Source organism: Ischnura elegans, chromosome 9, assembly GCF_921293095.1.
Source record: "Ischnura elegans chromosome 9, ioIscEleg1.1, whole genome shotgun sequence".
NCBI classification, from domain to species: Eukaryota; Metazoa; Arthropoda; class Insecta; order Odonata; family Coenagrionidae; genus Ischnura; species Ischnura elegans.
In genome coordinates this window covers 80,359,563-80,647,920 of record NC_060254.1, presented here as the reverse complement: position 1 = coordinate 80,647,920, position 288,358 = coordinate 80,359,563, and the positions used below count along the sequence as shown (strand labels likewise).

Here is a 288,358-nt window from a genome sequence, read left to right as displayed (position 1 = left end):
AAACGGTTAATACGTGCGTCCTTGGTCGCTCAAAAAATTTACAAACGATACTCAAATTCTATCCAAAGATTAGTTAAAATTGCTTTCGTTAATGGTTGTCATTGCTTCAATAATCTTGTTTATTAAGTGCTTTAGGGCGCGATTTATTTGTCCATAAACAACGCTTGTGATGTACCCTTACAAGATGTTAGATCTGGTATTTTCTTATGAATCACTGAAACTATACCATTCTTTTGTGATAACCCTAAACAATGCGAAAAGATTACTCGTAATACGGAAATGTTGTAAATTAGCCTTTTCTCCTTGCCTCTCCCACCATATTTACCACTATGCGTCTAGGTGGCTGTGACTCTACCTGGCTAAATCAATCAGCACTCAAAAAAATTAAGTCCCAGGTTAACTCAGACTAGGCAGACCATATGCACTTCCAGAATAACTCTTGAAGCTCTCTTCCCTGCCACCATCGACTTTCCTCGTTCCAACAGCTCCAACTACATCAAGGCACGCAACACATACTTTTTTAATTTAAATCTGATTATTACACTGATACATTAGTGACATGGTGATACTTCTCTTTTTTTAGCATTCCCGGTAAAATAAATTCGATCACATCATAAAACCCATTTATGCCTGGATTAAATTTTTTCTTCAAGTGTACAAAATTATTTAATATTAAGACTAGTTATGGATGTTTGAGATGACCTAAAAAAATTACATTGAAAACAGTTTTTTATGCAAGATGTCATTTGAAGCTAACATGTATCACAACAATGTAGTGTTTATGATCTTGGAGTATAGGTCATGATAAATAAAATACACATTTGGCCAACGTTTCGGAGATTTATTCTCCTTCCTCAGGGCTCTTAATTATAATGAATGTTTACAAAGAAAATAAAGAAAATAAATTAATTAAGTGGTTACAAAAATTTGAATACAATTGTGCAGTACAAAATCATTGGTAAATTAAAAAGTGTGAACAGAATTAAACAACATACCTGTGATAGAAAAGTTTCGTTACTAGGCTAATCATGGTTACTTATAAATATTGATTCATTTGTTAACAAATGGTATCTAAATTATACTAAACAATTTTAATTTCGATGAATTAAATAATAATAAATTTTACTTAGGTGTTCGATGTCCGATCTTTTATTGCAACTGTTATTTGATTTTGATATGTAAAACATTTCTTTAAATAATCTTTTCTTAAAATTAACGAAAACTAGCCTAGTAACGAAACTTTTCTATCACAGGTATGTTGTTTAATTCTGTTCACAATTTTTAATTTACCAATGAATTTGTACTGCACAATTGTATTCAAATTTTTGTAACCACTTAATTAATTTATTTTCTTTATTTTCTTTGTAAACATTCATTATAATTAAGAGCCCTGAGGAAGGAGAATAAATCTCCGAAACGTTGGCCAAATGTGTATTTTATTTATCATGACCTATACTCCAAGATCATAAACACTACATTGTTGTAATAATAAGGAAGGTCAGGAGAAGAAACTTTATTCATCTAACATGTATCGTGCGATGAATGCGATTTTTTGCAAACGAGTATTCTTTTATATCTTCAAACTTTTGCCTGCTTAATACTTCTTTCACAATTTTGCTATGCATCTTAAATTCATCCAAATCTCATTTTTATTATTCTTAATAACAGGGGCACAGCTAGTAATTAAGGCGAGGGGGGGTTTGAGGCGCAACTAATACTGGGGGTCTGGAGAGTATGGAATTCCCGCTAGGGTAAGCGGGAGGTGCGGGGGCCCTCGCCAAGAAACTTTTTAAGATATTTGGTTCAAAATGCTGAGTTTTACGGCTTTCGGGGGGATTTTTATTAATCTTTACACAATTCTGTAAGTAATATTAATCCAATTCAGTGAAATGGATTGAACAAAATTCACTAACTCTTGGTTAACCTTGTGGTATTCCATTATAAGTTTTTCCTGGATATACACAATTACTTATACCACTTTTTTATTTATATAAGAGCGCGACCCGGGTTTCAATGAATAATCATCATCCTCAGGCACTAATTATGATTTGTTTATCTTATTGTAATTAATATGTACCTGCCATAGAAGCGATTTTAAAATGAATATTTTAAATTCTTGCAATGACCGCCGTGGACTGGATTCTAGGGAACAGTTAGAAATTTTAAAAATTATTGAAAGTCAAGACAGTACTGTTATAAAAGAATATCTCTACCCATCCTTTTCCACCATTCTGGCGTCCGTTTTAAAATCCAACAAGTAACTAGGTAACAATAAGATAAATAAATCATAATTAGCGCCTGATGATGATGATTATTCATTGAAACCCGGGTCGCGCTCTAATATAAATAAAAAAGTGGTGTAATTAATTGTGTATATCCAGGAAAAACTTGAAATGGATTGAACTTAAAAATTTCTCTGAGCTTTGGGGGAGTTTTATCCCCCACGTCCCCCCCCCCCCCCTTCGCTGCGCTACTGCTTAAGAAAACTTTCACATATAACCATTATAATCTTTATCTCTCTAAAATGCCACAATTACAAAACTGAGAAATCGTACTGAAAAATGCGAATTTTTCTTTCTTAATATTATCAGCATGCTTCATTTCCCAAACGCTTATTTCATTCGAATTATCAACGCAGGGAAGGAAGAAAAAAATCATATCCATTTCAAAATGAAAGAGCAAATCAACGAATCCTTAGCCAAGGGAAAGTCAAATACTAAGGGGTTGTCGTTACTAACATTTGTGCAGTAATATTTCATGAAGGAGTTATCATCAAGATAAATATGTTCATATGTAGCCCTGCGAAACCTAATTGTGCTGCAAAGTAGACGATCTTGGTACTAGAAGGGTTTTGCTCGGAAAGAATTTCATTGCAAGTGACTCGCTCCTACCAGCATACATCTAAATTACATCGGGAGTTCGAAAATTAAACGATGTCCACTTACAAAGTATTAATTCACAAATTAAAGATATGTGAGAGCCACTTTTTGCATCTGTGCATATATTCAAGATTTAAATGGCGAAGTTCCGAATCACTTGATCTAATTGGTTGAATGGGAATTACTCATAGCTTCCATAGGGCTTATTTCGATGACAAAAATTATTTCCACTACATTCAAAACTCATAAGAAGGAGAAGTAGTACAATTTTAATTATTTTTATGAAAGGGTATCATTTTTCAACTATTTACCCACTTTATCTACATCTACGTAGTACCGCTAGGATACGGTATTTGGAGGAGGCGACCGACAGCTTAGGTCATTTGGGCCATGAGGGAAGGGTAGGTAAGGAAGGGTGGAGAGAAACCCGGCGTCACCATTAGCCTGCTCTTAACGAAAGGCGCCAAGGGGACAACGGCTTTACGTCCCATCCGACGGACGGAGTGTTGCGCTTGAAATGTTCTCCACACAACAATCAAGCAGGGATAGGGCAGTCTCTGAAAATTCTCTGCCGCTATCGGGATTTGAACCTGGGCCTACCGGGTGGGAAGCCAACACTCTAGCCACCACAACAACCCGATCCCCAAACGATAAATCACCTGAAAGGTGATAGTTAAGGTTTTCAACAAGTAACTAATCAGTAAAATGACTAATTATAGTAGGTTGAACGGAAGTGACATGTTCTGTTAGTTTTTGCTTTACCACCGCCGGGATTTGAACCCGACCCCACGGGGTGGGAAGCCAACACTCTGGCCACCACACCAACCCGATATCCGTCCCACCCGCTCCTTTCGTAACAATCAACTACTACACCAACCTATATTCCGCATTTCTCTCTCTCAGAGACCACTTTTTTACAGACTCCCTACCTTTTTCAGCACCATTTCGACTAATCACCCTATCCTGGATCTTTCAATGCCCGTCAGATCATTCAAGAGGCAGCTTCGAAAAGCCATCTTCTGAATCTTTTTTTTTTATATCCTTTCGGTAGATTTTTAGTTTGTATTTGTTAAATCTGCAGATTTTAAGTTTTCTATTCAATTTAAAGGCTGTGGTCCGGTTGTTTTTGGATGATTAACCCTCTTATTGCAATCCTTCTGCCTGGGGTTCTGGCGAGAAATGCTGAGGGTATTTTCATAAAATGTAGCAACTAGGAAAATAAAACAAATTCAAAGGTATTTTTATTACAGATCCATAAGCGGATTTTTTGTATTATTAAGGTTAACCCATTAGTGTATAAAGTTATTTATGTCAAATATTCATTTCAAAAGTAATTATTCTGGTTAATAAGGTTCATTTTAACTTATTTCTGCAATTTTTAAATTTTTTTAATCAATAGTTTCAATAATACAGCCCTTCCGATATGTCGGACAGTCAGTTTTCAGTATTGAATACATATTCAAAATAGTACGGAAAAACTTGATGATATAGAAAATAAAAAGATCGACCTTTAGAAGAAAAATGAGATAAAAGTTGTCAACATATTGAGAAAAATGCTACAATAAAAAATAATTTACTTACCCCGTGCGGGTGACTGAAAATTCTTTCAATGCGATGTCTCATATAAATGCTTCTCAAGTCGATAAATTGAAGGAGCCAACTAAAATATTAGCGGAGCGGTGAAGACAGACATCCATTTGAACTTAATATAGTATCAAAATGTTGCGCAAGTCAATTAGAGCCCAGAAAAAAAATAAATACGCGCGTCCTTTATATCGGACGCTGTGCACTAATGGGTTAAATTGGTTAAAATGGACAAAATATTTTGAGTTTACTGAAATAAAATATATCAATGTAATAAGTAACAGCAAATTAAATAATATATTACGTAAGAGCCGGCCCGCCGCACTTTTGGCCCGAGCGGCAATTTCCGATATATCGGCCCACCGCTCTTAAAAGGTTAAATTTATAAATAATTACCGTTTAAATGCTCGTTTCATATAAGGTGTGGCAGGATCATTGTGAAATAGCACATCTTTTTTACTTTTTCTTTCGAATATCTTCCCACAACACGCTTGACGATTTCCGCTCACGATCGCACGGATAGTAATGGGAACGGAGCATAAGGTGTATACTGAATCAAAACATAGGGCTGGAACGGATGGTGTTTTCTACTCGCAGCCTTAGCTGCTCCAAAAACCCCATCCTCCCACCCTTTGCATTGGCGTGACGCAACCCGGAAGATAAAAACAAAACAAATACGGACAAAAGAGGGAAATAGAGTTGACAAGAGTCCCATAAGGCAAAGTAATTGCCTACACTCGACAGAGAGCGCAGTAAAAGGCGACCAAGTCACACATCCGGCAAAAGTCAATCATCCCCCCCAAACCTCATGCAACGACTGCAAGTGTACACAGCGATGAACGCGTATTGCTCGACGCGACCTGCATCAGACCATTCAATCCTTCACTGAGACCTAGTTTCTCCAGTACCTGAGGCTGGCTTCGTTGAAAATGCCTCGGTCTTGTAAATAAAAGACCCGTTTAATGCCCGTAAATATCGTCGGCAGGATTGAGGACCGTGAATCGTGTCACATTTTGCACCACTTATTCTATCTAGTCTGAAAACAATACGAACATTCAGCTGCCGTCTCTTTTTAGTGGTATTTTTTAAGGAAAAACACCGAGAGTTAGCAAAAAATAAATATCACGGCTGTCTTACCATACCTATTTTTACTCAGAGGTGATGGAACAGGAAAATGTCTGCATTTGAAAAACGGAAAATGACACGCCTCTGCGTTAAAATGGTTTTCAAGGGTGCTTCAACGTATGATCATTTCGCACCAACTCTCTCTAGTTCTTTTTTTTTCTCGTTACACATTGGTGCCACCCGAGAATGGTGAGCATAAAATTGGATAGACCGAGTAAGTAATGAGGAATTGCTTGGAAGAGTGGGAGAAAAGTCTGAAAAGGGAAAGGAAGAAATAGTCAATAAAACAGCGCGGGCTAGGATATTTTTCCATAAAAAGAAGAATCTACTTCCCGCTGAAAATAAAACTGTATAAGTGAGGAATCAATTCATCAGAGGAAGGCTGCGAGGTTCGTCAAAAACCGCTACGAGCGTGCAGACAGCGTTACCCAGATGTTAAGCGAATTAGGATGGGAGCCGCTGGAGACTTGGAGGCTGTACGCTAGGCATAAATTGCTTGAACAATTGAGAATATAACTCTTTAAGAGGGACACGGAGAACATGATATTAGAGCCCCACTAGGTCCGACAGAAGCGATAAATTTATAGAGCTATTTAGCCGAAAGGATAGATATGGAATTCGTTTTTCCGCCGAACAATAAAGGGTTTTAATAAATTCTAATCGTAATTTCGCATTTTCTATCTTTGTGTTAACGGCTGGTGTCCTAACACCCCCTGCCACACGCCTTCTAGGCGGCTGGTGCTGTGTTATGTAGATGTTTATGTACATAAAGAGTATGTTTCGCTATGGGAACGAGGCATGGACGTTAACTGGTACAGAGAATTCAAGAGTAAAAGCATGCAAAAGGTGGGGTACCGAAGAATGATGAAGATAAAATGGAATCGACTGAATAAGTAATGAGGAAGTGCTAATAATAGTGGGAGAAAGGAGAAGTCTTCTAAAAACTTTAAGGAAAAGACGGGACAACTTAGTCGGTCGCAAAATGAGGCATAATTGCCAAATGAAAACAATCATTGAAGGACTAGAGGAAGGGAAGAAGGGCAAGGGACGGCCCCGAATGAGTTACATAGGACAGGTTATAAAGGATGTAAATAGAAGAAATACGTAGTTATGAAAAGGCCAGCGGATAGGAGAAAGGAATGGAGAGCTGCGTCAAACCGGATTGGATTGTCGACACATGATAATATTGCTTTTTCTATTCGCTGTAAATAATGTTTGATTCTTTCAAAAAGTTATTGCGCTGTCAACTGCTTCGTTATGATTCATTAAAATATTCTCAAATACTGATCCAACAAGGCTAGTAGCTATGCAAATCATTTTTCTCGGTGGAACATAGGCCTGAATAAAGAACAATGAAATCTTAAAAAAAAACTCAACAGGCCGCCACCGGGACCATAAAAGCAGCAACATTAAATACTAAAAGAGAATTAACCATAGAGTTTCAATGCATTGAATCGTAAAATACGGCTGTAGCAAAAAAAAGAGATGTGGAGGTTAACTTTCTTATAATACGTTACTATCAGCATTATTCCCATTATATATATTTTTACTCATAAGTTCAAGGAAAATTCCTGCTGAATAGGGATTATATCCTACAAGTTGTACAGTAGTTAAAGGCATCTTTGAATTGTTGAGTTAATAATAATAATGCGTCTTTATTCGGGTGAGGTTAGGACTAATTAGACACCCCCTCTTCTACCTAACACCTCGTTAGCGTAATTAAAAGCATATTTAATACGATAAATAAACGTTCACAATGAAAAAATATACAATATACACTATAAGTGAAATGTCAAACAAAGATAAAAAAAATATAGGGACATTTTGCGTAAGAAAAGATTACTTTTTGTGAGGAAAACATGAAGATAAAGTAGTAGTATCCTTCAGCGAACAAACCCACTGCAGGAAAAGGGCGGCGTGAAAAATCTGCGAAAACCTACGGAGTGAAAACTAATTTCATGCTACGTGCAACATACAACATAGTTAATGAGGCACATAGTATAAACAAATATTACACATGCAAGTAAGACGTAAAATAAAATAGTGGAGAGTATTGAGTGAGCGACTCCTAGAATATTTGACACGGACAAACAAAAGCTAAAGCTAAGATATTCACCAAGATATTTCTTTCTCTTACACTCTTTCATTGGGTTTGCCCCTGGAGCTAATTGAACAACAAAAAATTAAGTACAAAATAATTAAAAAACATACTTTTCCAAACAATGCCCTTTGATGCAAATATTAAGCTTTTTATCGGTCGAAAAATAAATCGTGAGCGATGATTAGGTTCATTAGAAATGAGTTTAGAAGAACCTGATAAGTGAGTACAGATTGGTACCCACACCTCAACCTCCGAGTGATGTAAAGATTATTTTTTACTTCGTCGTATATTTTATACTGTTTTCAGAAAAAGCTTTTTTTTGGAAAACGCGTTTTTTGTGTATTTTTATATCCTTCTTATTCATTGGAATATAAATGTTGATTTTAAATTAGTTTTTAATCCATTTTTATTTTACTTTCATAATTTTGTTTTGCAATAGCTAGTCCTTCAAGGCTATCAAAAATTTCCTCATACAAAGTGCCAAATAGCAAACATAAAATTATGTAAGGCGCATAAACTTCAACTCACACATGCAAAGAAAACAATCGACTTCTACAGGATGCTAAACGTTGCTACAGAAGAAAGAAATCATTAATGTTTATCCTGAAGCTTAGCAATTAATACACATGTTAACTGGTTCTGATCTGTACAGAAATTTTCAAGGAAATCCGACAATGTTGGGAAGTGGATTAAAATAAATTACAAGATTCCATTGATTAAACAGATAAACAAACAAATAAATTTTAAAAAAGCGTTTAAAAAATTAACACTTCGTCGTAACTAAGCATTAAGCTTTAATTAAGTCATTCAGGAGCATTCCCATTTAATCTTTCCTCTTTTCACTACACTTATAGCATTATGAAAGAAACGGCACGAAAAATCAAACATACTCCTGCACATTCGAACGAGCATAATACCCAGGACATTTCCCATCGCATGAGTACAGGAGAACAGAAAACGTGAATACGTCAAGTTGGAAGATGGAGCGGTTCCTCGTGCACTTGGCCTGCCTGATTAGAACTGGAACGATTGAAGTTCAGTTCCACGAACTTACCTCGTAAGAGTGTCGTGAGAAAAATGTAATAATGACACTGGATGTAGCGAGAGGGAAAACTTTTCAATGCATTCCATGAATGGTTGAGAAAGGCCGGCGATTCGTCAGTAAAATCCGAAAAAGGGAGTTTTGAATGTGAGCACGGGAGATAATGAAAGGCGAAGACGGTTTGAAAGGGAGGGATCCCCCGTAATTGGTGGAGGGGTTGCAGAGGTGGTAAGGCCTCGTCAACGATGCTGAATGGCGCTAGAAAGGAGATTACGAATAATGGGACGGTATGAGCACAGCGTGGAAACGAATGGGGTGCGCACGGAGGCTTTTCAGAATTTCTCGACTTCGCGAGGCAGTCTTTTATGTACCGCATAAAAAGCTACTCCCGAGCCAAACCTAACAGTGCCGACAATATATAGCACCGCCCAAGTAATTCCCAATGCATGATGTTACAGGCAGTCATTGAAGACTCGTGTTCAATGTTCGTCGAGAGTTTATCCCAGTCCTCATCTCTTACGAGTTTTTTTGCCTCCCTGTCTAATTTATTCACCTACACCTCTAACGCTGTTACTAAAACAATGACTGAGAAAAAATAAAAAAGTACAGCGTTACCAACAAACGAACAGATTCCGAGGCAACGTAATTACTAACAAAGCGATCCTAATTGGTATATTGCATAGATGTCTCATACAAAAAGAGTTAAGTACTTCCTGCATCATCCACTTAATTCTTCTAATCAAGAAACAATTCGCGACTACTGATTCAGTGCAGTAATTTTTTTGCCTTACTCTTCACCACGTGGTTCTTTCATTTTTTCCTATTCTGCATCGTCACTACCAGAAACAAAATTTAAAACATTAACAAAAACTACAATAACATTAAATACCATTATTTTCAGAAATTTTCCATGAATTTCCCAGTTGCGACCGAAAAAACATGAGTTACGCATTAAAAAAGATTTTCTCTCCCGCGTTACACTATATGTAGCGTGAAATCTTGTTTAGGCCTTGATACACGAGACTTTTTTCTATGCCTTAAGGAGCATTTACAACTGATGTATTTTGTTGCATTCAGTAAAGCGCGCTTACTCTAAATTATTCAGTAATTAGTATTTCATATCTGCATACAATTATATAAATGAGAAGTATCTCAACGCATTTAAACCTTCCTTCAGAAGGAACCGACCATCGTTAGGAGCTATACACAAGCTACCAGGCGGCATCAGCAGCAATTTTCTGAATCCAAACTATTTTGTATTTCCTTTAGTCATTGGTTTATTTCCCATATTTTAACCACGCTACCATCGGTTTTAATATGCATCGTTCAGATTACTTCCGCATATAAATAACACAACTAGGACACTGACTACGACAAATTCTGAAGGTCGTTTTACACGGGGCACGGAATTGCGCAGGTTAGAGCTGCATTAATTTCTAAAATGGCGTGGAATTGCGCGAATGCATTAACGAAATTAGAACAGGGGCTATTTTGCCGTCTCGCATCCACGCATTCTCGCATGTGTTCTAGCAATTCACCGCTTTACACGACGCAATTTTGATTGCGCCTTCGCACGTACGTCAGATTGCGCAATTCCGTGTACCGTGTAAAACGGCCTTAAGACTATTTTGCGCTGGTGACTTCTGCTGAAGTAAATTTGAAACACTACCATAATTCTGGTGATAAGGTACTTATAAAGCAGTCGGACGTACACTGAGGTTCAAGTTTTAGGATGCAATGAGCTTACAACATTTTACTTAGAAATGTCCTTGATGATACACATCGATCAATTGACCGTTTCCTTGAACCAATAATCTTTTTTTCCGTTACCATAACTTCCGTCTTCTGGATACCTCCAGATTCTCTAGAAATCATATTCCAGTACAGGCACGTCATATCAGCTATAACACTGTGCTCGACCGTCAAGAAAACTCAAAACATTCCTATAGTGTCCGTCTCTCAACGGAGATTGATATTCCGGGAAAAAGCTTCAAGCGTTTTTAAAATATGGAACCATCAGTTGGCTTATGCTGAGCTCATGCGTATAAGCCAATTGAGCTACCTCTGATTGATTCGAGGAAATTTTCTTCCCACTTTTAAGAAGAGAGAACCTTGGGGTTTTCAAAAGATTTCCCACAAAATTGCGTTGAGAGGAAACGAATTACACAGGCCAACAAAAAAATTATGTTTGAAAACTTTTTTATTTTAATAGCTGATCTTTATAGATTTTTATGTGCCGAATCCTAACCTGGCCTTAGTTTTTTTGTATCGCCCATAGTTTCCAAGCAATGTATATTTAATATTTAGTCTAATACCCCTATACGGTATACAGGGAAATCAATGAAACACTATGTTACATCATAAAATTGTTTGTATTTACTGTTCACTACATCGTGATAAAATTGTTTGTATTTACTACAGCGTGATAATACAGGGTTCACTTGTCAACTGGAATTGGTCTACATTTTCTTTCCCTTTTTTCCTTGAAGCTTCTTGTGTAGCTTTTTCTGCGATGAATCGCTTGCTGAACTTCTCGGTGATGTACCAACAGTAATCCCTCATTATCTTCGTTCATTAGACCTACTATTTTATAGGTATTATACTATAAAAAAGCTGTTAAATACTAAAAATATTGCTTTATTTAATAAATTTAACTGTTAAATGTGAATAAATAGTGGGTGATACAACTTTAAAACCATCGTATTTGGATTCAGCAACTTTAAAAACATAAGAATAAGGTATTTTCATAAAAAAGTTTTTTATTGTTGACCTGTGTTATATGGACTTACTAGTGATTGCATAATATTATTCTTGTGTATCAGCTGGTGATGGAAGGCAGTCTACCACCAAGTTCATTTGCATCAATACAAATTATTGGTATTATGGCTAGAAACCAAATTATGGGAGAAACACTCACGGTGGGCCTCAGCCTCCCTTCCACAAAAGATTTTTAAGTAAAGCCAGCTTAATTTATAGTCAGAAAATATGGTATACTGCTTGAGATATTCTCTATTGTGTGCAAAAACATGGAAACTAGACTTAATTGGAAAAACCTCCGTCAAATCGTGGAGAAAATTAGGGCTTAAGTCGACTTTGGGCTCTTGGGACATGGAACCACCATTACAGCTAAACAACCCGACCCTCTAAGAAACAGGACCAAATAGGTACAAATCAATGCGTAGGCCCTAATTCTGTAAAAGATTCACTGACATACTTCCGATCTAAATCAGAAGTAGATTTCAAGGTTCATGGATTTAATTTCGGCAGCCCAACGGAAAATAGATGCATTAATCTGTGCCACAGAGGACGTTTGATACGCTACTTGACGCGTGCACGGATTTATACCCAAGACATGCCCATGATGAGGTCATAAAATGAAAACCACAGAAGTGCGTGATAGCCTCTATGTATGAAAAGATGGATAGACTTCCCAATGCAGTCACAAGAAAACACTGAAAAATTACTACATCAGAGTGAATACCTTGTACCATATCCATGTTATAGCTTGTAAAATATCCGTGCTTCTTTACTAATATCGAGGAGTGCAATAGCAACAATGCTTAACAAAAGTAGCAGAAATGGTAAACAGGTTATAGATACGAAGAGAAAATGGAGATGATAACTACAATGGCATGTGATATTTTTATGGAAAAATACTTTTTTGCTTTATGTAAATAGTTATTCGTTTATTTCCGTTCTCGATTCATAATTGTAAGTTTTTTTATAGCGATCATTAGGAATGCTATGCGGCCCACCAGCCCTGCCGCAAACTTATCCCTAATCGACGGCTTTCAGCTACGTAAACCTATTCCAAGGAAGGTCACACTCCTTGTATCTTGTGTGCCACCAGTCTACAGTTTTTTTTCATATTTTCCCCAGTCATGTAGCTAGTGATTAGAGAATGGGCCTGGATACGTAATTTTGGGAATGACTGTACATTCGACGTCAAATGTTTCATAGCATCGCCTTAAAAGAATGAATAACTACCCCTTAAGGATAATAATTGAGAAATTTCATCGACACATTAGCGTCCAAGATTATTTGTCATTGTGCACTGGCTGGATTTGAGGCTAAAAAATGTGTTCAATAGACACGGAAATGAGATACTTTGACAAATACGATCACTTTGACAAAGAATACCTTTTAAAGAGGCTTTATCATAGTATTATATTCTATTTTGCTTATTTCCTCGTTAGGGTGGCAAATGATATTAAGCGACAGTATTTTTTCACAATAATTAGGGGATCACAGAGTTTTTGGCCTGAAATTTACCGGCAGAATCTAATCTCGCTCTCAAGACAGTAGCATGTTGGCCGAGGGTCATTCTTCTGGTCTAAGTACACTAGAGTTCTAGCTTTTCCAAAGGAAATCCGCCACGAGTCATACGAGATATTTTAGACGGGATGAAGTTGATGGATTGGCCTATTCCTGGTATCGATGATAAATATAATAAATGGATTTTTTTAATGGAATGGATACGCAAATGGATTTTTTGCATATATATACCTTTTCCTGAATATCTATAAACATATATATAAAATACGATGTTTGTACGACCAAAATCAATGGACTCCGACTATCTGTTCCACCGATCTCAATGGAAGGCGGCATGTCAATGTATTTTTCAACTATAAGATTTTTCTGATATCTATTTCGGTGTAAAAGTGGCCCTCGGATATCCCAAAAGCGCTCTAACTGGTTTTCCTTATACTATCAATTGAGTATGGTGCAGTGTTTTCATTATTTTAATTTTTAAAAGAAGAGTTTCACTCATAGTAGAGGGAAGTGATTTATCGGACGGCTGAATACATGATTTTCTATAAGAATTAATCGATATTTGCATTCTGATCGTATTTCTCAGAATATAATGTTTAAGCTTAAAGGTATAACATATTTCACTGAAATCAACAATATAGCATATTTCACTGACAGTCGGTGATAATGATAATAAACAGGGATCGCGACTTTGAAATTTAATTCCATTTATATTGATGTACGATACACAACGCTTTTTGTTTTAAATATATTGTCTCATATTTGTAAATTTAACCATGAGACTTTGGGGCAGAGAAGGGATGTTTTTATACTTTTTAGCGTGCAAAAGCATGTTTTTTAGATTAATTTTTTATCCATTGTAATACTATTACTAAAATCAATTGCTTACACCCCCGCCGAATTACATATTGCTTACATTGCACCGAATATCCGTTAAAAAATTTTCAAAACAAGGTAGAACCTGAGGCGAAAGAGATAATTACAAATGCTAATTTTCAAAAACGGCGACTCATACTGCCTCTGAAGTACAATTAAAAGCGGAAGAATGCGTTGTCATCTATTTCTGAACTGTACTGAAAATTTAAATTTGATAGCTAATTCGGAAATTAGTTAAAGTTTAGTAGCAAGATTTTTCCCGGCAGGGCAAACAAACAGAGAGAAAGTAACTTCTAAGCCTAGCAAAGTCTAAAACGATGGATGGCTGAGCAAAGCTAACTAGTAGAAAACATTATAACAATAAGGAAATAATTTCACGGTCATGATTCGAACCTGGAATCTTCTTTTTCTCAAGCAGACGTGATATATCCGTTGCGCTAGAAGATACCTGCTCGGGAAGGAAGAATACAATCGTTAAAACTAACCATATAACGATCACTTCAAGTGTAAGGTAATTGTCAAAACTGGCTACTGCATCTGAATAACTAAAAATTGCGTAAAAATGCATCGTCATTTGAATCTTAGCTGCACTGGAAACTTTAAGTCAATAGCTAATCGGAAAAAGGTATAAATTTTAGAAGCAAGAATTTTCCCAGAAAGACACAATCTTGCAATCAACAGAAAAAAAGTGACTTTTTAAAAAACAGGGTTATTTCAACCCTTTGCGCTGAAATGACGAGTATAGCTTATGATGAACTTCCGATGCTAAATTAAGGTATGTTGGTCGACATTACATTTTAATAATTTTACCAATTTTTAGGAAAACAATATAAATATTTTTGAAAATTTAGCAATGCTAAAACATCCGCAATGTACAAAAAGAACTCATATTTCATGAAATACGATCCATTGTATGGGATAAATTTATTTTAGCTACGACCAGCGATAGTTGTAATCACGATGCTCTTGCGAGAAGAGGGTTTGTTTGTGAACAGCATGAAATAATAATCACTTTTTATTTCACTGTCCTGTGTTCATTACAAACTACAGAATATCACTTCATTACCTATCATCATTTTAGTAATAATCATTTTTAAAGCTGTGATATTAGTTTTCACATGTTAAGAAATGTACTAATGATGGCGAAAAAGGAGCAATGTTTCGTTGTCTCTAAGAGCATCAATGTTTATTATGTATGTATCAACATACCACACGGTATGAAATGTTCGTAAATATAAATAAAAATTTCATAATTTTTCATTTATAAAGATTATTGCGGATTTTATGCTTAAGAAATTATGTGAAACACCAAGTTCCTCGCAAAATTCTTATATTAAATCTCAAAAGAGAGCATAGGATAATGATAAAAGTTACTCGAGGTAATGATAAACATAACTTTCAATGTAAGAAATGCACCTAGAAACGGATTCGAATATATGATGCCTGGGCCATAAAAAAGAAAGATAATATAGCACATGTCGGTAATAGTAATAATCCAATCAAAAGCCATATCTTACGCAAGTTAGTGAGCACGTCGATCGACGTGTTCCGCCGCTGGCAGAAGAACACGACCACGTCGATAGACGTGCTCCGCACTGAACGTGTTAAAAAGAACTACAAAAAAATAAATAGAGTATAGGAGCACGATATTCAGAAATAAATTGGAGTGGAAGGGACTAAAAAATCATCACTTGTGCCTGGCTGTGCTAGCATATAATTTAGAAATATATACATGAAGTCTTTGGAGTCACTCCGGCTTCCGTGTGCAATATGAGATGGCAGTAAGGGATTTGAGGGATGAAAACTTATGTCTATCGTCGCCTTTCCCACTCGGGCACGGGCACTTCTTCCCGCTGTCTCTCGCGTCATCATCGAATGACAGCTCCAAGACCCCGTCGCTCCGAATAGAAGCGACTCAGGGTACTTTCCCATCACCTCGGGGGATTAACTAATTCGCCAGTTCTTTTCCCCCGAAGCTCCTCATCGCTCCAGACCTCCTAAGGCTTTCGAACGCCTGTCACAATTCTTGACACATCTCGGAGACCATTTTGAATCAAAGTTTTCCTCTATGCTAGATTCCACCGGCCATTCCCCTCAACACGATCGTCTCACAGAGGAAAAATATACAAGACTATGTTTTTATCGGGTACATATTTTATATAATTTCACGCAAAAGCGCCACGTTAAAAAAATCCTTAAATATAGGCAAGACCCTTAACGGATTAGAAGGAGAAATATCTTTGTATCCACGCCAGTTAGCTCCAAAGGTTTCATAAGTTTCGTTCAAGGTTCCAGACCAGTTATCAAGCTGAAGTTATTTTAATCCCATGTCCAAGAAATATTTTCCACTTCACCCACCATCACTCAAGACCAAATAAGTATGCACTAAAATATATTTTACTGGAGTAGAATTAATCAGTCCACGAATTCTAATTATATTCTTTAAATTGCATGCTTAAAGCAACAGTCTGATTGGAAACAATTACTTATATTCAATTAGGTTCAAGTCTCTTTCTTTCCACCAATGATCATACAAATATGAATCACTAGCATAAGGATCATTATGACAAGGCGTCTTATTGACGTCATTTGATAGATGAAATCTCTGAATATTCCAAAAATACGGATTTAATGGCGGGGAAATGATATCAGTTTGGAAAAAGAAATATTAAAATGAAGAAATAAATAGCATACGAGATTATTAAAATGATATGAAAATAATATACGGTGCACGGAAATTTCCTGCATCTGTTCTGGAATAAAATAAATTTGCAATTAGGGAGTAATTTTTACTGACGCCACAGGAGCCATAAAATTATTAATATAATAAATATTAATTTCTCCTATGAATTATAGAGCATGCAGCAAATAATAGAGCTAAATTCAAGTTGTATTAAAAATAGTTTGGAACAATAATGGCCCTATGGTTTCAAATTCAATCTTGCCTTAATTCAGTAGCGTATACAAACAAACTACATATTATCTTAGGTCATGTTTCCATTTCTCCAATAAATCCAAATCATATGACGATACCACAAGTCAAAAATAATTGTGACATGTCGGCAACATTGCGGTTGTTCAATTATTTCAATTGTGAAACTAAATTTTTTAAACATTTAGAGCTCAAGATCAGCAATTCGAAGACAAAACACAGTCAACCATACAACAAAACTATACAATAAATGATAATGGTCGAAATAATTATTGCACATTAGAAGAGTTCCAATTGAAATATGCCTACTCAATTACAATTAATTCAGTAAAAGCGGAGTCATGTGAATATCAACAGCACTATGATAAACCCTCTCTTTTCATAATTTTTTACAGTTTGATTTCCCTACATTGGAAATATCAAATACGCCTCTCAGCCTACTTTAGAAATGAAAATGGTAATCACAACTAAATCAATGGAGATTGTATAACGACAGTTTCTATTATCCTATTATTCTATTAATTCATGTAATATTTATTATTTATATATACATGCACAATAGCCAAATAAGAATTTAAATAATTTTCCTTTAACACAGCATCAATTAGTAATTTTAAATTTCTATATAGTGTTATTAACTTCGTAATCGCAAAATTAAATAAAAAATATTCCAATCTTCAGGAAATCGCAATGATTGGCAAAAACAAATGGCCTCTTATTCGTTTTTTCACACTTCTTAATTTGTATGGCTTGTTTGTCTGATTCATCGATGGAATCTTTCAATTATTTTGAACCCACTTCGAATAGTCGAAACGGCCTAAAATTTTACACACCTTCTTGCCTCTGATGATAACATAATATTCCATAAACAGACATTTGAAATTTTGTCTCATTGTACTCAAACTAATTATCTAAATTTCCAAATGGAAAATATTTTTCTCAATAGATGGCACTCTACATTTTTTTAGAGAAATTTCTTTTTAAAAACTGTTTTAATCAATTTCATGATACACCAATAAAAAATAGTAAACAAAAGTTATAAATAAAACGATTTGAAAAACGCGCTCTTTCTAAAAAGTCGTATAATGTGCACAACAATTAAATAGTAGTATTTTCATACTCGAAGCGTAGAGCGTATTTGTATATCAGGATTAGGTATTTATACAGCGAGACCTATCACTGCTCTACGGTCACGCTCTTATTAGCATCTTGTTTATTGATGCCTCAAAAATGAAAAGAGGCTGCCTATGTGTTGATCCGCTGTGTAATCCCAAAGCCCTGCTCTAGTGATGAGCCGACTTGTGATATTCCAATCACTTCGTTGCCTGTAACTGCTACTCATCGGTGACGGTGTTTCCAACTGTGATTACTATCACTGACAAAAATCACTCATGAAAGTCAGCAGTGAGTTGCGGCTATTGTGTTCCCATGAATGAACTCTCCGCAAAAGGAACGAATAAACTTATTGAAAATTGGAAAATTAGGCAAAATATTTTTTTTTATGTAATAGTTCCGATTCTGAGTTTACATTACGATAATTAAGTAAATTTGATATTGAAAAGGAATTGATAATTGGCAATCATTAAAATCCCGTCGGCATTTTTTTTATTAAACATAATTTAAATTCAGACCGTGAGCTGTATATTTATAGCCAAGGATGTCTTATTCATCATAAAAAATGAATAAGGCATCTTTAATTATACTGTCGGTAGCAGCCGAAGCTATCTTTACCGTATTCACAGTCGCAGTGATTTCGAGTATTTAGTGATTTAGTCACAGGCAGGGATCGGCTACTTCTCTTCAATCACTGGTAATCGGCTACTACTCTTCATTCGACGAAGATAACTCAGGCTGCTACCACGTGATGAGCAATATATCGCTCGAATCCAGCTATCCAATCATAGTGATTTCGAGTATTAAGTCACCGAAAGTAACTGCTACTTTTCAGTAACAGTGATTCAACCACAGTTAGCGATATATCGCTCATCACTAGCCTTTAGTGATGAGCGATATATCGCTAACTGTGATTGAATCACCGTTACTGAAAAGTAGCAGTCACTGTCGGTGATTCAATATTCGAAATCACCGTGATCGGTGATTCAATCACTGGATTCGGTGATGATAGCGCTGGCTACTAACAAGTGATATGCGATATATCGCCACCTGTGATTGAATAGAAGTAGCCGATCACTGCCGGTGACAAAATCACCGAATGCTCGAAATCACTGCCCGTCACTGCCGGTGATTGAATCACCGAATGCTCGAAATCACTGCCGGTGACTAAATCACCAAATACTCGAAATCACTGCGACTGTGAATACGGTGAAGTTAGCTTCGGCAGCTACCATGATGCTACCAACAGTAAAATAACGACGTCTTATTCATATTTAATGATAAATAAGACATTCTGTGCGAAATATACAGCTGAAGCTTTGAATTATGATGGTTTGATTATAAATACGTACAAAAAATTATTGCCCCTTATCAATTCTTCTACCACATCAAATTTACTTTATTGTTGTAATATAAACTCGGAATCAGAACTATTCCCTCAAAAAAATATTTTGTCTAATTTTACAACTTTCTATAAGTTTATTTGTTCCTATTGAGAAGAGCTCATTCCTTGGAATTGGACAAAGTAGCAGGAATAGCAGCGCCACAAATCACCGATGACTTTAAAGAGTGATTCACCTCGGTGATCGCAATCACAGTTAAGAATCACCGTTACTGATGAGTAGCAGTCACAGGTAACGAAGTGATCCGAAAATCACAGTTCCGCTCATCACTACTAGCCTTCACAAATTGCCACCAAAGAGAGTGCCTTGGTGCATAACATGTCCACAAAGCCAGCAGTGCCACTTCTGGCTGTGTCCGACGCGTCCTTCGCGTCGTTTTCTCATTACCGATTGTTACGTCACGGCATTCAACATCAGCGGTTGGACATACTGCCAGGTAGGGACACCTCTTCATTCGTTGATGAAATCTTCGCGGGAAATCAGCCGGGTGATGATGGCCATTGCTGCCAACGTTTCGATGGCCTTCTCTGCCATCGTCTTCAGGGCGAAAATTCTTCATTCTTCATTCGCCCTGAAGACGATGGCAGAGAAGGCCATCGAAACGTTGGCAGCAATGGCCATCATCACCCGGCTGATTTCCCGAGAAGATTTCATCAACAGCATTCGCCGGGAAAGAACCAAATCCTACCTCTTCATTCGTTCACAGAAAAAAAAACCCGTGCGCTCTCTACTGTGGGGGTTGTCGGGTGGCCAATGAGGAATACTTTTTTTACAAATTGAACGAAACTGTCTTTAATTAGTCGCACAAAGAATAATACGTAATGGACCGCGCCATGCACACACGCGTCCACCATAACGGCACCTTAACGACCCCCTCTCTCTCTTTCTACCGTAACTCTTAATTCTCCCACCAGAGGGCTCCCAATACCAAGTGCTGCCATCTAGTGGGAGAAATGGCTCCAGTGCCGCCATCTAGTACACAATAATGCTACACAACAGAAATCGTTTTTTCCATTTCTTGCAGTCCAGCGTGCATAAGAATTCTGCTATGTCACCGTGTATTCAATGTCCCACTTCTCTGCGTACCTACTATCCTCTCCGACGTTTCATCCGACAACGTTTCATCCTTTTCTGCAATCTCTTTTAATGTTTTCAAACGAATTATTTATTTATTTGTGTATTTATATGTTCAAATATTTATTTATTTGTGTATTTATATGATAAAATATTTATTCACTAATGCCTTCTATATACATATGGCCAAAACTGGGGCTTTCCGGCGACGGCAACATCACGTTGACCGTAAGGCTTGACTGCTTATCGCTGGATGATCCAGGGATGAAATCTAAATTGTTTTTGAAAGCCAGAGATCTTACCGGCCTGCGAGCCACCCCTTTGTCATGACATGAAACTCGGTACAGAGAGCCCTGGGTTGGGGAAAGATGGGGCCACCTGGCCTCAACCAGCCCAAGTTAAATAAACTAAAGTCAAGTCAAATCAAGACCTAGCAACGTTGGGTGGCCTCTAGTTCCTAATAAACCGAATCACCACCCACTTTCTTTTCCGAGTGATGAAAACTTAATTTTTTCAACTCTTCGGTGCATTTTATGCTGTTTTTGGAAAAAATTGTGTTTTTTTTATCTTTAGGTATTATTTTTTTTTTTTTCAATTTAGACTCTCACCCAAAATTCTCATTTTCGCCCCAAAAAAAAATCCCACTCGTCTCAACCGCCTTCACATTCGACCCATTTGGCAACCGCCCATCGAGGCCGCGTCGTCCGGCTCGATCTATCGAGAGTCGTGAATGTGACAATGTGGACCGGATGATTTTCATCCACGCCGTCGAACACAGCCGGGACATATTCAGCCCCGTCAGCCTTTCCACGTCCGTGACGATGTCCACATATTCGTCCGCCGAAAGATCGATGCCGTTTCACCTTGGAAACGAAAGCTTTGAAAACCGAGGACTCTCAGACGGCGCCGATTCTTGCCTCCGGAAAGGAAATTGGAATGACGAGGTCGCGGAAAATAATTGGCAATCTGAGATAAAATTAAGGACCCCGCGATTCGTGCGAAAAACTCGTGGGATCTGATGCCTGAATCACAAGACCTATATTTTCGCACCTCACATTGATAGCTCCAGCGATAGGCAGGGATGGCAATAGAAACTAATCAATAGAATAAATAGAAACTAATAATAGAAACAATCGGAATCAAAGCCAGTAATGCCTCATTCACATTACGATTGTTCCAGCGATTGTCGGAACTCTCGTGTATTCACACGACGCGTCGTCGCGACGTCGTTTTAACAATCGTCGCGACGATTGTTAAAACCTGTGCTGCTCTCTAGTGCTGACATCTAAAGTGAACGGGAAATTGACGGTTAGCAGAGCTGTTGAGGTATGCAGGGACAAGACTTTAATGTGTTCAACGTGTATTTACCGAATAATTTTTCTTCCACCCACATTATTCCTTCCTAGGATAAATCCATGAAAAAATAGAGATTCACGAGCTTTTCGTCTTTCTCTTGTCGCTTCCGTTTCCGGTCTCCCAGCGCCTAACCATCGTAAAATGGCAACGTTCGGAACTACGTCAACTATTGTCAGGACATGCATTCACACGGCTAGTTCGGCCAACTATCGTTAGGACGATGGATTGGACCATCGTAATGTGAACGAGGCATTACATTTCCATAGCTTCGTTCCCGGGAGCGAAAGTAGAAACGAAACTAAATGGATATAAACTCGGGGAGCTAAACTCAGGATCGAAACGAAATCGGAGTCAAAACTACTTTGGGTCGAAATTAAACTAAAATTCTGGTAAATTAAAACAAAATGCAGATAATGTTTCGCACCGGAGGGACCACGTGCTTCGCCTTCGAACAGTTTAGTTTCGACTCACACACCGAGTACGAAGTATGGTTGAATGAAGAAGAGGTTCAGCCTACCGCCATTAAATGCATAGGGGCACTCATAGTTTCACCACTAACAGAATGGTGAACGCAAACTGGCCATTCGATTTTTTAGCTCAATGTTTTAACCTCTCCACACGTGTGTCAAACGTATTGGGTCAAAGCTATTCCTCCACTCAACATCTGGGATCGAAACACAACTTAGCGGATTATCGATTAATTTAATTTTGTTCCCGGGGGTAAAGTTTCGTCCCGGGTCGAAACTAAACTCCTTGGTGATTTTAATTTCGTGCGGGAACGAAACTAAACCCAGGCCTCGCATTTTCGTTTCCCTCCGGATCGAAACGAAACATTTTCGTTTCGTATCATTTGCCATCCCTGGCAATAGGTTTTCAGGGACCAAAAATAGTGATCACTCGATCAATCGTTTTCTCAATCGCATGGGTATTCCTACTATCCTCTTTTCCATCCCTTATTCCGTCACTTTCAGTATTCGCAACTGCCATTCAATCAAAAGCCAAGCTCGCTGTTACAATCGCTGTTAGTGGCCGTGCGTTCTGATTGGCTGAAAAATGAGCGATGGTTTCAGGGACGAAAAAAGGGACGCGCCGAGAGATGGAAAATGTTTGCGTGAAATGATGCACTGAATAGTAGAGGCCTTCACGTTGTAGAAATCCATCTTACTGATTTGTAAATGAAAAACTTTGCTGTTTCTACAATTTGGAACTTTATTTTCCTGACTAGTTTCGATACACTGTATCATATTCATAGGACTAGCAGTACAATTAGCGTTGCCGTGGGTTATATACCAAAAAAGGGGGGGGCAAAGAGTGGAAGGGGAGGGGAGGGGAAAGGGGTGGAGAGGAGATGTCTGTAGAGCGCTACATTGTTGCACTTCGCGTAGGAGGGGGGGGGAGGAAAGGGAACGTACTTAGGGAAGGCGGCGTGGGTTAGCGTCATGGGGATTATTTTTCGGGTGCAAAATTGGGATGTTCAGGAGGGGGGAGTGGAATGGGAAAAGGTGGTCATTAGTGATGGGCTCTTTCTTTTTAACTATTCTTAAAATTTCCAGTTGCTCCCTGATGTCCATTTGTGACCCTTTCTTCACACGGTGCAGCAACTCCGGGGTGAAATCCGCCTGATGTCCTTCTTCAAGGAGGTGGGAGGCAAATTGGGACAGTCCCGTTTTCTTGATGTAGTCTCGTCTGTGTTCTTCGCCTCTAATGGCTAGGTTCCTCCCCGTTTGTCCCACGTATTTGGCGCCACAATCACTGCATTTTAGTTGGTAAACCCCACTATGGAGGGCTGGGTTTATGGAGTCTTTGATGGGTGGAAGCAGTTATTAGCAGCCTTTCACTGCATGCTGCACAGAGCATTAGCCGTACCATTAGAGCCAACAGCTTTCATGTCAGAAATAATCACAATTAAAAAAATTGCAGTCGCCAACGGTTACGCTGAAAAATTAATCGACGATTTACTGGCAGGCAAAAGGAAAAAAATGTTAATCAAGGATTTTTACTCCTCAACCACAAATGACAAAGGATCGTGGCGACGCCTGAAGTATGTAGGACAACCCTCTATTAAAATAGGAAAGTTTCTCAAAGAAATGAACATTCATCCGGCTTACTACAATAACAGGAATCTAAAAAGCTTGCTTCCACCCATCAAAGACTCCATAAACCCAGCCCTCCATAGTGGGGTTTACCAACTAAAATGCAGTGATTGTGGCGCCAAATACGTGGGACAAACGGGGAGGAACCTAGCCATTAGAGGCGAAGAACACAGACGAGACTACATCAAGAAAACGGGACTGTCCCAATTTGCCTCCCACCTCCTTGAAGAAGGACATCAGGCGGATTTCACCCCGGAGTTGCTGCACCGTGTGAAGAAAGGGTCACAAATGGACATCAGGGAGCAACTGGAAATTTTAAGAATAGTTAAAAAGAAAGAGCCCATCACTAATGACCACCTTTTCCCATTCCACTCCCCCCTCCTGAACATCCCAATTTTGCACCCGAAAAATAATCCCCATGACGCTAACCCACGCCGCCTTCCCTAAGTACGTTCCCTTTCCTCCCCCCCCTCCTACGCGAAGTGCAACAATGTAGCGCTCTACAGACATCTCCTCTCCACCCCTTTCCCCTCCCCTCCCCTTCCACTCTTTGCACCCCCCCTTTTTTGGTATATAACCCACGGCAACGCTACTTGTACTGCTAGTCCTATGAATATGATACAGTGTATCGAAACTAGTCAGGAAAATAAAGTTCCAAGTTGTAGAAACAGCAAAGTTTTTCATTTACAAATCAGTTTGCGTGAAATATTCATTTTTCCGCCAACATTTGAGCAATCGCTGGAATTATCCCTGGGAAGGGACGGTAAAAAAAAATTATCGTGTGACTCAGGCTTTAAAAAACTCGTTAGATACTGCTCTAACTGGGAGCAAACGAAATAACATTATATATAATAGTCATTCAAAAGCGGATATTGTTGAAGAAGTAACCGGAATGAATTTTAATTATGTAAAAGTGTTTGATAATGGTGTAAAGGCCTGGTTACACGATGCATTAACAGGAACGGGTTAATGTCAAAATTTATGAACGCGAGAATGAACGTCGAAATGCACCGTGTAACCACCCAACTATTTCGAATGCATGCACAGAAAATCAGATCACGAATTTTCCGCGCCGCAGGCGCGACTACAAGGGCTGTACCGGTGAGTCAATCTCACCGCAACCAGCCTTTTAACAGAAGCAATTTAAAATGGCGCATGTGTAATAAAAGTGACAGGGTAAGATGTTGTTTGCATGAAAATAGGAAACTCATTCGTTAAAAATTATTTGGTTCTCTTATTATTTTTATTTTTTTATTTCCCTTTTGTTTCATGTGATATTTTATATTTTTTTCACATTGGACAAATGTGTCAAGTTGTCTATTGAAATTTATGCAGTATTTATTTTTAATATATTTTTTAGATATGCATTTATCTAGTTGAGTTTGAATTTTCCTTAGGAAATGACTTTAAAAGCATTGAATTGAATTGAAGAATGAAAGACATACGAGAGACTGATAGACGAGAAAATTGATGGGCAGTGTAGCGTGTTGAATTTAATAGTGTTTAAAATGCCAATAGCCTGGACTCCTACCTAACAATTAGTTAAGGGGATTGGAGTAGGAGCAGTTGATGGAGGAGAAACGATTTTTTTTTCATTGATGAAACTTAGACAAGCTAGCTTGGAATAAATATTTGAAAACCAGGAAAAAGTTCTTGGTTTTCATCTGGCGGAGCGGAATGGTTCGGGGGAGATCTGCGATTTTCAGAAATGGAAGGAAATGATGATTGATATGCAGAATTTGCAGCGGTGGCAAAGGATCTAGAAAGAGGGGGAGGGGGAGGAGAAGATTGGTTCACTGAAGGTGATTGAACGGCGGCTCGACGAGGGATTATTGCTGCTTTAGCTTCTTTGATGCACACAAAATAGAACCTATTCTAATTTGGTTCATGAATTCGTACATGTTCCACTCCGGTCCACCAAAATCATTCACGCAAAAGTACATTAACTTGTATGTGTTAATGTACCGTGTAACCAAGCCTTAACAGCCGAAACCGGTCATAATATAGAATTTTTTTGTGGAAGTAATAAGGTGTCTGTTATTGATAATATGGAGCCCTTCCACCACGTTCAAGCTTCAAGTGTCGATTTAACCGGAATTAAGCATGACAGCAGGTGATATTCAGCCAAATTGGGTTGTCAAACGCGCACCACCTTAAATAGAGCGAGGTAAGAAAAACTATAAGGTTCGCATGCATGGACAAAACCCCACCGTCACCGAAATTTTTGCCTGGTCCAACTTCATTTTTCTTCATTTCCATTTACCGCCCCAAAAATAGCACTGTTACTGATTTAAGGTCCATCGCTACTAATACCCTTTACATTGGGGGTCTACCACAAATAACTACAGACTATCACAAAATACATTCTCTCGATAGGAGCAATCGACCCAACCTAACCTGAACCCGGTAACACCACCGGTCTTCCGTAACACCACATTTCGAATTCTGCCACTCTTGAATTATCTGCTGCTATCAACGTCCATTGACATATCATTTTATTTTTTGTACGATCCCTAACATCGTCTGCGTTAAGGATTTTTTTCTACGATTTTTTATGGTGATGGGAACTTACTAAGACATTAAAAAACGGCGATCAATAATGAAATCACGAAAATTTTCATTCACGAAAATCAAGGGTCCCTTCTAAGCACTTACTCAATACTTATGCGGTCAATCTATTCTATCATCATCACTCTATCAACTATTTTTTTCCAATGGACGAATGGGTTGAAGTTTTCGTAGTAGATTTGATGTGTGAAAATAAAATATCCTCACCGAAAGGGCAGGAAATGCATTTCGCCTCAAATTCGCGGGTCTCACCGTGACAAAAGAGGGCCGAACAATAATATTTTATAAAAATGGCATATCGGTGGCGTCGTCGTGCTTCACGCCAGACTCGGCCGCTGCTTTTGACAGGTGAACGCCCAGGCCACTGCGGTGAGCCGTCGTGGTCGAATCCTGGCGAGTGAAAATGCAGAGAAGCGACGTGACGGATGGGAAATTCGCAAAGAAGTAGAGGCGTGGCTCCTCAGAAGGGAGAGGTCGAATACGTGATTTTGAGGAGTGCTCCTGTATTTCCCCAGTGATGAATGTGACGCCATCACAGTGAAAAAAAACAAAATGTACTACCATAAAAACGGTAAAAGTATTTCTTCACCTGAGGAACCCATGCATTCATTCACCCCAGCTATATTGGTAGGAATGATCACCAATACAAGATGAAATGCCAGCCACAAAGGACTAACGTAAAGAAATTCTCGTGCCTCAACAGGACAATTACGGAATGGAATAGACTCCCTGCAGAACTGTTTAAGCCCTACCCTAACAACGTAAGGATTTTCAAGTAGAGGTGTAAAGGATTTATAATGGAAAATTAATATCATTGCATTTTAAATATTCACTATCTAGTTTCATTTTGGTGACGTATTTTTCATTTACTATATTTTTGTTTTTTTTATTTTGTATAAACTGTTACCACCTGGCAAATAGCCAACTTGTAACTTGTACAATATAATAATTATAATTCATGACATGGTTTTGAGGTGCAGGTTAATCGCGGTTACGCAGGCGATTCATAAGGCCTGAGGATTTTTTTCTTCATAGAAAAATCCTTATTAAAAATTTATGACGTTGGTACCATTAATAGGTACGCCTTGGCAACGCGTCTATGGTTTACATGTTGGAAATCGTAGGCAATGGTCTCGTTTAGCTAAAATTTAACACTGAAAATGATAGTGTATTTTATATAAAACGTTCTTAACGTAAAGAATATGTTGTGACTAATAAACATGATAAATTAGAGACAATAACAGCCGCGCAATGCGGAGAAAAAAATGCTACACGATTTCGATACTTATAATATCGTCGGGAACGACTGACTTGCTAGAGAGTTGATTTTACTAAAACAAATATGCCATTACAAACAAACACAATGCTATAGTAGTAAAAGTCATATTCTCATTCGTACAGCGAGATGAATTCGAGTCAATTTTGTGAATCAATACGTGGTAAAGCATAATTTTGAGACATTAGTTATTTTTCCTTTCGACTCACATTTGACTCGATAGTCAAAATTGACGGAAAACAAATTAACTCGATATTTAAAACGCTTAGCCACTTAACAAGTGCCAAAAAATTAAAAATGTTATGGTAATCAATTCATAGCAAAGTACAACCGTAGCTTCACGGACTCACGGCATTATCAACAACAATGATTCAGTAATTGCCTTATACAATTTAAAACATGTAAACTGTACATGCGTTGCGAAGGCTAAATGCTGGTACCAAAATCATAAAAGTTGTCATAAGTAACTTGCTCTGGACAAATAAGACCTCAGTCCTTATGACTCGCATGGAAAAACACTGCCTCAAAACCATACTTTGAATGGGCTCCTCAGGTGAAGTCATGCAAAGTGTCACGTCATTGGTCCGATGTTGGAACCGGTCATCTAAATGGTGAAGTGTACTAAGGTTTGTATATGTTCAAGCATATGATCTAAGACAATTAAATAATGTTCACTCCATGATTTGAAGATATTTTGAGGCAATTTCGGGGCCAAAAGTGGTAAAATAAAAGTTCAGAAACATCAAAGCAGTTTCCTGACTGAAAAGCTCTTTTCAGACTGAATCCTCTTTCAAGAATATAATTGGCTTCGAAAATGTCACACTTATCCTTCAGAATTTTTTTTGTAAAAGGCCTCCTGAATAAAACTTACCTGTAATTACCCTCAGAAAGACCTGCTCTCTAATTTATTATAATAATGCATGTCTAATGACGGATTTTTTAAAAGTCCTTGCTCATTTCCGGATTTAAATCATTCATGGTGCTCGCCGGAAATCATTTTCTAAAGCTGCGTAGTTATTTTTTTATTCGACTTACACTTGACTCAACAGTCGAAATTGATGGAGGTTAAACGAACTCAACATTTGAAACGCACAACTAATTAAAAAGTGGAAAAATATTTTTTAAAGCTATACATAAAGCTATATATAAAGATACAGTTGTGGCCACACGTATTCGTGAAATAATCAATAATAATGTTTAAGTACGTATGATTGCGAAGTATGCGTGTCCACTGGCAACAATTGAAGTCTCCTTTGACTTCAATTGAAATGAAAATGAAATCGCACGTTGGTTCCGAGAGAGGTCTCACTCTATTTTCACCAATGACTCCATTAAAATTTCATTATATTTAAATTTCGGTTAACACCCCTAATTATACCTTATTTCCCCGTGACACTGGGATCAATTTGTACGTCAGCGACACGAGTGGCGACTTTTGCAAACACATTTAAATGCGCGGCGATTGACAGTACAATTTGAGGCCGACTTGAGGATTCTCTATTGTAATATTCGTGTTCCACTCAATCACGAAAATATTATTATGAACCACTAGAGGCATCTAGAGGAACTCCAGACTATGAGACTAGAGACTAATTCACCAAAATTTTACGAATTAAGTAAACTGAGTTAGTTTTGAGCCAGTTAATGCAAATTTATGACAGTTAAAATTTAACTTTTAATCGTATTCAATTATGCTAACTATGTAAGAGGCGGTCACTCCCTCTTGGTATGGCATCTTAGCGTGGTATTTTTAAAGGTAAGCTTCATTTATTTTCCCGCCTTTGAACGAAGAGAGGCAACATTTTAAATGAAAGCCGCAACTATTCCACAAACAACAGTTACATTTAAAATTTAGTTCAGTTGGGAGTTGTGTAACACCATTTAAAAATAAGCTCCTACTTTCCCGCTTTTGAACTAATAGAAGCAAAAATATAAGTAAAAACGCAAATATTCTACAAACAATAATTACTTACATTTAACATTTAGTTCAGTTGGGAGTTGTGTAACACCATTTTAAAAATGAGCTCCTAATGTCTTCGCCATTGAACTAATAGTAGCAGATATGACTTTACTTAATACTGTCACCCCATCTGTCTACTACTGCTATAAGATACGTATAAAAGTCACAAAAATTCATCTCTCAAACTAGGAGAAACTCAAAAGAGTTGCTGGAGAAAGCCGTGAGTGAGCTGAGAGCTTCAACTCAAATTACGGAGATATATTTTTCCCCTTCGGTCTCTTTCGGTCGTTCGTCCCTCGCCTACCTCGTTGGCCAGCCCGGCCTCTTACGTCCAAAGCAGGAAAGAATATCAAGCGAAAGGCGGAGAGATGAAATTTGTCGCCGAGAATGTGTTGAAACGAGCAGATTGACAGCCTTTGGGGAGGGAGGAAGCGCGTGCGGGCGATATGGGGTTCGGAGGAATTCCCCTCGGTGGGTGGGGGAGTCCTGGGGGGGGGGGGGGGTGCGCGTGTGAGTTAGTGCCCTGGGGGGCGTCGAACCCATTCATCTGCCCCACTCCCCTTCCCATAGCATTCCACCCCCACCCAGCCCCCCCCCCCCTCTTCCATTGGCCCCACCCTTCCAATCACCCTCCAACAGGCTTTTCCTACCCCGAACAAATAACCACATTCCTTCTTAGATAATTTCGTTTTTTAATTATTTTTATGTTAACATTTTTAAAGTTAACATGAAACTTCAATAGTAGTAAATACGAAAATTAAATTACTAGCCCAAGTAGTAAATAGAAAGACTTACCTTGAATTAACTTTAAAGTTTCTGTAGGATTCAAGCCTTTCTTATTTGCACTTCCTTGGATGTGAAAATTTGACAAAAAGCCCTACTGGGAACATCGGTCCTCATTAGGGGCCAACACATTTCACTACAGTTGTCACCTCCAACTCTGCTGAAATGATCCACCTGCATTGGAAATACGTTCCAACATTATACATTAATAAAAAGGAATAGGGGCACAGGGAAATACCATGAAAACGGTTTTTATTGGCTATCAAACTTTTTTGACATTTTTTTGAATACTCTGGATTTTTAAGGTCATTTAATAATTAAGGTCTGGCAGAAATGTACGATATAAACATAATAGGCATCTGTAAAAAAAAATAATTTCGTTTCATAAGAATTTTATTTTAATTCGATTGTTTTTTTGTTGGTGATTTTTTTTCGGTTGTTACCCGAGTATCTAGGCTAATATCGCTACTGTACAGGCTTTCATAGATCGTGTGGAATTTTTGACCAGATTTCAAACCAGTATTTATGTTCGTGATCTATTGTGCAGGGAGTAGGCGAGGAATTTGACTATCCGGCCTTCTCTTACTTTGTACCTGAGCGCCTATTCAGCTTTTTGGGCATTTGGTAACTCAGTGAACCGAGTTTTCCGATCAAGTCCGATCGTCGAAACCCTCGCGTAGATTGGCTCCAGAATCCCTCCTCTCCCCGTGCGTAAAGGCCGTTTTACACGGGGCACGGAATTTCGCAGGTTATAACTGCATTAATTTGTCTTTATGGCGTGGAATTGCGCATATGCACGAACGAAATTGGAGCAGGGGCTATATTGCCACCCAAAGTCCACGCATTCTCGCATGTGTTCAAGCGATTCACCGCTTTACCAGACACAATTTTGACTGCGCCTTCGTACACACGTCAGATTTTGCAAGTATATTCCCCGTGTAAAGCGGCCTTCATGGAATCACCAATCAGATCTCCCAAAAAAGTGACAAGCAAAGGCCACGAATCGTCGGGCGACAAACCCAATTAGTAAGCAGCACACACTGTATAAAAACGTCACCAACAGTAACAATGATCCGCAAAAGCTTCAGCGAATATATTCATTGTTTTTTCTTTATTGTATCTTTATTGTACATTATTTATGCATCAAAATTTCATCTGGAAGACATTTTTTGTTACGCAACAACATTCACAGTATTACGATTGTATTTCTGAAAGTATTCCTTTAAAAAGGTAAAAGCCTCTGTGGCCACCTAAAGCTCCAAAATTGTTTTTTTATCTAAGAAATTAAAATTTTTAATTTTTTTAAGGAGCAATAAATTATTAAAATATTAAATAAACATATTTTTAATCTTTTCTCTCCTCTGATTTTTATCTCTGATATTCCCTGTTGTTATGTATAAAACATTCCTCTCTATATTTTCAAAAAAAAACTAATTATTGCCTCAGTGAGCACTTACGTCAGATGCAGATTAACTTCATAGGCACAGTAGAGATCTCCTAGCTTATGTCTCATATGTAGTACACTCGGTGCGTAATGCATGTTCGTGGAAGTAAATTTTAATCCTCTGGTGCATATTGGTGATGGTTCACCCACTGCCAAAAACCTCTGTTGTTGGCTTGCAAGGTAATATGTAGATGTTATGTCAATGAATTATATTTATTTTTGTAGGATGTCATCACAAATTATTCGAAAAATTTATGTCTGACTTTTCTCCTACTCTTGATTATAACTGTATGTTTTAATGATGTACTACCCTATAAATTTACTTCGCAGTAACATTTTTGCTTATTATTGCTAATAAATTGAAGTGAGCATATATTTATTTTTATTATTCGAACAGAAATAGTTACGGGTATTTTTATTTTCTCGTATCTGGAAACCCAGAGCATGAATAAACTTCATCCATTCATTCACTCACTATCGTACGTAAATTAAAAATAAATATATGTGCTTTGGCCTCTATAATTGATCTCAAGTGTATTTCAGTTTGATTTACCATTACAGGGAATGTGTGGTAAAGAATTGTAACTGCTCTTAAGTTGAACAAACAAAACAGATCAAGTATTTGGGCGTGACATTGAATTATCTAGTGCTGCATAAAAGCTAAAAAAAACCGTCGGCGTATGAAATTTTAAAAAGCACGCGCATTATCATCTCATATAGTAAGTACGGCGTATTCTCTGCGCCGTAAAATAATTCTAATGTGAGCAGAAAAAATCGTAAAACAGGGGTTATATTTATGCCGCTCTAACTGTACGGCAGTAGTTCAACTTTGACCTAAGAAGTATTAATTTTATGATATGGCATTAAACATCTCTCATTTTTTACTTAAAATCAGTCTCTCATGACGCAATAGTTATCCACACGTGCGCGCAACATAAACAGCAGTTATGGCCTCAAAACGTGTAAATAAGTTACGACATAAGATACACGATAAAATTAGAAACTACAGCAAAACTCTAGTATGCTTTCTAAGTAACTTATGGTATCAATGCAGCCAAAATTATGGAGTAAAATATGGTTAATAAGAACTAGCGCTAGTTATCGAATTGAAATTTTTATGATTACTCATTTCTTAACGATGGCAAATATTTATTTCGCCTGACTTACGGACATTTGCATTAGAAAATTAGCCACTCCAACCACCTTTGCAATAAAAACTTTGCCGTATATCAGTAAAAAAAAACAGTAAAAACGTTGCGGTGTTGTCAAAATCCTCTCGTACCTTGCGAATACCAGGATGAAGTAATTTTGACGTCGGGATATTGAATGTTTCAGTTCATATGCCTAAAACCAGAGATGAACGGAATCTTTTACGCAATGCGCTGAATTGCCTATATCGCGCTCTTCATTAATTATGCTCAACGATGTCAATTTTATCGAGAAGCTACTTCAATATAGGTTAGGTTATTATATAAACAAATATATTTTTCAGCGCAATCTCCACGTACTTGGTTGTTTGTTATGTACCTGCCGATTGTCTATTACACGTGGAAAAATCGGCTTGAGTCCAACAAAAAAAAGTGCGACCGTTGAATTAGTAAAATCGATGAGAGCTTAATGTATCTTAGACTATACTAGAGAAAATTTGATTCCAATGAAGCTGTAAGAAATTCATGAGCAATATTTTGAACATTACTCTTTTTTATTTCACTCACTTTATTTTTTACTCATTGAGAATTTTCTGTCACAGCATCCTAGACTTAGGGACCTGAAAGCAATTATCATTCTTTTTATTAAAAATTAACTTCACTGAGACATTAAATGAATTTCTCCCTAACTGACAGATGAACAATAAGAGCTGTCTAAAGCTATTACAGTTAGATTAAGTATCCACTCGTAAGTTGACCGACACGTATTTAAATGGTTGTTTTAAAAATTCATATTTTCATAGCAACAACTGTATCAATTAAATCCCTTACTTTACGAATGAATCACAAAAAATAGTCATTGAAGATATATTCCATTTAACCGAAATAAGCAATCTTAAAGGATTTGAACGATCCAAATACCGTTTTTTTTACCTCAGATATCATTTAATGAACTAATAAATTTGTTTGTACTTGTTACAGGCACCAATTCAGGTAATAACAAATTCCTGGCATCACTCCGTCCTACGTTGCCATCTGTTTCACTCCATTTCCCATATTTCTTCCAATCTTCACCCTGTCTAATCCAGGCCATCACTCAACACGCTTGCCCATTCACGAATGCTATTTCCTCATAGGGAGAAAGGTGCAGGAATTGCCGAAAATTTATATGGACGGCTTTATGTTCCCTTGCTCATGTTTTATCCCATCACTTTGGGATCCAAGGGTTTAAACAGAGTTGCCTGGGACTTCAATGTATATATGCCATTAGAGTTTGTATATTACCAGAAATTTTGTATAAATTATTCGTTATGAAGTATATTTTTGATCTGAGAATCTTTTCATTATTTCAAGTAGAATTGGCCAACCCTTGTGAATTAAATTTATAATTAGCCTAACTTAAATTTTCGACACATAATGGTGAGTCAATGTAGGAAGTTAAAATTTCCTATTTTCCAATTTCACAGGTAATTAAAAAATAAATTATTTTTTTAAACATGCGATGTGTATAATAATGAATAATTCCTCTTACTGATCCATGTGCCCCTACCTAACCCACTAGAATACTTTAATAATAATAATTAGTCACAACAAAAAATTACCAAGAATTGGCAACAAAAATAAAAAGAATATTGAACAGGTTTTTACATTTCCTAATGCCATCTGTGCTACTGGTATCATACCTTAACAAATACATTACAGTTTCACAACACTCAACCTAAAACCAAATACATACATCAAACTGCAAAAGGCCTTAATAATTTCAACTGGACACACATTGAGAAAATGTCTCGACTCAAAACAATTGTAAAAAGTTACTTGAGTACGAACCCGTACAATTGACATAAAAAGCTCGGTGAAAACAAAATACAATGGAAAAGATGATAATAAAAAGATCTCAAAAATATCAGACTACCGAAAAACTTGTTCCATGCCTACAAAAATCAGCAATTTTAAGACATGTCAAATTAGTTTAAAGTATACCGCGACTAGCCGCGGTGATAACTTTTTACGGGAGTCACCCGCAATGCACAATCGTGCGAAAGATCTACAGAGAAAAAATCATTCGCCTTGACCGGGATCCCACATCTAGATCTTTCGCACATGTCAAATTGACGGAAAATTTATAAACTCAGAATAAAAAGACGAGAGTGGTGTAACCAGTACCTCGCCTAAAAACAGCAAAAATTATGCGGATTAAATATAAAACTAGTAATAATAATTCATGAAACCCAATGAGCACAATTTAGTAAGCGGTCAACGTGACATGAAAGCTGAATCATAATATTTATTAGAGGCATCAACCCCGACACCGGTCCAAGCATCCCTTATCACAGCTCCCCCAAAAATCTTCGCTCCATCTCTTCCGCCCCAACCCTCCGGCATTCCTCAATCATCCCAACGACCTCACCCTCCCTACACCTCCACGACCCCCTCTCGCCCGACTTGACGTGTCCTGGAAGCGACACCCAAATTATTCCGACCAGTCACACACCCGCGCCCGGGCCTCCCTCTTTCCTCCACATCCGAAACTTACTTAGTGAAGGAAAAATGTCGGACGAAATCGATTTTTCGGGAAATCGATTTTTAATCGAAATGAAAAGCACGACTTTTTAACAAAAATAGAAATTACTACCAAAAAGCGCAATTGATCGAAAAAATCACCGGTTATTTTCTCTAATACCATACGTACAAAACGTGTTTATCATTCATTAAAAAAAACTCAAAATACACATTTAAGTAGTAAAAAAAATTAACCCAGATTGAAATGATTGAATTATTGGTAGTAAAAATTTAACAAATTCAGCCGAGTTTTTATCGAGACTAAAAGCTCGAATTTTCAACGGAAAGAGAAATTTGAATCATAAGATCGATTGACCGTAAAAATCCGACGGTTATTTTTTATTAATACAGTCAGGAAAAAAACATGTTTGTTATTCATTCGAAACACACTCAAAATAGACACTTGAGTGGTAGAAAGATAAATCCTAAAAATTTACTCAGCATACATGGTTGAATTAATATAAGTAAAAATTAATAAATGCTCGCAAATTTAAGTTTTGGGATCACCACTTGGAACCATTTTTAAGAAAGATCAACTGATTGAAATGATATCTCGATGATTGAGAGAATGCTTTCCAATTTTACCGGCCTCAAAAAAATGTCTTTCACTTGGGACGTATGACGTTATACAGATCGGCAGTGACGCTTCTAAGATCAAAGAAATCTTTACGATCGAAGATGTAATATCGAGTTTGGATCGAAACTCGAAGATAATAATAGCTCGATCTCGAATTCCTCGATATTTCATTATTAACTAATTCAGTGAGGACTTCTCATGCGCCGGGAAACACCCTCCATATCTCCTCCAAATGCAACTCTAACTTCGAAAAGCAATTTGCCCATCGTCTTCAGGGATTCCTGAATCCAACGTCGTTTCGACCATGCCTAGGGGTATAGATACAAATATCCGTGGTTGAGAGCAGTTGCCCTTTCAGCGCCTCCTGATTAGTTGCCAGTCCCTTCAGATTTTCAGGTGGTGGTCCCATACATTGCTAATTTTGTAGCCGCAGTCTCAGCTGATTACATGTTTTGTCGTGCAGTCATATTTGAATAAATTAATTCACTAAGCGGTCCCATTATTAAACTGATCGACGTAGAAGCTTCGTTTCTTCCCTGTGAATATTGTGGTTTTTAAAGATGTTGTGCTTAGCCAATGCCGATTTTTTCGAACTAATTCGATTAACTAACTCTATGTTAGATTTGAATAGAAGACGATTCTAATCGAAGTCGATTTTAATCGAAGTTGATTGTGACCTAAATCGATTTTTATCGACATCGATTCAATCGATGCTGTGCTCAACCAATGCCGATTTTTTAAACTAATTTGATTAACTCTGTGATAGATTTGAATCGAAGTCGATTTTAATAGAAGGCTATTTAAATAAAATTCGATTTTAATAGAAGTCGATTCTCATCGAAATCGATTTCATTCGAAATCGATATTTCCATCACCAAACTTCCTCCACCGCCTTCTCACGTTTCTATCCCCCTTTTTCATCCCCACCCTTCCTCTCCCTACGGGAGGGACGTGGCTAAAGGTACCTTTTTCCCTTCGCACCCCCTTGTATCGGGGAAGTCACATACCGGCCGTCGTCGCAGCCCCATTCCCCGTCTATAACTCATTCAAACGCTCTCCTCTCGTCGAGGCGGTGAAGGCGCACGCGATCGGGAAGAGGAAAAATGACAGGCGGGAAGGAAGAGTGGAATAAGTCACTCCAAGAGATATGAGGAGTCGGAGAATTGGTAAAATTCCGAGCCAATGCTGAATAACGGATACGTATCGGAAATCCTAATGGATTGAAAGAAAGATACAAAATATGTAAATTGGATTATTTCAACCTTTACTCCATGACTGATATATAAAAAATAATAATACAAATAAAAATATTTTTTAATACAATCGTATTTCTCGCGAACTAAAAAGAATACGATAAGTTTTCAGTGAGCTTGACAGAAGTATCTAAATATTTGCTCATATAAAACTAAAAATGTTGGGCGCATTTTCTACAATAACACTCCGTTTATACTTCATGTCATCATTTGATGAAACTACGAAAAATAATAAACTACAGTTAATTAAATTTTAATTCACGTTAAGTGGAAATTGAGTGCTATAGTGGAACGTGCACTCAACATTTTTCGTTGCATACGAAGCAATTTATTTAGAGGTTCAGTCAGGCTCATTGAAAATGTGTTCTTTTTAGTTAGCGATAAAAAAGTTGCCTTAAAAATATATTTTTATTTGTATTATTACTAATATTATTATTTTCAGATTTATATTTTAAATTTCACACTTTGGTAAGAATAGGAACCTATAAATAATATATAACTATATAAATAAACATTACTTATCCATTCAGCTGCTTAATTTACATATTGGTGGGCGAAATGTATACGCGAGTATAGTTTCCGTAAGTAATAATTGCGTAACAAAATGGAATATTGCATCGTCATCTGGTTCTAAAAGGTCCTGAATATTTCAGCTCGATGGCAAATCGGAAAGTGGGTTAAAATAAAGATGCAAGATTTCACCCGGGCAAGACGACAAAGCGAGTTAAAAAAAAAAAGACGTTATAATCAACTTTGTCCAGGATTTTCACTTGCATTCGCATTTTATTTCTCATGCAAGTCAATAAGAGCCCTATTGTCTATTTTGGCCAAAATTTGAGTGCAAATTTTATTATTCTAACGAAACAAATATGTAGCTTTGAAACAATATGAGAGTAAAATACGGAGGTATTGAAATCTGAGCACGTGGGATAACAAGGGGCAACAAATGCAAGTATTAAGAAGTGGTTCAAGTTTAATACTGTGGACCTATAAAAAAGTTATAGCTCAGCCCTGCAAACTTATCACATTGTGTGAATGAAACTATTTCAAATAAAAAAAATTTTAAATGCTTACGAGTTTATTTTACGCCATGAGTCCACAATGAAAAATAATTATTCATGTGTCATGGATATCATGGGTGAATCGACTCGAACAAAGTCTAAGCGAGAAGAAACAGACCTGAAATTAGGGAAATACCGACAAGGTGATTCGAGGAAGAGATCTAATATTCTTCTTTTGAAAATCTATCACCTTTTTTTTTAGAGTAAACGAACCTGAAGCTACAATTTTCTTGTGTGTCAATACGGGTGTGAAAAGATGATGCTTTCACTCGCAACTTCTCCCCTCCCCCCCACCCGCTCAGTTTAATCAGAAATGGCCCCCGTTCGGTACCTTGAGGAACTTTTGGAAAGGAAAAAACTATAACGGAATTTTGTTTATAGTTAGAGTTGAGTGGCTCCTACGTAGCCAAATTTGCATTTGATACATCTCATCATCAACAAGATTGATAAAATTTTCCAATTAAAAAAATTATATTTCTGGTCCGTCTAAACGATATAGCGACCATACTTCGGTTGTCGCCCTACGTGAAACGCCACTATACTGCGCTTCCTTGAATTGGTTTTCGTAGTGCACACCTAATTTATGATGTCATAACATCCAGGTAATTCTTTTTTGAGACTGATCTTCCAACCTCTGGGCTAAGCTTGTGGATTTACCGCAGAATACTTCCGAGAAATTTTCACTTCAATTATAGGTCTAATAGCAACCGCAGTCTTATCCCGTTTCTAATTCCAAGACTTTTTTTCAGTTACGTAACACGGAAAGTAATCATATCCCTTTATCTAATTCCAATTTACTTTGGGGAAACTTTTCCGTCGTTATTTCCCCAAGGTAATAATACTGTATTGGCCAATTAAATGCTGTTTAATAAACTTCATGTTTAGTTTATAATGTTCGATTACAGGGTTTGGATACATCTACTCTCCACAGTAGTTTATAATTAACGAGGACAGTTGTTACCATAATTTTTGAAAACCGTTTTAATACTTGTGCTGCACTTATATTAACACACGGTATGCACAGTTTACATTGTACACCTTCCCAATTCCTCTCAATTTACAGTCTCAATTCACATTGAAGGTATAAGAGTCATTTAATTTGGTTCCATACGGAAAAAAAGATTTGATTAAAACTATCGAACTGACGAGATAGGGAGTATTTTTGTTGAATATACTTCAACTTTGATGCAAATTATTAAGCTCTTGATTTATTTTACCAAACGTTAGCGTGAGCTATTGATATATTTCATCAAACCTTTTGATATTTCATAACTTGGTCAATTGTACGAAAGAGTTTGGTAAAAATAACCGAATTAATTCAATACGATTCTGAGTTTGGTAACTTTTATCGAAGTTATGATTAATTTTACGAAGGTGATTGCTTGTTTGGTAAAAATTATCAAACTCTACTTTGTTATGCAAATTTGGTTTGATAGAATGTACTGAGTGTTTCGTAATCTATCGAACGGGCTGTCGTTCCTCTTATGTTTATACTAATACACATTTGCAGTTGAAATATTCTTAAACAGGCCTTACATAAAAGATAGGTTGGTAGAAATGATTTTGTTTTCATTATTTGTGATGACGATAACGTTTTAATTTTGTTTACGTTCATTTTTCTGTTTATTTCTGCTTTAAATTGCAATGCTATCCGTTAGCTGTTGCATCAAAGACAATGATTGAATAGCGTATTATCATGGGTATTAAAGCTGTAAGGAGATTTTTGTGTATTTCGACACGTTAAAACTTTAATTTGAGGTATTCCTGAGGTATAATCATTCGCGATCATGTTTAATAACATGTGATAAAAGTCGTCATACTAGACCCAATCCATGCTAAGGATATCGCCCAGCTCGTTAAAGCCATCTCTATATCGATGTAATAATCCTGCAAATAAAGTTTTCTTGCGCATCTGCACTAGATATTCATATGGAGTAAGTACGTAATGCAATTGTGTGCATCAAGTATTCCTCTTAAGATTACAAAGGGAAACTGTAGTCACACCTTATCCACATTTCAAAACAAAGGTTGATTATTTACAATTACGATATATTAAGGCGTTTGAGTGAGCTATTATTATTTTTACTATTGAACTATTTAGACTAGTTGTTGACTGTGGAGGCTCCACTATTTTTGTGTTTCTTTTGCAGAAACTTACGTTTAACTCCTAATTTTATTATTTTCAATCAAAATAGTGTTTTCTGGGTTGAAAATCTTTCACATGTGCACGCTACGTCGATTTCATTACCCTTTCGAATTCTATAGTTTTTTATCGAACTGCTGTGGCCATTTCGGTAACAATTACCAAACCAGTTAGATAAATTCTATCTGGTTTGGTAATTATTACTGAATTTTTCAATGTGCCATATGAACCGAAAAGTTTGACAAATTTCGTCAGAATTCGTTAGTTCTAACTAAATTTTTTTCCGTGCAGTATTCTACTGTTATCAACATACAACTTAATATGTAATACAAAGTTGAATTTACAAATTTCAGTCAAACCATTCATACATATTACTTTGTGGGACTTTTCCAACATTATAATAACACGGAGTAAAAGAAAAACAAAAATGAATATGCATTGAGGGATCTGCAGGTGATGCAAACCACGCTAGCAAGGAACCGATAAGTCAACAACTAAAAAAAAGGTAAATATTTAGCAACGCCATAGATGATGAGTGATTGGTTGTGCATCTCTTTTGAGGAGAAGCAATAGACACCAAAGTGTAAGGATCAAATGCATGGCCATTTGTAAAATATGTTTCGTGGAATACTTCCACTTTGCCGCGTGAACTGCGTTGAAATTCACATACGTAAATCCCATGAGAAAAAGTATCATGGAGCGGTAATCGAATCAAATGCCCGCGATTCGATTCCCAATCCAAGGTAAGATCCAGAGTTTCCGAGGTATGTAATGCGGAACATTTTGTGGGAAGATTCTGGGATGACAAAGTAAAAGAAGGTGCTATTTCGAACTCGTCCGACCACACCTTGAATTGCAGCGATCGTATGGGATCCGGTGCAGAAAGACTCAATCCGCGAACTGAATAAAATACAAAGGAAAGCTACGCGATTCGTCAAAAACTGCTACGAAGGTACGGACAGCGTTTCCCAGATGTTACGCGAATTAGGCTGGGAGCCGCAGAGACTCGGAGGCTGCACGCTAGGCTTAGATTGCTTGAACGATTGAGAATAGATATCTTTAGGAGCGACACGGAGAGCATCATCTTAGAGCTCCACTATATTTCCAGTTCCGAAAGAAACGATAAATTGAGAGAGATATTTGACGAACGGATAGATATGCAAATTCCTTTTTCCCCCGAACCGCAAAGGACTTTAATAAATGCTAGTCATAATCTTGTTTGAGCATTTGCTTTGTATATATATACACAGCTGGTGTTCTAGCATCCCCTGCCACACGCCTTTTTAGGCGGCTTGCGGGGTAGTATGTAGATGTAATTACAAATGTTACGTTTGAGGAATTCAGGACGCCAAAATTTTCATAGTAATTGTTGTCTCTCTCATTTTCTAATTGAATAACATAAGCTTTAATACACTCTGTTGAATGAACTTTGAATATTGAAGATACTTCGTAAAATTCGACGCACTGTCTACTTCGATTGGTTTTCCTCGACTTTGGATTTCTCGACTATGATCCTACCCTAAACTTCATCGCTACCCAAAAATGTTTACGGAGAGGCAGTCATATACTGGTACTTCGCTGACTTTCGGCACCTTTGTAATATAATTCGGTCAACCGCTGAAACCTACACCGGAGCTTTTTTAAGTGCGAATCAACACTGCATAAGCGCTTTTATTTTGTATGCATTTCCAAACCGTATTTTTGTTTCCCTCTCTCAGCGATTCAACCCGAAGGTTGGCTTTGATAGGTGAGGGTAGAGCTCACTTCTTAATTAGACACAGCCGTGTGCTTTAGAATCTGAAAGTCAAGAAACGCCCTCGGTAATGCATGGGGGAATTTTAATTCAATGGAGAGCGTAAATATGCTCCGCATAAGACTACGCATCACTCCAGCTCAACCCCTCGTATTTTGCTATTTTTCGTGGTATATGACTTGTTTGCAACTTAAGTGACTATATTAAAACTTGCAGGGTAGAATAAAGAAGATCTTTTTCAGCATTTTACTGTTACTCTCACTCACGAAGATTCATTACGAAGGTAATGTTGGATAGGTAAGAGCACGGCACTGGTTCACAAAAGACATAAAAGTCCAATAATACTGTTATCAATTTTATTGCATCAAAATTTCTGTTAAATACATTCGTGTCTTAAACAAATAGCTTTGTAATAAAATGTAAATAATAACTTGTGATAAAAAAACAGATTAATTCTTGACTTCTAAAGAAAGTTGAGTAAAGTGCGTTCCGGAACTGCTAATTTTGCCATGACATCACTGGTGATAATTAAACATTCACGATAGGCACACATTCAGGACAGATCACCACAGGCGTGTGGCAATCATCCAATTTAGATTTGGGAGCCAGTTCCTTTCCCCAGGATATCTCGCACTATTTCATTTTGGGGTGTCCGAAGGCTTCCCCATGGATACCAATTAATCAGCAACCAAGTGCTCTGCCCTTTTAACATATTATATTCAATTATAATGTCTCTTTCATAAATTGGTGTTTAACATCGCAAAAATTTTCCAGAGGATCAGGGTAATTCATGAATTACATTTTTAAACTGATACTTGGTGAAGCTTTAGAGTCGACCTTGGCACTATTCGCATGCATTTAGCGTAATTTTATATCAATAATGTCATCAAGTGCTCTAGTTACTAGGCTATCACGCTCCCCGTACTTCTATTTAAGATCTTTAATTTTCATACTGGCCATTTAGCAATGAACACTTGAAAGAACTTCGGCACTGGGTTGTGCCTCTATGATAATGAACTGATTTGCAGGTAAAATTATAGCTCAATTTCCTAACGGTTAAATTTAACCATCCATACAGGTTTTGATTCGTGAGACTATTCCAACATGATGATAACATGCTATAAAAGAAAACAAAATAGGATTAGGCGCCGAGGGATTTAAAATTTGCATATAAATTTAGTTATCAAAATACAGGATGTTTCCAGAGGAATTTTCAATATTTCAGGAGGTAGTAGGGGAGACAGTTTGAAGCATTTTTGGTCCATAAATATAGGGTCGTAACTCCTTAGTTACTGAGCTACGGCAACGCAAACATTTTTTGGATGCACTTTGCAGCTGCCACGAAAACTGTTTTTCTTGGGTACATAGCCTTTTTGACATTTTTTATGTTTTGATTTTGAAGGACATTAATTAAATATAATAAGGACATTAAATAATAAATAGGTTGGACGAATATGGATGAACACAACTGTCTAAAGCTGTTAATTTTTTATCTAAATTACACGAGAGCTTTGAGCGAGTGTCAACGATACGATTGCGCAATCTCACGTATTTTGGAATTAATTGTTTCATACAATCAAATTAGCAAATTTTCGTCCAATCTTAATTATTTAATGTGCTTAAAAATCAAGAGAATGAAATAGAATGTCGAAAAGGCTGAAGAAAATCCAAAAAAACCGTTTTCATGGTAACTGCAAAGTGAAACCAAAAATATGTTTGCGTTGCCATATATCCGTAACTAAGGAGTTGTTTATGTACAAAAAATGCTTAAAATTGCCTCCCGTACCACCTCGGGAAATATTGCAGATTCCTCCAGAAACACCCTGTATTGGAATATTGGCCAGAATCTCCGGGAGTATATCGAGGTGGGATGTCATTCGAGCGGAAAGTGGAGGAGTATGAGTGATCTAAGCGATTGCTTGACGAGCAGACACGAACATCGGTTTACCCTAGAGGCGACAAGGGGCGAGGGAGATTGAAGAAAAGGCTCCCCCGTCCGATCTCACTCGGACAATCATCCGATCCCCCCCCCCCCCCCAAGCAAGCACAAATGGGAACCGGACCTGACATCATTTACTTCCGCAGCCACGAGGGCACGTATTCGACGACCAATCGCTTCGAGCGCCACCTCCGCTCCACGTGCTACGGAGAAATTGTCAAATCGGATTAGATTGCCACGGGGCCACACTCGATCCATGTCTCTCTTCCAGAATCCTAACTCCAGGAAAACCCAAATACGGATCAGATTGAACACGAACGCAACCCTCTCTAACCAAATACTTTCTCCCAGGTAAAACGGTATCGCTTTTATTTAATTTAATTAAAAAAGAATCAACGGTAAACTTGAGACAGTGAGAAAATTCCACAGGCAAAAATATTGTTCACCTTGACCGGGATTCTGACCCGGATACCCCAATTTCCCGTCGAGTGCTAGCTGAGCCAGTTACTTAGGCGTCTTTCCACATATGTCCACAGAGGAAGATGCCACCTCGGTAGTTAACTAGCTAAACCAAGCGAACACAAATCGGGACATCCAGGTTCGAATCCCGATCAAGGCAAATGATTTTTTTCTTTGTGGATTGTTTTTGCACAGTTTGTACAGTGCGGGTATTCACCAACGACCCTAGTCCCGGTATATAAAAAACCTACTAACCGTTGAACACGCACCAAGTAGTACGTCAAAAAAAGAACCTTTATTTGAAATAATTGAAAGACGCCGTCACTACAACCAACAGATACAGTAGCAAACTGGAGTTATCAATCACTTACAATTGATATTTTTATGATAAACAGTGAATCGGAAGTTTCTTCAGGTTTCAATTAAAAGGTCAATCACTTTCCGCTCCACCAATCTATTCGCGTGACTTTTTTAAAAAACTACTCCGTCATAGCGAAATTCTAAGAGTGAATACGGTAAACCCTTGTCGATATTTACTTGTACCGAAAATATAAACTATTTACCAAAGTACTTTCTCCGATATAGCATTTCTAAAAATTAAATACATACAAAATATTACATAAGAATAAATATTACATAATATTACGTAACAGTCCACTTTCAGACTGGCGACTGATAATGAGGTTGTTTCAAAATATAATGCCCAGTTTAATTCCTACGTTAGCACGTGTACCCATTGAATTGCATTAATATGCAATATTCTCCTTATTAGCTCTCCAAAGAAAAAAGCTACATCATTGTCAGTGGAGAGGAATTAGGAGGTAAATGAAACAATTCTACTTCTTGCACTTTTTCCGGGAAAAGGAGGAATATCTACACTTGCGTGAGTAGAACAGTTGGAGCAGCTCTCACATTTGACGAAGCATATATAATTTTAAGTCAAAATTAAGAAATTCTTTAAAGCTTCGAAGTCGTGGCAGTCATTTTATTTTGGAACACGATTTACAGTGGGCAGTATGCTGTAGACGTATGAGATTCAAATTTTCGCCAATTTCTGGTAATTAAGTACCATATTCACTAACTTATAGGCGACTCGTTTTATTAAAAAAAAAAAGAAAAATTTTCCAAACGAATGAAAATTTCAGTTACATCTTATATATACAAGCAAATAACGAAAAACTATTCATTCAATAAACTATGCATTCGTTTTACTTCCTGTTTTAGTATTTTTTTCTAAATTTAGCCCATTATTCCAGCAATTGAATTCAAAAAGATGTTGCAACAAAAAGGTAATACGCCTGTTCGTTCTTTCTTCTTTACAGGCGATAAATACGTTTTAGCCAAACCATGAGCAGCTTTCCGCTTTAGGAGTTAAGATGTTTCTCGTTTATTTACGGACCACTCAGCATGCGCGCCTACGGCCCAGAGATTCACTCAAAGTTTATAAAAGATTTTTCCGCTTACAGAAAAAAATAAACGTTTTTGAATTAAAAACGCTGCGGGACGTGTACCATGCCGAGAATATTGTAGCTTCAAGCTTTCCAAGACACGTTGGATATAAGATTTCTTATTTATTTTAACATAAGATAACTTATATTCTGAAATTTCTTCCGGATATACAAAAAAGTTACAGATGAGATAGGCTAAGGAACAAATGTATAAATGCAGCACGACTATTATGAAAACGGCTAGAGAATGAACAAACGCAGGTAAGCAGTATCTTATAATGCAATTCTTTCAAAAAATATTTTAAAGATAAGTAATGGGAATAAATTAAGGCACATCTCTCTCATAATAGAGCTTATACGGCTGATGAAGCTACTATTCAAGCCCGGATTGTGGAAGGAAACTAATGGAAATCGTAATTTAAAGAAATGTTAAAGGCAAAGGAACAACTCTACAAAGGATAGATGCGTTGACGGAATGGACTGAATTTTGCGCTCTCATGCTTGAGGAGGTAATTTCGTAACTGTGGGATTCAAATCAAATATTCTTCCCATGCGTTTTTTTATCCTGTCGTAATAGAAGACATCCGCTGAGATCACTAAAGTGTTAATATTTATTAATTGTAACAAGAAAATTAGTTATTTACATTATGTGCTATCAAATTCACGAGAAAATGCATGCAAAATTCACGATATCTAACCAAATTTCCTTAATTTACAGCTGATTTAAAAATATATTTTATCCAAGTTACGCTTGAAATCCATCCAGTCTTAAATCAGAAAGTTATAAATTAAAACTTCAACCAATTTGATATCTAATGCGATCCAGCATCCAAAAATTAACGCAGTTCAGCCATAACTCAGAAGTATAAGGAAAAAATTCACCCTTCAGACTCACCCCAGTTGGTGCAGGAGTCCATTCCCGAAGGCCAAGGTCCCATCACTGATAAACAGACACTTTTCGCAATGGAACATCTTCTTCTTCTCTTCCTCCCCGTCCTTCCCCTGGGGAGGAAAGGGATAGAGGTAGTTAATGAAAGAGAAACAGAGAAAGAGAACGGACAAATAACCTCATTATGGTCGCACGATGCTGGCACCTGGGCCGCTTAGCAAATAAACAAAGGCGACAGGGTCCTAACTTGATTAACAACAGGTATAAAACCTCGAGGGTGTAATAAATCAAATTTCCTCATCTTCAGCTCCATCCATCCATGCATTTCCAAATGTAATAAACAGAAGGTAGCGTATTACTTCAATTCGCAATAAATATTTTTCTATTCACAATTTTATGACTCTTTTCGAGTTTTAATATCCTTTATAACTCGTTTGAAAACGGCTTTGTCTGAAATTTCTGCGACTGTTGCACCGTATGTACAAACGTCCATAAATTAATTACATATTCAAAGAGTAAATATGAATGGATTTGGAATATTTCAAGTCAAAACAGACGAATTGGAAAAAAATTACCATCTAGTTTAAATGGTAAACTCGTAAATTTTAAGTCCACACTAGTAGTTCATCGAAAAAGGTACATACATATTTAAATTATTTTTAAGGACGTCGTCAGTACTACCAACAGAAGCACTAGCGATTTGTTGCAATTAATGACTTAGAATTAATATTTTTATTGCAGACAGTAAATTGAGTCTTTTTACCTTTCAAGCACTCCCCCACTCGACCAGACTATTTGCGTAACTTTTTTTAAACCGTCATATTGAAATTCTTATCCTATAACCTATTTGTCGATATTTACTTGTGCCTAAATATGAATATTTACCCAGGTATTTTCCCGTAGGTAACATTTCTAAAATTTAAATACAGGAAAAATATTACATTAGGAAAATGAACAGTGCAACTTTAGTTCATTTTTTTCGGAGAAGTATTATTGACGGTCATTCATGTCGGTGAATAATAAAGATAAATTACCAAAGGTGAAGCTTAATTGATGTTGAACATTTCACAGCAAAAAAATACAAATTTGAGAAGTAATTACTATCTAGAATCACAGGTAAACTTAAACTTTGAATCCACACCAAAGATGTCGTCAAAAAAAGGACCATACAAAAAACTATTTTCAAGTACGCCGTCACTACTACCAACACGTTCACTGACAATGTGGAGTTATTAATTACTTAGAATTTACATTTTTACTATAGACAGTGAATTGAAAGTCATTTTAGCTTTCAATTAAAGGGGCATTCACTTCCTATTTGACCAGTCAATTTGCGTAACTTCTTCACAACCGACTCCACCATCATGAACTTCTTTGGGTATATTTTATGATCCCTAGTAGATATTTACTTGTAACTAAACTATGAACATTTAAAAAGGTATTTAATAGAATTTCGCATTTCAAAAATTGAAATACAAGATAAATTTTTAATTGGAAAAACGGATAGTGTAACTTAGGATCAGATTTTTTCTGAGAAGTTATGCATAAGTACTGTGTATTAATTTTTAGTATGGCCTAACCAAGATGATTTTATGTTTCTGTTCTGAATAAATTATTAAGTTTCTTGTCCAGCTTATTTAGTCCAACTCGGTGTCATACTGTGACAAAAGTTGGCAAATCACAATCAACTCTGTATTTGCAAATTTTTGAGCTGGCATATTAAATAAAACAGGTAATGTTTTGCAAAGAATTGATTAAATCTTTGAGTACACTTTACGCCTTAATATCCTAGTAGCACCAAAAGGATTATATCTAAATTTAATACGTATCATAGTACACACTGTATACATTTTATATATGTATAAAATACATGCAAATGTCCTCTACCACGCATATAATATCTAGATATTATACGTATTATATCTGCTGCCATAATATGGATTTTATATAGATTAAATACGTATAACTCGTCGTAAATCTGTATATTATACATATCTTATACATGTATGATGATCCCTGTTTACGCTGTAAGGATACTATTTGTACATATTAAGATTCTGGTATGCATCAAGGACCATGGATCATCAGACATGCATAAAATATGCATAATATTCACATTTGCAAATCTGTATACCGATGTATTTCGAAATCTTAAAAATATACAGATATTTTTTGGTGATACTCGGGTAGGCACTTACTTGAAAAATACACGCATGAAAAACAGCTCCAACATTTAAGTGAGGTAAACAGAGTTCCTCGCACCTCGATCCGCGAATTAGGCGATAACTCCTCAGTATCGATGGCTGGGGTAAATACTTTCTCCTATCTTTCTAGTGCAGCACATGGACGAGGGAAGCTTTATCGCTTCTGCACACAATTAATTACTACGCAAGTTTGCCTGCTCGAAGGACGAGATAGATAGCCACAGGACTGCCGCCATAAATGCTGTTTATTCTAAGGCAACACGGAGAACACACTGGAGTACGTAAACCTACGTCATACCAGAGCCTTAAACACGCCTTCTTCAATCAGAAGAAACAGCGAGGGAACCCACAGGAATTATTTTCGTGTTAGATATTGAGTTAGTTAGGAAATATAACGCTAACTTTGACCACTAGATAAAAGAGTGACACTCTTTCAATACGGCATTTCAACTCAAACAATTGATTTGCGTCCTTTTTCTTGGGTACTTGCTTGTTTAAAAATTAAACTATTATCTTGGGATGTTTAAAAATTATACTATTACCTTAGTATGTTTACGGTACTTACAGAGGACCCTTGACAATCTTAAGCTGTATCTCGAATACAAATATATTGTCAATGAGGAAACAACGGAATAATACAATACTTCATGATTGAGAAAAATAATACTTTATCAAGAGTCGATCCTGTATTCCCCGAAAATTTCATGATTGAGAAACCAGTATACTTTATTAAAAGAAAAACCTACCATGCCTGAAATTCTCATGATTGATAAACAATAATACTTTATTTAGAGTGGATCCTATATCCCTTACAATTTCGTACAGTAACTGAGAAACAATAACAATTTATATAGGATCAACCCTATATTCCCTGATAATCTCATGACTAAGAAACAAGAATACATTATTAAGAGTCGATTCCATACTCCCTGAAAATTTCATAATTGAGAATCACGAATACTTTATTGAGGGTCAGTCCTATATTCCCTATAATCCTATAATGTCAAAAGAATAGTATCATTTTACATGTTTATTAACTATATTTACATAATTTATTTTGTTTATAAACCCAATGTAAAGGCCTTAGTGCTTATAAAATCGTATCCGGCTCGACTTTGTGGAAGTTCTTCATATCCATGATAAAAAGAAGAACACAATGGTAATTTCCACACTTTTAATGTCACAACTCAGAAACCGATCATGGTTTCAACACGTGTCATTTTCAAGGTCAAATTTTATACATTGAAAATGACACTTACGTGTTGAAACCATGGTCGGTTGCTGAGTTGTGACATTAAAAGTGTGGAAATTGCCATTGTGTTCTTCTTTTTATCATGGCCTAAGTGCTGTTTTTGGTGTGATATAAATTAATTAATTAATTAAAGTATCGGCGCTAACCAAGAAATATGCTAGGAAAAAACACTGGTTAAGTGGGAGTGAGGCTTCTTCTAAATGAAGAATATTTAGATATTCTGCGGTACGGCAATATTTCAACATAAATCAATAGAGTGTTTAAAATGGTATGGTGCATCGGAGGAAAGACATCCGAGAAAATATTGAGAGAAGACACGGCATTTGAAAAGAAGTTCAGCGTCCCCTGGCGAATTGGATCGAAGTACTCCGCACGGCGGCACATCCGACGCTCCACTTACAACCGGTAATAAAATGGAACGGCGCTTTATTTCTCCCGACGACACCCTCGAAACTAAGATAACTCGAGTTTTATTGGGAACTGATATCTAATGCCACCACCTGCAACGCTCTGTTTCACGGAATGAGACCAGGCGAAACGACATCGATTTCCAATCGAAAACTACACGACCGCAAGGGAACTCGTACACTAACCTATTGTTTGACAGATGAATAGAGATACGCATGAATGGCTACGCAGCCATCGGAAATCCTACTCTTCTCTTTCCATTCGAGTTAACATTACGTTTAATTTTAAGAGCAAGATAAAAACTTAAAGGGGTTGACGTTACAAGTTTTCACCATCCAATGAGGAGGAAACATCCTATTCTCCCTCAACAATTTCATTGTCAAAAAATGTCGGATTCGAACGAAATTTGCATTTATTTCACCGGGTAGCTAAAGAATAAAACTAAGAGAACAGTGATCACGCTCAATTTATGAATAGTTTTTTTCCGTCAGAGAACCAAAGAAGTGATTAGCCTCAATGCGTATCTGAATCCAATGCCAAGGAAGGATGTACTTATATTTGAACGAGAGACACTTGCTAGTTTAAATTATCTTATCCAAGGTTATCACAGATAGACATACGCCAATTGGGACTCAAAGACCATTTTATTTATCGTTTTTAAAAGGATAAAATATATCCTGTAAGCCAATCAATTCCATTATTTTCCATTGCAGCACATTTCCCTAATTTCATGGACTGTTCTGGACAGTTTCTCCATCCTCCATTGAAAATTTCTATCAAAAGTTTACAAATTCGTATTATACAACTCAATTTGAAATGAAAGGTCACTGCGACTCTCAACAGTTACCACGCGGCCATAATAGCAGCGACACTAACGTGCTTCATTTTTCTTATCAATATTTATTTATTGATAACTTTCCCATTTTAATCTATTTTTTCTGGATTTTTATTTTACCGTTACTCACGCCTAATTGCATAATTGTGGATGGCATTCCCTCCTGTTGACCCCGAGAATACTCAACCTACATTGGTAGCTTGGAAGTTTCTATGCTACACAGACTGACGCATCCACTGCATTTGCCCTGCAACGATCGCTAACGTTAATGCTAACGCACCTGGCATATCATGGTATCACGTTAGTTAGTCATCTACTTCTCCTATGTAAGACGAGAGCAAACATCCCGCCCATAAGGAACAACGAGCAATTTCGCTGATTATGCCTCAGGAAAGCAGACGTCAAGAGTGCTTTCCTGACGAATAAATGTTTCATTAGTGGTAATCATCTGATCATGTGTGACCGCAGTGTTCTCTGAGACTAATTACAACAGAATTCAGTGCTAATAGATATAAGATACGCCAGTGCTCCCAAGAAAAGTCGTACCTTGGCTTATGCGCCGCTATCCCAGAGCAACACATTGACTAAATTAAGTTTTCAAGCATTAGCTCATCGAACTGATAATCAAGAAGTAAAATTAAATACAGGGTTATATTTAAATAATGGTGCTATTTTAACATGCTTAAAATAAATCCAGAATTACTTACAGTTCATATTTCTTTATTTATCTATTTTTTCGTCTCAAATAGATTTTAATGAATTTCAACATGTGCGCCCTTAGTCGCTCGACAAGAGAAACTCAGCGTCGACATTAGCCCACTCCTAACGAAAGGTACAACCCTATCCTTACTAACGTCCTGGAATGGTATGGTATTAAGAGGAAGCTACCGACATCTGAGGTTATTTGCCCAATGAGGGAAGGGTAGGTAAGGAAGAGTGGAGAGAAACCCGGCGTCGGCATTAGCCGGCTCTTAACGAAAGTCGCCAAGGGGACCACGGCTTAACGTCCCATCCGACGGACGGAGTGTTGCACTTGAAACGAGGCATTCAAGCAGGGATCGGGCAGTCTCTGAAAATTCCCTCCCACCGCCGGGATTTGAACCCGACCCCACAGGGTGGGAAACCAACTCATTAGCCACCGCACCCACCCGAACCCCACTATCTTCTTTTTTGCTGAATTACTGAAACCGCAACTCCTTTTATGATACAACTGTATTAATATGATACATAAATTTCCTGTACCTAGTCCGCATAGAGGATCAATGGGGCGAAACGGGCCAGAAGGTGAGTAGGGCCTTCAAAAATGAGCATATTACTTAACCGGTTGCCGTGGCATAGCCGGATTTTATCGAAAACGCCGGATTTTTGGAAACGTACATAAAACAAGCACAATTCACAAAAAGCCTTTTAAGGTATATTTTTGCAATTAAATACATATAGCGACGCCAACTCTACCGACTGCTAAAGGTGGCAGTCAGGGTATATAATCAAATAAACACCAACGATTATAGTCTATAAAGGCAGAATAAACCCTAGACATCACTGTGACTATGCAAAAAACATTTATTTTTCCGATTCAGTGGGTCACGTAACCGAAACTGCACGTAAATTATGAACTGACAAACACCTGCAGACATACTTAATAATAAAACAAGAACTTAATATGTATTGAAAAATCGTTTATTTAAAACTGATGAAATTAAATTATCCGAAGGAAGATCACCAGCCCTGCACGCCGGATTACTAAACGTGTCGTATAACGGTAAGCTCGGATTAGATAGACTGCAAGTACTCTATTATCCTCCTACGAGAGTCAATACGAGAACATGATGTCTATATGCTATAAGCATGTAACACACTGCCTATAGAAGGCCCACCGCAAAACAAAATTCGGACTTTTTTTTCGACTCCTTCAATTCCTAGCACATACTTACACTTAGCGGCAACTCGTAAATGTTATAATTCATATAAAAATGAAATTTTCAAATTAAAATACGCTATCACCATAGAAAATCATAAATTCCAAATTTCTATATTCAGTGCAACTGGTTGATCGCTCGTGCTACGATGATGACTGGGAAAGATAAGATTTGTTGCTTCAAAAGAGTTCGGTACCTTCCCTCTTACATTTTTTTATTGAAATTGACCACCAATGCCATTTACGCTGAAGATAGTTTCCTTAAATTTATACTGTAATTTTAATTCTCAATCCTTCGTCAACGAAATAGGGGTATGATCAAGGGTCATTAAAGTACTTCAGAGTGTCCCTTGTAAACTCAGTTGTCTTTTTTAACTTACTTAAATTTGTATCGATACCCCATAAACCAAAGATAAATAGTTAGATAATAGTTATTTAATAATAAAGTGATGATTATCGATTATATTAGAATTATTATATTATAATTATATATCGACAAATAATTAATTAGTTGATTTGCAGCAACTTTCTTTTCTTTTTCGATAATTCTTTTTTTTTCAATTCAATTTCCAATAAATTTCCTTCTTCATTTGTCTTTTATGAGTGCGCCGAGTTCAAATTTATTTTTAATACACAATATGATGACAAAATGGTTAAATCATCAGCATATCTACGAAGTTCAATGCTTAAGATTGATGAAAGATTTTAATCCATAAATTATGATTATATCTTCTATAGTAGCTCGTGGTCGAAATTTAAAGCTGCGTTTAATGTTGCAAGCATCAATAAGTGAACTCTAAGACTACAGCGTCACCAATTACAGTAGAGCGTTTGACAGATATTAGCTGCGTAGAAATTCGCTTTCACAACGAGTTAGAGGAAAGGAAATATTCGCTTGTGAGTCTAATATGCAATTCTACCTCCGTGAACGTGAATATGGCACATATCCCTAAAGGTTGAAGCATTTAAATTTTCCCCACACTAGCTTTTATGTCGGATAAATTCAAAGACTTGAAAAACTAATGGAATTAGCGCCCATGAACGAAATGGTTAGATTTTCTCACGCAAAAAATAGCTTGCCTGAGCTAAACTTCGAGTCAAAATGGTGGAATTGTGTGCTCGACATGAATGCGAACGCGGTGGTCTTCCATGCATGATTTTTGCCTCGCTTAAAAAAAAATACTCCACATACATAAATATTGCGAACCCGAGTCCGAGTTAGAGATTTTCGAACGAAAATTCCTTTCAAGCACCCCATTCAATCCGCTCATTTTGTGGGGGGTAGGGGGTAGGTTTCAGCACTTTTAGATTGAGGGCTCGCGTTACGGAAAATAAACATTTCAGCGAGTTAGTCTCGGGAAATTCCGCCACCGTGTTTTTTTTTTTTTTTTTTCGCCAGACACCAGCTATCTCTCCCCACCAATAAGAGGTGAAATACCTCTCCTCCCCCTCTTGCTGCTGGTTCATTCAGCCTCCTTGGAGCCCTGTTTCCATTCCGAGAGAGAAGCGGAGTCCGCCTGACCGCAAGCGGAGGAAATGACGGTGCGCATTCGGTAATTCACGTCCGATCCACTTTTTGTCTCGGTGTAGATTTTCTCTCTCTCACTCTCCGAGGGAACTCCCCCATCGTGCCCGCCACCCTGCTAAGCCCCCCCCCCCTGAACCGACCGCAAACCTTCCCTTTTAGTCCATTCTCTTCGCCCTCTGGATTCATTAAACCTGATTTGCAAGCACCGGATGCCTTTCCCCCCCTCCCCCAACAACCCCTAGCCCCTTGTTCTCCCCCCTTGCGGTTGTCCTACCTCCCACCTGCCCCACACCCACCCCCCCGAACCTTAAATATCTATCGAACTCTCCGCTCCAAGTTTCCACATCGAGTCGGAATTCTCTGTTTGCCAATCACCACCACCTCAGCCTCGTGGGCAGCTTTTCAAGGTCTTCCCCCGCCCCAATAGGGCCGCAAAACTGACTGTGTAGCTTTCCTTCCCCCAGTTACGTTCCGAAAATAATTATCGGGGCCGTTAATTGGAGACTTCAGACTTTCTCGAGAGTTCTCCTCTCTTTCCGCGCCTTCTCCTCCTCGCTTGATTCCAATGATTCGTGAGGGTCGGACCGTCACACTTTCTTGTTTCGGTCGTGTGTTGGGTGGATAGCGATACGGAGAGAGGAGAGGATTTTTTTTCCTGAACTTTCCACAGTCCCCCTCTACCCTCCTACCCCACGAGTTCGATTGCTTTTTTTATTCTCTCGAAATAAGTCGTAAAAAAGCATTAATTTGCATTTCTCTCCAGGATACCCTTTTGCGAGGCGATGGAAATTTTACCGACCCGAACGCATCGCTGGTCACGCTCTACTTCGTGCCTCGAATGAGCTCGAGGAATGCCTTCATACCTTCCAAGCATTGTATCGGATAAGGTATTTTTAATCGATGAATGGGTTCGTTTGCCTTTTGTTTCTAGCGAATGGACGTCGTATCCTCGGGGTCAGTATTTCTTAGGTATCTTTAAAGAGGAGCAAATATTTTCCTTGTTTCATCAGCAATAAAAATCTTAGTCTGAAAACATTCATTATAGAATAACACAGCAGAAACCCAACTCCTAATTTTCTATGCAGTGGAAGTCTCTTTGCGCTTATGAATCCCTACATTTTCTAACAACTTAGCAATCAATAGGTAAGATTTATAGGACACGCAAAGATGAAATTTTGGAATGTGTAAAATGCAAGGAAAATAAAAATAAGGATGAAATTTTCGAGGAGAAAAATTAAGATAAATTTAAACAATCAAGAATTTCTCTCTTTAATTTCAAGCATTTTTCGGGCAACTGTAGAACATTAAAGCCACTGCTTTGGCTGCTGAGTGGGGTAAACGGAAAATATTTGTGATTGAGATAAGAGTTTTAAAATAAAGACGTGTCGCCTACTTCTCGAGACTACTTCCGCACAAAAATCGCCGGCATTAACCTTTTAGCAGATAAGTTGATGATGTCACAAGGGTCACCGCTTGTCAGTTACCTACTCACTTTATCGCATCGACCTAGCGTGCTTCGTTGTTGTTTACACTCACGAGAGCGAATTCTTCTCTCGATGAGAGCTTCTCCCGAAACTAATCAACGAACCGGAACCCTAGAGATATCCCCAACTAGAGTGGGCGGGTTTTTTTAAACATTTTTTAATAAAAAAACGTATTTTCATTTTCAGCTCATGAGAAAATTGTTGAAGGAGGATGATTAATTTTCCTATTAACTTATCTCACCCTTCCATCTTACTGCATTCTTTTTATAAACTACCACAAGTTATCATACACTATTTAAAGCATGATTGAACAAACCTACCGATTTTCTACCCTCCTCTAAAGAGCTGGGGCATATCTACTCATGGGTGAGGAGATTATATTACACTAGGTACCCCAGGATCAGAAAAATTTGGCGGTACATGCGAACACATTAAAGGAATAAAGTAATAGGGTAATTTCCTAATATTTTATTGCCTAAATCGAATTATATGTTATTACTCCAGGAGTACGTATTTCACGCTTTTATATTTTTAAATGACGATATCTATTTTTCACGATTAAATGAAAAGTGAAATTTTTAAAGCGCGCGAAAACGTGACGGCTAAGTATGAATGCTGGGAAAAGCCCGCGTTACGTCATTCGGGTTCCGGCTGCCATCGTGTGAGGCCACCTTAGTGCGAGGCTATGAGCACCTCTAAGGCCACTACGATGCAGGCTGCTTGCAGGTAGCACATGCCTTAAATAAGGATAATTAATACCCAATCAAACGAAGGAAACTTTCCGACCATAGGCAGTTTTAATAGGTGATTGTTAAGAGATGTTTCCCTGAGCTCAGTGCCTCATGCATGCATTGGTTATCTCAGACGATGTAAAACTCCCGACTGCTCGTATAGAATCTAGGTCCCTGTGACGTCACGTGGAGTGGCATCGCATGGGCGCCAATCTGGCCTTTTTCAAATGAGGTTAAAATTGACCATTAACATACGTCTAAACTGGGATTTCCAAAACCAAATAATTTTTATATTATGAATACACTAATGGTGAGTAACGAATCGTAATCAATGCCTTTCGTTTTCTTTGATGAAGGGAACTACCCTACTGTTACAGCCTCTGGGATTCACTAATTGAACGAAGAGTTTCTTGGCGAGCTCTCACTTCCTCCTTTCTCGAGTTTCTTGCTCTGTAATCTTAAGAAAGCAGCAAGAAATTCGCAAAACCATGCCCTATTTCACTCCATTGAACGCCGTGGATGCATCGTATCTTCCCTCAATCTCACCTCCCTATACCTCCCTCGCCCCATTCAACCCTGAACAATTCAACCCAGAGGGAAGAGCTCCCAGCAGATAACGCGTGGCCGATTTCATGGCTGAGCGGGCGCGGGCTTTACACGGATAAGACCTTGCGAAACCGAGCGGGATTGCTGGTTGAATACTGCTATATTTGAGTTGAAATTTCCGCCAGTCATCACACACGACGGGGAAATGATTTCACACCTGCAGCTATTGCAACAAAAAAATTAAAGAATCGATAAATAAGACCAACATTTCTCTCAGTGATGTTGTCACTCCGAGATTGAGAGTAGAAATGGGATTGAGGAATCAATGGGAAGGGCAGAAATGATGAAGCAGAGAAGGAGAAGTTGTCATTAATCCAGATAAAAATAGATAATATATAATATTTTAAATACTTTTTCCAAAAACAATGTAATGAAGTTAAGAGGAGCAATTAATTATCTTCAGTCAAAACAACAAAATTTTAAAAAAGAAATATATGAACATTTTTACAAAAAATTAATAAATGCACAAAAAGTGAAAAAAATAAACTTTACATCACTAGAAGAGGTATGAAACACGATGTTACGAAACCCTGACAGGGTTTAGTACTAATGACGTAGAAGTTCCTGGAAGGTGAGGAACGAGTGGCAAGGAATATTAATATCTAAACCTAATCAGTACCCACGCTCTTTATCCTGGTGTTGAAAAGTTTTTTATTGCATTTTACACTGTTTTTGTAAAAAGTGTGTTTTATGTATTAATTTTATTTTCATTATTTAGCAGTGAGTTATTTTCTCCACTAAACCAGATTAGTTAAGGAAAATTCTACCAAAAAAATTAATATGATAGCTAACGCCATATATGTATTGAGAAATTTTAAAACTTGTTTCCATGACTACGAAGACGTAGCATATTGCATCCAGAATGTTCGTTTATAGTCATTCCCTGCCAAAACCCTTGATGTGTCTCGCATGGTATTATGTAAATGTCGATACTGAGTAATTTAGACTTTATATATAATATTCAGCTAATTTTTGTTTTTTATGGTTTTCCGTAGCTGTCCCGTTAAAGGTATCGAATTACTTCGTTTTAGCCACTGTTTCGCAAACCTATAATGGTCAGAATGACCCTAAGCGTGAGCGGAATAGGTCCAAGGTTGTGTTACTTATGACTGAAATATTTATGTTAGAGATTTTCGGAGAAGAAAAACCGTTCTCTTATGGAGACTTTGAATGATCATAGATATTACAGGGTTCGGAGGTTCACGCTGGGTTTCAAAAAATCCATTGAAAGAATCAGGAGCCATTGGGTACATGCGAGGCAAGAATACCGTCCAATCAGACACGGATGAGATACTGCGACCAAAGGCGACGCCATATTCGTGAAATTACCAGGGTCGAGTGCAGGCTCATAACGTGAGATTTCCAATAGGATGAGTAATGTGGGTGACCTTAGCAGCAATATTGATCTTCGTAGTCATTTCGCGCAGATATCAAGCCTATAAATTGCGTCACCGAAAATTGTAGTCACTACCAGTTCTAAAGACTTCTAAGGGTAACATTAACTGCCTTTCTTTGGTAAACACGATTTGAAATCCGATATTTATTGAGGCTACTTTAAATCTTTTGAACAGAGAACTCAGAAAAAACATGTGCATAATTTTCAAAATATTTGTACAAAAGCATTTTACAGCTTGACTCATTATACTTGCATCCTCGAGAGATTCTTTGCTTCCCTCTTTAAGTTTCCAAATATTTTGGACACATTTAATGAAAAAGTGTGGTGACAATTTTTCAACTAATTTGTTTAATAATGTACAAAGCCTTTCGAGATTCAGCTCATTTTAAAGTACAAGAGAATTTTATTGTACTTTAAGAGTTGTTAATTGTACTTGAGAATGACCTGAAACGCGTCGTACATTACCAATTCTTTTTACATTTTCATTTTAACTCCAAAATATCTTTCATGAGGGTATTGCACATATCTATAGGTTCTATCGATAGGAGGCGAGGAAAACTAAATAATCATATGAAGTGAAAAGAATGCTATCCTTCATAATAATAATTTCAAACGTGTCTCAAGTTTCAAAAAATCTTTCCGTCGCTGATTCCCTTAAATTTCATTTTTCTTTACATTTATCTTCCCATGAAATAAAGTGAAGGACAGCTCACTAAAACTTTTTAATTGGGAGCAAATCGGATACGAGACTTCGCTAACGACATAATATTTGAGGGATAAAAATGTTCAAAAAAATACACCATTATGACTAAATGAGATAATTAGAGAATAAAAATAATTAGGAAAATGTGTCATTTTTTAATGAGGCCCCCTGCAGAAGTCGATAAAACTAATTTATCTTTCTTACGGGCCCCAAATTTGATAACTTAGGGATGAAGTGACGGAATTTTCATGATAACTTAATAGTAAACCAAAAAAAGTATTTAATTCTGCATCATTTTTTTTGTTACCATCGGTTAAAGCACGGCCGTCTTTAAACAGGCCGGAGGGATGATATTTGGCAACAACGCGGAGGAGGCCTATTTATTATTTGTTTATCATTCTACAACAGTGGACTCGTGGTGAATAAGATACTCGACATGACTCGTTTGAAGTTAATTTTCTTCCTCTAAACCCTATTTTTGCAGGAGATGACGTTAGAAGATTCATTTTTAACCTATCATATTAGCTGTAGTCGAAGGTAAGTTATTTATTTGTAAGTTGAAGCGTTGGAAGGTGATGAGCTCATACTCAATCAGTTCGACCTCCTGGAAACTATGAGCAAACCAATATTAATCACTGCCGAGGAATATTCGGGTCTCAATTACGTTTGTGGGTATGCTGTCATTAAGGCATTGCAGCACTTAACCATTGATATATGTGCATGTTCATTTATTTCAATTGAGGGTAGTGAAGATGCCTATTTCATAGACTTTACACGGCACACGGAATTGCGCAATCTGACGTACGTACGAAGGCGCAATCAAAATTGCGTCGTGTAAAGCGGTGAATTGCTAGAACAGATGCGAGAATGCGTGGACGCGAGACGGCAAAATAGCCCATGTTCTATTTTCGTTAGAACAGGGGCTATTTTTCCGTCTCTACTACAGCCCGGTATGGGCTTTGGCCTCCGTAAAGACGCCTGTCCATTCTCTCCTGTTCTGCACTTCCTCCCACCATCTGACAATCCTCATAGCCTTTATGTCTTCTTCCACATCCTGCATCCATCTTTTCCTCGGTCTTCCTCTTTTTCTCTTTCCATCCATATTTCCATGTAGAATCTTCTTAGGCATCCTTTCTTCACTCATTCTTTTTACATGACCTAGCCAAGCTAGCCGCTGGGTCTTCACAAATCTCACTATGTCTTCGTGTCGGATAATATTTTCTATTTCCTTATTTGTTCTTATCCTCCAAGTTACCTCATCTGTCACGGGACCATATATCTTTCGCAAAATCTTCCGTTCAAATATCCGCAGAGCTTGCTCGTTTCCAGCGGAGATGCTCCACGTTTCTGCTACGTATGTCACGACCGGTCTCATAAGTGTCTTATAGATCTTGAATTTCATCTCCTTAGATAGAAGAGTTGTCTTCAGGAGCTTAATATTAGCAAAGTAAGCCCTATTTCCACCCATTATACTCTTGTTGATCCCTTCTGTCATTGAGTTCTTACAGTTTAAATTAGTACCAAGGTAGCTGAAATATTTTACATTTTCAAAGTTGTACTGCCCAAATGTAACGTTTTGAGTCTATCTTCTGTCTTCCGTGGTCGACATTTTCATGTATTTCGTTTTTCTCTCATTGATTCTGAGCCCTTACTCTTCTGTTCTAAGATTTTGAATATTTCTTTCAGAGAATCCATATTCCGTGCCATTAGAACTATGTCGTCGGCATGGGCACATGCCTGAGTAGATTTATGCACAATTGTCCCCTCTAACCCCAGTTCTTTCATGGCTTCATGTAGACACAGATTTAATAGTACTGCTGATAGAGAATCTCCTTTTCTTACTCCAGTTGTTATCTTAAAGGCTTCACTAGTCTTGCCCCCGATATAGGCCTTAGCTTGAGATCCTTCCATAGTCATATTTACCAACTTAGTTTTTTGGTATTCCAAATCCCTCCAATGCCTTCAACATTTTTCTTCTATTGACACTATCAAAAGCTTACTGGAAATCAATGAAAAATATATGTAGGTCAATGTTGTACTCCTAACATTTCTCCATGCATGCATGTCTCATTACAAAGATTTGGTCGGTTGTTCCTCTTCCGGGCCTGAAGCCACATTGGTATTCACCAAGGATTACTTCAGCAAACGTGTTAAGTCTCCTCTGCAGTATACAAGAAAGTATCTTATAAGTGACATTTAGTAATGTGATTCCCCTATAGTTGCTGCATTGCAATTTATCTCCCTTCTTGAATATTGGGCAAATTAAACCAATCTTCCATTTCTCAGGCATCTCTTCTTTCTCCCATTTTTCACATATCAGTCAGCGTAGGTTCTTTGTTAATTTTTTTCCTCCATACTTGATTAACTCCGGTACAAATTGATCTTCCCCGGGAGCTCTCCCATTCCGCTGCCGTTTCAACGACTCCTCCGCCTCCTCAATTGATAGCCTACTAATACTGGTGTCCACCCTCATGTCCAACATTTCTCCATCCTCCTCATTTATCTCATTAACATTCAGCAATTCCTTAAAGTACTCGGCGCATCTTCCCATTACTTCTTCCTCTGTTCCAACCTACCTCCCATTCTTATCCTTACATGCGTTTGTTCTTGGTTGAAATTTATTTGTCATCCGTTTGATTGCCTGGTATAACTTTCTACCTTCATTTTGGGCGTTCAGTTCCTCAATCTTTTCCACATACCCTTTTAAGTGCTGTTTTTTTCTTTTTTCGTTGTATTTGCTTGTCTTCTGCTTTCTTCATATCTTTCGACATTTTGTCTTGTCTCTTTCTGGATGGTGTTTCTTCGATCCATATTCTTCCTTTCTATAGCTTTTCTGCACTCGTTATTAAACCATTCTTCATTCCTTGTTCTCTTTCTTTCTCCTATGGTCTCCTTTGCAGCCTCTTCCATAGCCTTCTTTATATTAAGCCATTTTCTCTCTATCGACTCATTTACACTCAGGTTCTCTGCTCCTTCTTTTAGTTTCTTACCCAGGATTTCCTGATATTGGGCTACAATTTTGCCGTCTCGCATCTGTTCTAGCAATTCACCGCTTTACACGACGCAATTTTGATTGCGCCTTCGCACGTACGTCAGATTGCGCAATTCCGTGTACCGTGTAAAACGGACTTATTTCTCCTTGTATGTCTGTAATAAGTGTTGGTCTTAATGCTTTGGCCATTATGATGACTCTAGCAGAACCAAAGTATGAGGCTACATTTCTTAAAATTATCCTCCTTGACGATAATTTAAGAGGAATTTATGAAGACAGCTGTTTTCAGTGCAATGTACCGAACAGTTATTTTTTTGCAAAATTTATTAAAACTCTGGCAAATGTATTTCTAAATAATTATACTAAAGTGAGGAATAACAGATTGGATGTCGCTAGACACACTTCCAATAAGAGAAAATACTCTACAATTATGTGACAGCTTTCAATTCGGTGACTATATATTTCAATAAAATCATCTGTTTTATACATACCTAACTAATTTGTATCATTCCTGTCTGCTCCTGCTTCACAATCAGCAATGGATGCACGATTATGCCGAGGTAAGTAAAACAGCAGTTTTTTAGTGGATTTCCTTGCCGCAAAGCGTTTTCTTTTGCCGATATCCTACGCCGAAACAATAGACTTGATCGCAGGTGAGAGCAATCCCGCAGGCCTCCTAGATGACGGGCGCGCGACGTTGCCACATCGGTCACTCCGGCCTGTTTAAAGACGGCCGTGGTTAAAGCCAAACATTTTTAAAAGATATTTTAGAAGAGAATTTTGAAGAAAAAATTATTGAGCATAATTATTTGGTTTCCAAGGGAACTCATTATTTGCTATTAAAACCGAATAAAGCTTGTGGCCAAATTCGACGGTGAAGTATGAATCACTTTGACTTACCGAGAAACGCAGAATAGGCAATCAAATTGCTGCAGGAGAAAGGGTGCCAAAAAATAAGCTGTCCTATATCTGTGAGCAAGGGGATTGCATAGAGAACACCCGATTCCATGTCATAGAAGGCTGATTTCTGCTGCCACTTCGGTCACATTTTAATCGGCTTTCAAAAATGTCCGCGGCGCGGTGATGAGTGCAATGTGAACCACTTTTTTCCTATATATTTCAGAATAATGTTTGTAGTTGCGCTATGAATAGCACTGAAAAGCAATGAATTTTATAAATCACATCATCATGAGCATTAATTTCGGTTGACACGCTTAATTAAACCTTATTCCCACGCGAAGCTCGGATTACATTGTTAGCTGGCGACTCTAGTGGCGACTTCTGTAAACTCATTCAAATGTGCGGTGGGTGATAACCAAGGAGGTTGTAGATATCTAAAGGCGCTGTTTCCGAGTTTTTAGCGTGATCAATGTTCCGCCATCTTGGTTTGACAATTTTTGGACATAGTCTCCTACTGATATTTTGATGTGGCTAAGTTGTGTTCTGAAAATGCACTACAATGAGTGAAAACTGCGACTACAATCACCAGTATTTCGCTCGTGATTGTTATTGGATTTTTCCCATCATTCGCGATAATTCTACAAAAGTATAAACTCTGCGTCTCTAAGCCACTTTACTAGTGGGAATATCCATGGAAATATACTTCATTACAGTAATTGTTAGATTTCCGTTGGCTATAATAAAATTAAGTGCCAGTATAAGTGCAAGTGAAATTCTAGTTTTCTCCCGTAAATTTCATTTTCAGCTGAGCTGGTTGAGGAACGTATCCGTGGTGATTGATAATAATTTTTCCCTGGGAAAAGATTTTCGTGCCATAATTTCGCGAAGCCTACCCATGACGTAAGAAAAAAAGTCACATTGTGCGCTCCATAGGTTCTTTTAATCTATTAACGAGTTATGACCAAAAATTTCATCAAATAGTAAGCATTGACCCTTTATGGGATTGTCAATGTTTTGGTTTGTTTTGGCTTGTCCTACCCAAGTGCCCCCATTCCAGCCACACTTCGCTCCATACTCGAAACCAGTGGTGCCCCCTCCAGATATTTACAACCTCCTTGGTGATAGCACATTTAGAGGCCGACTTTAGGATCCTCTTTTGTAAAATTCTTGCCTGTGAACATGCGCATTGGACATTTTCTCGAGAACACCTGTTTTTTTTTACTATCGTTTAAACATTTTCGGCGATAACCGATAATTATCGTCTTTAAAGGGATACACTAAGGTTCTGATGGCTCCTTACGATTCGGCTAGTTATTTTTTATGGCGTAATTGAAAATTAGTATCACGTGAATTACGGGCATTATCCATAGTTCACTGAAAAAAAATAATGGAACAGTAGGTACTATTGACCTATATGTTAATTGTAGAAGTAAATATTACACGACATAAAGCATATTCAACACAAAGCTCTTCAAGTACCCATAAGACAAATCGGTCTGATAAACATAATTCTGACTGATAAATCCCTAACCATTGTCATATTACAGCTTGTGCTCTTCCTTTGCATTAATAATTGTCAAGTACCAGCTACAAATTATTACCACTGTTTTACGTTTCTTAATCGCATTTAATTTCCGTAAATCATTTCCTTCTGTAACATAATTTTAAACTGACCTCTATTGATACGTTTATTTTAAGGTTTCGACATGGGCGTAATATTCAAAGGAAATTTCTAAAATCATTAGTGTTGTCTTTACACAAACACACGCACATTGCTGAAATCCTGTCCCATTAGGCCGGCGCATATTTTTCAAAAATGAACCGATTTAAGAATTCGCGAAGTAACTTGAACTATATGGCATGAAAATAAACGCGATCTCATACAGCTGTTTAAACGTATTTAACAAGGAAAATACTAGTTTTCCTCCTCCTTTCCGCTCAAAGCGAGCTTTTTATAAAATTACATTGACAAATCAATCATATTGTCCCCGGCTTATCATTATTACTCAATATAGCTCCAGTCTGCCAGCATGTTAGGGGAAGGAGGGAAGATCCACGGGACTGAGGAGTGTCGCGCGAATCAAGAAACGCCCGGCGCGGCTTGTGAAAGGGAGGCGGGGTCGTTTGTCGGGCGCCTTTGAGCCAGCGTATCGGCATGAAGGAATCAAGATACGACGAAACAGTTGAAATTCTTGTCCCAAGGTCAATAAAACATCATGCTTACTCTAGGGAACGTTTTATACGGATCGAAAACCTCAACATTTAAAATAGCTGCATTTGGCCCTTTATACCATTTTTCTGAACTGGGTGGAAAATAGCAAGTAGCCAATTAGAAGCGCTGCCACTTCCATCTCTCCCTTCCCCTTCCCTTTTCCGCTCCGCTCCCCTCCATCCGGCCGACCGGCGTTGCCAGCCTAGGGAATAGCGGTACTTTCGGGGGCGGCGGAAGATTCTCGGACGAACGCTCAGCTATTCAGTTTGGCAACACTGCTAGCTGGAGAGCGATCTACACTGCACGGAGTTCGGAGAGAGACTGCGGGCTCCTACACACTTTCTCCTGTCGCTCTCCTGTGATTGGCTAGAAGAGAGGGTAGGTTTCGTGCACGCTCAAGGTCAGCCGCCACCAGTTCAGAAAAATGGTATAGGCACCTTTAAGCGCCTCAGGCACGGCTATCCGACGTCGCACGAACCTGGAACTTTTTATAATTTTTTGCTCAACAACTCGCACATTATGAGATCACGAATTCTTAAACCCGATCATTTTTTTAATAAGCGCCGGCCTACTGCCCCATTGAGTATTAAGGAGAAGCGCTGTTTATCATTCGAAACCTCACACAGCCAGACGCGATTTAATTTGGGCTTGGCTATGACAACCGAGCCATCCCAAAAGAACGTTGAACCGCCGATAAACGAGAGAGCACGCATGCCTGACTCACTTAAAACGGGGAACTCCGGAGGCGATAAACAAGAGCGTCGATATGGCGACCAACTGTTACAATGCGTACTGGAGCAATACCACTGATATTGGAAACGCAAAGAACAAGGATGCCGGGCATTCTAAACGACAAATATAACTGAGTAGCGCGAAAAGAAAAGAGTTAATCGAACCCTATGGGATGTCAAAGAAATGCTCTAAGGAAATACACATAAGAAAAATAATATAATTATAAATAATGAAATGCACTTTGCCATAATCGTTTTCATGAATGATTATCAGCCTGTTCGGTCAGTGCTGAAATAAATCCACTTTTTTCCAATATTTTGCAGCATAATGCCTGTACTTGCGACGAATACCATTGAAAAACTATGAATCTGATAAATCACATCATCATATGTATAAATTTCGGTTAATACCTCTAATTATATCTTATTTCCCAGTGAAACTCGGATCAATTTGCCCGTCAGCGACACAAGTGTCGACTTTTGCAAACCAATTTAAACGCACGGTGGTTGGCAATACATTTTGAGGCCGACTTGAGGATCCTCTTCCGTAATACTTGTGCATAGGGGAATGATTGCAAATTTTGACCAACGATACGTATTAAATAGGCATGTAAAGTTATTTAGGGCATACGATAACAATGGTTAACAATTGGAGCAGAAAACAAATAACAGTTGTGCAGGAAATATCCGGCACAGGGGTGAGCTGAACATGTAAAGCCGCAAAATAATTTTTCAGTAATTCAAACAAGGAAGCTTGTAAATATGAAAAAAAATACCCTGAAGAAAATCGAAAAAATTTTTGTTGGCTTAAAAATGACTTTTTACTCATACGCTACTGAATTTATTTCGTAGACTGAAAAGTAACATGAAAGAAAATCGTTTTGGGACTGTTGATGAGGTTAAAAAAAAAGTCGCTGGAAGGCCTAAATAGCAATGACTCTAATGAATTTAAAATTGTTTTAAACAGTAGAAGAAACGATTAGATAAATGTGCTGCAGTCAACGGCGATTACTTTGAAGGTGATAAAAATTTGGTGGGAAAATATTAATTAATAAAAAATTTATTGCGGAATTCCCGTCATTTTTGGGACTGCTCTCGTAGACTCAACATCATAAGTCAACAATCTTAAAATTGGTTTAATACAGCTCTACATTCATCTCTGGTATCCGCTAGCCATTTCATAGCGACGCCGTTCATCCCTTTTACATCCTTTATGATCCGTTCTATGTAACTCATTCGGGGCCTTCCCTTGCCCTTCTTCCCTTCCACCTGTCCTTAGAGCCTAGTAATGGAAAATATTTTTACATTTTTGCTTGAATTTTTTAACGTTTCAAAACAATGTAACGCCATTCAATTTCCTAATGTGGGTCAAAATATGTGCATCAAAAAGTTCCAATAATCTTTATTTCCGTCACAAAATAATATCTAATTCTGTCAAATTACTTCCTGGAGTGAAATTCCGGACACTTGATTGACTGGCTGAAAAAGAAAACGTAAGGCATCAGGGACGGATTCAAGGGGGGTCACAGGAGTTCATAACCCCTTCAACCCCAAAAATTGATCAAATGATTTTTAAATATTAGTTTTGTAATTTTTTATCCTAAAAACTCTAAAATCGTTCAATATTACCTGTTGTTAAGAATAAAAACAATTAGGCTCCAAAATTTATCAAATAAAATGGGTATTTAAAAACATTTTTTCAAGGGTGAACGTCCCCTCCGGAGTTATTACATACTCCCTGGAACCAGTTCATGAACCCCCCTCCAAATTTGATACTGAATCCGCCCCTGCGAAGCGTTAGAGGGTATTTCTTTGCGGCATGTTTTGGCGTATAAGCAGATCGTCTCTTTACGGCGTTAATGTGTCTGACGATTAAAAACTCTGTTCCAAGAATTAAATAGGGCAAAACTAAGATTAAGTATCCAGTATGTTTCCAACGTCGAATAAAATGGGAGAGCAACGATCTTTTTTTCACCATATTCTGCGTTGGCGCCGCGGATTAAATCTCGGCGTAGGCGGTGCGGCAACGCCCACTCCCCTTCTAATAGCAATGGTAAACCTACAGAGGATTGCGGCGCCAATTCACGTAACATGAGATGAAAAATAATACTCGCTCCGCTCACAGCCTCCGGAGAATACCTCTCTCCCAGTTCTTAAAATTTTGGTCAATGTTTTTTCGGCGATATCTAACCTACTTAAATTGAACCCAAGGAATACCAAACATATCTTGGATTCCAGGCTTTCTGACTGTAACAAGGTCTAAACTAATGGTTTCAACAATGACTTTAACAAGTTTCTCCGAATTTTTTCATTCTCTTTTTAAAATATATTTTTTTACCCCCAATTTCCCCCAAAAAGTAGACGCATATAGATCTACTTTTTGGGGGCATTACTGTAAAACATACTGTTGGCAATACTGTAAGAAATAGAAAATGTTGTGTTTCTATCACATTTCTTAGGGTTTTAGACGATTTTAGAAGGGGTTGATCATATTGACTTCTGTCGCATCTCGTCTCCTTCACCCCTAAAATTTATCTGAATCAATCAGTTAGTCAGTGGTCGGAAATGGGTTTTCTAGTTCATAAATTACGATTGATATATTTCCTTTGCGTATGAAACGGCATTGAAACTTAATCCAAGATAGGATTCATATAAAAGATATTTGACAAAAATCAAATTATGACCAAATATTCCTCCAGAGCTAATGTGCGAACAGTAAGAAAACATTGATGAGTCTAGTAATATTTTACGGTCTAATCAAAGTATATTATACTGTTGAACACGTAAATCCCACCTTTCCCCAGCCCTTTCTACCCGTATTCCTCACTCAACCCCAAGCTGCTCTGAGATACTTCAACTGAATAAAAAAACATAAGCAGCCCATAACTGCTCCTTCATCACTTTCTCATAAAACCATATCCCAACTTACTCCTCTCTATTCATGATTTTTTGTATAAATACGTATGTATGCGATCAGTTACCGAAAGATTATCCCGTATATTTCGTAATTATGAGTAATATTTCTATGATCGTGCGGTGAGCAAGTGGCGGTCCTCTAGCATGCTGCAATGCTGCATGTTGGTGATTGATCACCCCCTGCCAAACACTCCAAAGGTGAATCGCAGGGGATTATGTACATGTAAAGATGCAAGGATATCACGGCACTAAGATCGTTCCCTTTAATTATCACAAGTGAACCTTACCAAGTGTTATTCTTTTTCATATCCAAAGCCTTTTTTAGTTAAAAAAAAGCTGATGTCATACTTGCATATTATAAATATGAAACATAGTATACGCTTTCAGTGAAATCGACACGTAAGGATAGATCAAGCTTGCTAATTTCAATTTTGTTCTCAAGTCAGGGCTCTGTATCAGCCTCACCACTCGGCCGGTGTTCTTCACTTATTTTCCTCCCGTAAACAACTGGCGACGCACCTGAGCTCTTCCTAGCAACCTAATTAATCCTTGGAGATCCTCGCTAAGATCAACATCGGTGGGCGTCCGGTGAAAGGATTCCTATGGCCTCCCTGGGAAGTAAATTGGAAGGTCACGGCCGAGGTCAAGGCCGACTCGCGGGAGGGGGCTTGCAGTGTGGATTAGCCCGACACTAGAGGTTTACCTCGGGTCATGACCCCTGTAAAGGCCTCAGAGCCCACGGCATTTGTCAATAACACAGCCGCGTCGCCTACCTTTCGCTCGTCCAGGGATTTAAGATTGCTCTGAACGATTGAGTGATCCCGCATGGCGACAAAGGTGAGTAAATCTAAGGATAATCTAAAGGTGGCTCCCAGCCAGATACAGGTAGGAACCGACAATATTGAATCGAGTGATTAGACGTCAACGCAGTCACACGGGGATTCCGCGGGCTAACAACAAAAGATTCAGATAATTAACACGACGAATCAGTCCCAATCGGCCACTGCTTTACTAACTTTTTACGCGTTGAAAACTCAGTCAATCGTCCTAAAAACAGTTGATTATTTTGAACGGACCATCTCCAAGATTCGCCTTCATTCCAAATTAGAAATTTTCACTTTATTATTTTTTCAGATATTAAATTTAAATAATTAGATAAAGTAAAATGCTATAAAAGATCCGCACATTATTCCATGAAAATTTTAAGGTGAAAATTAAAGTTTCAAACGATCGATAAGTCGTAAATATATACAAAAGTAAACCAATTGGGAGCTATTTATGGATCCCCTTTACAAATTTGGCACAAAAATTGCATTTTGTTTTAACTTTTTCCCTATTTAGCACTAATATACCTTCTTTCCCCTAATATAGCCAACGAAACGCAACGAAAACCAGGCTACTTTTTCCGAATATTGCATTAGAAATTGCACACGCTTTAGGGTCAGAATTACATGGTGGTTTTCTAATACTACGTGATATATGAAGTTAAGAAAAAAACTTCGAGATCGATTTCGTAAGAAATGAAATGGCGCGCAAAAGAAACATCAGCGCCACTCTTTATCAATAAATTAACCAGTTTCTTGTAGGCACAGAGACCAAGCACGTAGTACGGCTAAATTTATTGCATTGCTGAAAAGCGATAATGTATTTTTTTAAAGGTAATAACGCTTTCAGCTGTTTTCACCTGTAACTGTATTTAATTCCTAACTCCGTATATAATCATCTGTTTCCCATAATTTTTAGTACACATACCATTCCAATACAAATTACTTGTGCCTTTTTTCCAGCTTCTGCAGTACCACTTTGTAAAAATATTCCTTAGCTTACCAGCTGGCACATCACTTTCCGATTCCGAGGAACGGAAAGTCATTTTCCGAGACCCTCCGTAATTTCAGCAGCTCTCGGACGAGTTTCCGTGACGAAAAGTTCGGATATACCTTATTGGATTGCTCATTTCGAAATTATGACGTCTTTCCGAGAACCGACCGCGAACGATCCGAGAGAATGCCTCAGTGGTTCCAGGAGAAAAACGAATTCCCATACCCGCATTTTCAGCAAAATATTTCACTTAAATTATCGTTTCTTTCGGATCTGGAAACATATTGGAATTCTGTTATGATGTCTCCGTATCGCCCTAAAAGATGTCTATTCTAAATGCTCAAGCAATATAAGCCTAATATATATCTCCAGTGACTCCCAGCCTAACTCGTTTAACAATTGTGTAACGCTTTCAGTAAGCCCGTAGCTGTTGTTAACGGATCTCGCAGCTATCCTTTATACTATATTCGAGAATCTAGACCAGAGTCATATGGATAGCAGTTCTCTACAATACTCCATCATAGGGTCCCTTATAACTGTGTAGTGTATTATCAGCAATTCAGAGGACTCTGATATAGATAAGCAATTCGCCAACTATCGGCCGAATTCGGAAGTAGATCTCCGAGGATACCAAGCAGTTACCTAAATAAATCACGTAGACACATTATTAGGATTGTTGGGTATTATCTGATTCTTCAAATTATATTTGTGGTTATAAGCTATCATAACGTCGTCATTAATATATGTTATGCATTCATATGCATGTACTATGCCTTCTAGTTGACATTTATTGCAACAATTCATCATTTACTGTGACGGTGGTCTGTTGGTTTAAGGCGTTAAAGGTAACCAACGTATTAGACTTTTCATTTCTATCCTATTAAGAAGTGTTTTTTTACCGAAGTCACGCAATTATGGTCATTAAGTCTATGAGTATTCGTCGTAAGTTAGTACAGCATTATTCTTGCATAATTTATAAATAATTCCTCAATATTAGCTACTAATTTTCGTTGCCCCTAGGTATCGAAATACCTCCTCAAAACCAATAAAATTCTTCCTTAATATTTTTTACTCTAATTTTCGCAGTGACTCGACGATTCATCCTATTACTCCCATGTTATCAGCACAGCACTATACTTGATGCGTCGGCCATATTGGCAAATGACGTCATTGCCTTCAGCGCCGCCATCGGTGATTTGAGTCTCGATTCACGTTCACGGATTAAGTCTTTCTTCGCCGGATCCCACGTGCAAAATAGCACCTCTCTTTTACTTCCGAAAATCTTCCCACAGCACGGGTTGAAGCAGACTATGTGCGTGAAACAATATCCACCATTTTAGCGGACAACATGTTTTACTTAGCAACATGGTAAAAATTGCTTTTGGTTTAACTGCAGTCAAACACTCGATGGAAACGCATGTAAGAGCAGTTACTTTCAGTAAATATAATAGAATAATTCTACAACAGGTTAGTGTGAAATTTATACACGGCCCAACTAGTGCGATAATATTTAGGCTATTTTTGCTTTGAAGCCTATTGAATTGTGCGGTCAATAGGGAAATGGAGAGAATTTCACCGTAATATCGAAATTCCAATTCACACTACCACATCTTTTCAAGGGGCGATCTCTGGAAGCACAGCATTCCTCGAACTCTAAAATGATAAATCACTTGTTTTCCAATGCATAGGTAGCTAAACAAATTGCATGGATGCTTATGTACCCAAAAAGACGAATTTATCGATAACAAAATTTACGAGAGCTAACATCCTCAAGACGAAAAAATAAGCACCCAACGGCGATGATATTACATATAAAAATATGATGAACACTTTCTATTCTGTAATTACATGCCTTCAACTGAAATTATTGATTAAAATTTTCATAATCTTTTTCTAACAATATCTTTATCTTTATTTGACGACCATCGAAAGAGTGGACCAAAGAAGCCATTTAAGAACTGCTAAAAAATCATAGCTCTCGAACATTTACGTGCGTGCAGGTACCACAGAAGTAAAAATCCCTGCAATTCGATACCCCTTGATACATTCATGTGCGTGTGAAATCCCTCGCGTATCTAATTACAACACCGTCGGAAAAAAATACCTTGGCTCTCTCATTTCCAAACACCTAGCGAACGCACTGCACTAATTATTCCAAACACGCACGTAGAATTCGTTTTTCACCCTTGCATCTACGCGTAAATGCGTAAATAGATCGCGCTACACAAATCTTCAAATGTAATTCCCCGCGTACATCAAGGCGGAGAGGCTTGCGTGGGGTATGCGGTTTTTTAATGCGATCAAAGACTCCACGCAAGGATTAGCGCGTTTCGCGTGAGCAGGCGGCTGCCTCTCACCAACTTTTCCCGAGCATGCCTTCGTATTTATGCCTCTCTTGCCCGAGGAGAGAGGAAGAGGAGGAGGAGAAAAAAACATCAACGCGGCAAAGCATCACCCCAAGGCAGGCCTTGAGAGGCTGTGGATCCACGGTGGATGCGCGGATTAAAGATTAACGCGACGGGTTAGAGGGTGCGATGTAACTTTCGCGGTTGGCTCATCCCGAAACCCGTGTCTCTCCCGAGGCAAGGTGGGCCCTTGCGAGAGAAATACTCGTCACCGAGCACCAAGTTGGGAGGAGGGCGATGCGCAGGTCGCGACACGACCCCGTTCTGTGATGCCAGTTTTCCGTTCCAAACCTGAAAAGAAATGCCTGTTGCTCACGGTAAGAATTTCGGCAAAACATTAAATAAAACCTATCAATTTTATTAAATTTACCATCATCATCACTGGTCAACAATCCTGTGCAGGGGCGCAGCTATGAATTAAGGTTCGGGGGTTTAGGTGCAACTAACACCGGGGTACGTGGGTGTATGGTATAACCACCAGGATAAGCGGTAGGTGCGAGATAAATAAATTGCGGAATTTTAAAGATAAATGGTTAAAAATTGTGAGTTTTACGGCTTTTTGAGGGATATTTTATTCATCGTTACACTATTCTATTAGTAATATCAAATCAATTATGTAAAATGGGTTAAACTTAAAAATTTCTCTGAGCTCTGGGGGGGGGGTGTAACCCCCAAAACCCTCCCTTGCTGCGCCATTGATCCTAGGATTGGTTTGACACAGCTCTCCACTCAGTTCTCCTATCAGCTAATCTTTTCACACCTACGTATTTCTTCTCTTTCATATCCTTCTTTACTTGTTCCATATGTTTTGTTCCTCGAAGATCGTCTTCATCAGGCCATCATGTCTCAAGATGTGGCCTATAAGGTTGTTCCGTCTTCTTGTTAAGGTTTTCATGAGGCTTCTCTTCTCTCCTACCCTTCTTAGGACTTCCTCGTTACTAACTCGGTCAATCCATTTGATTTTCATCATTCTTCTGTAGCACCGCATTTCGAATGCCTCTATCCTTGCTTTCTCCGCTGCGGTCATTTTCCATGCCTCACTTCCGTATAGGAGCATACTCCAAATGTAGGTTCTTATAAATTGTTTCTTTACTTCCATATTTAAGTTTCCCGCTGTAAGCAGGTTTCTCTTTTGGTGGAATGCTCTCTTCGCCTGAGCTATTCTGCTGATAATTTAATTCTTACTTCTCCCGTCATTAGTTATCTTGCTTCCCAAATAACCGAATTCATCCATCTCTATCAGTTTTTGTTTCCCTATTTTAATGTTTGTTTTGACTTCTTTTCTTCTGCTACATACTATTATCTTGATTTTCTTCGTGTTTATTTCCAGTTGATATGTACCCATTACCCTACCCAGTGGGTAAATATCAACTGAAAATAAGCACGAAGAAAACCAAGATATTAGTATGCAGCAGAAGAAAAGAAGTCAAGACTAACATTAAAATAGGGAAGCAAAAACTGATAGAGGTAGATGAATTTGGTTATTTGGGTATATACCGTGACAACGATAAAATCTTTTTGTAAAGTTTATTGATGTTACTGTTTAGCGTAAACTTCTAGTGTTGTTTATCACAGCGTTTAGTATCCTGTTTAGTAAATACAGTTTAGCGTTCACTGTTGGAAAAAATTCCTAGAAAACCTATTGCTGATCATACAAAAATAAGTATAATTAATTGAAAATGATACCGATTTTTAAGCTATTGACCTGGACTTAAGTCCTCAACAATTATTTCACCGACAAAAAAAGTAAGAGGAAGGACGTATTACTCAAAAAAGAAATGTGCACAACTAAGTTTCAAGGTATTATAATTAAAGTGGAGGAAATATAATGACAGTAAGTGTGATCAAAATATTCAATCTATTACGATCAAGATATTGCATGGATTAGGGCATTTAATGAGGTAAATGTGCAACTAAGGAAATAACTGTTAACATTATGAGACATTAATTAATTTCGTTTTTCTTCAATTGTGAAATTACAATGTGATGAAAGGGGTACTAGTGTAAAATTATTAAATTATGTTTAAACTTTGTTGTAATGATAGAAGAACAAAAATAATAATCTGATAACTTTTACACGATCTACCTTTATTATCACTTGCTAAATGTTTATTTAAATTGCATACGAGAAAATTTTAATGAGAAAAGTGAAAGGCAGACAACCTTCTGATGAGCCAATTATGGCTCAGAAGAGCTCAAAATTTAAAGGAAATCATAACCAAAAAACTGCTGGGAATATTTAAAAAGACTAAGCTACGTGGAGGAGGGATTGCTTGATTTAAGAGAGATATAACTTATCTATCTTGGCAGCATGCGGATTAGGCAAAATCTGCATGGATGTGAATGAAAAATACGTCGGCAGTTTCCTACAGGCATGCGAAGTAAAAATTAACTATGATTCATCGCTGTTGATCTTCAATACTACCGTATTTTAGTAAGCTAATAAATATTTTCAATGGCCACTTTTTAGTCTTATAAAGCTTTCAAGGCACTTTAATTTTTTCTCCCATGATTAATTGCAGGGGGGTTTTGTTTAAGTCACCCTATGACAGACAAAGAAGTTGAAAACTTGGCTAAAGAGCTGAAGAGAACGTGAGAGAGGCGGAGATTTTCATCTCATATTTTAATTAATTTACATTAGAAATACATCGTCTCAGGCGGACACTTTGCGGAAGTTGTCAATTTTCATAGTGAAACAGAATTGTAAACTCCACACCTAATTTAATGTTTACCGACTCGGATTAGGGCAGCTCCGTTGATTAAAAAAGCGCTCTGAGCTGCCAAAACACAGATAGGTAAGCATTAAATTAAAGGAGAAGTTTACAATTGAATTTCACTACGATGATCACTTTATTTGCGTTAACTTTAAAATGTGAAGTACGCAATTAATTCTTGAATTCAATTACTTAATAAACGAATTTAAGTATACCGGGACTGGCCACGGTGATAACTTTACGGGAGTCACCCGCAATGCACAATTGTGCGAAAAATCCACAGAGAAAAAATCATTCGCCTTGACCGGGATCCCGGGCAAGGCGAATGATTTTTTCTCTGTGGATTTTTCGCATACTTAATAAACCTTTACCATTAACCTCTAATATTCTCTCAGGAGCTCTGTATATCGTGGTTTCTAGATTGGAAGAGAACAATTCCCAAAGGACACTCCAAAGTATACCTATTTACAAACCCGCAAGACGACTAAAAAAGCGTGTGGCAAGGGGTTCTAGGACACCAGCCGTTTAATATAAAATGCAAATTCTCATACAACATTACGAACAGCATTCATTTAAGTCCTTTACAGTTCGGGGGAAGGACGAATTCCCATATCCATCCGTTAGGCAAAGCATCTCTCTTAATTTATCGCTTCTGACGGACCTGGAAATATAGTGGGGCTCTAATATGATGTTCTCCGTGTCCCTGTTGAAGATATTCATTCTCAATTGCTCAAGCACTCTGAAATAAAGTATTTGACGGAAATTAGAGTCGGGGGCTGGTCGCGTAAAAGGACGCATAACCCCCGCTCATTTCTAGATGGATTACACAATTAAAACTTAAGATATAACTTTGAAATATTCAGGGTGCATAAAGTAGACTCTATTCAAAATTTTCCTGCATTTATCAAATGTATAAAAGAGGCTCTCTGTTTGTCTGTCCGCCATTCATATCCATACGGCTCCAGGGATTGCAACCAAATTTAGTATGTAGGTGCATCTCATGCTCATAAATCCCGTAGTGCTACTTTTGTTTGAAAACAACGCTTTCTTTACGTCGTTTTCTCATTACCATTTGTTACGTCAAGTCATGCAACTTCTATGGATGGACATCCTGCCGGATAGGCACACCTCTTGACACGCATAAAGGGAAAGCCTAGCTCAAAGGATTCTTCACTCACAATTAATCCTCTTGGTCCAAACTTCTTTGCTGGGGTATGCGTTCACTTTTGTTCCATAGCCTAAATATCCTGCTATGTGACCATGAATTCTAAGTTTATGAGTACTTCTACACTTCCACGGGTACTATCCTTCCCGAGCACGCCTTCCCTTAACGCCGGGTGGTTTGCTAGTATCAAATATTTAAAAATTACACCTCATAAAATGTAATCTTTTCAAGTTTGAGATATGGGGAAATGTTGACCAAGCTCTACTTTATATGCCCTGAAAATTTAATGATGCTTGCGCAAGTTTTAAGCATATATTTCGTCATCAAAAAAGGCCAGTCGAGCAGGAGTCATGCGCCCCCATTAGGATTGTCCGCTGGCTAAAGAAATTTGGCCCCCGGCGGTTAAAGTAGGTGGGCTTAAGAGCAGTCTGCTCGTGCTTTCCACCGGATTAAGAGATTCATATTCGCCTAAGCTTCAATATGCGACTGACGATGATGCCACGCTGACTTGCTGAGCATAAAATTCGATTGGAAAGGGGACCGTATCTTAATACGAATATCACGTATTACTTTACCAAGACCTAACATTACGCTATATAAACGTTGTTTCTTGTTTATAGGCCCAAAAGTGTATAACTTATTACCTGATTCATGTCTGAAAGCAAAACAAATATCGCAATTATGAAAAATATACAGTCTTGGTTGTTTAGAATGCCAAGTATGGAGGATATTTTTCTTTGATATAATACCATGTAATACATGCACGTACTTACTTCAATTCAAATGCTGTGCCTAAAATATTTCTATGTCAGCATGACCCTTTGTAAATGATGGTAGCCATAAAACAGGTCGTCCTTAATGGCTACCTAAAGTTACTCCTTTTTATGTAATTAATTCTATTCTGTACTTTTCATTTTTTGGAGTAATAAAACAATTTATTTATTTATTATTTATTTAATAAAGGACGAATTGATTCGTTCAATGGTATTAGGCTCAAATATGTGGAAGTTACTATTCGAAAATGAAAAGGAGACTTCGTTGACTTCCACTGATACTTGATAATGACCTCTATGGTTCGAAACATGTCGTACGGACGAAATAAATCAGTGGAAGTCAACGAAATCTCCTTTTCATTTTGGAAGAAGTGATGTTAGATATCTTAACGAGTTATGGGAGGTAAGTGTGTTCACGGCTGCGCGATCCAAAACTTTTTGCGAATACCATAAAACAGTTGAATAGCAGCATTGATGACAATATCAAGGTTGGAAAGCAAAGTAGGAGAAAGTATGAATGAGGCTTGCGCTGAAAAGAGGTGGAATTAACATGGGTCATACGTGAAAGACGTCATTTTTTCAGGGACGATTGGCCTTTTATAAATGTAGTTCCTATAGAGAGGTATTTTACAACGATTTTATCTTTGGATTTTACATATTAAATGTGACGGTCCATTCCACCTCGCCGCTATCTGCGGTGGCCGCGGAGAAGGCGGGGGAACCGACAACACTTGTGGAGGGTCCTCGGCAACAGGGTAGGACGTTTCGTCCCCACGGCGACCTACAACCCGCCCCTATATTGACAATCCCCGAAGAATTCCTCCTTTTTGGTAGGTCGTTTTCTCATTTATCGAAGGATTTGAGATCGGGAAGTGGGTTAGGAACGATTCAAGGGGGAGGTAATCAGGAACAACGCAGCCCCAGCTCCCCAGCTGACGCCCCAAATAACCACACGTACTCGAGTTTAGTTCAATTTCACATATATATATTGCACTGGTTAAATTTACAATTCCAAAAAAAAATAACCCTTGGCACAAAAATACAAGAATAATCCTAGTGAGGGATGTGATGGGTGATCAATATTACGGATGATGTACGTGAAACATAAATGAATTAAATTTTAGCAACACACAATGATTTAACAATGAATTTACAATAATCGTGGATCAATTACCCTTCTAAGGTAAATGAATATTAGGCAGATGTGAGTCAAATACAGTTCATTAGAGCACTGAATTGATTATGAATTGCTGAAGGCGATGGAGTCCTTTGAATTACTTAGCGATTGTGGTGAGAAAAGGTAAGTTGTCTTATTGTCCAGTTATACAGTGGGAAGTAATCACTGGGGATACTTGGAGGGCGATTATACGGCGTTTTCTGGGGGGGGGGGGTTTATATGGCAGGGCGACACAAGTTTGTGTGGCCGATACACACCCACTGCCTCGTCGCTCGTAACTTCTCGCTCCTCCTCTGCAGGCTTAAGTTGGGCAGGATTGGTGCTCTCCAATTTGCACCTCAATATGCCCTTTGCCTGGCCCAGCTTTCCCAGCGATGCTCAGCGATGGTTGTCCAAGTCTCACTCGTAAGACAAATTGCTAACACTCTTCGTAAAGTAACTGACAACTATCAGACAAGTTTCACCAAATCAATCACCGGACTCCGCAGTACCTCACCACCAGCTCACGCGGAACCCAGGAAGGAAACCACTTATCACTCCCTTCCACCCGCCTTATATTCACCACTTGCGGGGTGGAGAGGGTGACATGACATAGCACAAAAAGACTTATATAAAACAACTCGGCCGGGTCAAGTGGCCGTTACATCACTATATAACCACTTGGTCATTCGACCTAAGATCACCAGAATACCCATTCACACACACACGCATGCCTGGGGGCTGGAACGCTAGGGGTGGTGGGAAAGGGGAAAGGAAAGGAGAAAGACCAAGCTTTTGAAGATAACGCGAGCCCAGGGCTGCCGCCGCCCAACCCCCGGAACAAGACCGTGACGGGAGTGACCGTCACATTATAGTAAAATCTTCCAAAATCGTTGGCACAATAAAGTATGGTTTCGCTAGCAGTGGGCCCTGGTCGCTTTCATAGCGGCGAGGGTATTCCCTATCCAGAGATGCCGACTTACAAATAATATTGGGGGGGCCAAACCGGAGATCTTGCCCCAGGAAATTTTTTAAGTAGTGAGTTTTAAGTTTTTTAAGCATTTTAGAATAATCATATGATCAACATTAGCGCTCTGATGACTCGAATCTCGATATCTGGACCCTGGGGAAAATCGACAAGCCAGACACATTTTTTCCTCACACCTATAACGAATTTTTGAAAATGATCGGGCTCCCTCAGGCCCCATGGAGTCGGCGCCACTGTCCCTATCTTACCCTTCCACTCCTGACCCTACCCTAGAGGCGTCGTTGGGCTCCTTATCGCGGCGGCGCCTCAATCCTTTTCTTCTCCCTTCCACTCCTCTCCCCGGGAGCGCGGGCGTATCAGTTGTAGTCCTGGGTCCCGGCCACGGTGGTTGTAACCTGCTAAGAACTCCCGTTGGGTTCTCATTGGTGTATATACGTATTACTTTGGGCAGGTTTTACTGCTTACTGTTTACTGCCTCAATCTAACGAACTGATCTTCCTCATAGAATATTCCTCCAAGATCGTTAGAGCATTAAAGGCTTGCCTGGTTTCGCTAATAGTAGGGCCCTCTTCGCTTCTATAGCGTTGAGGTGTTTTTCCCCGTCCCGTACCTTCCTTCCCTATCTTACTCCAGAGGCGTCGTTGGGCTCCTATCGCGGCGGCGCCTCTTTCCTTTTTCCCTTCCTCTCCTCCTCCCCCTCCCCAGGTGATCGGGCGTATAAGCCACTGGCTTGGTTCCCGGCCCCGGTGCGTTGTACCCTCGAAGGGTTCGCCCTGAACCCTCATACTCTTTGTTTACTGCCTCAAGCAGTTTTTTCGGGTCACCCACCGGGTAAGGGCGTCTCATTGTGCCGACGCACAGTGGGCTGAAATCGAAAAAACGATTTTTTTGACTAGGAAGTTGAAACTTCGCATAAATATTCTCAATCAAAGTGTGCATAACTTTCAATAAATATTCTTCCCTTTGCCCTCACATTAACTATATACATATGAGATCAAAGTTCAAAAAATTCAGCGAAAAAAGACCACCCTCGATTTTTTCAGATAATTGCCAAATTTATCATCTTGCAGTAGTTTCGTGAATTGCTCTATTATATCAATTTTTTTATCAAGGAGTTTTCAAATATTTTATTTCAATATTGACCATAGATATATTACAAAATGGCGGAGCTGTTATCAACCTTTTCATGCAAACTTAGAGAAAAAACAGATACATCCGCCGAGTGACTTATGCCACGCCTCTCCATAAAGCTTCTAAATTGTGAATATTTCTTCAAAATTGTGAATATTTCGGTCCAAATGGACGCCCTGACCTGGTGGTCGACCCGAGAAAACTTCGTGAAGCAGACACTCCGGGAAATCCTATTCCAGGTTTCAGTGAAAATTACTTATCCATGGTCTCAACCCCACCCATTGAAGTTAACCCGTCCAAACAGCCATCAACGTCATCCTTTCCGAAGGAGTTCGCCAACGTGTGTGGCAGGTGCCCTCGGGGTCAGAATCCGACCCCGTCCCTCCCTTCGAGAGCACCTGCGCATAGTTCGGCACGAAAGCATCATCGCTGAGCGAGACATTCCTACTCCCATCCCACAGCTCCTCAACGAAGACCTCCTCAGAAGAGCAAGTTCCTCCATCGCTCGCGATGGGTGACCTCACGCACTTTGAACCTGTCCCGCCAAGATGTTACAAGCCGCCCCCAAGTAGCTGTGCCCACTCTCGCGTAGATGAGCCACGAAACATCCTCAAACTATTATCGCCAGATTGGCGCTTATCTAAAATAAGAAGACCCGCTGAGACGATGGCCCTCTCAAACTCGCGTTTTTAGCCGACCAAACTGGAAGCTACGAAGACTGCGGTGATTAGATGATAAGTACTGGGAGAGACTTTGACGGATCCTTCAGGAAACAATAAGGAAAGTGAACGATGGAGATTAAAAACGGAAAGATAAGTCTTTCCAGGAAGGAAAGTGGAAGCAGTGAGGAAGGTAATACGCTCGCTTATATTTTTTCCTTAATCCGTGTGGACGCCAAAATGCTCCGTTCTCATCTGAGATGAAATTAACGAAGTGAAAACGTTTTTCCTGCTGTGGCACATGCTTCATAAAAGGGAATAGCAAATTAATAAATAATAACACGTAAAATAACATCTTAAATTTATTAATTCCCTTTATCTGAGACTAGATATTCTATATCTAACAATGAATTTTTCCTCGTCATTACTTTGATTGGAAAACTTTAAAATCGATAAATTAAAATTAAAAATATACCTGGAGAGGTTTAAAGAAAAACTAAGCCATATTATTCGGACGTTTCAATGGAAACACAAAATTCCTATTGCTTCACTGCACAGTTAATGTCCGGAAAATATGGATGAGCCATAATGTAATGCGAAATTTTTAAAATTTTTGCTCTGAAGAAGTTTGTCACCTCCAGGACACTACCAATCCAATCATTCTTCCGAAAAGTTGATCTTCATTAACCTCAAACAAGTGAAGGATAGAGTATAACAGAATAAAGCGCTAAATAATTGCGCTAGCCATTTATTCTTCACCAATGCACATTATAATCCACGACAGAATTCAATCAATAGGTTGCCAAATCCTCATGTGAATGTCACTACACGCAATTGTAACAAATATGCAACCTTCATGGTCACTCGATAGTCGATCACAAAGTAATTGACTGATACTAAAACCTCAAGACCATGAGCTTCTATTCACTAGAAAGGATTTTTTACCCCATTAATTAATACCCAATCACATCCTTAGAAGAAAATCAGTCGAATAAAAGACGAAAACGGTTGAAAGAAGATTTTTGCTGGTCTTTATAAACAAAATAACAGCATTAATGCCTAATTACTATCCTATTTCCCAATCAATACTTAGCGTAATCATAGTTTTTCCTTAATTCATAATCGTAATTAATAAACAACATAGAACTTCAAATTTACTAAAAACGACATTGTAGCTCGTTGTATTGTTACTCTCTTATAAATAACTTATTTTTCTCATATGTTAGTTAATCCAGCATTCCTTTCACCGGCTACCACTGCCAACTAAGGAGACACGTAATATCTTTCCCGCACTGTCTCCCTGCGTAATCATTTCTCCCAGGAATAATAACCCCATCTATAGCAGGAGACACGGACATGAGGAGTTCAACCACCATTTAGCCCTTGTACAAAATTTTTTACCTACACTTATTTCCACTCTAACTTTCAGCAATCGTTAGAACATGCCTCACTAGACAAAAGAGACGAAAGAACTTAATTTAAGCTTTATTCTCTTGTTTTAAGATACATTTCTTTGGCTAGGATTAGCCGGGTCACCGCTTTTCCAAAGCATTTTTGCATCCTTTTGCGGCATACTCGGCGACAACTGATTTGTCACGGTAATTAAAGCGTATTACCGTACTATTCTTCTTACCTCCCTTTTTTAATTTTCGGCCCAGTTCAACCACGTAGATTTCCACAAACTTGGGATTTCGGTGTGATCAACCTTTCCATTTCGAATGTTTTTCCCATTAAGATTCCAGATGATTTCTCTAATTTGCTTTTTAGCTTTGAAGACAAACTATAAATTCGTAGGAAACGACTGAAGAAAGAACAGGATTGTTAAACATATTTTTTTAAATGCTGGTCTCGGAGGCGGTGGGATGAAGTCCTCGGCTAACAAACCGAAGATCGTGGGTTCAAGTCCCGCCTGAGTAGATTGTCCGTAAGGAGGAAATGGGCGTTTGTTACAGTCCATCGTCATTAATTGTTAGAGTTTCCTCATGTCAAGGCCATAAATTTCCTGTTTTCGGGGAGGTGAAGATAAATAAAAATTATCAATATGAGTAAAATTGTTTCCAGCACACTCTGTTACGAATATAATGTTGTATTTTAACTTCAGTTAACCAAATTAAACGACATCATCAATGCATTGGATCCCATATTGCACGAATTATTCGGAACCGCGGCGCGCCGTGAGCTGAGGGATTAGGTATAAGTATGGCTATGAGGATACAACCGACAAAAGCCTGCACCTAATACGTGCCCACGTCAAGGGAACAAATCTGCGTGTTAAGTCCGGCGGACAGAGAATTCCACCAGAGCGCAACGAGCACATCACCATTTATCTTTGAAAAATGTCTCCATCCCGCAATGTTGGAGCAAGGACAGCCAAAGGAATCAGGTATGCCAGAATATGCGCACATACTCATTTGGGATGCACTACGAGAATGCTTCACATTTTCACTCTTTAAGGAAGTAGATGTAGCAGTAGGAATGTTTTGCCATCGTATACGACTTTCATCGAGTTGAAGGGTACAGAGAATTCAAAATATTCCATTGTTACATGTTTAGAAGAAACGTTAGGTTACGAAAAGGTTAACATAGGACAATCACAGCATTTCTTTTCAAGAAACCAAAAAATTAGTCCTATGACAAGACAAAAGGTTATTAGCATTATGATTCTTGAAATATATCTAACAATAAGGAGATCGGGTTGGTGTGGTGGCTAGAGTTTTGGCCTACCACCTCGTGGGCTCGGGTTCAAATCCCGACGGTGGCAGACAATTTTCAGAGACTACCTGATCCCTGCTTAAATGTTGTGTGGAGGACATATCAAGCGCAACACTCCGTCCGTCAGATGGGACGTTAAGCCGTGGTCCCCTTGGCTGCTTTCGTTAAGTGCAGGCTAATGCTGATTCCCATATGGCGCAAATTACCTCAGCCGTCGGTCGCCTCCTCCAAATACCATACCTTTCGAAAATTAAACAGGTTTTTATGTTCAAAATTTACTTATATTCTAGTCCAATCAGCATTTTTCGTGTGTTTAGGTAATTATGATATTTTATCGGAATATGGTATCCTGGTGTTGTAACTTGGCTGGTGATCAAAGGCTACCGGCGAAGCCCTCGAAAAGCCTCAAACCAAAACTTGTATGTGTGAGGCGGCACAAAGAAAGAAACAGGACTCGCCCACTCCAAAAGTTTGTTACTTGTACGCCCGTGGCTTAGTTTGGGGTGAGCTTTACCATCGCATATCCTCGCCGATCATCGGTTGAATCATTGGTGATTGAACTCCTTATGAATTTCAAGGAAAAAAAACAAACACAAGAATCCCAGGCAAAATTAATAATATTCACTGACCACTTTTTCAGCGATTAACATCCATTTCCAGCTTAAAATGCACCTAATTATGACACAACAGTCCTGGTCGAAGGGATAAGCCAATCATTAACGTAAATTTTTATTGCTTTTTTTAATCCAGAACAGATTTATTAACCTCTCAGATACAATGACACAAATCGATATTTCCGCTTTTTATTATAAATGGAACGAGAATTTCCACTGTTGCTAACCCAGGTTCGTTCCTCAATTTAGCTTCAATTCAGTTAAACAACGTCTAATACAAGGCGCAATTTTCTCCACACCATGATATTGCCTATAGAACGAAAAGGACCTTTGATCCTTCAAATCAGACAGTGCAATCCCTGGTTACTTTGTTCCATATGGCGGTTATTCAAAGTGCACACAAAATTATAAGCAATTAAGAATAGCTTAGTATTTTCTCATAACGACATTGTATTCAATATATATTTCTTGTTCCTGTTGATTTCCAGCTAGAAACTTGTAATAGAATTTTTCAAACTTTTTCGAAAGAATCCTAGCCTTTGAACAGATTGGCTGTAGAGTTCCTCAAAATATTGACAAATATTGATCACAAAAGTTGATATTTTATCTACAAAGATAATGAAAATCATGATTTTAATTATATAATCCAAGAGCGTAAATTAATTAGAGTGCAAAAAATTATACGGAAGTTCCGTAAAGCGACGTGCGACGACAATTTCAGCTTCCCAATCCGGTTAACAATGAATGCGAAGATAAATTCGAGTGGTGGATGAATTTATGAAATACCTCGCGAGAAGTGTAGTATTTCGTTAAGAACATGATTTTAGTTAGAATTTAGATAAGCTATAACATTACAAGATTCTTCGTATTTTCGGCTTAAATTAAACATTCCAATGAACTCCGTACATAATTACACGATTTTTTCGCTAAGCAGCTGAAATTTTGAATATAAAAACGTGTTCTTGTTTCGTTATAACATAGGTTCTCATAAATAAAATGGATTATCTTCACAGTGAAAATCTGTTTGGAGCTACCCATCCAACTCCGCCTAAACCGAAGGGGCTCATGAATCAGCACTTCCTATTGGTCCTAAGCCCGGAGGACCGAATCCGATCGCTAAAGTATATTATGAAGTGAAACTATGGTCGTGAAAACAATGATAAAATTTTAATTTCGAGGATTAATCCTTACTAAATGCTGACTTTCCTTATGAGAACAGTTGGAGCATTTCAATGGAAGAAGAATCACCATATGTTTGACAGAATATCCATCCCGAATATTACAGGAGCAAAAAAGTAGAGATAAAGAAAGAATTAAGGGATAACTTTGGAAATACATAAATAACGTTCTTTCATTTTAAAAAAATAATCGAGGAGCATTCGCCGGATCCGGGATTTCTCTCTCCCATCACTGACTTCGGAACATAGAAAGCGAAACTTACGCGCAAATTCGTCCGTTTTCATCCGGGGATCTGGGGAAAAGCAGCCTTCGCGGCGAATCCCTTTTTGCAGAAGACCCTTGGGGACGCGGATATCGCAGCAAAAAAGAGCAAAAGGGGTCTGCTTCCGAGGCCGCCATCCAGGATTACCTTCCACCGCGCAGTGGACGAAAAATTGTGCCCTTGTATCTTTGATTTTTTTCTCATTTCCCTCGTTCATATTCTCATTTCATCCTCTCCAATCTTCATAGCACGGACGTGCCCCGAGTCAATAACGTCCTCAGCCTAAAGGCGAGGCTTCACGCCCTATGTCTCACCGCTACTCAAAACGATGGGTGCAGACATGACAATTGGATAATTTACTTCCTTTTTGTTCCGCCAAAAAAAAACACAAATAACCACCGAGCTTACCCTACTACTTAATCACCCTTGTAACACATTAGCTTTAACTTCAATTATCTGGTTCAAATTTAACCCTCATAGCGCCACCAAAATTTGGTACTAGCATAGAGTAAGTATATATCGTAAGATACGAAAGTTAGCAGGCGATTGATTTTTACCCTGCAAAATTCCAGATTTTTCGTCCAAAAGATATATAAACACACATAACGTTGAAACTGACTTATGAACAAATTAGTTTACCAGTACGGAAAAAAATCTGCTATAAACATTTCCTGTAAGTTTCAACTTTATATTAAGAACAGTCTGCAGGAAAATGGATTAGGAATATAAACTCGGAAAAGGCAAGTAACTAGCCGAAATTCGAGAAAATATTTTTATAACAATTGTTATAAACAAAATCGAATAATTAATGTCTCCACTAAACGTAGCAACCCTTTCTGCTTCAGAATATATTTTTAGACTTGTGGAACGAGCAAATTAAAAATATTGCCAAAATTGTTCATAGCCATCTGGTTAATTGTTCTAGAACTACACCAAAAACGTATACGATTTTTGTACATGTGGTGAGCTCTCTATATGTACTTACTCTATGGTACTAGGGAAAATTGCCAACCTAAATTTAAGAGTTTTGTAGCACTTTACGAAAAAACACAATGTGAAGTTGATATTTGAGATATCAACGTAATGTTTTTTTATTCCATAAAAAATGAATTATTTGTTCATTATAATATTCTATTACACTGGATAAAGGATAAATATAATTATTACAACAATATTAGTTTGAATATTCGGTCTACGCTCGAGCCTATATATATCGGCTCGTGGCACTAAGAGGGTTAATATCACATATATTATTTTCTGACATTCCGTATATGCTCCGTTAATACTGCATCTACAGTGATAAATGAGGTATCATTTTAAACTTTGAATCTCGTGCTTCGGACGAAAGATACTATCTCAATCTCACATTTCACTATTTACCCATTAAATTGGCTTAAAAGTTTCCATTTTACCACTCAATTAATCGCTCCAGGTATATCAACAACATATGAGAAGCCAAGGGGTACAAGTGATTTTTTTCTCAACAAAGTTAGGTAAAGTTCGTTGTGAGAAGAAATACACGAAAACTTGGTTGCCAAGGGATACTCGTGAGTCTCTGTTCTGTGCTGACATCGAGGGGAACATCAGGCAAAAATATTCAAAACAAAATCTAAGAAATGTGAAGAATGTTTAATGTTCTCTCGAAGAGACATCGATCGTGTGTAAGGAACTTAAAAGATAACGTGTATCACGAAAAAATGAAAACTTGGTAACCCGGGCATAACATATTTATTTATACAATTTATATCTATGCATAACTTATTCACTATCCTCATTATTCCTTAACATACTTATTCCCTGATAGCATGGAAGTGTGAAATTTTCGCACGGGTTACCTAGTTTGATGATAATGCTTCATAGAATAATAAATATTTAAGTAGCAAATTTGTGTTAATTTCATACTGAATATAATTATTGTCGTAGCTTTCGCGATAAATTTTTAACCTGAACACAGGATTGAATCAGTTTAATTCTATATGATAGCCTCTAAAAATTGCAAAAAGATAGGAGAAAATCGTTTACAAAATGGCATTATAAGGTCTTGGCGAGAATGTTTATATCATGATACATTGTTTCATTATTCTTCGTATTGCAATCGAAGTTTGAAGGCCTTGAGTTTCAAAACTCTCACGATCTCTAAATCTGATCACCGTGCGATTATTATAAACAATTATTTTACGGTTTCTTCGCATAAAAATCTGACATTCAACAGTGATATTAAATTCTCCTATTTTGCTTTCAATATTCCTTGAAAAATTTAATATCATACTATTGATATTGATTTGGTATATTGTTTAAAATTTTAAATGTTCTGTAAATGCTATGTCTGCAATATACCACTATGTAATATAAATGTAACCTTCTCATTCTTGCCGGCCTCGGTGGGGTAACGTTCTCGCCTGCCAAACAAGAGGTCGCGTGTTCGAGTCCCGCCTGGGTATCAACCATGCCCCGGTTCAGGGCATGGTTGTTCGTGTATGTTTACTTGTTATATCTGATGAATACCCCGGTATAAATGGCCAATAAGAGCTACATCCCGTGGTTTGAGAATAAAACAAAATAAAAAATAAAAATAAGCGTTATAACTTAGAAAGACCAAATGTTATACGTGCAAATAAAGGCAACAACTATTATTCTTATTAAAAACTTGAAAGGACAAAGTCAATTCTCTGACAAAATTGCAGGCTACTACTCTAATTTTAAAAGTATACTCTATGTTTACAATGCAAAAAATCTCTTAGCATGGATTGACGATTAGAAAAATGCCAATTGCTACCAACTAACTAAACACGCTTTTGGTATTTTCAGTAATTCGGCAACACACAGAGCCTACGACTGAAGTGAAAGCAACGCCAGATATTGCTAAAGAGAATGCCTGGATGCTATACGTAATCGATATTCTTGAAAATTATTTGTATCGACTGACTGATTTTCCATCGCTTCAGTAATGAAGACTCCAGTGATGAACATCACCAAAAGGGGTCCAACTGATCCGTGAGCAATCACGATATTACAACGAGGATTTCTCCCAGTTTTCATTTCGCTTTAAATTACCGTTCAACGCCCATTCCCTTTCAACGTCACATTCTAATGACTCCTCCATATCATTCAAAGCGTCACAGCAAAACATCAACTTCTACCATGAAATCTACCACAAACCGCACACTCGATCCAGCATAACTTCAGAAAAGCCATACTTTAGCGCAAACCGCTTTTGACCACTCGAAGCGACAACGAATGCATGAAGGGAGTTATCAAATAAAAAGTTAGGGGAACGATAGCCATCGCCTTTGTAATTTATCCTCTCAATTTAATCAAAGTTTACATTTGTCTTCTTTTTTATAATTATCAGATGTTTTAGAAACATCCGACGCCGACGCGAAAAGTATTAATGACCTTGCAACTCATTAATTACGAACTGAAATAATTGAGTCAACATCGATAATATCAAACAGGATTCATCGGACTTGAAGTGTTGGCCTTGTAATTACCTACGCCAACATGCTGAAATGCGTTGCGGACGTACGAGAGAAAAAATTCAAGAAGAGTAAATATTTATCACGGAGTTATATCAAATCACTAAATTATCCAAACAACAATCTTTCAGTAAACGTAAAAAAATTCGTGTAATACGATTTCATCCCGTGAATCGCACTTCCCTAATTAGATGGAAAAAATCATGCCTAGCAGAGCTTTCTGTTGCGATTGTCATGGTATGGGGTTTGGACCCTTTTCCCGTGAACATTTGTGATATTAAAGATGGCATGACACAGAACCACGGCAAAATTAAATACATGCCGTAATAAACTCAACCCCTACAATACATGACACCCTAAAAGGGCCGTATTCCCAACCGACCCTTGATACGTCATCAGCCCCTACATAAACCGATCTCGCCCTACATATGTCGCTTGGCCGTTTTTGGAACTAAACGGACCCTACTTGATGTAGGGTACCTGAACCAGCCCTAGACCCTGTAAAAACATGATGGCCAAATTTCGTCTGTTGATCCCTTCGATTAAATAATATAAGTTATAATGCATATTAAGGGAGACGAGCTCATACGACCATTTTATTACGTATATAAACACAGCAAAAAGATAATAATGCTACCACATTATGCCCATCAAGTGATATAAATAATAAATTTGGCTGAAGTATAATAAGTACAATATAAAGGTATAATTACACCTTGTATCTGCGAATGTAGATAAATATTTTTCACGTTTGGCACTTGGCATGCTTTTCTGAAATCGATACTTCGTTTACGTATATCCAAAGAAAAAGTATTTTCATACCGCCATTTGCCATATAACAAACTGAACTACGGATGGCAAAAGCGAATGACGAACCTGGACGATGCAAAGTAAGTTCCCACGTCAATGATCATATTTGCCCCGTGCTTATCACTATCTTGTACAGACCGCTTTTGAAATAATTTAAAGACAATATGTTTCCGACCGTAACGCAACCGTAAACGGCAGGAAAATGTAAAGAAGTATGACAATGACTTTGAGACAGTGGGATCACTTGACTAATAACTGAGGAGACTTGGTTTCAAATCTCGGGTGAAGCCACAGGGCACCCCCGAGCGAAAATCCTCCAATTCCGAGTTTGCACAAAGAAGGTAACTGGCCCCCAGCCCTGAGTGTGAGGGGCTCGACACCAGTGCTTTAGTTAGGGTTGTGCCTTATCCTTTCATATCCAAACCAGCCTTCAGGTTTGATATGCGAGTAAGTGAATTTCTATTGAATCTATATATTATACACTCATGAGAAAAGCGCACAGGGAGATGACAAAAATGTAAATATAGTTCCCTAAATGTAGAGAAACAGAGAAGAGAGACAAATATAACAGACTGTAGAAGCTTCTATAATAGAGGATAGTAGCTCATTCACTAAAACGCACATCACATGTGTCTCTTTCCTGTTGCTTAATTTTATACGTTTACTTTTATGGATGCGATCATATAAATGTAAAAATAAAAAGTAAATTATGGTAAACTCTTCGGACCGTTACGCAACCGTATACGGCAGGAAAACTTAAAGAGATACGGCAATTATGTTTGCCTTTCTATACAGCATACAAGGTACTATACAAATTCTCGCCAAGACCTTATTATGTCATTTCGTAAACGATTTTCTCCTATATTTTAGCTATTTCCAGAGGCTATCATATAGAATTATATCGATTCAACCCTGTGTGCGGGTTAAAAATTTATCGTGAAAGCTACGGCCAAAATTATATTCAATATGGAATTGACACAAATTTACTACCTAGATATTTTTTATTTTATTAAGCATTATCATAAAACTAGGTAACCCTTGCGAAAATATACTTCCACGCTATCGGGGAGTAAGTATGTTAAGAAATAATGAGGATGGGGATTAAGTTATGTATAGATATAAATAGTGTATACATAACTTAATCCCCATCCTCATTATTTCTTAACATACTTACTCCCCGATAGCGTGGAAGTATATTTTCGCAAGGGTTACCTAGTTTTATGATAATGCTTAATAAAATAAAATTTAAAAAAATATCTAGGTAGTATTAATGTACTAGGTAGTAGGTAATGTCTAGGTAGTAGGTATCGGACCAGCATAACTGTGCCCATCTGGAAGGGTAAAGGCGACGTCGCAGAATGCTCCAACTACCGCCCGATCCGGCTTTTATGCCACGCCATGAAAATATTCGGAAGAGTTATTGATGCTCGGCTCAGACACATTGTTCACATCACACCCAACCAGTGTGGATTTGTAAAGGGGAGTGGCACAACAGATGCAATACACGCAGCTAGGCTGCTCTTGGAGAGGTACCGAGAGAAGAACAAGCCAGTGCATATGTCTTTCCTTGATCTGGAGAAGGCCTTCGATCGCGTGCCTCACGACCTTATCTGGCATGCCCTCAGATCTCACGACGTCCCTGAAGTCTACGTGTCATGGGTGAAGCTTCTCTACACCAACGTCACCAGCTCCGTCCGTTGCCCATCAGGAATATCACCGCCTTTCCCAATCACTGTTGGCGTCCACCAAGGATCGGCCCTCTCTCCGCTCCTTTTCATCCTGTGCATGGACACACTCACGGCCTGTCTTCAAGAATCACATCCTTGGTCACTACTGTTCGCCGATGATGTCTTCCTTGCCAGCGCCACCAGACCCGAATTACAGCAGCGAACCCAACTATGGAAGGTACGACTCGACAACTATGGGTTGCGATTAAACATCAAGAAGACTGAGTACATGGAGTGTGGGCCTCAAACCGATGGCACGATCAGCATCGACGGCGACGACCTTGAAAAGGTCGAGAAGTTTAAATATTTGGGATCTGTCATCAGCAACGATGGAAGCACAATCGCCAACACACGAGCTCGAATCAATGCAACATGGCTGAAATGGCGCCAAGTGACTGGCGTATTGTGCGACCGTCGAATGCCCGAACGATTCAGGGCCAAAGTATACAAGACCGTAGTCCGCCCAGTGGCCCTATATGGAACAGAATGTTGGCCAGCCACAGCAAATCAAGAACAGGCTATGCATGTCATCGAAATGAGGATGCTGCGATGGATCCTAGGCATCTCCCGCCTGGATCACATCAGGAATGAAGACATTCGGAAAAGAATGGGAGTTGCATCGATCACAGACAAGATGCGGGAGGCTCGACTGCGGTGGTATGGGCATGTGGTGCGTAGTGATGAGAACTCCGTGGCCAAAACAGCAATGCGGCTGAGTACTGAAGGACGCCGACCACGAGGACGACCAAAGATGCGCTGGCTCGACAAAATTAAGGCGGACATGAAGACCATCAACGCCACGCCAGTAGACGCCCTGGATCGAGCCAAGTGGAGAAGGCTTTGCAGAAAATCGGACCCTGCAATAGCGCGGGACAAACGCTAGGATGAAGAAGAAGAAGAGGAGAGATATAAATAGTGTAAATAAAAATGTTATGCACGGGTTACTTAGTGCGAAGACCTCCTTCATCTGACGAAAGGGCCTCGGGAATGAAAACTGAAGCCATTCCCAGCCTGACGAAACACCTGAATGAACGGAAGTTGGAGGCAGGAAGACGTAGTGAGGTACGACGAATGGGCTGCGAATCGAAAAGGTGGATGGGGAATAGATATAGGAGGGGATTGTTATTATCTTTAAGACAGTGGGATACGGCAGGAATTCTTAAAGAGGTACGACAATTATGTTTGCCTTTCTATATAGCATACAAGGCACAATACAGATGTGCGAAGACCTCCTTCATCTGACGAAAGGGCCTCCGGAATGAAAACTGAAGAAGCCATTCCCACCCTGACGGATCCCCTGAATGAACGGCAGAAATACGTATGGAGGCAGGAATACGTAGCGAGGTACGACGGATGGGCTGCGAATCGAAAAGGTGAATGGGGAATAGATATAGGAGGGGATTTTTATTATCTTTAAGACAGTGGGATACGGCAGGAAAACTTAAAGAGGTACGGCAATTATGTTTGCCTTTCTATATAGCATACAAGGCACAATACAGATGTGCGAAGACCTCCTTCATCTGACGAAAGGCCCTCCGGAATGAAAACTGAAGAAGCCATTCCCACCCTGACGGATCCCCTGAATGAACGGCAGATGGAGGCAGGAAGACGTAGCGAGGTGCCGCTACGACGAATAGGCTGAGAATCGAAAAAGGTGGATGGGGGAAATAGGTTGGAGGGGATTGTTATTATCTTTGAGAGGGCGCGAGGAGAGAGTGAGTGTGTGTCTAAAGGGCGATAAGGATGTGTGGACCTTTTGGGAATTGAGGATAGGTTGGGTTCGGGCTGAGCGACTGAGGAAAAGAGGACATTCTACGATGGGAAAGGGAGCGCGAGGCGATAGGATGGAACGAGACGAGATGGGAATGGGAGGAGAGGGGCAATATGGGCCGAGGATAATCGCCCGGCATCGGCACCCGGAGGAACTGTTTCAATCGCACCAGACGACACTAAAGGGAACCGCCTCCGCCCACTCAACACGCCTTCTCATAATGCACTCTGCCCTCCGTGAGAGAGGAAAAAAAACTTGGTCTTTTCCGAAGGATATTCCGCGCTAATGTTTCCTGAGATGGCTCCTCAATTCTTAGAGGAGAGATGGTCGGAGATCGTTTGCCTAATCAACTCAAAAAGACCGTCACATTCTGGAAGGCGATCAATAGCTACCACTTCACTTGTACAAATACGATGATTTTCACCCTGATGAAACCTCATTGGAACATATTGCAGTCGTATCCAGGGCAGACAATGATTTGAAGAAGACTTTGATAAATATGGAAAGGACAACGGCCAGATATCAGATGACATATAACATAACAAGAGCGTACCCAGGATCATAACTGGGGGGGGGGGCAAGCCATGGTCTAGAGGGGGGCAAGTCAAGCTGTGACATTTTAGCATGGAAAGGGTGAATGAAGCCAACATTTTAAGAAAAGTATAACAGCGCTTTATTAGTTTATGAGATTATTTCCTTGACAAAATAGTTTTACTTTAGTTACATATCTTATACGAACACATCATTTTTCATGGGTTTAGAGAAAATTTGTTGAATACTTTCGTTTCAATTCAGTACTGATTTTTCTTAAAGACTTTTGCGATTTTTTTCTTGGGGGTCAGCTGCCCCCGCCCTGCCCCTCGCTGGGTACGACCATGTAACATAATTACCGTCCACTCAAAACGCTTTCATTCCTTCCACATCCTAATGTACTCCCCTCCTTGACAGAAAAAAACTTGGATCTTTTCCGAAGGATATTCCGCGCTAACGTTTCTTTAGATGGTTCCTCAAATCTTAGGTGAGATGGCAGGGGATTGTTTGCCTAATCGACTCAAAAAAAGACCGTCACATTCGAGAAGGCGATCAATAGCTACCACTTCACTTGTTCAGAGACGACAGTATAATTTTGACGCTGATGAAACCACATTAGAGCACATAGCAGTCGTCGTCGTGACATTGAAATGTTTGAAGAGGAATTTGGCAAAGGAATTTGAGAGGACAATGCACGGATGTCAGATGACAAATAACATAATTACCGCGTCCTGAAAACTATTTTCCTCCAAATGCACTTTACCTTCCTCGAGAAAAAAACTAGGTCTTTCCCAAAGGATATTCCGGGCTAATGTTTCTCGGGATGGCACCTCCATTCTTATGAGAGGCGGCTCGGGATCGTTTGCTTAATCAACTCCAAAAAAGAATGCCACATTCTGGAAGGCGATCAATAGCTACCACTTTACTTGTTTAAAGACGATAGAATAATTTTCTCGTCGATGACACTGGAGCACATAGCAGTCGTAGCGAAGTCAAAATGATTTGAAGAAGACTTTGACAAATATGGAAAGGGCAATGGACAGATATCATCTGACAATCAACAACAAGAAGAGTAAGAAATTAGTATGCAGCAAAAGAGAGGAGGCAAGGACTAATATTGAACTAGGAAAAAAAAAGCTTGAAGAGGTGGAAGGTTGAAGGTTACCTAGGAAGCCGAATTTCCAACTATGGACGATGCAATCAAGAAATCGTAAGTAGAATGGGACAGGGGAAGAGGGCTTTCTACAAATAAAAGAATCTACTTAACCCTTGGAGTACCAACCAATTTTCTGGATGCTTAAAGTGCCAAGAAATTTCTGCTGATTTTGCAGTAGGTTAGAAAAAAAATTAGGTCACAAAAACAACTGAAAGCATATATTCAAAAACTTTAGGAAATCTTTATTATACGTATTTTCACCTTTTTAATGTATTATTCGACGAATTTGTGGTGATATGAGTTAATTTTTATAATTCAAAGAAAATAGTTAATGTTAAAATAAAATGAATATTGACAATTGAATGATTACTGAACTATCAGCATCTCTGAGTGACATAGCAGGAGGAGCGCTATCGCGTTTGTTGCACTTTTGGCAAGAGATAGGAGGAGCGCGATATCGCTCCCCGGCTCTCTAAGGGTTAAAGCTGAAAATGCAGGTATAGAAGTGAGATCAGATGCTACATATTGCGCATATTTCTCCATGGGAACGAGGCTGGGACGTTTATAGGTGCAGAGAAGAGAAGAGTGAAATGATTCGGAATGTGGTGGCACCCAAGAATGATGAAGATAAAATGGATCGATCGAGTAAGCAGGGGCGCCGACTTACAAAAAATATTGGGGGGGGCCCAAACCGGGGACCTTGCCCCGGTAAATTTTATAAGTAGTGAATGTTAAGGTTTTCAAGCATTTTAGAAGAGTCATATCATCAACATTAGAACGCTGATCACTAAAATCTCGATATCTGGACACTAAGGGGAAGATCGACAAGCCTGACACATTTTTTCCTTACATCTGTAACGAATTTTTGGGGGGGCTTGGGCCCCCTCAGGCCCCATGGAGTCGGCGCCACTGCGAGTAAGTGAATAGGAAGTACTAAAAGAGTGGGAGATTAGAGAAGTCTTCTAAACACCTTGATGAGAAGAACTTAGTAGAAATGGAGAAAACTTAGTTGGCCATATTATGAGGCACGATGACCTGACGAAAATAATCGTAGAAGGACAGGTGGAAGGGAAGAAGGGCAAGGGATGGCCCCGAATGAGTTACATACGAGGATATAAAAGGGAATAAATACGTCGCTATGAATATGCTAGCGGGTAGGAGAACGGAAAGGAGAGCTACGTCAGACCAATATTTGGAATATTGACTAATAATGATGGTATCACATTTCATTTGGTTTGGCGTTTCCCAACGGGGTCGTTCATTCGGACCCATTATCACAATTTATCAAGTTAATTCGGTAGGTGGAAGCAATAGATAAGTTACAACGAGAAAAAATCTACCTCATGAAGTCATTGAGTCGTATTGTTATGGCATTGCGTTCAAGAGTGACTTTATCTCTATCTACAATAAACGATGCCTGACGACAATAACTTTCGAATCTGGGTGACATTTACTGCGAAGAACGATAAATCCCTGAGGTAGATTTGAGAAATTTAAGAGGTACTTCGCGAGAAGTACACTATTTCACTGAGGATATTTTCATTTTTTTTATATTTTTTGTATTCAGGATATTTCCATTTTTAGAGTAGATTTCAAAAAGTAATAACATAAAAATAAGTGTAAGTGTAATAAGTGTAACACATAAGAGCAATTTACTTGCGGCTGAACATTAAAATTCCTATTAACTTCGCCAATAATAGGGTATCATGTGTCATTTGTCTTAATACGATGCATATAGGAATTTATTCTTCGCTACACAGCTTAAATGAAAAACATGAAAACGAGATATCGTTTCATTAAAATACAGTTTTTCATAAAAATTTGATTGATTTAAAAGTGGAAATCTTTTTGAAGCTATCCATGCCACTATTCCTCAACTGAAGGGCCTCATAAAGCGCTCCCCACTGGTCAAAGGTTAAAATTCCCAGATCATTGGCCAGGGTATAATTTAAATGTCATTAATATATGCTACTGCCAAAGGCAGTAGCGGATCCAGGTTAGGGACAAGTATGGGGTAAACTCCCTGAAGTATTGCGTGTCCTAACATAAATTACCATTCTATCTAGTGCAAATTATTGGATGTCCAAGGGGGGGTCTCCTTAGCCCCCCCCCCCCCCATAGATCCGCCACTGGCCGGAGGTATGAATGCATCAATACTGCTTGAAGCTACAAGAGGGGAGGCCTGCTACAATATAAAATCAATATCTCTATAATCCTCTCAAGAGGCTCTCTAGAACAAAGGCTTTCTATATTTGAAAAGAAATGTTCCCAAACCTTACTCCAAAGTAATATGTGGAAATAAAGTTTGGACTCGGTAGCTTTAGGATTGGTCTTCTCGGGAGTTTAAGAGAAAGAACAACTGGCGCCAATTCGGGAAGTATGGGTTTTAATCTCGAGCAAGCCAAGCGATTTTTTTCCTCTTGGATTTTCGAAAAACGTGTGCTTTGCGGCATGACTTTGGTATATGATGGTTTAATTAAAACTTAATATATAAAATAAAACAATTTGTTGTAGACCCTTAGACAACACTCAGCAAAGAATATCTATTTCAAGAACCCACATCCCTCCTTTCTGAGCCGCTATATACACATCCAGCAAAAATTAAAAGTAAGCTTCCTATACCTATCATATCCTAACCCTGATCCAGACATGTACTTTGCTAAATATTATAATTTTTCATATATAAATCAACTTACAAAATTCTATGTTATTTAAATATTTTATAATTTTAAAGTTTTTTGTACGATTTGCTTACGCACGTTATATTTACTATTATTAATTTATGAGAAAATTATCCGTAACTATAGATGAATTCTTCTCGGGTTTTCAGTCAGGTTAATTCTGTCGTATAAGCCGACGTTTCGAGAGACGACTTGTGTCCCATTTTCAAGGCCGTGTTACTCTTTGAAATTCCAATTCCACACTGAACCGATACGACCGTTTACCGAGGTCAACAATTCGGCTCAGGTGTCGTCTGATTGGCTCTAGGTCTTTCGAAATTCTTCATGTTCTTCCCCTATGTTTTTCATACAGCTAATTACAGGTCTCCATGCATTGCTACCATGAAAGCCGATGTAGATGCCTTAAAGATGGGAGACAAGCCGTCTCTCTAAACGTCGGCTTATACGACAGAGTTAACCTGGCTGAGAACCCGAGAAAAATTCATCTATAGTATTCACCAGGAGAAATTAAAATCGTTTATTATCCGTAACTAGGTTCACACGATAATGTGACATTAACAAGGGAGAATTCTGCATGCGAATACAGGGTGTCCCATTTATCTTGATCACTCGAAATAACTTATTGTCTAGATGGAAATTCAAAAATGTGTCAAGCAAATGTTCATTAGCCGTCTGGGGGACATTAATCAGCATGATTGCCTTCCTTGTAGCTTTGTTATTTACAAAGATATGAATAGCGATGTGTCTTTTTTAAAGGGCACCCTTTATCTTTTATTCGGCATTCATTTCGGATTCATTTCCTCTCCTAAAGACTTATTCAAAAATGTAGAACAGTGGAGCATTAACATAAATTCAGTGTTATGAAAAATGACTGACTCTCTAACGCTTAGTGCAGGTACGCGGGTATTGGAACTACTCCACTGGCTGACGTTGACGGTGGACAAATGAAAATATAGTAAAATGCACACCAGCCATAAGAAAGTCGTCCATAGTAAGTAGACGAGTTTCTTATGTTTTCATAATGTTGATTTTTTGTTAATGGTCCACTGTTCTACATTTTTGAATAAGTCTTTAGGAGAGGAAATTAATTACCGAATAAAAAATATAAGGTGCCCTATAAATAAACATACCGCTATTCATATCTTTGCAAATAACAAAGCTACGAGGAAGGCAATCATGCTGATTAATGTCCCCCTGACGGCTAATGAACATTTGCTTGACACATTTTTGAATTTCCATCTGGACAAAAAGTTATTTCGGGTGGTCAAGATAAATGGGACACCCTGTATACTACCTGTAAACAAACCACCATGTCGTTTGTTACCATAAATTAATTAAAAATCGTAGTGAGGAGGTGACAATAGTAGCGAGGGACGCGAGAAAAAACTAACGGGAGTCGTGCGTTGAGAGAGCTACGAAAAAGGTGTGTTTTAAAAGAGCGGTAGGAAAAAAGGCAGAGGACGCAAAGAAAACGGAGACGCCCACAATAGAGAACTAATAGAAGAAAGGATGCGTAAATAAAAACGGTGGAGAGAGAGTTCGAGAGAGGGATCGCGGAGGAAGATATCCGGCAGTGAGTGGAGTTGTGGAGCTTGAACCATCCGGCAGTGTTTGAGTGGAGTCGCGGCGCAGTGAACCCGATAAGTGGAACTTAAATCATTATTATGAATACACAAGGAAAAGGGGAAGCGTTAAAAGCCCATTGGAACAGAAAAGGAAGTTATGGAATCTATTTGTTATAATGTCCGATTGTAAATTGGGCCCAATTAGTCTTCCTTTATGATATTTTGAATACAAAAGTGTAAAAGTGATTTTGTGCATGTTATTTCATAATTAAGTGTGCTACTATACCCTGAGGTAACACGAAACAAAAAAAATAGAAGATGAGTAGTGTTACATACCTAATGATGCCGCTTAGTGGTGAAATATGAAGTACAAAGATTAAGTTTAGCGGAAAAGTACAAATTTAACTATGAATATAGAGTAAAATAAAAACTAAAAACGCAAGAATTTTTTCCAAAGAGACGATCAATTTCGTCACCTAGATACCCATGGCAATACCATCTGGGATACAAAAAGATTGGGTGCAATACGATCGTCACCCATGTAGCTTTTATTGCATACTGAAAGCTAGATTCTGCCTCGAACAAAGCTAGCAGTGGCACCGACTCCATGGGGCCTGAGGGGGCCCGAGCCCCCTCAAAAATTCGTTATGGGTGTGAGGAAAAAATGTGTTGGGCTTGTCAATTTTCCCCGGAGTGTCCAGATATCGAGATTCGAGATATCAGGGTTCTAATGTTGATCATATGACTCTTCTAAAATGCTAAAAAAAAAACTTAAAACTCACTACCTATATTATTTCCCGGGGCAAGAACCCCCAATATTTTTTGTATGCCGGCACCCCTGAAAACTAGAGAAAACAAAGAAAGTTCCTTTGTTTACATTTTTTCATCTGTGATCGGCTCACAATCCGTAACCAACTTAGGTATTTGGAGATATAAGTAGCCACGGATGACGGAGCTCTCCCTTGTAGTTCAAACGATCGACCTACGAATCTTTGCTCGTTCAACCTTTTGAACTTTGACCGACACCGCAGGACGTGTCCCGGGAAACACGCGCTCGCATCGTTGCCATGGCAGCTGAATGAATGCATCCACAATCCGTGCACCTACACGTTAGAGAAGGGCTTTCCGATTTATTTCAATCATTTGAAAAAAATTACTTGGTTCATGGCAATATATCGTTCTATTATAGCGATCAAAAGGCACCAAATGAACGCAGTGAATCACGTAAATCGAATGAACAGCGTCGATTAAAATTACTTGAAAATCCAAAATAATACAATACAAAAAAGCAATAAACCCATCGAATATCGCGCTTTATTGCTGTAGGTTATGTCAATTTTATCGCACTTTAATATTTTTCGAACTTCAGAATTATAAAACTAAAGAACCATTAGTTTTAACATGCCACATTTTGAAAAAGAATTCAATGCGGGCAATTTTTGAGAAATTTGTTCAACTTTGAGGCCATGTATTTTGTTAAAAACTAAGTAACAAATGGAAAACAGTATGCGTCAAAAAATGCAGTGATTTATTGAAAACAACTGTGAAAAAGGTTCAACCTCTCCAGGCTTTTGTAAAATGAAAGGCAGAAACGAATTATGAAAAAAAGTGCCACGTCCAAGAACCGAACATCGGACCTCCGGAAAGGAGTTAACAACCATGGCCATCGGTCCACCGCTCCCAGTTATTATACAGTCACTTTCAAAAGTCGGTCCCCATACCCGGCGCAGCCGTCTCCGTTATTCTCCGAAGTCGACCTTCGCGTATTGTTTTCACGTTCCTTGTCCCCTGGGGATCAATTCGACTTGATCAGGGAGTACAAATGGTGCAACTTGACTACTTTAACCGTCGTCAAGAGCCCCAAGCATGATTTCAGAGGTAGGAAGGCCCCGTGAACCTTCCTCCCCACACAGCCAAACAATTCCACCATAGAAGAAAGCGGAGAAGAAAAATTAAGGATTTTTCCGGCAAGTAACCCATCGCGCGAGGAAGAGGGGAGACGTCTGAGTCGTTTGGTAAACTCATACAAAACATATAGTGCAAATAACATTTTCGGAGCATTACGAGCATATTACTCCAATATTTTTATCCACATCGCCTTGTGAAAAATACGTACAGTCACTTTCAAAAGTCGGTCCACATTCCTGGCGCAGCCGTCTCTGTTATTCTCCGAAGTCGACCTTCGCGTATTGCTTACGCTTTCCTTGTCCGCTGGGGACCGATTTGATTTGATCGGGTTGTGAAAATGGTGCAAGTTGACTACTTTAACCCTCGCCAAAAGCCCCAATCACGATTTCAGAGGTAGGAAGGCCCTGGTGAACCCTCCTCCCGCACCCCCCGTAGCCAAACAATTCCACCATCGAAGAAAGCGGAGAAGAATTTAAGGATTTTTTTGGCGAGTAACACATCGTCAGAGGAAGTGAGAGGGACATCCGAATCGTTTGGTAAACTTATGCAGCACATATAGTACAAATAAAAATTTCGGAACATTTCGAGCATAATGCTCCAATTTTTTTCTCATCACGGTCTTGATAAAAATACGAAAATATATACGCCAATGTTAATATTGTTTTTTACGTTACGGCTACCATCCATGCTCGCGTTCGCCCAAATCGAGGGCGAAGGATTTTCGACATTTTTCAATGTTTACAAGTGAAAAATCAGTTACTCCCCAAGTTTAAGTTTATTCAGAGCACAAGTGGTACCCACATTTTGAATACCGCAACTTATTTACATTCTCAAAATAGAAAATAAGATTAAGTATTTCATTTTTTAACCTGGCCAAAGCTAACGGCAAGGAAATTGTTCCATGAGATAATTTATAACTCATGCATTATATTTTTCATATGAGAAATCGGATTGGTTTGATTTGCTTTTAAGATAACTATAATGTTTCAATGAAAGAAGTAGCGCGATATTTATGTGCATTGAATAAAATGACAGGCTTGTACGCCACAACGCATCGTAGGAAGTGTTGTCCTTTTCTTTCTGGGGAATACTCATACATTAGTATTGTTCAGTGTTTTTTTAAGAAAATAGAGCAAGCAACATCAGCGTGGAATTATAATTGTATGTTAACCGTTTATGGTGGTCATAGAAAAACATAATTTACCTGCCCTTCTGAAATTAAAAAGGGAGTATATTTGAGTATTATTAAAGGTATCACGGTGAAGTTTGAGAACATGGAAGATTTTACAAATCACCCCGCCTGCGCCCCTCCCAACTTGAACTTACCTCTTAAATTAAGAGTAACGCCCATTGAATTAGGGCACTTTCATTCTATCCATATCATTACCTTCATCCTTTTCCTCCCCCTTACCTCAAATCTCTCCTCTATGGATAGCACTTCTTCGTTTCTTTTCCTCTCCGTCCATCTCACCTTTTCCGTTGTTTTTTATACTCACCTTCATCCTTTTGTTGTCCATCTTTCGTCGTTGTCTAAGTTTCCGCACCGTAAATCGCTACATCATAAGTTTTATATTTGGTAGCAAATACATATCGTTTTTGTTAATTGCGCAGAAATAGTCATCAGGTACCCGACACGGTATATTTTTATTGGATGAAAACTATGCTTGCGTAGTTTTTTGTTTGTAGCATAATGATCAGTACAAGCTACTCTGACCATCCGCCTCAGAATACTATAACGGTGAGAATCGCGTGACTGAGAACTTATGCTTTGCCTGTGCTCTGGCACCGGGAGTCGAGGAGGTCGCGAAGAATCTAGGAGTAAAGAAGAATGCCTCGGTAAGATTTTGCGGATGGTGAGAGTAAGTCAAACTGGCCCATTCAAGGCACAGAAGGCATAAGCAATACCCGAAGTTCGAGCGCAGCAGAAAACGTAGTTGCTCGCGCTGGTCGTGGGGACCGACTTTTGAAAGTGACTGTAAATATAAACGCCAATGTAAATATTGTCATTTGGGTCACGGTTACCATCCGTGCTCGCGTTCATCCGTGTCGGCGGTTAAGGATTTTCAGTCATTTTTTCAATGTTTACAAGTGAAATAGCAGTTACTCCCCAAGTAGTAGGTTATTCGGACTACAAGTAGTGCCTACATGTTGAATACCGCAACTTATTCCCATACTGTGAATAGAAAATCAGAAGAAGTATTTTACTTTTTTACCGGTCAAAACTATCCGTACGTCAATTTTTTTATGGGAGAAGTTAATTTTGTATTATTTTTTCGGGTGAGCAATTGGATTGCCTTTGAATTTTATTGAATTGCTTTTAAGATAAATATAAATTTTCACTAAAAGAAGCAGCGAGATATTTATTGGCATCGAGTAAAATGGCAGGCTTTTAGACCATAATGCGTCGTAGGAAGTGTTGTCCTTTTCTTTCTGGGGAATACTCTTACATTAGTATTGTTCAGTGTTTTTTTTAAGAAAAATAATACGAGCAACATGAGCGTGAAATTATGATGGTGAGTCAGCCAGTTATGGTGGTTATAGGAAAACATCATTTACCTGCCCTTCTGAAATTAAGATTTTACGAATCACCCTGCCTGCACGCCTCCCAACTTGAAATTACCCCTTTAATTAAAAGTAACGCCCATTCGCATTAGGCCATTTCAATCTAACCATATCCTTACTTTCATCCTTCCCCTCCCCCTTACCTCGAATCTCTTCACCATGGATGGCACTTCTCCATTTCTTTTCCTCTCCATCCTTCTCACCTTTTCCTTTCTTTTTTATACTCATATCTCGGATGCCTTCATTTTTTTCTTGTCCCTTTTGCGTCCTAAGTTTCCACACCGTCAAACGCTACATCCCAAGCAGTATATTTGGCAGGCCATAAGTTTAATTTGTATTAATAATGAAGAAATAGTAAACAGGTACCCAACACGGTATATTTTTATCGGATGAATATTATGCATGCGTAGTTTCGTGTCAGTAGGAATATGATCAGTATTTGTTCGCACGTAAGACTTACTCAAGGTATTCATTACATGAGTGTAAGTTCTATTTATGCTATAAAACCACTTATACATAATAATGTGAAGGATATTGCCGTGCATGATATCACCAGGCGCCAATTACCACCGTTTTCAGCAGAAAAAAGAAAGGAAAAAGGGCCAGGAATACTTAGGTTAACCTCTCAATGAAGGGGCAAAGATAAAACAAACAGTATCAATGTGCCTTAAAATGGTAAGAAATAGGCACACAAGTCATGTAATTAATGCTTCCGTTGGTATTTTCATTATAGAAACTATCTTTATTGTAACTATTTAACAATTCGAACTTTCGATGAACATGAAGATTTGGGTTAATTACTTACTGATACCTGGAATATATATATAGCATTATTTAAATATTTGTTCAGGGATATGTTAGAAATGACTGGAATAAATATAATACAGAATTAAACATTAAAATTTAGCGCACGTCAGTATTTTTGATTCTCGAGTGATGAGACACGTAGAAAACTGTATTATAAACCGTAGTAAACATAAGTATCCTAAGAAAATGCTTAGGAATAATGAATGCGCCAAACAGTGTTTAAAATAATTAAAAACATAGAGCAATATGTATTGATGGTGTTGGTAATAATGTGTTAGAGGTATAATCTAGAAGGTTATTCTGTAGGAAACTCTTTGAATAATCCTTCAGACGTAAATTCCAATTTTCGTTTCTTCCTCATATGTGCGTTGCGACGCATATACGTCTCGTTATTTTTTTAGTACAAGCCAGACTACTCCGAATATCTTTCTCAGAATACTATCAGGGTGGGAATCCCATGACTGGGAACATATGCTTCGCCTTGTGCTCTGGCACTGGGAGTTGGGGAAGTCGCGAAGAATTTAGGAATAGTGAAGAATGCCTCGGGAAGACTTACGAGGACGGTGAGAGTAAGTCAAACTGGCCCTTTCAAGGTACAGAAGGCATAGGCAATACCCGAAGTTCGACCTCCGAAGAAAACGTAGTTGCTTGCGCTGGCCGTGGGGACCGACTTTTGAAAGTGACTGTACATTCATTTCTAAGGGAATAATAAGTAAATATTTAACTTCGTTTTTTGTTTAAACTATTGATTATATAATCAATAGAGATACGTAAAAATCGCACTTTCATTTTTATTTTATCGCACTTTCAATAACAGTTTATCGCATTTTTAGCGTCTATTTTTTATTTTCATAATGAGGTAGATGACGATAAAATGAAGTGAAACACAATTATATGACAACATAAAGAATATTTTTAATAATTATGTTTTAGACCAATAATAAATTAAGGAATAAGACATATAGTGGCGTAGGTGTAGCTTGCCCGCGCCCACTTGCAGTTCGCGGACACGTAGTGTCCCAGCCAACTAGTAGCTTGCCAGTCGCTCACATGCTTTAAGCGGTGAGTGTCGGCGGAGCATTTAAACTGCGCTCGGCACAAAATGCACGAATTTTGCCGTTGAAAAGGCAAATTTGCGTAAAAATATCACAAAAGTCCAGTCATCACACCTATGTCGCATTTATTTGCGCACATCGCCTCTATATCGCATTTATCGCATTTTCGATTTTCACGCATCTCTAATAATCACATATGGGGGTGATTCGTTGAAAGTTTCCGATAGACTACAACACTACAAAGTTTGATTGAAATCTGAGACCCACTTTGGTGACACCCCCCTTATAAGTCCACTGTACGGCGCCTCCCTATCATTGTAATGATCGCGTACTTGTGGATCGCACTTACAACGGAAACGACACAGATTATGTAGCACCGAGCAGTGGACATTCGTTGGTATCGAGACCCGGAATCTAATTCAAAAGAAAGAATTTTCCTCGGAAGTACGTAGATTTTGCGCGCCTAAATCGTTTTCGATTGAGAATTTAATGTTTTACCAAAAGTTTAATGTTTTGACTTGCTTTTTTTCTCGATTCAAACCCACCGTACGGCAGAGCGCGGCCCTTTTGTGGGCGACTTGGGTGCACACGTATCAAATAATAAAGCAGGAAGAAATTCGGATGTATTTCGAGACGATGGGCGTTTAGCAGGAGGAGGTGGTGTAGAGATAATGGGCTTTTAAGATTCAGCCAAGAGGAGAAATGGCGGAGGTGAACTTGGAGAGCCGAAAAACAAATGAGAATGTACAAGAGGCGACAAAGGAGGAAATGAGGCTAATTGGAGAACTTGGGAGACATCAAACGTTGCCAGAGAGCGCGTTGGGGATTGTAAACGACGCGTCAGAGAGAGGATTATAGAAGGGCACTTGCAGTGAAGGATCTGAAGAGGCAAGCGAGGAATATCAATTTTGAATAGCACGCAAAAGTTTTCAAAGCACACAAAGGTTTCAACAGATACGAAGAGTCTTCGAGGACTTTCATTGATTTTGATACGCTAGCGTGCACCACGCAATATGATAGATAATTTCATATTCAATTGTCAGCTAAAATTTTATGAAAAACGGAGCCAATCAAACAAAAATATTAAAATAAAATCGAAATCGCCTTGATGAATGAAAATAAATTTTGTTTTTCCACATAAATATTTATTTAATCACGACCACGGTTTCGACGCACTGCGTCATCCTCAGGCCATAAGCACGTTCATAAGCAATGAAGCACACCTAAATAATTTTGAAAAAAAATGTCGCAGCTACATACAGCTCTATATATGTTGCGGCCGTTACCTGATTAAATAAATATTTATGTGGAAAAACAAAGTTCATTTTCATTCATCATGAGTAAATTCCACAAATTGACGCCTCAAACCACCAACTTCGAAGGCGCCTTCATAAGCAATGAAGTACACTTGAATAAGGACACTTGCTGAGAGGTATTTGAAAAGGCAAGGGAGAGAAATCAATTTTGAATAGCACACAAAAGTTTCACAAGATACGAAGAGCCTTCAAGGACTTTCATTGGTTTTAATGCGCTAGAGTGTGCCATGCAATATGAAAGAAAACGTCGTATTCAATTGCCATCTACTTCTGATGAAATATGGAGTCAATCAAATGAAACATGAATATTTACACAAAATCGAAAGCACGTTCATAAGCAATGAAGTACATATAATTAATTTTGAAAAAAAAAAGTCGTAGCTACATGCACCTCTATAAATGTTGTTGCCGTTACCTGCCTCGCTGCTCCCGGGCTTTCAGTAAAGACGTAATCTTACTAAAAACATCATGTACCCAATTCATTTCAAAGAGAATATTGTAAATCAAGCTTTCTCTTTCTACGGTGATAGCGTAGAAGTTTTAAGATAGAAACTTCGGGTTTCATCGGGTTCATCATAACGTACTTCCAAAAACAGTGATCTATAAAATACCAATTACTGCATACGATTCCTTTTCCACTATTCGTATTTTTGCAGAAATTACGCATCAAACGCTAATGAATGACAAAGTGAACAAAGTACCAAAAAGCTTTGCACGCGATGAAAACAAAACGTCTTTCCGCTCACCAACCGAGTTGACTACAAGCACGAAAATTTAAATAGACTCGAACGACCAATACAATTTTCACATCTCGCTTTCACATCTTCATTTTCATAAATCCATTAAAAATATCAGGAGCAAATCGTTAGCTGCTGGACATCCAGCTACTCTTCTGTCATATTATAAACAATTGAATGTCGTAATCATGTTGTATATGTTGACTCATAGAGGACTCTTTTGGTGGTTCCTAGAGACACCTGGCTAATATATTTTAAGTTCTAGTATAACATTTATTCCACTTACTAAAAGTATTGGAGATTTCATCCAAATATGAAGTAACAATACTGATGTACTCATATAAAAATCTAAGGTAATTATCCCTCTTAAAACTATCGATTTTGATAAATGAGTTCTGAGATGTTGGTATTGTACCCTAATACGATTCTTTCTACCTTAAAATGGAATTCATTGAATACCGAAACATTGGCAAAGGATTATTTTTTAATGACGGACTACGTTCAATAACTTTAACGGATGTATAAATCAAGATTTCGAGAGGAACGATACCGTACTCTTCACTTTCTCCACTTCCTCTGGGAATTTTACGCCCATGATATTTTTTCGTAAAAACAATCGCAAACGACGGCATTTTTGTATCCATGATATTATAGAACCTCCAAAACTATTCCGTGCGCAAAATCTACTGCTAAAGAAGTCTCTTCTATTAAATTAGATTCCGGGCCTCAATATTCGGGGCACATGATAATGGGGGGAGTCGCGCGTATGGGACAGAACTTTAGGAAATGAATTTAATGGATGAATTGCTTTAAGTTTTCTCCGGTTAATTCATCAGGAAGTCATTTAAACGGTCCTTGAATTTTTTTAAGCTGGAATCATTACGTGAATACATGCAATGTTTTAATAATTGGAAGTCAATCAATAAGATCAATTATCCTTACTTGTTGTTCAACTTGCCATTATTTATTTCATTTTGAAGAATTTTTTAAAGACTTGAATTCAAAAAATGATTCATTCCCATTCATGGCGGCAGAGAGAAATTTTGTAGTTGTTAATCTACCCACAGAACTTCGGCAACACAGACAAAAAATTGTATTATTTCAAAGTTACAATTTGAGTAATAGATAATTAATCACTCATCCAATCTAACTCACAATTAACCTAATTTTTTACACTTCAGCATCCATAAAAAATTAACTATACCGGTCCCGAAGTATCCCATTTATCCAGGTTTTTGTCTTCATCCATGACAAAATTTTGGATTGAATTATGGACATTTGTTCAATTATGCATTCATTGGCGCTTAGGATGTTAGATATTACGTGCTCCATAGTATCAAGAAAGTTGCGCAAACAGGAAAACGAGCAGAATCTTAAAAACATCCGTGGGGGATGGGGGAGAAACCGTACGAGGTCGGATTGAATTAGCATCGGGACATGGCTAGTCCCTAAACTGCGCAGTAGATTGGCCCACCCTGAAAGGAATAAAACATACGAGGAGGATGACGATTCGCCCGAGAGCCTTAACGTCATTGGATAGTCCCGATGCAGGGCTGCGCGACACACCCCCCAGAACAAAGACGACGGCCCTACAGACGGCGCCGGATGTTTGCACGAGGAGATCCCCCAGGGCCCTGGAGCATTCACCGTCGCCACGAAGGGCCCCCGAAAAAGGGGCCAGCGCTAATTAAATCTCCCTCGCATCCACTTGTGCCTGTCTCTCGCCCCGAGTCTGAAATTGATCGAGTTACCACCCCCACCAAACGAAGGACCCTTCCCCGCCATTCTTCCCTGGAGACAAACACGTCCACCATGGGATACAGGGCGCAATCGGACGAAGGACCATCGCAACGAACTGAATACCGCGGAATGACGAAGCAGGACAACGCGCGTCGAAGAATCTAGTCGATGAAAATGTGTTTATAAGGTCAATGTGTAAAATTGAGCGCAAATTTCAACTTGAAACAAAAAGCAATAATAAAAACAAAGTGAAATTTTTAGAAAATGGCGAGAAAATAAAAACAGAAATAAGATTAAATTATACGAGTATAGTTTTTTAACTGTATAACTAACATATTGATGCAATTGTAATTTTTTTTTAATTGTTTCGCGTTCTTTATATTCAATTTTTAAGCTACTGATAACACAAACAACACGGTCTCAAAGGGATTGTGGCTGAGCGTCCCATTTGAACGACGGATGTCGCAATTTAGCCTCAGCTCCACACAGCAGGGATTGTGCTTAAGAAAATATCTCCAATCCAATATGTCGGGATTCGACCTCGGCCCACGGGACAGGAGGCTAACACTCCATCCTTCAAACCATCCCGAATCCCCTCCTCCTAGGTTCTTCCCAATATGGGAGAATTCCCGATTTCTTGTCATCATCCGGGATAGGGAAAGCGTGATTCCATTAAACCGCGTTCGGTGGACCGCTAAAATCGGACTCTCAGCCGCAAACGCCCAGACGGTTACCGCTCACAATCCCAATGCAATATAGCCCCATTCTATCGGGGCGTTCCATCTAATAAAGGCCGTCAGCAATTTCCTTGTCAGCGTTCATTGTCTCTGCTCAAGGTTTTAGCCACTAAAGGCAGATTAGATCGAGGATTGGATTGGTTGAGGTGGGTCAGTCCTAAAAGCAGTTCAACCGGAAGATATAATACCAACGTATGTGAGGGCAGAACTCGCCCAGAACTGGGTCAGTGGCACGTGTATTCCAGATATTCAGGGTAGTGAGGCCAGTTTCTTCTTCCAGTGAGGCTTGAGTACGCTTCTATTATTGTAAGAGTAGATGACCACAACATTGCATCGCACGCATTCGGGTCGAAGAATACTGATCGATAGAAGTGGTATGTTTGAGGAAGATTTGAAAAAATCATCTATCCACTCGTTATTCATCACACAGGGCAGAGAACAATTGTGCAACCAGGGTAAAAATTTCTATCCAGAGTTAAATTTTTTTTCTAAAAATTTCGTAGCACAACTTTTCTCCACCCTGTATAATAAATAACGCGTGGATTTATTGGAGATGATTTTTGCAAATCTTTCTCAATGTATTCATTCACCGGACCGAATACGCAGTAATGCAATGTTGTGGTCATCGACACTTGCAATATTAAATGCGTGCTCAAGCGTATGGGTAAAAAATCCAGGGTAAAAATTACGGTACTCACGAAATTTTTACCCTGAATAGCTGACGCCAGTAGGAAACAAAACTACTCGTGATATTTATGTCAAAAACACATCATTTTTACATCATCAAACAAATCATTTTTACATCAACAAACACATCATTTTTACATCATCAAACATATCATTTTTACATCAAAAACACATCATCATGAGCAAAGCGCTCCGATTGGTTACGAGTTTTTCCTGTTTTCAGATGCTCGGGAAAACTAGTGTCTTCAAATGCTTTATCTGCCAAAGATCAATGTGTATTCAAGGCATCCGGCAACAGGGTAAACTTGCGGCCAATCGAAGATCTCGGTTAAAAGTTTCTGGTGATTAGTAATAGTGTGTCTAACTGACAACAGCCATCCAGGGTTAAAACTACGCGACACAATTTTTCTCCGCAATGAATTTTTTTACTTTTCTCCTATGCCCTAAAAACAGGCCTTCGCAGCAGGAGAATCTAACCAACAACAATATCGGACACACACAAACACCAATGCTCCGAATAGGGGCATCTTACCTTCGGCCATGTGGTGCTTCCCGAAGGAAAGTTACTGATGATAGTGTGAAGTGAAACCGTGCCATGCAACATGGAAACTATCGAACTCACTTTATTTTTTTTTATTCAACCCTGAAAAGAGCACCATTTTGCCTTTACATCGGCGGCTACAACAAATGGTAATGGACGATCACAAAAACCCATGCCCGGCTAGGGGTAAACTCCTCAACGGGGACTCGAACCCGCGACCTTCGTTTCACCGGCAAGGACTTACTTACTTACATCACTGCTCAGTATTTCGCAAGAGAGCAAATTAGCGCTAGAACTCGCAATTACTTCTGTTAAAATGATTTTTTTATCAGTTATTTTTATGTTAGGGCCGACCCATCATGAAATACTACAAAATCCTTCGCGACTATGTCAGCCAGTGAGGTCTGACTTATAAAAATTAAACCTTCGATTAGGATATGCGTATACAGTATACCCCCTCACATTACTTTATTTATTCGTGGTATTACAACGACAGCTAAGGGTACCAATTAGTTTCAGAGTCCAATAACGAGTATAAACAACGAAATATAAGGATAATTTACCCCTGAACTCGAAAACGAAAGTATGGAAAAGTTACCTCTTACGAAATAAAGAGAATTATGCGATATAAGAATTCATGTTAAAATAGTTCTTGGAGTGTAGGTCAACGTATGTTATGCAAAAAAGTTATAGCCAACGTTTTAGTTTATTTTAAACTATCATCCGGGCTTAAATTTGTACATATTTATAGATATTATGTTTCATGGATGTTGGTAACATAATATCAATAAATATGTACAAAGTTAAGCCCTGATGATAGTTTAAAATAAACAGAAACGTTGGCTATAACTTTTTTGCATAACATACGTTGACCTACACTCCAAGAACTATTTTAACATGAATTAAACGAGGTCAAAATAAAGAAAAAAATAATGATATAAGAATTGGAAAAATTCTACAACTGAACACCATGGAGAGGGTGACACCTACATTCCTCATTGAAACTCGTTATTTCTTTCTTTTTGCTCACCTTCCCAATGCAATATAACGCCGTGTTAGAGGGACATGTACCTCAGAGATCCCATTTGATTGATTCCAACTGATCGTCTCTGAACATTATTTAGCAACAAAAGGCAGATTAGATCCCGTAATAGATTATTTGATTTGGGTCAGTTCTACGCTGGTAAAACATAGCCCGAAAACAATACCGTACTTATTGCGAGTTGGAACGAGAACAACGACCTTTAAATCGAAAAAGAACCGCTATAACACTATGTTTACTACTGCACATGTAAACATCTCAATGGATAAACACACCACACATTACTATGTGAGAATCAATTCCTTGAAATAATTGCCGCCAGTTTTATCTTCTTGTATTTCACGAAGTTATCGGCGATAAAACCTAAGCAGGATATTTGTGTGCTCAATGACGTATCGTATGATGTACGTAACATATGACAGAGCCAAAAAGTGGAGCGAAGTGGATTAATATAAGAGCTCAGACTCAAAAGCAATTTCTGGGAGCACAAACATGACGACAAAGACACCATAGGAGGCTCTTCCTGCGATCCATTACCGTTACGGGACAAAACGCGTAAGTGACAAGTCAACAGTATCACATAAACCATGAAACTGATAGCAGAACAAGGCTCCCAGACCGTGAGCGATGTGCTTTGGAAAATTGCTATTGTATCGACCACTTTTTGATCATGAGTACTCCTCCATTCAAAGTCACTTACGGGAAAATAGAACGCAATACAAGTAGCTTTGCAGTTAACCACACACTCGAGCGTAAAAATTTTGAATGCACATAATAACGTTGGCTGTTAAAAATGTTATATTTTACTATGATTTTAGCATGAACCTTTCAAGTTACTTTCAATTATGATATAATAATTTAAACAAAATTGATGTCAATTTTTTGGCACGTTTCCAATTCCATAATGAAGTAGTGGCGATGAAAGTGTTATTATATAGGAGAAGCAATTAACATTCCTCGTAACGCTTAACTAATGGCTTATCAGTGACCATTTCATTCATAGGAGTATGAATTATTAACGATAATTAAAATGAAATGACCAGTTTTTCAGATGACGGTACGAAATAATAACCTTCCTTATAAAACTAAAAAAGCTGTTTTAATAACACGCCATGTTATACATAATAAGTGCCATAACGTATTTTCCATGTTAAGGAAGCGTAAACATAAGTAATTTATGGACCCACACAATCAAAATTTTTCAGTAAAAACAAACGCTGAATGTTAATCTTGGCAAAGGGCATAGCCGGATAAGAAGGTGAAAAGTCCCCCCTCCCGGATTTTTCCCGTACTTGGGGTATGCGATTTGGGATCAAATAGGACAAACCTCCCCATATTTCCAGCCCGCTATGTGCCCACCAGGGCCGGCTAGATCGAAAATACGATTTTCACTCTTTTTTAAATATCTCGGTCAAGAATGCATATTTTTTAATGCGGTTTGCCGCATTTGAAACCTTATTTGATGACACATATTTCAATTTTTTTCAAGAACTTCGGGCGGGGCAAGAAGATATGACGTCGATTTGAAAATTTCTAATGCAAGTTTTCATAAAATTTTCTTGAGAGGGCCAAAAAGAAAAAACGTTTTCTGAAAGTGTTTTTAATACCTTTCGGCTGGCGTATTGAAAATATAACTTTTAGGTGGTGGAACATCGCGAAAAATGCGATTGAAAATATGGGATTTTGGCCCGTTGGCTCTATGCTCTGGCCCTCCATAACACCCCTTTTTAGTTATTATAGTATTGTACCAATTAAAGTGCTCACCACAGGGACAGAATTGTATTGATACTAGTTCCAAAAATGCCTTCAGGGCCCTTGAAAACGCCCGAGTAAGCTAAAAAGAATTTCCCTGCTTCCAACCCCCTCCGTCATTCCTTTCAATGAGAATTTATTGAACTTCCTCAATGCCCTTATCAGATATAAATTCATTGAAATTACCTCACCTATGCTAAGCTATGTGGATATCATTGTAACTTTATGATAGCTGTTTGCTGAAATGAATTATGGGTTTCAACTTTTTCCCAGTTGGCATACAAATAAAAAAAACTGGTGAAGAGTAACTAGCCGAAAAGATGAATTTTCACCATACAATTTTATATTGACCCCAGGATATCAATGAAAATCGCTCTTGAAAGGTGATTCGTCATCCTCTGAATATTCATTGATGCATGTTACTACGTTGTCCCTCAAAACAAATGCTAGTTAAAATCTTATTTAATATTACTTAATAAAATCAAGGTCTTGCGATTTTATCTTGGTACTGCCCGTAGGATAAATGATAAATTGTTGCTGCTATATGAGCGCAACACCCTATTCTTCTATTCCATTACCACAGTCACAGAAATATCTCTATATGCTACCCCATACAATGCCATTCGCTGTAATTATATTCTAAATAAAAGTTATAGTTCCTTATATTTTAGTGATATTTTTCCTTAATACTAACAATACCTACCTGTCTTAATTTAGCCACGAAATCACAATTTATTCAATTCTTTAGTCGTTAACTGAGCTCGCATGCCTTTCAGCGTCGGCATCAGCACGCTTAACTCTAAATCATCTTCTAAATATGACACAACATCCCGAAATCCTATATCCAGAATCAAAATGTCACCTTTTTTCATGAAATTATTACTGTATATGCCGATTGCAAGATTGATTTTAGAGAATCGGTATCATTTTGATTGGCCAAAATTGGTCCGGGCATAACAATCACAACCCATCAAGGGTAAAAATAGGGAATGGTTTACAAAGAGGAGCTAGTACTGTTCATGTTTCCGGTTTGGAGCTTAAAAAGAAAAACTATCAGCCCTTGAGTGACTGACCTAATATTCGAATATCTCGCCGACGTTAACACACTAAGTAACTCTGTTACTTGGTCCCATGACAAACCAGTAAAAGTTCGCGGACGATCAGTTCTCTAGAAAAAGGAAGTCACTAAGTTTCGCCGTCAAACTGCGGTTAGATAAATATTCGACTTTGTCAACAAATAGACGAATTTTAGAAACATGTAAGGAAATACTTATGCAGTAGATACGGAAAGTGGGAATTTCATTGGTAAAAACCGCTTATAATGTAGATAACCTTTACAGACCACATTTTTGAAAGAAATGATCAACCTCCACCCCCTTCAATCTAGCTTATGCGGGAACAGGATGGAGGTAATTTGTAGCGGTATATCCACAAATTAAAAAACACTTGCGCGTAGATACAACGCGGGGAAAACTCAAATCGAGCTCATTTTCTTAATCTAAATTCTTACATTGCGGTAGTTTTCGGAGGCCCTTAAGCCATTTTCGGCACCAGTATCAATACAATTATGTCCCTGTGGTGAGCACTTTAATTGGTACAATACTATAATAACTAAAAAGGGGTGTTATGGAGGGCCAGAGCATAGAGCCAACGGGCCAAAATCCCATATTTTCAATCGCATTTTTCGCGATGTTCCACCACCTAAAAGTTATATTTCCAATACGCCAGCCGAAAGGTATTAAAAACACTTTCAGAAAACGTTTTTTCTTTTTGGCCCTCTCAAGAAAATTTTATGAAAACTTGCATTAGAAATTTTCAAATCGACGTCATATCTTCTTGCCCCGCCCGAAGTTCTTGAAAAAAATTGAAAATATGTGCCATCAAATAAGGTTTCAAATGCGGCAAACCGCATTAAAAAATATGCATTCTTGACCGAGATATTTAAAAAAGAGTGAAAATCGTATTTTCGATCTAGCCGGCCCTGGTGGGCACATAGCGGGCTGGAAATATGGGGAGGTTTGTCCTATTTGATCCCAAATCGCATACCCCAAGTACGGGAAAAATCCGGGAGGGGGGACTTTTCACCTTCTTATCCGGCTATGCCATTTCTGCAAAGAGCTAGATGGAGAGCAAAGTGAACATTTGGAGGAATTACCGGATATTATTACATCACTACCGTCTTAAAGCAGATTAAAGGCACTTATTTATACTGAAAACGACATGAGTATGGTAGAGGCTACCGCTTCGCTGTCTCAAAATTAAATTTGAAGCATTTGAAACATTTATTCCCACCAGCAACGACAATTCCAGAAGAATACTTTACTGGTTCTAACTAAAACTTCTCATGTTATTTTCAATCCATATCAAAAAAAGATTGAATATCCATTAGTCAAAATAAGCTGAACACACAGCAGAAAAATAAAATGTCTTCGTATAACCTTAACTAACCTGGACTGGGAAAATCACACTGGAATTTTGTTCTTACAGTCAAATACACAAATTTACTTATTTAAAAACTTATATGAACCAGTATCCCCAAATATTTTGTTACTTGTTCATTACGCATAAAGAAATTCTAGGCTTAGAGATGGTATAATAATTTTGGGGAAATCTTGTCGCAGTGATAGAATATTTCAACTCCAGAAAAGGGCAGTTAGAACAATTGCCAGATTGTAAAGCTTATTTCATTAAATATAATATATTGAAACTTACATACGCAATGATCTCGGAATCTGTTATATTTGCCAAATCTCATTCCGGCGTATCTACCCAAAACAATTAGGTAAATCATTACTAAGCACGTCAAAATGCTTGCATACATTACGAAAGAAATACTCTTTGTCTTACAGATCACAGTCCATTTAAAACAATAATTTCTGTCACAATAAATTGCCATTTGATCTAAAGAACATTAATAATTTGAACATCATCAAAGTTAGGGTAAAAATATCTACTACAACACTCCCATTAACCAATAGATGACTACTAATTGCAAGTGAAACAGTAACTTAACAACTATTGTACCGAACTAAATTAATAATAGAGACATTTTTCTTAAATCTTGTTTATTTGTTGCTCCATATTTTTCACTATGTTATGGTGGCATTTTTTTATTAACGTAATTATATGAAAAACTACGTTTCATATTAAACTGTTCAGTTACGTATTGTAACTTTTGTTTGGCGTGCATTATGCTCATAAACAAATCAACGGGTCCAATAGTTATTATTATTGTCCCTCGCAAAATCAAGTTCAATTATCGTGTGCCAGACATTCCCGATTACCATGTCTACAGATTTGAACCTGAATCACGTCCCCAGCGAACGATTTTGCACATCGATGTCCACCATTTTGCTTGAAAAAGGAACTACTTGCGCCGAAAAAAAAACGATATTTTTTAGAGTTTTTTTCTCAACTGATGAGCTTTCCATTACTTTCCTTGGAAAACAGAAAAAGTCATGAGGTACCAACTGCAAAACAATAATTATCGATGCATACGAAAGAGGAAAACGAGTAGGTTCTCCTGAAACAAGCTCTTATTAACCATAATACGCGTACTACTCTTTTTTAATGATTCGATACTCCTTAATAACAGGCCAGAATCGGTGCATGGAAACTTCATATAATTATTTATTAGACCGGTGATTAGCCATTCAATATTCTGTGATGACAGGCAGTATTCTGTAATTTGATGATACATTCACGTAGGCAAAATGAAACGGGTAATAATTTGCACAGTGATCACTGTCTGTACGGTCACTCTTCACTTTCTACCTATCTCATCCCTAAAACCGATAAAAGATTAAGCCGGGAAACTCTCCTCGGTTTTTCCACACCAACAAATGCAATCATCAAGCTCACCACGGACGCTCACAATAACAGCAAAAAAATAGCCTTGGCATCCGCGAATATCAAAACATCAATTCTGCGAATTTTTGCCCTCCTTAAATTCAACGGAATCGAATTTACTTTTATCAGGCTATATCCCGATATAATTCTTTCGGGATGCCGTCGCGTATATTGAGGAGCTAACGTCTTAATACGACTGCACATGAGTCAGTATTATGAAAAAGTGCTCCGTGGGAATCACTAACACCACAGCAAAAGATTTGGCATTTTCTCGCGTATTCAACTACGTGAGTTCTTTCTTGGCACCCCATGTTACCAGGCATGAGCGAACTCAGCGGGGGGCAGCTGCCCCCTTCCCCCCCAAAGAAACCAAAATAAATTTATACGAAACGAAAGTTTTGAACAAATTTTCTTTAAATCAAAGAAAAGTGATATTTGCATAAATTATTCAATCCCGGTGAATAGACTGGAGGAAGAGTTTTCGGGTTTGTAGCCGGGTCCAAGGATTTTTCCGACCGTTTCGAAGGCTAAGTCTGCCAGCGTCTTCAGGGTGAATATCTGAATGTCTGAAGTCTGTTTCACCCTGAAGACGATGGCAGACTTAGCCTTCGAAACTTCGGTGCTGAAAAAACCTTGGACCGGATGGAAACTCGAGAGCTCTTCCCCCTAAAATAGGCTTGCTAATTCTCGCTAGTGCGGTCACACGCTGAATATGTAGCGAGCATATAGGATGCGGCGTAGAAAGGCTTATTCTGTGAACTTAAAGAAATACAAAGGAAAGCTTCGTAATTCGTGAAAAACTGCTACGGGCATACAGAAAGCTTTGCACAGTTGTTAAACGAATTATGCTGAGAGCCGCTAGAGACTCGTAGGCTGCGCGATAGGCTTAGAATGCATTAGAGAGTAGATATCCTTCCGAGCGACACGGAGAACAAAATATCAGAGCCCAACTATAGTTCCAAATCTGACAGAAACGATTAATTTGTGGAGAAATTTTGCCGAACAGATAGCTATGAGAATTCGTTTTCTCCCCTAACAATAAAGGACTTAAAGAAATAGGACAATTCCATTTGTGACGGAATGACCTCTAGAGGAAACTAGGATATTTCGATAACATTGTGAAATACAAAAAAAAATTGAAAAACCTCTAACTGTTACATAATCAAAAAACATTTATGAAGGTGATTTTCATATACAGAAACATATTAATTACCGAAATCATATACAGAAACAAAATTAATACCTTCTAAATATGTCCAAAATTAACATGTGACGGAATTACTGCCAAGTCAACCTCCTTTAAGTAATGACTTCAAATATCTTCAAAACTTTGTGAATCTCAGTATAGTTTGAAAACTTTTGATAAGGCTCTGAATAATGTTTTAAATACCGATTTCATAAAATTCAACCATTTAGCTGTTGATTTATCAAGATGAAATATTTCCGGCTTAAATTTTAACTTGAGAGAAATAGTTGACATTTTTCATGGAAATGCCCAAATGCAAACGGAATTTCGTTAGAGTATTCCCTCTTTATTTGTAAACTGCCGGTGTCCTAACACCCCCCGACAAACGCCTATTGAGGCAGGCGGCTTGCGGGGTATATGTAGATGTCCATGACTCATGGCCTTCACCAAAAGTAGTGAAAAAGACTGCGGAGTGCGGGTGCATTCCGCCGAAACTGCTTTTGACTCAGGCGAGTGCCTGTGCAGTGGCTGACCTGGTGGGGAGTTCTATGAAAGGGACCTGCGGCCCAGCCCCCGGGCTGATTTTGCCGACGTTTCTCCTCGTGTGAGGACGGCGAGGAGCGTCACCTGAGAAGCGAAGCGACGCCAATTCCACCAGATCGACGACTACTCGTGCAAGTACTGCCAACGCCTCCCTCATACCTATCCTATCCCTCTCCCGGTCAAATCGCTTTTCACGAAATTATGTCTGTATATTATTAAAATAAACTGGTGCCTTTTATCTCTATTGGTTGACTCTTGGGTTTTCTATCGACCGCCCCGACCCACTACGCGTTTCACTAACACCGCCCGCCAAACGCCTATTGAGGCAGGCGGCTTGCTGGGTATATGTAGATGTAGACATCTCCTCGTCTTTCCAACGGCTAAATAGTTTCACAGAGCAACCATGAAATACATCAGCATCGCATCAAAATCAAAACAACGCAAATACCATACCAGATTAACTCTAAAAGATTAAACAGTGTAATATTAAATTTTAAACTGTACCTGCATCAATGCCAACAGAGAATTCCTAAGCGGCGTCCGTCCATCAATACGCCGCACCGCATCGCCCTGACTGCTGATTGGGATTTAAGTCCTCCTCCTAATCTGTGTCTTCAACGTCCTGTATGCATCCTACTAAGGAGTACTGCGTAACCTTGAGATTCACGATTTTAATTTCAGCACATCGTCGACGCAGCGTGAATTGCTATTCGGTGTGGGAGCCGCAGAGGTCCACAATGCAATCGCAGCATCGGCTACGACAATGTTAAGCGATCAATGTTCTCAATTTAGTATTTAAGTTTCCGCAATCACAAACAACATACTAACCACAAAACACAAACAAATGCGCTCCAAAATTATTGCAAATTGAACTGGCTGGTGATGGTGAACATGGTTCGCTGGTAGAGCTGAAGCGCGCCTGAGCACAAATTATGTAATTCCGCTATGGATGGCCACGCGAGAGAGCCAACATAGAAGATCAGACAACAAACAAGGCCAAACAGCGTCGATCGCTGCGAGAAGGGACCCGTGAAGTTGGCGAGGGAATTAACAACTCAAATTCGCGATGTGACACCAGTGCTGCCTTTCAACCGACTGACAGCGAATGCTGTCCTCACGAAGAGCCTCCTCCTTCAGCAGTGAAGAGGGCAAGAGTTCTGAGCCGCGGAGATTCTGATGACGCGAGCGCGAGGACTATTCGACAGCGGCAGACGGCGACGCCACTCGTCAGCCGCGACCGTGGAGGTCTGGCACCTGTCCCGGCCTGCGTGAATGGTGCGCGGGCCAGTCTAATGTCACCCTCGAGTTACCAATGAGTAACTTGCAGGAATTTATTTTATTTCACAAGCGGACAGAAATTTTATTTCTGAACTCAACAAAGAAAACCGCCGGTAAATCTGAGTTTTCCTTCGCGAGATATTCAATGATAAATATAACGAATTTTAAAGCGCGCCAAAAACTACCTCCCCCCCAAGCCACAGCCGTCGAAGCCTCGATGACGTCAAAGGTGCCTAAACATCACACGAAGTAATTGTTGTGATGGTTTGTAATAGTTGCCAGCAGTTGTGAGAGCTTCGTTTGTGAGACGTGTTGATTGTTTTCTATTTAAAGCAAAATATCCTATGATAGAAGCTCGGAAGCCCTCATATTTTGTATTATTTATAACATTAACAACTGAGTAAGGGCATAAAATTTAAAACTGGAGCAGTTAAACCAAATAATTTATAGTACCTAAATTACATCGTTTTAGGAGTCTGAGTCACGGCCGTTGGAATGGGGATACGTTAATAGGGTAGTTTCCTTCATCAAAGAAAACGAAAGGCATTGATTGCGATTCGTTACCCACCATTAGTGTATTCACAATATACAAATTATTTGATTTTAGAAATACCGGTTTAGAAGAATGGCAAGGCTCAATTTTATCCTCATTTGAAAAAGGCCAGATCGGCGCCCATGCGATGCCACTCCACGTGACGTCATAGGGACATAGTTTCTACACGAGAAAAAAGATATGGGCGATGGATCGCTAACGCTAAAATTATATTTTTAAATGCAGCGAAAAATTTCTAAGCCGGGATCGATTCTCTTGAGGTAGAAATTTTCGCCGTTTAATCACTCATCGCCTAAATCCAACCCTTGTAAATTCTCCTTTCGCGGCTTGAGACATTTTTACCCGATACATTAACGCGTACGAGTTAGTGTATGAATGCGTTACCGATTTTCGTGGACAGGAAAGGAACATGTACGGATGCATGAACCAAATAGGGTAGTTTCCTTCATCAAACAAAACGAAAGGCATCGATTGCGATTCGTTACCAACCATTAGTGTATTCATAATTTAAATACTATTTGATTATAGAAATACCAGTTTAGGCAATGGTCAATTTTATCCTCATTTGAAAAAGACCAGATTGGCGCCCATGCGATTCCACTCCACGTGACGTCACAGGGACCTAGTATCTATACGAGAAGATAGGAGTTTTACATCGTCTGAGATTACCAATGCATGCATGAGTCACAGAGCTCATGGATAGATCTCTTAATAATCACTTATTAAAATTGTCTATGTTCGGAAAGTTTCCTTCGTTTGATAAGGTAGTAATAATCCTTATTTAAGCCAAGCGCTACCTGCTAGCAGGGTACTCTGCTACCTGCTAGCAGGGTACTCTGCTACCTGCTAGCAGCCTGCGTCGTATCAGCGCTCCAAACCTCGCCCCAAGGTCACCTCACTTGCGGCAGCGGGAACCAGAAATTCGTCACACGGACTTTTCCCATCATTCCTACTTAGCCGTCGCGTTTCCGCGCGCTTGAAAATTTTCAATTTTCGTTTAATCGCGAAAAATAGATATCGTCATTCGAAAATCTAGGAGCGTGAAATGCGTACTCCAGGAGTAATAATCTTTCGATTTAGGCAATGAAAAATAATAGGAAACCACCCTATTGTTTCCATGCTGAAATAAATAATTGCAATTTTCCACAATTAAAAAATTTATTAGGACCTAGGTTTCTTTGTTACTACATCATCTTCAAGGTACAAATGGTGTCGGTGCATTCAATTTATACAATTTTAAACTGGAACGGGGGGAAGTTAGGGGAGAGAGGAGTGCATAAATGGAATGCACTACACACCATTTGAACCTTGAATATGAAGTAGCATTGAAACCTAGATCGCATTAAATTTTATAATATTGTAAAATTGCAAGTATTTGTCTCAATATGAGGAATTCTCTCTTCATATAGGTATGTAACGGTATTGGATTTTTATAGTATATTGTTCAGCGACGAAGTCAATTCGTGCATTTTTGGCCCATGGTTTAGCTGATTAGGGTGTTCCATTAAACTACTTGAAACAGCATGGGGCATTTAGAGGTACGGAATTGTTTGTTGGCGAAGGATGGAGTCGAAGGAGCTACAAGGGCAACAACACGATTAAGTCTTGAATGTAAAGGCCTTGGAGGACAACGAGAGAGTACAAAGTGAATTGCGAATTGGTTTAAGTTGAGAGAGAGCAGAAGAGAACGGTACACATGTAACTTCCAAAGTCAAACACTAACTGGGTAACACTTCCAACTTCGTCCATCAAAATTTGCCCAGCCTGCGCAGAATCGCAGACGTTCCGCGAGGCATCTCAAGGGCCGCCGCCGTGCGCGTACCCAGGGCGGGGTAATCCACGGCGAAAGTCAATCTTCATGTGTATAAATGTACGCATCACATTGTCCCGCCCCACTAACAGGCTCAAGTGTGCATTCCAAAAACATGAGATGACGTTCAATCACACAGTTGAGGGACAGGACGCACAAAACCCCTACTGAATGGATAAATGAAAAAAAGTAACGAGGAGGTACTAAGAAAGAGTCGGAGTCTTCTAAAAACCTTATGGAGAAGACGGGACAACTTAGTTGGCCACATTATGAGGCATGATAATGAGTTATATAGATCAGGATATAAATAGTGTAAAAGAGAACAAATATGTGGTAAAGAAAAAGCTAGCGGATATGAGAGAAGAATGGAGTCAAACCAATCTCAGGATTGTTGACTAATGATTAAGATAAAAAGTATAACGGAGTAGTAGGAATGTAAATAATGTCATCCACAGGTTAAAAGAAAAATCTAGTGTCGATAAAATACGAAATCCAACCGCATGGACGTGAAGAGCCATTGAAGACGATCTCTTGCTTTTGATTAATGCCAGCACATTAGTAAGACTTCACTATCTTTTCAGTAGTAACGGAGCTATTCAAGTTAATATTATATTCGGATTTAAATAATGACGATTTTACCCTTTAGGTTTCTTTAAACCTTTCATGTAGAGATGAACCCTTAACCATGTCATCACAAAGCAAAAGATGAAAGGAAGGAAAGGAAAATCATTTACTTTGAAATTTACCTCGGAGCAGTCTTTGATTTCCCCTCGGCGGAAAGGAAAGCAATGTGCCCTCAGAAAGCGCTCTTAACGATATTTTATGTGTTATCATCCTTTCATTTTCAAAGGATTACAAATAACGAAAAGCACAAGCACCACTTCTCAGATCAGGATTACAGAGTCCTCGTTTGAAGTGAATATACCGATATGGAATCCCAAAAGGAGCCACAGTAGATTAATTGGATTTCGAGGAAATATCAGACCTACGATGGCGTTTATCAGGGATTGCATTACTTCAACTTAGCACAAATATCATAACGTAAATCGCAACTACAATGCTCAACACGAATGAACTTCCCATTGGAGGAGGCTGTTAGATGAATTATGGGTCGAGAATGGGCTGATTTCTTTTAGGAGGAATATTACAAATATCATATATACGAACTTATTTAAGTATATTCTATATGTATACTAGTATAATATAATATGCTAGTTTTGGTAATTATTTGGTCTCTAAAAAGCTCATTTTTACAAAATACTTACGATTTTCCGATTGAGCTCTGTCCTATGTTTCTCGGCTTATCTCATCAACAGTGTACGCCACAGTTGCGTAATAACTGGTGTGCATTAGAAAAATAAGAGTTATTAAACGGGCTACAGAGACAGAAAAGATGTTCAAAATGCCTACACTTAAAGTATTTCACCCCGTGAAACAGTAGAATGATGTATATCCACACCTGAGTAGGATTGTTTCTACGATTCGAGGTATGTTTTTACTTTCCATCTGCATGCGTTTACAAAGAGTCCTGAACTTTCCTTCAGGAGCCACATCGTGATCGAAGGAAAACTGGCTGGCGAACTTCTTTCTCTCAGAGGTCAACGATTAACTCCAAGATCGATCAAAGGGTCTCCGTAATGACTAGCAGCTATTGGAAAAAAAGACATTTAACTGACAACAGACATTTCATCATTACTTAGAAACACCTACTTTTAACGAATTTTTCTCCATGGAAAAATAGGAATTTCAATACAAATCTACACGCCTGAGTTAGATCGTTTAAATGATACGAGGTACGTTCAGGGCCGGAACTAGGAGCTTTGTCAGGGGGGCAAAGATCAGTTTGCCACCCCCCTCTCCCTATCCCCCCTCGCTCCCTAACTCCCTCTCCTCCACCACTAAAATATAACACAGCCGTAAGCTTTTTTTGAGATGCGGTAGTTGAAATTACACACCGTATGTTGACTATTAAGAACATTTATTAATACCATTATTTAATAATTCATAAATTAATAATTATTTAAATAATGAATTTAGTAAAAATTAAACAACTTTTTAAAAATAAACTTTTCAAATTTTGCCGTACCCTGAAATCTGCCGCCCAGAGCACGTACCCCCTCTTCCCCGCCCTTGTTCCGGACCTGGGTACCTTTCTACGCATCACCTGAATGCCTAAAGAAACTAAATCGAAACTTGAACCTTGTAGGGGAGAGTGCTGCTGTACCACGGAACACTTTTTCAACTTTTTTATATAAATCACAATATATTTACTGAAGTTTCAGTCTAATAGTGGCAATTCAATCCATCAGGATTACTTCACATAAGTTTTCAGTTTTATACTTGTACCTTTACTATTAATGGATATAACTAAAACTTCTAAAAGTGTTTGCAATTGTTCCTAGGTACATCGTGTTCATGTAACTCGGAACTTTACCTACCAAGGAACACAAGTTAGATTGGAGGAAACTGAAACGAAACTCGAGAAAAATGAAATCAATTTGTATTATGTTCATTTAATTTAAAAATACATTAAAATTTTACGGAAAGAAAATTAATTTAGTTGGTTAAAACTCAATTTTATAATATAACTCCTTTCAAGAACAAGAACAGATATCTTCCGTTGAAGGGATCGATTACTAACATATGGTGGCATAAACTCGTCGTCTGTGAATACACCACGATCCGGAGGGAAAATTCCATGAGTCTTAAATCCACTGATAATGTATTTGATTGTAAATTAAACAGGTATCTCCTATGAAAACATATTCCTAGGTACATCATGTGATTGTGCCCCTTGGTACAAGAGGTAGGCATTTTGAATTATGGCTGATTTTTCAGGTTAATATTACATCTATTATACCAAATATGTAGCTAATACTACTCACAATAATACGTCAATTTCACCTGTGCTACGATAACCACTGCAGGTGTGATAGATTATTAGTAAAACACTTCGATATGCATCTAAAAATATTTACTTTTCAGCGTCAAAAACTTCAAGATAGCACCTTCTTTGTAAATATAACCAAAATGAACTCAAATTCACCTATGCTACTTTCACGTAATAGCTTACTTTAAAGCTCCTAGTTCGAAGCACTTGCCGATAGTTCCAAGTGTCCCTAGGTATACTAAGCCCTAGATACACCACCCTCCCCTACGTGGTGAAAGGGCTGCATATTATCAATAACAGAATTAATAGTGTCTGTTATTGATAAGCCTAAAGAGACATCAACGCTATTGAAAAAAAACTATCTTTTGAGTGTTTTACTTCATCGCAAGCAAAGTTTTAACACACATACATATATGTGAGTTCAAACGTTTCCTTGATGCGTGGAACGCTTTAACTTCTCAGTTCCATGCGTAGCCAAGTGACCGTAACTTTCCGTCGGGAGGCACATCACGGTCGGAGGAAGAAGACTGGCGGGCAGCGGTCCTCTTTTTTTTTCTCCCCATGCGGTCGAGGGAAGGTGAACTCATGGGTTCGTCGGAGAGCATCCCACCTCTATAAAAAAAGAGATCTCATCTGCCCTTCGATCCCAGCTCCCTTTTGCTCCCGCTAACGAGCGCACGGGTCAAACATCAACGCAAAGCCCTTTCCCTCTTTATTTCTGTTTTTTTCCTTCTTCTTCTTTGAAGGAGATCCGCGGAGGAAACGAGCCCGATTTCTTTTTTCACCTCCTTGTCCTCAATTTGCGACATTTCCCTTCCCCCTCCCTTTTCCGCCGCACCAATCGCTATGGGAACGACCGTGTGGCCTCTCTCTCTACCTCTCGAATCCCAGCTTTCTCCCGCGGAGGGACATCAACACTCGGCCGACGGAGCTATCTCTAATGACCCTGGATTTTAGGGACGAAATTACTTCCTTCCCGATAACCCAAGAGTCCTCGGTGCTGATTACAAGAAAGCCTTCGGCATCGCATCCTCATTTATTACCCCACCCCCCCAGACTGTCCCTATTTTCTTAAACACAGTTCATCCCCTGATCGAAAAAACTGTGTCCATTCATCCAGTCATCAGTGTCATTCTGGTAATTCTAATAATGTGATTTTGGCAAAATGTGGACTTCTAGTCCATCATTTCAACATTTTAATATTTTAAAAATACTCTTTCCATATTATTGGTAGCAGAGACATAATTTTAAAAGGATACGTCCTTTTAAAATTATGTCTCTGCTACCAATACACATGTGTAATATATCGCACCTGCCGCGTGCACTGCGGTGAAATTTAAATAAATTGCTTTGAGAAAAATTTTCCCTGTACCGGGAATCATGGACTTGTGGTCGCTAAACACGGTGAATGATCATTCAGTGAAAATTAGAATATGTTCTATTTTGCTCGCATGATCCTGTGAATGATCAGGTGATCATTCAGTATGATCATTCGCATGTATATATAATTATACCGTGTATACCAGCCATTATAGCTTTCCGTACCTCTGCTCAGGCCACTAAGCTACCCGTATTCTAAAATTCAGTAAAACAACGTTGTGATTGAACAACCTGGATGGCGTATGGATCTACGGAATGGCCGGAAAGACAAAGGAAACGATACCCTAGGGCGGGCTCGCGGGGATACACTCCTGGGGCAGGGACTGTAAGCGCTAGCTTTTCTCCTCTGCACCCAGAAGGGGAAGGACGGGAAAGAACAAGGAAGGAGGCGCCGCCGCGATGAGAGCCCGACGACGCCTCCGGGGAGGGGATAGGGAAGGAAGGGAAGGGACGAGGAATCCCGCACCGTCACAAAGGCGGGCGGGCCCTACTAACAGCGAAACGCAATTAATATTCTACCAATCCTAGTGGATTTTCCTATGAGGAAGAAAAATCCATCGATCGAATCGGTAGATGGCCGGAAAGACAATGGTCCATGGTTAGATTACCAGTCTAAGGTAATATTTTTCTCACGGCAATTCAGTTAAATTAAAAAGCATTCATGAATATGGCGCATATTCTGTAAACTTTCTATTAGTGGCAGCACAATATAAAATATTGAAATCGAAATAGTATTCTTAAATTACAGTAAACTAATGGTAATAAACTTCTTAGTGAAAAACTCGTCATCATCTTAGGACACGTGACATAAGATGTAGTAAAACTACATACTTGGCATAAAAACCCATGTACTGGAGGTAACTGATCCAAATACCTTCCACGGCCCTGGATTTAAGGAGGAAATTACTTCCTTCCCGATAACACAAGAGACCTCGGTGCTGATTGCAAGAAAGCCTTCTACCCCTCTTTCCATTTCACGAGGGTCACTATTTTCTTAAACACAGTTAAACCCGAAGGAGAAAGGGCTTTCTCTTACGGTCATTCTAGTCTTCAATAGTAAGATTTGGGCTAAGTTTTGACAACATCTTTCTTACTCTTCAGTTAAAGTAAGCCACGAAGGCTTTTATCGAACCATAATTGACATTGGCGACCTTTTTCTCTTTCGCAGCATTTGAATAAATCATATTACTGGCAGCAAAAAATAAAAAATTGAGAATGGAACAATATAAGATAACTTCTCCGAGAAATCTCATCTTCACAGGGAATCTAACCACGGACCTTTGGATCCGTGTCCGCAGTAAGGTTGAGCTAACGCAAAAGTATTTTAATATATTTCCATTGACTTTTGATAATTATTTTTTTCCTTATCTTGATCTCGTTTAATTCATGTTAAAATTAGTTCTTGGAGTGTAGGTCAATGTATGTTATGCAAAAAGTTTAAGCCAACGTTTCTGTTTATTTTAAAGTATCATCAAGGCTTAACTTTGTACATATTTATTGATATTTATTAATTATAGAACTATTTTAACATGAATTAAATTTTGACGCATTACCATTTAAACTGTCGTACTAGCAATATCTTGGCGTTTCCTCCTGGGAACTATGCCATTATGTGTAGCAAAAAGTATATATACTTAGCATAAAATCACTTACGACGGAGGTAATTTCAACTCAATGAATATACTACTAACGATCCAGACCCGGATATTAGGAAAAAATCCCTTCCTTCCCGTTGAGTTTTGAGTGTCCTTTAAAGAAAGCTTGCGGTGTCAACTTCCCTTTAATTAACCAATCTTTCTATCTCAAGGTGCCTTCAATTTACATAAACGCAGTTCATACTGATTGAAAACAATAAGGGCTTCCCCAAAGAGCCATTTGCGTTACATTCAATGACATTGGCAATATTTATAAAACCTCTAACCCCTCCTAAAGGGACAACGTGATCATAGCCATCCATAGCACTACCACATTTTAAAATACTGTTCGTGAAGGCTAAGATCCTTTTGCAACATTTTTTGAAAATTGCACCACACAAGAGAATTTCGTACCCGACATAGAGTTTTTAAAAAACTTGAAGATGATAAACTCATTTCCAACGCAACTCAAGAAGCACCATTGGATTTCAACAAAATCAAAATTTGAAGAACATGCAATGCCAATTTTTGGTTGAGTCATTGTCGACAGAACACATTATATCACAAGCACTAGTTCCAGGTATTTTGCCTTAAAACCTACGATATAATATGAAGAAGAAATGAGTCTTTGCGTGCACTTAGCATTAAAAAACATCAATTGGAGGAAGCTGCATTTGGACACAACGATTAGGGGTAGGACTTGAGAAGAAAATTACATCCTTCACTATAACCCAAGACCCCTCGATTATGACTACAGAGAGCTCTTGTCATCACATTTTTTTATTTATCCCTTTAAAGACCGAACTAACTTACCAACTGATTTTTATTATTTTTTGCATATTCTATTTATTTTACAGCTAATTAAGAGATGTTATGAAAGAAAACCCGAGCAAAAATTTTTAAATGCGTTTTCAAGCATATTCCCAAATGGGAACATTGGACACTCCAGTGAATAAAATTTCAAGGTTTTACTTTTTTTGAGCATGTACATTTTTCGAAAATATCATAAACGTGGTAAAAAATACATGAAATAATGACATCATTCTCAATATACAGAGTATAAATTGCATTTATGGATTACTCATGATACACTGAAAAACAGTGAAGATGCATTTTTTTCACATTCGGTGCATTGGAGGCGAGTGTTTTTTTTTTTTTTTGCAGACTACGCATCTTCCCTGTGAAGATTTATTTAGAATATGCCGCCCAGATTTTCTTCGTTTCACTGAAGAGTACGTCTTAGGTCCAGGATGAGAGATTATTTTTGGGCGTAGTCGCATGAGACTTGCCGCTATGCCGCGGAGAAACCCTAAGTGCGTTTTCGACCCTTTTCCATGGATTTCCCTATGCAAAAGCCATGCACTGACGACATTCATATTCAAAGCATTTGAAAACAGATTCCACCACCATTTCTTGCTTCGGAGTTTTGGCCTGCAGCTACTCAGAAGTTTATCCAAAGCATCAACTCCCCCATCCCCAAATTATATTTTTTTATCAATTGCGGTTGTGTAATTTCTATCCTTTTCCATTCCTTCCAAGTAAATCTCTTTACAGATCCCAATGGCTCATTAGTATAGCAGTTGGACAATAATGTAACCACTGAATTATCATTCCATCGCCAGAAAAATACCACTCCATCACATAGGAAATCAAAATCCCCTCGGTGAGATTTTGCCATCACTTTTGATTGTTTTAGCGGGCATTTGGCTATCCTTCCTTCGCGAATTGTACCTGTGCCTCCATGCTTCTATCTACCAGTTCTACTAGCATTGAGTGGGATGAAAAGAAATTCAATGCGACTCCTTTTTGTTCCAAAAATTCTCTAATTCCTTGAACATAAATAACCGCGGGGCAAATGTACTCAGCGCTCCATCGAGTCCATTTTTTAAAATAAACATGTTGTGATTTCGGCTTATTTGCCAATAAAGATTTCTAATTCTTAAATCTGATTTTCTCATTCGATTTGTTTTCATTTCAAAACCACATTTTAGTTGAAATGCCTAAATATTATTCCATGATATCAATTATAACACACCTCCCTGAGAGCCAGTGATTTTAATTATAATTAGTTATTGTAACAATGATTAATAATAGGTACGAGAGAGTTTAGCATACAATCCATTCTATTTGCCGGAGTGTTGCTTGTTTACCTAAAATCTGAACTAATCCTCTTTGTTTATGTAATTAACAAATTGTATCGCATTCAAGACTTAAAAAATGATTGAAGAGCCTTGGAAACGAAAAAATATCATTAATCATTGGACTTCTCCAAATAAAATGAAAATGTGATTCAATGTCAAACATTACTCAGGAATAATATGTATTGAATATGAATGGTACAGGAATTATATTCTAACTTAAAAGAGAAAAAACTTATAAGGGCTGAAAGTTTTATCCATTACCTCCCTTGAAGTTTACCTTAAATAACAGGATTGATTATTACTTACATCGCACTTCATTTAGCGTCATATTTTGCATGTCCTCAGTAAGTTGGATGTGTAAGCAACATGAATTTGAGCAGTAGAAGGCAAGTTTTGATTTCGATAGGTGGCACAGCAAAATCCAATAGGGAGCCGTCGTATACCAATTACGTGACCTGAAAATGTTTATGTTAATTTAATGCATATTAAACATGGCTCACAAATAAATGTTGGCATAAATAGTTAAAAGTTGTTCAGATAATATGAAAAAACTCTGAGGAACAAATATCACAGCCACAAACTTTCATTCATATGTTCAAGATATTTTTTTTATCAAAAATGACCTAAAAGGCTTTAACATAGAATAATAGAAAATTAATTTGTTCTATTCCACACTTTATTTTAAATAGCACGACCCGGGTTTAAAATAAAGTGTTGAATAGAACAAAGTAATTTTATTTTATTCTATGATGAAGCAGTTCCACAAAGTAACGCATGAGACCGTGTCTTATATTAAAAGGCTTTACATAATTTTAAGCTGAAAAGATGATTAAAATAACTATTTGATTTCTTTGAATTGGGTGACATAAGTTTGTATTTCGATATGTCACTTTAAATAAGCACATCTTACTACCGTAAATCTACAAAAATGAATCAATTTTACTTTCAAATTTCAGTAATCTGCCATATCAGGCCCACCACCACGTTTTCAGCATTAACTTCATATATTTTCCTCTAACCTACTCCACATTCTTCCCAAAGAAGCTTAACTCTCGCATTATGCTGCAAGGAAACCAAGTTTAATTGCGTTCCGGAAAAACGAATCTATAGCTCACAGAATAAATACTACGTCGCCTGTCAGAGGCACTACATAATCTGTAGTAGATAGCACTCGAGAATATATGGTAAGTGAATATAGAGGAGCTCATTACTCTTCTACAAATAAAGATTAAATACTCACAGATTGCATTACTTTTGCTAGAGGGTATTTTAAAGGAGAAATAAACCAACTTCTGGAAAAATTCCGGAAGGTAGAAATTCAATAATGAAGCAAAATTGCCTTTTACCGCCTTTCTATGGATCGTGTAAAAATAATCTTATACTAATCCATTATAGTGACTTCGTCGACTAAATATGGTCTTTTCTTAAAAATTCTTTATAAAAATCGAGCGCTTTAAAGAAATGCGAATAAGGTAAGGCAAACTACTCAATAGACGTCTGTTTATTTCCAAATATGAAATAATTTCAACAATAAATCGTAGAACATGCAGTCAAAGTACAAAAACCATTACATGGAATAATTATTGCGTCAAATAAATGACTAGCAGGGGTGATTCCTTAACGCTAAAAGACTTAAGTCAAGATATCCACCTATTATCGATGAACTCCTTCGCAATATTACAAACCATTAGAAAATACAAGTGCAGAGCTATGACTGTGCCATGATTTGGCCTTTGCCTTAGTACCAAAACTCTATCTACGGAACAAGCAACCAATTAACGACGCTTTCTAAGCAATGATAATATTTACAACTGGTTCTAGACTAATAATCTAGGCGATTCAGAGGCAGAGGTAGCACATAATGATATCTTTAAGAGCGACACAGAGAACATAATATTAGAGCTACACTATATTTCCAGGTCCGATAGAAGCGATAAATTAAGAGAGATGTTTTGCCGAACGGATAGATATGGGAATTCGTTTTTCCCCCGAACCATAAAGGACTTTAATAAACGCTAGTACCAACCTCGTTAGAGTACTTCATTTTATTTTATTTTTTTACCTGTAAACGGCAGGTGTCCTAACACCCCCTGCCACACGCCTTTTAGGCGGCTTGCGGGGTATTATATAGATGTAGATGTACAGAAATCCGAAGGACTCGTTCGACAAGTAATTCAAATGGTCATAGGAAAAAATTCCACACGAAAGGATGCAAATAAAAAAGTACACGTTCAAGACATCCCTTAAGGAGCAGAGGAAAATTTGATTCAGGGTGCTGGAGATAAGAAAAAACTCACAACCGAATAGCAGTAAAAAAAATACCTAGCGTACAAATTTTACTCGCTCAATTACCTAATCATAAATTTTTCTCAACATTTATAATGTGCTGATCTCTGCATTCTCTTCGGGTTTTCAACGCGTCCGTTGGGATTTGGCGACAACAGTTTCGCTGATATTGCAGTCAGCGTCTTTAGGTCGAAGGTGAGGTAACTCGGAAAATTTTCCGTTTTTCGAACATCGAAGGGCTACTAAAAACAAACTGCACCAACTCTCAGCCATATCTGAGCATGCTTGGAGTGAACCTGGACACAACATACTCTTTGAAGACGCCAAAATAAAAGCAAAAGAAAATAAATACTTCCCTCGCCTTATCAGAGAAGCTATTGAGATAGCAAAAATGCCGGTGAATTTCAACACGTATCAAGGCTACCGCCTGCATATCGCATGGAAAAGGATTCTCCGACCACCAACCAATGGGAGACCAACAATGAGAGATGGACAACCACCGACCAATGAGAGAGCAGCAGCGGGATGAAGAGGCCTATATAAGGCGGTAATTTTCCGGGTTACTTCGACCTGAAGACGCTGACTGCAATGTCAGCGAAACTGTTGTCGAATTCAACCCAACGGACGCGGTAAAAACCCAAAGAGAATGCAGAGATCATCTGATCAACGCCGCGGAAAATCTTCGAACCTACATTTATAAAGTGTATAAATGATTACCTCAGACTTAAATATTTTTAATTTTTCCGTCGTAGAAAATAAAAAAATAAACTTTTTTAGGTTCACTCGTATATTTCAATGGGCACGACCCGGATTCATAACCTAGTTACATCGTCTGGTCACCTCAAGATGTAATTATGTTATGAAAAATGGGTCATTCCTATTCAAATATACAAGTGAACCTAACAAAGTTTTATTCTTATTTCCCATTAACATAGCGACCTAAAAGGCTTAAGGCTCCAAAAAGAACATCTAACTCCACGTTACAACGATAGGTTGTACCGCATTGGAGTGGCCCATAAGATTAGCAGAGAGCAACAGGTGTCGCTTTATCTGCAGCCGAAGTAGCGCAGATCTTTCGCTGCATAAGACTGGAGAGGGGTCGTGATAACCCTCTGAATAATTCCACCCATAGACAATAAGTTTAATGAACTTGTCAAGAAAGAAGAAACAGCGGGTTTCATTAAGACTCAGAGCGCACAGTTAACCGTGACATACTGACCTGTACTGATCGATCACATGAATTGAAGCTCTCTCTGCAATAGAATCGACATCACATTGAGCAGTTACATTAAAAATAATGTTGTGGAAATATAATACTTGATATACTATAATACAATTGATGGCTTTCAAGTAAGAAAAACGGAAATTTTTTCATTAACAGGGGTCATTTCTTATAAAAAACGCATATTGAAAATTAGCCAAAATCGGCTAAAATATAACAGCAACAGTCATTATGTAGGACGTTCAAATAGAGCTGGTAATATTTTTGCTGTTTAGATTTTGAATTTTTAAGTTTGCTTGCAGCACCCGTTAGCCAAGCTAGCACGTAGTGACCACTTGCAATGCTAGTTAGAGTTATATTTCAGACTGGTAGGGGCTGTTAACTCTCCCTTAATCATGAAATATTGCATGTTTTCATAAATTTACTTTATTGGTGTATGAAAATAATTCAGTGAACCAGTCTCATTGATCGTGTCAGTGTATTATGGAGCTAAGCTCCAGTAATTATAGTTTACAGAATTACTTTTCATCACATTTGCAACAAAATAGCGATGAATTTATTTTTCCGTTCAATTTATTGTTGCTATGCGACTGTGACATATAAATCTATCCGTGGAGCTCTGGATAATTCATTTATGTAATTGTTTGCATGCTTGGTCGAATCTTTGGAATAAAAATTATTTTAATGATCATTCGATAGTCAATTTTCAGCATGTTTTTAGCCAGTCGACTTATTTGTGATTCCTAATTTAAGCTAACGCTGTCACCGGACCAAGGATGTAGTAAGTGTTACGCTAGCGATTTAAGTTAGTGATGCGTTTTTAATTAATAAATTTTTCAATTTTAGTGTCCCTTATCTTGTACACTTATCGTCTACTTGGTGCTATGTACAAAGAAGATTCAAAAAAGAAGTCGAAGACCAGGGAATTAAAAAACAACTGATTAACCTCGGGCAAAAAGCTGTTTTACTACAGACCTGCAAGATCGTGAGAAGATTCCTGGGTCGGGCATGATCGGACAGTGTAGGATAGGGTGAATTCTCTTCCTTGACATCCTAGCCTAGTCCTAATTCGCCCTAAGGATAGGTGAATATTACAGTCTGGTATAACCAGCTGAGAAAGTGCATGAACTAATAAAAAAATAATAATAATAATAATAATAATAATGATTAGCACATTCCCACGATATTTACCCATATTGAAACAACTCATTAACCTCGGGCAAAAAGCTGTTTTACTACAATCCTGTCAGATCGTGTAAAAAATGTTATTTTGAGGACTTTTAAAAATTTTTTGTACTTAGTATTTTGTTTCGTGTCTATTTTTGTGCAGCCTGTTCGGCCTTTCGGACAACAATGCGGCGTGGCCCTCCACTGCGGAGACGCACCATCCCCCGCCACGCGGGACGCTGCAAGGGGGTCGGGCGATTGAGAGGCGACGAGAGCTGTATCGAGCACGGCCGAGGGATCGTTTGGCGCCCACGAATCGACTCCAGGCGCCAGCCAAGTGGCCATATCGAGGCGGAGGGAACCAACCGACTCCAAAACGGCCTTCTTTCTCCGTTAATTTGAAGGGAGAGAGAGAGAGATAGGAGGAGGGTGGTGACGACGGCATCAAATTCACCCAACCCCCATTGCGCCAGCTCGAAGATGGGAAGGGATGGAAGGGTGAGGATGGAAGAGGTGCGACTGTCTATTGACAGGGATGAGGCGTGGATGGATAGAGCCCAAATAGAGGCCAACACTGATGGGGTGAATCCAAAGGATGGGGGTGTTGTGGTACAAGAGGGTGAATGAGTGAAATCGATAAACATCAAATACTCACAATCTCTTCAAGTAGTAGTAGTAGTATTTTGTTTTTAGGGTGCCTCGACAACTAAGGTCATTTGCACCACTGACAATATATGCAATCAAAATTTTAAAAGATACATTTTAAAAAACATTTAAACATTTATAAAAATTTTGAAATAAAAGGGGTATTCAGATTATAAAAAGGTTGGAACTTAAACACTGTTAATTAGCCCAGTCTCTATTAAAAACTTTATCACTCGGCTCACACTATCAGGGTCGTCTCCTAGGATGTGCCCCAGGTCTCCTCCGATGTTCAGCCGATGGCGCAAAGAACGGTATTTCTCACACTCTGTCAGGAGATGTCTCACAGTAATGGGAGAGTCGCAAACATCCCTTCAATCCTTTAAAGAAAGACTATACTGTCATTTGAAGACCCGCATTTAATATTATTTACTATTTTTCTTGTTCGGTGTCGTCAAAACTTTCTATTCTAATTATGTATTTCTGACGATTTCTTTAAACCTTAAAACTTATATTTTTGTACTACAGATATTGAAGTGGCGTAACGATGGGGGGGTTAGGGGGGTAGATCCCCCAACCCCCAAAGCCTCAGTGAATTTAAAAACATATTTAAAACTTTTGTATAGTTTTGATATTTAATAACTGCTTATTCTTAACGCCTATGATCATTTATTAATATTATGGCAATAAAACGAGTCTCTGAATACCGACCGGTGATTAATCCTCGGACGGGGGTGGGGTGTTCGGTCACCCCCTCTCGCATAAAGCCCCCTATCCCCCCGAAAGCATATTCCTGGTTACGCCACTGAGATATTGAATATACTATTGTTGTGTTGTTTCCAAAATATTTTATTCTTGCCAGGGTTTGTTATTATTTCTTCAATACCTAAATATACATATAATTTTTATATGACTTATATTGAATATTTTGTTAAAATGATATTTGCTTCTGAGTAGAACTCGATAAATAATTTCTTTTCTTTGCTCTTACATGCTATCCTGGAGAATTTATAAACATTCGTTCATTCTTAAAGAAGATATAAAACCTGTCAATGTAAATAAGATGTAGACCTTTGTGTGTCGATCGATTCGCCTCTCACTTCGTGAAAATTCATGATTTCGCACAAAAAAATCTGTGAAAATTCATGCAGGTTGTACATTTTCATTCAAAATGAATAAATGTTTATTAATATCTAGGGTAACCTGTAAAAGTAAAGACAATGAATTATAAATCATGATCCACCCAGAAACAAATACCATTTTTTTAATATTCAAAATCATTGATGAAAAAAAATATATTTTTTTACCTATTCCAGAAATCATGACGACCACTTACGAGAAGGAAATGTTTTGACGACAGCACAACAAAATATTAAACACCAGTAAAACAAAAAATACAAGTTTTAAAGAATTAGTGACGAACACTTGTAAAAATAGAAAGTTTTGGCAAATCTAAAAAAGAAAAACGGTAACTACTTTCAATGCGAGTCCTCAAATAATTGTTTAACCTTTCTTTGAAGGATTGAAGGGATTGTGTGACGGATATCCATAGCCATAAATAAACCATCTCCATAATTTCAAATGCCAATCCGTGTGAATCTCATTATATTGCTGGTGTATTCCTCCTTAAAGCCTGACATATAACTGCCCTAACTTGAACATAGTGGGCGATTTAGCCGGAAAGTCGTGGGAAAAATTGGATTCCTATTCCTTCAGAACCCGCCTAAATTATGAACATTCTTAGACGGATGAGATTAAATATGCTATTTTTTTTTTTCGCGATCGAAAGAATGATGAATGTGGTCAACCCTCTCTTGGCATTAGTTTCATTGTGTGAAAAATTGCTAAGTTCATTCGTAACACATTTTCCAAAAACACTTTACAAATCAAATTTTAGGAAAACTTTATTTCTTTAGAGAGAAAGTGAATTTTCGACCTATATAAGGGAATTGAAGCAATGAGAATTCCTTCCATATTTTAAATTTATTATTACCTTGTTCATACGCGTTACCACAAATTACCAAGTGAAATTTTTCAACGGAGTCGAAACTTAAGCAAAAAATTAGGAATCTTTTTCCAACAAATAAAAGTCGTCGGCGAGTTATATGTTACTAATTATTTATTTATTATGTTACTTTAATTATTTATTTTTTATCGGTACCATATAAATACCAATTATGTTGAATAATAGTTTTACGGGTTAATTCCGCGTTGGCTCATTTTAAAAACCATTTTTAAGCAGTAATCCGAAAAATAATTAACCATTTAGTCACCATGGAAGTCTCCATACTATCCAATTATGTTATTCGTATAATTTTACTGTTTATCCTTCAGCCTACGACAAGAAAACAGACCGTGTATTATTCTAAGGCTGAAATTTACAAAGTACTTGGTGATTTTTAAAGCAAATTGTGTTGTAAGATTTTTGAGATTTATATTTGCGCTCGAGTCTTTTCTCAGCACTTATTAACTATGACAAATTGCAAACACGGGCCCGTTCGTTGTCTACATTTGTTTGAATGTGTATATTGATTCCAATATTGTGTAGTAAATTGATTTTTCTATCCGTCAACTCCAAGTTAGCGCTTTAACTTTCGTATTTGATTTGTTCGATGCATATTCCTGTAGTAATGTGTAAAGAAAAGCGCGCAATAAGAACACGTCCGTCCTGGTTCCAGCTCTGTGTTTGCCAGCTACGCAAGTGAACAAAGTAAGCAATTAACCTTCACGATAAGTACGTGTTATGGACCCATGGTCATAGAGATCTCACTGAAGGGCCGCGCTGAAGGGACGAATTTACTTGGCAAACGCAAGATATAACAGGAAGGTGAAACTGTGACTTCAAGTGAAGTATGACGCGTGATACATGTAATACGCATCTCGAAACAATTAAGTGACAATATTCATCATCAACAATGAACGTTTCTTGCATATAAAACTCGTTTCCCTTACTCAATTCATGCAATACCAAATTCTGGATAGGCCAAAGGGGTTACTAGCCGCAATTATGCCTCTAAATGGACTAACAAATCATGACTTTGAACAGGAAGAACTCGCCTTCGGACTACTTTTCCGACACACTAATGGTGCGGAAAACGATGATAGCCAGAGCATGTGGTGAAAGCAGTTTCAACACCCCTAATTTGTTGACATGCCCGCCAATACTGAAAGTGGAATCCTTTTCACCTAGCTAAATTAGGGGTAACTTTGAGTCGATACTAACGAGGATTTAGACGCATTGGCCAATTACGATCCTGTCCATATTAATGAAGTTGGCCAAATGACCCTTGATTGATGCTTCATCGGCTCGGAATTCAACTGGGAGAGCGCTCTGACATACATCAAACCATAAGGAGTTGTTCAATGCCATGACATCTAACCCAAATTGGACAGAGATCACCCTAATGCTACTTCCGGGTTAGAAAACGATTACTTTCCATGACAAAGGGGCACTTATGCTATGGTATTTGGAGGAGGCGACCGACAGCTACGGTCATTTGCGGCATGAGGGAATGGTGTGGAAGGATGGGTGGAGAGAAACCCGGCGCCGCCAGTAACCTGCTCTTAACGAAAGACACCAAGGTAACCACGGCTTAACGTCCCATCCGACGGACGGAGTGTTGCGCTTGAAATACTCCCCAAATAACATTCATATATAATCTGAGGTTTCAGGCGAGATGGAGTGGAAACGTGACATATTGAAGAAGCAAGAGAATTTTTTTTCCTATTGAACCCTTTCTAACCCAGAGCTGTTTCTGGGAGAAATCAAATTTCAAGATTTTTCGTTTTGAACACTTAAAAGTTTTGCACTCAATGATAATTATCCTGGCAGCTAAATATTTCGCCATTAAAATTTACACTACAAAATAATATTTAGTTTAGATATCTCCTAAATAGAGCTGAAAGTTTAAACATTTTTGACGTTGCTTAGAAGCAACATTGGGTTGTAAAGGGTTAAGACGTTGCACACTTTGATGTATTGTACCTGATGATGCTGTAAAGCGAAACCGGTATTACCAATAAATTTAAAATTGTGGAAATTGCTCCTGCTTCTTCATTAAATAACATTCAATCAAGGATCGGGCAGTCTCTGAAAATTCCCTCCCACCGCCGAAATTTGAGACCGAGCCCACTTGGTAGGAGGCTAACGCACTAGCCATCACATCCCCCTGATCCCCAAGAAGCACGTTTTCTCCACTTGAAAGTTAAGGCCTTCATCGATGTAATTAATACAGATATTTTTGGGGTGTTAAAATAGGGCGATGGGTGGTAGTTGTTGTGATATCAGGAGCTGAGAGGTGATGAGGAGGAGAAAAAAAGGCGGAGAGTGTTCCTTAAAGCCTGATTCATTCGTTCGTTTTGTTTGTCCCTTTGAATCGATAGCTTTACTAGCGCTCCAATGATGGCGGAGAAATGACCGTTTCACGCAGATTAATTTTTTAAATTTTTAGTTCATATTATGCTGCTATCGGAAAATGCGCGTTTTTTATCTTTTGTTTATTTTATTGTTATTTTCTATTCTACTATTGGTGGTGAATTACACGAACATTATTTCCGTCACTTCCGAGGGACAGCTCCAACGATCTCTCCGATGATGACGGAAAAAATTACCGTTCACGCAATCATTTTCCGCGATGGCTCCATGGATGGAAATTCCATCCCTCTAACGTCGTTTGCTGATGATACGGCTTTATGCTATTCCGCTAATAATGTACACTCCCTACAGATACAGATGCAAGACGACCTAAATAAATTGAAATATTGGTTTTGCAATCATTCTATGAAATTGAGTAGCAAGACGAAATGTATATTGTTTAGCCTCAAAAGATCGAAGGCAGAGGAAATCGAACTTTTCTTTAGATGTGAAAAATTTTTCAATGCCAGGAATAAATTCTATTATGAATGTATTGAAATTGAGCAAGTTAGTGATACTAAATACTTAGGAATTTTCATTGATCAACAATGTAACTGGAAAAATCATATAAATGAATTAAAATTGGAATTGATCTCCGCAACTAGAAAATTTTACTTGTTGAGGTATATTTGCCCACTATCTGTACTTAAAATCGCCTTCAATTCTCTTGTGAACTCGAGTTTATATTATGTAATTGCGTGCTGGGAATGAGATTACTCCTCGAATGTTAATCCTCTACTGGTATCCCAAAAGAGGGTGGTAAGAGTTGTGACTTGGGCCCCAATTACGTTTCCTTCTTTCCCCATATTTCAGAGGATGAATATTTTACCCTTGAGGCACTTATACATCTATAAGGTTTTAAGTATATTCTATAACCGTGGAGGAGAAAAAGTAAAACCCAGAATTTATAATATAATATCAAATTCAAAACATTACATTCCAAAACCAAATAACGAAATATTTAGAAGATCGTTTATTTATTTGGGCCCTAAATTATTTACTTCCTTGCCTCATCATATATCTTGTGTAACAAAGGAGAGAAGTTGCCTAAAATGTGTTAAAGATTGGTTATCCAAAAACAAGGAGGTGGAGTACTTGATTAAAAAGTTTGAGTAAAGGTTATTCTCTGATGTATTGTTGCTGTATCGAGTTTTTTTATGTTCCAGCAAATTTGTTTTTTTCCTGATTTACTAATGTTTAGGTTTTAAATTTACTTTCTTGCCTCATCACACATCTTGTTCAACAAAGAGATGTTTCCTTAAAATGTAATAGATTGGTCATTTGAAATCAAGAAAATTATGTTTTTGTGTTGATTTTGTGATTCAGCAAAACTGCAGTGTGTTATGTACTTTGTGTTATCTTAAAAGAGCGATTTTTAAGAGTCGGTTATCCCCAAAAAGGAATTATCCTCAGGCGGACCTAATGTTCCTTGTTTTATGTAAAATAATTTTTTTATTACTCAAGCTCTGTATATTATACATGGAATAAATTTCAATTTCAAGTTTCAATTTCATTCCATCGGTTCGGCACGTCCTTTTTCCGTCACTGAAACCATCGCTAGTACCGTCTTTCAACCAATCAGGACGCACGGACACTAACAGCCTTCTCCATCTCGGACAAAGATGGTCTCTCGGTGGAACTAGAGCATCTGCGAAAGGCCGTCTGTCTGGGCGGATACGAGATGAGGCAAATTTCCCAAGCACCAGGACAAAGGCCGCTCCACAGGGAGATTCCATGACGCAGGACGCTAAAGAATAGCCAAATGCCTTGGCATGCCTGTCGCATGCCTCTTCGGTGACTGGGGAAGGGGCGAGAGTACAAAAGAGATCAAACTTCGTCATCCACATAAGGCCAAAAAATCAGCGACTTGGTCGAAAGGGTAAAAGATACGTACAGGACAATAGGACCTGTCGGATGCAAACAAGTGGCGTCTACCACGCTCCCTGTGGAACTAGTTAGGCGCCAGGTATGCCTTTGGACCGGTAGAGCAATTCTACCGGTTCAAAGGCGTTTGCGATCAGCTCATCACGGAATCAATTGAAATCATATTTGCAAGAAACAATCGCGATTAGGAAATTCGTTCTTTGAGAAATGCATGGAAAACAGTGCTCAAAACAAACAATAGACTCACATAATTTTGGTTCTTTAAAAACAAGGCGAAATCAAACCTCGCACGCCAGCCAATCAGAGTCGACCCTTAACGACGGAGGCCAATCAGGAATCACTGTCAGGAGGAGACCACCAAAGTGACTGTAAAAAAAATAAGCAGATCAAAATTCTTCCTCTGCACTTTTAGCCCTGAAGACGATGGCCGTCGAAACGGTGGCAGTATTTTACTTCGATCGAAGCATTTATTTGCTAATTGCTCAAACGGTAGACAACCCTAAACAAAAATAAACAGCCCAGTGCAAAAATAAGCCCTGAAGTTGGTTTACAAATAAACCGAAACGTCGACAAAAGGTTTTGTAATATTTTGGCCTTAACTCCAAGATACTCATGACAATAAAAAAATAGAGGTCAAGACAAGGAAAAGGCAAATCAAACGGTAGTGCGGTGACGAGGAGAATTCATATTTACACCACGATGCTAATCGTAGCTACTGTGAATATTACATCAGTTTTTTGTCCAAATGACAGCCATATAATGGAAACAAATAGCATTTTTCGTGAGGTTAAGCACAACCTCGATGAAAGGCGAATATTCAAATTGAAATCCTTTTTTCAAATTGAAAACCTGAAAAAGTTTTGTCGTCAGGGGAATAATAACAGTAAGAGGGTATATAAGGAAGCTTTCATAAAAACGAAATGAAATTCAATATCTCGGACCGACTCTCTTAAGCTTACGAAACAAGTTTTAAGTTCAACTTCTGACCTTGCACTGAGGCAGTTTCAAAGTCCCAACACACCGAAAATAATTTTAAAGCTATGCATCATGTCTTCCTTCAACTATCCTTTTTAGAAGAATGATGCCGTAAGAGTCATCAAATCCTCTCCAAAGCGCATTTAATCACTGGTTCCAGACGCAAATCCGATAGACGGGGCCTCACATTAGCAAGCGCTGTGAAAGAGAGCGACTCATGGCGGATCTAAACCCCCACAGAGGCCTTTTCCCCCATCTCGCACCCGCCTTTTTCGGCCTCCGTAATCCCCTAGTGAACTGGGCAAGCGAGCCGACTTGGGTCTCGGACGTAGTGCTCGTCGGCTTATCTGCCCTGTGGCTGCCCACCTCGGCCTCCCTGCGGTCCGACGACCGACTTCAGTAATCGACTCCCGCATGCATGAGGCAGGGAAGACTGAGAAGCTACAGCGGTGCGGTAGGGTTCATCTGCATACTACCCCGCAAGCCGCATCAATAGGCGTAAGGCGGAGGGTGTTAACACACCAACCGTTCACAAATAAAAAGGAAGTGCGCATTCGAAGTCCCGCCTAACATTTAAACTTTATTTAGCTTAATTTAAAACTTTCCTGTTCCCACATGGTGTCTTCTTTCCAACCATGGTTTCGTTATAGAAATACTGATAATATTGATAATATTCCTTAGTGACGAAACCAGGGAAGGAAAGAATAAAACACCATCTACATACTACACCGCAAGCCGCCTCAATGGACATTTGAGGGGGGGGGGGAGAAGAGTTCGAACACCAGATGTTAACAAAAGAATTCTCTATCGAAGTTCCGTCCAGTATTTATAAAATTCATTTATTGTTCGGGGAAAAACTAATTCCCTTACTTATCCGTACGGCAAAATATCTCCATTAATTTATCACTTCTGTCGGACCTGGAAATATAGTGTTATTATAACATGATATTCACCGTGTGGCTCAGAAACATAGGCGGATATAGGGAGGTACTCGGGCATGTGCCCTCCCTCCCACCCAGACGCTTAAAAAATATACAAGATATTTAATACGGTTATCATTACGTTCGTTTTAGTTTGTGTATTACGGAACCTCAACCATTAAATTTAATATTAATAACTTTCACATCATAATCAAGAGAATATTTTCTACAGTAATTGTTGTATTTGTTTTAATCTTAAATACGAGATGACCTGTCAGACCTTTGTGCCCCACCTCCAGAAAAAAAATCCTGGATCCGCCCCTGCTCAGAAACTTATCTTTTCTAAATTTCTCAAACAACCTATGCCTAGCGCGCAGCCTCTAGAATCTCTAGCGGCTCCCATCCTAAATCGTTTCACATCTGTTTTACACTTTCTGTACGCCCGTAGCAGTTTTTGACCAATCGCGCATATTTCCTTTGTATTTTATTAAGTTCGTGGATTCAGTCTTTCCGCGGCCGATCCTATGTGCCCGCTGCATATTCAAGGTGTGGCTGGACGAGTGCGAAATAGCATCTCTCTTTCATTTTTTCATCCGGACATTATTCCGCAACACAATAGACGAATCCTAGCTTATTCATCTGCTAAATATGTCTTACTAGCGGGCCTCCCAGCGTTGCTCGGGAAGGATAGTACACAGAGAAGCGGGAAAGTTAACTTAACTTAAGTTGAAACTAGGAATTAATGGTCACATGGGAGGATTTTTAGGTAAAGTAATAAAACAGGTATGATTACGGTACACATATGTAACAGCAACCAACGAGAAAAATGATTTCCGTACACCGCGAACGTGATCAGCTTATACTACCCCGCTCCACAACATTGATCGCTATGCATGTCTGTACGCGCATTGACTAAAAACTTCATGTGAAACGCAAAAAGGTTTGCACCAATAGTTAAATCGTCAGTTTCCATGCTCAGTCTCATGCACGCTACCTCACTGTCTTCTATTCACAGCCGTACTGAAGACTTCGTGGATCTCTCCATTTCCCGGGTTTTCGCCGCGTTTTGCTGTCAGAGGTGACAACAGTTTCGTCAGGAATCCACCAGGCATCTTCAGGTCGAAGTGATGATTTCCGTGTTTTTGCCGCGTGCATTTAGTTCTCCTTCCTCGCGGCCGCGGTGTTGTTGGTTGGTTACTCTTGCTGCTACGCCGTGATTGGTCGGATTTCTGAACACACTCTTCCAAGCGTTATGCTGTATCCGTCTTCTCTATTGAAATTCTTGGGCGTTTTAATGTTCTCTATTGCCTCTATTATCAGCCTGGGGAAATACCTCTTTTCCTTTGCGATGATTTTCGCTTCGTCAAATATTATCTTGTGCCCAGGCTCGCTCCAAGTATGCTCGACAACTGCTGAGAGTTCGAATTTCTTGTTGTGTGTGGCCCTCTTGTGTTCCTGCAGGCGGATCTTCATGGATTTACATATCTCACCGATGTAGGGTTCACCGCATGAGCATGATGCCTGGTGAAATCCTGGCGAACCTGTCGTCACCTCCGACAACAAAACGCGGCGAAAACCCGGTAAATATCCCATTATGTGACTCAAAAAGACTAAAATATACCGTGTCTCTTATTTTACATTCTTGTCTGTAATGTGTTCACAAACCTGTGTCACCTGTAGGTGACGTCGGGCGTTTTCGGATTAAGTGTAGAATCCTTTAAGTTATGATTCCCTTTCAGCGCGTCAAGAGGTATGCATATCCGGCAGGATGCCCAACCGTAAAAGCTGTATGACGTAATGTAACGAACTGTAATGAGAAAAGCACGCAAAGGACAAGTCGAACACACTTCGAAGTAGCACTGGTAGCACTGCGAGGTTCGTGATCATGATATGCATCTACGTACAAACTTCTGTTGCAATCCATGCAGCCTTATGGAAATGCATAGCGGACAGATAAACAGACATTATCTTCTATATGCATAGAAAGAATATAGATAGATAAATGATAGAAAGACATATGTCCTCCATGATAGGTTCAATGTAATCGTAACTCTCAGATACTTCAGATTCGTCGCTCCCAAATCTGACGCCTTTATGTTGACACCATCCACAGCATATATATGTATTGGGTAAGTTGCACGACCTATGCACGAAATGTACCACCATACATTTTTTCAGATTTAGTTCGAGTCCACACTCTTGGCTCCACACATGAACTCACTCTAAATCCAATGATGGAATTTCAAAGTAAATGTCAGGGTTGATATTCTCAGCCAAATAAAATGTCTGCTTCGTCACGGTCATGTAGGTGAGGAAGATTTCTTGGGTGACAGAACTGCACTACTTCACTCACTCCTAAAATCACAAGTCATTAAAAGAAATCGATTGATGGAAGGGAAAGATAACTTAAGAGGATAAAAATCTTCCTCATTCAGCAATACTCTTGTGAGTTGAAAATATAAGACATGAATGTTGCTGCCTGGTTTTCAACAGTTGGTGATGTCATTACACTACGGGGTTTATAACCTTTTCAATTTTCAAAATTTACTCATTTTTCGTAATTTTTCTCTGACAGTTTAAGAAATTTTACTGTCTTTTTGTGCGAATCTTTTTGTAGGTTCAATACAAACGGTCACACAAATAGCCAATGCTTGCCGTTTCCCGCCAGTCTGTCAGCAGCAGACAGCCAAAGAAAATATTATTCTTTAATCATAAATAATGCAGAAAATTTAAAATAGGCAACACTATTAACACTGACTATTTTTCAGAACCACTGACTAGGGCTATTGAGTTTTTTGGACTGAGGAGGTTATTGAGTTTTTGGAAGAGATAAGAGCCAAAGATGAGGAAAAAGGGTCAATATAAAATAACATTCCTCTGAGCAAATCTATTGATTTGCCTATCTTCAAGGCATTTTCTTCAGTAAATGCATTTCCCCGATGGAATATGAAATTTATTTTTTTATCCTGGATGTGCTTTGGAACTATTGTTTCAACTACGGTCAGGATAAGAGAATGATGTTTCTCATTCTTCAGATTATAGATGAAAATTATATCATAATTCCTCTTGCATTCCAAAATACTACTACATTATCATTTCTAAAACTTTAAACACCACATAATTTATTGTTTGCTCTTTTCATGGAGGAACAATTGATTTCCATCCTCTCTCTACGTCAAGTTTAAGTTAAATCTGTTGTTACACATTGATGCAGAAAACATTAATTCAGTGCTGTTGACTAATTGAATGAACTGTCAAGCAATCACTTACGTGATATACAAAGGTTAAATGAGGAGTAGAAGTTTTGCTAAGCATAAGGTATTCTTTGTATTTTAAGCTACATATTCCCTTATCACCAGAAGTTGGCAGAGATAGTACATACATACATATATTGCTTGGCTTCAGTGATGCAGTGAGGGGGGATTTTGGAGGATAAACCCCCCTTCTACCCTCCAGAGCTTAGAGAAATTTTTAAGTTTAATACATTTTACATTATCGGGTTAATATTACTTATAGAATAGTGTAAGGATTAATAAAATATCCCTCAGAAAGCTGTAAAAATCACCATTTTGAACCATTTATCTTAAAATGTTTCTGGAGGAGGGCCCTCACAACTCCTGCTTACTCTGGCAGGTCCTCCTAATCCCCAACCCCTAAGTTTAGTTGGGCGTAAAAGCTCCCCAGCCTTAATTCCTAGCTGCGCACCTGCTTGCCTTTACACATTGATTACATACATCTTTCACAATTTACTTCATTCTATGAAGAAATCAGCTAAAACTGATGCTTCAGGATGGTTAAGTTCAAAAAAAGCACAATTTCAAAGACCAATCCTGAATGAAATATGTACATAAGAGCAAAGGTAATGACTCACAATGCATCCAGCATATAATCCAGAGGCCAGCTGTGCATTGTTATTTGTAGGGATGGTCGGATCGGATACCTCGGATCCAAATATCCGCGGATATCGCCCTTCATCAGATCCAAAGTCGCAGAAGACATCGGATCTGGATCCGAAATTTTAAATAATAGCTTCAGTGAATGCAATGCCCCATAAGGATGGAAAGAGTTCAGATTCTATCTTCGAATATGCCGTCGCATGCGATTCTTGTCCTACTCATGAACCGTTTTGTTTGAAAGCTCTCGCAGAGGTTATGCAAGAGAATTTCGGCCATGGAGAATAAAAAAGGCAAAGTACGACTGGCACATAGTGACTCTTCCCGAGAGATTGAACAATCATAGGGGGAATCTCAACATCAGGAATTTGAAAATGCATTTGGATCCGAAAATATCCGATCCGAAAGATCCGGGCCCGAAAATCAAGGATCCGATCCGAATCAGGATCCGAAAAAAATCCTGGATCCATCCATCCCTAGTTATTTGCAATGTTCATTCCATGGTGTCATAACAAACCCTTTAAGTCGCCTTATACGACAAGCAGGGATACTATGGGTTTATTCTACCTCCCCCAACCCACAGGGGTTCTACCTCAATGATTTTATCATATCTGCATTCTAAGGATGACCTATCAGCAAAATAACTTATTACTCATCTTGAAATTCCTGACTTCCAGGGTGCTGTATGCTACTAACCTTCACCCCGAGACAAATATTTTTCCTTGATTCTTCACTCTCTCCCATAACATTTGCTGCAGATCAACACATGGGCTTACAACCCATTAATTATGATTCTTGAGTGTCAAAAGATAAGTATCTTGAACATATCTAAGCCTCGTTGAATGTCCCAAACAGGATTAGATAAGGCAAGGAAATTAAATGAGACTAAATCAAGACAAGTGAAGAATTTATCAATGAGTGTGAAATTAGTAGCATACCATATTAATTACGTATACAGCTATTACTTCTCATTACATCTTCATCAAGTGCACAGATTACTTTCATGGGGCTGATGATTTAGAATATCCACTTAGAATCCTTAAACTTCACCACTGGTGAATCAATGCGTAAACAGTCCATCCAAGATCGCAAAAAGAAGACACAGCCCAATCTCATATGGAAAAACAATGTATGTTGTACCAGCAGTTCTCACACAAGAAGATAGATGTATGAGAATGCTGAGCATAGAAGAAATGTGAACACTCATTCATGGCTAGGTTTTCCAGATCAAAACACAGATGAAAAGTCAATAAGGAGAAAAATTAATAAATATTCAAAATTTTACAAAATAATCATTCTATATTGCCATCAAATTTACATAAAATTACACTTTTTCAGTATAACTCCTTCATTTGTTCTCACTTTATGAAATTTACATAATTAGTGCTTAAAATTTACATACTTATCTTAGTGGTGGAAATACACCCAACAGTTCATAATTTCTTGGACATGCACCATAGAATGGAAACAATACATACATATTATGGGTGGGATATATGGGACAAAATAGGGTGTTATTCAGTGGGATAGCAATTACATTGGCATTGAAACTACGAGCCAAGAACCGCTTTAGGCCAAAGTTCAGATACTAATTCATGCATCCTACCTAAAAAAAATTCTGACTCTCACACCTGATCAATGTATCACTAAAATTAGTGGCAACTAATCAGATATATTTTTAATTTATCAAAAGATAACCTCTTTTTAAACTATTATTTAGTGTATTACTGTTATTTCAAGTAACATTCTCCAAAACATAAATGCATTATCAACACCAACATCATTGGAAAAAAAATACAGGATACACCAATACAGGAAGAAATATCAGTGTTATAATGGACACAATTCATACAGGAAAAAAGTTTTGATTTCAATATTCATTAATTCAAAGGTTACGCTACCAGGGTGGTTTAAATTAATAAGTCACCATGCCTCATATCCACACTATTTTCGAGAATTCTCAAGGATTGTTGGCCTATGAAATTGTAAAATCCTGGAAAACAGCACAGGAAATTGAATTCTCAGGTGAGATAAACTTTGTGATAGAGTATTTAATACAACCATACTTCATTATATACGAGCATTAATTATAAAAGCAATAATAATTTCCCAAACTTGAACCATAACAAAAGAATATGCATAAGTAATATCATCAATTGACACATAATGACTGCATAGTAACCTATTCTTCAAATAAAAATGTGAATCTATAGTCTAAAACCAGAGAAAGGAAAACTACATTCAACAGGAGTCAATTACAAAATAATACAAAAAAATCCCTCCAAAAGTAAATCATTTCTTTTCACTTAAACATCATGCACTCATGTTATTAAGCATATTAAAGATAAAACTGACAAAATCCAAGAAGTAATGAAGCAGTGGATAAGATTTTTTTGCATTGCCTTATTCATTTTTCAAACTATTATTTGCATCATTATTTACTTAAATACACATTTAAGTGATATGTAGGGTAGCCATTTATTGAGTAATTAGAAATGTAACTATCAGGGAGTTGAAGAGGTCACTTAGAAAAGTCAAAACTTTTAATGGAGATGTATCAGCAAAAATGGAGCAAAGGTTTTATGTAAATGAGTTTACAGCCAATTGATGTTAAATTGACACCAATATTTACATTCCATCACACAAATAGCCTTAGAAATTACATATTTGCATTTATTGAGGCTATAATTTGTCACCTATAACTAATACGTAGTTGTTGTTTAAATAAGTCATGTTTGACCCACACTATGTAACTATGTGCCAATTCATTATTAAAAAATGACATACAAAATTTGCAGAAAGAAACTTTTATGTACCACAGAATTATAATCACTGAACTATAAAAAGTATAGACAGAAGAGCTTTTCCATTTTAAAGGCCGGTGTAATTTTTAAAAGAAAATATCTATACAAGTCATAATAAGGCTGAATGCTTAGTCAACATTTCATCTAATGTTGTGTCCAATTGATTTCTGATAATTCTTTTTATTTTTAGCCAAGCAGAAGGTCACTATAAATTTAACACATACATGTATCGAAAGGAATCAAGAATGTCTCAACAATTTAGTTCTATGCTTTCTTGTGTGCTAAGTTTATAGATCTTCCATTAAATATTAAGTGGTATGGATGCTTAGCGTTTTGATGTCAATTTAACTACAATTAATGCCCTAGCATAAATATGCACAAGCTCGGAACAAATTATGGGGTTATTAGAATTTGAATAAGAGGTCAATATTTGCTTTAATAATTTTAGATCAGTAGCAATATTTTACATGTAGCTGAAGTAATACAAATATTAACAGCCTATTGTATTTTTTGAAAATTCATCACATAGTAACTGTAGTACAAGCTATATGTGCTTAGATTCGATAAATCTGTCAAGAAAACTATTATATAGTTTTAAAATCCATTTCTTAATATCTTGACACATGATGAACAATGAAAAAAATCAAAATTCATGTTTTTCAAAATGCCATTTCAACCAAAAAGATTTCACCACAGAATAAAATTATAGATTAAGAAAGCATGCCAATTCTGAGATCAGTAAAAGCAGGTCTAAAAAGGTAAAATTTATATCAAGATGACATTAATCACCACGTTTTATAGATCAAACACATAAACATTACACTTCACTGCATTTGAAACCGCTATGGCTCTAAATAAATTTTGCTATTACATATTTTCTCATTTGATGTGAGTTTTCCTTGCTAGCCATCACGAATTTACCACCTTGAATTTTTCCAAATCTATTTTCTTAAGTTCTACCAAAACTAATGCATGACGAAATGGAATATATGGAATGAATATTATTTATGAACAAAAACTTACTTTAATTAGTAAAGAAATTTGTGCAGTGACCACCAACAAAATTTGCCAAAACAAAAATTTACTGTGTAGATCATCTACTTTCAGTTTGGTAACCAATATTATCAGAACATCACAATATCAGAACTCAAAAATATTTTCCATGCAAACAATACACTTTATGGCACAACTAAACTATTGTATGTACATAAAGCTCCCATAAAATATGTTTCACTTGATTTTTAATTCAATTAGGAACACTTAAAAAGCTGTCTATCCTTAATGAGGTTCATCCTCTAAGAAAATTAGAGCAGGCATACCTTAGAATGCTTTTGTCCCACTATTACCAGTAATAACCTCCATTAGCACTTGATCGGAACAAACACATTTCACCTTTAAAAAATGTCAGCAAGAAAATAATTTATATTCGTTCCAAAAATGAAAACCTATATATGTCATCCTGTAGATGGATATTTTATGACAACTTAGAAAAAATTCACTCCATTGGTTATCACTATCCTGTATATGTGGTAATACATATGTAGTAAGGGATAATGAAAAACACATGATGCATTGGTGTAAAATGTAAATCATTTAGCTTCCTCAGAATAGCCAAAAATACAGGCTTTGTTAGCTGTGTCTATAGTGCTCTTTGCAGAAAATTTCTCGCTTTCATTTACACCCCTCAAATACATAAGTACTTGTTTAACTAGTTTTGCATTACCAGATAGTAAATTATCCTCAGATACTTAATACATCAATCGAAGAAAGAGCCAAAACCAAGAATGCTGGTGAAGTATGTTAACTGAAAAACTCCTTTAAGGTTAGATCGCCTAAAGCCATTTTTCACAGCTTCGACGTTATAAATGTCAATTGCAATCAGCTCTGCAAAGCCTAAGCATGTGCACATGCACTAATTCACCAGCCAATTGCCAATCGATGGCAATATGTTACGGCAATTTCTTCATTTGGACCCGATCAAAACTTGAAAGATGAGAAAATTTCTTGCAGAAAATTTTTGTGAATTTCATTTTGTACACTGAGTGAATAGCGATATGTTTCGAATGTTGCTTGAAAAGTATACATATGATTGTACATACACAGACACAGATATATATCTCTGCAGTAATTTACTAAATAAGAGCCATGTTTCAGCATTTGATTGCAGTATTGTATGTATGTACTAACTAAATAGGATCTTCTACACATAAAAAATAAACATGTAGCTATGAGTCTATGGCACCCAGGATACATAATACCCCACACAGTTAAGAAAGTCGTTGAGTACCTATTAAAGAACATATATTCCAAATTGGCAATACCCACAGTATATTGAAAGAATTCATGCAGTGAAGCCTTAACCAAAACCTCTTCATTCAATGTAGTCTTCTATCCTTAGTAGATTAATTCGCCATATCAAGACTGTCAACCATCAAACATGGTGCACAATACACCATATATTGTAGCATGAAAAGAGGATTATTGAAAATATCTCTCTGATTCAAACCTTAACTACTTTTACTAACAAGGGACACCTCTGACGTAGAACGCTTAGAACCACATAAAATCACACTCAGAACAACAAGCAGTCAAACAAAACAGTGGTGTGCGTCATTTCTATGCAAAACGAAGCATTCAACCTAATGTAACATTTTAATTGGGAAACACAAAGTAACAAGATATCAATAGCATAGGAAGGAAAATATATGCAATTTAATGTAGTCAGTGTAATTCTCTTCATGATACATACATGATCACTGCACTGTACACAGTTTACACAATAGCTTGTTTGCAAACACAACAAGAGACGAATACATGCTGAAGCTTGTAACACTTTCTCTGTGTCGTTGGGAAAAAAGAAATGAAGTTGAGCAATAATGGATGACAGTTATTCTTGTTGACGATGCAGAACAAATAATATGGGATTAATGTAATGAAAATAGTGGTGTTCAGATGTACATGTTGTATCTCCCAATGTTTTTGCTCGAAGAACTAATAAGTGTTTTCAATTTGTATTAACTAGATTTTAGAAGTTATGCAGTAAAGTGAACGTTATAAGCTATACCACCCACGTAACTGAAGCACTGGTTACTGCAGCTACACTATGCCACCATCCAATGGGGCTAGCAGACAAGTGTGGAGTTTTGCATGGAAATGACTCAAACCGCAGTTTTGTTTATGACTGCTTGTTGTTTCAAGCGTGGTTTCATGCTATTCCGAGCGTTCGAGGTCAGAGGTGTCCCTTGAAAGTATTCCTCCAGCATTTACAAATTATGTACTTCTTTCAAAATGAATTCGAGATGAGGGATTCAGAATATACTCAAAATCTATAAATCAAGTTCCATAAACATATTTGAAGAATGTCATGCATGTTAGAAAATCTGGAGAGTGACTCACAAACCAAGGTTGAAGAGGTAACAGAGCTTAAATACATTTTAGCAAGCCTTCAGTCTCATATGTTCGAAAAGGCCCTCCCATTTGGGGAAATTTTCATTAGATGCAATGAACTCTCTTCAACCTTGGGGTTAGAGAAATATGGATGACGCAAATGACAATTCATTTAAAGCAAAAAATGTCAACAGGAGTGTGTGATAATGTGACATAAGGAAGTTTTTCTCCACAATGAAATGATTCCAGAGAAAAGAGACACCTAATCTACGAGTAAATACTAACAAGCAAATCTCTCGAGGAAATGGAGAAAAAAAAGGATTCTTTGGATCCTTTTGTTCTGATGGAGAGAATACGGCTGACTAAGTAAAAAGTGCAACTCAAAGACTACCTCTGCAAGAGATCATTGATTAACGGAAAAATGTACATTTAAGCATACACAATAAAAAACAATCCTTTCAAATTTTATAGACTGTACACTCCAAGCTCATCCAATAGGTAAAAGATGAATTTTGAAATAATTGCTGAACAGTAAGTGGACTGTAACGCACACATCTGGAATGTCATTGCAGAAATATTTTTAAGGATTCATTTACTCTTAATATGCATCTACATTATCAAGTACCGCAAAGGAAATTTGAAGCCCATACACTGAGGACCTATGACGCACTAAGTTACTCATCTGTAAGTTTTTCAAGCCATAGTACTTGAAAGCACCAAGCAGCAAAAAACTGCAGAAATCATGCAGTCAACATTCTCTATACACAAGAGTAGTAAAAGTCTCACAAACTATGAAAATTATCATGGTTTTGTACACCACTTAGTTAAAGCTTAATTTGTAATGACTCTATCTCAAAGACTGGTCCATTCAGCCATCAAAACCCAATTTTTTTAACTCAAAGAATCGATAAGAAAGTGGCTCATGAGAGCAAACAGATGAATTCAAATTTTTGAGTGCACCCAAAAAGGATTTCTGTAAATATTTAACTTTAAATATATACTTCCTCAAGCAAATCCTACTCTGCAGAACTAGAAAATAATCACAGCACCAACAGTAACTTTTTTGTTTGTGTGAATCCCACATCTGGCCAAGGTGTGAAAATTACATCATAAATCCTATGCACATTATTTTGGCTAACACATTCTATCCACACACAATTTCACTAAGCATTAACAATTTTGCCAAACAAAAAGCCATCATTATCACATCATTATTGTAAATCACATATGTAATAACTAAACACCACAATTACTCCTCATTATTGAAGGAAATGACTAGAATATCATGCCTATAATTTTAAAAATAGACATTGCAATAACATACACAGCCATTCTTTAAAAAAATCAATTCCTTATTTACATACACAGAGAATTTATGCAAAACGCATTTCAGTTTGATGATGAACATTTGTATGAATGTTAAAATATTTTCTTTGCCTTTCCAGAATTTAAGGTATGATCCTCTCAACTTTATGCTGACATGAGCATAATCATGGATACTATCCACTTTCCGGATAAATCTCTTTGGCAACAATTATCTAAGACACAGATCAGGGGATTTCATGATTTACACATACCAGTTTCCTCATAAAATATTTAAAACAATATATAGGTTGTAAATAAAAACAAAGCAATGTCCACATGCTGAGGATCCCTACACACAAGGCCACACAGGGGCACTTCCATGTGGGACATCTGCAGCATGTTTGTGGCACACCTATTCTAACAATTCTTGTCTATGAGTGGTGCCTATTGGAAGTGCAACCAAGGGACATCATGGGGAAGGACCCTAACAGTATGCAGATACTCTCATTTAGTGATGATAATGCATTCATTTGCATGACTGAGGGTGTTGCGAAATAAACAACATTAAGGGTGCTTTTGTGATAAAAACGATACTAACATTATACCACTTCTAGTGGTCACTGATTAATTAGAAGAGTTTCTGGGCAAATATCCATATTAATTATCAAGTAACATTTCTTCTGGTATCTCAAGGATTGCTTGGATTTTAATGTTTTTTACTCTGAGAAATTATCTGGCATACATGAAGAAATGCTACTTTGTATACAAAAATATGAGGAGATTCGTCCAGAAAACAATTCTATTAGAATGATCTGTAAAAGCTTTAACCACTCACTGATTTTTATTTTTTTATCAGCTGCAAATGAGTAAATGACTACACTGACCTGGAATTTTTTCTACTTTAATGACGCTGATCTCAGCAGCTCACGAAGCTAGAAAGCTTTGGCTAAATAATTACTGCCCACCAAGCATCATCATTCCAAAGGGTTCACAAGTAACAAAAATCCTGGTCAGTAAATGATACACACATATATGGTAAACCGATGCATCCAAAAGGTCTCCTTATCCATTTATCCTCACGATAAATGACATACAACATATGCAGCTGGTCATCGGCAGAGAAACATAATCAAAATTTCCTGAAGTCAAGGAAGGCTCACAGGTTTCACACTGACAAAATATTCATTCATAACATTCTGGAGCTCCATGCAGAGGATATAGCAACGATTATGATGGGAATACTATCTTTTAATGCAGTCGAAACTCAGTAGATTAACCACTCATAAATAATGATACTTACCACCACTTTAATCATCTAATTTTCATGATTGTTAAATTTTCATGAAATAAATAAATACTTGCAGGCAGAAACGTGCCTAAGTAAAGATTACCATATCACCATATTAAAGCTATTTCTGACAACACAGAATAAGAGATGTATTCAGAGGATGACTAAGGGAATGCTTTCCCCTCATTCTAAGGCCTCAATTTTGCTGTGTGTCAAGCATGCTACTATCAGTGGTGCCTTTAAAAAATTAGAGCCAGGTAAACACTCCCAATTTTTGCTCATGAAACAGCCCTTATAGAGAATTACAAATATTCTTTTGTCATGGTAACACACACATTCAGAGGCTATTTCATGCAGCCCTTCCCCATTGCACAAAATATTCTTAAAAATATATAAAAATATCCAATGCTTACTTAACATCCAATGAGTTAAAGCTGCACTTGCAGCACTTCAATGGGGAAGAAGATTCAGACAATAAAATAATCAATTAAAATTACCAACACTTTTGGGGTGCACCGCTCGCAGCACCTTGCAATTCATTCTTCACAGGGTGTTTCCGCAAGTGAAAAAGTATCATAGCTGTGAATCAGTGGGAAATAATCAATTCATTCTGATGTTTACAGAATTCAAACCCAGTTGTGAATTGCTACTGAATAACACATTTTGTTGTTAAGGAGGAAAGCAAGAGCTTTCATCTGAATCTATCAGAAAATGATATGATTCTTAATTTGGCCTGATAAAAATGCCATTATTACTCAATTACCGACAACCTATATCCATAGAGAGCCGATGGTCTCCATCAGATTGTCTGATGCATCTTCGCCATATCCCATTAAAGAAACACTTCTTGGAGGGGGGCGATGATCATGGAAACGGCAGGACACCCAACAAGTAGTTTCCAGGCGGCTAGAGGTAACCCAATGTAGCATATGTCTTCACAAAAGGTGTGTCCACTTTACATGTATCCCTGGAAAAAATGCAAATATACCTAATTATTTTTCAAGCTCATTTTCTGTGGTAAAGTGTTGATTCTTAATACTGACTCTCAATAACGCTTCGTGCATTTGTATCAGTATCAAAAATGAATCACCTGAAGTCAATACGGATGCCAGTGATGTCTACATGCTAGATGTGAGAGGTAAAATACTATGTCATGAAAGACAGTTGCCAAGATGATCGCCACATTCTGAGTGGCAGCAGTTTATGCTATAAGAAATTCTGCCTGCTTTCTATTTTCAGTGGAGCCCTAAGCAATTTCTTCCCTACACTTAGCTGCAACACCTATGTTTTCAGGAACACAATTTCCTTGCTATCTTGTGAAAACTATTCACAAACAAAGTGCAAACATTTTTACGGGCCCAGAAGATAACATTGGATTACACATATGTAAATGAAAAATTTCCACAGCCCAATAATGGAATTGGCCATAAGTCCTAATGTATGGTTTGTAATCTATGATAATAATAATAATAAATTGTTCCACTGGTCATGAGACATAAACCTCAACAAAAAAGAAACGTAAATAATAGTATACATAAAATTCATTTATAATACAAAATATAATACATACACACATATACAATATTCAAAATACTCAAAAAATTCCAACAAGAGATTATCAACCAAGTATTCATTGAAGCTGTGATATAGTTTGCTATTCAGAAATTTGATTATCTGGTCTTGAAAATGTCTGGAGGGGTGACAGATTTCGGAGAACTTGGGAGCTTATTGAAAATTTAGGAAGCTGGGTGGGGAGGACCTATCCTAAAATACATGCTCTAAATTTGCCCAAAGCCAAAAACTGGCACAATGGTTCTTCTTATAGGTAAAACTATGTTGAAGTACATACAAGTATATATCATGGAATTACTATTGAGAATCATTTTTTTAGGAACAAGAATCAGTATCAAGAATCACTCAATTTTGGAATCAATTCAAATTTTTAGATAACTTTGCATACTGAACTTCCACTGATCTTAGTGCGGATGATTTGTCAGCTTGCAATAAAATTTATGACTGTATCTCCTAGTAACAATTTTTGTAACTCATGAAAAATAAAAAATGTGAACAATGAAAAGAAAACACTTCCCTGGTGCAGTCAATTTCATTCGTAACCAAACAGCAGATTTAAAGTGAAAAACTTTTCAGGAATGATAAGTTAAGGAGTAATAGGTTCCTGCATTTCTTTATGGATCTTCTTCATGAATTTGTACAAACATGTAACCAACCACAAGTGTACCAAATTAGATCACCTAGAATTTCCTTTTTGAGGAAGCTATACAACTACACATTTATAAATTGACTAATTAATGATCAATTGATAATTGTCATAATGAGATACTCTGAGATAAAAGATAAGAATACAAAAAAGACAATCAACACTGAAAAATAAAAACTTCACTGAGTAATTTATGATAATCATGCACCTTATAACTCAAAGAACTTGAAAATACAGGAGAGAGCAATATTCAATAGATATCAAATAAAGATATTTAAAGTTAAGAAGACACTGTTGATGACAAAATAAAATATTATCTATGATCAGAGAAAATGCAGTATATACAGAAATAATAAGCCAAATTTAAATATTTTTAAGTGCAAAAAATGGTCATAATCCACAGGATTTGATCAAATTTAAATAGAAATGACCCATCAAAATGAATACAAACGAACCAAAAAAGGCAATCATTATTTACCAATACTACACATTTTTAGGCATTCAGCTCCACAATCAAAGGCATAGCTTGTTTTTTTAGATAAATATATTGGCATTCTCATCATCTACTCCAACATTGCATGAAGTTTCCATTATTATTACAGCTCCATAAAAGTTTTTCGAATATGAAGGATTTGAAAATCTGTTTAACGTAATAGTACATATTGCTATAACATATACCAGTCTTAAAGCCTTTTCTTAAAGCAGACATCTCCCCCATTTTCTCCAGGCACAATTGTCAATAAATGTTAACTGTACCACATTCATGAAAACAGTTCAACAAATAAACACCAAAAGAGTGAACTAAAAGCATTAAATCATGCTGTAACATCACCTCCCAACCAAAAATAACAATTACATCTCAAATCAACCTTGTCTCACATATCCCCAACAATTCTCCATCACAATAAAAAGCCAACATGTATATAAGTAGAACAGAGAATCTAAAAGTAAAACTTAAGGGAAAAGGAACGTCCAAAACATGAGATCTACCAGCAAAAACTTGTGAATGTTGGTTAGAAGTTTCCCCCTGAACACAACCATGTTAAAAACAACTGCATGCAGGTGTAAGACGTGGACAATTTCCACACCTTAGAGCAGAGTAGGAAATTATTTTCAAGCGAGACAATTTATGGACTCTCATAACTTAGTAAGAAGAATATAAAAACTATACAATAGACATTAGCATTAGCTCGTGCAGGCAGCATACTTCATTCTAATTTTTCCCATGTTATTGATATGCCGAAATTTATATATGCTCAAAAGATGGATGGAAAACCTCATTAATGCATACATACTGAATATAATACCAGGTTCAAAAACACTCCATATGAAGAATTCCATGTCACGAATGAATTGAGGCTTTCCTGGTGAATACTACATAGATGAATTTCTTTGGGTTCCATTCCAGCCAAAGGAGTTATCTCAGACTAGTTTCAACAGCTTACTCCACACCCATCTTCATGGATGATGAGGCCACTTACTTTGATGCCGTCTTCTCAAGATGGTAGTCTTCATTCCTGATGACGGTAGAAGAGTTAGCTGCTAAAACATGTCAGTGATCACTCCTTTGACCCAAACGGAAACCAGAGAAATTCATCCGGAATTCTATGTTGATAGGGTTTTAATGCATGATTGGAGACAATATTCAAGTTACTCACTCATCCTCCCATGGACAGACATCGTTCTCCTCAGATTGCCTCCTAGCCTCCTGTTGCCATTCCACCTCAACAACATCCGTCGACGACAGCCCCGCCGCATTCCCAACGTTGGCACCACCCTCTCCGCTGGCCCCACCCTTTCTCCTGTGCCTCCTTTTGCCTTCCTTGCGCCTCTCCTGACCCCTCGTCTCGCCATTCCCCACCCCAACTCCAGTCTCCCCCCCCACAGTTTGCTGATTGCCGACGGTGGCCTCCTCATTTGCAGCCTCATCCGTCTTGGACGCCTCACCAACTTTCCCCACATTTTTTTCTCTACCCTGATATGAGGAGACAAAGCAGTCTTTAACTGGCACCCGGTCGTGACCTAGCAAACGCTGCTTCGTGATGCACTTCTATCTTTTCATGCTATTTGAAATCAAGACGGGCCAGTTCTTCAAAGGACTAGTTTACTTGCATCAACGCTTTGCAACAATGCCAATCAAGGTGGAGTGGCCAGAATACAACATCAGGCACAGTCACATCTCTTATTCCTCTGTACTTGCACCACATTACGAGCATTAATTTTATAGGCCTAAATGTGACATTGTGGGTACCCCATGATGATGAACTATAACTTGATACTTAGCTATTAAAATTTGTGTCAACATCCTTTACAACTTTTCAAAAAATTTATTCCCATGTAATGTGAAAAAAATTCTGCATCTACATTTCCCATTTTAAAATGGATTTTGAAGCAAAAATATGTTAAAGAAATGAATGATAAGCTGTCAGTGTCAATGTATGTTTTGCCAATGGAGAGCCCACTTCAAGAGCCTGTGTATGCAATTGGAACGCTGAGGTGTGACCATGCTTTTCCATACACTGATTTTAACTTTGCTTTGCATCATAAATCTCTTTATTGATGTTTCAAGAATTAAAAAGTTATTTTTCCATCATTTACTTTGTATTTTTAGGATATCAAAAAATTTTATCAATGGATATAAAGTCACATAATTAGTTTTACTTAGAGAATACTTTAAAAGTGAAAAAATATTATTAGTGCTTAACTATGTACAGAATTAATGGTGCAATTTGAGTCCTTTTAGCATGCAAGATGTCATTCGGAAATGATATTTCACTGTACACCACTGCATTATAAAGTTACATTTAAAAAGTTTTTGTTAGAAAACACAAGATTTAAGTTCAAATCTGCAGCCCAGAAAAATAAAGTATTAAAGAATGGATGAATTACTGAATGATCATGATGACTCAATATTTCAATTGGTATTTAAAATTTATCCAGTTAATGATATAACAAACGATACAGAAATCACAACATGCAGCCTCAGCATGTGAATAAAAAAGAGTATTTTAATTAATGCCTATTATATTGCATCAAGATGTTCTATCCTACATTTTCTATTTACTCAAAGAAATCACATGCTCTCTTTGCTGATGCACTAACAGAATGTGTACAAAATAGCCCCCGCTTTGCTTTGGTGCATAAAAGAAATTGATGTGAGGCAGTAATCTCACAAGCTAATTAGCTAAATCCATTAAACCTAACTACAGTAGCTTCTACATAACTTTTACTTTTCTCATATATATACCCAAAAAATATATTAAGCAAGCAGTGTTGATAATAAATAGATGAAAATTCACCCGCACCCTGATAAACTTCAAACGAAGGAAACTTAAGTACATATATTCTCATTGATTTTGTAGCTTGAGGTGAATTAAGAGACAGGGCATCTACACTCATTTACAATTCCTAAAAGCTTTTGGATTCAACAGTATTTTCACTTAATAAAAATCAACCAGCATTACCTAATTCCTTGAAAATGAAAATCTATGCCAAGGGTGAAATGTTCCACAGAAAAATCATTTGGCTAACAAGGAAAGTCCCTCAAGGATCACCACCAGATCTCGTTCAAATTTTACTATGTGATAGGAAATAGATACCAGAGGTGCATTATTGTTTCAGCTGCCAACACTCAATATTTTGATGTATTTGCAGCGGAAAGTACAAGAAAAACGCCCATCTCTGTGCAACCCGCAGAACCAAAATACACTATCTGTGCCATTAATTCGTCCTAGCAATGGAGTAAAAGGGTCTTCGTGAGTAAATCATTCAGAAATGTTGTTCCGCAGGTTGCAGAATTCCAGGATTTTCATTGTACATTCCGTCGCTAATATATAGAAAAGTATTGAGCATTGGCAGCTGAAATACAGAATACACCTCATGGGTATCCATTTCCTATCACCTAAAATAATTTGAATGAGATCTGGTGATGACACTTGAGGGACTTTCCTTGTAAATCTTTATTCAAAACGGATCTCCTGACTGCCGATAAGGTATGCTACCACATAGTTACAGTTATAGTATATAACATTGGAAATGAAGACTCCTTTCAGCAATTACTTATGAAGAAATAGCCTGAAATGAAACTCTTGAATGGCATTGGTTATACCTTGAATAGAACTGATATTAGCTTGGTTGTGGCTCATTGCCTGTTGATGCATGATGTGTTGCCTGTGAGCTCAACCGCAAAGATGAGAACATACAAGACACCTAGTACTATCCCATTTTTAATCCCACTCAATAAGATGTTGTAAGTTTCAACTTTTTCCCCTGGTATTAAATTAATGCATACCACATCACATTGAATTTCTTGAGCAGTTAAACCATTAGATTAATCAGTAGATGATATCTACCGTACAGTAGACTCTAGTTATTACGAATAACCTTATTACGGAGTTCTTGTTATTATGAAGCAAATCGTTGGTCCCGAAGACATGGCCCATCCAATCAATGGTAAAAGAAATGTTATTACGAAATTATGAACCTCAGTCCCGGTCCCACCGGCTATAAAAAGAACTTAATTATGAAGTTCCTCGAATAAGCAATGGAATTTAGGCGGATATACACTACACTTCGTTATAACCATTGGTCACGTTTAAGTTCTCCTCATACACTCTGCGCAAGAGGGTCAATTACGGTTCTTTCTTCAGTAAGAGATACTTCACTATGCACGCAACATCATATGATAAGCTTCATTCCTGTGGAATCATGGTGATCCACTCATTACTGCACGTAAATTGGACATAAAGTAAGTCCTCTTCTCACAAATATATGATTTACCAACTTTCAGAGAAACGAAAATTGGAAACGTTCTGGCGTGCCTGAAATTTCAAATTTGACGCCTTTCCAGTTGGCCCATGTGACGCGATGTGGTACACCCACTGAGGGGCATAATCTGAACAAAGTATCACTTAATCTCTGCATTTCTCCAGGGTTTTCTTCCGCGTCAGATTGTTGGTTGACAACAGTTTCGCTGGCTATCCTGCCAGCGTCTTCAGGTCGAAGGTCAACTGTTGTCAACCAACAATCTGACGCGGAAGAAAACCCTGGAGAAATGCAGAGATCAAACCATCGCCGCGGAAACCTACGCTCTAACAAAGTATCACTTAATCTGATGTGAAGTCAGGAACTGTTCAGCATTTCGCCCGTTCTCCCTTCCTCCGGAGAGCAACTTTTTTCGGCTCCGGCTGCGTAGCACGCCCAACTAAATCAGTTCGTCACAATAGTGAGTTCACGCACAATTGAAATGCAGTGTTGCATTTTGTAGGATAACCTCACTTCTCAATGTCTTGCATAGCTTTACGATCTAAAGATTCCTAAAAGAAACGTTCATAAAAACTTCGTAATTACGAACCTCTGATTTTTCGGTCCCGTGAACTTCGTAATAACGACAGTCTACAGTTTGTCTAAATTAGGTGGATATCTTCAGAACACATTTTTATCATACAATGGATATTTTGACGTTTAATAGATATCCTAGTTGTAACATCCACAAATGAGTTGTAAAAATAATGTGACATAGATATCCAAGTTGTAATATCCGTGATATTAAAAAATTGTAGTTCAGAAGAGTATCCATAGGTAGCATATGTTCTGTATAGAATTGAAGAGGACAAATGCTTTTTCCGTATGTCTGGGGATTGCCAAAAACCATAATAAACACACCCATTAAATGTTGTGAAGATATCTAAGAGAAGTTGTAATACGGATATCCATGTCCAACGTTGGATATCCCTCCAATTTTGTTTTGGGGGTCCCTTGAATATTTAACAGATATCTATGCTAAGTTAATTGGATTAGGATGAATATTGCTCTGATGTCATGTGCTAATGCCGACAGATTTGTCTGGATATTGCCGGGATATTGATTGCTGCTTGAGTAGTGAGCTCACATAAGTTAGATTCAAGGTGAACCAATGCGAAGAGAGATCATCCTAGGTAGTTCATATCTGCTAATTTTTTCCTAAGAAAAATAAAATAGTTATCATGTAATCTCCCTCTCCAGTAATCAATGATTCCAAATCTAAGTTCAAACACCCATTCCACATAAACGATGAAAATCCCAAATATTACAGGAAAAAGTTAAAATTATAATGGGTGGTTTTGTTAAAACTAAAATTAGATTCCATCAAAAAAAAAGAAACATAAATGATAATAAAAGTAAGAGTTGGGGTCAAATGAAACTAGCCTTAGGACTATTATCACATCAAACCTAGTCTTCACAGGAGAGAAATTATGAGTAGCAAGCTATCTTGAAATGAAAACGGCATATTAAAATTGGAAATGAATATGTATCCCAAATAATTTTTTTATGTTTTAAGTACAACAAAAACAACCAAAATAATACTTCTATTCCTTACATAGTCATTAGTAAAAATAATTAAAATTAGCTCTCTGAGCTACATATAAGACTTCAAATACATTTAACAGTGAAAATTTTCATTTCTTTCCAGAAATTGTTAATGCCCACCATTTGAATTAGTCTGAAACTAAAATGGTTGATTTCTTGTTTTTATCATCTTTATAATGAGACCTTTCTCCAGAAATAACCATAACTTAGCCTTTTCCTTCTCCAAATTATGAGTTCCTTTCACAAAATAACAACAATAACTGGGAACTCAGAGACTGTGTGCAGAACAATTTCCATGGAAACATTTTCAAAAATCTTGGAAAGCAAAACAGTTTCCTCTACTTTTTTTTTACCTTTGATTGCACAAATGTATGTGAATCTGCCCCCTCAGAAGTAAAATGAGACACTTTCTGAAGTTTCATTTTCTTTTTCTGAAGTTAGGGCAATTCTCTATCTTCGTCAATTCTATATTACAATTTATAAATTCAGCCAAAATCTTTTCTCCGACAACTAGAAGTAACAATGACTAATGTTGGTGTGTATGCTGCAACCTCACAATATTTTTATTAACAATGGGAAAGAAAGGAAAATTTTACAGAGTATTTATGGTAAAAAAATATTTCCAACAATAAAGTTAATATGAAATTTAATTGCAAACGGTGATTATTTCAAACAAACATGGTAATTATCCCCATTTAATTATATATTTGCTGAACTTTTATCTTTAAACTATCCCCACTACTCGTCTACCTTTGATCCCCAACTCATATGGTCTCTATATTCTGGCAATGGCATTCAATGGAATACATTGTAGTAGACAGCATTTCAGTTGAACTATCAAACCATAGCAATAAAGAATTATTGTTAGAATATGTACCCAAATTGAATGGAATAAACCATAAATTATAGTCTATACGTATTTTCCAAGTGCTCCAATTTTAAGCTCTTCCATTACGGCAATATATTACAAGGGTAGAGATGGCCTCCGTGCCTCTTTTATTAACTAGCCACATGAAATCACTGCCATAGCGGGAATTACATCAATATAATTCACCAATAGCCCATACCATGTATTCACTCATCTCATGTGACTTATATAAGCCTGGAATATCACCTATAAAAACGATAATTATTTCAGAAAATAAAAATAAATTTTTCACAATTTTTCTAAGGAGCATATCAAAATAGGCATAAGCAGCAACAAAAGTAAGGAAACCAAAATGAAAGTCCATACAATTCAAAGATGCACCTCTGTGAGAAACAATAGGCTATAAATTGATTGGCAATTGAATTATTAAATATAGATTTGTGTTACCTGGCAAAAAAATCTCATCAGCAATGTAACAAAATTTTTAACTCGAATATCAATTTAAACTGATTTATTAATTAGGTCTTTGCACAAAGGTTAAGAAAAGACTTAGCTGTTTCACAAAATAAAATATATTTGCGACCGGTTTCGATACAGCGTATCATCATCTGGCAATTACAAGTATCAGTACATAGAATTTATACCCTTGAAGGCTTTAGAGGGGTGGTAGAGTGGAGGTGGAGAAAGGGGGGACATTCGGAGTACCCCGTGCATCAGCGACGTACTTCCCAAACCTACCTTCCCTTCCCTTACCCCCTCCACCAAATAATACACCGCAATTCACGACACCACTTCTCTCACAAACTATCAGCAATACATTGTATGCTTCACAGATTATGATTGATTCCATTGTCGAAATACAACAGGATGAAGGAGCTAAACACAATCAAACTAATTGCATCCAATAATGGGTACTCCGAATGTCCCCCCTTTCTCCACCTCCACTCTACCACCCCTCTAACGCCTTCAAGGGTATAAATTCTATGTACTGATACTTGTAATTGCCAGATGATGATACGCTGTATCGAAACCGGTCGCAAATATATTTTATTTTGTGAAACAGCTAAGTCTTTTCTTAACCTTTGTGCATCATAAAGGAGTTTCACCATGTTACACCAACCACTATCGCATTTAATTAGGTCTTTGTATGATTATGTTCCTATGAAGAGCAACATCACTGAATAGGCAAAATCCCATGAAATATCAAATAATGGAGTCACAAAACATTTGCATTGGAATCCTAGGAAAGGGTAGATGTATGACCCAGATGAATGAGGAACCTTAATGATGAAGAAACAATGTGGGAGTGAAATCATGATGCATGCTTCATCTTATCTTTCAGAAACCTACACATATTCATATTAGCAATGGAATACTGATTAAATGTTAATAATTTTTTGAAATTACGGGGTATAATTAGCATGGAAAAGCATGCTCTTATATGAATCTAATTTTACACAAGTGGTGTGATAGCCCTCCTATTCACCAATTGCCTCATATTATGTGTTCAGTTTGCTCTCAATATCGTCTTTATTTCAACACTTTTCCCCATGCCTAACAGTATTGTATTTCATTAGTTTGAGGAATGAGTGCTCGTGACCAGAAGATTGAAGACTGATACCTAGATAAGCCTAGCTATAAAGTGTATTCTAACATTCAATTTTCATAAGCTCAGAGTGTGAGCAAATGTAATAGATTAATGTGTACAAAAATTTTGGTGCATCTTGAAAATCTTACCTTGCTATCATGGCTTTTAGAATACCTAAGGCATTTATTTCCCCTGTTTCTATTAACTGACTTCATTCAACCAAATATATTGGATTCATAATATTTTGTCACAATTTCACTCTATTCCTGTTAAATTTATTAATTGAAATAACCATCCATGAAGTATTCCACAGAGATTTCTCAGGCATTCCAAAGTTGATTGCTGACTACTCACTACAAGTCAACCGTATCATCAGAAAGCTACTCAAAATGAAGTCACTAATGAGGCAGACTTGAATGCTCCATCAAGTGTCCACAACACTTCCTTAATTCATTAGCCCTCACGGATGGAAGTGAATTACAGGTTGAACCTCTCCAACCATCTTTCTCTGGACAATATCAGCTAGACAAAGTGTTTCCACAATTTTGCACTTGCAAATTAAACGCACTTGTCCAACGGTAGGGCCAGGGTGAATACATCAGCTTGGCAATCATTTGGAATATGTAAGAAGGAAAAATAGAATATCTTTCCTAATCATCCATATTTTACCATTACCCTTTCAAAGTAGATAGCCTTTGGTGGCTTCTGCAAGTACTGAAACCATTCCGAGAGTGCAACAAAAAGGAGCTCCACTTCATTCAAACGCTTAACTCTTTGTAATACACAGGTATGTAACTACAGTAGATTCCGTTTAATGGGTCCACCGGTTACTTGGGGCAGCCGCTTAATTGGGGCAGATCTTGAAGAACAGAACCCAATAGAGGAATATCCCAGAGTATTCTCCGCTTATTTGGTACAGCATGCCGCTTTATTGGGCCATGAGTCGGCGACATAGACTCGCGACGAAATTAATGTTTTTTGTTTTCAGAATACTAATTTTTATATTTTCCTCCTTTGATTTACTCATATTTTTCACAAATGTTCTTATTCTTGCCCTATTTTGAAAGCTCTTGTTGTTATACTATCCGCAAGAGTATGGGACTTCTTCCATAGGACTCAGTAAAAGACATTGATTCAGCGTCGCCCGAGGCTGTGAAAAATATTTTTAACTAAATTGTTATATAATTCTTAAAAATGATAATAAAATAACTAAACTCGCTGATTTATCAAATTAATAGTTTAATAAACTTATGCTGCATTATAAACATTCTTTAGTCTTCTTTCTATCATTTCAACGTTTTTTTATGCCCATATACTGGATGGCTCGCCTAATTGGGGCAGCCGCTTAATTGGGGCAAAGAGCACAAGTCCCGATATGTCCCAATTAACCAGAATCTACTGTATTATAAAATGTGATCTTCATTCACAACTATTATTTTCAAATAAAAGAAGAAGAGACAATTCTGCTGCAGTTATCATTTTGGTGGTATACTTCCGGGAGATACATGGGATCATTCTCCCATAGCAGGATGATCATAAGCCCAGTTCAGATGCTTTCCACCTCCAAAATTCATCAGTTTGAAAGGAAAGTCAAACTAGACAAAATCATCGAAAAATCGAAAAAATCAAAAGATTCTTTTCAAATTCCAGTTTCATACTGGCTTGATCAGAATTATACAAGGCGACAAAAATATGAAGATTGGAAAAAGGACAACAGCCAAAGCTTACAAAAAAGATTTTGAAATTGATCCTCAAAAAAGCCAAGGTCTGAAAGAAAGCCTGAGAATAAATATAATTTGATGATGAAAACAGGCAGGCAAGGATTACACAACAGTATTTATTCCTTACAACTCATTGGAAAGAATATTTTATTTAAAAATAAAAAAATGTCATTAAATTTATAAAATGTCTCCACCATAGCACAAATCAGAGTAAAATGGCTCTCAAAAGACATAAATAGGCTATTAAGTGAGTTTCATTGCTCCACATTTTCTGAGCTTAAACAGACACTAAATAGAAAATATAAAATGATGCACTAACAATGTGAAGAGAGGTTTTTCATTCCCTTCACTGATATTGCAGAGAACTTCTTTAAATATCTCATTCCTGGAGGTTAGATCTTACGTACTGATAACGACTGTGATAAAGCACCTCAACTCAACTACTGATATTCAATACGTACAATATTCATCTAAATGAAGTCTCCTCTTTGAAATGGGTTTTTGAACAGCCAAACATGAATTTCCAGCTTTAGCTCAACCGCAACACTTCACAAAACATCTTCAAAAAGAAGTACAGTGCTTCATGTAATTAGTGGCTGGGGCAAAAAATTCTGGAGAATAAATTTAGAACATTTTTAAGAAGCATTCAATAAAAAATACTTACAACATCACACAGCTTTCTGCATCAATGTGGACAGTGAAAAAAAGAGATTTGCAATGGATATCTACAGAAAGTGTGCATTATAATGAGCAATTGTCTGGTAATTCACAACATTCATTACAAGGGTAATTGATTATATTTTCACCTTTCATCCTAAATAAAGGAGAAGGTATTTAGTTTGCCTAAATGTAAGGCATATTAGGCTTCCATGAAATATTGATGGTATGCTAAAAAGTGCGCCTCTCAGATCCCAAATTTGATCAAATCCAAGGAATATAAAAATCAAAAACACGAATTTTATTTCTTTCCTGAAAAGTACAAAATTATAACTTAAGAAATTATTATAGTTTAAAACGAGCATACATAACTTCCACACACCAAAATAATATCACCTATCAGCTCATTTCCAACAAAATATGAGCACTTGGAACACAAAAATATTGCTGAAAATTACTTTAAAATTCCTTAATGCAGAAACACGAATTTGAAGGAGAGCTGACTTTTTTGGCACATTTGGAGAGAATGAAATAAGTAAACTGGATTGACAGATTAAATAAACTTTTCTCCAATTTCCGTGGGGGTAAACAAATCTTAAAGCGCAGACAAATCTTCGGGTTCTGTCTCGTCACCCATTCTTAAGGCTACTGATAATGGGTGACGAGATGCCATCCTGAAATGTCAGTACTCTTAGATTTTATAACCTACATGGAAACCTGAGGAACGTTTATTCATTCTATTTGCCGGGAAAGTTTTAAATCAAGCATGGATTGATACATGTTTAAGTCCGTACATTTATCGAAATAAAAACTAAATTTAAAAATCAAAGTAAGGAACCTTACACATAACTATCAACTGGAGTCAACAATATTCTCACTTATTTCTGACCGCTTGAGATAAAAGCTTCACCTGGCAATATTGATGAACACCCACTCTGTTTACTAACTAACATATAAATGATACGATATTAGTTGTCTAATGTGCGTACATGGCTTAGCCTGTTTCACTTAAGATCAGGCTCTTTATTGCCCATTTCTCTTAATATACATCAAAAGTATCACTAAACAGAAATTATCCTGTTCCCCAGTTACCATGAATTTCAGAACCAGAATAGCTCCAACACTGCATCATCGTTCGCACAGGACATCATTCAGGACAGAACAGACAAAGGATGTCAAGTAGAAATGCACAAGATTCTAAAGAAAAACTAATCCATAAGAGTTCATGGCTCCATCTCCTAAGAAGAGAGCTATGGCTTCATGCAATTATGCAACTTTGTAATTACAATATCTCGAGAGGGGCAACATCCCCTCCATGCAAACCTGCTCATGCTCAGCATATTAGCGTGCAGACAACTGTCTCTGATGGGGGAATTTTGTGTCTCGGGAGAGAGGAGGACTGGGGGAGAGTGATTTTACCTCTCGCTTCCTCCTCGCCCTCTCCTCACCCCTCGCCTTTCTCTTCTCGCGCCTCTCGTTACCACCCCCCTCCCCCACCTTCGCCTCCCCCCCATCCTCCTTCTTTCCCGCCTCCCCATCCCCCCTCTTCGGCTCCCCCCCTCCTTTGCCGGATTCCTCCTGCCCTTTCGAGAGGCCCTCGTCATCCTTGGGCAATTCTGTCTCCGTCACGGCAGTTGTCGCATCGCCACTGACGCCCCCAGACGGCAGCACGGCACCACCCCCCACTGACTCCCCACCGCCTTCCCCAGCCGTCTTAGTCCCTCCCGCTTCCTCTGCCTTCCTCTCCTCCTCCACGGTTGCCCCCGATCCCAAGGTCACCTCCTTCTTATCATCTGCCCCCTTCATTTCCACCACCTTCTCCTCTTCCTTTTCCTCCTCCTGCCAAACACATAACAGAGGGAGAAACTCAAGAGAATTCACCTTCTAGAAATAGAAGATACATGGGGATGAGTTGATTTGGTTCTTTACTTCTTGGTTCCATCAGTTCTCAAGCTTGGGATTGGAATTGGAGCCAAAGCCAAAAAGAAACAGTGGTGGAATAATTTGAACAGAGTCCAGTTTTAGCAATGTTTTAGATCCAATCACTTGTGAGGTCACTTAATACATTACCTAATTTTCATAGTTATCATATAAACATAGAAGCACTGATTAATAGCTTCAGAAAATTACGTAAATGACACATTCAATAAAGAGCCAGAACCAAGACTGAGAACCTATGCCAGGAACTGCACCAGAATCAGAAGCGATGAAATAATGGAAATGGCTAATCCTTGCTACATGTTGATGCTCCCCTACCTCTGCATTGCCATGCCACTTGAAAACCCTGGCATTATTAATACAGATTGGTCATAATTCACTTTCAGAACTACCAAAAAAATTCACAAAAATAAGATTCTCTGAAAGAATACCATGTTTTGGGCCAAATTTGTTGTGATGGTAAATTTCATGAGATAAGACCACCTTTTTTTTGTTGACTGGAATTTTTGTCCAGCAGGAGTATGCTGATTGGGGGTTTTTACTAATGAATTCACATAGGATTTACGCCAAATCAACACCATTTGTTCATTCACTGGAGTTCTTTGTTTAGCAGAAGCTCACAAGGCGGAGGTTTCTATATTAGATGCATGACGAGTGAGGCATCAGGAAATATTTTTTGTACAGAAGCTTCATTACTTTTTTCATAAAAAAGTTGGAATTTCAGTATATATTCCGATCAATTATCAAACCAATCAACTGACAGCTGAACTTCACTTTCATCAAAAATATTTATGAATGATGAAATTATATACTCAACACAAAATCTGAAATAGACAATATGTTTTAACTTAATAGTTCAGCAACATGGCTCAAAATTTATGTTCTAACAAAAATAATATAGCAAAAGGTAAATCAAAAGTGCCATACTTTTGAGAAAATTATTCCAAAGCAATATTATATGGCCAGTTTTGACAATCAAACAATAAATAGAGATGGAACAGAGATCTCCAGATTTGGCTAATTCCTATTAAATCCATTATTTGAGGTTCAATCAGATCCATGGATTAAATTTTCAAAAAAGAACATACACAGGTTTTAAACATGTGAAGGATAAAATTTGATGTAATATAAAATATTCAGAACCCACCACACTGAAATAGAGTTAATGATCATGCAAGGACTAAGCTAAAATTTTCTGAAAATGATAAATTTAGATACATTTAAAATGAGCAAGATTAAGACTTGTCATTAGTTCTATTAAAAAACTTGGATTTGTATTCCAGATCCATTACTCACTACAAAAAAATCAAAGATCTCTCGGTTATTTTTAGCTGTCAAGACAAAACTTATTGCTTTCAAAGAGGACAGATTGTTCTTGAAAAATGAAAAAATCTTGATAAGATACGGCAGTTTCAAAGATTCAATTAAATCCCACTGAACCCACAGTTTAAAGATTAGACTCACCAATAACATTGGATGGATACAACACTTTTACCATTGAATCTAGATATGATAAGAATATTTTTGATAAGAAGGTTTATAAAATTTGAATGAATCATATAACTATAACATGAAAAATGATACGTACATGCCCAATTTCAATTCATATACACAGAAAAATCCATGAACAGATCTCAGACAAGTAGATACTGAAACATTAATAGACAACCTATTCGTAGGACACTAAGCTCTATCTTACCTGATGCTTTAGATAAAGGCAAGACATCACTTATATGACAAATATTTACAAGAGGACTAGCAGAGCTGCTGTCAGCTTAGCAGGTAGGCTCTCCATGGAATTTTATCAAGGTAAACTTACTTGCACCACTTTGGAGAGTGTGAGCAAAATGGCAAAATAGTGGGTCAAATTTTTGGCAGCCTATGTTTTCCCCAAAACATTAAATATACCCATGCCTTGCATAGCACAATTTCACTAACACAAGACAGTATGCGATGAGAAAATGACAAAATTCAGGGGAAACTTATCTGAGGAGAATTAGAATTCAGGTAATGGTTTATCTGAAGATTGAAACCTATTTTAATTTCCAAATGCAAGTGTATCAGTTTAGATCCTGAGCTTGTAAAGATTTTATCATTTATAAAATATAATTTGTAAGCTCATAAAAATGATTTTTAATTAGTAAAAATATTAAAATGTGTACGTAAATCTAAAAAGCATTCCTTTGATTATACACACAGGAAACTTGAATAATTACTTCATTTTATCGCAGGAACTTGAAAATACATTTGGATCTGAAAATATCCTAAGTTCCCGCTCCCAAAATCAAGGATCTGATCGGGATCCAGGTCCGAAAAAAATCCTGGATCCTTTCATCACTAGTCTTCTATGTTATTTCTACTGTATAGATACCTTTTTCTCAACTTATACGCAACCAAACTCTACAAATGAGGTACCAAAATTCACAGAATTTATCAGAGAACATGCGACGGCATATCTTACTTCCTAAATATTGCTATTGTTTCCTAAAATTGGTTTTTAAATAATTAAAAAAAAAACAAAAAACAAAAACCGGTAAATATTCCTGACATTAACGGCGCACAAACTGATACATTTATTCATTTGCAATAATATCTCGCATTCTTTAAATAACTTTTATCAAATGCTGCTGGTCCCACATTCAAGTCTCCCGTTGATACGGAAGTATGAGTCATCATGTGCATTTAACAGAGGATAGTGAAATTACTTCCAATGTTGTGTTTAAAGAGGTTCTCTGACCTCAATTTGTACATGAATATTCCAATTAAATTTGTACAAAAGACCCTGCCTTTTTTTCTACATTTTAAAATTAGAAACGCGCCTATCCCTCTGTGGACCTGCATTAAAAAGAGCGGGGGAAGCCTGCTGGGAGCGGACACAGCACGCTCGTTTATATAAATAAGGTTTTCTAAGGCTATTAATAAGAATATCAAGAGATGGAAGGAATATCTGGAAGATTTGTACAAAGGAAGTCGCCTCAGAACGAATTCTATCGAAAACGAGAGGGAAGTGGATGCCGATGACATGGGAGCCCCAATTTTAAGATCAGAATTTGATGCGGCTGTAAGAGACCTCAGGATAAATAAAGCGTCGGGCATTGATGATATTCCTGCAGAACTAATCAAAAATTCAGGAGAGAAGACGTTGAACCAGCTATACAAAATCATTAGTGAAATGTATACGACAGGTGAGATACCAAAGGATTTCGAGAGGAACATTATAATCCCTATTCCTAAGAAGAAACGAGCGGAGAAGTGTGAAGATTTTAGGACCATAAGCCTTACTACACATGCATCAAAGATACTGACAAGGATCATCTATAGAAGAATAGAACGAAAAGCAGAAGAGTACTTGGATGAGGACCAATTTGGATTCAGAAAAAACAAAGGCACGAGGGAAGCAATATTGGCCCTAAGACTGCTCATAGAAAAGAGAATGGAAAAGAACAAGCCAACATTCGTTGCGTTTGTGAACTTAGAGGAAGCATTTGATAACGTGGATTGGAGCACAATGCTTGGAATCCTAAAGGAAATTGGGGTTCTTTATAATGACAGAAGAATCATCCACAATTTATACAAAAACCAAGTAGCCGTGATAAAATCAGGGCCCAGCTGTGAAGAAGCAAGAATTAAGAAAGGAGTGCGACAAGGCTGTACATTGTCACCCGTAATTTTCAACGTTTACATTGTAAAAGCCATTAAGGAAATCAAAGAAAAGGCATTGGGAGTGAATATCCATGGAGAAAAAATAAGCATGCTAAGATTTGCCGATGACATAGCCGTTATAGCAGAAACAGAGAAGGATTTGAAAAATATTCTGATTAATATGGGTAGGGTAATGAGTAGATATCAACTGAAAATAAGCACGAAGAAAACCAAGATCATAGTATGCAGCAGAAGAGAAGAAGTCAAGACCAACATTAAAATAGGGAGGCAAAAACTGATAGAAGTGGATGAATTCTGTTATTTGGGAAGCAAGATAACTAGTGACGGGAGAAGCAAGAAAGAAATTATCAGCAGAATAGCCCAGGCGAAGAGAGCATTCCACCAAAAGAGAGACCTGCTTACAGCGGGAAACTTAAATATGGATGTAAAGAAACAATTTATAAGAACCTACATCTGGAGTATGCTCCTATACGGAAGTGAGGCATGGACAATGACCGCAGCGGAGAAAGCAAGGATATAGGCCTTTGAAATGTGGTGCTACAGAAGAATGATGAAAATTAAATGGATCGACCGAGTTAGTAACGAGGAAGTCCTAAGAAGGGTAGGAGAGAAGAGAAGCCTCATGAAAACCTTAATAAGAAGACGGAACAACCTTATAGGCCACATCTTGAGACATGATGGCCTGATGAAGACAATTGTCGAAGGACAGGTGGAAGGCAAGAATGGAAAAGGAAGACCTCGACCAAAATATATGGAACAAGTAAAGAGAGATGTGAAAGAGAAGAAATACGTAGGAGTGAAAAGATTAGCTGATAGGAGAACTGAGTGGAGAGCTGCGTCAAACCAATCCTAGGATTGTTGACCATGATGATGATGATGATGATACGGCTTATAGGAAATTCGATACCCAGCACCTATGCCACCGGGAACGCATCCCTATCTTCCCCATGTAGTCCCCCATCCCCATCAAATGGTCTCGAATGATGCAAATTGGATTTGCGCAAAGACCCCATGGAGCGCATCCTTTGCGCATTGTAAACAAAGTATGGCTGTATAGAGGTTGAGGGACGCCCGTAATATCTGCTGCCCGCCACGCAATGGTGTGCGCGTGTATTGCATGCTCTTAAGGATAAGGCGGCATCAATCCCTTCCACTGTACAAAACCAAATTTATTGCATTTCTCTCTGCTGCAGCAACTGCTAAAATTCTAATAACACAATGCACACAAAGACAAGGACAAAAATTCACATTAAATAGATCAAAACTCATTTCCATAGCTGAAAACTTGAGAGTGAAAAGAACTCAGTAGATACAAATTACTGACCTGCGTGCTACAAAATCAATACAATAGAAGTCCATTTAAGGAGTTCTGATAATTCCTAGAAAATCGTTACAACGTAAACTTGTTAAAGCCTATATCCCGTAAAAATCTCCTTTTATCCAGCTAAAATGTGACAAAATGTAGAAAATTCAGCTAATTTACCCATTTATTTTCATTCAGAAATAAATGAATGAATATTTTAAGGTTAATTTGTGAAATAATTCCTTTAGAAAAATATAAATAGATTATGTGTACCAATATTGCCTTGATATTTGGCAAAAATACCACAAATAGAAAAATTTTAATTTCTTAACACAACAATATTGATAGATATTTTGATAACCAATATCTAAATGAATTCAATTCAAATGTTTACTAAAATACATAATAAAAACGTTGTTTCCAAAAGCACTAAATCATACAGTAAATAGTTGCTTATCAAGCATCTTAAAAGTTTTTTTGGAGTATCTTCATCCAATAACAGTGGAGCGCACGGAAGCAGACTACTACACAGTATATCATCACATTTCTGGCATTTTGTGATGTCTTTCTGACATTATTTAAGCCTATTTCACTTGTACAGAGGGAAAATATATCACAGGGATAAGAGCAGAAATAAATCATGCAAATTTTCCATATGCCTTCTAATTCATATGTTACCACATTTACTAAGAATCCCAAAAAAGATAACAACCCTGCGTAGGAAGAAGATACGAGGCCCCACACTGGATCATCTTAAGGTGAGCCTTAATGGGGCAGTCCAGTATCATCAAATTTAGAGTAGGATAATCCTAAGAGTATTACAATTGACTTTTTTATGACAAAGTTTATGGTACCAAAAATTTGGAGGATTCTATTAACAAACTTAGTAAGAACATTTCCTTTCAGAAATGTAGATTAAAAAATTGCATTTTTTTACGAAATAGACACCAAATACTTCGTAATTTTACACAATTTTTATGTTGAAGAGCTACAAATTTTATTATTAATATGAATTTAGAATAATCTAAGTCTCATTGATGTGATTGGCTGACAAATAACACGCAATAATAAGGCACATGTGCAATGAGAAAATCACCCATTCCATCATTCTTAGCCTAAATTTTCACTATCGGCAAATTTGATTCTGTAGGGAACTTGCTCCACTGTAAAAGCATCCATAAGGCAAGCTTAGATTAGCATTAAAACATCAAAAATATTTTGCAGGTTGGAAAGACGTCCTCACCTTACTGAAGATGATAAGTGCACTAATACAAGAGAAGAAGCAGGGACCCTAAATACGAGTGCAATGACTAATTTAGGCAAATGCTTCAATGGCTTAATATGGCCGGCAGGAAATATTTCACAATTTGTTTAAGGTCGATCAATCACTAATCAGATCAACATGCATCGAATATCAAATCTTAATATCAGTTTCAGGCAACATATAATTCATCAAGGAAGTGAAGTAGATTGACAAAAATAGACTATTACACAGTACAACATCTATTCTTAGCATTCTGCCACTTATTATACAAATATATACTCAATACTTGCACCACATTTTGCTTCTGCGCAGACTCTGCCATAGATGCAAAGCAAATAGATAATTCCCTCACTCAGAATGAAAAAAGATGACGGATTAAGAGCCATTTACCACAAAAAATAATGTCCATAGGCATGAGGAAAATAAAGTGATATCAACCTGAGAGCAGGTAGCAGTGTAGAGATCAGCCTTAGCCCTTACAGAAACATTGTGCTATTTGTCTTAACAGTGATTAAAAAGCAATCACGCACACTCATAAAAGACCAATGATTTTCTATGTTTTTCCACATGGACTAACCAAGACAAAGAAATCAATTGCAACAAGCTACCCTCATTATATGCCGTACTCGTCATATTGGACTTCTACTGTATATAAAGATAATATAAGTTGAAAGTAGGAGAAGGAAATAATTACAGACAAGAAATCACATTGGTGGGTGCAGCAGGATGAGAGGTATAACGAATTTGGAATAAAAGATCATGTACCTCTGAATGCTAAATTATTGGAAGGCCTTACCTTTTTCACTACTGACTGCTCAGCTCCTTCACCATCACCACCAGCTACAAGAGCCTTGGTACCCCCATCCTCTACGGTACTAGTCTTCTCATCCATCTCCGCAACTACCGCCTCTTTCCCCATTTCAGGCACTGTCAATGCCACCTCACTAACCAACACTTCTACGCCACTAGGCACTGGTGCCTCCTCCATGACCACCTCCTCTTGCACAACACCACCGATGGGAGAGGGCTCCTTGGGCGACGGTGCCACATCCCATGGGCATACATCATTGTCCTTCGCACCACCACCAGAGTCCCTGGGCGAAGAGAGAGAGAGGTTAAGATAAGTATGGTCTAACACTGCCAATAGCAGAGAGACATTTTTAAGGATAAGAACCCAGACTGACCAACAGTAAACCTTTACAGGCTCTTCTAGTGACTCCAAAGCTAAAATTTCTGACGCATCTCCACATAATGATGGGTCAGTGATTTATGTAATAAGTGGTATACCTAACTGATAACCGACAGATCAGGCTTCCAATCACAGTCAAGTCTAATTATTCTTCATAGTGATTTTCCTCCTCGGTGTTTATATCCTCGTCCCTATATTTATGATGACACAAAAAGCAACTTATTTATGCACTTCATTACGATTTTGTCTCCAAGAGCACTCAATGCCAGTCCTGGTCCATGCAAATTATTTTTCACACTGTGTGCCATAATGGGCACTTTCTCAATCCCTCCGAGACTCAACCCCTCTGAGACTCGACCCCTCTGAGACTTGACCCCTCTGAGACTTGACCCCTCTGAGACTTCACCACGAGGAGACGATTCGCGAGCTCCTGAGTACCAGTCTCGCGAAGCTCCAGAGTACGTCGTGCCTGGCTGATCCACGCGGGCCGCTGATACTCGCGTTCTGTGAACTGCTCACAATTTATAGTGAATTCACCAACGGTGTCGACCTCTTTACGGCATGTGTGAACTTCAATTACCCTCCGCCACCGTTTACCCAATTGTATGGTGAATCGTCAGCCTGAAACCTGTTTCCCCTCCTCTGCCTACACCTCCCCTCTCACGCCTGCTTCGAGCGCCGCTGCGATCTTGCAAGCCGCCTGTCTCTCTCTCTCTGCTACTGACCTCAGACAAGGAAGGAACTCTCGCTCTCGGGCCCGGCTTCTTCCCATCGGCAAGAGTACATTATCCTCAGGCAATTTAGTATTTTATGTATTGTGCTCCTAAAGCTTACTTGGTTATTAAATGTATTATTACTGTTGGAAATCAACCATATTGTTTGTTAATTTTTTACTCCTAACCACCTATATTCTCGTCAATTCATTCTCGCGACGTGTGTGCGTTGCAAAATGGTGCCGTGACCAGGATGTTGGTCGGCTTCTTCCCATCGGCAAGAGTACATTATCCTCAGGCAATTTAGTATTTTATGTATTGTGCTCCTAAAGCTTACTTGGTTATTAAATGTATTATTACTGTTGGAAATCAACCATATTGTTTGTTAATTTTTTTACTCCTAACCACCTATATTCTCGTCAATTCATTCTCGCGACGTGTGTGCGTTGCAAAATGGTGCCGTGACCAGTTATCTGCCTTTCGTTTTGTCATTCACCATGTAAAAGGCAAGCAAAATAGTGTTGCTGATTGCTTATCTCGCCCCAATGAGTCTGATACGGCTTGCCAGAGCTCTCTCTTTCTGCATCATGTCCCTCTCTCTTTTGTAAATATTCGTGAGCACCAAATTTCGGATGCTGGTCTAATGACCATTATTGAGGATTTATCTAGAGACCCAGAGTCACACCCGGGCTGGAAGTTAAAAAACCACCTTCTATGCCATGTCACAAACAGAGCTGAAAGGCCCAAAATTGTTGTACCGCCTGCTATAAGGCCTATGTTATTTAAATATTTTCATGACCTTCCTACCAGTGGCCACATGGGTATTGCCAAAACTTGTGAGAAAATTGGACGTCAGTTTTGGTGGCAAAATTGGAGGAAGGAAGTCACTGATATGGTCAAAAGATGTCACTCTTGTCAATTATCGAAGCCTTTAAATCGTCTCCCACAGGGGCAAATGTCTTCTGTTCTTTCAACTTACCCTTGGGAGAGAATTTATGTAGATTTTGTGGGTACTTTGCCCCGTAGCAAGAATGGCAATGAGTATGCATTCACAATAATTGATGGATTCTCAAAATTCACTTTCATTGAACCCATCAGGAGTCCAAGTGCCTCCTTGGTTGTTAACCTTTTGACAAGGAAAATATTTCCCAAATTTGGATATCCAAAATTTCTTGTGTCAGACAATGGTTCTGCTTTTAAATCAAGGTTATTTCATGATACAATGTTTAAGCTTGGTGTTTCTCATGTTTGCACTTCACCATATTATCCGAAGGCAAACCAAGCAGAGAGGGTTCACAGAAATTTGAAATGTGCCCTCTCGTCTCTCTGTAATAATTCTCACAATAAATGGGAGGAATTTCTTCCTGATCTGTCTTTCTCGTTTAACTCAGCTCGTCATTCTAGTATTGGCCACTCTCCGGCTAAGGTGTTCTTGGGTCGTGAGTTGCCACACCCATTGAATAATGTCTGGGAAATTCCCCCTGAAATGTTTAATGATGGTACTGATACAAAAGATATGTCTTCATTTTGGTCTGAGGTACTAAGTAATTTGAAAAATGCACATCAGAGACAATCAGTAAGGTTCAATAAGATGCACAGTGATGTTCAATTCAAGGTGGGAGACCAGGTACTTCTCAAAACTCACCACTTGAGTTCCAAATTAAAAGGTAAAACTGCCAAGCTATATCCAAAATGGGAAGGCCCTTTCTCAATTGTTAAAATGCTTACTCCTGTAACAGTAGCTTTGAAGGTGTCATCAAAAAAGGAGAAAATTGCACATGTTTCTCATTTGAAGGCCTACTGTAATTAATCCAGTCTACTTGGCTAAAACTATCTGATGTTATTTCTACTGATTTCAATTTGTGTTACCGGCAACTTGTATTATTGTATAAAAAAAACATATATTTGAGTGGTCTATTAATAATTTACTGAAAATATGAATAATATCTCAAATAATTTATGATAATAAGTGAATAATATAATGAATTTAGTATTCTCTACTCCGAAGTGGTGTGCAATTGGTATTGTGTTACCCATCTATATGTCGTCACATACACCAGATGTCACTTGCCAGTCACTCTTGACTGATTCCATTTTTTCACAAATTTATGAGAGCATTCATTCTGTGAGTGGGAAAATTCACTGTTTGCCAATTGGTGAATTCATTATTTGCTATTTATGGGTCATGCCATTAACCCAAGTTTATTGCTTATGGTCAATACTGCAGCCAACTCGCCAACCCAAGTTATTGGGGGCCTGATTTTGAAGTGATGGGAGCAACCCAGGGATGGTGTTAACCCAAGTTGGTTACTAACCCGAGTCAGCTGTTTGCTCGGGAAGATGATATTTGTTCATGGCTGATGGCCTGAACACCTGCAATGCCCAGAATGGGACCTGTTGCCACTGATGGAATTGAGATTCCTGGCACAGATGGCTTATGTCAAGCCACAGTTTGGCGTAGGGGGGTTGCGTTCCCATCGTCCGGTTGGCTTGCCTTCCGCAGTCAGCACCCAGCAGTATTCTGGCTGGTATTTTGGGGGGATTTATGGGGTTATCCTGTCTGTCGACAGAAGAATTCTAAATATGAATTATTGAAATACTGAATACTTGAATTGTTGAATAAGGCTGTTTGTATAATTGACCATTTAACCTCAGCCATTGACTTGTTTTTATTCCCCTGTTTGTGAGCTTCTCAGTAAAGCTCATTTAAATTCTTGTCCCACATTTAGCTGAATGCTCTCTGTCTTTCGATTCTTTATCATGCAAAATTACTTCTTTCACGTTTTTTCAAACCCAGTATGGCACTGGCTAAGTAATATTTAGAGCATTTTGCTGGATGATTTTATTCAAATTGTTTATATTTTGCTTGTAATGCAATTATTTATCTGGTGTCTACGACATATAGTGGGCAATTGTGTTTTCTCTGATCCACATGTGGTTAAGCAGTGGACAAAAGACTTAATGTCATTTGTAAATGGTAAGATGCACTCTTCATCTCTCTCTGCCTCCTACTTGGTTCACGACTGATGGGTACCATCTCATCTAGTTTCTCGATGGTTACCTTGTGTAAATTTTCAGTGATTTATTTATACTGCATCACTACTTTTGAATTCTTTATATTCTCACCCTTGCATCCATGTTATCATGGGGAGTTTATGATGTCTATGCTTTTTGATGTCTGGTATAGTGAACCTTAGTTTTTCATGCTTTGGCCTAATCAAGTAAAAAGGTTTATGGTTCATTCTAATTAGTTTGTGTCTCACTGAGATGGAAGAAAAGTTGATAATTGTGTTAATTCTCTTGTTCCAGTGAATATTTTCTTTGAATTCTTATCCAAAATGTTTGTAAGACGGTAAGTGTGGATCAGAAAAGATCTCCTTAATGGAGCAACAAAAGAAAAGAAAAAATGTTATAACAATTAATGAAAAAAAAAAAAATATATAATAAAAAAAAATATGTATATTCAACAAAATTGGTTTAAAAAATGAAAGAAATAAAATATGAATGTATGAAAAAAAAATACAACAAAAAATATAAGAAAATATCATTACAAAGATTGAATTATAAAAAAAAAAATAATATAACAAGGTCCACACTCGTCTATCCTATTTTCTATCTATTATGTAATGATTTATCACTAATGTTATTGTTAGATTTGTTTGATCTGTCATGATTATTGAAGTCTGTGACAATATTAAGGACTTCTCTAAAAGTCAAAGCTTGATTATTTCCTTGTCATGTATCTTTGTTGTTTGCCAAAGCAGTATATTGTGTAAAATTAGGCAGAGATGGAGGCATCTAAATAATATGTATGTTAAGGTTTTCTTGGTAATTTCTAAACTATCGTTTCTCTGATAATGAATGATTACGTGGCCAATATGGTATCATGAGTGCAACGATAGTAATTCTAATAATAATGTCTGTTGAACAATTAATATTTGCTGATTAACATATGGGAACTCTACAATAATGTAATATGATATATCGAGGGGTTTGGATTGGTCAGAAATAAATGTTTTTTCAATATTATTAATTCACTTATTTGCTTATTGTTCAGGGGAAGCTCTTTATTGTAAGGGATATCTGTTCTGGGTGAAAAAGTCTCACCCCCATCTTTAGTTCATTTTGTTCAAAACACATCAGTGGGTGGATGTGCCATAATGGGCACTTTCTCAATCCCTCCGAGACTCAACCCCTCTGAGACTCGACCCCTCTGAGACTTGACCCCTCTGAGACTTGACCCCTCTGAGACTTCACCACGAGGAGACGATTCACGAGCTCCTGAGTACCAGTCTCGCGAAGCTCCAGAGTACGTCGTGCCTGGCTGATCCACGCGGGCCGCTGATACTCGCGTTCTGTGAACTGCTCACAATTTATAGTGAATTCACCAACGGTGTCGACCTCTTTACGGCATGTGTGAACTTCAATTACCCTCCGCCACCGTTTACCCAATTGTATGGTGAATCGTCAGCCTGAAACCTGTTTCCCCTCCTCTGCCTACACCTCCCCTCTCACGCCTGCTTCGAGCGCCGCTGCGATCTTGCAAGCCGCCTGTCTCTCTCTCTCTGCTACTGACCTCAGACAAGGAAGGAACTCTCGCTCTCGGGCCCGGCTTCTTCCCATCGGCAAGAGTACATTATCCTCAGGCAATTTAGTATTTTATGTATTGTGCTCCTAAAGCTTACTTGGTTATTAAATGTATTATTACTGTTGGAAATCAACCATATTGTTTGTTAATTTTTTACTCCTAACCACCTATATTCTCGTCAATTCATTCTCGCGACGTGTGTGCGTTGCAACTGGAACTTTTAAGGCATAGAGACATCTCATGAACTACAATATCCATTTGTGCATATGATCTCCTCTTAGCTCTTTTCTAGGTCATTCTCTTTGCAATTGAGCAGTGGTGGATCTATGGGGGGGGGGGGCTAAGGGGACTATAGCCCCTCCTTGGACATCCAATTTACACTAGATAAAACAGTAATTTTTGTTCGGACCCGCAATACTTCTGGGAGTTTACCCCACTCCCCCCTTGTCCCTATCCTGGATCCACTACCACAATTGAGTGCCTATTCTAGTGATTGAGTGTCTATGATACAGTCAGTATCCATATTTTTAAAAATCCTGGACCTATTAATAAAGACCATGTATTCTAGCGTACATGAAAACACCCAATTTTTTCAGTTAAATACTGGGCTATATTCACCATATAAAACTACCCCTCTTCCAATGCATACCGGCATAGTGATGCAACTTCAGCAAACAGTGAAACCAAGAACTGAACTGACCCATACCTAATTTGAGCATAGGAACCCTATACAGTGACCATAGATTGAGAATGCCACTACAAAAGTTTGGAAACTGTCAATATGAGACCAGACTCAGCAAATATGGCAACTCCCAACTTTTGAGAGGACTTTTCTCGGTCAAAAAGTTGCCATACACACTGAAATATACAGAAGATTTAATAATAAAAAGTAAATTTAAATGTTACTGAAAAAAATATTTCACTCTCCTTCATTCTTCTTATGCATTCTATAATGATGTACTGAGTTCAAGGCATACTTACTACAGTCACCACCACAAAATAAATACAAAAGTAAACTAAGAAGTCCACATTCCATGCTCAGTACTCACCATGGGACCTGCTCAGCACCTGGAGTGACCCTCTGCTGATTTAAGGGAGGGCGAACCGCATTGGCAGCTAGGTCATGAATGGAACCAGAAAGACTTCGGTCATCAGCTCCTTTCTTTTTCCCCATAGCTCCTGAACCAGGCGCAGCTGACGAGGACACCTTCTTCTTGTTTGGACCCCCAAAGTTGAAAAACCTGGGAACATAGTCAATGAAAAATTTAAATGCACATAATATTTTCAAAATCAAACCCATCACACAATTCTTGTACAGCTTGCAAATATTTCAACCAAACTTCTCTAGGAGCCTACTTGCTACTCATTGTTAATTTATACCACATAACTTGATTAGATGAACCCTTTTCACAGTGAATTCATAAGTATTGCAGTCCCATATTCATATTAAGGAAGTTTGACTATCAAGACTAAGTTTACCCCAAAACTGCATGAGTCATATGTGAAATTGCCAGATGATGATATGTTGCATCAAAACTGGTTGCAAATACATTTTATTTTGTGGAACAGCAAAGTCTTTTTCTTACCCTTTGTGCATAATGGTCTTTTTCGCATGAGTTTAAAATTGACCATTAACATTTGTCTAACCTGGGATTTCTAAAACCAAATAATTTGTATATTATGAATGCACTAATGGTGGGTAACGAATCGCAATCAATGCCTTCTGTTTTCTTTGATGAAGAAAACTACCCTATTTGACTTCACAACTTGCCGATAAAAGCACGTTCTTCATGCCTTAGATTTACAGACCAATAAGAACTCAATGTAATTGTATAAAAAACATTGTACCTAATTGCGTTGATTACAGGAGAAAAAACACAGCAACACAAGGGTAATTCAGCGACGAAACTTGCAGAAAGAGACACATTAATACTGCTAATGTGTTAAAAATTGACACCACAGGAAATTCTATAGTCAATTTAATTACTCTCAAATATTTCTAATGAAAACATATTTCCCTGAGATTTCCTGGTCTTATCATTTATTCAGTGTTTTGGAAACCATGTAATTTGTACTCATTCTGAGTGCTCAGAGCATAACAATTAAAAAGTTAAATTTGATTCTTTTACGGAGTAGATATTGCAAAAAAATTAGTGCTTCCACATTTTAAACCCATCAACAATAATGCATCCCACATTTTCCAGAGTGACACAAGTTTGCAATACCCTTCACCTAGAGGTTCACTTTCCTGAGTAGCACAAAATGGGCTCAAACAATTTGATATCAGTACTGGAAAGGAAATAAGGTTATACCAACAAACCTGATAGCATAGAGAATAACTAACTCAAACCATAAAAACTTTCCTAATCACACTCACATGCTTCTACAGACACTATGGAAAGAAAAAACACTCCATAAGTAGACAACCTCTTTTTGGTAGATGGCTGGATACCATTGGCAAGGAGGGCCTTGTAGTGAGGGGAACGGATGAAGCGCGGGTAACAGTCTTTTTGAAGGAGCAGTGCATACACGTGATCTGCTGCTGCATCAAAGGCAAATCGTGGTGAGAGACCTCCAATGGCCGTAGAGCAACGAGAAACCTGCTACAGATCACAAAAATAAAAAAAGTGGTTAGACAAAGAGCGAGAAAATTGCTGTTACAGTTGCTGTCATTGAGGTGAATAATCATACATATCTATCTGAATCTCATGGCATATTTTTTCTTATATTACCGAACATTACCATTCTACCAAATTTGATCAATTCACAAAGAACAACATGTCAGTGTCCCTAGTTGGTGCTCTATCAAAGAGACATGATGAACTGTAATAAAGACACCTACTCTGATTTTTGTTTCAGTAATAAGAAAAATAGCTCCTACAAATATAAGTGATCAAATATGAGGGAGGTTTTATTTTTCAACCTCCTATAGCTGAGCAAAAACACAAAATAAGCGATAGGCGGATACTGCGCAGGTAGGGCAATTGCGAGTCCTCCGCACCACTTGCTCAAGTCATTTCTTGCCGTACATTGTTAGTTTAAGATTAGAAGAAATCTCATTAACTACACTGCCACAATTGGTTCCACCGCCAAGTGTGCACTGTGGAGAGGCAGCCAGAAAACTCGAGAATAGCTTCACCATTGACATGTCTTGACCTTTATGCCGATAAAGGAGAATTTTCCTTTAATGAATTGAGGCTAGAGTGTGAAACATTATGTCCATTGCCATTCAAAACAAAAGATGAGACATGCTGACTTCTGGAAGTGTTCTGATCCATGACAACAACTGTCATCTGAGTGCTGATGCAGGCCAACTGATCCTTGAGCAATTTCAATGGGACATTTTCGATCACCCACCATGCAATGCCAACCTAGTGCCGGGGGACTTCCATTTTTATGCCGAAATGAAGAAGTGGTGAGATGGCAAGGCTTTTCAAACAGGCAATGAGCTTAAGGACAAAGGCATAATTCATTGGAAGTCATTGGCAGAATGTTCCATGAATTCCATTCCAATTCCTCAATTGCCGAGGGAATTATGTCAAAAGGACACCACAAGTATGCTCAACATTTAGCAATGACATAATTTTTAATCAATCTCTTCATCTTCTGATCATGACTAGAGATGGGTCTAATAGCAGATTTCTTGAACTCGAATATCGAATTCGAATATTAAATCATTGCTCGAATATTCGAATACCTCGAATACTAAACGATGAATGCTGGAATGTTTGACTCCGTTGCCTATGCAGCAGGCAACACAAGATTTTGGGGAGTAATTTTGATTTCCTTTAAAGGATTCGAACAGGAATTTAGCTGATTAATGGAATATTTTAATTTTATGGAAACAACTGGGCATATAATTAATTCAACTAACGTCGCTTTACCCCACTCCTGCTGCCAAGTGCTAGCTGACAATCTGAGGCATTTTGTAATATACAAGCTCTTCTCCACCGGATTTTCTTCAATTATTTTCAGTCCATCTTTGGGAGTTCTCACGAGATAAGAAGATGAATTGGAATTGCTATCAGGGAGAAACCAAATATCCTGAGAAAAATCCCTTCGCCTGGGACTGTAACAATAAAGATTTATAGCACCACTCATAAATTGTAACTTGATATATGTTTTCGGAAAAAATACCGCATCAACTTCCGAGAAGCTCTGCTGCTCATATTGAGTCTCGCCAGAATGCCGAGTCTCCGTCCTATTTTGACATTATTTCCTCGCGTAAAATGCTTAAATACAGTCAGAAATGCATCGCGTTCGGTCTTGTTCTTTTTTAAATTACGCGCACATTACTAATATTTCAATCCAACAAAGGTGTAATATCAATTGCCGAAAGTCATTGTTAGACACCTTTTGGGCTAATAGGTGATTCATGCAGCAGTTGACCTCCAGAAACTGGAAACTTAGAAGCAGGTAGGCTGAAAAAGGTCAGTGGGTGAGAAAAGGGGGGGGGGCGGGCGAAACACATTTCTTTTGTTCTCGTGTAACTTGATATTTTATCGAAGCTAAGGTCTTCGTAATATGATTCCTGCATGAGCTGGGACCTTCTTTTTATTTCGGAGAAGAGGAAAGCCTCAGAGGGGAGCTAGTGCTGAATGGAGGGGGATAGCAGATCTTGGGAAATGCGCTAATGTAACTATCCCACGGTACTCATGCAGCAGTTGACCTCCAGAAATGGGGAACTTCGAAGCAGGTAGGCAGAAAAAGGTCAGTGGGTTAGAAAAGGGGGGCGTGAGACACGTCTTTATTGTTCTCGTGTAACTTGATATTTTTTTCGAAGCTAAGGTCTTCGTAATGCGATCCCTGCGCGAGCGAGGACCTTTTGTTTCATTTCAGAGAAGAGGAAAGCGTCAGAGTGGGTGAGGCGAGTGCTGAATGGAGGGGGATAGCAGATCGTGGGAAATGCGCCAATGTTACTATCCCACGGCACTGAGTTTCTCCCTATGGTAGTCTCATCTCCTGGAAAAGATTCAAACTAAGTGCCTGTCCTTATTAGCCATAAATGACACATGGTAAACACTTCGTCCCATTTATAGGAAACCTGCGCGAGTTGGGGCCTTTTGTTTGATTTCGAAGAGGAGGAAAGCGTCGGAGGAGGGGCCGAGGGCTGATGGATGGAGGGGGAAGGGGGTTTTGGGAATTGTGCTACGTAGTTACTATCCCACGGCACTGAGGTTCTCCTGGTGGGGGAAACCGGGGATTTTCGGATTTTTTCACCCGGATCAATTGAGGTTCCCCACGTCGAACTCTTTTCACCGCTCTAACCCGCAAATTTGATGTAGTTCGTCAACTTGCCTAAAACGGCGCAGCATGCACTAAAAGACTCGAGTTCTCTACATTTTTCCGAGTCAACTACCAACGACGTGCATGCGACAGTGTACGACGCGAAATTCAAAGTATTCGAGGTATTCGAGGCGGTACTTTTCGCATAACTATTCGAGACCTCGAATATCGAATACTTTCTAGTATTCGAGGTATTCGAGTATTCACGGATACTATTCGCACATCTCTAATCATGACCCATCAGAGGTTGAAAAAAAAAACGGCCCTCATACAAAAAATAAAATTGCAAATTTATAATGAAGTATTTTATAGCAAGTAAAAATAAAAGTACACCATTAAAATACTAAAAGCAATAGTACCTGAAAAATATCAAAATTAAGAATTTGGCAGCTAGCCATTGCTTTCCCGCCAAAGAGGAGTTGGAAAAAGTTGCATTCTCCACTTAAATGATTAATGGGAAAGGGAAATCTTTAACAGGGAAATTAAAAGGCTAATGAATCAGCAGACTGTTTCAAACTTACAGAGCTTGCTTCTGAAGGAGAGGCATCTTCATCTGCTTCCATGGCTTTCTCCTCCTTTGAAAAGTGTCCCAGGCAAGCTTGCACACGCTCCATTGTTTGGCCATCAATGTTGATTTCACATGGTGCACCTGGCACTAGGAACTCCCTAATTAAAATAGAGAGGTAATCAATCAATGAGAGATTTACATTTACATCGCAACTGATCCAATGTCATCAAATGTTTATGTATTGCATTAGAACTAGTGAAGATCCTATACCTTATAAAGGTGTCACAAATATAATTGATAAATTGAGACTTGGCCATAATTCCCTTTTGGTAAAATGAAAAATAAGAATTTAGTACCCTAGAAGCTTGAAAATATGATAAAATATACTTCTCTGCATATGAGAAAATTACTATTACTAGGACATACCGTATATGTCTGAATATAGTCCCTCCCTTTTTTTCCAAAAATGCCTGTGTTAATAGTAAAGGGGAGGACTATATTCAAACACATTTTTTTAACTTTTCCCGAAACTGAAGCCTCAAAATTAGGGGAGGGGGACTATATTCAGAGGGGGATTATATATGGAGAAATACGGTAATTAAAAAATACCATCGAACACAATAGGCCATATTCCAGAACAGACCTCAAGTCTTGATGTCGACTCAAATCCGACTTGGAAGCTACATTCATTTTCCAATTCTACTTTGACCTTACAAAAATTAGTCTGAATTTACTATGCATTAAAATTCATGCATTTAGGAAGGATGAAAATATATTACCATCCAACATTGGGCCAGAACATCTCACAATACCTACATGGTAATGGTCTTGAATGTTGAAAGTACAATACCGTGAAATGTTATAACATGTGAATACATAACTGGCAATGCTTTGGTTACTCTTATGACATAAAAATAATTCTTAAATGTAGCTGATAAAACTCCAAGCATACTCACTGAAAAATGTTCTTCATTCGATCCTGAACTTGGGATTGAGCAGCTCTTCTTAAGTCCCTAACAGCAAGCCAGAAACGAATGTTTTCATGGGAATACTCTTTATACAAGTACCATGTGAACTCCTGAAGTCCTGTGATAAAACAAAGATGATAAGTTTCATGGGAGAGAGCTGCCATTTACAATTCTAAAGGGTGGAAAAAAATTGCGTCACAAAATTTAAACCTTGGACAGCCAATGCCTCTAGGAAACAAAATAAACCAATAATGTTTACGTTGAAAACACACCGTTTATAAACCACAGAAACTTTGAGCCAAGCACTCTGATTGGCCGCAAGGCTGCCCTGTTGTTGGATGATCTGGATAACTCATGACTTTGCTTGTTTTGCCTGCTGCAGATCGCGATGCATCCAAGCCATTCGACAGCAGGGCAAACTCATGACCAATAGGAGTGCTAGGCTCAAAGTTTCTTTAGTGAAGAAATGATGCCTTTTTGAACAAAAAATCATTGGTAACTTCGGTTCCTACTGGCATCAGTCATTCTGGGTTAAAATTTTGGTACAGTTTTTCTCTGCCCTGAATATACTATGATGTCCATAGACTATGTTTCTAATCTCTAGAAATAATTCAATGATAAAGTCGCACATTGCCTTCCGAGTTAAAAATTATATAATTTAAAAAAAATGACTTGACAAATAAAAAATTAACAGCAGTAGATACTGACTTAGAAATCGTAGCTACACTTTGATAACTATTATGAATCAAATATAAACAATAATAAATTTGGAACAACGATATTGAAACTTGAATACCTGTTGGATCTGATACAAGGTCTTCCATGGAGAGAGCCCATCGACGAACCCTTTTTTCAGTAGGCACTTCCACACTGTAAAGAAATTCACACACAGTTTGAGAGGAGTGCAAACCAGTATCATCACCAATTATATTCATCAATCCTTAATATACAAAATACAGGAAATAATTTATATATTCTGAAGTACTACTTTAGACATTTCTCATTAATCATCCTTCCGACTATGTTTAAAGTGCGCTGGGAAGTGAGACATAACCTCCTAACCGTTGTCTTGTAGTTTCCCGCGTCGTATTTACATGACTCCATTTCTTAGGGGTTTCACCCCACCTACTTATATTTTGCGATGGCAGATACCAAGCCTGCTTCAAGGCATATTGCAGTATTTTATTAAGATTTCAATCCAGGTTTACTAGTTTTAAAACGAGCTGTTCTACCTTAGGCAGTCAATGGTAGGCATAAATATCTCTACCTATATCACTCAGCTTCCTCTTCTTCCAAATTCATGGGTGCTAACATTGATGAATCCCTAACTGGGGATAAATATGTCCCCATGCAGCATCAGGATGTTACTTAATAAGAACGATCCTTTACATTTCTGATTTTAATACTACAGTATACTACTTTATACCCTAGTCTGAATATGAATAATAATGTGCACAGGTCAGCTGTTACTAGTGACTTCAGACTTGTGGCTCACAATCTCTCCTTGTACGCTTAAGGACCATCATTTGCAGGATGCAAGCTATAAACTCATTTACCTAATGGAATTAAAGGAGCAAATAATCTCCCCGGATTTAAGGCAAAATTATTTTTCTTTTATATTTACTCCATTTTTTAGTCAACGATATCGGATCGTATATTGTAAGCAGCTGCATATTGGAAGGAGTCTCCCGGGATGGCAATAGGGTGGTTTCCTTCATCAAAGAAAACGAAAGGCATTTATTGCGATTCGTTACCCACCATTAGTGTATTCATAATATACAAATTATTTTGTTTTAGAAATACCGGGTTAGACGAATGGCAATGGTCCATTTTTATCCTCATTTGAAAAGGTCCAGATTGGCGCCCATGCGATGCCACTCCACGTGACGTCACAGGGACCTAGTTTCTATACGAGAAGATAGGAGTTATACGTCGTCTGAGGTTACCAATGCATGCATGAGGCGCAGAGCTCAGGGAAACATGTCTTAACAATCACTTATTAAAACTGGCTAAGGTCGGAAAGTTTTCCTCGTCTGATAAGTTATTAATAATCCTTATTTAAGCCAAGCGCTACCAGCCAGCAGGGTACTAGGCTAGCCGCTAGCAGCCTGCGTCGTATCAGAGCTAAACCTCGCCTCAAGGTCACCTCGCAGGGCGGGAGGGGGAACCAGAAATACGTCACGCGGAGAGACTTCCCGACATTCATACTTTGCCGTCGCGTTTTCGCGCGCTTGAAAATTTTCACTTTTCATTTAATCGCGAAAAATAGATATCGTCATTTAAAAATCTAAAAGCGTGAAATACGTACTCCAGGAGTAATAATCTTTCGATTTAGGCAATAAAAAAATAATAGGAAACCACCCTATTGGCATGAAAACATTATTATCGGCGAGTTCGAAACATCAATTCGAGAGAGACTTGTTTGAAAAGGTAAGTTGCAGAGCTCATCCGGAATTCCTAATTTAACAATAAATTAGAGTGTGATGTTATAGAAAATATGGAAACAAACTGGCTTAATGAATTATCTTTGAAATGGTTAGAAGTAAAATCAACAGATTTGGGCGTTACCTGGTGGAACAATGAAATATTCATGGTGAAATAAAAACACAGTACTATTCCACAAACTTATATTTTTGCAGTCTACTAGTTCAACGTTTACACCGTCATTATCAAGACTAACGTTAGTCTTGATAATGACGGTGTAAACGTCGAACTAGTAGACTGCAAAAATATAAGTTTGTGGAATAGTACTGTGTTTTTATTTCACCATGGTTAGAAGTATATTTAAGGGTAATTTATGTATTTAATATTGCAACTAGTTGTTCAGTATTGACAGTTGCACGCTTTTCATTCTGTATATGAAATTTTATTACCTTACTGTAATTTATTGAATATTACAGGTGTTGTAGATGTTTTATGACTCGTTTAATCACATCCTGGGATCAATAAACTTATAATTATTAAATATACTTCTAAACATTAAAAAGATAACACATTTGGCCAGTTAGTTTCCATACTTTCCCGATTATCGCGCTTTTACTCATTGTTAAATTAGGAATTCCAGATGAGCTCGGTAACTTACCTTTTCAAACAAGTCTCTCTCGAATTGATGTTTCGAACTCGCCGATGATAATGTTTTCATGCCGTTTGCCATCCCGGGAGACTCCTTCCAGTACGCAGCGGCTTATTACACTATACGATCAGTGAGTAAAAAATGGGATTCTCGCCGGATGGGGAACTCCCCGATGATAATGTTTTCATGCCGTTTGCCATCCCGGGAGACTCCTTCCAGTACGCAGCGGCTTATTACACTATACAATCAGTGAGTTAAAATGTGATTTTCTGAAATATATTCCTACTTCATCTTACTTACATGGGTAGAATGCTCTCACGATGAGGCCCACAAGTAAATTTCGATCATTTGGGCTAGTTGAGCGCATGTCGTGAAATATATCAACGGGCGACAGGAATTCAGAAGATACACAGCAACAGTCAACTGTCAGCAACGAATATCTTTACGATGCTTTGAATATGATGGCACACTAACATGTTACATTCACGGGAAGTTATGAACTGTAAAGCATGTTTCCAAAACTCAAACGACTCAACATCACAAAATTTTAAATGACGAGGTAAGAAAAAAATTTAATGCAATTAGCGCCTCTAGCGGACATCATGAGAAATTTCTTCACGCCAGCGCAACCTTTTGAGCATTTGAAGAAACGAATTTTACCGCCTATTTTCAAACCGCAACATAATTACACGGCCTGTTTAAAGAATCGAGGAAGCTGCATGGTGGTGGAATGGGGAAATGAAATCCGAGAATGATCATAATATGTAATTTAATAAAATAGGTATAATTTCAGAAAAGTAACATTTATTTAAGTGTTAGACCAGTTACATTTTTTTCCGATAAAGTAATGGAATAATGTGCATGCAATTCGTTAAATTTTGGAGGCCTGGCAAGTCTAGGTACGCACGTGTAAAATTAAAAGCATTAAATAGTAGATGCAATACTTTTACATCAGAATGATTGTGATTCCTAAGGCCCAAGATCCTACTCATTCACAATCTTAACACAGACTTCTGAGTCTCATTGCCAGTGAAGGTAAAACAATGCCGGCGGGAATATAATTAGAGGCTAATTCGAAGCTCAAGAAATTTATCGCACCTGGTGAACTAATAATAAAGTAATTCCTAAATGATTTTTTATACTATTTTCATTACTATGTAAGCCTCCTCTACGATTATACAGTACATTTACAGGTTGAAATAGGACAAACTGAAATTTCTCATTAATACTGTTTCAAGTCACATAAACCAACAAGGGCTGAAATATCAAAATTGAGCAGTTGGTCTCCTCAGTTAATGGCCTTAAAAAAGCAATCATGTGAGCTATATTTTGTATCACAGTTGAAGATCCATTGAGACCTTGAAAGCATTGTCTACCTACATATTTTTAATATTTGGGCCATATTTCCATGACCCATAAATCAGAATGATTTCTTACTGTTTCCCATTAATACACAAAAAGAGACAAATGACAAGTTTTCAAGCACCTCGGATAGATCTAAGATTTTAGGCAAGCAATGGAAAGTGGGCTGACTTCTAAGATTAGTCAGGCCTCGCTGCTGCATCTGCCATACCAATAAAACCTAAGACACTCAAGGTATTGATATATAGGCCTCCAGCTTTCGCCTTAGAATACACAAAGTGCTGATATATCAGCCCAATTTTTATTCTATGTCAACAGGGCAATAGCCAGGATTATTGGCCGGGGGGAGGAGGCAGACATGTTGCCAGGTTGGCCAACAAGCATGCATTACGTAATATTTGCATTACGTTTCCATTATACCGCCTCCTCAAGTACTTGAGGAGGAGGTATAATGTATACAATTGTAAAATACGACACAACCTCCGGAATCCTACTCGTCACATGCAGCGAAAATGCCAAGTGCATGGTAGGGAGGATGTAAAGGAATGTTCACAGCAGCCTGCAGCAGCAGAAAGAGTTAACTATGGCCCAGGATGTAAAAATATTTTTTTATTATATTTTGAGTTAGTTTCACTTTTATACTCGAGATTATATAAAATGTTTCATCACTCCTGAGGAAATGGTATTACTTCTACAGTATTTAGTCTTTCACAAAAAAATAATATGTCTCTTCTTCCAAATGCTTGACATGTTCCTGAATAGGGCTTAAGCTTTCTGGGAGCAAAACAGAAATTGCCATGAGACTTTGAGGGTAAAACAATTCACATCAATCTGAAGTTAATTGGTAAATGTAAAGACAGATTTTGGTCAACTGACTTTTTCCACCATGGAAATTTAAGTCTTTGAAGAAGGGGGTTAACAATTTCCATAGTCAGGGGCAGATTCAGGATTTCTTTCTGGGAGGGGGGCACAGGCAAGGCCGTATCCAAGGTTTTGTTCTTGGGGGGGGGGGGGGCACAAGGATACCTCGTAATACAAAACGAACACAATGATAATGGGACCATATTAAAAATCTTGCATATTTTTTAAGGGTCTGGGATTGGGCATGTGCAAAACAACATGAGATTTATTATATTAATATTAATTATTATTTATTATATTAATGTTTTATTATATTTATTATATGTCCGTCGTTATTTGGACATTTCTGGTTATCCGTCTATGTCCATTGTGGAGGCTTTGTGTGCACCTTAGCTCTACTAACTGGACTATTTGAGCAATTTCGAGCCAGAAAAAAACATTAAAAATATTACATAACAACTTCTGTTTGGCCCCATAGCAACACTCACTGAATGGAAATAACCTCTTGTCGCCATCAATAAATGTCGCCCTTTTGCACTAGTGAAATTTTTAAGGATGTATGGTCTATATTACAGATGGATTAATATTGTTCATTTGTGATGGATGGCAAAACAGTTTTGAAATCTAAGCCCTAGTGAAAATAACCACATCAGCATGTTCTCTGGGAGAAAAACATGCAATTGATTATGGAGACCAGCAGTAAAAGTGAGTTTAAACATTTCGTGGACAGGAAAAGGAATATTTCAACTCACACTGGCGCATTCAGAGTCCAGTATTGCACATCATCAGAGAGCCAAGGGTTGGATGGTTGTGGTGGAGTAAGAAACGGATCATACTCTGCATATGTCTCCACTCTTGAAGCCAAGCTCTCCAGTGCCTGTGATACCTTCATCCTTGTCCGATTGAGACCCACTTGCAGAAAAGCCACCTGATCATGGAGAGGCAATAAAAACATAGAATGGGTTAATAGACTATCAGCAATACATTGTATGCTTCACAGACTATGATTGATTCCATTGTCGAATTACAACAGAATGAAGGAGCTAAACACAATCAAACTAATTGCATCCAATAATGGGTACTCCGAAGTTCCCCCCTTTCTCCACCTCCATTCTACCGCCCCTCTAATGCCTTCAAGGGTATAAATTCTATGTACTGATACTTGTAATTGCCAGATGATGATACGCTGTATCGAAACCGGTCGCAAATATATTTTATTTTGTGAAACAGCGAAGTCTTTTCTTAACCTTTGTGCATCAATAAAAACATCAATGATTTACGAAATGTAGAGAGTATAATTTTCACATGCAAACCTGTGAGAATCACCCTAATGTACCAATAAGAGTTACTGCCTTCATGGAGAAAATAATCCGTTATAATTCAAATGTTAATGCATGTGACTCAAAAATATGCTGCATTACAAGCCAACTAAATATACAACAAGAATTATTTCTTCCCACATGCTTTACAATGGCTTTCATTATTCTGAACATAGATTGAAATCAGTGTGGCATGTTGCCTTTGAAGTGGGTGCCAAGCTGACCAGACATTCCTTGTGGCACAACATTTGCTGCCCCCTCTAACTCCCTTTCTCAACCAAAACCAAGGGTGTACCCAGGGTTATAACTGGGGGGGGGGGGGGCAAGCCAAGTTGTGATATTTTAGCATGGAAGAGGTGAATGAAACCAAAATTTTAAGAAAATTATAACAGCGCTTTATTAGTTTAAGATATTTATCCCTTGAAAAAATATGTAGTTTAATTTTAGTTACATATCTTACACTAATACATATCATTTTTCGTGGGTTTAAAGAAGATTTATTTAATACTTTCGTTTCAATTCAGTACTGATTTTGCTTAAAGACTTTTGCGATTTTCGCTTCTAGGGGGGGGGGGCAGCTAACCTCCCCTGCCCTACGCTGGATACGCCCGTGACCAAGACAGCTAAAATGACCTAAATATGTATGCCATCAAATACGGTAAATAGATTCCCTCCCCCCAATCTCCTGGATAGTGCCACAAAGTGTCCTGCTCCAACCTTTCCCAAGGGGGTTAGAATGTAAACCATGCCCACGGAAATGCCTTGTAATCAGTGGTGGCTGGTGGTAATTTGTTTAGGGTGTGCATTAGAGCAGATATAGGATGATTTAATTATATTATGTTAATACTAATCCATGAGCATCATATTTCGTTGTAATAGGATACATAGCAAGCAAAACATATCACTGGCATATTCTATTCTTAAAATTGCATGAACAGAAATAATATTAGCATGCATGAAAATAATTATTTTAAACACACCTTAACAAGTGACGGTAGGTGAAATTCATTGCCTTTTCCTTACACCCTATGAGGAAGTAATGTAGAAAACGTCCATACAGATGACTCTGTAGGCGGACTAGGATCCTGGGCGCAGGTAGTGTAGGTGGCGTCTACACCACTACACTACCTGCGAGTCACTCACCAAAAATATGCGCGTGCGCACTCCCATCGTTTTCAGTCTGCTCCCATCACCCATTTGAACTGTACATACCCCCCCCCGCTCACTTCGTCCCGCCAGAGCACCCGTAAGCGATCGCATAGACCGAAAATGCGCCCTGCACGATGCCACGGGATCGACGCTTGTAGAGCGGTGAATTCGAAAAGGAGACAGCTGTGGCGTTCGGAGCTTCATGTTTCTTGCATATGCAGACAGGATTCTTATCCTTCTCGTTGCAAAGGAATAGTTTTCTTTTATAATTCATTCATCTTTGGGTGTTCACTTGCTAATAGTATGCGTATACGCATGCGCCGCCACTGCTTGTAATTCATCCCTGACTCATGAGTGAGTTCCTCATGGGGCTTACCTCTCGTCTTAATTCCTCCTCCGTTTGACGTCGCCTCCTCTGCCTTGGGTGTCCTCCTAGGGCTCTTCTCTCTCCCAGCCTGAAGTCATCCTCGGTGTCAAAGGGCCCTCTAGGTGCCACATTGCAGCAATTGGCCCCAGGGATAGTGGCTGCTGCCCATGGGGGCAGTGGAGGTGATGCAATTGCCATGGGAACAGAGTGGGGTGCTCCCGTCATCAGGCCTCCTTCCATCTGAGAAAGGCCACACAGACAAAAGATTATTTCAACCCAATATTATTCCAATGCTTACCCTAGCAGCAGATGATATCCATCATATATCTAAATGAGGTTGATATATCTAAAACATTTTGCTATAACGTGATGAATATTTTGACAATGTTACATACATATTCTATTTGTAACATCCACGACGAGTAGTAAAATTAATGTTACATAGATGGGTTGTGTTGTCATATCCATGATATTAAAAAATTGTTGTTCCAAACAGTATCCATAGGTAGCATATATTCTGTATAAATTTAAAGAGCATGTCTGGGGATTACCAAAAACCACAGTAAGCACACCGGTATCTGCTCATTAGATGTTGTTAATATATCTAAGAGATGTTGTCATATGGATTTCCATGTTCACTGTTGGACATTGCAGCATCATTGTTTGGGGGCCCTTTGGATATTTGATTGATATCCATATAATGTTCATTGGATTAACATAGATATAGCACAGATGTCATATGTTAATGCCAGCAATGTTATCTGGATATCGTTGGGATTTTGATTGCTGCTTAGGTAAGAGTACTTCCATCAGAGTAATGCAACAACTATCCAATACAATGATGTTAATTTAAAGTTAAAACCACAATAAGTATTAGATAGAAGCACAAGAAATCCCTGGAATTTATTGGAGAGAGGCACAAGATATAATGGGCCGAGAATTTAATTGATGTCTTCCCAGAAATGACCAAAATTGCTAAGCCACAGAACATACCTATAAACAATAGCAATATAATACATGTCTGAATTTTTGAAAACACAATATTGGTTGAGTTCTCTCAAGGCAAAGAGAAGACTAGGTCTAAAAGACATCAAGCGTCATTTCATATAGAATCATTAGGCAGTGCTAGAATGAAAATTGAGCAATATGCCATTTTATATGCAGATGTTTTTAACATATAGGTAGAGGCAGTGGAATAGCTATTTTGGGACAGCCAGGGTAGTTCCTCAAGGCCCTAAGAGCTAGATTAGAGCCAAATGAAATTTTCATTTGTAGAACAATAGTAATGAAACTATTTGAATAAATTTAACAAAGAAGATGGTTAATTGCTTCAAATTTTAGGATAAAGCCATTTTAGAGAAAATATAGGTAGTTCATAATGCAAAAATTTCATCTTCCAAAGAGTATTTAAGGGGGGCTGCAATCCCAGGGGTAATGAGGACCTATAGACATACATATGTATTGGAAAAAATCCAATCTCTAGGGTTTGGTAATGATTGCTAGTGGAGTCATCATCCCAATTGATTTTCAAACATTTAACAATTTTATAAGACTTCGTGCTTTCCTAGCAAACGATGTGGATGAATACTTTGAGGGATTCGGATCAGGTGAGTTGTTAAATCCAAGGTTTCAATGGCTCGTCCTCAGGGCGTGCTGGTTCAAGATATGTCCGTGTTTATAAATCATCTGGCTGCCCGTAGGGTCATTCTGATTAGCCATTGTAGATTACTAATAGTATTTTACCACCAGTACCATATTACTGCTAGTATAGTGACTAGAGAGCCAGCTTCCCACCCTGAGGGCCCACGTTCAAATCCTGATGGCAGTGGCGGATACAGATGGGGGGCGCGGGGGGCGCGCGCCCCTCCCTTGCGGGTCCGGCCATATTGGCAAACATGGCAGAACCACGATTGTGACTTTTTTATATCATAAGATGGCATTGTCTTATATATGTGTATAATTACATTAATTAAAATTTTATTTTACTCTGCCTGTGACTTGATTATTTTTTATTGCGATATCGCGATAAAAAGTAAAGGCAACTCAATATATCTTTTGTGCCCCCCCCCCCCTTGAGTGTTTTCTGTATCCGCCCCTGCCTGATGGTGACAGAGATTCATCATACAGGATTTAGATCCTGTAGATTGCCCGATTTATTCTTCAGCACTGTGCCAAGGGTAGACTAAGCGCAGCACACCAATCATCTGTGGTACCCTTTGCAGTATTTGTTAAGAGCAGGCTAATGCCAACACCAGGGGCGCAGCCAGGAATTAAGGCTAGGGGGGGTTTCAGGTGCAACTAATACTTAGGGGCTTGGGGTATTGCAAACCCACCAGGGTAAGCAGGCAGTGGCGGTTTGCCCATAAGGACTCTCGGACGCCGCCCCTCCCAAATATTTGAAAAAGTAAAAATAATAAATATCTATTAATTTATAATTATACATCTGATTAATCAAAGTATTTTTTCAGTCCCATACATCGAAAGTGTTGGAAAAACACGAAAAGAAATAGCGCGAGAAGTTCGTATTTGTAGCCGTGGGGCGCTGGCCAGAACGTCCCAATCCATCCCCATGCAGTTATATGGAGAGTGGTAGTGGTGGGGGCCGCTGGTGCTATGACGCGTCTAACGTTGTGTCTTATGGAAGTCTTGGGACGTCGTCCGAAAATGCGCAGAGCGACGTGTGAGTTGACATCGCTACGCAGGCCGGCGGGCGTATAATCTGGCGTCTACTTGGTGCTGCCACAGAAAAGGGACGTACGGAATCAGACTTTAACGATTTAACCCGTAAAACGTGACTTTAAATAGAGTCATTCAATGAATGTCAAGAAGTGCCGCGTACAACGCACCTTTTGTGTGTAGGTTCATCATTTTTCTAGCCGTCCTTGTTTTTTTAGTTCATGTTCACCTAATTCCTCAGCGGCAGAGCGGTAGCTGTCTGACGGAAAATGTCCACTTCGGTCTGATTTAAGTGGCTTCGAAGAGTTCATATCAGTGCGGAGATCCTTACAACTCCTATCTGTGGCTCAGAGTCGTCGTCTTTTACGATCTAGAATTTATATTCTATTATATCATGGCAATGATTTCGAAGACATGGTTATTCCAAATGCGACCCGTTGGCGTCTCGTGTGTTTGCCACATATGAATCTTAGACTCAAGGAGATGGTCCGTGACGTCCTTGTTTGTTTGAATGCCTTTGCTGACCTTATAAATTCGTCCGTCAGCTGAATCAGCATTAGTGGACCACGACTTCTATCTCCCTTGAGTCGTCCTTATAGTAACGGCAAGATTCTCGGAAGGAACGGAGTGAAATGAGTTCAGACATCATTTTCGAGGAGTTAACTGTGCGTAATTGCCGATTAAGAAGTTTCTTAGCGCTGTGTGTACATTCAAGAAGACAATTTTGAATTAATCAACAGTGCTCGTTTTTTTTAGGGAAATATAGGGAAAAATTGTCCCAATTCTGTGTCCAGGCACCTTGTTCTTTTTGGTCATATTTTACGTCGGCCTATTTTGTGTCGTCCCTTGTTTATTTATAGACTAGTGCCCTTGCCATGCGTTCAATGGGAAAGAAATTGTTGTCCGGCGCTGATTTCAACGAACTTGTAATTGATCACTTTGCTGGACAAAAGGAACGAAGGAAGGACTTCTGCAATATAACTAAAGGCATGTGAGTATTTCAGATTTTGTTAAAAATGTGTGAGAAATGTTTAATTATTGATTTTAAATCATACTGTATTCAAGAAACAACGCGAAAACCGCCATCAAAGTGTACATCTGCAATAGCAAAGCGCGCGCATTCTAGTAGTGTTTTTTGCCTAGTGGAAGTCTGTGACACTCCCCTCCCTCCTCAGGTGTCACAAGTGTCATTGCTACCTAAATCATTGCAAATGTTGTATAGATTTGACAAATAACGCATTATGATTGCAAAGCGAACAACAGAAGTGTATTGCGGGCATATCCGCACGAAGAATGTAGGCGCTAAAACCTAAAGTTACGTATTTTCGTTTGTATTTGCATAATATCGCAGCAAATATATTTTTATTCTTCAAGATCATTGATCAGTATAATCGAGAGTCCGGACTAAGCCGATCCGTATGACCGAGAGTCTACTGCATTTAGTATTTATTAATCAAGCTTTATTAGGAGAACTAGGTATTTTTGTTGAAAAAAACGGAACATATGGCATCACAAAATTTAATTCCTAGATTGCCGTAAAAACTTAATAAAATACACGAAATATTAAAAAATTATGACCCCCCGGTGGAGTGCGCCCCCCGTAGCATTTGACTCACGAGCCGCCACTGTAAGCGGGAGGTGCGGAGGTCTTCCGCCGGAAAAAATTAAGATAAATGGTTCAAAATGGTGATTTTTACGGCCTTCTGAGGGATATTTTATTAATCCTCACACTATTCTATAAGCAATATTAATCCAATTAAGTAAAATTGATTTAGCTTAAAAATTTCTGTGAGCTCTGGGGGGGGTTTTATCCCCCAAAACCCCCCCTCGCTGCACCACTGGCCAACACCAGGTTTCTCTCCAACATTCTATAAAGCACAAATGACCTAAGTTGGAAGTGAAGGCTGCTCAAGTGCTCCACCCATCTCTCAAGGGCTAAATATCGTGGCTCAGTTCAGACACAAATAATTACAATTGCATAAAATATGTTACACTTTGACAAAATAACAAAATATATTAACGGAGCTGCTTAGGCTAGTGCCTCTTTAGCATTACTGGGGTTGAACACTGGTACGAGAGTGGTATTGGCCCAGCATTATTTATTCTCTTGAGAGACGACATTTCTCTTTACATCTTTTCTATGGATGGCATGGTTTTTACGATGCTGTCCTTTTCAGGTTGACATAGCCTGAAATACCCTCCTACCCCGAAACCTCAGCAACCACGGAGGAGATTACCAGAGCAGCCTTCACTACCAGCATACATTGGAAAAGCATCAGATCTTTCTTCATGACCCAAGCTGTTGGTCGCCTCCTCAAAATACCAAATAATCTATACAAACCAATTATTTTATTGTATCATGGATTTATAAAAGTCCTTCAGATTGAAAAATAGATCTTCCATTTACTGATAACAACCTTTTATTAGAGTTTTTTTTACTAGACTCCAAAGATTTAGTTTTACGAGCCCTTTCTCCCCCAAAATTTCATTACAACACTGTGCATCATCAACCCTCTCCACCAATGGCGTAACTATGGGGGGGATGAGGGGATAGATCCCCCCCCCCCCCCCCAAGCCTCAGAGATATAAAAAAATATTTAAAACAATTGTCTAGCTTTGACATATAATAACTGCATCTGCTTAAAGTTACATTTTTAGTGCCAAAATGATTTGAAATGTATATCCAGGCATGTCATTTTGTTCCTGGACCTCCGTTGCCTCACAGGGTATGGGGGGGTCGCTACCCCAGGCCATCCCATCCCCCCCCCCCAAATTTCTAGTGACGCCACTGTTCTCCGCCATGAGTTTCCGTTGCCCCTAAATCTCTCGCACGTAGCTGGGTGAGGCCCGACCGAGGGGTATTATCGTTGACGGACCGTATCTCGCGAACAGATGCAGGCGTCCAGCGGCGCCCCCTTCTAAGAGACAAAAGCAGGGGGAACCAGACGACAGATTAAGGCATGAGGTTTGGCGGACGAGAAACACGCGAATAACCGAAGGAGATCCTAAAAATACCCCCGGAGTTCGCCCACAACCGAATCGCCGATGGAAAAATAATCTTTGAACCGCACGCAAGGAGCAAAAAGCACTAGTCCGTCTCTTTTGACGTCAATTTTTTTGCAGCTGAAATACCGACCACGAAAAATGATGCAACAAACATAATCCGAATAGATCTAAAAAAAAATACGAAGACCACTTCGAGATTTAGGAGAGAGATTGAATACCGGCTTCACATATCGATGGATTGGTGCTCTCATTCCCTGCCTTCTCAAAGATTTTGTTTGCCTGGAGAGTTCCGATATTCATTGGTCTGCTTTTTCAGATCGTGTTTGAAGTTCTCATTTCAATGGGATCTAATACCACGCAGCCTTTTGTTTTGAGTAAGCAAAGGCATTTGTGCGTGTCTCTCTCTACCATTAAACCATTTGCTTACCCAGAACTTTCCAAATTCCAAGCCGTAATTATAGAGGAAAATGTTAGCGAGTCATAGCTTTCAATGCATTTAAATCAGTTAAAAATTACGAAAAAAAGTTACAAGTGCTTACATTTTAACTTATTCCATACATTTTTTAAAAAACTAGATGCGACCAAAACAAGGAAATAGTGCCGAAAAGACTTCATTTTATTGAATTTTTGAGCAAATTGAAATTCCTAAAATTATAAATGTTGTAAATGTTGTGTCGAGTTTGTGTGAATCATAAATCATACTAAGAAAAGGGAAACGGGATAGTTTCAATCCAGGTCAGACATTCAATAAACCGAAAACACTGTTAACATTGTCAGTAATGGAACTATCTTCGTTGTTTAAATTCGAAGTATCTGTAAAACATTTTTTTTAGTCTTATTTCCTATACTCCGAAAATCTCACGAATTTATATCGTATAGAGATAATTTAAGGAAACTCCCTCCGGTTTGATACAGATTGATTTAACAAATTTTATTTCACTCAGAACGGTGTGACAGCTTAATAATCAACAATTACTCATTAAAGGCACTATTTCAATGCGAATATTTTGTTTTTTAATTGATTTGAAGGCAACTCCAAATGACTGGCGGAGCCCAAAAACATTCACCATTTGCAACCAATCCATTGGTAACTACGGCGCTCCTTCTCAACGAAAATCAAGACATCATAATAAAGTTGAAAATGTTTTTTGCAAAGCAAATTTTGTTGAAGCAAAAAACTATTGCCTTTCTCCAGGAAATCTAGTTTTTAGTTATAAAATATACAAAAATATAGACTACCAACAGAGAGAAAAATATATTCTTTCCCAGGAGAAAATATTTTTTCTCCAAAAAAATAATTTTATAAAAATAATTACTGAATATAATGATTTATTTCCTTGGAGCATGGATACATCTTTTTAGGGAAATTTTCTTCTTTAGCATATTTATGAAAATCTTTCTGCTGCTGAAATTTGCTTTGTTATAGCCCGCAATAATTTTTTGCTTCGAAAATATATCTTTAGAGCGTAATTATTTATTTATCTCAATTACCCCCGAAAACAGCACAATGTGGCCTTTACATTGAGAGTTAAAACAATCAGCAACAGACGATCACACACACCCATGGGGTAATATGAAGGGGAAACCTATCCAGGCGGGACTCGAACCCGCGACCTTCGGTATGGTGGGCGAGGACTAATTCCAGCCGCCAACGAGGCCGAAGATTTTTCGAACTCGAGCACTTGGGATCCGTAAACCAACGCCGTTACCACTGGACCATGGACAATTCGTAATATTTTTGTCGCTCAAAAACAATTTTCAACTTTATTAAGGCCGCTATACACGGTGAATGATCATGCTGAATGATCACGTGATCATTCACAGGATAATGCGAGCAAAATAGAACGTGTTCTAATTTTCACTGAATGATCATGCGCATGAAGGTTCATTCGCGAATTGTTCCGTTATACACGGTGAATGATCATGTTGAATGATCATGCGAATTAAATCATTCTCCGTGTATAGCGGTCTTTATAATATCTTGATTTTCGTGAATAACGAAGGATATATTATATTAGCGAATATTTGCTTTTTCTGTTTATGAAATATTTCTGTCGTTTACATTTCCTTTCGGCAAAGGGATCGGGCCCACTTACACACATAGTAATATGAATAAGAACGGGGTTAAACCTTGGTTGGCATATTACCGTTCGGCGGGGCCGATCGCTTCGCCCCCGCACGCTCGACCACCGAACACACCTTAACCTGAGATACTAAACGGTGAGAATGCCCTCAAGCGTCGCCGCAAACGACTACGAAACCTTGGTGGGCGAGCTATATGGGATGCTCGGAGAGAGTCATCAGTGGGGGTGGGGCTAGAGGGGAGGGTGGGAGAGAGGGGAGTATTTACTGTGCAAATATGATGATCGAACAACTATAACGATGGTTTTCATTCTATATCCTATGTTTTCACCTTTGTAAGATAATTTTCTTCCTATTTTTTTCTTTTCCCATATTGGTTTTTCTATGTCCGTGCTGATATTCTCAAATACCCTAAAGGCAACCCAGCTAAAATGCCTCAGGGATCACCTATAGCTTCCCAATGTCAATTAAACTCAATGACGTGTACATGTACAATAACATGAAACAGTAAATGATTATACTATGTAACAAAAACATTCCGCTGCCATTACAGCAACAAGCATGTGTTGGCAGTGCTGCCTGATAAAGTGTTTGTGCTAACGGCAACATCGGTAATGGTGAATAAAATACACAAGAATACAACAGAAGCAAAAAGTGAATGATATTTGATATTTCTGAAATACCCTAAAGGCAACCCCACCAATATGCCTCAGAAATCACCTATAATTCCCCATCGTAAATCAAACTCAATGTAGACAATAACACGAAACAATAAACGATTATGCTGTGTAACAAAAACATTCCGCTGTCAATCCAGCAACAAGCCTGTATCTCTTCATTTTTTAAGGTTTTTGGAGTACTTAAGTGTAATTCAAGTCACTCATACTTTTAAGGCTTGGTTTTTTTGGCAATATTTTCTCTCATGAACGACCTGGTATATGTGAGTCAGTCTTGTTATGATTGAAGAGACACAGTGCTCCTAGGATAAGGTGTTGATCCTATTGGTTGGACTTCGGTAGTAGCGAATATAATGCGCAATGGTACAGCCTAGGTAAAGGGTAAAAGTTACGCAGTACTACCTGTTACAGGTATTATTTCCTATCCCTAAAACTGCACAAGGTAGAGGCCGAGCTCCACAGGGATGCTCAGCGAGAAAGAGTCATCAGTGAGGGAGGGGGTAGAGGGGAGGGTGGGGATGAGAGCCCCGCCCCCTTTCCACTCGCATTCCTGCCATCTACTCATCCTCCTCCCCGCGTCATTTATTGGGAAACACTCATATTCACCGCTTCCATTGAGTGAGCACAGATAGCCAAGGGTTGCCGCCTTCAAGACGGTTGCGCAGCGCAAATGAGATTCAAAGCAAAGGCGCACCTCCCACTACTCGTAAAAAATATTCCACAAAAACTCTCCTCTCCACGCGTGCACTGAATGTTTATCCGGCTTCCGATCGGGTTAAAAATTCCATATCGTTGCCAATGTTTCGTAGATCGCGTTGCTCATTGCCTTCAGGGCGGACCGGTGCAGGGATCGAAAAAACGGGCTTATGTACGATTGCCCAGAGGTTAAGCTGGATGTGCAAGATATATAAGAGCGGTTTCCCTTACATCAAACTGCCCTGTAAACGACGAGCAACACGTTCTTCGAAACGTTGGCGATGATTGAGTTTTTAATCCGAGCAGAGTCGCGAGGAATATTCACTGCTCACATACGCCGAGAAAGAGTATATTCATATACCTCCGCATTATTCTGTTATTCAATAAAGTAAGTTATGTAAAATTTTGATAACTTAATTAATGTATTATTCAAAGCGCTAAATGAAATAAGTGACTTTGTACGCAGTCACGCGCACAGGTGGATATTTACTTACACTAAGGCTGAGGTTTGCCACGAAAAAAAATGTTCGCTCTTTATCTGAAGATCGTTTTGAGAAGATAACTTGGTGGTATAATTGGCTAACACGCCTGTCCGGGTTCGAACCCCGGTCAAACCAAATATTTTTCATGGTGAACTTATCCTTGGTGTATATAATGCGTGATTCATTTATTGCAACACTTTGAGAAATGGGATAGCCATTTTCATTTCACTAATGCATATAGACTGCAGTTACGGAATTGATTCACTGACAACAAAGAAATTGGTATAGTGCGGTGCTTGTGTTTAACTTTAAGCGTGATTACATCATCGCGACAAGCTATTTATCTTCTTTTGATAAAAAGGCGTTTGTATCCCAGTAGTAATATTTATTTTTTAAGCACACACAGGCAATCATTTAAAAAATAAATATTACGACTTATATAATTGTATTATATAGGTAGTAATATTTATTTTTTAAGCATTAATATGTAGTAAATTGAGCTATAAAATTGATATCCTGAAGAATTTGTATGATTTTGAAATGGAATTTCAACAAATCGCACCACGGAAATCCTATTACTATTTTTCAAAGAGATTCGGTTGAATACAACAGGAGGGACGAAATTTGAAAGTCACGTGAAAATGATATCCACTTTACTATTCGGAGCATGGATCAGCGCAAAATGATACGTGTTCCAAAGGGACCCGTAAAATACCATTCTTCCATCCGGTCTACAGAGCTGTTTCCGCAAAAATCTATAGAACAAGTAATTTCATTATTTCGAAACTCAACGACGATTAGCAGGAGACCGCCACAAAGAAATTAGGCATTAACATGTCGTCCATGATAACTATATCAACCTGCTAGCGAATTTCCCACTACAATCAACACCCGTATCATGAACATGAGTATTTTTAACATCACACGACTACAGAATTCAATTACAAATTCTTCACACATACCATTTTTCGATGATTTCTCCAAAAGTATTAAAGCAAAGTTATGTGTTTTGTCCAATATTACTTTCGCTTTCATTAATAGTGTTATCGTTAAACGGAAAACGTATAACAATTTTCAACTTAGCTGATTATTAATGTTTCATAACGATCATACAAGATTTAAAATCCGGCTGGAAAACTCTATCCAAATACTAGCCGAGTCGCCCTCATTAACATTAAAACAGCTTTTTTCAATATACTTGCTGCAAAAAACGCATTCTCCATCCCAAATATTTCACGATTATCTGAAGAGCATTGGTTTTACTAGGCGTAACACGTTTGTTACGATTTAGGTGATTTTCCGTTTGATTCAATACCTATATCCCAACAATGATAACCTGCTACGTGAATCATTTCAATTCTGCTCCGTCGAAAATTTCCCAAAAATAGCTTGTTTGACCAAGTGTACAGCAAGTTATGCTGAAATATTTGTTAATTGCCATGTCTTCGTTTCTATTATGAATATCTCTCGATCGAACGAGGAAAATTTCTTTTTCGGAGCTTGAAAACATTTTTCCATATGAAAATAATATAAAATTCTAAAATATGAGAATATGGGACATAAAGTCAATCCTAAGAGGATGATATTCGTTGTGCTCTCTAATAATTACCGAGGAAATCACCACGCCTCTAACATTTATTTTATTAAGTCAGAAGTGATGTTTGCGCGATGGATTTCCAAAAAAATTATTCATTTTTTTAGGAAATAAAATTGAATCCTTCTCGGGAGTGCCACCAGGCAACGAATTTAATAAATACTTAACATTAAACAGTAATGTTTCTCTGTCACTGTATTGGGTAAAGAGGAGCTACATGCCTCCTACATTTCGAGTAAGTTCTTGTCCCTTATCCTGATGAGCCTAAAAGACACCTACTAATATTATTTGCCGGTAAATTATTTTTTTTAATACGAAAATAGTTTTGCAGAGAATTTTCATGGTTTCTCCAAAATAATTAAGATATTTGGTGAAATTATTCTCTCGTTATCGTTTCTATTGTTTTAATGGAAATTTTTCACTGTTTTAAAATTTTTATGAATGATTCCTCACCTTTAACAATGGCCGTCGAGGAACTACGACGCGACTGGAATATTTGACCCAACTTCAAACCGATTCTTAAAAATTTAAATCAAAATTCTCCATCGGGTTCCCTTCGGAGCAACGAATTCGACAATTGCCAAATGTTCCCTTTTAAATGATTTCATAGCTCGGTTTGGTTTTCATCCTACGTCCCGCAATCATGGGCGGAGTTTTATGGGGGCAAGGGGAGCCTGGCCCCCACAACTTAAATGGTAATTTTTCCGAAAAAGGTAAGAAACCTGCATAAAGCCAAAACATTTTAGTCTCAGATAGCAACTAAAATGCTGTTTCCAAGGGATAATTTAAACTAATTCAATACCATTGAGCTCCATATCCCACAGAATCGCACACCTCACATGATTAAATCGTCCACAGTAACCACCTCTCGAATATGGAGCTCTCTTCCAGTTCAACTTAAAAACGCTACAATCATTGAACATTTTTAAACATAACGTACAAGGGCTACTGAAAAAAGTCTCAATAACGTCGCAAAGAATCATGTCCTCTTGTTTGCATTCGTTTATAGCTTAGTTATTTTTTTCTTTATACGCATTGAACAAATGGTTAATTGAGTTTAGGTTTCAGTTTAATCACATTGTGATATTAATTTTTTGTAAAAGTTATTGTTTGTTTCACGTTATTGTTACAATGAATTGTCACCATACTATCGGCGGTTTGTACAAGGTGCATTTGTTTGAATTTGTATTCTTTTTTATGCATTTTTAATTATATTTTTCTTGCTATACATTTTAACTAAAAATTGATTGAGTCCTGGGTCTGTTAAATCACAGTGCGTCCATCATTTTCCACATTGCGTGTAATGTTGAATGGTTTCTGTTACATCACATTGTGATCTTTCTCTTTTTTTGACAATATTGTAATATTTAATTGTCTTCGTACTATGGGCGGGCCGCACCGTGTGCATTCATTTGAATTTGCACTGTTTTTCCTTTTATTTTATGCAGGTATCGATTCTGATATTGTTAAAAGTGATTCACCTACTGTTATTTTCTTCTAAGTCTGGAGTTCACAAATATAAATGAAATTATTATTATCATCATCATTATTATTATTATTAAATTTTCCAGGGGAGTGCCCCGGGAACCCCCCGTCACACCAGTCTCAACATTCAATAGCTCTTAAACCCCCGGAAGGATTGCTGGCCTCCTAATATAAAGCTTTAAGCTTCGCCCATGCCCGCGAAAACCTCTTCAGCTCCGAAATGTCCATGGCGTGCGCTCTCTCCGCCGTCTCTGTAATCGCGGGAAGGCGAGCCTTCGGTTGCGCCCTTGTAGATGCTGAGGAGACGATAGGCGACGCTGGAGTTAGGACGGAATGACTCTCCGATCGTAGCAGGGTGAGGCGATATCGACAAAGGGGAAATAATCGATTTGGAACGCCACTAGCAGAGCGCGCATTGTATTGGTGGAGGGGATTAATTCCAAGAGGACAGATATATGCGGAGAGAGAAACACGACTGCACGTGAAACTGAGAATAACGTACCCGTGTGCATGCATGAGACGGTCTATCTCGAATTTTGTTTAATTTTGTTGCAGAAAAAAATAAGAGGGAAATTGACAAAAATATAATTTAGCAGATGTTATGATGAATGGGAGAAAAACTTCATTTTTAGCATATGCAGATGGCTGTATTATCATTGGCGAACCAAAAAAAGAATGAAGAGGAGTGATATAATTAGAAGAAGCGATAGCAAGAAAAGTGGGATTATTGGTTTATCCTTAAAAAAACATAATATTTAATTGTTGGCAGGAGAATAAATCATGATAGAAACATTACAATAAACAGTACAAGAATTAAAATATCTAGGTATTATTTTGACCGAAAACTCCTCGAGTGAAACGGAAATAAAAGACAGACTGCAAGCAACAAATAAAAGCCTCGACGCACAAAGTACTAGGCTCAAGAAGAGTTTCCCGTGAACTTAAACTACGATTATAAAAAATAATGATCAGTCCCATTCCTTTGTATGGATGCCAATCATGGAGCACACGGAAAAATAGACCTAAATCGATTAGCAATACTTGAAATAAGATTGCTAAGGAAGGTTTATGGCCGAGTCGTTGATTTAGAAACAGGATAATGGAGAAGACGACATAATAAATAACTATACAATCTCTATCAAGAACCAAACATTATAGGATTGCTAAGGAGATAGAAATGAGTTGGACATGAGGTTAGAACGAGTGGGGAAAGATTTCCTAAGATGGCTATGGATATGACAAGAGAGGGAAGGAGACAAGTGCGGAGACCTCACAATAGAAGGATAGATGGAGTAAGAGAAGATTTGCAACAACTAGAAACCTGGCCAAAATGATGGAACATAGCAGAGGACAGAAGAGAATAGCTGTGTCATCCCACAAACCTCTGGGTATGATCGCGCAAGGTAAAGCCTGAATCACACGATCACTTTTCCCGTCGCGAAAAGCAATCGCCCTTGTGATCATTTTTCTGAATCACACGGTCACTCCCGCCGTCGCTTTTCGCATCATTTCCAATATCACAGCTCGTTGTCATAGGAGCCACATCGCGAAATTATATAGCGCGTTTGTTTATTTATGTCGTTCCCACAATTGTCAAACGTTGCGCTGCAATCGCTCCATAGGGGAGTGCGTTCCGATTGGCTGATATGGGGTTTTAGTGACAGTTTTAGCGACGGAAAAAGCGACCGGACGAGTGATGAAAAATAGCGATGGGAATCCTCATCGCGATCGCGAAAAACAATAGCCGGCGACGATCATTTTGCGCAGTGATCGCGGTAGTGATCACTTTCGCGACGAAAAAAAATGATCTTGTGATTCAGGCTTAAGTAATGTGTATGCATAGCGATCCTTCCACAGCACAAACGCTCAACAATCGCCCACCGAATCAAATACGCTCATCTAGTACTATTAGGGCTACTAGATGAGCAGATTTGATTCGGTGGGCTATTGTTGAGCCATATGTGCAGTGGAGGTGTCGATAGGGTCACTGGAGAACGGAAGAAGAAGGAGAAAATTCAACATCATCGGACTCAATTAAGGAGGCGTGAGTTTAATTGCTGCGAGAAACGATGCATATGTTATTCATATGAAATAAATCAAAATGTGCTCCTTAATAATCACCTCATTAAATAATGGCTACAGAAACAAGCTTACCGTGCTCAATTTTCTTGAAATTGCATTCCAGAAGCAGCATTTACATGTTTATAATCCTGAAGCAGTTATTTCTAAATCAAGCCAAAATTGTTGATTAAGAATATATACACTTCGCTTTGAGGAAAAACTGATATAATGATCGTTATACCATAAGAATGACGATAAAAATTAAACGTAGGCTCTTCACTAGAAGCTAGGAAATACCAAATGGATGCTGTAACTGAAGTCAAAGCACTTCATTTACAAGAACCTGGCGGTACGGTCGTCAAAAAATATTGAATCAACCACATCTTATGTAACTTTATTTTAATGCTGAACTTTGATTACTGTCGACTACGATCGCAAAAATATATAATGTTAAACGAAGAATATAAGTGAAAGTCGTTTTCCCAGAATCGCGCGCTGTCGCTGAAGTACTCCAAAACCGCAAAATTAACTGTGGCAAAATGAGGAACTTAATTCATGAGGACCCTTTCATAGCAGCAACTACATTCACAACTCCGCATTGGAGTTCGTTCACTCAGTATCATATTTAAATTTACGAATTTTCTAACTTTGAAATCGAATAATGGCACACGCACTGCAAAATTAGAATGAAAAAATATTTTTAGACGTGTTATTTCGTTATTATGCCGACATGTGCAATTTTGAAATGATATAGACAATCAAAAATTTTACCGGGTATGAAAACCTCACTTTTCTCAGTTTCTTACAATCATTTATCGGGTGTAAATATATGAATGAGTCTAAATACTCATAAAAATTAGTCGTGGCAATAGGATTTCAAAGAGAGATTACGCCATTGGTAAAATACGATAAGGATATATAATGGACTATTTTCAAACTTATCTTCACAATGTTCACTCTGTGTGTGCCAAAGAACGTAATATAATTTAAGGCCTGATAAATATTTCTTTGAGCATAGATATGCTTTCATAAGCAAAATTAGAAAAAAGGAAAATTTTTTAAATCACAGAGTAATATTAAGGCGATTGTGCAAAGCATCTTAATATTTTCTCCTGAGTTGAAAACAAGGAACTTCTATAGACGGTCAAGAAAGTTTCAAATACTCCCTGTGCATATCATATTTTAAATTGGCAACTGCACAAGATAAATTTTAACTCACTTCATACGCCATATTCACCCGATGCAACTATAGTTACTATAGTATACTAGTGTAATATTTCTTCAGATGCTCATGTTAATATTTTGTTATCAACAATTAATAACAATTTTCGATGTCCCATTGAAAATCCCTCAATATTTTCTCCAAATTATGTGTGTATGTACTTATGCTCCAAAGGACGATCCTAGAGCCAATAAAATGTCTATCATCTATCCAGGCGGGACTAGAACCCGCGACCTTTGTTACTTTAGGTGAGGACTTAACCACGCCGCCACCGAAACTGACTGGTTAACACTAGAATGACCGGGGTCGTATGGCTACCTAGAAGGACTCTCTTCGATGGGTAGTTTTAATTATTTCAAATATTTCTCCGTTTACGTTAAAATTATTGATAAATTCATTAAATATAAACTTTACCTTTATTTATCAATCCAACTGAGTATTTTTTTACGAATCGTTTTTCAATAAAAGATTTTAAATGAACAGCGAATACGTCGCTCCTGCTTTCCTTGTCCTGGCCTAACACACGCAACTCAGTATGCCAGATATGGTGCTTATTTCCATTCAAAATGCATTTTAAGAAATTTTTACGTGCATAAATAAGTTATCTAAAACACAAGAATGGCTATACGTAATGCTGTGTAGTGATTTTCATGATAAAACACACGTTGCGGTAACAAAATAAAAAAGAAACTTCTAAGGTAGACAGGTGATATAACTCCATTTCTATGTGAAAAAAAATCAAATTTTATATCAACAGAATGTGCACCATAAAAATAAATAAAAGTGGGAAAACAATAAGACGACGTTAAAAAATTCTAGTCAATATGATGAAGCAAGAAGAGGTTACCCTGACTTGTCTGGTCCTTATATTGTTCATTAATTGTTAGTAGACGCGCAACGCAAGTATTCGGAAAACAGTCACACACAGATGGCTTCAACACTGAAGGGGGAATTATCTCGGGGATCGGATTGTTGTGGTGGCTAGAATGTTGCTTCCCACCCCGAGGGCTCAGGTTCAAATCCCGGCGGTGGCTGAGGATTTACAGAGACTGCCCAATTCTTGCTTGAATGTTGTATTGAGGACATTTCAAGGACAACACTCCGTCCGTCGGATGGGACGTTAAGCAGTGGTCCCCTTGGCGCCTTTCGTTAAGAGCAGGCTAATGCCGACGCCGGGTTTCTCTCCACCCTTCCTTCCCCATCCTTCCCTCATGGAGTAAATGACCGAAGCTTTCGGTCGCCTCCTTCAAATACCATACCAGGAATTATCTCTTTAAAAAAAAGTAGTGGATGGTCAGAAGGGGACGATATACTGTTCGAATACGTATTTCCGATCCTGTCTAGACCTATTATTGCATCTATGAGGCCTTAGAGCTCATGACCTCCTTTTGTATTCCTATAGAGAGTTCGCGACGAAAGCTGTGGTGCTGAAAACCGCCATTAGCCATCACCACCACCCTGTGAATAACAATAGCACGCTTTCTCCGGTGTGTTTGCGGGGAAAGCATTATTTCATTGCTCCACATTTTTCAAACGTACTAATGACCCAGTTCTTCCTGCGAGTGGTCAATAATCCTTTATCGCTTGCGGGGAGCGGGACGAGCACTTCAGATCTGTGCGCCGCCGCGTCGACGACACCAACAACTAGACTACACCGCGACAATGCCGACGACAGGCCTGCTCAAAATAAGATTGCAAAATTCTTTAAAAAGTTTTGCATGCTCAATATTTGATCTTTGTTTTCCACGTCTCAAAGTTCCACCGCCGTAACTGATTCGCCCCGTAAAGACTATCGACGAGGACGCCAGCGCGATGTCGCACGCCGAAAAAAATACCTCGGGATGCCGCCGAATTTCGCCGTCGGCGCAAAACCTGTGCGGAGACAGCGAGAATCGTCGGCGTGCACATGTTTTTTTCGCGGCGTCGGACAGCGCCGAAGTAGTCAGCGCCAGCGCAGTGGGAACAGCGTCGTAGTACTGCAACATTATAATACTTCTAGCATAGCCCATTGGCAGCTATATTTCAATTACTATTGCCGATTGCACAATTATGAGGGTTATCAAGGGAAAACTTTGTAATGAGTGCGCACGATTTTGAGCTGAATTAATATTTTAACACAATCTATCAATACATAATATTCTTCGTTTGTGCCTAAAATTGGCTTATAAAAATCATTTCAGCCTCTATTTTAGACTAAATTCAGATTAGTTGAATAATTTTCATTATTTCATTGTCTGAAATAATCACAAAATCGAAAACCTTGTTTTTGAGCATGTTCTTTCAATGAAAAACGACGGGTAAATATTATTAAACTAAGAATTTTCAGGTCAAACGCCAATTTTATGATGATAGCGGCGTAGTGGCAGTGTAGCTGCAGTGAATCCGATGAGAATACTCGGCGGCATACTTTGGAGAAAAATACCTCAAAACCTGGCCAAAAGTCCAAAATTATAAAGTTTTTTCGAGAATTTCAAAATTATTGCTGAACTAATAAATATAATAGGCGACATTAGAATTGATTGTAGCCATGAATATTTTAATTTGAAGTTAGCAGATCTTAATTTACGCGGAAAACGAGCACGTTGTCGCGCGAGGGAATTGCTATCTTCATCTTTGCCATTGAAGAATTCTTGTAGGCGAATATGAAGTAAGTAAATGGATAGAGAAAACTAATTAGCATGACTTTATATTCAAATTTTCTCCCAACAGTCACAAATGGAGGTAAGTTTCGAAAGAGCGTTTATAAAAGGCGATATGATTTTCAAGTTAAGTATTGTGGCGACAATGCTCGCCAGCATGTTTGTTTTCTTTTTTTATAAATTAAATACATAGCAAGATTTGTTTATTTTAAAATGACCATGAGTTTATTTCTCCCAAATGTCTGTTTCAATTGATGATTTATTTATATTTTGTAATTTTTTATGTGTGTGTTGTTTTTTTTTAAGTAATTCATCAGAAGGGAGTCAGAAGAAGCAGGCGACATCAGGCGAAAAGATAGACGTCGCATGAGTTGTCATCATGGAGGCGATGCGAGACCGGAGCCAAGGACGAGCCGTGGCGATCTGCTCGGCGGCCAATGGCCAGATTATCCTTTCTTCTCGAGAGCCTGATATCTGGGCGTACGCGAGAATTGCCGAAGAAAGGGCAGGCCAAGCCATCCACTGCCAGACAGTCCTTTTCCGGATCCTGGAAGTTGTCTGCGAGTCTGCGCCGCACCTTTCGACTAGGCCCACGAGCAACCCCCACGCCCTCACCTGCATCATCATCGGCTCCTAAAGTAAGATCGGAGACGACACTCCCACTCAACGACCCCTCGATTTCTCCCTTTGATTCCCATCAGCGCACACGAGTTCTTTTTCAAGAAGAAAGACATAACTTTCGTAGCGCCATGCTATTTTGTGAAAATAATTCTCAGTGTCGCTTATATTTAAATAATTTACGCGGAAGAGACTAAAAATTGCCAAAAAAAAGGTTAATTGTGTTGTGTAATTGATTGAACATTGAACTCTCATTATTTTTTCTTTGATAAGTTATTTTTTTTTGTTGCTTTCTTTATGATCACGTATTTCATTGATGCAGATATTTTGTCCCCTTTTGCAAGTCCCCTTGCTAACCATTTCATGAATAAATTTTGCTTGCTAAGTTATAAATGTGCTTTGGGATTTAAAATTCGAGAACGGAGGTTTCCTGCTTTCCTTTCAACCGCTTCATTAGTTGTATGTACCCGCTTACTTTTACATCGCCCAGCCTTGAGGTATCGTGCTCTAGCTTCCGACTGTCGCGCATTCGGCTCGCAACGCGCGGCTCGAAGCCGATTGTCACAGTATATAAAATTAAATATGCAAAGAATGTCGTATATGTCCACTTTTCTCATCCAACTGGCTGACTCGTCCGACTAGCTTCGACGCATTCTCGCGTCATCTTCGGGTACTAGTAATGATTCGGGAAAGTGTGAGTTAATTTACCTGGTCTAAGCATAAACATGGGGAAAGGAGTACCACGGTACACCAATTTTGTACCAAAATGCTTTGCTTCCATTTTGGCAGTTTTTGTTTGCTTATCCTAAAATCAGGCTTGAGGACATTAAAACTTATTTCGAAATTTCAGTATCTTTTCACGACTCAGTGTATCTCTGAGTGGAAGAAACGTATTTTTGGCCAGGTTTTGGCCCCAAATACTCCACTGTGCTTCGCCGCAAAATTTGTCGGCGTCGCCAGCAAGGCGCTACGGCAAAAAGGTCTCCCAGCCTGTTAAAAAAAAAAGTCTACCCCACTTACTGAGCCGTGGTGTGACGAGTGGTGTCGGTGGGGCGTGGACGGTGATCGGGAGGCGGGCGTGGATCCGGGCGGCGTGGAGTGGTGATGTCCGTGGTGTCCATGGTGGCTGCCGTGGTGGCCGTGGTGGCTGCCGTGGTGGTGGTGTCCATGGTGGTGGTGCCCGTGGTGATGGTGGCCGTGGTGGTGCGAGGAGGAGGCGGCCAAGGGGGCGGGCGGCGGAGGCTGCCCCGGGGGAGGCGGCGTCTGCGGCGCGGCGGCCGGCGGTGCGTCCGGGTGCTGCGCCTCGCCCGGCGGCGGCCGCGCCACCCGCCAGTGAGCCCGCTCCTGGCTGTCCCGCACCAACTTCTCGCCCTTCTTCCGCTCCTTTGCCAGCCGCACCTTCCAAAGACAATCACGAGGAATCAGTTGGAGTACAATACACTCCTCTCACCAGAATTAGACTTAAACCAATCTTGAAATGACTGCACATGCTACACCAGTTGAGTAAATTATACAACCTGAGAATTTCAAAAACCAAAACAAAGACTATGGCATTTTTAGGAAGCAACCCGATTCGAACAAAAATTTTTATTCAGGATCAAGTCCTGAAGCAACCGTGGCATTTCCAATACTTAGGATGCGATATAACATATGACGAGGACAAGGATATTAAAAATTAAGCTAATAATTTCCAAAGAATATGTGGCACAATAAGAAGAACTCTAAAAAATAAAAAGAATGTTGGGTACCAAAAAAGAATAAATTAAGGCAGATAGATTCGTCGGAAATGAAATTTTTAATATCAGTTATAGGCTGCACAAGATTGGATAAATTAAGAAACACTCAATTAAGAGATAAACTGGGTGTCCAGCCAATTACTGATAAATTACACACAATACAAACAAAGATTGAAGCAACATATACTTCGAGTGGCAAATGAAAGAATTCCAAAACAAGCAATGGAATATCAACCAATTGGCAAGAGAAGTATTGGAAGGCCAAGACAAAGATGGTGATGTGGAGTCGGAACAGGCTTAGTAGCCGAATCCTGGAAGGAAGAAGAACTTGACGTATTGAAATGAAAGTAGTTACACTTACCCACAATAATTAGCTAGCAACTACATTGAGTTCTAAAAGTCTGATGTTTAATTACTTTTTTCTGTTCAGCTCTTATAAGTTAATTACCACCATTATTCTCCGACTTTTTTGTCTAATCAACATATGGCTGCTCAGTGCTCACGGAAAGTAACGTTTACGAATTAACCCGTTCCAGACGTCACCTGTACCGACAGGTCTGGCCTAATATTGGTACTTTTGTTCCGCCATAACTCCTGTCATTCCAAATAACTTTCCAAAACCCCTTAATCTTCACGTCGTAATTTTCGGGCTGCGTCCGCGTTATGCTGTTGAACAGTTTCGCGAGCTATCCTGTTGGCATTCTGGCGAAGAGTGGCAAGAAGCTCGTGGTCATCTCTTATTTAAGTTATTTTGGTGCCAAAACCGGGAATTTTCTTCGGAAATCCAATCTTGCAATCAGGGAACATTCATTTGAAGATTTTTGGCAAGAAAATTCCCTACGTAAGAGAGGATCACGAGATTCTTGTCATCCTTCACATAAGGATGCCAGCAAGATAGCGGTCGAGACTATTATGGATTAACCGACAACAACCCGGAAAAAATGAAAATCACGGCGTCATTAATTATCGCCGCGAAAACCTACGAAAGAGTAACCAATCTTATTCACGGATATTTTGTCACGTAAACACAAGGAAGTAACGAGCCTAGAGAAGGAATTAAGAAACTCAATTATATGATGTAACGATAAGCGCGCACTCTCAGGTTTGTTTCATAGGATAAATTATTTTTTTCTTTCTTTTGACCTCAATTTCTAACGTTGATTAGTGTCTTGGAGTGCAAGTCTTTAAGAATTAAATGCAAAATATTTTGCTATATCGTCTTGGTATATTTTTATATCTTCATCAGGGCAGGCATGAAAAGTTTTTCATGCTATTAACTTTTAATAACTCATCATGTATTTATGAATCAAATTAATGTAATTATATTCATTCATAGCCCTGATGAAGGCATAAAAACATACCGAAACGTCGGCCAAAACTTTTCATTTAGTTCTTAAAGATCTATATTCCAGGACACTAATCGACTTTTTTTTTACGTATATGGTTAACAAAAGTCATTATGTTTCTCAGTGTTCTTGGATGGTTTATATATGGGCCTATATGTTTTAAATTCCCATATTAATTTCAATTACCAATACTCCAATGGGTAACATGGACATTTGAATAAATGAAATAAAAATTAATATTAGGCCAAACTTGTCCGTAAAAGCAATGCCTGGAGAGGGAAAATTCGTTATTGTTAATTTTTTATGACCAGCAATATCTTAAATAGACAACGTATTCGGGGAATGATGGTGATATTTGGCTTAAAAGAGCTAAACAGAAAAAATTAACCACGCAATAGTTTTTTTCAATACAAATTAGTCGCAAGCTAAAATTCTTTTTTGAGAAACAACTTACTTTAAAATCAAAACCATGGTTTTGACGAAAATAAAACATCGAGTTTAAGAAAATCTTTCCTTGAAAATCCACAGCCCACTCGCAACTTTTGACCTGTGTCTCCATTTATTTAGTAAAGTAGCTGGTCCCAAGATGTCGTTATCATGATCAAAGTGAAATCTGGAAGTGATACTATAGAATAAAGCGGTCACGTATTCACATTTCGGCACAGTAGTGGCGAGGTGGAATCATCCGCGGAAAATTCTCCCTTGAAAACCTTAACAAAAAACTTGCAAGTGCAGCTGAGAGCATACCAGCCTGGAAATTGGGCAATTCAAATTCGTTCTCAAATGATACAGATGATTTATTTTTGCAATGAATTCCATCCTATAGGGTTTTTTTATCCGTGAAACTGTGTGCACGAATAAGACAACAGCCACCTTTTCATGCATTATTTGTTTTATTTCTATTTATGGGGATCTGTCTAAAGTAAATTGAATGCTTAGTGAGCCGATATTTCATTAAATTTATTTGAAATACTAGGGGCTCACCCGCCTTGTCATGGAAATCAATGAGTGATGTCAAATAAATTTTCCCAATTTTAATTCTGTTTATCAATTTATTCCCTCGACCATGTATCCATTAAATATAAAATAAGTATCAAAAACCCAAGGGCGTAGCGAGAGAGGAGGTCTGGGGGGTCCGGACCCCCCTTGCTACGCCAAGTATAAAATCATAATTTCTTTCCTTCATAAAGGAAAGAAAAATATTGAAAAATCATGAATTTACAAAATATTTCTTTGAAAAATGAAGTTTTTACGATTATAAAAAGTGTTACTATTAGTTTAAAACCCTCTACTTAGTACCCTGTTCTTTTATTTCCACCCTGCTTTTGGACCCTCCGAACGAAATACCTGGCTACCCGACTGCAGAAACCAACATCATACGATTTTACTTCACAAAGTTCAAAACAAATAGTCCAACCTAATATTTCCATAAAGAAACCATATAATTCCCGAAATCATCATTGCAGAAACTAAAGGATACCTTAGTACTGGAATGTGTGCTTTTTTATTAATTTAAAATGGTGGAAATGCATGTTGGTTCATTAGAATGCATTGGAGAGAAACATTTTTCAGGGTCGGGTAGGGAACAAGCTCCATAAAATGCATCTAAACACTAATTCGATTACCTAGCTAACTAGATGAATCAATGTTTATCTCATATCACAGAGGCCCTCAGTTTCAGCAATAGCAAGAATTTACTGCAATTATTTAAACACCAATTTTGCATGAATTTCACCGTCTACTTGAATAAATACGTCTTAATGCATACGAGATATATTTTTTTAAATATCATTTCTTTTTATTTATTCAACTAAATGAGCCTTATTTAATATTCGTGGACATTAAGAAGAAGATAGGAAAGGGTTATCGGTTATATAATCAAGCAGAAATGTTAACAAGAGATAGTTTCAGGCCAAGTGACATGAATAACTCTATGGAGAGCTCTTTAACTTCATAATATAGGACAATGATGAATATGGGCACCGGAGTGTCACGAAAAGTGATAAGTCAGAGTGCATTTAAACGATTCTTTATTTTTTAATTTTTTATATATAAAAATGTTGGCAAAATAATAATAGTAATACCTTGGAAACAACGAAATTCTGTCATTTATTTAGTGGTAATAGGCATATTAATTAAAATTCCTTATCATACTAAATATTGTAAACATTATATATTCAAGATATCCTAATAAAAAATCCTAGTCAAAAATAATCTAACCGGATAAATATGTGGAGAGCTTTTATAAATTCATCACAGGACTGTAGAACTATGATAATGACTGCATTAATAAGAGTAACGTGATGAATAATAGAATTCCCAGTTTAAACCTTGAAAAAATGAAATCAGAAATGTGGAGCGCCTATTGTAGTTGCAACCCGCAAATGCATAATAGTGGCGCGTGTTGCCTATATTTAGATGACCTTTTCTTCTCGGGACGGGTATTCTCAAGCCAAGTTTTCGCTATCAGAATTTATTATTGTCGCGGCATTTAGGAATATGGATCCTAAGCTATGGAATAAATAACGATTTCTAAAGTTAAACAGCAACATCATTCACACAGATATCCCCGATTCCGTTGTCTTAGTTCGTCATAAAAACAACCGCTAACGGCTTTCTCCTTTCCAGGCCTTGCCTTTACTGACAAGGCCGGTCTTATATTGGTTCTTAGAACCTAAAGGCACCACCCAGCAACAATGAAAAACCTAATGACCATCGTTATCCATATCTTATGAAACAATCCCTAAAGAGACAGTGCGGCTATCGCAATATTCTATATTCTTTCTAATTCAAGTGATGATGAAAGTTCAAGAAAAATCATTTGGTTTTTTTAGATCAGCGATTGAGGCTGTAAATTTGAAATGAATAAATACGAATAGTATTGATGGGAATATGCATTTATATCCAAGTTCACACCCGGACAGTTAAAAACAACTAGATCCATGCCGCTTTGAGAGCCAATACACACATAATGTACTCTCCTACTCTCCTTATTATTTAATTCAACACCTATTCACTGCTTGATCCTTGATCATGCCATCCAAAGAACGTTATTACAGCAAAACGACGATGAAATGGCATGAAATTTGATTAGTGATTGGCATGAAATTTGATTAGAATTACAATGCCAATCAATATCGAATATTTGATTTAAAAAAGTTTTAATAAACATTGAAAATCTCAGAGTCGAAAGTCGGATACAGAATTTCTAATATTTATACTTTCATTAAACTTACCTGTTCCTCCGCCTGCATGGTCACGAAGTCCCACTTGTGCTGTAAGTTCTGCTTCAAGGTCCCCAGCGCCTCCTGAAAAATAGATCGTTTGAATTAGCGGACATATAGGGATATTCTCCTCTCGTGCTTGAGGTAAGAGAGATTTAACTGAATTTTAACTCGCAGATATGTATGCTGGTAACTGATTAGGACACAAAAAGTCTCTCGTGCTCCGTATGTATTTGGCTACGAAATTTAGAGCTCCAAGAAAGAAGTGGTAAGCAAAGAATCTTAGAAAAGGGTCGATATGCATATTGATACGCTAAAATAATAGTAGCTTATGACACATATCATACTTAGCTCATGAACTGAAGTATAAGAATTGTTTATTAAAGTTATCTTTAAAAAAACTAGGATGAATGAATATAGACTTGATGGATGGATGGATTGATGAATATGGACTTAATTCACATTCAAATAGTTCCGAAAGGCAATTTTCTCCATAAAATTTTCAGCTGCTATGAGCGAATATCGCACTCCCTCGAGAACTCAACCCGACGGTTTTTTTTAGATAGGTGAGGTTAGAGCTCACCAAGACTAAGCCACAGCAGGGTGAATTTGATACAAATAGGGTACGGAGAGCAGTTCCTTTCCCTGGGCCAGCTGCCTTCCCCGAACTACCTTGAGCTTAAAAAGGGTTTTTTTTTAAAGAAGAGTGGCGAGAAGACTTCACCCGAGGTTTGAACCCGGGACGATTCAATCGATAGCTCTCCCAACTGAGCCATCCACACTCCCACTGACAGCATATTAGGTGAGGGAAATTGATGAAGCTGGTCGTTACGGGCAATCGCCGTAGCCGAGATTGAGGATATTGGTTAAGCATAGAGAGGAAATTGGGAGAGTAGCACTCCATTGATGAAACAAAAAGGGTTGCAAGGTATATCGACCTCACGAACAAGTTGGATAAGGAAGGTATTCGCAACTGAATATGTTTCAATAATAGCAATAACGTGAACGCATAATTTTAAATTGTAAATAAACATTCAAAGCGTATTAAAGTGTTGATTTTGGATAAAATAGTAACATAGCCATTACTTAGTTATATATTAAATAGTTACTTGGTCGAATGAGGAAGAAATTCGCAGTTGAAAAGTCTTCAATAACAGCAATAACACGAGCGTTTCATTTTCAATTGTATATAAATATTGGAAGCGTATTAGCGCGATGATTTAGGATAAATAATAACTTAGCCATTACTCAGTTACATATTAAATTATTACTTAGTCAAATGAGGAAGACATTCCTAATTGAATTTTTTTAATAAAAGCAAAAACATGAACGCTTTAATTTCAATTGCTGATGCCGGATGAAATAGTTACTTAGCTTTTCCTTATTTACATAGTAAATTAGTCGAATAAGGAAGACATTCATGGTTGAAAATGTTTCAATAAAATCAATAACATGAACATTTTATTTTCAATTGTAAATAAACATCAAAAGTGTATTAGCGTTCTGTTTTGCGAAAAAATAGTTACTTAGATTTTACTTAGATACATATTAAATAGTAGTCGAATGAGGAAGACAATCGCATTTGAAAATTTTTTAATAATAGAAATAGCATGACAGTTTTATTTTCAATGCAAATAAACATTCAAAGCGTATTAGCGTCCTGCATTTAGATAAAATAATTACTCAGCCGCTGAAAACAAAAATGCACACTAAAATTTCAAAACATTTATTGGAAATAAAGGCAGAGTCAGGATAAAATGTTACCAAATTGCTGGATTGTTATGGCTGGGTTCCACTTTCAGCCACGTTCATTTAGAAAAAAATCATTTCGGCGGTTTTTTTCATTTCACTCAAGATAGCACTAAGCCTAATTTGGTATTATTAGATAACTAGTTACTAACCTATATTTACCACTTTTATGTTACACATATTGCCATTATGTTATTCCTTATTTATTGTACTATTCATTACAAATCAAAGTTGAAACACACTATCATTTTTTCCATCCCTTTCGAGCGATCGCTCAAATGATGGAGGAAAAATTCCCGTTTCACATAATCATTTTCCGCGATGGCTCCAGGGATGGAAATCCCATCCTTTTCTCCGACGCTGAAACCATCGCTGGCACCGTTTTTCAGCCAATCAGAACGCACGGGAGGTAACAACGATTGTAACGCCACGATTGGATTTAACTTGAATGACTGTTGTAAATACGGAAAGTGACGAACAGGCTATGGCAAAAGGGAATGAAAGTGTGATTCAGAAAACGATGAGTCGAGCGATAATTATTTTGGCTTGAGCTATCGATCCGAGGGATGGAAAAAATGATCACGTAATTTAGGCTCATATTAATAAATTTTACAAGGGGAACGATGCAGACTTGTGGGTAGAGTTCTTAACTGAATGATCAAAGGGCCCCGGGTATGAATCCTGGGTGAACATCCCCGAATATAATCCTCGAAGTGCGAGGTGGCCTAGAGAAAGGAGCTGACTCCCCTACCCTGAATGTGTAACAGGGAGCTCTACCCTCGCATATCTATGCCAACCTTCGTATTGAACCTTTGAGTGCATGAAATGTCCCTTATCGAATTTAAAAAATTCTTCAAACAAATTTTTTACATCAATATTAACTTATAACATTCATCTTAAGTTCAGTTAAAAAGCTATAAATCCTGTACAGCATATCTGGTAAAATATTTAAAATAAAATATTATGTTTATTTACTTTTTCGGAAGTAACAAAAGCTACCCTTATTTTTTTCAAATTTGTGTTCTTGTTATTATTATTTTTTTATTGCTGAACCATTTTGTTATTTGTTAAGATAAGAATACCATATTTTTTGTGGTGTATCAAATCCGGCTTAATGTATAACTCTATTTTCCTTTATTTACTTAGGTAGGTGCATTTGTTATATTATGAAATGGGAAAACATTATTTTCATAGACAATTCAAAAAATGAAAATTTTATCTTTTTTGTAATTATCTATTTTGAAATATTTATTCCTCCAAAATATATTATATTATTTTTGTACTTATGGATTTTTTCCTGAATAATAAATTTTTTTTCTATCTATGCATATGTTCTATCAATCTAATACTATTGTATCGAAAATTTCAAAATGGTTCGCCCATGATCTATCAAAAAGTTATGCTTTTTTTAAAAAGGGTCACCCATTCGCATACTCACCACTTCATAATCTTCTAGGCCATGTTTCTGCTTGTTTCTCAGGGAACGCTTCGCTAGGTAGATGGCATACTCCACATTGTCAGGACAATGGCTCTGAGATGGCCAGTAGTAAGGTGTCTGAAAATTGTACAGAACATAAAAACCACAATTATATATGGAAAGCTAAAACACTATTTTAATAGGAAAACGATACTTTAACTCTTCTGAAAGAAACAGGAAGACTTTCTACTAAGGGCAGGTTTAATCGTCAACCGAGTTAAACAAAGTCTGTGTCCTCCAATAATTTAACACTTAAACAATACGACTCATACATCTTTATGGTCGACACTTAAGGAATAGCAGATATATCATTTTTCAAGCCGAGCGTTAGCAACATTATCAACTTAAAAACAGCTTGAATCTTTCTCATTGATTCCATGAACTCTACACAAGTAACAAAATACACAATGAATAATGTAAGCTACACTGATTGTCTTGCTGAGATTATGATTTGAAAATTCGGCAGTTATAAGTGGCATTCATCGAAGTTGAATAAAACTTAGTATGATTCAATCCAAATTATATAATGAATTATTAAATAAATTAAGACACTTTCGAGCTTTTTGAACCAACTATTAGAGTGATTTTCATTTAATCGACATATTTTTCTTCCAGCAAGGGCTATCTAAATATTAATGGATGATAAAAAATGAGGTCCATGTGAATCTTGTATTATCGTGCAACTTAAAGTCGGTGGATTCCGGCGATACTTCGTGGAATTTACTGAAAAGTTTGAATTAATAACTTAAACTTTTCCACAATTTTTTAAATTAAATCATTACCCTGGTTTCAACAGTTAACGTCATACTCTGGTCCAGAAAACGACGTTCTTTCTATTCACAGAGCATACTCTATCACCAGAATGAAACCGATGGAATATATCAAAGAGAAAGCCACAAAAATACTTTAAAAGCCCTAAAACGATTTTTTTTAACGATTTTAAACGATTGCTAGTGGTAGTACCACATAAAATGGTAGGGGTTCAAATTCTCCTGAAATACTAGGGAGATATAGTCCTAAGCGTACTCCCAACAAATAAACCACCCGATATCAGTGGTGTATCGAGGGGAGGAGTCCAGGGGGTCCGGAACCCCCTCCCCCCCCCCCCCCCCCGAAATATAAAAACACAGTTACTTTGCATCATAAAAGAAAACAAAATATATAAAAATAATTAATTAACAAAAGATTTCTTTGAAAAATGAAGTTTGTTTTCGATTACACAGGCCAACAATGAAAAAACATTTTTACTGAAAATACCTTATTCTTATGTTTTTAAAGTTGCTGAATCCAAATATGATGGTTTCAAAGTTGTATCACCCACCATTTATTCACATTTTACAGTTAAATTTATGAAATCAAGCTATATTTTTAGAATTTAACAACTTTTTTATAGTTATAATAAAATTGAAAAAGTAGGTCTAATGAACGAAGATAATGGGGTATTACTGTTGGTACTTCACAGAGAAGTTCAGCAAGCGATTCATCGCAGAAAAAGCTACACAAGAAGCTCAAGGAAAAAAGGGAAAGAAAATGTAGACCAATTCCAGTTGACAAGTGAACCCTGTATTATCACGCTGTAGTAAATACAAACAATTTTATCACGATTTAGTGAACTGTAAATACAAACAATTTTATGATGTAACACAGTGTTTCATTGATTTCCCTGAATACCGCATAGGGGTATTAGACTAAATATTAAATGCATTTTGCTTGGAAACTGTGGATGATACAAAAAACTAAGGCCAGGTTTGTATTCGGCACATCAAAATCTATAAAGATCAGCTATTAAAATAATAAAAGTTTTCAAACAACTTTTTGTTGGCCTGTGTTATCATTAAAAATGTTAAAATTAGTTTAAAACCCTCTACTTAGTGTAATATTTCTAAACCTGCCGCGTGAACGGCCGTGAAATATACAATACAAATATACAAAAAATACAGCTTTGCGCTGCTTTAGCGCAGGTTTGAGGCTCTCAACCGGTTGTGGCTTCTTGGAAGTCCTTTCTCCCTCGCGTTGCCATCCTTGATGGACCGCGAGGGCCTAACACCTAGTACCATGAGCCTCGGTGTAATTGCCATGGGAATTAAAGAACCTGGATAGCGTAGTGGTCCGGAAAGCCAAAGGTCCGTGGTTCGATTCCCGGTCCAGGGGAATTTTTTCTCATGGCATTTCTTGTATACCTCTACTTAGTACTCTGTTTTTCCAAAATTTCCCTCCCTGGTTTTGGAACCCCCCCCCGACCCCGCCGAACGAAATTCCTGGCTACGCCACTGCTCAAGATGTCCCCCATCCACGGTTAAACCGACCCGAAATTATAGTAATAGTAATGAATGACTTTATTTAATTCATTTACCTAATTCACAGAATAATATAAGCATCAGATTTATATTAATAAATTAGGTAAATTAGGCTTCCCAGAACAGCACTCTTTTGGTAGGGTAGCCATCTCATGCATAAGACGGCACCGATAAACAAAAAAAATAAGCATCAAGGTAAGCTTATGCATAGATCAGTGTTCATTATTACAAAAAATCGTAATCCATAACAACAATTCTTTGTGGATATGGCCTAGGGATGGTAGACGAGATGCCGTAACGAGGTCATATTTCGAGATTTTCACAAAAATTAATTTACTTCGCCTCTCAGTGAAATCTCCTTAACGTTAATATCCACCAAATTCGCGAGAATGAAATTTGCTCCGATATTCTTTTTGCATTCCAAGCAGGAAACAAGAGAGAGAGACAGAAATCAGAGCAGAGGGGGGTTAGGGATGAGTACCGAGCGAAGCCGTAGGGCGGTAATTAGCAGATGAGGGATTCGTATTCCGCCCCTCAAGAGCTCCACCCCCTCCCCCAACCCCGCCGTCCCCTCCTCCCCATCCGCCCGTCCGACGCTACCGAGCTGCCGTCATCTTTCAAGGGAGAGCTCTCCATCCCGAGGTGATGTCTCTTTTCTCTTGTGCCACTCACTCACTCGAGGGAGATAGAAGGACGTGCGCCCCAAAACAAGGTTAAAGAGTACAATTTTCACGGATAACCACGAGAAGGGGCGCCGAGCTTTTGGCATTTAATTTTGGTGTGCATGATTCTGAGATGTGCGAAATCACATCAAAGATGGGGTCCCATAAAAAGATTTGCCGTTTTAACCATCGTTAAACTTAAATGTATGCGCTCTTTCACGAGGAAACCATATTGAAACCATAAACACATGGTGAAATATTCTCGGGTTTTCCACCGGGTGAATTTCTTGTAAGCCGACGTTTTGACGGCTGCATCTGCCATTGTCCTAAAGCCCTCAAATTCTCCCCTCTACCACTCACTCGAGAAGGAAGGACGTGCGTCTCAAAACAAGTTTAAAGAGTACAATTTTCACGGATAACCACGAAAAAAAGGGCGCCCAGTTTTGCATTTATTTTGGGTGCATAATTCTGAGATGTAAGAAATCACATCAAAGATGGGGTCCCAGAAAAATATTCGCCATTTAACCATCGTTAAACTTAAATCTATATGATTTTGCGCGAGAAATGCCTAATGAAACCATAAAAATTTGGTGGAATCTTCTCGAGTTCTCCACCGGGTGAGTTGCTTGTAGGCCGACGTTTCGACGGCTGCATCTGCCACCGTCCTCAAAGCCTCAATGCCCTCTCTCCTCTACGACTAACTCGAGAGAGAAGGATGTGCGTCTCATAACAACTTTAAAGAAAACAATTTTCACGGATAACCACGAGAAGTGGCGCCGAGTTTTTGACAATCATTTTGCGATACGTAATTCTGGGATGTAAGAAATCGCATCAAAAATGGGGCTCCCGTAGTAAAAATTTCGCAAGTTAACCATCGATATACATAAATTTATGCGCTCTTTCACGAGCAATACTATCTAATGAAAACCATAAACATAATCGCAGGCTTTCCCGGCGTATTGTACCGTGGAATGTTATTCGGGATTCCCTCCAGGTCAAGTTCTCCAACACGGCTGACGCTTCAATGAACGAGTCGTCCATCGTTTTCGTGACTTAAGCATGACAAGCGAATTTGGTGCCTGATATCCTGATGACGATGAACGACTCGTTCATCGATGGTCGTGATGGAGAAGCTGACCCGGTGGAAATCCCGAATAATCTTCCACGATATAAACATATGATTTCATGGGGTACATATTTCAAAATTTATGAATAAAAAATATTAATTTTGAGCACATAATTTTGAGGGTTAAATAATATATCTGCCGATCATAGGAAGCAGCAATAATGATACACCCGTTTAACTAATGGTAAGGTAATTTTCCCTCTTAAAATTGAATCGATTTTGTTGAATAATGTATGATAAACAGATTTTCAACCCTCATATGATTCTTTATATCTAGCAATAAAGAAGTAATAGGGTGGTTTCCTATTATTTTTTTATTGCCTAAATCGAAAGATTATTACTCCTGGAGTACATATTTCACGCTTTTAGATTTTTAAATGACGATATCTATTTTTCAATGAATTGCGAGTTCGTGTCTCTAGTGGACGACCCCAATTTCGATCCCTAAGAATGCATTACAAGACGTTTCGCATTGCATAAAAGACGAGTATTATTTCTTCAAATAGTTCCATCGACACTCGGAATGGGCATTTTGTTGAGTTTTAATGCGTGGAACGTAGGCTAGTTGCCCAGTGGCAAAAAATCTCTCCTAGTGATTGGATGATGAGGGATTCACGGAACCTTTTAATAAACATTTGTAATAGGGTGGTTTCCTAATATTTTTTATTGCCTAAATCGAAAGATTATTACTCCTGGAGTACGCATTTCGCGCTATTAGAATTTCGAATGACGATATCTATTTTTCGCGATTAAATGAAAAGTGAAAAATTTCAAGCGCGCGAAAACGCAAAGCTTAAGTAGGAATGATGGGGAAAAGTCCGTGTGACGCATTTCTGGTTTCCCCTCCCGCCTTGTGAGGTGACCTTGGGCGAGGCTCTGAGCGCTGATACGACGCAGGATGCTAGCGGGTAGCTGAGTACCATGCTATCTGGTAGCGCTTGGCTTATAAAAGGTTTATTAATACCTTATCAAACGAAGAAAACTTTCCGACCTTAGCCAGTTTTAATAGGTTATTATTAAGACATGTTTCCCTGAGCTCTGTGCCTCTTGCATGCATTGGTAACCTCAGACGATGTATAACTCCTATCCTCTCGTGTAGAAACTAGGTCCCTGTGACGTCACGTGGAGTGGCATCGCATGGGCGCCAATCTGGCCTTTTTCAAGTGAGGATAAAATTTGGCCCTTGCCATTTGTCTAAACCGGTATTTCTAAAACCAAATAATTTGTACATTATGAATACACTAATGGTGGGTAACGAATCGCATTCAATGCCTTTCGTTTTCTTTGATGAAGGAAACTACCCTATTCATTTAATTCCGAAACATCGGTAAATAATGACTTTTTAATCACACAAACTGATGACAAACACTCGATATTTAAAGTGGATATATAAATCTAGGGATCAAAAAGGAAGATTTTGATGTTTTAATCACAGAACAAATAAATCATATGGGTGAAAAGGACGAAAGCTATTGAGATGAACTAGTCTCTAAACTTAGAGTGAAATACTTTTTACAGATAACTTTCCTTTTTTAACCGTGCCAAATTAATATCATTTGTTGAAACCAATGCCTAATATCTCATTTTGTGTGTGTGAGAGACGCAGAGAACTCTACCGATAATCGTTTGAGAAGTCTAAAAGACCTTATATATGGGATTCAACATCGGTCACATCAGGCAGTCACAATATTCTGAGGGTTGGTGACAGAGTGCGCGGTCACAATTGCCGGAAGAGGGGCTGGCTCCAAAAACCTAAGCCAATATTAAAATAAAAAGTGATACTAGCCTCAATTATTGTAAAAATACTCATATTCAACACAGAAAAATAGTGTTTTAGTTGCATTTAGTCTTTCACCAAATCTTCTTTACTTTATTTCAGAATTATATCCTTTTCTTAGTGATTCCGAGTCTAATTTAGGCAAAGACAGAACAAGAATTACTCTTCTAACATATTAACCGTAAAAAGTTTCGAGGTAGGTAGGTTTAAAGTGCGACGCAATCATAGAAACAAGATGGTTGTGGACCAAATCTTTGTGGGCCATGAGAATTGGGTCATGGGTTTACCGGGTAGAAAAATTAATCTGCAAGAATATTTTTCCTTTACACTAAAATGATTTTAAACGCTAATGAGGCGATCATATTTTTAGTTGATCATATTTTTTGATAAATTAACAATTATAATATTTAAATTACATCCCATTTAAAGAAGAATTTATTACCAGGCCAGCTTTGTAATTCACCGGAGCTAAAAATGCTTAGCCCTCTAAAAGTTGCTTAAGCATACTGCTAAAATAGAACTTGTAAATTCTTCGAATAAAACTACCTTATGGAAAGATAGGTAAAGATCTTGAAACGTAAATTTTACTACGTGTTTCAATCAGACTATTAGAATACTTTCTTTACATCAAGAATTCTAAAAATTTTAAGAGGGATTAATGTACTATGCGTGCCCCACAAGATTTTTAGAGCTACCTGTAACTCGGTAGTAAGGTTGCTTAGAGGAAAATCCAAAATAAATTTCAAAAGCGAAGAGGAGGGCGATGAAAAAAGGCAATAATAGGATCGCTGGAAATAAAATGACACTCGGTTCGGAGTAAGTAACTAAAGCCAGAAAATGTAGGCCAGAGAAAACTGGAGCGTAAGGAAAGAACTCACGTAATTAGATTAAAAATTCGCGAGCGACGGAATGATACTGCAGTCAAAGAAATCCTCGAAAAAGATAATTTCTCATTGATAGTCATGAAAATGCTCAGAGAAGTCGCTTACACTTTCACACATTAGCAATTCATGCCTTGGAAACGCCCAAGAGCGAGCGAAGCTTGCTTTTCAATCTTCATAATACGAAAAGGGTAAACTTTATCATAAATAATCGAAATATTTTTGAATGAATTTACTCTCGAGAAAATGTATAAGGATGACGGAAGAGCTTTAAAGTCAAAAACAGAAAATTAAATTAACCACGCATGGATTACAAGAATTACTAGCATTTATGTGCACATAAATAATGAAGGAAATCCCACAAATACAATGATAACATTTCAATTGCTTCTATTTCGTCAAATTGAGAACATACAAACTTTAAATTGCTTGATTTAAAATCATTTTCATTAATTTCTTATGTATCACATCATATGTGCCCAATCACTCTTTTCACACGCGGCATATGTCTGCTACTAGTGCGAGACTCAGATTCGCAACACTCATTAGGAAACGTCTTCGATCACTATTCTCCCTGTTTCTATAGTTTAATGAGCAAAGATGGTAGAGAACCGGTTGAAACTAAACCAAGCCCTATTTCTAACGGTACAATACTTGATAACATGGAATTACTAATTTAATGGTAGTGCATTTAAAAAAACAGGCCATCACATCTGCTTTGTACAGAGTACTTAAATAATAAGATGCATAAAAATTACCATGCATGATTTTAAGGGTTAACAATAAGTAGATCGAAATTAAAGAATGCGTAACCATCAATCACCTGCCATCAAAATTGTGACAGGAAAGGAATTCCCCATCATATAACATGACATTACTAATGATGTTTCACCATTAAAATTGAAAAAGGATCTGGAATTTTTTACACCAAAATAATCTATCTTGTCCCTGAAAATCTGGTCCCTGAGCGCTAGACTGTAATGGCATGGAAAAATAATGTACTCTTCGGTTGACGCCGTCAGGATGAAACATATTGAGGATAAATGCTATGATACAGTCAGCCACAATAAACGCTATCATTTCTATATACGCGCTATATGAGCTTTTTACTGTTATAACACTAAACATACAAAGTAATTCTAAACATAAGGAAGCCTAATAAAAGAAAAATGATCCAATCTACGTTACTGCGATAAACCAAAAATGTTGGTTCCCTGAAAGTTAAAGCTCTTCCGCTCCAGTTTTGGACAACCACCGAGATAAAAATGTGTGCTTTTTCCCCTTGACCCGATAGATTACAATTTGCACGCAAACTCGAGACTGAAATCAAATTTGGAAAATAATCGCTAACAGAGGAAGGCTGGATTTCATTTGGGATCAGCAGAGACGCAGAAGTAGAAATGTACAACGGACATGCGAGAATGAAATGCCTTTTCGAAAAGAAAAGTCTACGAAAAGATCGATTTAAAGCTTTGTATTCTGTGGATCTCCAGAATAAAGGACAATATAATTAGCTTTCGAAAGAAATACAAACACAAGACATTAAGAAATATTGAAAAACCAAAGGGGATTTTTTAAAGTAGATGCATTCATTTGAGGACATAACACTCCGTCTGCAAGAAAAAGTGGTACGGTCATGAAACTGGGGCATGAGGCTGAAAAAATGAAGAAAAAAACGGAACTTAGAATGGCTTGCGGATAATTTGGCGAGGCATTAGTCAATTGAGCTCATTTGCGCCGAGGGAATTGGGTGGAAGCAGTCGTGAGAGGATAATTCAACAGCATTGTAGGAAGGGCGGAGAGAAAGCCGGATTCTGTATTAGTCAACTCGAAACGAAAAGAGATTGGGGGACAACGGAATAACATTCTATGCTATGGATAAAAAGTAAGGCTAACTCGTAACTGGTAAGTGTGGTGGGATCCCGGTCAAGGCGAATGATTTTTTTCTCCGTGGATTTTTTGCACATGTCATAAAATTTTAAATCAAGCGAATAATGGTTGATAAAAGACTCATTGGTTGTAAAAAATACTAATGCACCGTTGAAATTGAAAATTAAAAATGCACTTTTTCACAATAATTTAATTTGTACTACTGTTTTGGAGATGTGCGCCTACCTTTCATTTCATTATGTCAAAATTCCACTATTTAACGCCTGAAGCAGTTGAACTATTGCACTGTGTTGAATACGACTATTTTTACAATGTTTGAGATAAGCGTCACTATTTATTTTAATAACTCGGTGGTCTATTGGAAACTCATTGTTTTCATGTCATATACAATGCAGTGACACATGAATTTTGATGACGACGACGATATCCAAATATCGTCTCGGTTGTATACCCGGTAGTGTACCACCTGCAGGTGAGAATTTCCCACCCCTTCTACTAAGTGATTGTGCAAAAGAATACATTAAGGGGAAAATTGGTACAAACAGGTTTAAAGGGACCAGCATGATCTTTCCAGTGTAAATGAAGGATAAGACGGAAGATAGGCTACTAGTAAGTTCGTGCATTACACACTATATCTAACATGAACTAATCCTAAACGACAAATATCATCGGGAAGATTCCGAACGGACAACAAACAGTAAATTTTAAAAGACTTTACTTTTTTATTGATCTTTTTCAGTTTCTACTGATTTTTTTAGTTGTAAATTATTTTTTATCATTTTTTTACCTTTTGTATTTTTTCGTTTTGAAATATTTTTTCCTTTTCAATTTTCCCTCGTTTTTGTTTTGAAAATTTTTTCCTTCAAACTGATTGCCAGTGGTGGCTGAAGGCCAGCCGCCAAGACTATGACATATTATAATAAACAGTACGATCAATATAAACAATATAATTAATATTTTTTTAATCAAAGGGACATACATTTGGAACCGGAAGAAAAATGCCGAGAGACGTTTTAGAAAACGCATTAGGAACTCCGTTTTGAAACGGCCATATTTCGTCTTTTGTTTTCATGACAAACTTCTTGCTTGCTACTGAAGTTATCATCTTGAAATTTTCAGGGCAAACAGAGTAGAATATCTCAACATTTAGCAATGCATGAAATGTAAAAAAAATACATCCGAGAAAACATAGAGATATTTTTTTAAATATGAGATACATAAAAATGAGGAAAAGGGCCTATTCTACCTGCACTGAAATTTTTTAAGATGATATCATAAGTCTAAAACGAGTAATACGTTAGAGATAGAGTGACTCGTAACGGTGCTCGTGTGTTTAATAAAAAAAAAAGAAAATGAAATGAATTTCCACTCTTGTTGCTACATTTTCTTCTCGCACAATCCACCAGTAAGGCTTGCAAAGAAGTACTGCCTTAATATCACTCAAATATAGATTACGTTCCTATGTCAAACCTTTGTTCATTTCCGAGATTTGAAGCTGCAGATCATGATGGAATATGATTCTACTCTATACCATTCACCGCAGGTGAATCCTCCCTCCTTCGGGCAGGGTTCTTTCACTAGATTTTCAGTTTATGCGTATTTCCGCCAGATCTAAGGCTTTTGCTACCACATGAGTAATAAAAAATTTGTTTTACCTCCAAATGAATTTCCAAGGGCATGGGAATAGGGTAGTTTTCTTCATCAAAGAAAACGAAATGCATTGATTGCTATTCGTTACCCACCATTAGTGTACTCATAATATACAAATTATTTAGTTTTAGAAAGCCCAGTTTAAACGAATGGCAATGGTCAATTTTAACCTCATTTGAAATTGGCGCCCATGCGATTCCACTCCACGCGACGTGACAGGGACCTAGTATATACACGAGAGGATAGGAGTTTTACATCGTCTGAGATTACCAATGCATGCATGAGTCACAGAGCACAGGGGAACATTTCTTAATAATCACTTATTAAAATTGTCTAAGGTCGGAAAGTTTCCTTCGTTTGATAAGGTAGTAATAATCCATATTTAAGCCTATCGCTACCTGCTAGCAGCCTGCGTCGTATTGGCGCTCAAGCATCGCCTCAAGGTCACCTCACAGGGCGGCAGCGGGAAGCAGAAATACGTCACACGGACTTTTCCCATCATTCCTACTTAGCCATTGCGTTTACGTGCGCTTGAATATTTTCACTTTTCGTTTAATCGCGAAAAATAGATATCGTCATTCGAAATTCTAAGAGCGTGAAATGCGTACTCCAGGAGTAATAATCTTTCGATTTAGGCAATAAAAAATATTAGGAAACCACCCTTTTACCAATGTTTAAAAGGTTCCGTGAAGCCCTCATCATCCAATCACTAGGAGAGATTTTTTTGCCATTGGGCAACTAGCCTACGTTTTACGCATTAAAACTCAACGAAATTCCCATTCCGAGTGTCGATGGAACTATTTGAAGAAATAATACTCATCTTTTATGCAATGCGAAACGTCTTGTAATGCATTCTTAGGGATCGAAATTGGGGTCGTCCACTAGAGACACGAACTCGCAATTCATTGAAAGAATTCAGTACATATAAGAACAAGATATGCCACGACAAAAATATCTTCCCTATTCCGCTATTTTCTCCCAAGTTCGAAAGGAAAAAAACGCGAAAGTTTCGACTCACTTTTAACGAGTTGGTGACGTATTAGATTTATAGGTCATTTACTCGCTCCAGGAGAACCTATCATTGAAGAAATAAATCACTCGCAAGATTTTATACAATAATAAACCACGCGAGATCCATAAAAAAAGCCGATTAGTGGCTGAAAATCGGTAACCCGCTAAACAAGAGCGCGTGACGCCATCCACTTACCTGCAAATGCGTCGCGCATTGCTCGACGAAATAGGAAACTGATTGGAAATAGAAAAATACGGATGTCCTTTTTTTCACACCCAATCGCAATCTTCATTATAGAATTGGTTTAAGAACCCATTGTGAACTCTAAGTTGCATGCTGTACTTAAAGCCAGTTTTCTTTAAGATCCTCTTTAAAAGTAGTTGTAGCTAATATGTAAATTACACTTGATTAGCAAGGTTATTTGTATCAAGAAGACAGTCCTTACTTGAAATCTATAGAGAGAGCTGTCGTCCTTCACGTTTAGGCTTTTGGTGTCTCCCACAGGAAAGAAGTAACCAGACTGGCAAAGTATGTTGGCGAGATGTACTGCTTCCACTGAAATAGATTAAAAGGTCAACATTTCAATAACACTGAATAAAAATGTTTTTTTCTGAATCTATACTATCCAATTCCGATTTACTTTGCCCCAGATGGTAAACAACGATGATATAAAAAAGATAGATACCCACAATCTAAGATTACAAACCACAAGGCAGACAGAAATTTCCACTTATTTGTACGTGAAATGGGAATCTCATAATCGATATTTTTTATGATAAATGTGCATGGATGAGCAAAAAATCATCCTTCATGGGATAAAATTGTAAAATTTATGCGGAGTTTGAGTGTAAAAAGTCACTCCAGTGTTTACGTAAATAGGCGAACTATGGGGAGGAAGACTACAACTAAATCCGCTCAACTTCACATTATACACACAAAAAAGTTGTCGTTTAATTACTCTCACTCACTTTAGATTCGGGTACAGAGCATGTTGAGGACTTTGCTACGCCGTAGCGAACGGGGAGACAAATGGTGAACATACAAACTTGAAATTAGCTTGATTTCAAATCGTTTTCATAATTTTTTATGTATCTCTTCATGTGTACGCAATCACTCTTTTTACACGCGGCATACGTCTACTGCCATTGCGAGACTCAGATTCGCAACGCTCATTAGAAAACAAGGAATTCATAACCCCCGGAACGCTGGAAAGACGCAATTTTAAACGCGGAGGGGCCGATTAATGGGGGGTAGTTAATTAAATTAGAGGGGTCAAGAAATTTTAATATTTTTAATTTTTATAGGATTGATAGTTTTTGTATCTTTGCCAAGCCTGCAGACACCATCCATCATATACCTACATGAGGTTGATATATATATCTAAAAAAAAATGTTGTTATAACATGATGAATATTTTGACAATGTTACATATATAACCTATTTGTAACACCCACGACGAGTTGTAAAAATAACGTGACATAGATATACAAATTGTAATATCTGTGATATTAAAAAAATTGTTATCCCCAACAGTACTAAAAGGTGGAATATATTCCGTATAGAGTTGAAGAGCCCAAATGTTTTGCCCGAGGATTGCCAAAAAAGATAATAAGCAAACCCATTATCTACTCAATAGTTGTTGTGAAGATATCAAAAAGGTGCTGTGATATTTATTTATTTCAATCACCCCTGAAAACAGCACAATGAGGCCTTTACATCGTGGGGTTTCAACAACTGACAAAGACGCATACCCTGGATAGGGGCTACCTACCCAGGCGGGGCTCGAACCCGCGACCTATGATTTAGTTGGCGAGGACTTTGTCCCACCGCCACCGAGGCCAGCCTTCAATATAAACCTCCATGTCCTCTGTTGGACGTTGCTGCAAAGTTGTTTAGCGGGTCCTTTGGATATTTGATAGATATCTTAACAAAATTAATGGGATTAACAAGGATAATGCATAGATGTCATCTGTTAAGGCTGACAATGTAGTTAGGAGGTTGTGGGGATATCGATTGCTGATTGGGTTGTAAAGAAGTAAAGGGAGAGTAAATGAAAATGCACACTGTACAGGCTATAAGTCACAAACGTGAGAGAAGTTTGAGCTGTATTTATCGTAGAGCGTAATACTGCACTCTCCCTCCTGGGGAGTATTCAATTCTCCCCGGTCCCAAATCATGATCCCCCCTCCGATTTCGATGCTGTATCCGCCTCTGTAAGGGTACACCCTCAAAACAACCCCCCGCTTCCCCGAAATTTACTCTCTCTCCATTTTAAACCCGAATTTTTGTGGCTACGGCCTTCAGACACAAGTTTCACTGCCGGAAACGGGTTTGCACAAGACTCATCCCAACGGCAATTCTGTTCATTAACCATCTCAAAGTGGCTGTAAACCCCCATTTTTAATGTACACTTGGAATTTTTAAGCTTCAAAGATTCGTTTCATTTCAAGATAACTGAGGCAAAAGTTAGAAAATTATAATTCATCGAATATATTATTAGATGCTACTCCAGCACACGAAGGTACATGAGGTATGACAAAAGTTTCATTATAAATTACATGAAAGCGAGAAAATCTTGTATCACGGTATATTAACGGCATCAAGATGGCTGTAATCGAAACAAATGTTTACTTATATTTTTATGTAGAAATCACAGAGCCAGTAGTGAGTCCAACCAATTTTCAAAGAATATTAAAATATAAAATTTAATTCTTTTGCGCTTTCAATAGCTGCGATGTTAGCGATTCCATGCTTAAATTTATCCATAATTACGTGCAAAACAGTCCTCGAATGATATGAACACTTATATTAAAAATGGATTCCCAATGAACCACACATTCAAACATCTTAAGTACGCAAAGTGCTTGCGTACTTCCAACCAACCTAAGCTTCGGCACATAATGCCATTTTTTTGTGCCAAAACCTGGGTCGGTAAAAATAAATAAGTGTGTAAAGTACTTTTCCAAAGTACAAATACAGAAAGAACAAGTACTTTTCATAACGTTAAATATCAAAGATTTTCACCGAATTACGTTGGCAAATGTATCTTTCAGCCTTAAGTACGGCTCTCTGGAATTAACGCTAAACTGTGGTCCCATCAACGACCAAGTCAATGACACGCTAATGGTGACACCGAAATTCTCTTCATTCCAACTTTGATTTCAAGAGACCTCTTCATGTCAATATACCAACAACCTCCCCTTCATAGCGGAAATTTCTCACGAGTCGATCTCAATGGCAAGGTTTGAGAGCTGTAAACGGAAACTTGTATAATCGACGCCACCACAGGAACTCTAACCCGAGAACATGATAAGGTACCACACGTTCTGATCCCTTAAACTTACTCATTCCAGAGTGCATGGGTGTAATTTTGAGGGGGGAAGCCTGCCCCGCCCAAACTTAAACGGTAATTTGTCCGAGAAAAGTACGAAACCTGTACATTCAAGTTCAATGACAACAAAAGATATGATATTTAAAATGCTGTTTTCAGAGGCTAATTTAAACAAATTTTCCAGGAATACTTAAGAACTATGGAATACTTTTCTGGGGGCTTTCACTGGTTCCAGCTTCCCCAACATAAAACTCTAAACTTAGCCCATGACGGAGTGGTAGTCACCAAGAGGCTCCTTATGGTGAGGGAGGGGAGAGTCTCCGGCAGTGCTGGTAAGTATAAATCGAGTGAAAGTAATAGGATTACTAGTAACGATTACATTTTACCAAATGTAATTTTCATTTGTGATTTACTCGTTGCGGTAAAATAGGGATATTTACTTTCATTGTAATCGTTATTTGCTCGTAAGCGAAGACTAATTTACTGATTTCACTGCTTTAACTGGGCCTACAGATAACTTCCAGTCCCTCAGTACCTTAATTTCCTTGTTTAGGTTCAGTTACTCTCATGTTGTAGCCGACTTATGATGGGTACAAAACATGACGCCCCTTGCGTTGTTACACCGGTTGTAACTGTATGTATCGCAAGTGAATTTATAATTAGCAATTTCAATGATTCAATAATTCCATATTTTCACTGCAATATTCAACCGTTGCCAGATGGTCAATTGAAGACGATTTGCCGAAATTAGTCGAAACCGTTGACTTAAGGAGCAAACACCTGGTCAAACTTGGGTGGAATGACCAAGCTACGTAACTTAGGAGCATATATGCTAATTTAATCAATTAGCATTTGTATTTCCCCTAATTATATTTTAAAAGTGCATCGGCTTGGTATTCCATATGTACGCCGTGGATTTCTACTGTCTTAAGTGCCCATTTGCAGGTGGCATGATCTTCACAGTGAGAACAAGAGAAATATATAAGTATAGCACTAAAAAATTTGTAAGAACAATGGAACAAAACTTTTCTACGCAGAAAATATATTTTAAAATCAACCACATTTTAATGGTCGGTTCAGATTTCTAGCCTACCCCAAGGAAATGTGTGAGAATTATTAAAATTATAAGAAGAAAATTTGTCATTTATCAACCATTGACAGTTATGCTATTAAGAAAAAAATATGATGCGGTGACGAAATATGATGATGATGATGACCACCAATAATTGGCAATAAAAGTAAAAAGAATATGGAATACGGAACAGGTTATTAAAGCACCTAGTGTCATCTCTGCTACCGGTATCACCCGAAAACAAATAAATAATAGTTTACAATACTCAACTTTAACCAAATACATACATCAAACTACAAAATACGATAATAATTTCAACTTGGAGCATCACGAGAAAATTTCTCAACTCAAAAGAAAAGTAAATAGTTACTTTGGTGAGAACCTATTCTCTAAACGAAAAACTCAGTGAAAACTGAAGGAAATTTAATGAAAAATAAAATAAAATAATACTAAATGTTTATTGTCGAGGATTCACAAGGCCCTAAAGACTTAATACCTACATAAATAAACACTCAGCTAAAGTGTACAGTTAGAAAACAATAATAAATAATAAATGTAGATGCTAGAAGCTGAGTTCACATCAGCCCATAAGTATACATGGATACCAACCTGAGTCCTCGATGTTGAGCCGCTCCATTAGCCACTCGATAAGGTCGTATCCTAGAGGGAAGAGCAGAGATTTATATGAGAAGTACTGATATTAAACATCTTAATACAAATTTAATTCATTTTTAGCAATATTTTTAAGATTCAAAACAGATGTTGATATAAGAGGTTCTAAATTTCTCAACCAACTGACATCGTCTTTCATTTCACTTAAGCTAAGATCCACGTTGATGACTCGACTCCCAAGGCAACAGCTAAGAATGAAGACTGACTTATCAATGATTACATCAGGGCAAAAAATCGTCCATCAAACATCCGAATATCTAGTTTCTAGTGCATAAATTTATTTGGTATTAAAATGATGTCCATTGAATAAGGTGATATAAATATTAACAATTATTTAATACGGGTAAGTATCGTAAACTTAGTATTTTTAAAAATTTGGGAGTAAATCAACCGAAGAATAAAAATATATTCCTTGATAAAATTGATAAGTTTTACCAATCATAGCTACTTTCATAATCGATATTATAAAGAAGCCATGGTGCTTGTGTATTCCTTCATATTTATAGTAATTACTCGTACCTTACTCACTTGTATTCAAAGCCACTCACTTGTCATAGAAAAAATATATCATTCTGTTAATAATTATAAAAACACTTATAAAGCTTAGAGATATTTAAATTTCCGGTTGATCTGTAATCAGGTGGGCTTTGCTTTGAAGAACAAATTTTCCACTAAATAAACTAATTAAATCAGTAAACACTGCTATTGCTATTTTTTTCTGATAAAGCAACTATATATAAATTAGGATATGAAAAGATTACCTCCGCGTCCAACGAAACCTACATAAAGTAATTACAGCGTTTCTACATTAGTATCTTCCATTTTATAACTGAGAAACGGAGTTTTTAAAACGGAAAAACAGATTTAGCTGGTTTTATGCACAACTTTCATAGCAGCAGTGTATTTTAACTAGTCAGATTTGGTCACAGATAATTCTGAAATTCAATGGTAGAGGAACGACGGAACCCGGATATTAGCTTCGCTATCCGAGGCAACCCGTAATTAAAAAGTATTGACGCGACGAAATCCCGTCACTAGGCAATGTATTTTGGAGGTAAAATATCCCGCTACTCAGATTTCCGGGTAAATTTTCATTCCAGGGAACGAATGCACCTAAAGGACAATAAAAAACAAGGCTTTCGGTATCCGGGATTGAAAAATGAGATGAAAACCGTGCGGCCGGGGTTAGACATCTAATATGTCAAGGGAATGAACACGGAACAACACTGGAGTGATAACGCAAAGCACCGCACCTGGATTCTCCGCTTTAGACTGATTTTTTATCAACCAATTAAAGCTTTCCAAGTATCCTCCTACATCGCGGGGAATTCTAAGAAGTTATATGGCTCCTATCTATTGCATGAATAATGATCCTTATACAGTGAGGTCCCGTGATTTTCAAAATGGCGTCAGTGCTTGCGTAGAAAACTTCAGAATGCCAATCAAAGGGATCTAGGATTCATTGAAGCTCAGACTTCCCACCCAATAAAACTTCCAGGCTCTTCCAAGTCTAACTAGAACAAACGGAATCGAAGCCATATGCTTGAGCAATTGAGAATATATATCTTTAAGAATGACACGGAGAACATATGGACACAATTTTTCCAGGTCCAACAGAAGCGATAAATTAAGAGGGATATTTTGCCGAACGGATAGATATGGGAAATCGATTTTTCCCTGAACCATAAAGGACTTAAATAGATGCTATTCATAATTTTGTTTGAGGATTTGCTTTTTATTTGATAACGGCTGGTGCCCAAACATCCCCTGCCACACGCCTTTTTAGGAAGCTTGCGAGGTAGTATGTTGATTTAGATATTCAAAATCGGTCTTGGTTGATCGTTCAATGTGATAATTTTCCTAATATTCACCATTCAGGTAATTTGATATGAATCACGATGTGGCTTAGCATAAAAAAGTGTCAGTGGATACATCATGCCCGCTTCATTTACGATGATTAAAACAAGTCATGTAAGTTTGGCAAATGTAGCCGATTAGGACTATGAGTGGACGAAAATATTTTATATTCGTTATATTTTTTAGACGATCAAATTATACTTTCAAAAGATGCGAATGACCTGAACTACATGGTTAGGAAACTCAAGATACATATGATCAGTATAGGCTCACCATTAACAAAAACAAGACGGATTGCTTGCTATTTGGAAGTGATGAAATATCAGATCTCAACTAGAGAACGAAAGCATATAGGGGGTAACTATAGCAAATTACTTAGGAAAGATATTTCATAAAAGCGGAAGTAGTAATTAAGAGTTTAACAACAGAATTCCGCGAGGAAGAACTATTATAAAAACTAAATTCTGTTCCATGGCACCAGTATATCGGCCGAAAAACAAAAGTAAGAATATGTGAAACAATTTGAGATTGATAAATATGACGTAGTGCTTCAAACTGAAGGTGGAGAAAGTCTCATTAAGAATTTTGTTTATAATATATTAACAACTAGCTGACCCGGCGAACTTCGTACCGCCTAACAATCAATGAACTTACAGTTTACTCACACCATTTATAAATCAAGAGCGGCTGCATCGTTTTTAATCATGTTTAATTTATTATAATAAAATAAGGATACAAATTCAATAAAACTACGTAAATGAGAACCAAAATTGCTTGTCAGAAAGACATTTTCTTTATCGAATCTACATAGGGTGAATCGGAGCACGTTTACGCGGATTTTTTTCTACAAATTTTCTTACGTTTTAGCTTAAGAAATTTTGGGCATTGTGGTTTAATAAAGCAGTTCATGAAATAAAAATTATACGCATTCAGTTGTTGGCTATTTGCGTTATTAGCTGTAAAAAAATGTTCTTAGGTCCAAGTCTGTTGCATACACTTGGCCCATTCAGGGGGCAGGTTGACACGACCCCAGACCGACGCTTGACTGATGCTCAAAATCGTGCAAGAAAAGCCCCTATGAAGCAGCATTCGCATTAAATGACTTAAGGCGCGCCAGTTTTAGTATCTCTGTTTGGAAAAAATGCACTGCGTAAACGTACTGCATGCGTAAACGTACTGCATGCGTAAACGTACTGCATGCGTAAACGCACCACGGTGATCCCTACACATTCGGGTTTAATGTCTTGCGTCAAGCATCTTCTGAGAAACAACAGTTTTTGTTTTGTTATCAGGCGCAAGATGAAGCGGATGAAGCAAAATAAATATAGCGAAGCAAAGCAGTGACGCAGCGAGGGGAGGTTTTGGGGGATAAACCCCCCCCCCCCCAAGAGCTTAGAGAATTTTTTTTATGAAAGATTATGTTATTAATATTAGGGGGACGGATGACTAACAAACAAAACATATTTAACTATTCACACAGCCACAAAACCCACTATTTTGAACCATTTATCTTAAAAAATGTCTGGGGGAAGTGCCCCCACACTTCCCGCTTACCTTAGCGAGTTTTCTATACCCTACAGACCCGTGGTATTAGCTGCACCAAAAACCCCCTATCCTAGCTACGCACTTGAAGCGAAGGAAGAAATACAGAGGATGGTTTATCGACTCGTGAACATAGCACGCTAAATTGACCATGAGAAAATCATGGGTTTTCATTAGCACATGAGCACAAACAACCCAAAAACTGAAAAAATGACCATGCGATTTTTAATCGTTATCACGAATGCAACACGAATTGTAAATTGAATACGTTTAAGCTCAAAAGGGCATATGAGTTGAGATCATGGAATCTACGGAATGAGGACTTCCTAACCTTTGAATTTTCCTTTGAGTAAAGTTGCGTGAATCACATTCATCACCAATTTTTTAAATGACCAAACACGTTCCGTTGGATAGTTATGGTTGGTTTAGGCTTCGAAAGATCATGAACACAGAAACTACATTTTTCTGTAAATCGTGCCTTGGTAAGCCAGGTACGTCCAAGGACTTAAAATATTCAGATAGATAGTTGGTGATTTCGTCTTCGTTTGTTACACATTTAAAAGATTCGAATCCATGCAGAGTACGAACTATTTGAATTTACCTCGTTTTAGTCATCCACATCTTCGTTCTTGCTCGCTAAATCAACCATCTTTGATTCTTTTGGTGATCAATCATATTCTGGAACTCTTTGTTGATGAGGTCACTGAAACTAATATGCAATCATTCCAAGGAAATGAGTTAAAACTACTCGATTCCTCGACAGGAACACGGACATTACCGTTTGTCAACAATTGCTTGGAGATTTGTTTACAAACACGGTAGTGAAGTGTCAACTCGATCTGGGCCACGGCTGGGCTTACAATCAGCTCGAATTAAATTTTTAAAATGTAATTTCAATTTAATTAATATTTTGAATATATTTAGTACCTAATTAAAATGTTATATTACACACCTACATTTCTTAGATAACAGTGAGTGCTTGCAATTTAATATGAACTTTATATAATAGCAATAAAGCTCAAATTGATTCTACGTTTTAGTTAGAAAACGTTTGTATGTGAAAAAGAAAAGGGCTGTTTTTAGGGTTTTCCCGGAAATTATTCGATTTTTTCTCGCCGTAAGAACCATCCTTGGACTTCAACGAACATTTTAAAAAAAGAATTGGCCAAATTGGTCCAGGCGTTGTTGAGTTATGCGCTTACCAACACATTTTGCGATTCATTTTTATATATAAGATTTATGCAACGAAACGTACTACATCAATATCGAAGCTCTTCGTCGACACATTCCATTCTCCATCTCGCTGCCGAATTCATTACTCCAACCTTCCCATTGACGCAATGATTCTCTGAGCAACGCTTAAAAATTCTCAGGCTGTCATTTTTATAAAAATCACCAATTATATCCTTAATTTTTTTTGCATTTATGCTTCATGATAATGCTGCACTCAGCCAGGGGCGCAGCTAGGAATCAAGGCTGGGGGGGGGTTTCGGTTCCAATAATACCAGGGTGTGTGGGGGTATGGAATACTCACCAGGATAATCGGTAGGTGCGAGATTAATATATTGCGGAACGTTAAGATAAATGGTTCAAAATGGTGAGTTTTGCGGCTTTCGGACGGATATTTTATTAATACTTACACTATTCGATTAGTAATATCAATCAAATTAAGTAAAATGGATTAAACTTAAAAATTTCTCTGAGCTCTGGGGGTGGTTTTATCCCCCAAACCCCCCCTCGCTGCACCACTGCACTCAGCCACTTGTGTTATTACAGTTCGCTGACGGCGGCATCAGTGAACGAGCGCTTCGGTCGTACGTAGGTACAGAAGTAGGTTTGGTGGAATACCCTGACGATGTACTTGAGTTAGTACAAGTGGGAGGCGAAATGTGTAGGAGGGGTAAATGAAAATAATGGGAGTGCGCTACACGGTCACACCACATGATGATAAAACACTACGCCACAGTATTAATCTCCAGTGTAACCCTCTCAATGTAAAGTCAAGCCTCTTTGAACAATACGACTCCTTATAAAGCAAACAACATGCTGTTGTTAATTTCAAACCTTCCCACTGAACGGTGGTGAAATCTACATGAATTGCCATTGAGAAAAATTTCCCTGGACCGGAAAATCGAACCACGGACATTTGTCTTTTCGGGTCACTGCCCAGACCACTACGCAATCTAGGTTCTTTCATCCACATTGCAATTTTTCTGAGGTTCAACATTACTAGGTGATAGGCCCTTGCGGTCCATCAACGGTGGCAAAACGAGAGAATATGGGCTTCAAAGAAGCCACTACTGTAAGGTGAACGCCATTTCAGCGCTAATAATTAATGTGAATGTCACATGCTGCCAAGTCACTCACTAGAGCGATCAACTGGAGGCATTCAAATTCAGCGAAACCGTAAAACTAATTTCAATGTTGGCAGCGGAAATCGTAAATATTTTCCCGCCAATGCTGCCCTTCCACCCGCAAACACTGGCTTTCAGATAATTGACTACTCTGGTCCCATAATCCTCCAAACTACGCAGGGTCGTCAGCTTCCGCTAGTACTTCATTGCGATAATTCAATGCACCTATAATTAAGCTGAAACCACCTCAATAATAATAGCTTCGCAAAAATCTTTGAAATATTTTCACATGGCTTTATCCACATCAGACTTCTCCAACCGGAGCGGTGGTGGTACCTCAAAACCTCGTAAGTGGCACTTGAGCATGTTCTCCCAGGCAACAGCCGACCCCTCCATTTCGTTTCGCTGAGCCTTTTTCCCCTGTTAACGCGTCGACTTCATTGTGTTCCTGTTTAAAAAAGACTTGTTTTGCGTACACGATTCGTGAAATGGCAATGATTCTATTTGTCTTAGCAACGATTTTTTTTTCAAGGAGTCACTGCCATTCATATACGGCACGTGCAGGTTCCACGCGATAACGCCAGCAGTAAAACAATGAGTTTTTCTTTGTACTTCTCAAGTGGGACTTAACTTTCCTCATCTGTTAAGCAAGTTAAGAAATTCATTAGCAAAAATGGGTTTGCCAACAACATTTTTCTCACAGGTGCTACTCGAGTTTGAAAAATGAAAGCACTCTGAATTCCAGTATTACGATTTGCTAACCAGCCTTTGAATTACAACGCCAACTACTAAAGAAAAAACGTCGAACTCGCTATCCCTTGAGAAAATAATAATATAATAAATGGAAACGCTGTAAACTTCACTCTCTAATTATAATCAATCATTGTGACTACAGCGCAATAATTATCTTCCTCATTTTACAGCGGAATAATCAAGTGCAAAATCGGATCTCTGATGACCTTAAATAATTTTCGAAAATATTATTTTTTTACTTCACGAATGGACGACTGGATATAGTTTTACACCGAAAAACGTATATACCAACCCATATTTCAAATTCATGACATCACACGAATTATTGCCTAAAAAGGTGATTGACATTTGGAAATTATTATAATTATTTATTCTATTCTGTCGCTTTTGAATTAATTTTCCAAACAGCAATGAAGAGGAATGAAAGGCATAGGTAAGAATCATGAAAGAAGAGTATTCATTCTAATCACACATAACATCTTCAGAGTTTTCGTTGGTGCCATAGCAGTCCAAATTGCAGTCGATATTATCCAATTCTTCAAGGTTTATTACTTGGTGTAGTTTCGAATTGAATTCACTTTCGGCTTCTTCTGGAATTTCTGCGCAGGAATGCTTGAAAACACAATGGACAAAATAATTGTGCATTGTTTGACAGGTGACTTCTCGCCCGCTTTCAGACAGAAACATTACCACTCGTATAATTTCACCTTCATCAGATGATATAAATCTTCAGAAGACATCACCTCGTATTTATTCCTTCTTACTTCGTCAGAGAGTTATCTTCAATATATTCTAGAATATAATCTTCTAATTTCCCACGGTAAAGTGTTTTCAGACTTTTAATGATACCCGTATTCATTGTTTACACCAAAAATGTTGTGCGTGGGGGCAGAAATCCCAAATTTATATTTTTAACTCACAAGATAAATTAGGATGCTCTGTACAATTATCAAGTACAAAAATAACCTTTCTTTATTTTCAAGTTGATTCCTTATCCCAACCGGTAAGCCATTATTTAAAGAGGCTCTCAGGTATCCGTGCATTGCTATTGGCGTGGTACTCCAATAATAAACTCCTTATTCTTAACCTTTTATAGCTACGGGGCTTAACAATTTTCTCAATAACCAGAAGAGTTTCTTCATCAGTTTCCGAAACATTTGAAAAACAAAACACTGCCCATCACTTTTTTGGATCCCGTTAGTCCCACATCACTATAACAAAGAGAGCCATTTGGTGATACACAGTAATACAGTCCCCTTTCGTCAGCGTAGAAAATTCCATCCGCATAAAAATTAGGGAGCAACCAGGGTAGTTTGTTCAATTTCCACTCCTCGGCAGGCACCAAAATATGCACTATTTTTTTTCTTCGTGAGCTCTCTTGAATTTAATTTTGTTTTTGATCTTCCATCGAGACAGTCAACCATCTGTTGCCTTAAAACGGCCATGACCAAATTTCAAAACTAATCCTCCGACTTCTTTTTCACCGTTGTACCGCTGACGCAAACCCCTTGTTTGCTCACAATAGAAAACCATAGATTGAAACGTGCCCGCATCTGCATCCTAACCGTCACGTTTGCGTTTCAGGGAAGGTGTTTGTTTTAAAATTACATTCTTCTCTCAGTTTATCTTGTTGTTGCAATAACTAAGCTACCGTCGATTTTGGCATCAAAGTTTTCTCAGCCAAACTGGGATGATTGGATTGGGCTGGAGGGCGTAAGATCCTATATCCCTGGATATCCGATGCCTGTAGGCATAGGCTTTGGCAGACATCCCTGGATGGCCTACGCAGTTCCTGACCCTGGCGACCCCGAGAACATTTCACGGATGTAATTATCACCATCATCAGGGCTACAACGCATGAGGGCTCAGGGGAGCCCTTCGAGGATACAACGCACCGGGGCCGGGAACCAAGCCAGTGGCTTATACGCCCGATCACCCGGGGAGGGGTAGGAGAGAAAGGGAAAAGGAAAGAGGCGCCGCCGCGATAGGAGCCCGACGACGCCTCTGGAAGAGGAAAGGTGCGGAAAGAACGGGAGAGGGAAAAACGCCTCAACGCTATAGAAGCGAAGAGGGCCCTACTAAAAAGCGAAACCAGGCAAAGCCATTAATGTGCCAACGACTTCGGTGAATTTTCCTATAAATGAGAAAAATCCATCGATCAAATCAGGGCTACAATCGCAGGTACAGAAACATTATTATTAAAGTAGGATGAAAGAATATAAACAGTTTCACTTAAAAAATCGAAGTATTATCACACGCCATTGCAATATACAAATTAGAATTACCTCATATTTAGTGTGGAACACTACGTTTCGACTAACAATATCTTTGGTTAAAACCATACAATATATTTCCAGATTAGGAGCTTCAGATCTTTTTTATTGAATGGCACAATGATCTTTTTTTAAAGAACCGACAAACAGAGTTGGACGAAGAGACATCTAAGAATATAGCCAAAAATATAAGTACCTTAATAATTATATATTATAATATCTATTTAATTATTAATAATTTGAGTTCTTTGGAATATTTTTTGCTTTATACATATATTTTTTTGCTGGTCAGATATCTTAATAGGATCAATGCGGTTATGGAATCGGTGCCACGGTGATATGCAGTCACGGTATATAAATATACCATTCCAAAAAATTGTCCCGACAGCTCCATAACTGGAACGACATTGTATAATTTTAGCAAAAGATTTTCATTATTGGAATATTATGTTCCCCGCTAAAAATGAGGTAATACTTATTTGTATTTTTCAACGACGTGTAACGATACTTTTTTGGAGATATTTGTTGATACATATTCTTTTATGCTACTTTATTAATAATGTCTTTATACCTGCCTTGTATCCCTGATGATGATGATAATTAAACACCGAAATGTCAGAGAGGAATCATAGTTATTTATTATAAATCTTATGACCTAAGCTCGAGAATTATACTGTCCCTTCATGAAGAAGTCGAGAGAAAAATCCTAAATAAATAAATTTATAAAATCAGGTTTTGATGGAAAAATAATAATACAAGTTATATTAAGAGAGAATTTTGTAATGAGAGCAGACTCACCCATGAAGGCGGAGGGGATGGAAGTGAGGAAGACCTTCTGGCTGCGCACTGGCACGCCCGTCTCCGGATCCTGCATCTCCCGCACCAAGGCCTCCATCTGGCGGACAGACAAGAGCACGCGAATAAGCCGCATCGTCCAACACATTACACAAAGGATAAGGGGCGTTGCAACCCAAATTACACACAAAAGAAATCAAGTCAACGCCCGCTTATTTTTTCTAAAAAAAATCCTTATCTAGTGAGACGTGTTACATTTCCACATAATAATTTTAGAGTGGGAGAAAATAGAGTTCTTCTAAAAACCTTAAGCTTAGTTTGCCACTTTATTATTATTAAAGTAACGTTACAAGTCGATCGTTCAATCAGGTGGTAACACAGATAAACATAATTAAATAAACACATATTAATACAATGTAAACGTTAATCTAAACATAGTGAAACATAAAAATTAAAAGACGCTTACTATTAAACCTCATTTAACTTTCTCATAAACGATTTAAGATTTCGCGGGAATGGTTCCAAAACTACCTTAGGAAGACCGTTCCAATTCCCTATCCCCAAGGTGCAGGAAAGAATATTTCACCGAATTGCATAGCTGTTTCGGAGGATCTATTTTCTGCTTGCGATCCTTTCTTGACAAATAGTGCGGTTCTTTAAATCTATTTAAAATATATATTCATGCAGGTTCACCAACATAGGATTTAAAAATCCTTTTCAACCGCGCTTTCAACTGCGCAGACCACTACATTATCCAGGTTCTTTGACTCCCATGGCAAAATACGTATATTTTAACGGAAATCCAAACAGCTATGGTTCGACTACCGGCCCAGGTGAATTTATTCTCATGGCAACTAATGCATATTTCACCGCTGTTCACGCGGCAGGCTTCGAAATATTTCACATCACCGTCATGAGTGGGTTAAGCGCAGGTTTGAGGCTCTCAACACTTAATTGTGGCTTAATTGAAGTCCTTTCTCCCTCGCATTACTATCTAGGATGGATCGCGAAGGCCTAACATTTAGTACCATGAGCCTCGTTAAAAGTCCCGTGGGAATCAAAGAACCTGGATAGCGTAGTGGTTTGAGCAGTGGACCAAAAGCCCGTGGTTCGATTCCCAGTCCAGAGGATTTTTTTCTCGTGGCTATTTATGTATCTTAGGATTGTTGACTAATGATGATGATGATGATGACGAAAATAATTTAATAGAGGTGATGTGAGATGTGCTACAGCGACAAGGTTTATTACCCGGGAACAGACAAACAGATGGATGAAAGTGCCATCACAGAACAGACAAATAGATTATCACCAACTTGGATGAAAGCGCAAATTTCTAAAAAATAATATAAAAAATTGATCCTTTACATTTCAATTAAATTAGTACGCCATTCTGTATTTGTAAATCATGGATGCGTCAGCTAAAGAACTCGAAGTATGGGTTCCAACATTTTAAACAGCAGTTCTAAACTCATGATGAACAGAATTTTTATCTGCTAGTATACAACGATAAATAGCAAATCTATGATACTTTTACGTGACATCTGTATTTTTGAGATCAGAAATTCTATTACAGAATGATGAAAAACGAAAAATAAAGTTTTTTGGAAGTTATCATTCCATCGATACCACCGACAGTGAAATGAAAAATGTCTCATCATGACTGCAAGGACCCATCATTCCCTTTGAATATACCTACTTAAAGCTAAGTTCCCGATTGCTAATGCCAAGCAATGAAAACTGACAGTGAGAAATAGACTGCTGAGTTCCTTTCGCCAATGTAGATAATCCCATTTCGGGAGGACGTAAGATGCGCAGAATCTCTCTAATAATTAATTCAATATCCAAGCATATTCAATTTTAAAACCTTTCCAAAAATGTTTTTTTAATATTAATAATTTATCTTTAACACTCTTCCTTATTTTACAACGTCTGGCACAAGGAGAAAGTCTTCTAGCTTTTCGATGTTAGTGAAGAAATGGAGTAGATATGAGAATAGGCATCGCAATAGAGATTTTTTTGATGGATGAATCCGTCTTTAAATGTGTAAGAAGAATTAGTTAGCACCGTAAACTGCCAATTTGAAACCCCAATTGCAATAAATAAATGAGAACGCTGCCCTTCAGAGGCAATTTGTAGGCTACTATATGAAATAGCTCACGAATGCATATTGGACCATTATCTTCGTGCTCTTTGCATGATCCCGTTGGCAGTTAGATTACTCTGGGAAACAACCAATTTGTAATAAACTGCATTATATTGTATTTTATACTATACCTATTTTAGTTCATAAAATTTAACATTATTGATGAAAGCGTATCCATTTCTGTATGTATGATGAAAATATCAGTATGTGGAACCCGCTCAACACTGAATCTCCCCACGAAGCGAATTTTGGACTACGAGCCTGCGTATATCCATAGTATCTCCTGCATTACTAGACAACTATTCACCTTTCGCTGGCCTCCTTAGGCGACAGTCACCCGGTAACAGTCGCATAAGGTTAAAGTCAGCCAATCGGGGAGCAATGATGCCTCTAGTAATCGACGCTTAATATAGTAGTGTGTGGTCACAATCACACAGGGTGCAGTGAAAAAAAAAACTTGACGAGCTCCAAGAAAACTAACTGCAATTATAAAATCACCCTAAAGCAACTCAAAAATTGAAGTCAACCGAAAATGTCTTAAAAATTGTTCCCTAATGTTTTACGCCTTTGCCTCCATGATGACGAGCAAAGTTCAAGGACGGTGGAAAGGTGTGCCTTCAACTCTCAGGATTCAATGCCCTTAACTCCGAATTACAACGGGCAAACGGCGCTGCCAATTCGCAAGCGGGAACGAGAATACAACCCCTGATCACTGACCATGAACGCATCCTCGTAGATTACCTGACTTCGCTATTTGGGCTGACGATTGAGGTAAATTGAGCCATTAAGTGCGAGGGGAAGATTGTTGATGGAATGGATGATTGGGAAATGGCTGGCGGCTGGAGATAAATTTGCAATCTGGCATTACTCGGCTCTGAACAAAAGGTGTCTTGTCGCACCTAGTGGAATTACGTTACGACCTGTGAGCGACTCTATTCTTAAATTACGCAGAACAGGCACTGATAAAAATAGAAATCAATCGACAATGTCCTCAATGCTTCAGAATACTTAAATGATACAGCTACTCTCCTTGCCATGTAAACAGTTTATTTAAACAACTTTTTCTCTCCGAAAACTACAGCGTGTATGATCTATACAAGCAATTTGCGCGACTCCTCCAATTCCATTTCACAATGAATTTTTTCACAGTGTGTTCAGGCTTTATCAGGTCAATAATATTAACTAAAGAGACCTTCACACAACCGGATTCGCTTCAGATCAGGCCTAGCGATGGTACGAAGTGTATTGAAACCGATTTCTTAATTAAAAAGGAGTTCTTGCCCGAATTAAGCTTTTTGACAATTTCAACATATTTTTATAATCATCTGAGATTGAAATATATTATTACTCAAAATATCTGAAGTGAAACATACGCTATTTCTCTTTTGCCGAAATAATCCTTCAATGATTCAAACGAATAACCTGACGAGGGCAAATAATCTATATTTTCCGCGCGCACCAGAGCAAATTATCATGGGACAAATTAAGCGACCCAGCATTGCAGGGTAATATTTACATTCGGGCGGTATCGTAAGCAGATTATCGCGTCGTTGAGAACGGAGACCTAATTAAGCCATTCGCCTCTCTCCACTTGACTCCAGTAGGTAGATAAAAACTGTCAGTCGACTTTTTTTATATTATTCGCCCCACAGCGGTTTAGGCGGTGATTTGCGGTCGGAGCATTTAATCCCCCGAAAACTTAAATCGGATTATTATCGGCTCAAAATGGATAGTATTTCGAAGACTGACTGGAAAATAAAATTAAAGGGAGGGAGGGGGTGGGAGCGATAAAATTTTTAAGTGGCCGCGAGATAGTGCATGACACACGGAAAACCCACGCAAATGAGGGAGGGAGAGAGAGAGTCGTGAAGTTATCCTATCGATTCGGAGAGCCTTTTTAGCCCATAATTGTTTTCGTTGTCCTCGCCCGAGATTTTGGCGCCGCCCGCCCGCACGCCGCCGTGAACAACCGCGGATCGTTAAATCGCTGAGTGGGCAACTGCCATGCCGCCACGAATAACGCGGCCGGCGGCGACCGTAAAAAAATACCCCTCAAAGCCAAAGTCATCCCGAAATGCACCCACACGATACACGATGATAGTCTCGTGTCCGATTTCAAGACGGTATTTATTCGAATGACAGAGGAGCATCAACTTAAAACCGCAATATATTTCCAAATCTTACGGGAGCTATAAAATAAGAGAGCAATGGTGACGACAACAGCAGAGAAGGAAAAAGGCCCCACAACCAAATTCATCTTGAAATGCACCTACACGATACGATGATAGTAAAGGATGATAGTCCCGTGTCCGATTTCAAGACGGTATTTATTCGAATGACAGAGGAGCATCAACTCAGAACAGCACTATATTTCCAAATCTTACGGGAGCTATAAAATAAGAGAGTAATGGTGACGACAACAGCAGAGAAGGAAAAATGCCCCACAACCAAAGTCATCCTGAAATGCATTAACAAGGCACCAAATAGGCCCGCGTCCGATTTCCAGACGGTATTTAATCAATTTATCGGCATGCTAAGATTTTCCGATGACATGGCCGGCATAACAGAGACAGAAGTATTTAAAAAAGATTCTGGTTAATATGAGTATGGTTATTGGCAGATATGAGCTGAAAATAAGTACAAAGTGGATTGGAACACAATGTTGGCAATCCTGAAAGAAATAAAAGTTCTTTACAATGACATGAGAATAATCCTTAGTATATACAAAAACCAAGTAGCGGTGATAAAATCAGGTCCCAGGTGTGAGAAAGCAAGAATAAGGAAAGGAATGAGACAGGGCTGTGTTTTGTCACCCGTAATATTAACCCGTCGAGAAAGCTATTAATGAAATAAAATAAAAGGCCTCAGGAGTGCATATCAATGGAGAAAAAATTAGCATTTTACGATTTTCCGTTATAGCAGAGACAAAGAAGGATTTGAAAAATATTTTAATTAATATGGTTCGAGATGTGGGTAAATATCAGCTGAAAATAAGCACAAAAATAACCAAGATATTAGTATGCAGCGGAAGAGTAGAAGTCAAGACTAAAATTGAAATAGAGAAACAAAAACTGGAAGATGTGTATGAACTCTGTTATTTTTAAAGCAGCATAACTAGCGATGAGAGATGCAAGAAAGAAATTATCAAAAGAACTGCCCAGACGAAGAGATTATTCCATCAAAAGAAAGACCAGCTTACATCAGGAAACTTCAACATAGGAGTAAAGAAACAGTCTGTCAGAAGTTACCTACACTTGGAGTATGCTTTTCTACGGAAGAGAGGCATGGACAATGACAGCAGTAGAGAAAGTAAGGATAGAGGTTTTTGAAATGTGGTGCTACAGAGGAATGATGAGAATCAAATAGATCGACGGAGTAAGTGATGAGGAAATCCTAAGAAGAGCAGGAGAGATGAGAAGCCTCATGAAAACTTTAATAAAAAGACGGAATAATCTAATAGGCCACATATTGAGACATGACGGCCTAATGAAGACAATAGTCGAGGGGTGAGTGAATGGCAAGAACTGAAAAGGAAGGCTTCGAATGAAAGGTATGGAACAGGTAAAGAATGATGCGAAAGAGAAGAAATACATAGGCGTAATAAGATTAGTAGATAGGAGAATTGAGAGGAGAGCTCCGTCATACCAATCTTAGGATTATTGACCGATGATGATTTATTCAAAGCACAGTGGAACCGCACTATATTCCGACGGAAATTATAAAATAAGAGAGATGTGGCGACGACAACAGCAGAGAAAGTTGGAGGCTTTCAACATGTGGTGCTGCAGAAGACGGACGAAGGAAACACAATGATTGATCGTGTGAGAAATGTTGAACGCTATGACAAAGGTAGGAAAGAAGTGTTTTGAAGATATTGAGAAGAAGATGGACAACTTAATCGGCCACGTTGAACATGAAACACGTTGCTCCGATGAAAACAACCGTCGGCGGAATTATGTAGGAGAAGGGATACATATATCAGGTGACGAAGAGTATAAAACAGAAGAATTACGCAATTGTTGAAAGACAAGCCGATAAGGCAATTGGGTGTGGAGCTATGTCAACCTATCTTCCTATTGCTGACCAGTGATGAGGATGAAGAGAGATATTTTGAAAAATAGATAGTAATTGGAATTTTTTCACTCGAGCAATAAAGGAATAAAAAATAGCCATAGTTAATTCACCCAAACAGCACACGTCTCAATTTTGTTTGTTTCATCTACAGGTAAATGACTAATAGCCTAACACCCACTTTCATACGCCAAATAGGGCAGTTTGTAGAGTGGAAGGTAGTTAGATGTTGATGGATGATGATTAAGTTGTCAGTCTATTACTAAACAACTATGTACAACAATATACGAGAATTGACTATATTTCTACTGAAAATTTCAAGATAATATTCATACATGCCGTAGCACTCCATTTATCAGAAACGTGGAACAAAGGAAAATCTTATCGCAAAAGAATACTCGCAGCCTTCGATAATTGGCGCTGATGGCGGATAATGAACAAGAAATCAAAGGATAGGTCGAGAAACGAGGAGGTAGGCCGAAGAATAAGAGAAAAAAGAAACTTGAAAATCACCAGGTATGCAAAAGAAAGATCCGATGGATATACCACGACACAAGACACAGTAGAGAAATGTAATCATCGTCAAGAGTCATCTATCCGAATACTGGTTTGACGCAGCTCTGCTCTCTATTCTCCGATCAGCTCATCTTTTACCGCTTACATAATTCTTCCGATTTACATTCTTCATCACATGCTCTGAACGAAGGTACGAGGTGTGGTTAGAAAATAACGGAAACTAAATTTTTAAATTTCTCGCGAGTTTGGAGAATCCGATTGTCAAATATTTTTTTTTGCATTATGTGATCATATATGCCCCAGAATGATAACATTTTCAGCTATCTTCATTGCTTACTTTGCCTGTGGCAGCCGTTATGGTTAGAAATGTTTTTGTGAGCAGGGCGATTTTTGGTTTACACTTCATTGCTTGATCGTGAATTCTTGGCCAAAAACAATATTATAATGATCTACAAGCCTCCACATTCGCCAGACATGACTTTTTCTATTAAAAAAAGGAGAATCTTAAAGGGTCTTGCATGCATATGTATTAAAATAATTCTCTGACAGAGCTACCTCAAAATCGAGTAAGTGAAGTGTTTCGAGGATTGGAAGAAGTGCTGGCACAAGTGCATAATATCTAATTGAGCTCTTTAGAAGGCGGCATTATAAATATAGAAATATTTTTTTTAATGAAAATTACCGTTATTTTCTGAACACACTTAGTACTGCTTATCAATTTGAATGGTACATATACGGAGGAGAATAGAAGAGGTGAACTTGACAGGGGAGAAGATATTTAGGAAAACAAATTAACAGGAACATTCAAACGTTCACGCTGCTAGCGTATTTAATAAAAGAAATCCAATTTAAACAAATCTGCAAGAGACGTTCTCAGTCGACATAATGTCAATAGTGCCCACGTCAATTTTTTTGTGGAAAATTTTTAAAAGTGTATGTCTTAGTACAGCTTAAAAATTGGGTCCGGCGTACCAAAAGCTACCGTAAAGTTTTAGAGCCCAGTAATGAGACGCGTGGTAGCATAGTGGATATAACATTTGGCTTCTGATCGAGGGGTCACTAGCTCAAATCCCAGGTGAAGCCCACCAAGTGAAAATCCTCTAAGTGTGAGGTGGCCCACGGAAAGAAACTAGCACCCCTACCCTGAATATGTGAAGTTCATACGCCTTTGACCTAGCCCCGGGTGAGCTCTACCATCACCAAAACAACCTGCGGGTTAAATTACTGAGTGAATGAGTGAATCTTTGTACAGCTCGAACATTGGCTCCGCTGTACCAAAAGCTATCGTGAAACTTTACTGCCAAGTAAATTATAATTATAATTTGTCTTCATTGGACGATAATATCGTCAGCATATCTTATCGTGATTATTCTTTTACCATGTACCCTTAAGCCAGTGTCTAATTCTTCCTTGGATTTGTTAAGAGCCTCTTCTATGTAAATATTACAGATAGCGGGTGATAGTGCGCAGCCTTGACGAACACCTTTCTGAACCGCTACTTACTCTTGCTCTGTTCTACCGTATATTCATAAAAAATAGAATCAGTAGGATTGCACATAGGAGGCCCAATTCCATACCATAGAAGGCTGATTTCTGTTGCCACTTCGGTCGCATTTTTATCGGATTTCAAAAATGTCCGCGGCGCGGTGATGAGTGCCATGCGATCCACTTTTTTCCAATATTTTTCAGTATGATGTTTTTTTAAAGTTGATGGTTTCAGGCGTTACTTTATGGAAATTGCTCATGATGAATGAAAATTATACTTTGTTTTTCCACATATATTTATTTACACGCGACCGCGGTTTCGACGCACTGCGTCATCATCTGGCGAGGAGTTCAATGAAAGATCGTCTTATACATAGGACGATCTTTCATTGTATATAAGACGATCTTTCATTGTACTCCCCACCAGATGATGACGCAGTGCGTCGAAACCGCGATCGCGTGTAAATAAATATATGCGGAAAAACGAAGTATAATTTTCATTCATCATGATTTTTTTTATAGCGAAGAATAGCATTGAAAAGTTATGAATTTGATAGATCAAATCATTATGTACACTTGTAATTGTACCTTATTTCCCAGTGAAACTCGGATCACTTTTTCCGCCAGCGACACGAGTGGCGACTTTTGTAAACTCATTCTAATGCGCGGTGAGTGACAAAACAGTTAGAGTCTGACGTGTGTATATGGTGAATGGTATCATGGAAAATAACCAATAATGGATTGTTTATGTTTTGGGGACGAAATATATAGAGCACGGAAGTTCATATAATTTTTTGTACTGAAAAAGACAAAGAGGAAGAATAAAGGAAGTAAACAAAACTGTAAGTAGTGATAAGATAGTTGATTCTATCGCTACAATACGATAAGTCCGACTTGAGGATCCTCCTTTTTAATATTCGTGAATATAAAACTTAGAACAGAAAATAGTCGCGTGCACATACGCGGCATGCGATCTTCAAATCGTCGGAATCCAGGTCGGTGGTACACGAATGTGGAACTTGGGATTGAAATGAAAAGGCATGGGCTGAAGAAGGCGAGCCACATGCGGGAGGACACATGTTCCGCCGCCGGCTTTGATCTGCACTCGACAAAAGACTTCAATGGCACCGCGGGATTTAACTCACCATTCAGTAGACAGAGGGGGTTGTGCTGCCTCAAGTACTCTCGACAAAAGCACTCGAAAAGCATGGGAAGCGCACGTTAGTTCAAGAGCACTCGAAGAATTCGGATCAAAAGCGGAAATCGCGAGGCTTAACTTTATAAAGTCTTTCGGCAGTTTCGAAGACAAGGCAAAATTTTAGCGCTTAACAGTCATTTCTTAAGAATCGTCACTAAACTGAGCAGATGGTGGTACGAAGTTTTGATACCAGCAGTGGCGCAGCCAAGGGGGCAGTGGCGCCGACACCATGGGGCCTGAGGGGGCCGGAGCCCCCTCAAAAATTCGTTATGGGTGTGAGGAAAAAATATGTCAGGCTTGTCGATTTTCCTCGGAGTGTCCAGATATCGAGGTTCGTGTTATCATGGTTCTAATTTTGATCATATGACTCTTCTAAAATGCCTAAAAAACCTAAAACTCACTACTTATAAAATATCCCAAGGCTAGATCCCCGGTTTGGGCCCCCATTTTTTGGCCCATATTTATTGTAAGTTGGCACCCCTGCAAGGAGGGGGCTCGGGGGACAAGTGCCCCCCAAACCAATTAGTAGTAAAGTATTTAGTAGTAAAGTGCGAAAACGCACCATTTTTAAATTACAGAAACTTTGAGCCAAGCGCTCCGATTGACCGCCATTTTTAAATTACAGAAACTTTGAGCCAAGCGCTCTGATTGACCGCGAGTTCGCCCAGTTGCCGGATGCTCTGGATAACTCATGACTTTGCTTGTTTTGCCTGCTGCAGATCGCGATTTATCCAAGCCATTCGACAGCAGGGCAAACTCGTGACCAATAGAGGTGCTTTGCTCAAAGTTTCTTTAGTTCAGAAATGGTGCTTTTATTAACAAAAAATCATTGGTAATTTGGGTTCCTACTGGCATCAGCCATGATAGGTTAACATTTTGCTACACAATTTTTCTCCACTCTGTACATACTATGATGTCCATAGACAATGTTACTAATTTCTATAAATTATTCAATGATAAAGTAACACATTACCTTAGGAGGTAAAAACGATATCGTTTTGAAAAAATTAATTGACAAATAAAAAACTAACAAAAATAGATACTGAATTAGAGATCATTTCTACAACTTTGACTACTATTATGAATCAAATATAAAAGAAAAATAAATTAGGGACAGAGATAATCGCCAAGCGCTCCGATTGGCCGCGGGTTCGCCGTGTTGCCGGATGCTCTGGAAAACTCAGGAAGACTTTGAATGCCTTTCCGGATGTCTCGGATACATCGCGATCTCTGGCAGGCAAAGCATTCGAAGTCGTGGGTTGTCCAGATAATCCGGCAACAGGGCAAACTCGCGGCCAATCGGAGCACTTGACTCAAATTTTCTTTAGTTTCAAAATTATGCGTTTTCAACCTAAACGGCATTGGTAAATTTGGTTCCCAGTGGCATCAGCTATCCAGCATTAAAATTTCGTGACACAATTTTTATACACCCGTATATTTTAAATGCGTTAGAGAAATAAATGCTAAGGGGGGATCGGGTGGGTGTAGTGGCTTGAGTATTGACTTCCCACCCCGTGGGCTTGGGTTCAAATCCCGACAGTAGCAGAGAATAGGGTAGTTTTCTTCATCAAATAAAACGAAAGACATTGATTGCGATTCGTTACCCACCATTAGTGTATTCATAATATACAAATTATTTGGTTATTAGAAATCCCAGTTTAGACGAATGGCAATGGTCACTTTTAGCCTCATTTGAAAAAGGCCGGATTGGCGCCCACGCATTGCCACTCCACGTGACGTCACAGGGACCTAGTTTCTATACGAGTAGATAGGAGTTTTACATTGTCTGAGATTGCCAATGCATGCATGAGGCACAGAGCTCAGGGAAACATGTCCTAATAATCACCCATTAAAACTACCTAAGGTCGGAAGTTTCCTTCGTTTGATAAGGCATTAATAATCCTTACTTAAGCCAAGCGCTACCTGCTAGCAGGGTTCTTTAGTACCCGCTAGCAACCTGCATCGTATCAGCGCTCAAAGCCTCACCCCAAGGCCACCTCACACGGCGACAGCTGGAACTAGAATGACGTCATACGGGCTTTTCCCAGCATTCATACTTAGCCGTCGCGTTTTCGCGCGCTTGAAAATTTTCACTTTTCATTTAATCGCTAAAAATAGATATCGTCATTTAAAAGTCTAAAAGCGTGAACTACATACTCCAGGAGTCATAATCTTTCGATTTAGTCAATAAAAAAATAATAGGAAACCACCCTATTTTCAAAGAGTGCCCGAGCCCTTCTTGAGAGTAGCGTGGAGGACATTTCAAGCGAAACACTCCGTCCGTCGGATGGGACGTTAAACCATGGTCCCCTTGGCGCCTTTCACTAAGATCAGGCTAATGCTGAGGCAGGGTTTCTCTCCACCCTTCCCTCCCTACCCTTTCCTCATGGTGCAAATGACCTCAGCTGTCGGTCGCCTCCTCCAAATATCATACCAATAAATGCTAAGATAAAATCATGATCAATCACTTCTGTATAATTATCCGCACTAAGTTATGGAAAATCAATGGAATCGTTTCCTAATAACTTCGAACAGCCCTCAAAAACCACAGTTAAAAACAAACGCTACAAATGAGAACAAGACCCTGCCAGCGATTTTTCCCTTTAGGGAAAAAATTCCATCAAAATGACCTATTTTTCCAAGAGCAATCTACATTCTCGCAGGGCCTCCCAAAAGATCCTACCCTCATCACTTCTCTAGCCTTCTATCAATTAACCTTCAGTGGTTTATATCCCAGGAGTAATCCTTACTGAACACCCTAATCCCGTCCGCCATCAATCTTGGCCTCGTATGGACCATTTTACTTTTTCGCTCCATCGGGTAAGTCAAGGGAATGAGGCTAGACTCTTGGGCGCAGTTGAAAAAATAAGGAGGATTGAGTCACTGGGCATCCACTGCTCTGTGAAAATGCATTTGCGACTCATCACCCGACATCAGTTTCTTTTCCATATCTGAGCCATTACAATTCAAATCATCAATCTTCGCCATCGGGTAAGCCATAAGACGTGCGAACGCTTTTAAACGAAAAAAGTGGACAATATGGGCACGATGAATCGCAACTTTAAGATATAAGAAATAGATTCAAATCACAACAACATTATTCCACTAAATCTTTCAGGGCCTTTCGACCCGTATATTTCAGATACTTCCTATTTTAAATGATGGGCCTAACCCCAACAAGAGAGAGAAAATCTCCTTTCAAAAATTATCCTTCTATCAGGTACACCATTGACTCCCATAATACGCGTAAAATTGTCGCAAAACTCTCTGCACTAACCCGCTTTAAAGGCTGAAAGTTCACGAGACAAACATTTCGGCAGAATTCACGTGATATTTCTTATCTTCTACGCTACAATCTAACATTTCCCACCCCTTCCAGGCCCTAGTGTCATCGTAAGACACGAGAATGAGGAAATTTTCTCGCTACAGAATTAAGGATACTGCTCACGCATTTATGAACTCGACTAATCACAGCATTATACCCCTCTAATATAACCAGTGAGTCAAAAATCGAGTTCACAACGTGAACTCCTTGAACGAGTGATATGCTGTAATCATGCAACGCTAGCCTAAGTAACATCTATTATTCTCTACGTATATCAAAAAAATACTGACAAAAGGCTGCGCCATTTTTTTATGCAGGTATCTACGATAAATAATAAATTAAAGTCCTTGAAAAATCACCAAATTAAAGAGTGAGAACCATGCAGTGTGTTCGAGAAGAAACCTGCAATACTTCGGGAGGATGCAGTGGTTACAATTTTAAGCATTTTTTTGTCCTATAAACATGGGGTCGCAACTCCTTAGTTGCTGAACTATGGCAACGTAAATATTTTTGGATGCACTTTGAAGTTATCAACAAAATGGGTTTTCTAGTGTATCCAGCCTTTTTGACATTCTATTAAATAATCTGGATTTTTAAGGGCATTTAATAATTAAGGCTGAATGAAAATTTGCGAATTTAATTGTCTGAAACAAAAAATCTCAAAAATATTACGCAATCGTATAGTTCATGCTCGCTCAAAGCTTAAAAATTCAGAATATTGAATAACATTTCGAAAAGGCTGACCGCCCAAGAAAAACTGTTTTCTTGGTAACTGCGAAGTTCATCCAAAAAATATTTGCTTTGCCATAGCTCAGTAAGTAAGCAGCTGCGACCCCATGTTTACGGATGAAAAAAATGCTTAAAATTGTTTCCCCAACTATTTCCTGAAGTATAAGCAGATTCCTCATGAAACACCGCGTAAATTGACTCATTGCTTGCAGATGACTTCTTAAGCAATCTTACTGCCTCCCAGCCCATAGCGAATGACTGCTTATACCGTGAGCTTATATGACGGTTCTTTCAATTTCCCCACTAAGTCACCGCTGGGAAGGGTTCTCTTTTCGGCCCGTCGCGTCGTCATCAATTGAACCCCCAGCGTTGCTAAGGAAGCAGTCGCTCTGGGCTAATACATAAATACTACCTATACATAGCATAATATAAGATATACCGAATGACTGCTTAAAACGTCGAGAATTTTTTTTAAGAAAATTGTTTTTTTCGCAGAAATTTGAATATATGACATAATTGTACGGTAATCAGTCTTTTAAACGTGAAATTTGCGAAATAATAAAGCCGCCATTGAATATGAACTCAAAATTTACACCCGCACTGAAAGTGTTTAAAGGGTGTGATATTTTATTCCTTACCGCAATTCATTATACCTACTGCAGCAACAGGACGAAGTTGTTAATTTTCTGAAAAAATCGGGGGTGTTCGTTTTGCGCGAACTTTGTTAAACTTTGACCTTACGTGGTTTTTTTTAACGTGCGGGCACAGGAAAAAATAAATGCGGCCACATATAAATATTTATTTTTACAATTCATTTAAATTTTCAACTTCCTAGCTCAAGAGAAAAACGATGTTGTGGTTTTGGCCATTTTTTTCGATTTCAGCCCACTGGGGCGTAGGGGAGTACTTCTGCGGTGTGCTCCTGCGTCCACGCTGATGGTCTCTACAGCGTGAGTTGGACGCCAAAAATTATAAATTGAGTTCCTAGAATTAATTAGTGAAAAACTACGATTAAATATCGAGTATGGATCCTAGGAATTATTATATGTTCTGAGAAATTCCCGATTTTTTTTCTCCAGACTAAGCCTGGACAAGTTCTCAGTATCGGCGCCGCGGCGGCGCCTATCTTAAGTCCGATTAAAATTCAATCACATTCTTCACACATGCTCAAACATTTGAAATAAAAGTTCAGAGTTTATATACTCGAAGAGTATATAAACGAAATCTTTGTCGTAATATTCGAGAGAGCTTCAGAGGACATCTTCTACCGTAGATTCGTAATTTGATAAAGGCGGTAATCTTACCCGGTCTCGTTGGCGGCGGGGTAAAGTCCTTGCCTGCCACATAAGATGTCGCAGGTTCGAGTCCCGCCTAGGTAGGTTGTCTCTACACATGTCATGGATATTTTCGTGCGTATACTTGTCAAGTTGAAAACTCCGACGTAAAAGGCCAATAGTGCTGGTTTTGATGGTAAAAGAATAAATTATAAAAATTGGTTACCGAAAATACAGACAAAGCTTACACGTTAGACCCCCACTTAGAAAGATCATACACTACTGACGGCCTTGCGTGTGATTACGACATTCCATTCACTAAGAAAACAATAAAAATAGATCACTATTCAACGCAATAGGATAACTTGAGAGCTACAACCGATACAAATCAATAAATATCTGGGTCCAGAGGAAATGCCAAGGTGAAGTGAAGTATCTGGGAGTTATGATAACTTCGAACCTATTGTGGAGAACTCGAGGCGTCTTCCGAAGTAGTATTTACGATATTAGTAATTTTAAGTAAGTTAACTCGACGGAGTATATGTAGACGGTGGAGCAATCCACCTCTAATCTGTGGCCTTAAACTAAATGCCTCCCCGTTCTGGTCCTTTTCACCCGAAGGAGTGATTACATTTTTAATGTTCATTGGCGACAGTGGCATCCATTGAAGGATCAAAAATTATCAATATGCAGTAACAAATGACGTTTACTTTACTTTCAGATAAGAACCATGAAAGTAATGTATACAAAAATGAATATAGACCCTATGTTTTCCACCTTTTTTATGGCACTCATCTTGTGACAGACTACGTTGTATAAAAAAGGTGTTATTACCGTCTCTTTAGCTGTCTACCCGAAAGGTAAGATAAAAGAGAAGCACTAATTGAAATGCAGAGCAAATGTGTCACACGGCTCAGTTTTGGATTCAGATAAATTAATTGAAAAGCGTACAGATACACCCGCTGGTATAATTTAACCACCGTCTGAAAATACAAGTATAGACCGGTTTTATTGAAATATATCGAACTTTCACCATATAACGCCTGAATCTGTTGAACTAACAATAATAGAAGTGAGAAAACAATAGGGTAGTTTCCTTCATCAAAGAAAACGAAAGTCATTGAATACTATTCGTTGCCCACCATTAGTGTATTCATAATATACAAATTATTTGGTTTTAGAAATACCGGTTTAGACGAATGGCAATTGTCAATTTTATCCTCATTTGAAAAAGGCTAGATTGGCGCCCATGCGATTCCACTCCACGTGACGTCACAGGGACCTAGTTTCTATACGAGTAGATATGAGGTTTATATCGTCTGAGATTACCAATGCATGCATGAGGCACAGAGCTCAGGGAAACATCTCTTAATAATCACCTATTAAAAATGGCTAAGGTCGGAAGGTTTTTACCGTTTGATAAGGTATTAGTAATCCTTATTTAAGCCAAGCGCTACCAGCTAGCATGGTACTCTGCTACCTGCTAGCATCCTGCGTCGTATCAGCGCTCAAAGCCTCGCCCCAAGGTCACCTCACACGCCGAAAGCTGGAACCAGAAATACGTCACACGAACTTCTCCCATCAATCCTACTTAGCCGTCGCGTTTTCGCGCGCTTGAAATTTTTCACTTTTCGTTTAAATAAATATCGTCATTATAGATATCGTCAAAAATAGATATCGTCATTAAAAAATCTAAAAGCGTGAAATACGTACTACAGAGGTAATAATCTTTCGAATTAGGCAATAAAAAAATATTAGGAAACCACCCTATTAATAAGACGCTACATATGGAGAATGTTTCTCTGTAGGAACGAGGCTTGGACTTAGGCAGGTGCAGAGTCAAGAGAGGAAGCATTCGAAATGTGGTGCAACCGAATAATGATGAAGATAGAATGGATCGATGGAGTGAGTAATGAGAAAGTGCTACGAAGGGTGGGAGAAAAGAAAAGTCTTCCAAAAATTTTAAGGAGAAGACGGGACAACTTAGTTGACCACATAATGAGGCATGGTACCCTGATGAATATAGTCGTATAAGGCCACGTGGAAGTGAAAAAATTGAATTGATAGGTCATACTCCATACAGCCCTGATTTAACACCATATGACTTCTTTTCATTCCCGTTTATCAAGAAAAGATTTCGTGGCCAACGTTTTTCGGCGCCTGAAGAAGCCGTTGATGCATTCAAAAACCACGCTTTGGAGGCAACTCAATCGGAGTGGAAAAATTGTTACAAAAATTGGTTCGAGCGCATGCAAGAGTGTAATGTTTATCATGGATTGAATACTTAGAAAAACAATAAGTCCATTACCAAAAATAAATTAGTGTATTTTTATTACTAGGCTAAAAGTATAAATAGCAACCCTCGTACACAACCGAGCAAAATAAATAGCAACCGAGTCGGTTTTCGAAACGTCGGCACCAATGTAAAACTTTCACCCAATGGACAACCCGAGTTCAATTACTGGACATCATTCACTGGGAAACGACTAGATCACAAAATCTTAAGTCATTTAATACGAATCCTGCTACATAGGGGCTTTTCTTACACGATTTTGAGCATCAGTCAAGCGTCGGTCAGGCGTTGTGTTAACCTGCCCCGTAAACGGGCCAAGTTTACGCAACGGACTTTGACCTATAAACATTTTTTTTACGGTTAATAACACAAATAGCCAACAACTGAATCTGTATCATTTTTATTTCATTAACTGATTTATAAAACCACAATGCCCAAAATTTCTTAAGCTAAAACGTAAGAAAATTCATTGAAAAAAATCCGCGTAAACGTGCTCCGATCCACCCTATGTAGATTCAATAAAGAAAATGTCATTCTGACAAACAATTTTGATACTCATTCATGTAGTTTTATTGAATCTGTATCCTTATTTTACTATAGTAAATTAAACATGATTAAAAACGATACAGCCGCTATTGATTTATAAATGGTGTAACTAAACTAAGTTCATTGATTGTTAGGCGGTACGAAGTTCGCCGGGTCAGCTAGTCCTACTATGAAGCCCCTGCTCGCCAGGAGAAGACTCACCTTGGAGAAGACGAGAGGCCTTTGGTGCATCTCTGCGTCCACCGATGGCTCCATCCTTGTCGCTTGTGTTGACACCTCTCAGTGACTGTCCGCCCTCCACCTCAGCGCCCTCCCGCCTTCGACCCTTCGCTCACTGGGGGGTCGGCCATGACCCCTGGCTCAAGCAGAGGGAGGGGGGAGAAAAGCTGATGAACGCCCTGCAAAAGAAAAACCCATTTTAATTCATCATAATTAGATAAATGTCAAGAACATCATGACGTGTATGCCTGTATCGTGGATTTTTAAAAACTATTCGATAGAGTGAAGTGGGTAAAGTCAATGGATATTCTCAAGAAAATGAGCTCAAGAAATCGGTAACTTTTATATGGTCCAGAATGCGCAAATGAGTGTAGCGGACAGAGAATCTGGGTGGGCAATCATTGGCCGAGGAGTGAGGCAAGGCTGTCCTCTATCGCCGTTGCTTTTTAACGTGTACGCTAAAAAAAAAGATGGTAAGAGAAGCGTGGTAAGGATTGTGCGGTGTGGAAGGTAACGGGAGGACCACCACATTACCTTCCCAAGAAGATGCAGTCCTGCATCCAACACGAGATGGCAAAATTCACGATAAAATTTTCAGGAGGTAAAATCCCCAAATCGATCTCTACAGGGGAGAATACACAAGTCAAAGGAGAGAGATGCAGGATTGGGTCATGGAACGTGAGATCATCGGAGGAATGCGGCCAGTGGCGTAGTCAAGGGGGGCACATGCCCCCCCAAACCAATTAACTTTAACAGAAAAATATTAACCTCTGAATCTAATTTATTTTACTCCACCAATATGTTTTAGCAAAACAGCTTCCCGACGACCCATTATTTGAGTAGTTTTAAGTGAGGAAATAGTATAAAAAGTGATTTGTAGGGATTAAAATGTTCACATTTTCCCCAGAAGAGGGTTCCACCTCCCTGACCTCCCGGGTCTTGCCCCTCCCCCCCTCTCAACACATCGTCCCGGCTACGCCCCTGTGTGCAGCAAACTGGAAGTAGTAGATAAGCAGGCTAGATTTGGACATCATAGTAGTGATCAAGATCAAGTGGACGGGAGCAGACGACTTCTTGTGTGTGGGATATAGAGCTACACATTCAGGTGATGATCATAAGATCGCAGGTGTTGGAGTAATCCTAAAGATGTAATCGGGAATAAGAGTGGAGATAAACTGCCCGTACAACTAAAGGATAGTGTTCATCATAAAAATTTTCATAGCGTTCTCAATGTGCCACATGTTGTATTGAATAACTGGAACCTTCTGACATACCATATGGCTTAGAAGGACCAAGTTTGTATATGCAAATAAAGGCAATTATTATTTCTAAAAAAAATCATGATACAAGGGGAACGGACGGACACAGTGACAGTGCAGGAGCGTATGCCAAAGTCGAGCCTTTCATTCACACTGCCGAAAACTAGAATTGTTTACCGACAATTGTTGACAATTTGTTGACAAATACAAGGTAAGAAATAAAATTTTCTAAAGATGAAAATTACTGTCATTGTAATAGACACGATTCATGGAAATATTTAAAACCGCAACACAGCATTGCGTCGACTGATTAGGTCGTCTGTCTAAAACACTAAAATCTGAAACTACCGAGTCCATGCTTTACTCCGTTCAAGGGTTAAACAAAAGATAACCACCACAGTACAAAAAATTCTTCACATTTATGTTAATACGGTCGACAGCGAGGATAATTCCAAATTGTACAGATTGTACAAAATATAACACTACGAGGCACCTGCATTTCCTCTGGCATTGAATTGAAAGCAGACACACGAAATGAAAAAATTCCAAAACTTTTAATTTTGAATGCGGAATGGCGTGAATAACATATAGCTCGCACGAACTCAGCGACGATGGATGAATTCGTTTATTTTTTTAATTCTAGAGCGAAACTGGAAACGCGCGCGCCATGCAGAATAGTCCAACCTCATTTCTCTCGAGCTAAAGAGCACGCAGAGAGCCGATGAAGTCACACATCAACAAGCACGGACGTAATCCCAGAATACGCTAATTTGACATTTTCCGGCAGGAAAGCCTCACGACTCAGTCGCAACAGGTGATGCAGCGAACGCCTCATTCAGGCCACTCTTGCATCAATTACAGCAGCCGTAAGCAAGCGTTCTGCCTTTCGTCCTTACAAGCCGTGTGAACACGTCCTCACAAACCTCTCTCAGTCGCCGGATATAAGGAACTTGATATTAATCAGCATTTCGTAGCCAACTGGATGGGTTCCGAAGCCTTGGCCTCATTAAGAAAGTATCATGAGGTACAGAAGTACGTTCTCCTTATCAGTGGCGCAGCGAGGGGGGGTTTTGGGGGATAAAACCCCCCCCCAGATCTCAAACAATTTTTTAAGTTTAATCTATTTTATTTATTTAGATTAATATTACTTATAGAATAGAGTAATGATTAATAAAATATCCCTCAGAAAGCTGTAAAACTCACCATTTTTAACCATCTATCTTAATTTTTTTCCGGCGGAGGGCCCTCGCACCTCCCGCTTACCCTGGCAGGTATGCCATACCCCACGACACCCCAGTATTAGTTGCACCTGAAACCCCCCCTAGCCTTAATTCCTAGCTGCGCCCCTGCTCCTTATGATACAACCAGATTACTCGGAGAAAGCATCAAATTCAGCATTTTAAAAGCGCAAGGAATAGGTCTTCAGCTACGCGCTATATCGCCAAGCTAATTAAGGAGATTGATGGGAGAAACTAATAACACAGTCAGTATTCCATAATTGGTACAGGGTTATAACTTGAGAAAAAAGGGGACTTTTTACTTTTACGGCTCTACCGTGATGTAGACAGTATGAGTGCTCAGAATGGTATCTATTGTTGCATAATCACAATATCTTCAAAGATTAGGGTTTATTTATTAGATTTTTTCTTAAATTCATTTGTTTTTTGCAGGAAAGTTTTGTTAATGTGAAACATTAATAAAAATCTATGGCACTGTCTAAGTTAGAGTATTTTAGATTTAATATAGTAGAGGCATTAGAAAACAAAGGTGTATCAGGTTAGGGGGAGGTATCCCTTACTTGGGACAGCAGAAAAAATAAATAAATAAAAAATAATGGTGGGTTAACGATTTCTTGTTTTCAAATTTCATGGGTTCTTCTGAATTTTGGTTAACATTCACAGTTTGTGGTTATTCCCTACATTATTTTTATTTATTTTATAACATAAAATCTGTCCCAAGTGTGGGCTAATAACTGAATTGCATTTTCATGAAATGTAAAAACTATTGAAAATACTAACGGTATAACACTGAAGTTGTCCGGGATATTTGGTGATTTTTCGCAGTTTTTTTACTATTTATCTTAATCGCCCCGAAAACATCGTATATAAGGCTTTTATCGCGGGGTTATGTAAGTAAGAACAACGTAGGACGTTCACAAACACCCATGACTTACATAGGGGCAACCTACCCAGGCGGGACACGAACCCACGACCTTCAGTTTTGCAGGCTAGGATTCACCCTCTACCACCTAGGCAGCCTTATTGTCACCGAAAATAACTCAAAATATGCATTTACGTTATGCCGTACCTTTAAATTATAAATACAAAGTAACACAGATTTCTCATAAAAAAGAGGATGAATCGCATTCATTCCTTGTTGAGCAGTACACTTTCCACTGAGGTAGTGTGGTCCTTATTAGAGGTTAGCCTTAGAAACGTGTACGTTATTTTCATAATACTATCCCGAAATGCTCGTCCAATCTACCTACTTCATTGACTGACGAGCACAAAAATACGCTTTCAATGCTATATTTTCTGGAACATTCTTTTGAAATACCGTATTTCATACAGGTTTTATTACGATACCTCTGTTTGCATAAGAAATACGTTGATTTACGCAATAATATTCATTTTATGTTGAAAAACTGATAAAATATTGGTAAAAGCATAAGAATCTTAATAATAATAAAAGTTAGGCAAGTCACCGAAAAATATTCTCTTGGTAGTTAGCAAATAACTACCGTAATTCAGTCCAAATCACACTGGTAACGTAAATGGCTCTACGATCGGTTCAAATAGCTGGAAAAAGTCTCCAACGGAAAATAAGGACTAAAACACCCTCATCATCCGGCATTAAACTTACTATTCGGCACCTAAATTTTGCTTATTAATCTTGGAGGATATCGCCTAAAATGGGAAAACATTTTTTCATTGGCATACGCTAACAGTAATTTTGAAATTTCATACAAGTTCTTATGACGACACCAGTCTGTAAATAAGAAATATGTTGATGTACGCGAGATTATGCATGCCATACCGAAAATAATTTTAAGGAAACTAACTTACAAATTCACAGAAAAAAAATGCAGGACCTGGAGATAGCAGCGCGAAAATTGGCGTGAAACTTTGAAATGCGCAGTACCGTAGTCATTTTTTTTTCATACGCCATGTGCGTATTTATATTATTTTGACAATGAATATGAAATAAGGTCGGTATAATCAGGGGCGGTCTGGCCAGGTCGGCTGGTAGGCGATCGCCGAGGGCCCATAGCTTAGGGGGGGGGGGGGGCGCAACGCTGAAGAATGGTGAAGATAAAAGGGATCGGCCGAGTAAGTAATGAGGAAATGGTAAGTACAACGGGAGAATAGAGAAGTCTTTTAGCAAGTCTTTAGGAAAAGACGGGACAACTTAGTTGGCCACATTCTCAAACATGATGGACCGATGAAAACAATCGCAGAAGGACAGGAGGACGGTAAAAGGGGCAAGGGGTGGCCCCGAATGAGTTGCATAGGGCAGGTTATCAAGGATGTGAAAAAGAGAAGAAATACGTCGATGTGAAAAGGCTAGCGGATAGGAGAGAGGAATGGAGAGCTGCGTCAAACTTATCTCAGGATTGTTGAGTTATGATAATGATGAAAGTGGCTTACACGCTCGAAGAGTATTACCAATATTGGTCCTCTATGCATAAAAACATTGTACAATAGCATGCACTGAATACTACTATACTGTATATTAACTCACAAATATACAGTATAGAATATACGAATCCATAATTAGATTTTCTCACTAACTCCGCAGACTCGTTAGTTTAAGAAATGTGGAATCATTCTTTCCCATATTCCATACTGCAACGTTATACGCAGTAGTGGATACTGTTTCCATATGAAGATAAATGACCAATTTTTACTTCTTGCCACTAGCTATGCCATTCATTTTTGCGGGTCATGAAAATTACAATGATGATTAACGAAAAACAACATTAGAAGTCGACAGTAGTTTTTTAAAAAGTTCATAATAATTCTACTTTTTTACTATCCACACTAAAATAAACAATGCATCGTTATGCCTGCATAGATCCATCCTTTCCTCAAAGTGAATTTAAAAAAAAATAAATGTGCCCCATCGTCAACTTGAAGCGACGAAAAAGGGCAATTGAAATGGTACATAGCAAAGCTTTCTTTCGAAGAGTCCAATATTACGAGTGACACCACCTCAGTTATCTGTTATTTTCTAACAATTGTCTAAATATCTCATCGCAAATTTCTCCCCCTAAATTCAGCCTTCGTGCTCGTATCAGTGGTTATTGAAAGTAGGTCATTTGATTAAGAATGCGAAACCTCATAGCACCGCAGTGTAGGTTAATTATTACGAGGCTGGAACATCGGTGTGAATCGAGTTTGTGAAAGATAGAAAAGTTATCTAGGTGAACATCCGGTGGCACGGTAAACCCAGGTAACACCCGCTCATGAAAGGTCATTGCGGTCCAATTTATGTGATAAAAATTAATAAAAAAATGTGGTTCGGATGGTTTTGAGAGAACTGTTCCTTATTAAGAATAAGATAAATGAATTTGACAGTTTCCCTTTGGTATATTTTAATAACACTGAAAATAAAATGATTCAATGCCGCACGAATTCTAAAATTAAAGCATAATCCTTGAAATGATGCCGTGGCCGAAATAAAATAAAGATAGTAATAATAAACGTAGCTAGAATATTTTGGTAACCTTCCAAATAATCTTTTTATCCCCCAATTTGCCCATTAAAAAATTAATAGTAAAAAGGCAGTTCAAAATGGCCTAGAAAACTTACTTACCGCGAATTGGCACAACCTGAGGCTGAGATAGCCCAACCGATCGAACTCATTGTTTTTTGTCACTTTAAGGATGTTTTACCCTAATAGATTTTTATATTTTAGTGGTGTGCATTACCGCGGGGTGATTTTCGTTTTTTTGGTTTATTTTAAGTAAGAGGGACATTATAAACATTTCCTTGGGTGAAAAGTTTGGGAATATTTTTTTTTCATATAGCATACGTAACTTCGATATTCTTCTACTTTTCTACGCCTCGGAAATTTAAATCTACCTTTCGGCCATTTAAAAAATCAAATAATGGGTAAAAGTTAATTTAAAAAGCTATTTGTAATGCGAATATGTTGCTCTCTCTCTACAAAAAATATACTGTAATAGACCAATTAAATATTTTGCCCGTGACGAGATAAGAGAGACGACCTTTTTGCCTTTTTCATAGTTTTTAGCGTGTTTTTCTTAACTATTTTGACCGTAGAAGCTACACTTTTACGTTTAAACAATGTTTCATGATTCATTGTTGTAGCCAAATAAACAATGGGTAAAACAATATATGACACGACCCTATGGAGCTTCGGCAGAATAGGGTAGTTTCTTTCATCAAAGAAAACGAAAGGCATTGATTGCGATTCCTTACCCACCATTAGTGTATTCATAATACACAAATTATTTCGCTTTAGAAATAGAGGTTTAGACGAATGGCTATGGTCCATTTTTATCCTCATTTGAAAAGGGCCAGATTGGCGCCCATGCGATGCCACTCCACGTGACGTCACAGGGACCTAGTTTCTGTACGAGTGGATAGGAGTTTCACATCGTCATAGATTACCAATGCATGCATGAGGCACAGAGCTCAGGGAAGCATGTCTTAATAATCACCTCTTAAAACTAGCTCAGGTCGAAAAGTTTTCTTCGTTTGATAAGGTATTCATAAGCCTTATTTAAGCCAAGCGCTACCAGCTAGCATGGTACTCTGCTACCTGCTAGCATCCTGCGTCGTATCAGCGCTCAGAGCCTCGCCCCGAGGTCACCTCACTTGCGGCAGCGGGAACCAGAACGACGTCACACGGAGTTTTCCCCGGCATTCATACTTAGCCGTCGCGTTTTCGCGCGCTTGAAAATTTTCACTTTTCATTGAATCGCGAAAAATAGATATCGTCATTTAATAATCTATAAGCGTGAAATACGTACTTCAGGAGTAATAATCTTTCTATTTAGACAATAAAAAAATAATAGGAAACCACCCTATTGCATACAAATGCTTAAAGTTCAGCGGTCTACCTTTTTTGCGGCGATAGAAGTCATCATCAACGTAAGATGATTAAATAGCAATGTGTCATGAAGAACATAAAAGCACAAAATATTTAGGTTAAGTTTGGCGGAACAAATGTGTCTTGTTAAAATGTATTTTCAAGATTATCAGTTCCTGAATTATCCAAGGAGCTTCACCACCAAGCATTTTATTTTTGTAAGCCATTTTCTTTTTCCAACAGTGGCATTTTGTTATTTAATGTACCGTGCTCATATTACTTAAATATCCTAAAAACAACTCCATCATCAAGCCTCGGAGTTCACCCATAGCTTTGCATTGTAAATGATACTCAACGCTTTGTATTATAACATGAAATAATAAATGATTCTATTATATGCCGGACTCGGTGGCGGCGGGGTAACTGGAGAATAAACGAACTATCGCAAATGCAAAGCTTGTAAATATAAATAATTCATCGTCGTATTCGAAATATTCACAAGCCAATATTTAACACTCGTCTCCATCGGTCGGTATGATAGTGTTCCACTAAAAAAACAATGATATCCGCTATCATAAGGATATTCCATTAGGACTTCGCCTTTTATTCTACCATGCTGATTCGATTTCGAAAAATAATTATGCTAAACAGTTCATTCATCAGCTTAGAATTAGCGCACTTAACTAACTTTGTTTCCTACGTCAATTTTCTATACAAGGTTCCTGCTGAAACCGCATTTGTATAAAGAAAAACGAATATGGCCACTAGCAAATGTGATTCAACAAAGTAAATTTCACACCGCTACATAATATGAGCGTTTTTTTACAGACAGATAGCAAATTTTAAATTCGGTTTTTCTGACTGATCTTACTTTAAATCATAGCTATGCCATTTAAAATAGCCAAAGACCAAAATTTATGCTCGTACCTTACCAAACCAAAGGAACATGTGGAAAATTATTATGAACTAGATTTTCACTAGAAATTTTTATGACATTCGCCTTCATAAAACAACTTCCAAAACCTGCTAAAATTCAAAATTACCTCCAAAAACATATATTCCATTAACTTACAATACTTTAGCAAGTTTTTACGAAAGAAACTTAAATACTTGAATTTATTTTGAAAATATAATTATCGGACATCTATAACGGTGGTTTTCACTCATAGTCCCATTTTTTCACTTTCATGAGACATATTTTTACTGAGTTTTCTTTCTTTTTGTGACATTTTGTTATTTAATGTACCGTGCTCATATTACTTAAATATCCTAAAAACAACCCCATCAACATGCCTCGGAGCTCACCCATAGCTTTTCATTGTAAATGATACTCAATGCTTTGTATAATAACATGGAATAATAAATGATTCTATTATATGCCGGCCTCGGTGACGGCGGGGTAAAATCCTCGCCCGCAAACAAGAGGTCGCGGGTTTGAGTCCCGCCTGGGTACCCAGGGTATGGCTGTCCTTTACGTTACAATTGTTAACATGTTGAAAGCCCCGAAGTAAAAGGCCATAGAGAGCTGTTTTCGGTGGTATGGGGAGAAAATAAAAATAAATAAATGTAACAAAAACATTCCGCTGCCAATCCAGCATCAAGCATGTGTTGGCAGTGCTGCCGAATTGGGTGTTTGTCCTGGCTGTAACTTCGGTAGTGGTGAATAAAATGCACCAGGGTACTACCGAGGTAAAACGTGAATATCTTGTATGATACGATTGGTCGGAACGATCTGGTGGAAGTTCTTAACATTAGTTAAGTGAGGAATAACAATGTTTCCACAGGATTTATTTTAGCACGAGTTTCTTTGTTGAAAACTTGATATTGTTGTTTGCGACAGCGAAACGCATCGTGTTAAAATAAAACACAGTAGAAATATTGAAATTAGGGCGAGCAGACGAAGGGACCAATCCGGACGTGTCCTCCTTTATAGATATTGGTCCGGCGGCCGGGCGGATGTTTTAAGAATCGGAAAATGTCCTCCTTTTTAAAAGTCATGATTTTAGTGTGTAGTAAATCTGTTTATAGCCATTCAGAACTTCTCAACATTTCTGAATATTTCTTCAGCAAAGCAAGGCACGATGAAAATGCAGAGGGGATATTTACTCTAATTTCAGAGGACTGCTGAGAGAAACACATTAAACATGCCTCAGTAAAAATCTATGAAAAGAGTTCTGTTAAAAATGCGAAAATTTCTTGAAAAAAATTAGATCCACAGATAAATATATACAATGTAAGTGCTAACTAATTTTTATTTTTCTTAATTAACTACGACCAACATTAGAGTACGCATCTCTTGTCTGGGACCCTCATTTTAAAGGAGAGGTCAAGAAATTGGAGAAGGTGCAGAGAAAAGCTGCTAGGTATGTGTTGGGAAAGCATAATAAAAACGGAAAGTGTTTCAGAAATGCTCAGAGTTCTAAGGTGGGAGAGTTTACGAGAGAGGAGGAAAAGAAGCAGGCTACGTAGCATGTTTAGAATAATGAGTGGGGAAAAAGCATGGAAAGAATTTGGGAAGGACATATCAAAACCCAGCTTTGTTGGAAAAAATGATCACCAGTTCAAGATAAAGTGCCGATCACAAAGGACAAATGCGAAGCAGTTCTCCTTCCTGAATAGGACCATAAGGGACTGGAACGACCTACCACCAAAACTATTTGAGTCCTTACCGAAAAATTTACATAGTTTTAAAAGGCGGTTGAAGAAGTAGGGACCAATGGCTTTTTATATTGTTTTCTATTGTTTTTTCAAGTGTTTTCTATTGTTTTTTCAATGTTTTCTATTGTTTTTTCATCATATGTACATGTTACCACCAGGCCAATGGCCTACTTGTAACAATTTTAATAATAATTATTATTATTATGAAATTTTCGTTATTTTTCATGTGTCCTACTTTTTCCCCTTGGTCCTCCTTTTTCATATGTGCTGTGCTCTTTTTCACCTGGTTCACCCTAATTGCAATGTCTCCTTTAAATAATAACAAGTGAATGATACGCAGTACTACCGGTCGCAGGTATTATTTCCTATCGCTAAAGCTGAACAGGCTAGAGGCCGAGCTCCATAGGGATGCTATACGAGACAGAGTCATCAGTGAGAGGGTAGGAGGAGGGGGTGGGGATGAGAGCCCCGCCCCCTTTCCACTCGCATTCCTGCCATCTACTCATCCTCCTCCCCGCGTCATTTATTGGGAAACACTCATATTCACCGCTTCCATTGAGAGAGCACAGATAGTCAAGGGTTGCCTTCAAATGACCCACTTGTGTAAAAACGACACGTGCCGTGGGTGGGTGGTGCTAAAAATGCTACAGCGATTTTACCGTTCGCAATTTTGGAGTGCATCAGTAGTTATTTCCCCATGCATCCCGAAGGATCTATTAAAAACTCTTTAGAAGCGCATGAAAAACTAATGGATATCACGAAATTGCATCGTTTCGCGTAGTAGGTATTCCCATAACCAAAACATCGCTGAGACAGCTCGCATGTCACGTTATTTATTGTAAAAAATGTTATCTAACACGTCACTGTAGTTTTTTTCCCCACGCCAATGATGGTATGGAAATGTAGTAGCACGATTATATCAGGACTGACACACATATATCAGGTCGTTCATGAAAGACAACATTGCCATAAAAATTGAAGCCTATAAAGAACGAATGGCTTTACACTTAATTACTCCAAAAAACTGGCATATCCTTCCAATAGCAATCGAGAAAGGCAAAGGTAAAGGAAGCATTACACTTACAAGAAAAATGAAGAGACAGTTTACATTAGATATACAAAAATGTTCAAATAATGAAACACATTTCTATAATTTGTCATTTAAAACAGAAAATTTTCTAAGTTTAACTGGCAAAGACATTCCCAGTCTCTGCAATCGGGTCCTCAAGGTGAAATATTTTCAAATTATCACTTAAACAGCAATTTTTTTAATTTAGAAATTTACAATTGCCGAGGTATCTTTGCCATCATCTGATACGGAGATAATTTGATATCAAAAATAGAATGCGAGGAGAATTTCAAGATACGATTGCCATTGGACTACCGTCACCTCAAACATTAGAATTCCTGGAATAACTTGCGAGAAATACTGTTCTCACCACTTTAAACCTTGAAGTGACCAGGGTAGATGAAAACCAAGAACCGTGCATGCAACAGACACCCAAATGCATCTTGTGTCCACCAGAGTAATTTCTAGCCTCGGCGTAGTAAACAACAGAGTAAAGAACACGATTCCCTTGATTTGGAATGACCTCAAGGAAAACAGCACCAACACTTGTAAGACTCATCTTTGACACGTATGATAAGCAAGCATTTTACTCATCAAATGATAACAAACAGGACATTTTTGGCAATGGAACATCTCAAACTGAATACACTTCACGCACCATTTACAAAAAAATCTACGTCCAAGGTTTATGAAATATGTTCGTCATATTTCTTCCAAGCTATAAACAACAGGCATTTAGAGGATAGTATTCAATCATGTAAAATAATACTCACTCAAATCCAGCTGTCGCCGAGAGGCAAAAATATCGCTTGATTCTATGCAATTACGTCCAACCCCATTGGAGAAGACTCAACGCAGACGAGAGGAAATTAACAATCGACAATCGGCACAAACAATATCCGCCAACCGCGGGAGCCTCCGACATCGAAAAACTGGGGTAACTGAGCTGCGTAACTGCAGATTAACTGTCGAATAAGCCAGGATATTCGCAATACTGGGCAGTCCGGCCCGAAATATCGCTCTACAGGACGAGAATATGCTCAATGTCCACTATTGAGGTTCCTTCCCTCAGTCACTTCAGACGTACTCCCGCATCGATCGCCAATTCGACTGACACCCAGCATCGTAGTGCCGAGAAGTCCCAGGGCGAGGCGCCACCTGGCGCCACTCAACCCCGCGCATTGCTTTGGCCCGGTGGTCTGCGCACTCGCGAAAGCGGCTCTTACAATATGAAGTGATTCTTTCGCGGCGAATTATTTGCGTGAAGTCCTCTCAGGATTTCTACCGGTGAAATTCGCTCCATGTCACCAAAGTTTCAACCGACCTCTCGTCCATCGTCATCAGGGCGAATGAATAATTGAAGAGGTCCTGTTAAAAGAGTGTCCACCATCTTTTCTAGATTTTTTAGATATTCACATTTTAAAGTTTGGAAAAATCCATTAATCTTTGTAATTATTTAACAACCAATTTCAAAACACTAGTATTATTTCTATACATTTAAATATTAAATCACGCAATAAGTTTAATCCTAGCTAAACTGATATGGCTCCTGTATTTTTTTGCCGATCCAGTTTGTCCAAAAATAATGGTAGGCACTATTTTCAACCAACCCCTTCAATGGGTGCTTTCCATTCATGCGACTCACGCGTCGACTAGTGTCGACTCGCGGTAACTGTTTATAACTCTCCAATTCCTGCGCGTTATCGTTTGTTGACTTGTGTCACAAAAGTCGGCGACATACATAGGTTGGAACTAGAAAACCGCGACGCAAGTTGACTTGTGTTGGCGTGTGTCGATGAATGGAAAGCACCCAATTTAGAACAAAGAACGTTGAGATGTAACTATAAACAATCGCAACAATAATATTGCTTTTAATCGGCCGGAAAGATCTAGGTAATCCGGATAAAAAGGAGGAGTTCTATCATTTTTTTAATTTATTTATTTGAAACGGTATTCAATGCATGTTCAGTTCATACTCCGCGTCTCAATTAAAAGTAATTTTATTTAGCCTGATATCAACGGTCTCATTAGCAAGCCTGTCCCAGAAGTTGCTGGAACAGCAGATCAATTTGGCAATGTCTAATTCTCTCTTGTAGTCCCTATTGATGCTACGTTCAGCCTCAGCAGACTTGTCGAGCTTCCCAAGTCTAAAATGCCTCCGATGCTCCTTTATCCCGGTGGGTATCGTTCTAACAGTCTTATCCGAAACTGACCATCCGCTGAGAGGTTCACTTTCCTCAGGAAGTGCGAAATTAAATAATCCTCTTCAAGCCAGAATCGTACGATCATTT

The 288,358-nt window shown here is 38.2% G+C and overlaps 1 protein-coding gene across 1 annotated transcript; it reads right to left on the bottom strand.

The window, feature by feature from the left end:
* Positions 1-152,055: 152,055 nt before the first annotated feature.
* On the bottom strand, positions 152,056-287,172 carry LOC124164972. The gene is made up of 19 exons (XM_046542211.1): positions 286,841-287,172; positions 275,007-275,203; positions 257,229-257,325; positions 247,589-247,639; positions 243,022-243,131; positions 231,243-231,359; positions 228,068-228,139; positions 222,770-223,147; positions 202,521-202,751; positions 200,429-200,604; positions 195,177-195,250; positions 194,369-194,498; positions 193,426-193,570; positions 190,046-190,221; positions 188,668-188,859; positions 181,925-182,222; positions 174,380-174,799; positions 163,437-163,828; positions 152,056-160,527 (listed from the first exon to the last, which is right to left on the bottom strand). The coding sequence occupies exons 2-19, from the start codon at positions 275,058-275,060 to the stop codon at positions 160,467-160,469; spliced, it is 3,174 nt and encodes a 1,057-aa protein (XP_046398167.1). The 5' UTR covers positions 275,061-275,203; positions 286,841-287,172; the 3' UTR covers positions 152,056-160,466.
* Positions 287,173-288,358: the final 1,186 nt, after the last annotated feature.

Excerpts from the sequence above, each read along its gene's own strand:
- LOC124164972 (XM_046542211.1), bottom strand. The coding sequence starts at position 275,060 with ATGGAGCCATCGGTGGACGCAGAGATGCACCAAAGGCCTCTCGTCTTC. Across the intron at positions 247,640-257,228 it reads CATCCCCTCCGCCTTCATGG|GATACGACCTTATCGAGTGG; the intron begins GTGAGTCTGCTC and ends TCTTCCCTCTAG. Across the intron at positions 163,829-174,379 it reads GGGCGAGGAGGAAGCGAGAG|AAGTGCATCACGAAGCAGCG; the intron begins GTAAAATCACTC and ends ATGAAAAGATAG.